Source organism: Semicossyphus pulcher, unplaced genomic scaffold (assembly GCF_022749685.1).
Source record: "Semicossyphus pulcher isolate SPU_LCO1_2020_fin unplaced genomic scaffold, fSemPul1.0.p SCAF_11, whole genome shotgun sequence".
Classification (NCBI taxonomy): Eukaryota; Metazoa; Chordata; class Actinopteri; order Labriformes; family Labridae; genus Semicossyphus; species Semicossyphus pulcher.
The window spans coordinates 18,425,394-18,668,611 of record NW_027211615.1 but is presented as its reverse complement, the minus strand read 5'-3'; the positions used below and the strand labels follow the sequence as shown (position 1 = coordinate 18,668,611).

General features: G+C 42.1%; 5 protein-coding genes across 6 annotated transcripts; 2 read left to right on the top strand and 3 right to left on the bottom strand.

The window, feature by feature from the left end:
• The first annotated feature begins 6,424 nt into the window (after nucleotides 1-6,424).
• LOC138612971 (kelch-like protein 29) lies at nucleotides 6,425-133,566 on the top strand. The gene is made up of 16 exons (XM_069686518.1): nucleotides 6,425-6,493; nucleotides 41,210-41,521; nucleotides 61,684-61,831; nucleotides 64,864-65,382; nucleotides 80,708-80,846; nucleotides 85,317-85,513; nucleotides 87,764-87,876; nucleotides 88,165-88,311; nucleotides 98,549-98,747; nucleotides 112,179-112,361; nucleotides 113,204-113,384; nucleotides 124,542-124,735; nucleotides 129,675-129,819; nucleotides 131,415-131,653; nucleotides 131,938-132,216; nucleotides 132,740-133,566. The coding sequence occupies exons 2-14, from the start codon at nucleotides 41,249-41,251 to the stop codon at nucleotides 131,596-131,598; spliced, it is 2,622 nt and encodes an 873-aa protein (XP_069542619.1). The 5' UTR covers nucleotides 6,425-6,493; nucleotides 41,210-41,248; the 3' UTR covers nucleotides 131,599-131,653; nucleotides 131,938-132,216; nucleotides 132,740-133,566.
• An 18,634-nt stretch (nucleotides 133,567-152,200) lies between these two features.
• Nucleotides 152,201-159,552, bottom strand: LOC138585257 (tribbles homolog 2-like). The gene is made up of 3 exons (XM_069657546.1): nucleotides 158,326-159,552; nucleotides 156,551-156,843; nucleotides 152,201-154,428 (listed from the first exon to the last, which is right to left on the bottom strand). The coding sequence occupies exons 1-3, from the start codon at nucleotides 158,593-158,595 to the stop codon at nucleotides 153,957-153,959; spliced, it is 1,035 nt and encodes a 344-aa protein (XP_069513647.1). The 5' UTR covers nucleotides 158,596-159,552; the 3' UTR covers nucleotides 152,201-153,956.
• Nucleotides 159,553-207,429: 47,877 nt separating this feature from the next.
• gzf1 (GDNF-inducible zinc finger protein 1) lies at nucleotides 207,430-211,683 on the top strand. Its single transcript, XM_069657150.1, has 8 exons — nucleotides 207,430-207,468; nucleotides 207,997-208,991; nucleotides 209,206-209,389; nucleotides 209,496-209,665; nucleotides 209,779-209,873; nucleotides 210,086-210,253; nucleotides 210,351-210,508; nucleotides 210,694-211,683. Exons 2-8 carry the CDS (start codon nucleotides 208,012-208,014, stop codon nucleotides 211,456-211,458), a joined length of 2,520 nt encoding a protein of 839 aa, XP_069513251.1. The 5' UTR covers nucleotides 207,430-207,468; nucleotides 207,997-208,011; the 3' UTR covers nucleotides 211,459-211,683.
• A 2,732-nt stretch (nucleotides 211,684-214,415) lies between these two features.
• Nucleotides 214,416-223,188, bottom strand: napbb (N-ethylmaleimide-sensitive factor attachment protein, beta b). The gene is made up of 11 exons (XM_069686587.1): nucleotides 223,004-223,188; nucleotides 221,528-221,607; nucleotides 221,172-221,288; nucleotides 219,932-219,978; nucleotides 219,403-219,480; nucleotides 219,267-219,322; nucleotides 217,461-217,545; nucleotides 217,245-217,349; nucleotides 217,094-217,162; nucleotides 216,952-217,002; nucleotides 214,416-215,645 (listed from the first exon to the last, which is right to left on the bottom strand). The coding sequence occupies exons 1-11, from the start codon at nucleotides 223,102-223,104 to the stop codon at nucleotides 215,544-215,546; spliced, it is 891 nt and encodes a 296-aa protein (XP_069542688.1). The 5' UTR covers nucleotides 223,105-223,188; the 3' UTR covers nucleotides 214,416-215,543.
• A 1,778-nt stretch (nucleotides 223,189-224,966) lies between these two features.
• Nucleotides 224,967-242,536, bottom strand: gpcpd1 (glycerophosphocholine phosphodiesterase 1). 2 transcript variants are annotated; one of them, XM_069656253.1, is made up of 21 exons: nucleotides 242,474-242,536; nucleotides 240,426-240,505; nucleotides 240,163-240,251; nucleotides 239,897-239,987; nucleotides 239,652-239,736; nucleotides 237,133-237,208; nucleotides 236,310-236,351; nucleotides 235,868-235,991; nucleotides 234,859-235,099; nucleotides 234,591-234,753; nucleotides 234,374-234,503; nucleotides 234,151-234,205; nucleotides 233,974-234,066; nucleotides 233,742-233,819; nucleotides 232,171-232,210; nucleotides 231,827-231,885; nucleotides 231,523-231,588; nucleotides 231,264-231,400; nucleotides 231,018-231,153; nucleotides 229,458-229,618; nucleotides 224,967-226,453 (listed from the first exon to the last, which is right to left on the bottom strand). In XM_069656253.1, exons 3-21 carry the CDS (start codon nucleotides 240,209-240,211, stop codon nucleotides 226,255-226,257), a joined length of 2,025 nt encoding a protein of 674 aa, XP_069512354.1. In that variant the 5' UTR covers nucleotides 240,212-240,251; nucleotides 240,426-240,505; nucleotides 242,474-242,536; the 3' UTR covers nucleotides 224,967-226,254. The 2 variants fall into 2 exon arrangements, with proteins under 2 accessions (XP_069512354.1, XP_069512362.1); XM_069656261.1 differs by lacking the exons at nucleotides 239,897-239,987; nucleotides 240,163-240,251; nucleotides 240,426-240,505; nucleotides 242,474-242,536 and having other exon boundaries at nucleotides 237,133-237,373; nucleotides 239,652-239,737.
• Nucleotides 242,537-243,218: the final 682 nt, after the last annotated feature.

Sequence of the window (243,218 nt, the reverse complement as noted above, 5' to 3'; positions counted from 1 at the left end):
TAATCTTGGAAAGAAATTTCAATAATATTTGATTGGATTTGTCAAATTGTTTCTTTAAAGCTTGTAGCTTGAGTTTGTTTGGCCCATTTATTTTCAGGATTATACTGTGCACATGCCATATTTACTGACAGCTGTGCAATTCCAAAGCAGCCATAGCTGAAACACAAAGTCTTTTCATGCTGTGTTTGAAGCCCAGTTAGCCTCTCTTGTGAGAAAAAATTGATCCATTACCATAATTTTAATACCCACACAAATTTCTTAAATTCACTTGACATGTTTGGAGACACGGGGTGAGGACCTGGTTTGGACTCTCGGCTCGGGGCCCCTGCAGTCTGTGAGGCCGCTGTGTGGTGAGTGGCTCCATGGGGGGCAGGTTAAGCCTGTTAACTCCATATGATGCCACGGTTGATTTGATGAGGGAGACATGGGAAGGAGGTTGCAGATGGAAAATCTTTTCTATCTGGCAGTTCACAACCAACATAGCAGCCATGTTTTGTTGTTTATGCAGGCTCCCATTAAGCCTGACTGCAGGAGTATCTCTGCTCAGCAGCTATCTGACAGCCACAGCTCCCCTGACATCTCCTTTATGAACCTCGGTCATTTTAATAAGGTCTATTTTACTATCTTATGTCTGCTTTGGAACATCATCCATAATGAAACATAAAATCTATTCTTGTCTGAGCTGTTAAAAATGCAGAATATACCCAGCATTATCAGAGTGCACTGGTCCTTAGAAGGACATGGATGTATTATGTAATACTTTATTTGAAATACTTTTTTGAAATTGAATAATTAAATCAGCCTCGAGGAGAAGAGGAGCTTAAAGGAGGCCTGCTGGACATGGGCTTTGGGTGTAATGTCAGACTCAAACCAGCTCTGTCTGCTTGAGGTGAACCAGACTTCAAATTACTTAAAGAGGAAAACAAATTTTGGTCCCTGAAGTCACTTGAACTCATCTCCTCCTGCCTTTCTTTTAACAACCATGGGAAATTACACAAACTATTTTAGCTGTTCTATGGTGAGGTGTCACGACAGCAGTTTATAGTTTATGTGGTGCTGTAGTTGCGCTTCTTTTTTTTTTGTATTTACAAGAAAACTAAACATCAGGAAGAATAGATAGATACATAGACGAACACATAACAGCGACTCAAAGCAATGTGTGATTTGCATACTGCCAACAGAGCGAGTTGAAAGGTTGCTTTTGAGTTAAGAGGAAACATAAATCACATGTTTGCAGGAGGTGTGATGTGCATCTGTAATAGCATCATATTTACAACCTGTCTACATCAGCCTGCATGTATTTTTCCAAGGACCATATTATTGGCCTCATCACAACCACCTAATGCCATGCACTCCAGCGCTGATAAATTCATGTTGGCAGCAGATTTTCCCTGTTTAAATACCTGCAGCACAATGACCAGGATCATTAATTGTGTTTAGTAATTACTGCACAACATCTGGCAGTAATAATAAAGAAAGCAGGCAGATTTTATTTACTTTATTTATTAATTTCAGTAGGGTCCAGCTGTTGCTATTGATACACAGTGAATGATGAAAAACTGTAGGTTGTCATTAGTCAAATTGAGTGACGGAGGGTTGCCTAAATATCTAAATAAGACTGCTGTAGTGAATGTAAAGGGTTAAAGAAAGGTGGACATGACTCATAGGGCTACTTTACACTATGAGTATTTATCCTCTCTTTACAGCCTAACAGCTCACTGGAGTGGACTGTCATCGCTTGGTGCCTGTGGGCCTCAGTGTAATTGTGTAGCTTTCTCAAGTAGACATTTCTATTTCTCTGCTTTTGTAAGATGGGTCGATCCATTCTGCCTCTCAGGACATGAATTCATTCAGACGGAAGCCTTTTGATTTTATGAGAGAAATCTTTGAACTGTAGTTACACCAGTCAGTGGTCATGCAGTCTAAGGGGTAGACCCTTGCTTTTTTTTTATTATAAATGTTAGATTTTGAGCGAGTACTTCACCCTGACATTAAAAATTCTCCAGCAGCCTTTGGAGTCAATGGAACAGCAGCCATGTTTGATTATTAACGGCGGGTCTCAATCTCTCAGGCCCTGATTAGTCTCTGCTGAATGCTGAACTCTCTGATTAAGAAATGCCATTAAAATTGATGCATCATGCTTCCATGTTTTTCACACTTAGATAGCTCCTTCAATCAATCAATTGTGAATTACAAGATGATTTATGGCTGGGCTTCATTTTGACAAGTTTACAATAATTGTCACAGCACAACTTCTGTCTGTACTCTCTGTAAGTATGAGATATTGCCTTCTCATGCAGGATATTTGAACACTTTCCTGCTAATGTGCCGCAAAGTTTGATTGTTCCACATTTATCCAGATCCTGGAAGACGTTTAATGGGTCACTGTTCGGTGTTAGTTTTCTCTTATTATAAAGTATTTATCTATCATAAATTACTGTGGAACTTTATTATTTAAGATATCATCCTGTTGTGACTTTGTAGACACAAACTGGATGTTTCCGTTGATGCCAGGAGTAAATGAGACGACGAGGAACAAAATGTAAATCTAACGGGAGAAGTCAATGAGTTTACTTTGTGTGGAGTTGAAAGGAATCTCAAATTTTGTGAAAAAGTCAACATTTTTGGGTGTCTTGTTCTCGTGAAAAACAAGGAGACACATTTTAGGTTTTGTTTTCACACCTGAGTGTCAAACAGTGTTGTAGATCAGTATAATAACTGTTAATGCTTTATTGACTTTCTATTACATTATGTTCATTGTGTTTTAATGTTGAGTTGTGACTTCTGTGTCTTTGTAGTTTGCATTGTAAAAATACTTGAGGTGGCAGAAGAACATGTACCCCTAAGATTTGCTAAGTTGTACTCTGACTTTTAATGAATTTTCAATTTGCTATTATTTTTCTTGCGCTGTTACATAAACACCCACATGTCAGAACAATTTTTAAATTCACTCTCTGGCAGCAGACGCTTTTTAGCTTTATAAAGTGATGGCAGAAAGAATCAGTATTATATCAGCGAGCTTCTGTCTTTTATCATCCTCTGAAGGAAGATTTGTGAAGGTAGCTGTTTCCATTTCTGCACAATCTTCACAATGGAAATCAGACTTTTTTTTTTAAATATAGAAAAATGATTTCATACACCATGTTTCATCTTTTAAAAGGAACAAATGCAGTAAGATTCATGTTCTACAGACTATTTAGTCCGACGAGATATATGTGACTTGGAAGTATAGTCAGCAAACATGATGAACGAGCATTCAATAACGTCTCACTTTTGCAGCAGTTTCCCTGTCTGCTTTGCCTCTGACATATGGTTGAGCTCTGCAGCCAATCCAGGGAACTGTCAATGACAGTGTTTGTTTTGTTTTGCCAGTGTAGCAGTTTGACAATGACACATCTTATGAATTTCACCAAAACACTTGATTTTCAATATAATTCTTATTTTGGATTTTCCTTTATCTGCCTGTGTGTTTTGGGGTCTGTGTGTGCGCGGGCGTGACGACGCAGCTACGTGCGTGCGCGGTGTGCGCTCCGGCCAAAGCCAATTTCGACATGGCCGGAGGTAGGTAACCGTTACGTGACTCTCCGCCGATAAATATGTATAAAAGATGTTATTTGTCATTTGGACACGTCCAAACTAACGTTTTATGTTCTCTGTAATATCGGACTGATCCTGTGTCAGTCCTGCAGAGATTTGAGTTCGCTAATTTAAGTTTTTAATGAGTTTCGTTTCGAAGATAAAAAGCTAATGCTAGCGTACTAAGTTAGCTTAATTGCTAGGCAACAAGCTCCGCCATCCCTCGTTAATGGTGCGCGTTTGCTCTTTAATCAGGGGAGAAGACGCAGACCCACGACACACAGCTCATGATAGACTGCATCTCTGTCTGTTACCACAGGTAGGATAATATTTTTTTATGATTTAGTATTGGTGTAAATTACTGGGCAAAGTGTATCTGTGTTTCATGAATGTTAATATTGATAGCTGCTAATGTGAGTTTAAATGCATATACATTTTTATGTTAAACTGTGTTGTGACATTGTGTATAAGAAATGACAAAGTATGGGTTTTCTGGCTTTAAATTTTAGCATTTGCCGTCTAACTTCCTAATGTAATCATTCATTTATTTATTCATATCGTAAATCTAACTTAATTAGAGGGGATAAAAAGCCAATTTCAACATGGCCGCACCTGAAAGTTAAAGAACCCAAACATATGTACTGTCTCTTGAATCATCATTCACTATCAGGACACAACGCAAGCGTAACCATAGACTGTATAAAAAGATGGACGACATGACAGCTCCCTTAAAGTGAAGCCAAAACATTTCGAGCACCCCCTGCTGACTGGCTGCTGTATAGATCATAAAGCCCGCCTCTTCCATGTTAAACAGATGGGACATGAGTCAAACTATAAAATCAAAACACACAGCAAAGAAATTCTTCTCAAACATGGTTTCTGCCATTATGGTTTAGGGCTGCCCCCTGAAACTCGTTGAGTCACAGTTTTTATTATATGATATTTTTAGGTCTAATGAAGGTGAATGAGGCTCCTTGTATATTCACAGGGCCTAAGGTTCTAATATATTTAATCAGAGTAACCCCCAAACCCCCAAACACTGCTATATGAAAAAAAACAAAGAATAGTCGAATCTTTGTATTGAACGGCCAGATTGGATTCGACCCAAAGAATCCTGATTCAGGTACAGCCCTATTATAGTTAGTTCTTATGCTGATTTACGTCCAAGTGTTCATTTTTCTGACAAGTTTAGTTTGAATTAGTTATTTGATGCTGTAAAAGGGATGATTGACAGCTCTGTTGACAAATGCAACTCCTGCAGCTGATCGGTTCCGGATTAGCAGAGCAGAGGAGGAGCGACGAGAGGAAATGTAACTTAAACAATCACTACAGTCATTAAAGTTTACATATCTGTGAACATCAGCCTCAACACAAAGAAGCTGTTAAGTGTCTGTTTTGGTTAGCGGAAGTGGCTACAGTGGCTCCACTCGCCAATCTCTGCTGCGCAACTCTGGCTCCAAATGACGTCACCATCGCAAGATGGCAGCGCCTATCACGGGGGCTATTTTGACATTAATTTCGTACAATGAGAGCAGATGGAGACACGTTGTCTATCTTTATATATAGTCATTGGGCATAACACACACACGGGTTACACCAGCACCTTAAGGAGAAACTATTAGAGCAGAGATATGTGCCTGTCCATAAGGAAAAACAGGTTGCGTAAATGTAACTGCCCAGCATGATCAGAGCCTGTCAGTCTCTAAGTTTATAAGCACGAAGACGTCAGCACTCGCAATAAATTGTTTAACTTTTGATGAAAAAATAATAAACAACAGCTGAATGAAACGAATGCGTTTCAGCCCGAGCATTTATTTTCTTGTTTCCTATAGACTAAAATGTATGTTTTTTTTGAGAAGTGTGCTTTTCTGTTGCAATGTGCTGGTCACTTACTGCTTTTTCTCTCTACCGACACAGTCTTTAAATATCAACATGGCTGCATTGCATTCTGGGTCAAGGGTGTTCCAGGGTAGACACTTGCATCTCTACCTGATCTATGAAAGATTTCTGTTTGTGCGATTAAGTGTAGGGAAATAACTCTTTGTGCTTTTATTGTGAAGGAAATCTTAACACAGATTTTTAGGTCATTAATGCAGAGGAAGTATCATGTATGTTTTTGCCACAGTTCATTTGGAATGATCAAGTAATACCTCAGTTTAATAAAAGAAGTCTACCAGGATTCGTTTTTACTTGTTTGTCGTTGCCTTGTACTGAAGAAATGCCATTGTACTCTGGTTTCCAAACAGAAGCAGAGACTCTTTCAAACACAGACAGACGCACACAAAGACCAAGATGTGGTGACTTCCAAAGGCTGCCACCGCAGACGAGTCACATGATTGCTGCTTTTTTTTGTACAAACATCAGTGCTGTTGTTTCGTTCAACAATGATGGCCTTTGAAGTGTCATCTTCAATGCAAACCTTCTCCTTTGTCGTCATCTTAAAAAGAGCAGAGATTTTACATATAACAGTAGTCGTTTTTTATTTCCACTCAGGAATTAATTTATTACCAGTCCCCGAGAGCTTTCCCAACTGCAACCATATGTCTTTAGTTTGACCTTTTCACAGCCGAGTTATCCGCTGTTGACCTCTAATGTTCTCTCAGCACAGTTGGAAAGCAGCCTGAGTCTCTGTGGAGTCATTTATCTGCTCTCGAGACCAAAGATTACGCTAATAAATCTCTTGATGCAGATTGTTCCACTCTTGAATGGGTTGTTTTTTTTTTCATTCTTCGTCATGAACAGATGGCGAGCACGAGAATATTGGGGCCAGATTTATGGAGGTTTTTGTTTAATTTTCTGCTTTAAAGCCTCACCATACTCACAAACTGTTATTGTTTCTGCAGGTGTAGACGGCAATACTCCAAAGAGCTAATTTCTCTGTGATGAGCATCCCCATCCACCAGAGACCAAAGGTACGGTAAGCTATGAAAAGCTCATTATGCTACGTCCCAGTAAACATTATGCCACAGACAAGACACACAGTGTGATACAAAAGCACAATAGCATATGGAAACTATTTTTGTAATTGTTCCAAAATTATACTCATTTAATATCAAAAAGAGTAATAAACTCTTCTCTAGCATAACCTGACGAACACCACTTTTTTTCCGCCCTCAATATGCTGTACACTTGGATACACTGAGCCCACTGTGTGTACATGTTCTGTGCTTTTGGCCTGCTTTAGTGAGGGGGTGATGGTCTGGAATTATTTGATCGCCAACAGCAGCATTAATGATGCCGTGTCCTCAAAATGAGCTCTTTTCTCCTCCTGCAAAGATCTGTGAGCAATTACGGGGTTAGAGCCTGATCTCAGGTCAGTGAGAGATAGGATTCCTCCTGGACCGCAGGACCCCAGGAATGTACAGACCCCTCAAACAGAGTTGAATTAATGGGGTTGTCCACTGCGAGGACTGATTAAAATGACATACTCCCTCTGATTCCTAAGTGAGGTGACTGGGCACAATAGGCAAGTCGGTGTTGTTGGGCTTTGTGTCTGTGTATTAGTGTCTGTGTGCCCGTCCTGGGTCGGTGCATCAATGATTAACAGGACTCATTATGTGTGCTCCTAGCTGGGGTTCAATCCTCACTGCGGGGCTTCAGGTGTAAAACCATTCTTTGGTGTTTATACGCTGTGCAAGGTTGCTCATACATTGGCCTAAGTGGTCCAAACCTGTGGTAGTCCATGCTGCATTCAGTTTTCACAGCTTGGTAAATTAACTTGTGCTGCATACATTTCAAAAGTCTTACCTGTCATCACAAGCAGTTTGTGTGTGCGCTGTGGACCATATTCGTTGCATTTGTGTGATTCTGTAGGCTGTTGTCCATTATGTGTTGAAGTGTAATAGGACAGCTAACAGACCAGAAATAGTTTGTTTACCACAGGTATTTACCACTTTGTTTGGTTCTAGATTAACTTTGTAGTAAATTTTTGAAGTATACCAGTTGATGAGGACAGCTTGATCGTACCTGATAATCTGTATTCAGACCATCTACCAGCTAATCTAAAATACTGTGGTTACCCACCAGCTAAAAGGTGTCACCATCCGTCTCTGTGTACTCATAAAGCTCAGAGTGGTTTGGGGTTTTTCCATTAGTTGGTACGACTGCTCTTTCTCCAAACAAACTGAACCACATGAAGCTTGGAATAGGACACAGACTTGCATTTTCAGCAGCTTTGGCGCAGTCATTTGTTGCAGAGACAGTTTAATGCTCTTGTTCTCATTTAAACTAAAAAGAGTAAGTGACCCAGAGTTTGTTTAAACACTGCATTGTTGTTGTGCCTTGCCTGAAATCATCACAGCAGAGTGTGAGGAAAGACAAGAAAATATCTTTTTGGTGTTAAAAATGACATTGAATGATGAAATTGAATTTAGGTTGGAACACATCACAGTAAGCTGTTTATTTTTTTTAACCACATACCTGGGGAAGTAATGGTCATCATCGCCCTTGTTTGCACAGCAGTGTGCTGTATACATTTGGTCCCCAGACAGTAAGCTACAGCTGTCTGCAAGAATCATTCTCAAGGCCTCCTCAGGTAATGATAGATGACAAGCTTCTGTGAGGAGGAAAACACTTCTCCTGGTAGCATGCAGAGCTAGACAGACAAAGGTGCCATCAGCTGGCAAACGACCTGCTGCACTAGATGTGGAAAGAAGTTTGAGGGTGGTGCTGAATATGAGCCTCAAGAGGACTCTGCAGCACCTAATGAGGAAGAAGGATACAATCAGTCCTTTTTAAAGAGTGCTCATCTACAGACCTAACTTTGACTTTTGACTAACCATTTAATTTTTATTACTTTATAATTAATTTTATATGCACTGCGCAGATCTCATTTTTCTGTCTGCAGTCAAGTTAAGCACCTGTTTGGGAGCGGTGAGGGAAACAGAATCAGAAGTCAGAAATTTGTAATGAATTAGATGATTTTTACGAGGGACGTTATTAATGACGTAGGCTAGCGATCAAAACGATTGATTGATCGTTACACCTGCACCTTTTTTAAGAGCTTAATAAACAGCGACAATCAATGCATTTACAATAGGGCCATACGGAGATGCACGGATTGTTTACATTGCGTAACAGAAGAACTGCATATGATTGCGTGTGGACAGAGAGCGTTCGATGTCGGAACCTCTTTTGCCGTTAGAACACTGTGTGAGGAGTGCTTAACCAGCACATCATGGAGTGGGTGGGAGACATTGTCCAAGATAACCCGTAATTTGGACAGCATCCTCCTGTCCACCACCATCAGAGAGTCTAGCTCCACCCCCACAATGTCACTGGCCTTGCAGATCAATTGGTTCAGTCTGTTGGCGTCAGCTCCCTTAAGCCTAGCTGTAGTGACAAAAAATGATGGGGGGAATTCTGACTAAGTTCTAAGCAGAAAAGTGATGTAGCTAATGATGTGACCTTTGACCCCGCTGCCATGAGGTGCATGTCTGATATTGTCTTTGCTTCTGAGAGTGATCAGATGTGCAGGAAAGAGGGAGAGGAGAAAGCAGGGAGCAAGGTCCCTCTCCCCGTTGCCTTTCACAAGACGACCTGCAGCCCTCGCAGCGCACCCAGCTGCGGCTGCCTCCTTTTTATTCGGGTACACAGAGATGCTATTTACACGCTGTTACCCGACCATAACAGAGGCGGAACATGAACTCACACACATAAACACCAGCTGTCACACGTATCTGGTTATATTCTTGTCACATAAACGTAAGGCACCGCAGGGGGGGCGGCCCGTGCTTAAAGGGGCGTAGAATCCTAAGAGGCTGACACACACGCACAGACACACACACACAGCAGGGGTTTTAGCGTGTCATCTTATCCCGGCCATTGAGGCTAATATCTGTGAATGGGGCGTGCTGCCACTTTCAGAAGTGCTATCAGTGTTGTGTCTCTTTTTCTTAAAGCGCCCTCAGGGACTGAAGCATGAACACATCATCAGGAAGAGGAAAAGTATGAAACTGCTTTATCTTAAGTGCCTCACTGAGGAGGAGAGATGTGGAATAAGGACAACACTCCTGTGTTTAAAAGCATTTCAGTAACTGTCAGATCAGTTTTTACTCACAAGATAAAACTTCAGTCATTTGCAGTTTAAAAGCTACAACGCTGCCTGCGTCGACTTCATGATGTCATCATGAGCTGACAGTGATGTTTAAATTGCCCGTTTTAAAAGCTTTTTTTGTGCAAATTTCAAAAAGCACATTGCAGCTCAAATAGGCTCCAAAAAGTCGATTGAATTTTTTCTCGCTTTATGAGAAGCTTTCCAACATAAAACATTTTTTTTAAACTAGCAAAGAGATGTTACTCAAACACGGTGACATCACCTGACAAGAAACCTGAAAGTGCTCAGCATCACCAGCTGTCCATCCATCTATTCATCCTGAGATCCTGTCAGCCCTCTGTTCACAAACCTTCATCTCCTCTTTGGTGAAGATGTCCTGCAGCCCGACGATATCACACAGGCATGTCAGGCCGCACAGTGAGTCTGTCATGTCAGCTGTCTTATTTAAGAATATGTCCATCTGAGCGTCCCCTTGTGCTGCTCGGCCTCCATGCAGGTGATGCCAGATTGATTTTTATACTGTGTATCTGAGATCTGGCCATGGAGAGACGTTATGACCAACATACCAAAGCTTAGTGTGTATTATAAGTTAAGAAATTATTGTAAGATCATTATTATAGCAGGTGTATTGTTTCATTAAATTTTCTCTCCATTTACCTTCTGGGTCGAGTTAGTGCACCGAGCAGCTTCCTGCCCAGCATCAGTTCAAAAACACTCTGACATTGTGAGCAGTCTGTGAGATTTACAAGGAAGCAATTTCTCTGCCTGGTATGAACACTCCTTTTTAACCTTCATTACATCTCTGATCTGTGAGGGACCAAATGTCTTCTACTGAAATTAATTTCCCAACAGGGACTCTTATCAAAGAACTCAGATATACCTTCTTATCATCTGTGTTTAATGTGTCTGCAGGAAAATTTACTTTACTATTAATTGCTTGTATCCTCTGACAAATTGTTATTTGGATATCTTCCTCATGTTGACCTTAATGACCTTCTGCAGAGTGCAGCTCATTATGGCTCATGTCTCTGTTTTTACCAAAAATAATGATTTAATCCAAGAAAAGTTTGAATATAGTAAAGTGATGAAATTTAACAACACATTTTAATGTATGGACATACTAAGGTTTTTTTTCTCAGGTACATTAACACTCATGTCTCGTCTCCATCACATATGAAAAATAGTTTAGTTTCCCTAACTTTGGCCATTTTTTAATCCCCATCAGCAAAAACATGGAACAAGTTTGTGATCTAAAAGTTCCACTTCCCTATCATCTCAAGTTTGTGACATGCCTGCAGTGATTTCAGCTCATCCAAGCTGAGAGCTGACAGGGTCACCCACCTGTGAGCCTCTGTCCCTTTCCCTCACATCACACCCATGATATCCACACTTTCCTCTCTCTTCTACCCACTCTACTTTTAAAACTTTGTGTTTTATCTCTTTCCCAATTCAGCCACTTGTGGGCTGAGAGGGGCCTCTTGTTTTGGTTGTGAGAAATCAATAGAGAGAGACTGCTCTCCCTGTCAGTGTGACCTGTCTTGACGGCTGTCATCTCTCTTAATTGCTTTGCTAATATCATCCCCACTCAGCCTGGATCTGGGTCAGCAAGGCCCCTCTGCTGGAGCTGACTGCAGGCTGTGCTCCTCCATGGTCTCCCTCCTCTCTCTGCCTTTTTTATTCTCTCCTTCTTTCCCTTTAGACTCATCTCAGTTAGAATAGAAACAAACAATAGGACTATGAGAGAGACGCATTGTTCCTTGTTTTAATATGACATATGGTTGGATTAATCCAATCAGAAACATGTTTATTTAGGGTAGATGCTCATTTCTGCACCCTGCTCTATTCTGGGATAGAAATAGTCTCACCATAATTAACCTTTTATATTTCCCTCCGGTGATGCAGGATCTGCTTTTTCTTTTTCTGCTGTTTGAACGTTTAGGTCAGACTACAAAGCTTCTTATTAACTGAGAGGCTAAACACTAATAACTCATATTTAAAGCAGCACATCCTAACTTTAATGCAAACAATTCATTTAGAGGAAATGAAGTACTTGTGTGTTGGTAAATGATATGATAATGAAATGTAGACATGTTAAAGCCCTATTCCACTGATACCCCTTTTGTTAAAGTAGATGTAGTAGATGTTTTGAAACCCTTTGACCAGTGAGAGGTCAGACTTGTATTTGCTTTGTGTCGGTCAATCTTCATAAAACCGAAGGGGGTTGGAGTTTAGATAAAAATCAGGTGTAGCATTTGGTTTCAGTCTCACAATCTCTTTTCTCCTCCGTTCATATAAAGCAGCTTCATGAAGTCTGGAGAGCTAACTGCATCCTGGTTATTGTTCCAAACACGTTGTGGTGCTCTGTCTCAAATCAGTCATTGACTCAATATAGTTAAAGTAGGTTTTTGCATAACAGAACATTTTCTGAGATCAAACTTAATTTTCCCTCTCAGCTTTACTTGGCAAACTGTCTGCTGGAGAAAAGAAAGGAGGCTCAGTGGAGTCTGTGTTTCTGAGGGAGAGGGAGAATATGATGTGAGTGTTGAGGATGAAGCACAGACCAGCTGTTTTCTGCCTCGGGGAAAATGGCAATAATCTCAATGTGATATAGTTTGTTATGGTTCAAGGCACTTTTTGTTCAGGGTAGCTTGTGATTGTGGTTACCTGTTCTACCTTTATACATAATTTAAGAGCACTAAACTCTGTCTAGCTACAGTTTTGTTATTATATAAGAAGGAAATGATAGCCTCAGTCTTTCAAACTTAAACGCAAGCAACAAAAATTATTAAGCGATTCATAGGAAGAAGCAACAGTGGCTGTCATTATGTTTTAAAGCTCAGTCCTCTTGGCTGCAGCTTCTCTGTTGTTCACATCCATAGTCGTGGCCACAGGCAGCCATTTTAAAAACACTGTAGCAAAACACGGATGAGGGACGAGGGGCTAGTAATTGTGTCAGTGTCAGAGCTCCGAGCCAGGAACTGTCAGGACCTCATACTTTCCCTCTGCACCTGGTTTAATGGAGCGTGGGGGTCGAGGTGGGCTGCCCCGGCCCCGGTCTAGGCTCTGTTTAAACAACCTCCCGTCCTTCTCTGATAGGGCCAGTGGAACAATGAGCTTACGGTGGAGCAGCTGGAGAAAGTATTCGCATCCTGCAAGTTGACATTTATGTCTCATTGTCCTACATTTGCTTCCACAAGAAGACACCTTTTCTCATGACCTATAAAATTATAACAATTTTTGGCTAGAGTTGTGTTGCGGAAATATATAAATGTTGCTGTATACTGCGTGTTGGTTGTATGTAGGTGTAGCGTTGACACTTTCAGGTGTAAATGAGCATTTGGAAGGTAAAGCTAACAGTCTCCCTGTGAGAGCAGACAAAGGTTTATTACAACATCTCCGTCCCCTGGTGGGCTGTAACCTTTGTGTCTGTTGGCTCACAGTCTCAGATTCCAAACACAGTGGAGACGAAGCTTCTCTTCATGGTAAAGAGTGAAAGTCCAGCTGTCACCCAAACTGTTTGCTTTGGAGGATCTTGTGAAGCGGACAGAAGCAGACCCTCTGGGCAGCTCAAGGCCTGTTGTTGTGGAGCTGCTGTTGGTGGGAATAAAGCCCAGATTTCACAGATCTGTGGTGTCACTGTTCAAACCTCATCCAGACTTGGTACTAATGAGCTTTTGACTCACACAGACACATTTCTCAATTCACAGTTTCCCTGCTCACTCTGCACCTGTGTCCTCTCACTGAATTTCATTATTTTCACCACATGCCCCACTGCCCTTATGATACCAGAGTTTAGACTTCATTATAAACACAAAGTTTATTATCTGCTTCAATATGCTGAACTGTGATACTACTACAAGCACGTCAGAGCATGAAGCATGGAGATAAAAATATTTCAACAGATACTAGGTAGATTGAAATCGAACTAAGTGCAGTCGTGGTCCCCAGGAGATGATTCAGAGTCAGCTTTTTTTCAAGAGTTACCATGAGGTTGACATTCTTGCATTTTATTCAAGCTTTGCTGCTTGTTGAGAGGCGTCTTCTTCTCTGTGAAGCGGCCACAGCCTCACAGGGGAAAATAAACAGCAGTATCTGGGAGTGAAGATGATGACAGGGCTATATTAGGATCATCTTTCTATTGCTTTTCAAATGGTTTCATTTATTTTTCAGCCTGGATTCATCTGTGAGTAATTTATATATGCACCTGCAGCCAACTGCCAGTTATCACATTTGACTTGGCCAGTTGACTCCCATCAGTCTCTAGAAAGGAGTTGCTTCACTGACTTAAGTGTGGGAATGAAAGAGACATATTTTTCCAACAAAAACCTCCAACCAAACGACACCTTGTTTGTGCCTATGCAGATGATTCTGTGTTTGCTGGCTCACATCACACTCAGGGCCATGTCAAAGCACAAGAGGTGAATGAAAAACTTTGATTCAACCTTCAGGCAATTTTATACGTAGGGCTATGAGGAGACAGTAGATAAAATGGAAAAGTTCACCTGAAATCAGTCCTTACACACAGAGTAACATCAGCATCACCTTCCTCATCTCTGGTCTTTATTTTAACAGAGAATAAATGTCTCTGCTGCAGGGCTCCCTGTGTGCTGTAAACCCTCTTGAATTGTTGTAATAATGCACAAACACTGCACAGCCGGAGGTGAGATGCTTTCTAGTTCATGCTGGATAATGGACACAGAAATGGCTGCACTCAGGACATCAAACTGTTCAGTCATTTTGAAGGATGGTCGCTGGTGTGCAGCTCTTCTGTTGTGTCAAGAATCAACAGTTTTTCTGTTGTTTGTTGTTTCATGTGACTGACAGTTTATGTTGGCTCACATAAACACGTACGTCCATACAACGACCATAATCTTCACATTTCAATGTCAATTGCAACAGAGAACTTTATTGCAAGTGATATTTAATGACTATGATATTTAATTCAACTCATGTTAAATGGATGTCTCATTTTATACTGTATATTATGATGGGATTAATTAAAGTGACCATTTTTTATGTGTGTGGCAGGCGGTTTTAATTCCTCCTTTGAGACAAACGAGCGAGAGAGTCACATGGTGGAAGGACGAGCAGCTTCCTTCATCACTCAAGTCCTCACCATAATTTCATTTTCTACCTGCGACCACTCAAACAAGCTTTAAATTCACTTCAGTTTCAGGTCTCACTGGCAGTTTTCAATAAGTAAGAAGATATTACATTTCTGTGTCTGATTAACATGAAGGTTGATTCAGAAGCAATGACTTTTATTGCTCTTTGAAGGCTTAGACATACAGTATATCACTCTTTTATTCTTTAAAGGGTAGATAATGAGGAAAATGGTGAGACAGGACTTCTTACTGTTTGATCTAATTATTGATTTCAGTAAAATATGTTTGTTTATGACATAATTAATGAGCATCCACAGGCTTGTGTGTTCTTGCTTCGTGCAGCTGTGTTACTTTATTTTCCTCTTGGTTGTGATTTGATGAGAGTTTCCAGTTTATTACTGCTGTGTCCAGGTCGTCCCTGATCAGATTAACCAACGTCTATGAATCACTGCTGGAGAGTGTTTGAGCCCCGTCAGCAGCTGGACGTGTATATCAGGGATTGTTCAGCAGAGAAGTACAATGATTTTGATATATGAGCAACACTTTTTATTGAAAAAACAAAAAACAATGCCCTATACACTGTCTGTTGGCTCCAGTGTATCGCACTTGAAGCTGTTTTTGGCACTTACTGACTTTGTCCCTCCTGTCTTGATCGTTGCTTGTGTTGTATTAACACTCAGATGGACGTTGCTTTGGACAAACTTTACAGAAACTACCCCTGACCACTGATCCAGGACTGCTGCAATGACATTTCTCTTCTGCTATTGGCTGAGGTTTGGATGGAGCGCAGGGGTGTGATGATCCCTGATCTGTGGAGAAGTCTGTGATGTGTTTGTGGGGAAAACGCTCTCTGGCCCAAAACCCAATTTCCACTGAAAGATTGAGGAGGCTAACGTGCTCCAGGGCGAGGCGTTGAACTCTCTTTCTTTTCTCGTCTTGTCTTTTAATCGCATCAGGCTTTTAATTATTTCATGAACTCAGTCTCAGACCCTTTTTTCAACCTTTCATGAAGCGCGTGTGGAGATAAGAGAGCTGTGATCGCTGCTTTGGTCCCTGAATCTCTGCAGCGTGCAGCTTTTCTAGAGGAGACTCTTGTTTTACTAAAACACTTGATTGTGCGAATGGAGGTATTGACTTTGACTGATGGTTTAACCTTCCAACACACGATTTGATGAATTATGTGTCGTGCACTGGAAACAAACTAATAAATGTAGATTATCTGGCTAGGAGGAAGAAATCACAGTCTGTGCTGTTAATAACTGAATGTGTTGCACACACAAACAGCAGACTGCATGCAGGGTCCAAAATTAGCACCCGCCACTTGCCAAATGTGAAAATCTAATTTGTGCTCCCATCTCTACAAAACATACTTTAAGTTGACGAAGTTTTGTTTTGCAACGACTCTGCACGTCGCTGGTGCGTGTCTGTGAATAATTGTGACGCAATCCTTTGATTGACCCTCCCTGACCACCATTGGCGCCCTCACGCTTCTGTTATTGCTCGCGTAGCAGGGCTCTTGTGTGTCAAAAATCTGTAAAGTACGAGTTTACACTTTAACTGGTCGCACCGATGTTAGAAACATCAACTAGTCGTTGGCGGACAGTGGGCTTCCTCTGCTTACGGCTGTTCCTCCTTTGGACAGTCACACAGCCACCCCGGCAACCTGGTGTTGTGCCGCGGCTCTACGAGGGTTGTCAAACGGGCAACTGACGCTACATTAGCTGCCCGCACCGGAAAATGGGGACTTGCTAGCTACAGCAGCTAATTATTGAGTTTCCATGGTGTGGAGAGGCGCATTTCCTTTTTCACTTAGCCTTGCCATCACTGCTACTAAACTACAGTATTAACTTGTACCACTGTCACTACGTGAGGCAGAGGAGAAGCTAAACACCTGAGACACCTAGCAAGAGGCAGCAGAGGCTATCGCTAACAGCTGAGCTACAGTACAGTCACTAGCAGAACTGTGGAGCTTGTAAATGACTGTCTGATGAGAGAGCAATGAGTGCTTGATCAGAGCTACTGTCATTGTGTCGGTGGATTAATGAGCTGCACTGATGAAAAGTTTATTTTGTTGCAGTGATAAAATAAGTAATCAAGAAAAAGAGTAATATCAGAGTGTATTAATACTCCATTACAAGCAAAAGCCCTGCTATAAAAACTTTAGCAGGAGTTTAAATGACTAGGATCAAAATATTCTTACAGTACAATAACTTAAGGTAACCTACTCATTGTGTAGGCTGGCCTATTTCAGAATGATATGTTTAGTATCAGTGGATTATTATTTATATGTGGAGCTGATGACTTTATATTTTTCTTTAAATTCAGTGGAATAAAAGTAAAGATAAATACACAAGTAAAGTACAATATACAATACAACAATATGACACTGCTACTATAAGTTCAGTACTAAAGTAAATTTTACTTTTTAGCAGTGTTTATTATTGACATTATATCTAATAACTTTTTTATGGCCGGTTAAAAATATTCTGGCCGGTAAAACTTTTTGGCTTACCCGCTAATGACAGGTTTGTGCATCATCAGTTATCTCACACTGAAGCTCTGGGGAGTTGCCTTAGTCAACCTATATATAGATGGTGGATGGTTGGATATCAGACGTGTATGTGTTGTCTTGTTTACATGCTCATCTTGTCTCTGTCAGCTCGGCTTTACACACCTGATCCTGACAGGTCAGAGTGTTGTTAATGCAGTCTGTGTGGGCTGCTGCCTGTGATACCGATAAACTGTGTGAAATCAATAAGCTTCTGCGCCGCTCTTCCCCACCTTTTACCTTCAAAAGGTCAGAGGCAGCAGAGTCTTTCATCTCCTCATTGTTTAGTGTGTGTGTCATGTCCGGCTCTAATGATCTGTGTCTGGCTGGAAACACCATCAGCACCTCCATCAGCACCACCATCAGCACCATCAGCCCTGCTTCTCCTTTCTGATCAGCTCTGGAAGATGGATGTTTCTAACGTCCTTGACTGGTTTGCAGTACTCGCTGCCTTCCCCTCCCTCCATCCTGCGTTTTGAATCACTGTTCTCAGTTTGATGGCAGCAATTACTGTAAAATGTTTTTCTTCAGTTGTTCATGCTGGTCGGCACAGTGGCCCCTTTTCTTCTCTGACTGCAGTGTGCTGGTTTTCACCTTGACGGATGCACAGTATCTTGAAGAAGAGCAGTATGAGTTGGCGGGCACACAGAATGATTGCTGGTTTATCAGTAAAAACAGTCAAAGTGTTGGCAGTTGCATTACATTTGTTTTATTCCGTGTGTTTATTCTTCAAGCGCTCTGAAAGAGTAATTATTGTATTGAATGTTTCTGCACAACTGGCTTCACAGTTTTTATTCATTACTTCTTGTTGCACAGTTGTCATGAGGAATACATATTTGTTAGAGCCTGAAGAAACAGAAAAGTTTTTTTAGCTGCTGTATTATGTATTTATATCATTTATATATATATATGTTTCATTTGCCGTTAGATGCTCATAATGGTGAGCTTTTACGAGAACCCAGAATACCCAGAATTACCCAGAATACTTCAGCCAATTATGCAGGTTATTTAGATTTGATAAGAACCTTTAATTAAAACGGAATTTTAGTCTTCATGGAAGGAATAATTCAATCAGTCTTGAATCCAAACAGAGATGACTTGAGTCTGGGGCTAGATATTTCCTAATTATAACATTATCAATCTCCAAATTGATTTGCACTAAATTGAAGATACAGTTTTTTGCACTCCTGTCCCACAGGTAGCTCTTGTTTTGTCTTATTACATCCAGAGATATAAAGAGTGGAGAGTGTGAGAGAGATTATGTATAGTGGAGTTGATTGACAGCAGAATCAGAGGTGACCTTGGTGTCAAACATTCATATCTGAAGATGTTGGAAATAATCATCATTGGCTCCCTGTTGATGACTGTGCTGCAAACATTGAGCTCCACTGATGCAGGAGAGTGTGTCACAGAGATGTGCTTCGGTTTCTTCTCTTTTTGATGCTTTCTCTTTCTTCTTTACATTTCAGAGCGTGCAAAGCTTTGCCAGCTCAAGAGGTTATTAAAGTTTTTTTTCACAATGTTTGTTTGTTAGCAGTCTTGCAACTTTACAACACATATATATTTTGCTCTGTTTGGAAGGACAAAATCGATATCAAAGCTTCTTATCCAGTTAAAAAGCTCCACATGTAGTCGAGCATTGATGCTCAAAAGCTCCAGCAGTAATCAGCAAGATTGCATCAACCAGTTGCCTTCAGTCTCTCTGGCTTAATGATATTTATTTGGCTCACAGCAAAGTGGGATTTTGTTTGATATTTAAAAAGCAGGGACACAGGATGTTAACAGCAGGAATATAGACGTCATGGCGCTCCGAGGCGTTAGCAGTCACCCCAACAGTCTCTGTGACATTCAGCAGTTGGAAATGGCATTTGTGACATTCACTGAGTGAGAGTAATATATTCACCTCGGTCGGCTCATCTGGGCCCTCAGCAGAGCAGACAGCTGCTATAAAGGCTGCGTGCACCGAGTGTTCTCACACTGTCAACAATCCTGCATGATTTTATCAGCCAGAATGGAGCGAAAAGCCAGCGATACAGACCTCATGCTTTATTTAGAACTGTTGCTGTATGAGGTGTTATTATTCTATCATGTATAATATACACAAACTATTTTCAGACCATCACATTTCTGTGTGTTTTTATGACACTGCACCATGTTAGACCTGCTTTAGCCCCCACCAGGATGCAGCAAACATGTGGCAATAGGTTATTATTTCCTGACATATTACAGTGCACATGTCATTGAACATTTCATCTGAATGATGGACAGGGACTTGTCACCACATTCAGCTCGTCATAAAGAGCATCCCCTTCTTTCGCTTTATTAGATGACAAAATGGAAACAGCTGCCGCTCTCACAGTGCTGATGTTGAAGCCTGATACCCAAAGTTTATTTCCTGCCACCCCCGAGTAGAGAGAATAACATCATCCACACTACAACTGTGTGAGAGGAAAACAGCGGCTCACCTTCAGTCTAAGAGACATATTCACCATTCAGAACCTTCAGGTACACAAGCTTCAATGATCCTACCAATGTCTGATATGTTTTACATCATTAACTCCAAATCACATGATTGAGACTTGTTAAAAACAGCACATTTCCAGCTTTTGTATTGATTTTTCTCCTTTTGGTTGACTTTGGTTGAAATAAATAATCCATCAAATCTTTAGTTTACGTCAAAGTAACTACCTCATTCTCTCTGCCCTGTTCCTTCATTCATTACTCCCTCTTAGCCTTGTCTCCAGGAAGTCTGTCTCTTCTCTCTTCATAGATTTTCTTTCACTGTTTGATCATCTTAGCCTAAAATCTGAGATCCTTAAGCTGCCAGTCCTCTCACTTACATGGATCTAGTTCTCTTTATTAGCTCAGTTAGCTGCATGTTTAATGTACTGCTTCCTTGCTCGGACACTGATGCAAACATCCAACCACCACCTTCCCATACACATACACCTACCTATCACAACAACATAAAGGAGACTCTCAACTACGTTATCACACATCAGTAGCACAGCTTTGGCCAGAAGAACAATGGTCAGTATGATGGGGGACCAATCAGAAGTTTCAGGGCTCTGCAATTAGATTGTCATAAATACGAAAAACAGATTTCTTCTGGGAAGATTGAGAATCATTAAACGCATGGACTGTGTTGACAAATAATTGGTAATAATATACTGTAATTTTAGTGTTAAAACATGCATAATAATCACCTTTATGATCTTTTATCCTCCAGTTGTAAGATTAGTGGGGATACAGACTACGTTTGGGCATTATAAATAGATATTTTCTTCAAAAGCAAGCACACCCACACCTATACAAAAATAGTAGTATCCTGCAGATTAAAGATGAACTACAGTAAGATAATTAAGGCCTGAATGAAGGCAAAGGACACAAAGAGAGGATGGAAAGTGGATGGGATTTGTAGGTGATGTTGAGAGATGATTCAGCCCTTCAGGACTTCTAATAAGAGATAATAAAGCTGAGGTTCTCCTCTCCACTGCAAACTGCTGCTGCTGCAGATTTCCTGCTATGTCTGAAGGACGTCTGCGCACCCTGCGATGTCCACCCTCTCCTCGCTCATTCTCCTGCCTGATCACCCTGTAATAATCAGACTCGCACATTTCAACAGCATTGTGATAGCTGACAAAATAATGATTGGCACATTTTCTTCGTTCTCTGGCTCCATTGTGCTACTGTTGAGTTGTTATTGACTTGGCAAAGGCTAAATCTGGGCTTGCCAGGCTATTGTATCAGAGCAGATTGACAGAGAGCAGGTTTGAGTAAGAAAAAGGGAAAACCAAGAGAGCTCGATTGCACTCGCAGCTAAAAAGAGAGCAGCGTAAAATATTTACAAGCCATACGTGTGTGCGCTCTCCTCTCTCCCTCCACCCCGCTCCTCCACCTGAGGATTGGGAAGGCGTGCAGCTCAGCGTCCACAGAGGGTTCTCAACACTGCATTTTACTTCTTGTAAAGCAATGATTTTCATCCCATAGCTCCTCTTTCTCCCCCCAAAGGCTGGTGGGACTGCTGAGTCAGCTCACCTTCATATGGAGAGTGGCTCCCTCAGCCGAGACATTATAGATTTGCCCTGTTTGTTCGGGGAAATGTTCCCAAACCTCTCAGGCCCATTTTTCTGCGCTGCACAGCCAGGAACACAGCCGGGTGTTGGATTGAGAGCAGAGAAAAACATAAACATTACTATTAACATACTAAAGCACACAGGCAGACACAAAGAGACACCAAGTGCTGGATTGGAGTAAAACGGGAGGATAAAATAATAATTATAAACTTGGATACAGAAACAAATCCTGACAGAAGAGCATACATGTGATGCATGTTATTGTCGTCTCGTATAAAAACATGTATGCAGCAGATTGTCTTTTCTCCCTCTGGTTTTCCTTTCCTCACCACAACCACACTGGTGGGAGTAAAGCCCTTACATGTATCCACTCACACACTGTGACTCACATTTTACTAGAGCACACTCTTTGATCCAAAAGAAGCAATGATGTAGCTCACTGGCCCGGGCCCACATTGAAGTAAACTCCAGCGCTCAGGAGTCATTTATCTACATAGTGTGTGTGTCGAACCTTCAGACATCCCACTCTGTGCTACTGGGAGAAATCAATGCCAGGGTGTAGAACAAAGAGAAAGCCCCTCTGACTTCACCAAGGTAGCGATTTAAATAATGTATTTGTTATTCTTCTCCTGTAGACAATTCATCCATGTGCAGATGTTATATGGGCACATTTTTTCTTGTGTCTTTCTTTGTTGTAATTTTTCCTCATCTGCTCAATCTGATCTGTGATGACTGCACTTTATAAACCTTGCTGTATTTTGTAGCATACAAATCAATAATTGACTTTGGAAAAGCAGAATCTTTTTCTGTGTATATGAAAGAAATGTGAGCAGTGTTGTGAAATGAGAGCCTGATTGCAAACCTTATTTTGGGAGGTTTATATTGCTCTACTTGCGTACAGCCCGTTGCTAAAGATCATTGAAACGTTTTAAACACCTTCATAACCGCCTCTTTTTGCTTTACTGCATCCCCCCAACTATCTCCTTTATCATTTTAAAAGAAAACTTGCCAAAGGAAGAGGACCCCTGTAAAAAATGTCAGGGAGATTAACACAGCTGCAAAATTTATGAGGTGGCAGTTTTGGCACAGACAAACACACACATGCTGATAATAGCAGAGTTTCCCCTCAAACCTTCTTCACTATCAAGCATGAGTTTTTTCTGTGTCCTTTGCATGTGTGTTCCCCAAGAGCGACTGATGATATCTCACTAGATCACTGCCTGTCTGTATTTCCTGTAATATTCTGTAGCTCTCACACACATAAAGATATAAGCACGTACACATAGCCCCGATGCCTCACTAAAGCTGTTGTGCCATCTCCTGTGACTCTCTCTAGCTTGTACCGCTTGAGTGACAGCTCTTGTTTTGTTTGGGTATCCGTGGTTACAGTCCAGAGGCCTGTGCCGGGGGACCCGGACCTGTCAGTACTCTCTGAATCCTGAAACCAGAGATGGACGGCCAGGAGCCACCTCTGCCCTGAGCTCTGTGCTCTGCTCGTCTCTCCTGCTGCTCTCGGCTCTTTATCCCAGACCCTCCTCCTAAACAGACCCATTGTTGGCAGCTTGATACTGCAGGAAATAGAGCCAGATATGTCTTGTTACCTGTTTATTTTTAGGGTAAGGCATGTTTATAGTTGTCCAGCAGAAGTCAAGGATAGAGCTCAAGTCATGGCCCAGCTGCTTCTGTTAATCTTGAATTTGGTGAACAACCCGGATCAGGTGTCTGTTCTTTTACGTTTCCCTGCTGCTTCTGCTGTGACAGACACATGTATGACAGCTCAGACGCTGGTGTTGCCTGTCACCCTGCTGAAGGATGGAGACGGTGAAGGAATGAAGACAGGAGGAGAAGAAAGCATGAGTGTGTTGAGTTGGGGGTTGTTTTGAAACGCCTAAGGCTCTGATAGTTACAGGCGGTGGCAGTGCTGCAGGAGTTTGTGTGTAATCTCTCAACCAACAAATGAGAATATTAAACATTTGCTGAGTCCACAGTGTGTTGGAAGTCATTCATCACTTCACTGATTCAGCTCTTACTGGCTATATGTTTAGCGTGCAGGACTCCCTCCATGGGGCCTGAGGGTGGTGCTAGGAGGGTGTGTTCAGTGCAATTAAGGAAAGCATTTAACATCTTTCATGTGCTTTGCTGTGTGAACATGTAAAGACAGAAATGCTCACTACATAAAACAACCTGACAGTAAGTGTTCCCTAAAAAAGTAGAAAGAGTCCATCCCATGTTTCTGTGACACGTCAAACCGCTCAGTGACCGCGATGTGAATTCACAACACGCAGACAACCAAGCGAGGGTTAAAGTGAGGCGAACGTGCATGTGTATACAGTGTCCCTGTGTGAGATTTATGCGTGGTGTGTGCCGAAAGTTGCATGTGGTGATGATGAACTGGTCCAGTAACTGAAGAGCATCCTTGCACTCCAGCTGACCCCTGTGATGAGGAGAACATGAGCGCTAAGACTGAAGCGTTCCGGCCCCGCATGGCTCAGCTCAGCACGCGGACCTATGACTATTTAATGACCATTTCTAGAGCAGAGGCATGATAACACACCTCCCTCAAGCAAGTGTGGTTTTTCTTTTGAGAATGAAGCCATACCCCTGTGAGTGAACATGGATGAGTGTAGACAGATGCATCATGTAAAAGTCGGCACGTCTGCTCGAGTCTGATACGTGTTAACTAAGGGGAAGAGGGAGGTCACAAAACTCAGGTTTCTGCTGCTACTCCATGTAGATTGAGCCTGTTTTCATTTTCCAGCTGATGTTGAATGGTGCTTTGAAACAAAGCAACTCCTGGTGACCCCCTCCCTCCTCCATTTTTAATAGGACGTAACAGCAGGAGATCAATTTTTAAAGGACTTTTGCATCACTAACAGAGTTTCTATTTCTGAAGCCGAGTGGTCAGCGGGGGTGAAACAGTGTCAGTGGTCTGTTGTCTGTCTTAATAATGTAAACAATTGGATAGATATTCCCCGAGCTGTTTGTCAGGTGACGGAGGCAGTCGGTGCAAAAAAGACGAGTCATTGTCTTTCCCTGAGCAACAGTAATTCATCAGCACTTGAGGCGACTTTGGCTGATTGCATTTTGGACAGAACAATCTCCACTATGTCACAGAGAATTTGGCTTTTATGGCAGTGTGAAACTGTGATGCTAAATCCAAAGGACAGTGGAGGCGAACATGGAGAGTTCAGCATGCTGGGTATGATTGCAAATTGAAAATGGTGTGTGTATCTGCGCCTGTGCTCGCCCTGTGTACTTCAGAGAGCCAAAGTGCCAGAGAGATTCAGTGTTTGTTCCTCTTGAGACATGATGGAGTTTTTCCATCTGCTGCTTCCTCAAGCCTTATTTCTTTCATCTCCTGAGATATTCATAAACCGTCACAAAGATAATGGAGGCTGTGAACCACCTTTCATCAGACTGTTAGAGAATGTGCTACACAAGAAAAGCCCTCTTCTTTATTTGCCGTCTCTGCTGCCACAATAGTTGCTGTCCAGCCACAGAGCAGCGACTGTAACAGCTTTAATTAACACAAGAATCCTTTTGAGGCTCCACAGACGTGCAAGAAAAATGGCAGCATTTACTAGTACTTTAACTTTTTTTGCCTAACCGTATAAATTGTGGAGGGGAATAATAATATGTGTATAGCAAAGCTAAGATGTGCAGTTTTTTAAATGTCAGTATGTTGCAGAGGAAACGAGTTTCCCATGAGTATGCTGCAGAGCCAGGCTATAACTGCAAGAAGCTGATAGGGTTCAGTATTCAGAGGTAACGTCAATCCCTGAGTCTGTGATAATATTTCACTGTCATTTGGAGAAATGATCATGAGAAGCTGGAGTTAGAAAAAATAAGTAGAATAGCCTGAGGGTATTAAACCTGCGAGTGTAGCCTCACACCCAATGTGCATCTTTAATCAGGCTGCACTTCCTCAGGATTCAGTTTCCTTTTGAACATCAGAGTTTCCTCAACAGAAATTTAACATCAGAATGTCATTAAAACAAAACTAACAACAGTTAGCGAGATCTCAAACGTGTTTGCCTTTATCACTTAAATAGAAGCTCTGAATATTCAGTGTTTCATCCACACCTCTGTGCTATGTTTGATTAAATCCAATCTGCTGCACTAACTGCAGTCATTTGGAAATGTAGAGGCTCCTTTACAGGGAGATGTCAGGCTGAAATCCCCATGAAGCGCAGGAACATTAGCAGGTATTACTCTGCCTGTTGTAAATCTCTCCCACTTATTGCTTTAGTGTGACAAGTAATAATGTAGAACAGTGTGTATATTTTCATTTGGTCAAAGTGATTCTAGGATTTTAAAGGGAGCTCTTGTAGTTTCCACTCTGCTGCTCTGGTGTCAGTGCCAACCTTAGAGTTTTGCTCCATCAAAGCTCATATTCAGCTCTCTGAACAATAAGAGACACTGGAGCGCCCCAGTGAACTCAACAGAGCTGTGTAACATACACAGGAGAAATCAGTACTGTGAAATTCATGTTAACTGTGGTTCTGGGCTCAGTTTTGTTTTCTCATGCAGGCTGTGCTAAACTCTGTATTTTTATTAACAGTAAAAAGTGCCGCTAAAGGCTCCCCACATGTCAGAGGAGTAACAATCATGAAGTCCAGACACTGCCAGTGCTGCTGAAAGCACTTCATTATTGCATTATTGCCCTGAAGATGGCTCCTGGCTCTGTGATGTGTAGAGGTTGACCGATTGATCGTTTTGGCCGATTAATCTGCCCCGATAGGACTTATTAAAAACTATAATCATCGGCGGATCTGGGCTCCGATAATGGCCGATGGCTGTGCAGCCTCAGGCGGGGACGTACATCGTGTGCATTGGAGTCTCCATACGTGACATACAGGTAATGCAGGTACCTGGATAATTAATTAAAGTTAACTTTATAACACAGCTTTATTCACAAATTATGATCATGATAAGTTTGTTGTTTATAGTATTGTTTTAATAATGCATTAGACTATCGTTAACTTTCACTGCTTTGCTCATACTGCTGTCTCTGTTTAGCTAGCAAGCTCGCTATAATTTGGCTAGCAGTGAGTGCAAGCCTAGCACAACTAATGGGATTATATCTGATCATTTGAGCGGCACTTGCTGAAAATATAAGTTTGCGTGTGCAACTCCCGAGGATACTCCGACAACTTTTAGAAAACCATGAAATGCCACTCGTACGTGGAGACCGTGAGAGGGGTGGGTGGGGGCTAAACCTTTGCGTTACCGGGGAACAGCTGACAAGTGGTACGCGAGTCATATTATATCTGACTCGTTTCAGTTTATTTCTCCCCTCAAAAGTTATTTCTGGAATATAACGTAACAATATCAGCTCTCCACAATACAAGACAGGCAGGCAGAGAGGAAAATAAATCATTTAACTGTTACTTAGATTACTTACCAATTTGGCGTTCTCTCTTCTAAATAATCCATCCAGGTAACGCAACTGTCCATTCATGACATGAAATCCCACTTTTTATGATCCTCCTCACTCCGGTAATGTGCACAAACACTAATAGTTCGTAAGAGTAGTATTTAAAAATGTAACGGGACGCGCAGCATCTGGCCTGATACGCCACGGAAGAGCGCATCGCCATGTGAACAAATCCAACATATTCCCAACGATGTAATCCAGCAGATCACAATTCATGATACTCTCCGTACTTATTATCAAAGTCGAAGTGGCAAAAAACGGGTTTATTAAAAACCGGCATTTGCATAAGGCTGCTGTAGGAGTAAAGCACGTCACGGCGTCAACACAAACTGTTGTGAACAACAATGTGTAGGTAAAGTTAAAGGAAAAGAGCGAGAGACTGACGCAGGGGCGATGCATTCGCTTTTTATATAAGATTCTTATGGTAACTTCTTTGATGCTGCTTGAGTTGTGTCTGCTGAATTAGTGTTTCTATTTTTTTCTCCCAAATATATGCCAGAAAGCTTCTGTGATGATAATAACCATTCATTTGTAACTTCAGTAAAACTTTACTTTATCAGAAAGGTTTTATTAAACCAACAAGTATAAAAAACAAATGCAGTATCATTTCAATTTAAAAATGATTAATAAAGCGCAACTTAAATCATTCATGTAGATTGAAATAAATATTAAATATATAAAAGTCAATAATAAAGTTATATACATTATCTATTTGATAGCCTATTTAGTTAATAGCTATATTGAATTGATTTAAATGTTTCTTGTTTCTTACATCAGATGGCAGCTGGAGGAAACACAGTCCCTCTATGGGACTATTTTGTTAGATTTGCATTTGCAGATTCTATTTTCTTTACGACTTATTTTATTTATTTAGGTATTCATTACTCTTTGAGATTGATGTACTGTTCTAGATTTATGTTTTTTTGTTATTTATTTGACATAGACTTTCTGTTCAACAGTTATGTGTAAGGATATGTAATAAAGATAAAGATTGTTCATTTAAATTAGTTTCATTTTTTTTCGTGGGGTAGGGAGATATCGACCAAATAATCGGCTGTCGGCTCTTTCCTCGTACAAACTATCGTTATTATATCGGCCTTTAAAAATCCACTATCGGTCGACCTCTAGTGATGTGCTGTTTGACTTTGCTCTTTGTTATACCCGCTAACCCCCTCCACCTCCACCTTGTCCCCACGGCTGCCGAATTCCAGCTTCATAGCAGGTTTCACAAACCAATGGTTAACATCAACGTGACTACATCCACTTCTTTTCTACAGTCTGTCAACATTGGAAAGAACAATCTAGAATTATCCCATGAGCTCACCTTCAATTGCAGAGCCCCATCTGAATAACCAAGTGTGATCTTCGCCCAGAAACCTCTGGAAAAAAAATAGAACCACAAGGGAAGAACGGAGGTGGATGCAAATGGAGAGGGGTCGGGCTGTTTAATACATGGTAATTAGACTCCACAGTGGGACTGAGTGACCTTTCAGCTCTGGCCATGAGTTGTATCTGGACAGAAAGGAGCCCTCTGTGGAAAATTAGCTCCTTTGTGAAGTCCAGAGGAGAGACAGTAAATGTAACCCTGGCAGGAAATGTTTAATCTCATCAGACCATCCACTCTCTTTACTGCCTTATTTATTTACTTTGTCATAAGCAGCTTTAGTAATTACATTTTGCTCTCGGGGAAAACTCTGCCAATTCCGTCTCTCCCTTATTTTTGATGGGAGGGTTTGTTTGCTGCATATATTAATACATTTAACATGTATTTCTCATTGTGCGGCCCTCTCAGCCAAATGCACTTTAGACATTTTGGAAGTAAAACCAATTTTAAAGCTGCTGATGCTGATGGAAGTGTCTGACTAATGTTTGAATCATTTCCTCCCCCTGTTCAAGGTGCTGAATCTATTATTATTGGAAGTATTATTGTTATTGTAAGAATATGCTTAAGTGTGATTGCTGCAGTTAACCTGCCAGCAGTTTGCAAATACTCTTCTAATATTAACAAAGCGCACTAGCGACTTTGAAAACCTCTATGAATCTTGAAATAAAACTATAACCCTTCCCTACTTACTGACACATCTGAAAACTCAAGATTGACTGGCATACTCGAGATGCCAGTCAATCAAATAGATTGGAGGGTTGACTTTTTATTTGGCCTTCTCATAAACAAAGAAACAACAGAGCAGAAGTGTAAAACATGGATGAAAGAGTTTCTTTACGTTGAGTTCAACATGAGCAACAATTGTTTGTATGCTTACTCGATCTCCACCATAAGACTCTTAATCATACTTACAATACTAGGACCTACTCGGACTAAAATTTTGTATTCTAAAAATCTGGAGCAGACTAACTCTAGATGGAGTTTGGTACTGGTGAGTGGGTGGGTTTATATTGGGATGAAGGATAAACACACAAGAGCCTACTGAAAAGCACACAAAGTCTCACACACACGCAACCACAGGACTCTACAGTTGGGCTGCAACAAATAATTGATTAAATCGATTAAAAGCGATGATTAAAGTAGTTGGCAACGAATCTCATCATCGATTAGTTGGGTCTATGTTATGATGAAAACGCCACGGGGGGCAGCCAGCCAATGCCGCAGCTTGTGTTGCTCACATGATGAATTACAGGAAGTTAAAACATCGCCAGATTTCTTTGGGATAAACATGAATTATTTTTCAATGAGGAGTATCTGTTTGTGCAGTGCTGATTATGTGTCGCCTCCGGTAGATTAGTGTCCGTTTACACGGACAAACGCATATAAAGCAATAAAGCTGTTAATAAGCTAACGGAACAGGTAAAGCTATTTTCTTCTTGACAAAGCTAATGCCCGGCTTCATTAAACCATCACAACATGGAGAGAAAACTGACGGAAAGTATTTCTGTCCATCACGTTGTGTTTAAATTAACTTGTAATCTTGTGTTTGTCTGTCAGAACGGACACTAATTTATCATTAATTAGCTGAAATTTGGGAGACACTGGAGTGTAACATAACGTTATGGAGTTTTTTAATATTTCATGCCATTAGTCAGAGACAGACTAAACAGAAATTTGAGCAATATCTGATTAAATATATTTTGGTTAGTTACATTTCCCTATTACACTCAGTTCATGGCTTCATCCCCATTTTTTTATTGTAGTGGCCTTGTCTGTACTTTCCTTTTTCATGTGAAATTATTAAGTAAATCAACAAAATATTAGTTGAGTTACATAATTGATATATTAACATTGCATTGTAGAAGTAAACAAGATATAATATTTTTTGTGTTTTGAATATAATGCTAATACTAAAATTGAGCTTTTTTTCTTTTTATCCAATTAATAATCGATTAATCATAGAAATAATCGACAGATTAATCGATTATCAAAATAGTTGTTGGTTGTAGCCCTTCTCCACAGCTGTGGCCATTTATTCTGGTTTGTTGAAGAGAAAGAGTGTTTGCATTTCTTGTTAGCAAACTGTATGCATGGAGTGGAACTGTACATACATAACTTTTGTGTGCGCATACAGTAGGTTCTCTGCAGCACTGTGTAATGGTGTGTGTTCATTAGGGTTTGCCTTGGAACAGAATACATGACATACTGTAATACTTTGTCTTGAGTAAGTGCTTTAACACTCCGTGGCGCCATTTAATGGCTTGCTTTAAAAGAGAATTGATTTCCTGGTTTCTGCCTCAGAAATGCCTTCGTTTAGCACCAACATTTCTGTTGCATTACATGTTTTCACTTCCTGTGTGTGTAGAGAGCAGGGAGAGTAAAGAGATGTGAGAGAGGGAGAAGAGTGAGACTTTGCAGAAAAGGAGATTTAGTTCCTCATCAGCTCTTTAGAGTTTCCTGGTGAGTCGGCTGGCAGCTTGTTTGCTGGCGTCGCAGCAGGAAGAGCAGCAGCAGTCGGAGGTGGAGAGATTGCGATAAGCCCCTTCAGAGGCAGACAATAGACGCTATAATGCTGCTAGAATTAACGACTTGGGTTCCATCATTTCTCATCTGATTAAGACCCAGTGACAATCTTCCTGCTACAGTCTCTAGTTGTAACCAGCAAGGACTAATGAACTGTGATGTCCAGCTCCTCTCTCACCCACCCTCCCAGCCTCTCCTCTCTCTCTCTCTCTCTCTCTCTCTCTCTCTATCTGCCCCTTTCATGGGCCCATCCCCCATGCTCTCTCTCCTTCCTGCGCTGTCGTTTATCTTGTACCATTCATTTGGCTAATTTGATATTTGGACTTGATAGAGCTCTGAATGGATCCTGTGTTTTCACCTACATTTGTCTCCATCTCCTGATCTCTCATTTCTCTCTCCCTCTCTCTTCCTCCTTCCTCTCTTTTTCAGAGCAGCGATAATGAAATCGGGCTGCAGCCCTTCATCTGTGTTAGCAGCATTTGTGGGTCTAAGAGAGACTAACAGGCTGTCAATTTATCGAATCAGAGGCAGAGAATTAGCAGACATTTGCATAATTTCTCTGCCCGCTTTCTCCTCCTCAATGGTTGCTTGCAGACACTTCTGTCATGAAATGGAAATAAATGCCTGAATAAATATGCCTCTAAAATGCCATTGATTTGAAGAAGCTTCTCCTACACAGTAAGTTAAATGCTTTGTTTTCTTCTGACTGAAGTGAACCTGATTCTGTTTAGAGTTTTTGCCCCTCTCTGATTCTCTCACCTTCAGGCTTTGCTACAGTACTCACACACTCCCACTCTTTCCCTGGAAAATGCTCTCATGTGTTGGAGAGAGAGAGAAGATTTCTTCTTCTTATGTGATGCTGACAGACGTGAACGCTGAAGTCGCTCTGTGGCGCCTTTTACCGTTTGCTTTTGAGCTGCGGTGTCTTCAGGCTCACAGAACTTTTCGTGAATAATCTACACTTATACGTCCACATGCATAAGACGCATGAGCCTGTAAAAACATACACATTGACTGCCACTGATTCACACAGATCATGCCTCTCGCTCTCCTGTTTCCTACACTGTGTGCATACAGGTGTTCCATTAACCTGCAGGCTGACCGGGTCTCTAGGTGGCTTCAGTACCTTCAGCATGATTAGCTTTAAACTGGACTGTTTTTTTTACGTCTCTATCTCTCTCTCTCTCAAACTCAGACACACGCACACACACGCACACACACACACACACACACACACACACACACACACACACGCACACACACGCACACACACACACACACACACACAGAGAGACATGCACACACACAGCCTTCTTTTCCTCTCTGGCCCTCGTTGTCAGAGGGCACACACAATGGAGTCATGCTTTTCACCATAGATAAGTGGCTGTATGGGAGAATCAGAAGTTATGTGTGTGTGTGTGTGTGTGTGTGTTAGATTGTCCCCCCGTCTCCATGCATTAATGAAGAGATGGGTTACCAGGCGCTCTCTGTGAGAAAGAGACACAGAGGGGTAGGTAATATAGTTTGGCATTTTAGCGGCCTCCTTTTGCTAATGGTGCTTAGGTCTCACTGGGATTATCCAGGCGGCTCGCTGTCTCACGCTCAGTAAACTGCTCTGTGCCGGAGGGAAAGGGCACTCTTAGAGGGGGGACAGGGGGCTGTGAGGTGGAAATGTCAGGAGAGAGCGGGAAATGCCCGGAGGTATGCAACCTTTATCAAAGTGAAGCGGCCTGAGGGAGAGTATGAAATCGTATCACACCCAAACCCATCGCTCTGTGCTCGGGCTTCAGAGGGAACGAGCTGTAGAGCGGGGAGTGTGATCCATGTTGAATTGTGCATAGAAATACATTTGGAATATTTATATTTTCTAGGGCCGTCTATCTATCTATCCATCTATTAAAAAAAATTAACTAACTAATCGCACAATTTGCTGTGATTAATCGAGATTAATCCCTTTTTTCTTCTTAAGACTGAAGCTTGTGATGTTGGATATTTAAATGTAAAATCAGGAAATTAATGTAGAATCAACACAAAAGAAATATATTAAAAAGTTAAAATACTATTATTTAATAGCATCTCTTTAACTTTAAACACAAATTCTCTCCTGTGAACCACATATTTCCAATAGAACCCTCAAGGCCATCAAAACTGACTGTCAGCTTGAAGGACATATTTCTTATGTACTAAAAGACATAATAACAATACCCAGGCCTATAAGTGCCAGTTGAATTCCAAAACCATCATTGTCCTTATCCATCTTTAGCCAGGATGGTTCGCTGTGGTGGTTGTCACAGTACTGCTGCGGCGAGCGAGCTGTCCAGTTGGCCGCTCTTCCTCTTCCTGCCCGCTGCCCCAGGCCAGCCCCGCCCGCCCCTGACTGCCTGTGCAGTGCTGCTGCGCATGGGACGAGAGGAGAGAGAGCAACTCGGAGCCTTGAACTGCAATTACTCTGAGTAGCATACATGGGAATAAATTACAATATAATAGCATCGTTTTTTAGGAAAAAGTCGCAAAGAGGGAGAGAGCGAGTCGCTAAATTGGCAACCCTCACAGGAATTGGCACAGGAAGTAAACACAGCTGCGTTAATTGCGTTCATTTTTTTTTAACAAGTCAAATGTTTCAAATTAATCGTAAAAATGAACTTAATTTTGAGAGCACTAATATTTTCTTTACAGTTATTTCCATCAGCATCTCCTGAATTGAACTTTACAGGGTAATTAAAAATGGCTCCATAGAAAGCACTTGAATGTTCTGGAGGGATAACTTGAGAAAGTGTTTCTCTCTCCTCTGATGAAAAATGTCTGTAGAAACGTATAAAGCTGCTCTTCCTCCAGCAAGCAGTTTGGCAGTTTTACGACGTCCTGCCAGCTCTGATTTTACAATACCTGCAAGTTATTGTTCTGCTCTGAAGCCACTTTTTTCTCCTCTGTCTCATCCTTCATCCAAATCTCACATCTGTCTTCCAGCAGCCTTAAAATGTATCTCTGCAGTAAAAAGCCAGTGTGTCTTTTGCTCATTAATGTCTTTCTGTGCTGCTGCTGCTGTCATAGCTCAGGTCTCGGTACATCTATACATGAATTCATAGTAGGGCCTGATGCTTTTCCGCTACCGTACATGAACAAACTCCATCCCCCCTATTCCCGGCTCATCTGCTTGTCCCTCGCTCACACAGAACTTCGGGCTGATGCTTGTACCATATCAAATTCTACATTTCACAGCCAACAACACTGCTGAGTGTGGGGAATATTATCCACATATTTATTCCTCTCTGGATGCAGGTTTCTCTCTGAATCTGCTCTCTACATGCACAGCCATGTTTGTCGCACCAGAGGTCAAAAGGCCACACGACTGTCTCTGCTGCTTTTCATGTGTCCCATTAGCATCAGTTGTGCAGTTAAAACCAGGCGAGTATCTCAGTTTGTTTTATTTATGAACATGTGCCCATGGAGACATCCATTATCTTCAGCTTTTACAAAGCCCTGGTGTACAACTGGTTGGGGAATGTTACATATACACTGTTTTTACCATGAACCTGTCTGATTTAAGCACATTTTTTCATACAGGCCATTATGGATTACACGGGAAATATACCACAGCACATATTTCAGCTGTGGGATATGAAGAAGCATGGTTTAAACAGTTCATATCTTACATTGTAAATAAGAGGTAGCAGGATAAAAGCACTGACAGATCCTCTACTGTCCACGTCGATTACTTTGATGGCAATCAAAAGTGAAGCTCTCATTTGATGTGAATGAAACGGATGCAAAATGGTACGTCTTGGCCGTGAGTCACGGGTTCGTCACAGGCTACTTAACACAGATCATTACACCCTCATGTGAAATTCAGACATGAAATTCAATGTCTCTAAAGAGAGACGCAGATCGAGGGAGAGCGAGACGCCTCATTGCATCAGGACTAATGTGCGGCTCTTTGTGGTCAGATAATTAAGATTAAACTGAGTGAATTGATTGTAGCAGGTTTGTGCTGCATGTGCTTTGTTCCTGCATTCTTTGCCAAAGACGAGATGAGAACAGCCTTGGTCCTCTTCTTCTAAACCCTCTGCTGCTACCTACAGTAACAGGAAATGTCTTCTGAGTAACTGCAGGTGGTCATTATTCATTTCATTGTGACTTCTACAAATGTTGTTCAGACTTATATTTTGCTGATACTGTACATTCCTCAATTGTTAAAATCAATGAATGACGATAAGTAAGAGGATGACCCGACTACCTATATCTCCCACCCATCCTAGGATAAGCTTTGACAGCTGTCCAGTTGTTCATTGATACTATATGTCAGTGGGCCATTGGGGCTCTTCCATTTATCTCATACATTTATCTCCATCTGCTAAATGGGAATACACTCACTTATAAACCACACCATGTAACAGAGCCTCGATCATCCCGCCGACATTATCTGCGACGGGGCGGCCTGGACACACAGCAGCTGTCAGCGGGGACTCAAGCAGATGGCTAGATGTCTGCATTGATACATGTGTGTCTGTGTTCTGTGAGAAAAAGAATAAAAGCACCAAACTTGGCAGTAAACAGCGCCTGACTCCAGGCTCCGTCACTAACAATGATAGAAAGTATTGGAGCTGACAGAGTTGGGATTTTGCGCTGCAGCACATCTGAACTCTGTTTGGCTTCAGCTTTAATGTAATTGTGTCTCTTGGAAATAAACATCAGTGTTTGATTTATCAGATGTTTTCTTGTCCTGTGTCATTTTGACTCAAATCTATAAACGTCTCTGTTTATCAAACTAAGTGCACAAAACAACTCGGTAATCTAAAACTGTCTCTGAACATTATTCCTCTGCATGCTTTCAAATGATCATTATTTAGTTTTTTTCTTTCAACATTTTCAGTTAAGTGAAAACATTTCCTCTTAACACTGTCACTCGGGGAAAAACATGTAAACTGATTCAGTCAATTTGCATGTAATTACATGCTCGATACATCAGTATTATTATTGCAGTGTCAGTCTCTTCATATACTATCTGAGATTCATTTTTTGTGTTGCTTTTTTAGATCGAAGTTCACTTAATGTTTAGTTTTCTTTCCTTTCAGAGATCAGCATCTCCTCACCAGGGAGCTGAACTGTACAACCAAGATGTTGCTGTTGTTAAGGGTGTCACTCAGGGACAGTCTTCACTTGTAGGACCTGGCTTCTTTAAACACTGCTGAGTTTTTCCTAAGCAACAAAACCACTGGCTGGTCTTGACCTTAGAGAAGTAGTAGAACAGTACTTGTTGTTCAGTGGTGCATTGACAGTAGAGAGTGTTTTTTGTTCCTTCTGTTTCCTCAGACAGTCCAGGGATTTAAACCAGTGATCTTTTCAGTCGTGAGCACGCTCTCTTTACCACAGTCCCTGCTGTCAGGAACTAAAGCTTAGAGTTGTATCAAGGCAAGTGTTTGAGCTGTGTGAGCTGTCATTTCCTCCTCATGTCCTCTAAAACGTACATTTAATAAGAAAATTTAATAAAAGCATTGAATAGTTTCTGCTCAGGAACAGGGAGTCTTGGACGGTGGAGGGATTTAGTTCTTTGTTAAATCTCCTTTTAGTGATACAGTGTTGGAAGGTGCTTCACATGAGCGCTCACAGAATACATCTTTTTATTCTCATACATTTCACTAGATGGAGATTCTCTTCCTGCCCTGTGGTCGGGGTGTGAGGTTAACCAGCAGGACTGGGGCCTGTAGAGCAGGTGAGGGTTAAATATGTTGCTTAAGGGCTGTTGGAGCTCTACGTGAACACGAGGGGATCAGAGTTCAAGCCCATGTAACAGAGGGATGGGCATCAATGTAGAGTTTTTGTTGTTTGGTCAAGATACAATCCAACCCCGGAGCATCTCTGTGGAAATAACCAGAAGAGCAAAATCAAAGTCGTGCAGGGCATCTCCATGGTAACAGAGGTGATGTCATGACCTCTGTTGCCAGAGAACCACATGTCATTTCAGCTTTTTATAGTAAAGGGCCATCGGCTCTCAAACTTCTCTGTCTCTGTATCCTCTCCTCTCTCTCCCCTCCACATTGCTCTGTCCCTGTTAGTGATGTCTGGCTGTGCTCTGTAAGCCGGTGGTGGTGTTGAAAGAGATGGATGCACACTGCCCTCAGTAATCTCCGCAGCAGCCAGTTAGATAATTAAACCACTATTCTTGCTCTTGTCTCGTGTCCTTTGCTCTGTCATTTCAACATTGCATAATGCCGTGGTCACTCCTGTCGGCATAGGTAGTAAAAAATGGTGAAATAGTCAAAGCAGGGCCCATGAACTCACAACCACAGCTCCTTTTTATTTCTCCTCTTTCCTTTTTTATCCTCTCTGAATGATTTGATCTTTGCTGGATGTTTTATCAAAGAGTAGACGATCAGGAAGTGTCTGTCTCTGGCAGATTGAGGCAGTGTGTGCATGTCACCCAGCAGTGTTTCATCCATCAAGGTGTCACATTAATGTACAAAGTGCCATCTCTTACAATCATCTCCTCTGAAACCTCAGTGGAAATCTAGATATAAGGAGTTGAATTATGATAAGTGCTAGATCCACTCAAAATGGGTGCAGAGTACCTCGTGGTTTAGCTTTGTTTGTATCAAGTGTTTCCTAGTTCTCCTTTAGCTCTAGCTAATTAAGTTAAACCAGCATCTAAAAATCTGCTCAAATTGAACCTATGAATGGTATCTTTTTGTGAAATTGTATTAGTGTGTGTGTGTGTTTGTGATTTTCTGTGTGTGTGTCCCACAGGGCCTGTCATTTACAGCCATGTCTTGTCCCTGTAAAGTCACATGACACCTCCTTTCCCCGGCCCTCGTTTGTACAATCCAGACCTGCTGATGGATGAATTGATCATTAGCACAGACTTGTGGGTGTAGCATGTGGCTGTTTATGTGTGTGTTCATGTGTGTGGTGGTCGCTGGGTCAATAGAAGTAAACACTACTACAGATTGTAAATGGAGCCCTTCCTCTTGGGGAGAATCTGTAGCAGGTGGAATAGTGGGGGGGGTATTGAGCGCAGGGCAGAATGTGCCAGCAAAGCAAACATCACACCCCAGAACAGAAGTATGACACACACCCCACCCTGATCCTGTCTTTAGATGCACGCGCACACACACACACACACACACACACACACACACACACACACACACACACACGCACACACACACACACACACACACACACACACACACACACACACACACACACGCACTTTTCTGCTGTTACATCTCATTAGCTTTCTCGCTCACACTGTCTAGCTGTCTCTCCATCGCTGCCACGTTCCGTCCATCTGTTACACTCCCTCTTTCCTCACGGCTGTCTGCATCTTCCTGCGTGTTCCCACGTGGCTTTGTTAACGCAGCTCTGACACAAACACACGCTCAACATGTAGCCTGCTGCCTCAGAGTGACAGATGCTCTTCTTCATGGTGTGTGTCTCACGTCTCCACCTGCCAAAGAACTTTTAATTTTGGTTAATCGCTCGGCTGTTTCTCTGGAACTGAAGTCATTGAAGACTCCTGATGTTCGCTGCATGGTCTTACAACTCACACGGGAACATGCAGGGTGTCTCCATGGTGATAGCAGTGATGTCATGAGGATGTCTGCAATGTGGAAAGTTATTCTACACTACTCTTCTTCTCTCTAACTGCATCTCTTTTTCATGCATGTGCACACCGGCACTATCTCATTCTTCAGTTGCACACGTGTTCAAAACATCATATCAACAGTTCAATTCTGATTCTGACACGTCAGAGGTCAAACAGGAGTCGAAAAACACGCAACCACGAACACACACTCTGCCTTCTTGCAGCTTTAACTCATGACGTGGCTGACGCTGGCATGATGGAGACGTCAGTTCATCGGGTTTGATTGCTGACATGATGCTGTTAATTTTGGAAACCAGATTCTTGTCGGTCCTCCTTGGGCTTCCAGAGGATTAGTGATTTTAATCATGTGTTTAGATTTTCACCTCTGAGAGCAAACCTCCTTTTATCACCCTCTCACAAACACACACAGCACCCACTGTCAGCCTTGAGTCCACATGCACTCATACAACACACACACACACACACACACACACACACACACACACACCCACAGACTTTAGAGGAGTTTCAGGAAATGAAGTCATTAAGGGAATTTAAGAGTCTGTAATTAGTTTCTTAAATCCTTCTGTTGACTAAGGACCATAAATGTGGTGGGATTTGTCTCGGTGACGCTCGTTCTGCAGGGATCAGTTGAAGCCTCCGGTTACACAGCGCATACTGATGTGCAAAGTGCAAGGATGACAGGACTCACTTACAGGATTGTGTGCATATTGAAATGTAGAGCCATGATAGTGAAAACACCTCTTGGGTAAGTGAGTGATGTGAAACATTGGTAATATGAGAGGCAGATGGCTAAATGTGCTCATTGTGACATGAAGTAGGATGAACATGACATCTTAATCCTTGTGTAACCTGAGATGATCCCAGTTCTGCAATGCAATGAATACTCTTTTGTCGAGGTAGCTGTCCATTAAAACTCTGCATGTAGAAGTTGTGGGCGATGTTTTACATCGGGAGCAGTACTTAAATATTTGGCTGATTTACCATTTCCAAACTCAACAGTCTGTACACACCTCAATATACCATAAAATATAAAAGAATTACAACTTGCTAATACAGTTTGTTCTTCCAGTAATATTTTACATAATTTCCTTGAAACCCTCTCGTTATTTAAAACAGCACTTTACTTACTTTTCACTCTTTCTCTCTCTGCTGTACTTTTCAGCTTCACTGAAGGCTATCTCACAAAGCTCTCTCTTGTGTGGGCTCTTGCAATCTTCGTTCAATGCCTTTTCTGCATAATGTAATGGTTTTGTTCTCCAGCGAGCCCTCGTTCCTCCAGGTTTACAGGAAGACACAAAAACGAGTCATTTTTTGCAGTAAATCACAAAACTGTCGAGACTTTGTAGCACAGTGAACACACACTGGAATGTACCCACTGCCCATCTGTAAAAGTGATAAAAATAAAATTTAAAGAATCCTGAATGCAAAAGCTCTGTGCCTCCAATTCTGACTCTTGTGGAGATAATGTCCCTTTCTTGTGTTTTTTTTCACTCCCGTTTTTTCTCTGAATGAATTTTCCGGCTGCCCTCTTATTTCTCAGCTGAGGTGTGGAGCTCGGCTGATAAGAGAATATTACTTGGCACTAACTCTGCCATTGTTCGACTGGACTCGCACCATTTTACTCTCTCAGTATGCAATGTTTTTTCAGAGATCGTACAAGCGTGTTCTTTTGTTGAATATGAGGTTATTAAAAGGGGTTACTGTGAAGAGGTTATTGCAGAGTGAGCGAGAAGAAGAGAGTCAGTGTGTGTGTGCAGCTTTCAGTTGCTCCTTCTGGCTCTATCGCTGCATATCAGCTTGCTGTGTTTGGACAGAGCAGAGCTTGTATGAGAGAGAAATAATATAGGTTTAGAGAGAGAATATAATGCATGAAGAAAAATTGTTTTGCATGTATGTGTTTTAATTAAATCCTTCCAAAACATTACCTGCACACAGCCATTTACTTGTAGAATTCGCTGCTTTTGTACAACTCACACAAACAGAGCTGCACACAGAGATGTCTGCATTCCAAGGCCTCCGCTCCTCTGTGAGGCAAGAAGCAGCGTGACAGACCCCAGCATGCAGAATAAAGACCTATCATCTGCTGTCATTCTCTCCTCCCAGACCTCAGGATTTTGCTGAACCTGGTTTAAGGTTGTTTATTCATCTCATCTGTTATCGAGGGCTCAGGAAGCTTAACATGCCGTTGGTGAGGAGAATGAGCTACAATCCCCTCAGTGTTGGATTTCACTGCTCAGATCCTGCACCGCTTTGATTTATGATATAATATAAAGTGATCCGCTGCTCATGCTACACAATAGCAGCTGTACCCCATACTGATGTAACTCCAGCTCACTGTCGCCTCTTTGCCCATCACAGCTTCCTCTGCTGGAAAAAGGGGAGAACCCTCACATGCACTTCAAGGGCCATGTGATTTAATTAAGCAGCCATTAGATGAATGAGATGAGCTGAAACTGCAGGAGTATTTACCTGTTCAGATGAATGAGTTTTGACCTCAAGGTCATGAAGCTGCTGCGCTGTCCTCAGGAACACTTACCTGAGCATGTACCTGTACCTCTTTGTTGAGCATAGAGGCCTCATGTGATGGTGTTTTTATAGACTTGTTTAGCAGCACTTGTGTCTCTCCCTCTTGTCGCAGCTCTCGTTAATGACTGAGAGAAAAGGAACTAAAGCATCAAATGAGCTGCAGTGTGTTCATGTCAGTCGGGTGCATTGGGAGCAGATGCTGTGAACGTTTACACCTGAACGTCAACATGTTGGCTCCTTATTTCACCTGGTGTCTCACTCGTTCTTTGTCCTGCAGCCTCTTGCTGTCTTTGAAACACTACCAACATTTGCACACTTAATAATAACAAAAAATCCACTTGACTTAAACTGTCCTTCTTTCTGTCTCCTGCAGGCCTGCCCTCGTTGTTCCCTCTGAGAGGAAGAGGAAGTGATGTCACGCCACCACCACCGCTTTGAGAGGGACTACCGGGGACCATGGGAGCGGAGAGACATCCGTCCTTCTGGAATCCACAATGGAGGAGCCAATCACAGCTGTGCCTCCACCGTTGTCAATGGCAACAACCGTCCGGGCCTGCTCCCCCTTCCTGTCATCCCCTCCCTCCTCCCCACTCCGGTTACAGTTGCTGTGACAACATCGAGCGGCGACATAACGGTCAAGCGGGGCATCACAGCAGCAGGATCGGTGGCTCCGTCCTCGGCCAAGGTGAGAGCCTCGTTGAATCATATTCAGCGACACCTGCTTCTCTCTGACTCGTGTTGGAAACCTCTCAGTGTTTCCTCCTGTTCTCTCAACTTTCTTTCTCGTCTTTGTCTCTCCCTGTTTCAACTTTGGATCTTTAAAAACTCCCCGACTGGACATAATCTCCAACTTTCTCCTGCTGTTCAGGCTTTCAGCTTCCTCCTCTCTCACTTTCACCAAATGTTTCTGCACCATCCAGCTCACTGGCACGCTCGTCCCCATGGTTCAGCTGTCTCAGCTCTTCAAGCCCCTCAGCTCTCTCTCTGTCTCTCTTTGTCCCTCTCTCTCTCACTCCCTTTGCTGCCTCCTGCACGTCTATATCCCTCTCTCCAGTTCTGTTGCTCTCTCTCTCTCTCTCTCTCTCTCTCTCTGTTCAATGCTTTAGTCTTGCCTAACCATTTTCCTTCCATCTTCCTTTCCTCTCTAAGCCAAATATCAGTCTTGTCCTGTCTTTGCCTTCTTGGTAATTTTCGTCTTTCATTATGTAAATGACCTCTGACAGAGGCCCAGATGGGTGCTGCTGTCTGAAGTGATGATTAGAGGTGTTGCGTTCCCTAACAAGCAAACAGAAGATGAACCACATCAATATAGAACAAAAGAAAGAGAAAAACATCCTAAAAAGTGCAGCCTAATAAATGTCTGACCACTACAGTTAAGAGCCGTACAGTTTGTATGTGTGTGCTCCCCCCTTCCTTTGCCTGGGGATTCACTAGCTCGCCGGCTGTCTGCAGTGTGTGAAGAGAGGGAGCTTTACCAAACACCAGTGAGACATCTCAGCCTCTCCCTTGGCTTTACTTCCATGGTTACTAGGGGTTCTGAAAAAAAATTGATTCATGTCAGAATCGCAATTCTTAATTTCTACAATTCTGAATCGATTTTTTTTTTTAAGTTAATGTTCAACATAAGCCAGTTTGCATGCACTGTTTGCTGTGCACCATTTCCAGCTTCCATTATACACAGTTTCAACAAGGAGTGTGTCAGTCCTGGCTAGTCAGTATCGCTGCTAATGTTAACTAGCTTCTTGGGGTCGGTAATGTACAGGGGAAGCTTTGACGAACACCCATAGAATAGCTCTTACCTGTGATGCGTGGACCTCTTGAGCCACCCAGTCATTCGTGACATTCACCGCTCACTACATCGCGGATCCCTGGCAGCTCAAATCTTGTATACAAAGTCATGCAGCTGTGAACGAGAATCTGCAGTTCCCCACACAAGCTGAAAATCGATGTGCGGTTTTCTTAGCACACAGCAGACTGGAGTAAATCCTGAAATAATCACCCCTTTGTAACAAATATGGCATTGATTGTGAATCGGGAATCGGTTTGAATTGAGAATCGAATGAGTACCATTCATCTTCCTCTCAGCACTCATCCTCTCTATCAGATCATTTGCTTTAATTTGAACTTGAGCAGATCCATGTGGGCTTTTTCTCTTCCCGGCTCCTTCTTGCTCTCGGTGGGGCCTGCGCTCTCAGAGCAGAGGTAAACACTGCTCTGGTAATTCAGCCTGTAAGTGCACATCATTAGATACCCTGCTGAATGCACTGACCACAGACACAGTAAATCTGCTCTGGCACCGCGTCGGCCCCTCCTTTTGTGTGTCTGAATAATTACACACACCCAACAAAGTCTCACCAACTCCCACTGTGGCCATTGTCATCATTGCTGCCACAGCAATTAAGTGCATCGCCTCGCATGTCAGGGCACAGTTGTTTAAAGGTAAAGTATATGTGGGAATGTTTGTGTGTGTGTATGAAGCAGATATAATACAGATCCTTCCCACCGTCTTTCTTTTAGCAGTCCTCTGTAATTCAGACAATAGAGCTGAATTGCATGTAAAAAGGGGAAATACCCAGAGCTTAATAATAGCCAAAAAACATCCAAAGGCCTTAAGAGCCGGCCAGTACCACAGAAGCCCACCTTCTCTCTTCCTCCCAGCTGTCTGATGTCCTCACTTGCTCTCTCACTCTTTCTGTGATCTTTGGTCACAAAGAGTCTGATGGACGGATGCAACGCTCTCTCCGTGCTCACTGTGTCTCTGCTCTGTCCATGGCGACACTAAAAAGCGGACAGGTCTTTATGGATCTCTACTTTCTCCCCATCAGTCACTGGCCCTGCAAATACAAGCTAGCAGGGCTAATCTCTGAAGAAACAATAAAAGCTTGGATCTGTATCTGCAGCGTAACTTAAATAATTCCTAAGTTGTGAATTATGCATCAGCTAAATAAAAGCTGTTGCACCAGGGAGATAAAGAACAACAGAACTCTAAGTAACAACTAAATAGTGACACATGCCTCAAGGGAGGTTGTGAATACTAAAATCTCATTAAATGGTAAAACAGCAGCTTATCTGCTACACAGAATCATCTTGATGCAGTTATCCAGTAGAGACCTAATTCATTGATATTACATAATAATCAGTGGTTACTCTCTTACCGAATGCATGTTTAAAAGCAGTAGAAGTATGTATGTTGAATTATATATCAATACTCGACATGTTTTAAAACATATCTGTCTACAAGTTGTTTTTATGATATTTGCCAAAGTTTTTCTTTCAGCTCAGGTCAGCGTCATGAAAAATAGAAACCACACTTTTCCAAGCAGTGAGAGCACCGATCAATAGAGCTCGTGTTGAAACAGGGACTTTGTGACTTTTTGTTTATTGATTTCAGCAGGTCAGCTAGACAGTGGATTGTAGCAGAGCCCAAACTGTGTCCAACACAGCATGGTATCAGAGCACAGCAGGTGTCATGGCCTCACTCTGACTCAATCAAATACAGGAATAAAACACACAAGTAGGAGGACTCCTATGAGAGATTCTTCTTTTTCTTTCTTTCTTTGGAGCACCAACATCAACACATTTGTGTGGTTTTCCTGACAGTGAAAAGATAAATGAATGAAATATATTCTGTCAGCTTTGAAACATCCATTGTTTTTAAGGCAACTGAAGTAACAGTGGATCAGCAGTGTGATATGTTCATCACTTCTGGAGTGCATTAGCAGTGCTTTAGCTTTCATTTCCTTTTTCCTTTTTCCACAGAGCCTTTAAATCTTGAGAAGAAATACTCTCTTTGTCAGCATCACTCTTTAACCTTTGTTTACACCTTGCGCACGTTTGGCTTCTGCAACGCCGAAACGCTTTCTAAAAACACACACTGGGGCGGCTTTACGCTGGCATTGCTTGCTCCAATATAAAATGTGAAAGGCTGCATGACTTCGCTACAGCGCTGAGAAGGAACCGCAGTGTAAAAAGGACTTTTGGTATCACTCTGTTGTCAGGGAGCTAGATAATAAAAAGATGGGAAATAGAATCTGAAAGCACTGAATCGTTATTGAGGTTGAGGCTAAAAGGGGAGACTTCTTTTAATTTACCGTTTGAAGAGATGCTGTGAAATGTATCAAAAATGAGATGATTCAGGTTTTAAGAAAGCTCAAGCTGGGGGAGCTGGAAGGAGGAGACGGAAGAGAGAGGGAGGGATGCTGGATGGCAGGTGAGAGTTTATTAGCTTCAGATCAGGGAGGAAACTACAATTGTCATCCAACAGTGAACAATTTAAATTTCCAAAGCAGACGGACTCAGCAGGAGGTCTTAAAGAAAACTCTGCTACATTAGGAAGAAAAGAAGAAAACTGAAGAGAGCTGGAAGAAAAATATCCAGCTTTTTGTTACTTTTTACTGACAGGCATAAACTGATGATCTGTCAACTCTGATTAAAGGCTTATGTATTATAGTTGATGTAAAACTGTGTTATTTTTTACTCCTGACATTTTAACTTGAATTTGAAATATAAATTAAACACTAACCAGCAGAAGCAGCTTTTCTCTTTTCTCGTCCTCTGAGGAGCAGAGAGGTAAACTATCTTCACTCTCTGCTGCCTGGATGTGATTTATCACCACTACTGTATGTGTAATCGTCCTATCAAACACTGGCTGTGTATCATTTACATTCACAGTAAAAATGTCACTAAACTCCACCTCAGAGGACTTTTCCCTGAGAAGTCGACCAAACGCATTGATTAGAAATACTTAAATTCCCACGGTAGCTTCATTTATTATCCAAACGCCTTCGTGTAAAACCTGAAGCTTTTTGTAGGAGAGTCAAGAGTCTCTTTATCTGACTTTCACTGTTTGAACAGTTATGCAATTTTAAAGTCGAGGTGAAATGAAAAATGTCACTTTAATCCTTTTAGATCACATCCCCGGTAATATTGTGCATCTATTTGACAATACAGGCCAAAAAAAAATACAGAAAATCAATTTCTTCGTATTCTTACATCAAAATCCGATCATTTTTTCTTCCAGTAAAACTAAATTTCACGCGTGCTTACGTAAGTTAGCACCAAACTATTTCAACCAATCAATCTGCAACATTTAGCCGCAGAGCACCAAGAACGCTCGGTAAGTTAGCTAGCTACTGCGCTGTGGAGAACGTCTGTCTACGCACACTTCTCAACGATCAAATCAAATCCCTCTAATGATATGTCCCGCCTGCACGTCCTGTTTCACTCGGAAATACGTCACAATACGGAAGCTAGATACTCTCGAAATGCCGTTTCAGCTCGACTTTAAAAATGTAGCGCCAGAGGTCCGCTGCACATCTTAGTTCTCTGTAAGTGGTTAAGTGGTGTGTGTGTGTCAGAGGATATTGTAGTGCTTATAGTCAGCTTGTCTGCGGCTCTTTCTGCCGTGTTTGATCGGTTTGGATAAAGACGATCTTCAAAGGTTATGAAGATAGCTGCCTTCAGGTATAAAACATGCAACTATTGATACTGCCACTCCTTTTTTCCACCATTAGTCATGCATTTATTCTTTATAATCTTATTTCCCATGAACACAAACATCATCAAACTGTTTGTGGACAAATAAATGTGGTGTCAGGCGTCCACAACAGAGTCATTAGGAAACAGTGGACCTTGAGGGAGCAGAGCAGGACTCAGCTGTGATTTTCTTTCAGATGAAACATGGAAACTTCTGAGTGTTAATGAGAAGCTGTGATTGTGTTTTTACCAGGAGCAATCGCACCAGGGTTTGTCTGTGTTGTCAGTCTCTCTGTGACAGGATGTTTCACCTGTTTCATCCAATTTGAATCGTCCTGCGTCTGTGTTTCTGTCTTCTCTGTCGGGGTTTGGGTCCCGGTTGACCTTTAGCACCAACAATGGAGCGTTGCATTTACCCATCCAACCGCCTGTCTCTCACAATTCTGCAACCTGGCAAAGTCTTTATGCTGTCTGCCTCTGCATTGATGCATCTGCTTCATCAGGGCTGGATTGTAAAAATAAAGCAAACACAGAAGCAGGTTATATTTCTGAAAACCGCCGATATCCCAGAATAGGAGACCTTTCAGGATCCCGATTTTGTTGGGTACTGTGGCATTTAAAAGGACTGCATGCACAGCTCTGGCAGGAGAAGAGAAGATGGGCCAGGAGGGGCTTGCGCTCCTGTTTTTGGTTGGGATTTGTGTGTTTGTGTGGGTGGAAATAAAAATAGGCTTCCTGAGCTCACCGGCTGTCTTTTGAGTCTGTCTCCAATCTGACGGCCTGATGTCTTGATCTAATAATCAGCCATTGGATATCCAAATATAATCCTTTTCTGCTCTGTGAAAGACGAGATGCGATTTATGTCGCAATGACTCTGCAATAGTCTGCGATATTGAACGAGCTGCTGAGCGTGTCATCCAATACTGTACATCTGCTCTCCCAGTATTTCACAGAGATCATCGTCTCGCTGTTCTTTGACTGAGCACAAACTGGCATGTTAGACGTCACTGCACAAACACACTGTGTGTTTACAAAGTGCAGATTTGTCTGCGAGGCTCGCTCTTCTCTTTCTGTCTGTCTGTCCTGCTTGTGAGAGCTTATTTTTCTCCCTGCAGCAGCTCTGTTGATAATATTCACATTGCTCAAAACCTCTTCCCCACTTTACAACCCCAGCTATCTCCTGCCATCACACTGCCATTACTGTTTATCTACTTCTACCACCTATCTTCTTCAGCCACGCCTTGTTTTTGTTGGAGCAGTTGGAGCAGATCCTCGTTGCTGCGTCGGTGTTGCCTCCATCTGAGCGGGCTTGTGTGAAATTGGATTGCTGATCCGTTTGTGCAGAATGACAGTGAGGTAATATGGGATAGCAGCGACCACATGTTCAGATGCCAGAGACAGCTGTTACAGGACACCAACAGATCACAGGATGACTCTTTGTCTTCATCTCCTAAAGACTGGAAATGCTCTCAGCAAATCTAATGACAGCATCAACAAGTACACAGCTGAACAATGAACACAAACACACAAGAATGTGGTCGGGCACATTTCACACCACAACATGTGAAAGGTTGTCTGATTTACTCAATTTGAAGTGGCTGTCATCTTAGATTTGCTGTTTCGTTTGTCATCGCTGCCACCACTGCATCTCACACCAGGTTTGTGTCAAAGGGGAAACTGATACGTCACACATATTTATCTTGTGATTATCAAGTACTCACTCTCTTGTCTTGAAAGGTGGATGGAAAACGTTTGTTGGTTGTTTCAGCTTTAAATCACTGCTTTCCAAAAAAGACAGTATAAATAGTTTGTACTAAACTAATCTCAAACAGATACCATCACATAGGTACAGAATGTAAAGGTGAGGGACAAGATCTTTGAAGTCCTAAACGTTGTGGTTTCTGTTGGTTGTCTGAGTAATATTGACTGCGAGCGTTTCAGCAGGCTTTTGTTGTAGTCAGGAAAACTCTGTGTGGAGGCATAAAAAGTGGAACACATGGGCCGTAGTGCAATCTCTGAACTAATGGGCCAACATTTGTTGAAAATTCAGTACTTTTATGAATTTCTTTGAACAGAAATCTCAGTAAATATGACATAACTGTCAGGTCATAGATGTGATTTCTTCACTTCATCTCCAGTTTTGCTTATCAGAAAGCTAGTTGAACCGTAATCAATGACAAACACACTGAAAATGTTCCGACACTCTAGAAGGTAGCTTATTCAGCCATGTAGTTCCACATGTAGTTCAGGATGTAAAGATGATTTGAGTTTAGCTGAACAGACACTGAAGACACGTCTCCCACAAGTTTGACATGTTGAATCTCTATGAATAGAGAAGTTGAAGATGAAGCTGTTCATGCCATGCAGCACTGATGTTTTGTTGGTGTATAAAAACTTTCAAAGCAGTAGAAAGGAACTCAGTGAACCAAGAGAACGACTCTTCCTCTCTAGTTCAAGGCTGCCATTCACCCATTGATGTAACTGAACACATCAGATGAGCGGATCAGCTCTGTAGTCCTTCAAAGAGCCACACTTAGTTCCCATATTCCCCTTCAAGTGATCAATGAGCCACCGGCTGAGCTCAGCTGATTGTGTGTCATTTGGTTTCCTCTGATTGGAACTCATCTGCCTCCTCTTTCCTCTTCCTCCATACCCTCTCCTCTCTCTCTCTCTCTCTCTCTCTATTCTTCTGTCCTGTTCCACGGTCGAGAGTTCCACGGTAAAGAGTAGTGGCATTTAAAAGGACCTCATGTGGAGGGGTTGACATTTACTGTGCTGCCACCTTCAGGTTAAAGCGATAGTTTGGTTTGTTTGAAACAGGGTTGTATGAGATACTTAACAATAGTAAGTGTACTACACAGTGGATGCCGGTCAGCACGGCCCTGGTGTTCAAATACTGGTCGGAGTGCCGGCACACAACAGCATGAAGGAAAATAATGTCCTCTAGTCCCCACCGTGAACGGCACTCTTTCGTTTCTATGATATTGTATTTCCTGTGGTTTGTTGTCTCTTCTACAACCGCTGACATAAACAGCTGATTCGACACCGTAGTCTGCAGACGTAGTGACATGTATGTGGTGCAGTCCACGCAAAGTAGTGCCAAATAAAGAGGCTTTCTTACTGAAAAGTGAAACACAGTGAATTTTTCAAATATAGAGTGCAATCGATACCACTATTGATTTTTAGGTGGGACGTCGTTATAAGTGGATACATTACTTGTGGAATTGACCCTACCTGCAGTGGTATATAGCCTAGCGTCTGTGCCGGCACTCCGGTCGGTTCCTAAACACCAGGGCCGTGCTGACCGGCATCCACTGCATGTAGTACACTTACTATTGATAAGTATCTCTTACAACCCCACTTCAAACAAATGGAACTATTTAACTCTATATGAAAGGTGATGGTGAACGCAGGCTTTTAAAGCATCAGTCATGTCATGTGGAATATCAGATATGAGTGAGGAGGAGCGTTTAAGATGCACAGGTAAACAGTCCGTCTCTCTGCAGCGTGTCTGACACTTCTCTCAGCTTCTCTCACACTTGGTATTAAGGTCTGTGTTTGCACTCAGCATCAGTTACATGCAACAAAAGACGCTGAGGTGTTTTTCTGTTTGGCTGCTTCTCCTCTCAGACATATTTGTGCAAATGAATTGTGCCTACAAAAAGAGGAGTTGTGGACGATTGCCCTCAGAAGCTGCCTGAGGCTGAATCCTGACTGCTGGTGAAAGTGAGACGTTTACTCTTCATTCTTATTTGAACAAGAAGGACAAAAGAGCTCTCACTTTATGTGTCTGCAAACATCGACAGACTTTGCTTTGAAATGTCTTTGCTCGACTTGGTGATGTTTTCAGTTGGATGCACAAAAGAGACAATAAGAGGCTTAAGAGAGGCTTCATGAAAATACTTGGAAACAAAATCATCATCAGATTGACTCTGTGCTCCTCTCCCTCCCTGAGCTGATATCTGTGAAGGACTTCAGCCACGTTCTGTTTAGTTTCAGTGTCTCCACTGAAGAACAACTTGAAATAGACTTGAACTGCAGATAAATGTATCTTTTTACTCTGTGTTGCTTTAGTGATCCTCATGTTTGTCTGTTCGTCCAACATTTTGGCTCAGACTGAAATATCTCAGCAACTATTTGATGAACTGCCACTTTATTTGGTTCAGACCTTTTTGCTGCTCATTAAGACTGACCCTTTATTTCTCTGACTCATTATTCTTCCATTTCTCTCTGTCCATTATGTGATTGGTCTGTTGAATTGTGTTCTAGTGTCTGTAGATCTTCCCTATGCACTGTGCTCAGGGGATCCACAGCCAGCCACTTTAATAACACACACATGAATAATAGATATATTTTAAATGGGACTTTGGGGCGACTCAATCATGCAGTATTTTGGCAATTGGTTTGACCTTAACTCAGGCGGCAATTGACTGTGAGCTCGGTGTTTCTAATTAGGAGCTGCACACAACATCACACTGCCAAGTTCTCCTCTGCCATAACTACAACCTCTGCACACACCATGTTACTGTTTCATCTCTGCACTTTATCAGCTGTCAGTTTTTACATGAGACTTTTTATATGTTATATATATATTCACGTCAACCACAAAGACCACACAGTTTGTGTTCCTCTGTGTTTCTGCTCTAATAACAACACTTAGACTATATTTCAGCTGTAATGAGATGAGATACTTGTGGGAAATCACGGCTGATAATGTTTGAAGAGGAGGATAATATCCCTGCTCAAATTAGTCTGTAAATTACAAAGGAACAAATTGTCTGTTCAACATAATATTGTCTGGAGGCAAAACAATCTGAAAGTGATTGAAAGCAATTAGATTATGATTACTACATTTGATTAATCTGCTGGATTACACCACTGGTTGACAATATTAAGTAGGTAGTCTGAAACAGGTTCAGTAACATGTCACAGAATACATTTTTAATGAAACCTTTATTTGTTAAGACGCTGGTGACAGAACAGTGGATGTTTTGCATAAATAATATTGCTCAGTTTAATATGAAGTTCTGTTTTCTCGAGCAACAGCCACTTAAAATAACATTTTTTTACATTGAAGTAATTAAGTGCTTAAATTGTATTCTTAATCTCTGTCAGCAGCTATAAAGTTATTGCCAACAAACCAGAAGTAAACTAATTTCTCTATAATCCATCATTGTCAGAGTAACATCTTTATTAGATCAGGTAATGACTTTATAATTGCTCGGTGCTGAAGTGGAGCTTCTTTACATACTGGGCTGATTGTGTCTTAAATCACAGAGCAGGTGTGTGAGTGACTTTGTATGTCCTGGCTCTCATGGTCACAGCATCATGACAGCAGAACGCAACACTTCCTATGTTGTCTGTGACGTGTTCAAATGTTCTGATCTCTGTCAGCGAGAGAGAGAGAGAGAGTGTGTGTCGTGATGTGACACAATTGAAAATGTACCTCTTATTGATTATTGTACCTCTGCCTGCTTCCTCCTTCCATCATGACGTCCCCTGCTCATGTGATCCATTACTGGTGCTGTTACTGTGAGCTGTAGCCTGAATGTCAGCACAGTTTGACTCATATTTTTATTCCTCTTGTTAAAAAAGGATGTCTTTGTCTCTCTCTGCTGTTGTTGAAAATTCTCCAGCTGCCATCATGATTAAGAAGCTGCTTTCTGTTTGTGCAGTCCTGCCACATCTTCAGCGTCTCCTGATGATTGGTTCCATTTCATCATGAGGCATTATGGGAAGTGCTGTGCATCTGACCGGGCAGTATAATGTTATATAACTCAAGCCAAACACGGTCATTATACAGTGTTGTGATGTGATATTTTTCAGGTCTGGATTTATTGTGGACTTGTTTCTGTTTTTAACGCTCTTTAAATGTTGACTGTTGATGATCTTTGACCAACCGTGCGGTGATTTCATCTTCTTCTTCATCACTTGATGCAAGCATGACTCCTCACTCAAATTAGAAGTTAGCATGACTTTTTATCACAGTAAAGGGACCTATAAAAGGATGCTTCAGTGATTCAAATGCTTATAATAGAAGTCATGTTTATGAAGCATTTGGTCTGCAGACAGGTGTGTAAATCTGCCATCTGCTATTAACATGTGCGTCACAAGGCAGCAGCTCAAAGACTGCACACTTGAGCAGCTCGTTCTCCAACGTGCAAATTTGGTCAATTGGGAAAAGAGTCATTTATGCAAAGAAGTGTGTGTGTTTGTGTGTTCTTTCTCTCAGAAGAATAACAGCAGCGTGCAGACTGTGTGGGTGTGTCTGTGTTCCTGCACAGAGTGATTACCTTGAGGAGGTTAAAAATAATTAAGTCCAGCTGAATAAACTGTCTGCGAGTCTTTGAATGACAGCTGCTGATTTGAAACGTCATGCCGACACAATGTGAGTTTGATGCACAGAGAAAAGCAGAACATGGAGGATCAGGAAGGTTCTCAGCGCTTTGTGAATTTCTTGCAGAATTCTTGCACCATGTTTCAAACTTGAGTACAGAAGTAAATCAAGATTCTCATTATGAACACACAAATAGAAATACCTCAGGCTGAATAGTGGCTGTCTTGAACTATACCGGATTTTTAATAAAGTTTAATATGAGCTGGTAAATGGCATGGAAGCCAGCAGAAATCAGTTTGCCAACCTCATTCACAGCAAAAAAAATGACAATTTTAAGAACATCCTGTGAATATTAAGCCTCACTAAAGGTTGATGAAGCTAACCTTGGTTTGGGTTTCCTTTGGCATTCTTAACAATCACACACAAAGTACATTTACTAATGAACTCTTCTTAAAAACAATAATGAGAAGAAAATATTTGTTGTCAGGACATCTTAAAAAGAGCCAAAACCTGCTGTAAAGCTTTTTATAGCTGCACGATGCAGATTAGGTTTATTATGAGGGACTCCTGTTTTTATTGATGTATTCATTTGTCATTTAATACATCGTTATCATGATAATATCCATTTTAGCTACTTAAAGTTAAAGTACAATTAAAGAGCATCCCAAACATCAGGCTGTGGTGAGCCCACTGACTGTATACAAGAAGTGGACTTAGTCTCCTGCTTTAAAAAGGGAAGTTAATGCCGAACTGGATTAAATCTTTCTGATGCAGAGCACGAGGAGACTCCACTGGTTGCAGAAAGAAATAAGATTGTGTTAAACCAGGTCCGGAAATGAGCAAACTTCTCAGTTGTTGTGTTACCATAATTTTTTCCTAATCAGCAAATTGTTTTGTATCTTTTATTTAACTATGGTCCCATTTTGACTAAAACTGACTCTAAATAAAATTCAAAATCTTTGGGGTTTTCACATTTTGACCAGTGCTTTAATTAAAATTTTATTTGATATAGTTTAATTATACTGCATGACTTTTAACAGATGTACTTTACTTTTTCTCACTCTGAGTTGATAGCTGACATTCTGGAATGTCTTCAGAGTTTCTCTCTTCTGTTCACTTAGCTGCATAGTGATAGTTCTACTGTGTCCAGTGTTCTTCATTTCTTATTAACATGCCTCTCAAAGATTTAGGCTGCGCGATCTTCACCAAGTAAAAGGCTTTTTTCTCTTTTAGCTAAAGCAAACCGCTTCCTTTTTTTGTGGTCAAGATAAGAGAAAACATGAATATTTATCAGGTGGAAACACAAGGAGGAGGAGAAATGTAAAAGTTTAAATCCTGTAAATGAGTATCGAGCGAGGTGAGGATGTGACCAGAAATCTCTCAGTGTGTGACCTGCAGATTTTCCTCTAAATGAGACGTGTTAAATGATGTGCCAGAGGGAAAACGGGTCTTTTCAAGCAGCATACACTGTTCAATCATCAGATAACCAAGCTGTCAGGGACCTCAATTAAGGGCACATTTTCAACGGAGCTGCACCCGGCTGTGGCAAACAGGAAAATCATGTAGAGAAGAGATTTGATCCTTGCATAGCCCACAAACATGATCATTTGATCTCTTCTCCAGTTTACAAAGAGAGCAGTAATTAATAATTCATCCAGCTCATCTCCAGATCCTTCACTGTGAGTGTTTGTTGAGCTCCTCCTCAGTCTTAGTACTCGGCAAGGAAAATGAGACAACACAGGAAAAGAGGAGCCGCTGTGATGAAAACCAAAGAGGTGGGATGTGATTAATTCGGCACATCTTCGGCCTGCATCACTGCTGACTGATTCATCAGACTGGAGCAACAAAAGGAACAGTGCTTTAATCAGAGTCATAATCCTAGATCAGCACTGAAGCAGGATTTGTCTCTAAACCAAGTGCTTGTTGTCACTTCTCAGCATGTTTAGGCGGCTCACAGGAGAGGTGTCACAATAAAGGTTGAACAATGAGCTCTCCCTTTCTCTATTACTCGCACCTCGTTGGTATTCTAGTTTTATATTTGGCTGCAGAGTTTTTAGTAACACGACTCTTCCATGTAAGTGATTAATCATCTAACTCATGAATATTAATGTCTCTCTGTGTCTGTGGAGCAGCCAACCAGCTCCAGATGAATTTCTTCTTGACACATTTTCTGTTTGTTTGATTCTCCATGAAGCTGTTTTTAGTTTCAGTTTATGTGTCTTCAAAAGAGAGTTCGACCACTTTAAACAGAAAACAGAAAATAGAGAATGTGTGTGAACATTGACAAGCAGACGGCATCGATTTTACCATTTGAAATGTTCCAGTCTAGACAAAGATTTTCTCGTGTTTGTAGAAAAGGAAAGCAGACTTCAGTGTTTTATAGCTGCTATGAATCGATTTCTTCTGTTCTTACACCACTGATACAAATCCATAATTCCATAAGTATTACAATTTTCTAACACTATTTTGAAAGAAAGACAAGACGACTTGTTTTTATCGCGACAATATTTGTGCAGACTTGAATCTCGTAACCAGATATTAAGTGGTTTTGAACTGTTTTTCTATTTTCTATTTCAACCCTATTTTTTCTGTTTCGAAACAAAACAAGCACAGAGACATCAAACAGTCTTGAAAAAGAAGCTCATTTTCTTGTCAATTGTAGCTTTGGACACAGGATATGAACCTTGAAATTACTTTTGCCATCTGTACAGAAAAGCATTAGCATTTAAAAAAGCAGCAACTGTGGACCAAATCAAGAGGAGCTCATTCACAGGCAGCTGAAAGGCTCCAAACAGACAAGTGAAGGTCTGTTTATCACCTGCTGCAGTGGAGTTCATGGCTGTTTCTCACTTTCTTTTAGAGTCTAATGATCCCAGCATGTCTCTCCAGTGTGTATCTTACCCCAAGCAAAGCGCTGTGCAGACTCCCCCCTGTGTCCGCAGGAGCACAGAGCCGCAATGACCTCTTCATCTTGTGGGATAAACCAGTCTTTCAGTCTGCTATCAAACCCTGGGGGAGCAGAGCTGCAGCTCCAACACTGAAACCTCAAAGGTTGGAGCTCTGCCACAGGTTACACATGTGGCTGATTGTGCTCGGCTTTATGTGGACTTTCTGACTGATAAAGTCTCAGCCAGGAGTCCATATCCCTGCTACAGTAGTGTCACTTACTAAAAGTATACCTGCATATGAATGAAGAATATGATGACAATCGATTTTATTTCTTCTACTTTGAAATTTGAGTAAAAAAGCTGCAAAAATAATAGAGAGTAAGAGGCCCGTGGGCACACTGGTAATTATAAACCTCAGTGGAGTCATGAGGGGTTTTGATCTGACAGCTGTGTAAAGCAGATTCTGCTGTACCTCACTTAATAATGATATTTTTAGGAGCTACAGTGAGAGGTGATAGGCACTCTGCAGCCAAATGGCTTATTCATTTCAGTGTGCAGAGTTCATCTGAATGGAGCTGATGAATGGAGCGTTGTGCTCTCATAATGTTGCAGCTCTGTGTCATTAATGAGGCACATTTTCAGCGAAGAAGGGTCATTGTCTTTGTCTGTATTCTCAGTTTAATCACTCACACTTGTAGTCTGATGAGACATTTTGCCTTCCAGGCGCTGAGGTGATGAAACAGTACAATGTTTCAGAGTGTGTTTGAGCAGATTAGATCCTGTGGATGGGGCCGGGAAGTCAAGCAAAATAGAGCCCTGCTTATTTTAATACCATGGAGTTTGAAATAAACAACATCCAAGCTTGTTTTATTTAGTTGTTTGTCAGGCCAGCAGGAGTTTTAGCAAGAAGTCAGACTGTTCTTACTTAGTCCCCGCTTAGTCCCCGCTGACCAGAGGCTGCTTCTTTGTCGGCCATTTCTCTCAGTGCCCAGAGAAAGTCAGTGAAAGGCTCCATTTAACAGTTACATCCATCTGACTTCCTTTCTGCTCTGTTAGTTTTATAATCTGTGTGTACATGCATCACAGAATGAGGATCAGACCCCCCACCCCCCCCCCCATCCCCCATCCCCCATCCACCCATTTTTGTTGTTGTTGTTGTTGCAGATTATTATCTGCTGACATTTAATTGTTCTTATTTCACTCTCGGGCTACCAAATTTAATTAAAACTCTCAATACATGTGAAGTAATTACCTCTCAGGGGCAACATCTCCTGCCCTCACATCACATCCTATAAGCAGTAACTGTTCAGGAGAAATAAGTGCAGAGGGGAGGGGGAGGGTTGGCGAGTAATATGTGGAGGTGTGAGGCTATAGTGAAGCAAACAGAATACAGGAGAGGAGCGGACAAAATGTACATCAGTTATTAACTTCCAAACTCAAAGCAGCAGCTAACTCGTCCTTCACGCTAAAAAGTGAGAAGAGTCTAAAGATTTATTCAAACTATTTATTAGCTATTTTTTAGCTCTGAACTTGAAGCACAATATAAGTCTGTGCAATAAGCATCCACTGCATATTTCCTATGATTCCCAGCCCTGCCATATCATCGTCTGTTTTTTCTCTGCCAAAACATCACAGTATTTGGCTTCCAGGTTGCTGCATTGTAAAATGAATTCATATGGTCCCCACACTGCACTCTTGGCAAAGTAGATATAGTTTCCAGTCATATTGTTATATCAATATAAATTCACTTTATTCTTTAGCACTAAATGGCTGTTTGCCCAGTAAGCACTCATTTATTGCTGCTCACACACACACACACACACACACACACACACACACACACACACACACACACACACACACACACACACACACACACACACACACACACACACACACATACAAACAGGGACACACACACTTTGTCATTTTGCCACAGACAAGAACTACACAGTCGTCTGTGTCTCTGAGGCTGCTGCTGTGACAGGCGGAGGATATTTAGTTCCCCAAACACTCACCACATATCAGGCAGGGTCCTGGCCTGCTGGAGACCTCTGTCTCTCACTGTCCCGGCCAGAGCCAATGGAGGGCAACATGGCCGCTGACACGCTCCTCTGGGAGGTGTTACCATGACATAAAGAAGTCTCCACAGCTCACATGTCCAAGTACTAGTCAGCCTCTCTGAGGAGCCTTACTACTGCTGCTCAGTCCCACATATACAACATGTTCACAGAGCTGTAGCACCCAGCCGCTCACACTTTCTATCAAGAGCAAAGAACACTAAAAGGAGGGGCTGAGGTGGGTTTTGGAGGTCGAGGCTGCGGCTCGCAGAACTCATGGGATATTAGGCCGGGTTTCAGCCCTGCATTTCCACTGAAGCTTGTCGGCCTCGCCCCTGCGATCACGCTTCTCTTTTCTCAAACGTGTGTGCGTCGAGCCAGGAGCCCGCCGAGCTGTCGGAGCGTCTTAGCTGGAATTTCAGTGGAAGTGAAGTCCGTTCCCCTTCAGTCGTTTGGCCCGGGGCTTGAAATTATAGAGTCTGTATCTGTAGCTTTTTCTGCTGTGCATCAATAGCAGATAAACCCACCAGGCGCTCCTGTTGTGTGTTTTCATTGTGTCTGTCTGTCGTGCTGCCGGGGTCGGTGTTAACTGTTGGTGCCTGGAAGGATCCGCTTTGTTTTGATTTTCTATTTTGAGTGAACAAAGTGCCAGTCATGAACAGTCAACCTCCAGTAATGGCTGACATGTTTCACAGTGATATTTCCTCCAAGCAGAAGGGGACTACGGATACGACATGTTTTAAAACTGCTGTATTTCTTTAAGAACGAGGCAGGTGTTGTAAACTGTGGTGCAGTGGACTCATGGATTAAAAAGAAATATTACCTCGATTCCTCCCTGTCTCTTTAGTCTGCAGCCGTCACACTGAATACACACCTTCCCCGTCTATGGCACCACGCTGTTCGGCATGTTGGAGCAGCACTCCACTTTAAGATGGCTGCCAGAAATGGCGCAGTCGTCTCTTTGTTTCCCCGTGCGCTGCTCTGCTATGTTCCAGTCTAACAGATTGGACACAGCCGCCCGCATGGTCCGGCTCCAGCATTCAGCACCATTATGACGGGAGTCCAGAACAAATCCACTTCACATTTAGGTGTCAGCGCGCTGTCATGGAAAAGAGATCCCTCTGTACAGTAAGTGAATAATGTTGGAGAGAAAATGTGCTTTTGTGCACTCGTTAGCGCTCCTGGTCAGATTCAGACCACTCTCTGTTTGAGCTTTTAGCAGAGCAGGAGGAGGATAAAGGGGGATGTGATGGACGGGTTTGTCTTACTCTGCCTCTCAATCTATCTCTCCTTTTTGCTGCCATTCTTTCTGTTTCTTTTCTCGGAGGAAAGCCATTATTTCCATCACCCTCCACATTACAGCCAAACTCTCTGTATCTGTCCGTGCCTGGCCAAAGGGAAGAAAAAGACATTCTGTCTGAGTTTTTTTATGATTTCTTCGTGGTGTGGAATTACTATAAAAAATATATTATTATAGTATAAAATTATTTTACTGTTGCACACAACATAACAACATCGCGCTATGCAGTGCTGTTATTTAAAGCTTGTGTACGTGCATCTCCCCAGAGATAGCTCACTGACTGTGGAGGTGAATTTTCTTTCTCGGATGCATTTAAATGAAACAGTAATGGCAGCTCCAACACCGGACCAGCAGAAATCCTGGTCCATCCGTGTGGAAGAGATGAAGTGATCAACCTATCAGGATACAAAGTGCACATTAACAGGCCTGATTAGCAGCAGAGTGAGATCACACAGCAGTAAACCTCCTCCTCTCCTGCAGTCTGTTATTCTCCTCTCGTGTGTAAAGAGGAACACTGAACCTTAAAAGGTAGAACATAATCAGCCTGTGTAGCACTGACCTGCACCCTGCTATCTCATTGTGTCTGCCAGGTGTGTTAATGACATTTGGTGAGATTAGCTTTTCACAGTGCTGTTGTTACTGACCTGCTCTGTGTGTGTTTGTGTGAGCGCCTTTCTCCATTTAAGGCCCAAACTTTCCCTCAACCCTCCTCTCTGTTTTTCACTTCAAGCTTTTCTCTCACTACAGTACACCTCTTATTTCACTCGGACCTGTTATTAAACCTCAGAGCAGTTAGTTGATCTGATCAGTATGCGCTGTAACATTGTTTACCCCAGTGGGACCTGGATGTTATAGACATACTCATCTCTATCCCTCTCTTGTTTTTTCTCCCCGAGTCGAGCAATAAAATAATTTCTCTGGGGAAAAACTGGATGGGGCCTCAAAATAATACCTCACATACACAAGGGCTGTCTCAAACAAAGTGAAAAGACAAACACAAAGCTGTGAGCAAACACGTTCTGTTCATCTGGATGTGGATATTGTGGATGACTCAAAGCAATCAAAGCCCAGAGCCCTGGATCACCACGAGGCCCCTCCTACACGAGCCCACAGCAGATGGAGGCCAGCGGTGAGAGGTAATGCTGCCTACTACTGCGAGACAGTAAAACACACATAGTGACAGATGTCAGAGTTTGCTGTGTCCGAGAAAATATCTGATAGACCAGCCTGAATAGGACTGCTGTCTCTGCCCGCACAGAGGAGGACAGGTTTCTATTTAGTCCTGATGCATCTTGATTTTATCTTCCTCTCTTCAACACACTGATTCTGACATTTCTGCAACACTCAGAGGTTTGAGAGGAGGGAAAGATCCGTCTAGCTTTGCTGTGCATGCATGTGTGTGCTCATGTGTATCTGCATGTGTGACATTGTGACAGATGGATTGCCTCCAGAAAAAGAGAGTTTTCCTGTTTCTGTCTCTGTTTTGTGTAAATGGGTGGGAGTACTAATGAGGGAATATTATGGGGCAGGTGCAGGGCTGAAGGAAAGCAGGAGAGTCAATGCTGCGAGTTAATAAGGAGTCAATGCTGCGGGTTAATGAGGAGTTGTATGTATAGAGGGGAAGGTGAAGCATGGCTGTAGAGGAATACAGTAAAGCTCACAGAGCAGAGGAGGAGAAACGCTCATTAAAACAAATACAGGAGATATTTCCCTCCCAGAGTCTCCAGGGCTCTCAGTTGGAATTGAGCGCTGAGGGCGTCTCTGAGTGAACCATTCCAGTTTTCTCTTGTCTGAAGTCGACAGGTGGAGCCGGACAAAAAGAGCTGACAGCCTGTCTCCCTCCTCCACCCAGCTTCATCTGCACATTAATTCACTCTGAATAGTTTGGATTGTATTTGTGTCGTGTTGGTCAGCCTGCACTCTATTCATAAAGCTTCCCTAATGCAAAAAATTGCTAGTTTTAAAAAAAATTCTTAGAATCATGACGTTTTCTCAGAATTTCCCCTTAGGGTTAAGACTAGATCCTGGTAAAAATAAAAGTTTTTTACAAAGCATCTCAGCCCTTAAGAGAGCTCTCAAGGTGAGAAAACAGACTTTTAACCCCCCCCAGGCTCACTGGGCCATCCTGATAACACTTCTTACTCCCCTACCCAGAGCACAAGTTAGAGATACGGCTGCAAAGAGAGCTTAGTTTGGTTTGGTGAGGTTTCATCAGCTTTACCCCCAAACACACACGTTGTCACCAGCTTTTCATTTTATTTTTATTGGATCACATTTTCATTTCTCTCAACCCTGCAATAGGAGTTTTTTGTATTTACTCTGTTTGTCGTATTTGTGTTCAGAATTCTGTTTTATCACTTGACTGAACAAAGTGTTTAACTCACTACAAAATAAAGATGCACACAGTCTCAGGAGGAAGGGTCCAAATCTGTATGAAACACACACTAGAAAGTTGTTGTTATTAGTATATAAAAGGAGAAATGTTGTTTCTACAAAGACTCTTGAGACCTTTAAGATGTTATTGTCCCATGTTCAGTATAGACTGTAACTCACTCACTACTAAATGTATACAACACTCCTTCATCAACGCTCCCTTCAAGTCCTTAAAGAAATGCTTTGGTGGCTGTGATATTCATTGAAGCTATCAAATATTATTTTTTTCACCAAACATTTAAGGGTCATTAGCTTTAGGCTATTCTGTATGGGATCTAAATATTACGGACTCTTTGTGTTTTAGTTTATTCCCCATGAGACGATCTAATCAGTGATGTTTTCTGTGTGCTGCAGGTCTCAGGTCTGTCTCCTGGAGACAACCAGACCCCAGGACTGCTGCTGGCTCCAGGTGTGAGGTGGGGACAGACGCCCATTAACCAGCTCACACCTTGGGATACAGATGAGCCCCCTGCCAAGCAGCATCGAGACAGCGAGCCCAGCGGTAATGATTCACACACACTCACGCACACACTTGCATGCTGCACCCCAGACGGTTCAGGTCAACTAAACTAGCATCTGATGCTAATGAGACTTCCTGGCTGACTTAGCCTACATAAAATACATGCTAACGTCAACCACATGCAAACTTTACATACACAATAATAATAATTAAAATAATGAAAATCCACAAACAGCATCTTTACATAAACAGACTTAATTGTGCATAGTTATAGAAATGTCACTGTGATATTAACAAGTAAAAAAATAAATCTAAATCCACCTTCACAAGTCCTCCAGTCCCTCACGTCTCTTTCTTCACTCTTCTCTCATCTTATCGTCCTTGTTAATGTTATTCTGTCACTAACTGAAGCTGATTCAGTCTAATTTAAATGCAGTGAAACTCTGAACGTCCTCTAAATGATCTCCACCAGGTCTAATTTAGATGTCGACCTTATTCTATTGCTGCCCCTTTAAAAAGAGCAGAAGAGGTTCTGCAGCGCACACTGAGGAGTGAAGCCAGTGTTGTAGTTTGTTACTCTTATTGTAATGAACTCACCCAGAATAGCTCTGCCCTACAGCAGTTAATTTCCTTCCATTGCTCCGCTGGCCTCTGCCTCCTGCTCATCACAAACGTGTCTCATTTAAGAAGAGCACTGGCACACAGCTCGCTCCTGTGGAAACTCAACAAATCCAGATTGTAGACAGCTGCTGCTCAGTGGCAGCAAAGCATCATGGTCAAGACAACGATTCAGTTTCTGCTACACATGTACAACATGTCTTCTAATTATAAACAGTAGAGCCCGACCAATATTGGATTTTTGGGGCCGATGCTGATTCCGATATTAGGGAGTAAAAAAATTCCGATATCGATATATCAACCGATATATTCACAAATGTTCAAAATGTATCTGAAATTAAAATATTAAAATTCCACATCTGAAAACTTCTTGTCACATTTGCATGACATACAAAATTCAAATAAAATGGTGTTTCTGTAGCAACTTTAATAGCACTAAAATAAAATATCAAATTAAATAGAAGTGAGTATAACACAAAAACACACAAGTTGGAACAAAAATGATTTTCCTGCTGAAGATAAAAGACACTAAACACAGACCAGCTCATTTGACAGACTGATACTGTTAATAATAGTAATAAAAGGCTTAATGAGCAGGAAGCTTTCTTTAGCTGATTACTGTGATTTTAACACGAGTTTGTCGTTCACAATGTTTCGTTCTGTATGGGAAAGATAATGCTTCCCTTTGCTGTGGGGCTGAAGCCTATCCCAGCTGTCATTGGCCGAGAGGCGGGGTACACCCTGGACTGATTGCCAGTCAATCACAGGGCTGACACATAGAGACAGACATCCTTTCATGCTCGCACCAACACCTACGGGCAATTTAGAGTCACCAAGTAACCTGACGAGCATGTCTTTGGACTGTGGGAGGTAGCCGGAGAAACTCCACAGAAGGCCCACTTTGTCCGAACCAGGGTTCGAACTAGGTCCCTTCAATCTGTGAGGCAACAGCTCTAACTGTGCACCACTGTGTGTGATTGCGAAGTTGCCCCCCTGCTGTGCTTTTGGTCCGGCTGAATTGGCCATGAAGCTCCAGAAGTTGTATAATTGTGTGTAAGGCTTCAATTCCTTCAATTCCTGCAGCCCCCTTCTACACTTTCCCACCCCCACACTGCAGCTCAGAGTGCAGCGCGTAGAGAGTGAGATGTCACGGACGTAGCATGCTGTCACATATGACACTCAGAATCCCAGCAGTGTTGCATATTGATTTGCGCGTGTGGGTTATTCCAAACTGTGACTGTTTGCAGCAAAGCCAGCTCCTCTCCACACTTCACTGAACTGTTTCCAGAAAGTTCCAGAAACACTTTCTTTCAACAGAAACTTCACTGTTGTGTTTGTTCAACAAAGTTTGTCCCTGAAGAAGAACTTTTGTTTCAAACACAGTTTGAGTTGCCTCTTTAGAGTTCAGCCATTTGTGAAATAAATACATTAAAAAGTTTTTAAAAGGGAATGTGGCACTTTTGAAAATCTTCATTCTGAGATACAAGACAGCAATCACAACCTTTGAATACATTAAATATGAATGCACTTGTTTCCATCAGTTAACCTTTGCAGACCAGGCCTCTGAATGTAGGTCAGTGTTGTGTCGTGATTATGAATTTCTTTTCCTTATATGCATGTTTTTCTAAAGCATTGAAGAAATTATAAAGGGCAGAAAAAAAGAATTGGAACACAAATTTATAAATAAGAATTTCTTGTCATTGCCATCTCTGCATTAAAACTGTAAAACTTTTTAAGAGTTATTCTTATCCATTTGATCAGGATCATTTTATCAAGATGAGCCACAAAAGAAGGGAAATAAAACACATTGTTGACAAGATGACGAGTGAATTATGAACAGAACTGGCCTCTCCTCGAGAGTTTTCTTCTCTTTCTTTCTTTTCTTTTCTCTGTCTCCTTTTATTTCTCCCTCCCTCTCCATCAGTCTCTGCCCTGAGCAGGGCTCATATCATGAATAATGTGGGCTCCTTTTTTCTCGTTTTAGCTTTTTGCGTGCTGTGATTTTAGCCTTTGGAGAAAAGAAATGTGTGTGGGTAAACACAGACTCCTACACAGATAATAGTGTCGACTGCAGCATGTATGCTTTCACATTCAGATAAAAATTTGTTCAAATTAAATCTCTTAATCTTATTATCATGTTGATCTTGGACGCAGATCTGAACATCGCTTCAGATATTTTGTTTGATTTTAAGTGTTGAGTCAATAACAAACTTGTGCTGAAGCGTAGCAGCAAACTGACAGTTGTGTTGGGGAGGTAGCTGGAATCTGTCTTCTCATGCAGTTTTTCTGTCTCTATTTGATCGTCTTATTTCAGCACTCTGCCCACGCTCACTAGAATACCGAAAATCAGTCTACAATAAGGAAATATAGAACTTTTCTGGTTTTATGGTGGGAAAGCTTGATACACATTTTGTTCATCTTTCTTTTTACTCTTCCTTCTGTTTTTTCCTCTCCAGGTCCGACCTGGGCTGCACCAGTAGCAGCAGTGAGCCAGTCCAGCCTCCTGCCCCACACCTACGCCCTCCACCAGCCACCCTCCTTCAGCCACAGCGTGACCGCGCAGTCGCCCATCATAGGAGTATCCCCATCCATCCAGACACCTGTTCCTCCGCAGCACCCACTGATGACCGCCCACTTCCAGCTGACACCACAGTCCACCCAGCAGCCACCCTCAATGGTTCTGAGCATGCCCAGTCAGACTCTGTACCCCTCCACTCAGCACACAGTCGCACCGTCTGTCCTCACCAACCAGGGGGTTCATCCAAACCCTCACAGTGTTATCGGCAACGGACACTTAAGCTCTCACCCCGGCCTCATCCAGCCCCCCGCCCCCCCTCTGACCAATGGACAGGCAGCAGCTGCAGCACAGGCTCCGCCCTCAGCTGTAGACAATCAGGACGGTCCTAACAGGCTGCAAATGCTGCGGACAGTCGGGATCGGGAGGTACGAGTTCAGCGACCCGGGACATCCTAAAGGTAAGCACAGACAGCCTCAGCTGATGCACTCTTCACAGGTTTCTTAGACTCACTTTCTTCCAGATATTGAACCTGTCACGACTCCTTTCAAAGGCTGAATCAAAGCAGATCTGTTCAGCCACTAACCTGAGCTCAGAGGAGAATCCAAGCCAGGGAGCTGTTAGGTATTAAATCAATGTACTCTAAGCTCTCTGTTTCTTCTGACCTCCCCTTATGTGGGGCTGCACTGGAATGAAACATGTAGTCCCCTCTCCTGCCCTCTCTGTCTGTGCACCAGAGCAGTTACAGATGCCAACAGTCATAAACAAGACGGCAAAGAGTCGAGCAAGGGGCTGTTAAAATACAACCAGAGCCAATTCACTTCAAAGCTGCTCCAAGGTTGCGGAGAACGGAGGTGCACCTGAAACAACCTCTGATACTGCTGCTGTAAGGTGGATTCTTTGGAAAGACAAACATATTCTGATCTTGAACTAGTTCACAACATCATTCTGTACTGTGCTCTGAAATTGTTTAAAAGTGTGTCAGGTTTCTCTTTTCACTGCTCGTAGTTGCACGTCTCACAAAGCCTCCTAAACACAAGACAGGAAGATCTTTCAGTCCCTGCCCTCTCTTCTCTCTCTCAGTTGTTTGAAGCCTTGTTGACTCGCTCTGTGTTTGTGAAGGTGCTTCTTAGCTGCGACTCATGTCTGAGTCTGCGAGCTGTAAATTGGTGTTTGGTTTAACCTTGGGAGTTTATGATGCAGGGCGCCAGAAACAGACGTTCACAATCCCCCGACCAATTTTCACATTTAATGAAGCTTTTAATTTAGGTTTGGATTGTTTTCTTTGTCCTGACTCGTTTTGATCAATAAAATGTGCAAATGAACTTGTACATTGCAGTAAAGCAATTATTTTGGGGGCTGCCTGTGAAACATTGAAATGAGACTGCAGGTAGAATTGGAAATGGATAATTAGACAGACTCCTCTGCTTGGTCCAGTCTTATTGAATGAGAGCTTCTTAGCTTCTGTGCTGAATAGGCTGTCTTCATCCATTAACGATGTACATGTCAAAATGTATTGACCTAACAGGCCTAAGAAGAGTTGAATTGCAATGATACATCTTCATGTAATCTTTGAAATGTTTGAACAGATCTAAACAGTGAAAAGTACTTTGTTGATCCACGATGGGTTATTTCATACATAATTTTCTTTGGTGTGATAAAGTTTATAAATTTAGGTTCTATTGCTGCAGCTCGTCTGCCGCTGTATTTATAAGGCAAAAGAAAAAATATATACAGTTGAAATCTTGTATGGGTCCCCATGAAGGTCAAAATGCAAAAGAGGTACTTGAATCTCTCATCTAAACCATTTGAGCTCTTTTCTTCTCTGTTTGGCATTGAATAGACTTTAGTTAGTGCACCATCAGGGTAATGTCACAGGGACAGTAGAAACATTGTCAAGCATTGAGCATCAGTAATTCAGTGTTCATGCCTCTTCAGCAGCCTCTCCACTGACAGGAACACTTCACTTTGCTGCTGTAATCACAACAGTGCCGCCTCAACCGAGGCCCTGAGCCTCCATCTCTGCACACTGCTGTCTGTCTCTGCTTCTCTGTCTTTCTAATTATCTCTCTGTCACTTCCTGTCTCCTCATTCTGTTTTAAATCAATGAACGCTACATATCAATGTGATGAGGGCACCTACTGTCCAGCTGTAGGAGCATAGTGGTAAAATCTGGACTGTGAGCTCTTGCAACCTGCATTCTGGCTCACTTCTGTTTTAATTATCTCAGTCCTGCTGTTTGCACTTCTGCTGAGACAAAAAACAAACTATATTTAGTTTGTGAAGAAAAAGGAAGCAGCTACAGGTTAGAGTTCAGTGTTTCTGCAGCCTCTAATGGCTGAAGTGAGGATAAGAGGCTCGGCACATCTTGATCCCTGGGCAGAGACTTTGAGTTACACACACATCTGGTATCAAACTAGGCAGCAAATAAAGTCGCAGCATCCACACAGACATACCACATCTCATATACTACTGGCACAATCTTTACAATCTTTTACATTCACTCATTCATTCAGGGTGAAACTAGCGTTAAAGCTTAAAACATGCTTAAATTCACACTGTGCCACTGACTGACATGTGGAATACTTTGATTGAATAGCTGATGAATTTTCATCCTGATAGACGTCCAAAATATCTTTGAATTTAAGTAATAACTGAAATTTAAAGTATGAGAGACTGTAACAGTGAGAAGTCATGTTGGTCATGTTGGAGGATTTTCAGAAGTAATTTTACAACAAACAGTTTTTTTTTTTGTTTGTTTTTTTAAAGATTTTTTTTTTTGGCCTTTTTTGGCTTTATTTACAGGACAGCTGAAGATAGACAGGAAATGTTGGGAGTAGAGAGTGGGGGATGACATGCACAAATGATCGGCAGACCGGGAGTCGAACCTGCGATCAGTGCGACGAGGACTGCAGCCTCTGTATATGGGGCGCCTGCTCTACCGACTGAGCTAAACAGCGCCCCACAACAAACAGTTTAAACACTAAAGCCTCCGCTTAGCTTAAAAGGAATACATCTTGAGCCTGTGGACACAATGCTAGCAGGCGCTGATATGCAGGCTAGGTTCTGTGGCTTTTTGATGGCAAAGGCCTGGATCTATGAGGAGCTGACAGAGCTCTTCAGCCTTAATCCAGCTGCACAACTGGCTGCTGGTTGTGTGTGTGTGTGTAGAGATGTGTGTGCAGTTAGACGCCTGCCCAGCTTCTTGGGTGTGACTGAATGCATGTCTTTTCAGATGTCGGCCTCGCAGGCTTAAAGCCAAACAGCACAGTGACAGAAATCAGACTCTGTGTTTGATTTGGCTTTGCCTTCAAAGGGAGCAATTTGTCTCCGCTCTGCATCAGTGGGCACATCAACAACTGTGTGCTCCTCTCTGCGTGGGTGTGTGTGTATGTTTGTGTCTGAGTATTTGTCTGCGTTTATGTTTACATTATATAGTGTGTGTGTTTGTATATCTCTGTGCAAATGCCATACGTTTGTGTGTGAAGATTCCCACAGGGCAGCTTGAAGGCAGCTTTAACCTCATCACCTCCTGAGATACGTCAGTCACCCAGCTGTGATGTGCCGACCTGCCTCCTCCATCCACAGCAGCTTTTTCATCATAGCTGCCTGTCAAAGTGAACAAATCAAACGACACATCTTCTTTCAATTGTTAATTTTCTGTCACACCTCCCACTCCTCGCTCATTTTTCTATTGTCTTCTTTTCGAGCTTTCAAGCTCTTAAATAATCTCTCCACATCTGTAGCTCGAGCCGCAGCGATCGCAGCTGTCAGCACATTCTGTCAAACTTGGGATTACAGGATGACGGGCATTGTTGTTTTAAAATGACAATAAATAAACAGAAGAGTCGGACACGGGGAGGCGAGAGAAGAACAGAGAGGCTGAAGATGAGAGAGAGAGAGATGCTGAGAGAGGAGTTGGTGTGTCTATTGACCGAGTCGTTAAAATCGATGTCTGTCTTGATGAATATCGGCCAGGAGAAGCTCGTGCCGAGCTCAGCAGGGACGGACCGGCTCACTGCAGACCTGATAGGGTACTTTTAAAGGCAAAGTCATGAATGAACATTTATATCAAAAATGGAGGTTATTATTTCCACATTTACCTGCCTGTTGGTTTTTTAAATGTTACCGCTGTTACCTATAGCAACCACCAAAGATGATTTGGATTTTGTTTCTGAGCTTAGCATGAGCTGAGAGGACTGTTTGTAGCTGCGTCGTGGTCGTGCTGCACACTGTGGCTCAGAAGAATTTTTGTTTGTAAAAGCCTGTAAATATGGTGCAGATTAAGAGCAGTCTCAGAGAGATTGAGATTGAAGTTTGGTCACAGACAGATCTGTTGGGTCACCTGCTGCCTCACTGAGCATGTGTTGCCGCTCCTCACCTCTCTTATCATGTCAAACCTAATTTTAAACGCTTCCTTCCACCTCACTGGCCTCCACACATATGCTCATGAGAACAAAACACACACACAATTTCACACCATTGTTAGAGAGGGACACAAGTGGACGTCTACCCTCACACACATCCAGCGAGCCCCCAGCCTCCTCCTCTCGGCACAGGAAGTTCATTTTCCAGTCTGCTCACATCAGCCGTCATCAGGGGAGCGTGCAGCTCTGGAGCTGCTGGTGGATGCTATTAAGATGCCTCTCTGAGTTCAGATCAGTGTGTTAGTTTGTTACAGCGAGACCAGCACAGCGTCACATTCAGAGCCGGCTCACCTTTCTTCTGCTGTCACCGTCTCATCTGCCTCATCGGCCTTATTCAACGAGATTTAAATGCTGTTTTCATGTTTGTTTACTGTTGGACCGAGCACAATGGCACTGCAGCATTATTGTCCAGGTGTGTATTAGTTATTTGCACGTTAAAGTAACAAGCCCAAAGTGAGGAAACTATTGGTGACAAAATGAATACGACAGTGACTGTTTACAAGGCAAACTGTGTGTGCGCTGGTGCTGTTTATTCAAGAGAGAAATCTGCCTCTTTTCTTCTAATAATAACAATAATAATCAGAACTTTATTTATATAGCACATTTAAAAACAGATAAAATGGTTTGGGATCAATAAAATGAATAAGAGATAAATAAATAAATTAAGAAGTAGAAAAATTAATTAATTAATTAAAATAAAATTAAAGCCATAAATGATGGTAGGAATAGGAACAGATAAATGCATAAAAAGCATTTTCAAAATGCATTTGAAAAGGTAAACGTCACATAAAAGCAAGTCTGTAAAAGTGAGTTTTAAGAAATGATTTAAAAGAAGTCACCGACTCTGCACGCCTCATGTCCTCAGGCAGGACGTTCCAAAGCCGAGGGGCTCTGATGGCAAAAGCACGGTCACCTTTAGATTTGAGCCTCAACTTTGGACCGGCCAGAAGGCCCCCACCTGAGGATCTAAGGGCGCGAGATGGCTCATAAGGGGTCAGCATTTCTAAAATGTAAGTCGGGGCAAGGCCCAAACGAGCTTTAAAAATGATCAGTAAAATCTTAAAATCAATTGTAAAACGGACAGGGAGCCAGTGAAGGGAGGCAAGGATAGGAGTGATGTGATGTCTTGACACTTATCACACCTCATCAAAGTCATCTTTTTATTTGTGAACATGTTGCACAGATTGTATCTCTCACCTCGTCTAAAGTCTAAAGTAGCTACCATAAAGATCACACATTTATCAGTATTGATAGTAAATCATAAATATTAATTTTGATTCAACCACAAGGCATAAAATGCCAGCATGTGAGGCTGTTTAAACCAGTTATTTAAAACACACAGGCAGTTTGTGATCGCCGCACCGAGACCATTAATCACAGCGAGCACATTCATTAAACCCTCCCCTCTCCTTCCTCTCCCTCTGTCTCTGTCTCTCCTTCTCTTGATAGAGTGCAGACGATCTCCACCACATCCTCACTGCTAATTACACAGAAGTACATCTTTCAACACAACAAATATAATACTGAATCTGTAAGTTTTTATGTTTAAAAATCTCAACTTCCAATCTGCTGACTGGGATCAGCGTCTGTGGTAAATTAATTAAAGTCACTGTGGTGTTGTGCTGGGCGATTATCTTAAAGCTCCACATCAGGATTAGCTAAAGCAGAACTCTGAATATCATGATTCCAAAACAGGCTTAACTTTGAATAAGAAATGCATGAATTTTAAAGTGTTTTCTCAGTAGCTTTATTGGAAGCTGAAGTGGAATTCACAAGAGCTGCGGATGTTGCAAATTATTAATGAGGCTGAAATTTATTCCAATCACTGTGGACTCACTGTGAGCAGGTAATTCTCTGAATTGAATTCATGCAGTACCACTGTGATATGCTGGTGAGTAACCTTGGCACATAAGTCCACAGCTACATATTAATGATATTGACTCAAACATCTCATTTTAGAACAGCAGAGAGTGTGCAGGTGAAGCTTAACATCTTCCTCATGTTGTCTCTTTAACTTTGCTAGGAACGACTTCCATTGAGATGTCTTCATGGATTCTAGTACAGCTCCGGCTCTCAGGAGGGAGCAAAAAAAAGAGGGGAAAAAAGGGAGGTGAGAAAATGCAGCTCTCCCTTCTTTCTCTCCCTCATTATCATATTCTATAGGAGAGGAGCCCCATACATTATATCCTCCCGCTGTTAAAACAGGGACGGTGAATAGCTCATTAAGATTGATCATTCCTCATCCACCTTCTCCGCACAGAACGCGGCACGGCTTCATTAATCACTAGGATTTCCAAGATAAAGCTCAGTGGCAGCGCAGTGGCAGGACCGTGAGCCTGACAGCCTCGGTTCCTACGTGCATCACCACAGACATGATGTAGCCGAGGAGCAGCGGCTGGGTGGCTCCCGCATCCATGACTCCCTCGCCCCTCTATACTCCCCACCCCACAACCCCACCATGCTAACATCCACCTGCTACACATACCCACTTATAGCCTCTGATTTCTTTTCCTGCCTCCTCTCAGAATGTGTTATTTCTACTAGAGGCTGCAGCTCTGAAGTGTTATCAGAATTACTGGCCTGACTCCACCTCAGGCTCCAGCAGCTCATCTCAGGTGTGCAGTCTGCTGAGAAGACTCCCACATACAAGCTAACCCCAGCACTAACCTTTCTGCTCGGGCTACTGTGACTTTCACAAAGTTACCCAGTAAACACACGTTGTCTTCAGGGGGAGATGTGACATTTATCTCACGCTGCACTGCTGACATTAGCTGTTGTTGTTTTTCTGTGTGTGTGTCAGAGTGTGTAGTTGTCTGTCCTGCTGTTTAGGGTCAACATGGAGGAAATGTAGCCTATAGAGGCGAGTATCCTCCGAGTGCAAAGCTGGTACAGAATGTACACAAACCAAACTCATAAACACAGCCGAGGTGTGAACACAAGCTGGGGAGCAGATCTACTTTCTCTCTCTCACACACACTGGCAGGGCTGCTCCACCACTAGTGTGTGTCTGCTTCCAGAATGCCAAGGGTGGAGGAGGGCTTGAGACAGCTGATGCTGCTGGTTCCAGGCTGCAGTTGGAGGCAGCGGAGGAGAAAGTAACTTTAAACTATTACAAACAAATCTCAGCGACTGACAGAAACCTTTATTTGTTCATACTGAGCAAGTCTCAGTTCTCCAAATAAGTAATAATTACTGGAAGCTCAATTTTCTATTTTATCTTTTCTTCTATATTGACACAAAATTAACTGTTTGTGTCAATATTTTCTAAAAGGATGCATTCATACTGAGACACAAGACATGTGTCAAGATGAGTAATTTCTCATTAGCCTTGTTTATCCACTGGGGTTTATTATGTAGCAGAACTCTGGCCCTCACTGTCATTTATATAAAATAGTAACTTTGTATCTTTAATGAAACAGGAGGATGGAGAAGTGTTGCACACCCACTCAGTTCTTATCAAATCCCCTCCAAGCATACAGCATGTTATCTACACAAACCAGCCACTTCTCATAAACAGACATTTTATCAGGATTATTCTCCTCTGACATTGTCTCGCCTAAAGCTGAGTGTGCGAGTTTGTAGGTACATTTGTGTGTGTGTGTTTGCTCCTGCATATGCATGGTGCACGTGTGTCTCTCTGCATCAGTGCTCTTGTGTTTCTGCACACAGACAATCTGTTGTGTTGTGGATGAATTACTGAACCCTGAGCAGAGTTTGACAATGATTTCCTGCATAATGCTTCAGCAGATTGTTTGCTTATCTGTGATGGGACCCAGTCTACTTTTACAATTAAATCATGTGGCAAACTTTTACAACAAAAACCTTCAAATCCTTATTGGCATTTGGCCCCTTTGGCACTTTGACAAATAAGCCGACCTCCAAATTCAAGGCTTAAGCTCAGCCTGTGGGAAAAGAAGTGGCTTTTTTAATCGTTCAGGTCTGTAGTTTTTAAGCATTTTATCTCAGTTCCAAAAAGCAGTTCTCAGCAGAAGTTAGAAGTTTTGGATTTATCTTTAATAAAGCTTCCAAACCAACTTATAATCAGAAACTGTTGGAGGAAAATAAATCCCACAGAGAGACACTGAATCTTTATCTCAAGGCATTCTTTTGTTATTCTGATTAATTAAAACACGATGAGTCGCTGTGTTGTTATCAACTCATTTATCTAAGTCCACTGTTGGTTTTGGAAGAATTTCTATCACATTGTGTCATTGTACTGCTGGAAAAATAAACTCTCCAATCAGAGGCTGTTGCTATGGAAACATTTGCCTGCTGTCTCTTGTACACTAAATGTGAATACAGCTTTTGGACACATAAAACATTCAGGTCCGACATGGAGAATGATTGGTTCATTTAATACAATAAATTAGCGACCCACTACATATAGTCACACACCGCTATATTTTGATAAATGCCATCGTGTAATTGGCTGTCACTGGCCAGCATTGCAATTGGCCGTTGATGCACCAATCAGAGCCTTCATTCAATAGATGGTAACTATTTATGCTGAGCTGACAGAACCAGACTGACAGACTGAATTTAGAATAAATTAGTGACCACATTAATCTGATAAATTAACATGAAGCTGGCTTCAAGGTGTTGTTGGAAAAATATCAGTCTGTTTACTTCACATTTCATGAATCATATGAGCGAGAGGGGGAATATGTCACATGTTGGATCTGCTTTGATGCCCAGCTCACTGAGATGTGACAAACACACACACACACACACACACACACACACTCAAACATGCCAAAAAGTAGGTTTCCAGGTGTATAAATCTATAATCACCTTTGATAACACTTTATTGGATCTAGCTAATATTGATGTTCATGCAAGTACACCTTCAGTATTCCTTTAATGCTTCAGTAGTTACTTTAAGTGAGCTTGGCGTTCCTGTCATGTGACCTGACAAGGTGACAGGTGTTAACCTCTGTACTCCCTAATTAAGAGCTGCTTTAAGAGAAGCACGCTGCTGTGTTGTAATGAAGACTTCTGAGTGCCTCTGGTTCTCCTGGAACATTGTAATTGGACGTGAAAACAGGCATCATGACCAGATTTGTTTTTTTAGTTTAAAATACTTTCAGCTGAATAAACTCTAAACTTCTCTTTGAATTATTTTGGAACAGAAGTCATGTCCCAGTTATTCTTGTGGAAGAGTTATTCCTGTGGTGTCACTGATTGCAGAGAGAAGAGATAGATTTGCACATTTTGTTTTCATTTTCATCACTTATAGAAGAATACAACACGGACAGGTTGAGGCTCACTGCAGAGTTTCTTAAACAACAATTTCCTAAAAAAAACACTCATGTTAGCTTCATGAGCAGTATCTCTGCAACAGTAAATCCTTTTTTATATTATCTGCTGTTTAAAATAGCTGAATTGACCATGGAGGAGATTCTTAGAGCTGTAATGTCAAAACTGCAGAACTAATAGTACAATTTTACCATACTTACATCTTACTTGTAACATCCTGTGTGTGCATACTGCATTTTTCTACTTTCTGTCTTCAGAATTCAGTCATAAGCCACGTCACATTTAAGAAGCTGCAGTGTTTCCTTTTTCTTGTAGTACCTGAAGGCAGCACGAGATGTGACAGTGCTCTTGTTTGCTGGCCACAGGAGTCTCCTCTCACTAAAACCAGTTTGAGGGAGTATGACCGCTTGTCACCTTCTGACCCCTCTGTCTGGTTAATGAGGACGCCACTGCATCAGCCGGGACCAGAGGGAGAATTTCTCCTCTCTTTTTACTCCACACAAAACAAAGAACGTTACATGGCATCCTGTCACAGTGTTGCAGCAGGCCAACAGATGCTCCCAGGGCTCTATGTGTTTGTGTTCTTCCTCCTCTGAGCCTGCTCTTGTGTTTGCCTCGACTTTGTTCTGCTCGTGCTATTTTCTCTTGCTTGTGAGTGGTTGTGTGTACGGCACATCTGACCCTTGGTCCAGAGTGTGCAGGCAGGACAGAGTGGCGGCCTGCTCGCTTCTGTTTGTGCAAACTCAAATGTCATATTTCACATCTGTGTTCTGTATCCTCCTTTAGAATAATAGGTGAAAATATGGAATATATTAAACTAATAAAGTTAAAAAAATCAGGAATCAGGAATCAGGCATCAAATAAAGGCCTTTCAACTTATTCAGGTGCTTTTGTAAAATCCTTTCAGCAAGTTAGCTAGAAGATTTAAAAAAACTACAATTTTAAAATGTTTTATATTTTTACTTAAAAACTACGAGTTGTAGGAAAATGTGGATTTGAATTATTTCAATTAATGTTCATTTGGGGCCGATGAGCACAAAAGACTTTACATTCAAGTGAACCTTACATTTTTATGTCAGCAAAGATTGAAAAAGCGATTTCCGCCACCTACTGTATGTTACGTTACAGTAAAATATAATACAAAGATGTAACTGCTGTATATATTTTGTACTTTATAAAGATGTGAGCTACAGAAGAGGACATTTAATAATGCGATTTAAATTTAATAGAATCTAGATTTCTGTTTATTTTCCATAAAGTTTCTTTCATTTGTTTCTCTTGAATTTAAACAAACAACGTCAGAGAAAAACAAAATACAAACTAATGGAAGTCTAAAATAAATGAATCCTACAGAAACGTGTAAAATCTCAAGATTCATGGTTATTATTTTTATTTCCAATTCTAATTACACCTGTACAGTTCATAATTATACACAACAGAAACACACATTTTTACCTCCTTAATTTGACTGAATATTTTCATACAGTTACAACCTGTACATTTATTGGATATTTGCTTTGTTCACTCATAAAAGCTGCTAATAATCGAGATCTTGAAATAAATGTCATTTGTTAAGATATCTGAGGATCTTATGACCTGGTTTAAATACGAAATGTTAAGTGGCATAGAAACAAAAATCTAACAAATTACGTGCAGTATCTCCTTCAGACAAAGCATTCAATAAGGATTTTGTTCATATGTCTCGTTGGCATATTAGATTAATAGAAGATTTTAATCCACCTCCCTGAGTCCAATCTGCTTCAGTGCAGTTATTGTGAGCTGTTCACAGGCGACTTTCATTATTTTTGTCTGCTAAATTTGATTAATGAAATTGATATTAATCATAGTTATATATACATATATCTATGTCATTCTCTCTGTCTCTCTCTCTCTCTCTCTCTCTCTCTATATATATATATATATATATATATATATATATACATATATATATGATCACTGATGTTAGAAAGAATCATAGTCAGTTTTTTCTTATTTTACTCTTGGAGGCATAACCCTAACAAAAGTAACATGAAATAATGAAATAGTACGGTTAAAGTATTTAGTTTATAACATGTTATTTAAAAAAAGACCAAGAATTTATGACAGAAAAACACTATTTGGTAAATTGAACTAAATTCAACTGAAAATGATTTGATCTAATTTGATTCATTTTATTGACTTCAGTTTTTTTCTTCTACTACAAAAGTAAGTACATTTTCATAAATAAGCATTTTAAAGCGTTATAATTTTGTGGCTTTGCTGATAAAATATTATAATTTAATTTCTATTTATAGTGTAAAAAAGGATCACGCATCCAGTATAGTTTGTGTTGTACTGAAGTCTTTGTCCAAGCTTAATAAAATAATTGTGTCAGGGTTGTACATGGAGGTATTGATCAGCTAGCATGGTTTGTTCTGGGTAGTTAAACTGTGCGCGTGGTGTGAATTGATTGTCGAAAGTTTAAAAGAGAACAAAAGGGTCACAGTGAAGCCATCAGAGTCCTTTCTGCTGCAACACATCAAATGTTATCCAGTCGTACATTAATTAGATGTTTAGTTGAGCTGCAGACACTCAGGATCTATCAGGAAAGAGAAGAAAGAACACAAGAGCGATAAGAGGAACTCTTACAAAATCGACCAAAAATATTGTTTCTGCTTTTTGTCACATGGTGCCGTGTCTCTCCCGTCTTCTCACCCATCTCTTACTCACTAACTCACCTGCATTTATAAAGCACCTTTCATTAAAAAATGCAGCCCAGAGTGCTTTATGAACAAAAACTGACAACAAAAGATACAATTCTGCAAGACAAAATAATTACAACACTAAAAACAACAATACGTAAAAATCAATAAAAACATGACTAATAATCTCCTTGCTCTGAGAAATTTAAAAATTACGTTTTTTATGATTTTACTCATTTTCTTTATTTTGTTAACAAATTAGTTTCTGTTGTAGAAATCTTTATACATTCTAATGTATAATGTATAATGTAAAATCTGAAAACACGATCCACTGTGTTGCCTAAAATTAATTTTTATGCGTCTGAGTTGATTTTATTTTATTTTTTACATTCTTGGCAAGGGGAAAAAATGAGTTCGTGTTCAAGGCTGTTTAAACATCACATCAGGTTTGCTTTGTACCATGGGCATGATGATATTTTTACCTGAATGCCCTCAACTTTTATCTTCATGCACACACAAGCCCAGTCACTTAAAAATATACAAAATATAATGAGATAATCAAGACTAACCTAAAATTTAGAATTTGGCGTGAACACAAAATGGTGGTTTTAAAGAATCGCATGTAAAAAATATGAATAACCCTAAAATGGCTCCAAGTTCAGCAACCAATGGTGCTGTGCCTCGCCCTTCTACAGCAGCCAATCACAGCTCAGTGTGAGGACTTCACCTCACAGTGCGCGTTGATAGGTCTGGAAACCACAACTGAGGACCCCATTGGCCCCAGAGTTACTAGGCTGAGCAGCAGAGTCGCCCTGTTTTCATTCCCCCTGTGCGCTGTGCCGACCAATCAGGAAGAGCCAGCTCAGGCCCTCGGCACTATAGTGAACAGCTTAGAGGAAGGAAACTAAGCCAGCACAATTCATCTCTGTTTTCAGCTATACTCCAGTCACACAATATTCCTCATGAGTATTTCTGTATACTTTCCAAAACAACCCTACACCTGTTTCCTCCATGTGGACTCCCCTCAGGAGATTCTTCTTTCAGAGTATTGAGACGTCTGCTGTTTCAAAGCCGCTGTGGTCCCATTGAACACGGCTGTGCCTCCAAACACTCCATGCCAAAGCTGAGAATGGGGACGCCATGTGCAGTTTCATGGTCCCCGGTGTTGAAGAGGTGTTCTGGGGGGCCATGATTATCTTCTCCATCAGGCATTCAGGTGTGTCTGCACGGCTCTGAGGGAGGCGGCCATTGTTTGCTGACACGCTGAGTTCTCTGTCTCCCCCTCTCACTCTCTCTATTCTCGGGGCAAACGGATGCTATGCGCTGTGGCTGATTGGAGGTGAGAGCCATATTGGTCTCTGGAGATTCACTAATGCAAACTCAGACTTAGTGTGTATTCACTATTCACAGTCCATGCCCACACAGTGATCAGATAGCTGGCCGACTGACAGGCAGCAGCGGTGGAGAGGAATGTGGAGAGCGGAGAGAGAGACGGATGAAAGATGAGGCAAACGCAGCCTTTGTGTTTGCATGTGTACGTACGGCTCGCTCTAACTCATGCTGCTGTGCATCGAGTCCAAACACAACAGACATGTTGTCAAAAACTGGATCTGTTGTTGTGTTTTTCTCCTGTTTGGTATTCAGCATGTTTAATAACCAGCTCATTTTCTTTCTGCTCATTAATTCATTGATGCAAAAACTGTGAAGGATGCAGCGCTCAGAGAAAAGGCTTTTACCAAACACTCCCCTGAATGCACCTTATTTGTCATGAGTCTTTATTCTGTATAATTTCATCTGCTGAATGAATTCAGAGCTGAGCTCCCAGTGTCAGTCAGGAGAATGGAAGGAGCTAAATGAGAGCAGATTTCAGCCAAACAGAGGGAGAGAGTCATTCTGGGTTAATTAAATCTCTGTCTTTATCATCCTGAAAGAGGTCTGTGTTCACATCAGACTCAAAGCAAACTCCTTTATTTCAACTCTGTAACCTAATACAATCACAAGTCAGTTTTCACAAGTTTGATGGCTGGACTGATGAGTAAAGCACATATTCTACACCTCACATGCACACCTTGCTTGTTACTCCTGAGAACAAATGAGTCGCTTTGCTTCTGTTCAGATTTGCAAAGAATTATGAAAGTAGTTTCAAGACAATTTAAAAGAAAGCAAAGTAAGCCTTTGTGCTGATCAAGGGAGAATTTTCCACCTTCCTGATCTAAATCATCATGTATCTCCTTCTTATCTTTCCCCAGCAGGGAATATGTGCCTTTAACACAGACTGTGCTTTGTGCCAAATAGATGTTTCCCCTGCAGCCTGCAGTCTCTTTAAAATCTGTTCATTCTAAGAGGACAGTATGGAAGCTGGCTCCCTCTATAATCATCCACATTATTGTGTCTGTAGCTCTCTATTTGAATCTCTCAGCGTTCTCTTTTAGTGGCGTTCTCGATCGGAGATTAACAGAGCTACAGTGTTGGTTCTCCCTCCTGAGGCTGCAGAACAAGTTGCTCGTCTCCCGCTGGTTTTCCCTCTTAGCTTCCCCTCATGGTGCCTCATTAAGACGCAGAGAAACAAGAGCCTCCGACCCAACGCTACAGTAAGGCCAGGCCTGACATGGAGCTGCTACACCACATTATACAGCTCATTGTGTTCCGCGGCCTTCAACAGCACACAGTTTGCTCAGAGCATGTTTTCACAGATTGTGTGTTTTTCTCCAGAGTTGAAGAAAAGACTGGGTGTGTTGGTGAGGATGTGATTTTCTAAAAGCGATTGAGAGAAAAGAAGCGGGTGTTTGGATTTGTGGATAAGCAGTTGTTTTCTCACTGAGCAACGTTTGAAGGTCAATTCTTCTCCGAGTAGGGCGCTTGTGAGAAGCCAAAGAATTAATTTTAGTGTGAATAATGCATCGACAGTGTCTCTGTTTTCAGCCCACATCTCTTTTAGACGCTTTTTAATCTCATTCAGCTTCCCTTCATTGAAGCTGTCGCTCTGCAGTGAACATTAACAGAGGTCAAACACACTTATTCAAGAGTCTTTCCATAATAATGACAGCTTTTGATCTCATTCACAGTCCTATGTTATCCACAAGCATGCTTTGGGTGTTGCATATGTCTCAGTACATTATAGAATATAAGAGCTAATTATTTCCTTTTTTACATGCACGCTTTTCTGTTACATATTTATATTCAGACCTCATTTTACATCTGCTGAAACGTTTGATCAGACCTGCACACATCACTTCTTCTCTATCAGATAATGAACGTTGTTTCTTTAGACTGTCAGCAATATTGTGTCTCACAATCTGCACTTTTCAACATTGTGTTCTGTTTCTTGTTGTCATGTTATTGTTGCTCATGTTTGTACAGAAGAGTGAAACATTTCTAAACCCAAATGTGGCGTTGTCTGTTTGTTCTTCTTGTTCTACAGAGATGTTGAAGGAGTTGAACCAGCAGCGCAGAGCCAAAGAGTTTACAGACCTGAAAATAATTGTTGAAGGCAAAGAGTTTGAAGTCCACCAAAATGTTGTAGCTTCCTGCAGCTTGTATTTCAAGGACCTGGTCAAAAGGTTTGCCTTCTCTTCCCCCCTCCCACCAGCTGTTGATCCAATCTGTTCTTTTCATAGGGCGCATTTGTGTTGCTTCTTTTCCCTTCCCCTCTCTCTCTTGCAGGTGTGTGAAGACTTTGGTTCCTAGCACAGGGCCAGCAGCCATTCCTTCCTCTTCCCGCTCAAATGAATGTATCTGAAAGCAGAGAATAAAGGTCAAACCTGGTCATTACCTTTCCTCCACATGTAGGGCCATTTAACCTCATTTCCATTTTAATGAGCAGTGAAAATGTTCCATGACTGGGGATGTTTGAAAACTCACCAAAGGGCCAAAACAACAGAATCACACATTCTACACTTTGGGTGGTAATTCACCAAAGACACGCTGTCTTCTGTGGGCACAGGGGTTTTAGTCTCTCAAGGTACTTTATTTTTCTGTTGATAATTCTCCAGTTTATGATGCAAAACAGCCTTTTCATATGCTAATAACTCTGGTTAGTGTAATAAAAAAGACATTTCAGAGTCATAAACAAAGGACAAGAAATCACATCACAGACAGCTTACTGAAGCTCCACTTTCTCAGGTTAACACCATCCTTCACTCATTTGTTCATTTGATGTGGATCCCCGAGTATCCTGGGTGCTAATTTGCATAGGAGTGTGTGTGTGTGTGTGTGTCAGATACAGACCTTTTAAGTGTCTCGAGATGTGTGCACGTGTGAGTATGAGTGTGTAAAGCCTTAAGGCACAATTTTTTTTTTTTTATCTGCCTTGTTTTCCACAGAGGGAATTCTATAATTCCCTCATGTCCTCATCCTTACTTCAAATCCTTGCAGGTGTTCAGCTCCTTTGGGAGTCCCCTGGACCCAAAATTGCCACCTTGGTTGTGTTTGTGAATGTGTGGTTGTTTGTTCTCGTTTGCTTGGACAGGGATGAAGAGCCGAGCAAAGACAATGACAAACAGACACATAAGGTGGATAGCCATATCGGGAATGCCACTTTGATGAGCTTCACAGTGGAGGTAGCATGGCTGCAGGGCAAAGTGGTAAAATCAGAGAGCTGAGCTGAGAGCTGCTTATTAGCTAAGTCCACATCTTTATGAGAGCAAATAAGTGAGACTACAACTCCTGCTCCTGCGTGCGTGCGTGCGTGCATATGTGCGTGCGTGTGTAAGGAAATAATTGTTTTGTATTATTTACCTCCCCTGTTTATTCAACCTGCCATCTTATCCCATAACACCTGAAGGGTGTAATGCGACTTCTAAATGTATGCACACGACCACCCTCGTCCCCGCCCAAAAACCTATGACCCTCCCCTTTAAAGGGCCGGTGCACAGAGCAGAGAGACAGATCATCTCGTGTAATTCCATTTTACCCCTCGAGGTTTTCCAATAAGTGTGCTCTGCAGGCATTTAATTTATGGCTCCTGCATCTCTGCACCACAGTCATGTTAAAAGCTCCAGAGTCTCTGAGCAGTCCTGACTCATGCTTTCATGCTGTTTGTTTCTCTCTCTGTGTGTCAGACCAGGAGCTTTCTCTGCGTGTGAGTCAGAGAGTGTTGTGACTCTGAGCTGGTAGAGAGCTGTGTTAAAGCCCATTACAGTGTCGGCCCTGTGTGAACACTGCAGCTGAGCCCTGAGTGCACTGCTCAGCCCTCTGCTGCTCCTCTCAGCCTGAGGGGAAGACAGGACTCTGTAATACTCCCCTCACATTTCAATTAGAACATTGCTCTGACTCGCTGTATTTAAAGGGCCAGTTCACCCAAATTACTCCCATTTACCTCTTGTGACATTTAGCTATATCATTTTGTTTCCGTTTTTGATCCTTTGTTCATACATGGACGGAGGTTTTAGCTTTTGAACTCTCCACCTGTCACCCTGTCCTTCTTGCCCTTCTTTGTTCTCAAAAGATGGCCTTGTCTCCTATATTATAGCTTATTTTATGACCTCAATAACATAAAACTAAACATAAATCCTAGCTGTGATAAAGCTGCAACATTAAGTTTGTTTTCATAATTTATTTCTGATTCATGATGTGACAGAACATGTGAATGCAGCCAAGTTTAGCGCAGACAGGGCAGGCTTTGTATTTGAATAATCTTCTATCCTCACATTTCTCTGTAGTGTGAGTACTTCCACAGAATAGATGGTCTAGTAAGAACAGGCTAAATGTATTCCCCGTAAATGGGCTACTTTTAGTGTGTGTGTGTGTGTGTGTGTGTGTGTGTGTGTGTGTGTGTGTGTGTGTGTGTGTGTGTTACAGCTCCCCTCCTTCCTCTCCTCCTCTGCTCACCACCGTTCTGACAGTCTCTGCTGATTTTCAGACTTCCTCTTGAATAAGTGGTCCATTTTTCACAAACACATTTCTTTGCCTGAGTGTGCCCATCCTTTTTTCTCCTCTCTCTCCTCTCTCTCCTCCTCTGTCTCTCCTGTCCTCCCTGACTCCCTCTCTCACTATTTAAATTCATGTCTTTAATCAGACGCAGCACAAATATAAACAAGGTAAGACCCCTTTTACCCAGGACATAGTCTCTTTGAGACCCTCTCGTCTGGCAAGAGACTGCGTTCCTTTGGGATTAAAAACCTCCAGACATAGGAACAGTTTCTTCCCCTCTGCTGCCAGCCTCGTCAACAAGGCCCCGACCACACCCCACCCCCCCACTTGACATAGACTGTCATCCAGCCCCTCAGTCACTCAAGAGTTCACAAATGTTTAAGACTCTAATTCAGACTATGCGTCCTAAATTCCTTGTGTAAAGCTAGTTGGCAGTAAACCTGATTCTGATATCCACCTCTTTTAAGAAGCTCAGGAAAAAGTCATTTCCATAACATAAGTGCTCAGACAAAACAAGCTGCCACTCGAGCTGCTTCCTGTTGCACTAATTGAGCAGGTTGATGAGCAGCTCTTTATTTTTACCTCTCTTCTCCCTCCATCACCCTGAACATCACTCCCCCTCCCCTCTCTCTGTCTCACTACCTGCCCCCCTCCCCCAATAACACTCTGTGGCTTTTTGCTTTGCAGGAGGAAAAAGAGTCACTACGTTGGTTTTTCCATCCAGAGACAAATGTTCTTGTCTTTGAGTTTATTTCTGGATGTCCTTCTCCCCTCTCACCTCCTGAGTCGCTTTAACATGACGACTAATGTCTCAGTTCATACACTACAGGCTGCTGATGAGTATTGCAGCGGGGACAAAGTTCTGTTTAGGTGTGATGGTGGATTTTTGTTGGAGGTGGGATTATCTCTTATTTAAAAGACCAAGGCACAGTCATGGAACAACCCGACCCCTCCCTCAGAAGGATGGCTGCTGGCTCCCTGTGGAAGGACCGTCTCACCCTGCCTCCAACCTCTCCTCTCTCGTCTTCACTCTAACATTTCATCCACCTGTCTCATCGTGTTTGTTTTGCTGTCTGTGTCTCACTAAATGCTGACTGTTTGTCAGGACTTCTCATCCAGCAAACTGGGTCCAACAGAAAATTAAAGACACACACACAAACACACACACACACAGAAACAGACAGAGCAGTATCTTTGTGCCAACATGAGTGACAGAAGCAAACAGCCTCCATCCATCTTCATGGAGGCTACTTTTCATATTGATGTCCGTAGCTGCAGGAAGAGAGACATAGTCGTGGGGGCAGAGCTTTGATTCCATTTATTTTGCCCTTGAGTGGATTATTGTTTCACATGGGACATTAACCACGGGTGGTGAGCTGTTATTTAACTCTCATACCTCAGCGGGGGGATGCTGCATGTGAACTCATCTCTGACATTTGATCCGGCTGAAGTCACAACGTGGCCCCGTTCTGACAGCAGACCCCCCCCACTTCCCCTGCACATCTCAGGCTCTGCATTACGAAGGATCATATTCTGTTTAATTTGCTCACACAAGCACTCCCTGGCACCTCTTACACCACGCCAGTCTGAGTGGATACTCTGCTCTGATATCCAACACGCACACGGCAGCAGCTTGTAGACTCACACACAGCGAGAGCTCTCCAGTCCAACACGCTTTAACCAGCATCCTTACATTCTGTCACATGTCAGTGTTTGAGCTGTGCTGTCACTTTGTGTCTCTCTGTTTTCTGTCTGATAGCTCAGATGTACCCTGCCATGTATGCATGTCCACCTCTAAAACTCTGCATACATGAAGACACACATGTGAAAAGCATGAAACAAAGCAATAACGTGTGTTTGCCTAATCTTTGTTCAGAGAGGACGTTTTGTTTCAGATGCAGCAACATAGTTAAAATGTGCTCGCTCCATAGAAAAGTAGAAACCATCCAAAGTTGTGTTTCTGTCCCTTTTTCACTTTAAGTTCTTCTTGTGTAACGATTCTCTTCTTTTCTCCCCACTCTCGTACTGGCCCAGCTGTGTTTGTGTGTTTGTGTTGTATCTGTGTCCCTCTCCTCTTCTTCTTTTTCTTTGTTTGTTTCTTCACTTTTCCTCTCAGAGCATCCCTAACTCACCTCTCTCTGCCCTGATTGGTTGCTCAGGTCGTCGGGGGAGACGAGGAGCGGGAAGGTGCTGGAGCTGAACATGAGCAACATCAGCGCCGACGTGCTGGAGCTGCTGCTGGAGTTTGTCTACACGGGATCGCTGGTCATCGACTCGGCCAACGCCAAGACGCTGCTGGAGGCCGCCAACAAGTTCCAGTTCAACACCTTCTGTAAAGTCTGCGTCTCCTTCCTAGGTAGGAGCAGTGTGTGTGTGTGTGTGTGTGTGCAAGTGTTATTTGCTTATACCAGCAAGTGTGCATGCTTATTACATCACATATTCCTGTGCAACCTTTCCTACTACATGCAGCGTCTACAGGTCTGCGTAGTCTCCCTTTTGTTCATCATCTCTATGCACAACCTCACTGAACATCTTGTGCTGGAAATAATTTCCTCTCCGTCTCTGGAACATCACGCTCCTTTCTGTCATGTTTCCAAAGCTAGCAGCGGTGTGAGAATCCTGCCTGCTGACGCTCTCAGTCGGGCATGGTGCCTCTGATCTATTCCCAGTGGTCGGGGCCAAACACGGGGGCACATTTATATAAAGGTCAGGGAACAATTGTCACCTAAATGCCAAATCGTCTGGCTATTTCTCGATTCCATCACCGTTCAGGTCAAAAAGATTTACACTGACAAGGTGAGGAAAGTGGAGCGAAAGAGGTGGGGGATGGTGCGTTGGGCATATGGGAGTCTCAAGGGGTCACATGAAGCAAAGGGCATGTTCCATATTTGAATGGGTTGACCAAAAAAGTTGCAAATGTCAGGTTTTGCATTCTTTATAATTGTTTTGTGTGTCTGTAAAACAAGGGAAGTGCATGTTAGCAAAAAGGTCAGTCGCCGGAAAACAGTGAAAATAAAGTAAAAGAAGAACCACCAGCACGTTATTGATTTGTTTTTCTCAGTTTGGAGAAAAAATTGAAGCCGTTTGTAAACTTCATTACCAGTGAGACGTCAATTCATCCTGGACAAGATTCCTGACATTTCAGCTGATGTGAGGGGAGAAATACAGATGTGTGTGTCGTGTCCTTGAGAGAAGAGAAATTGATACTGTGTCAGATGTTATTGAAGTTTGTCACAAATACACTGAGGAGGAACAGCAAACATCTCCTCCACCAGAACTTCAGATTCAAGCAAATAAAAACACTTTTTGTGTTCCTGCAGCTCTGAGAGGAGTCATGACTCTTTTACTAACAGAAGATTTAAAGTGAATAATCCAAGTTTTAACAGTTATGAAGATTTTTGCAACAATTCTAAAGGTCTTCATTTGTCAGACTCACATTTGTGCACCAAAGTAAACTAGAGACCCGTCTGTCTATCATTGAAGAAACTGATGAAAGGAGTGAGCAACACGATGTTCCCAGTGTGCGAGCATGCACAGTGAAATAACTCTTCATCTGCTCAAATGGCAGAACAGAGGGACATTTTCAGACAGCCTTTAGTGTCGCCCCGAGTCCCCACTTTGATGCAGCATGAGGCCCACTTTTATTCACTCTGTGCTTTGGCTTTTCTAAACAGATATCAGCCAATAAACGTCACCTCACATCTGTTATATCACAACCAAACCAAAGACTCTCAGACTCTGTAAAAGCAACACCAGGCCTTTTATCAGTGAACGCAATGTCACAATTTTACAATTTCATTTAGTAGACGCTTTTGTCCAAAGCAACGTACATCTGAGAGTTCATACAACATAAGCAACGATCAAGACAGGAGGTAACAAGTTCATTAAGTGCCAACAAACAGCTTCAAGTGCGATCTCTGATGTCACTTGTTTAATCAGGATGTTTCAGTGGCAGCTGACCCAGTTGTGTGTTTGCCTGCAGGTGTGTGTGTTTGTCTGTGTGAAGTACACGACCATAACATTTCCCTCTCTTGTGATAAATGATGTTTTGTATTAAAAAACTGTAATTACAGACACAGCACCTTAAAAGTTGCACTCTTACAAGAGATCACAGACCGCATCGTAAGTCTTCTCCCTGCTGGCCTGGCTATCAGGGCAGTTTCATTCTGTGTGTTTGTGTGTGTGTGTGTGTGTGTGTGTGTGTGTGTGTGTGTGTGTGTGTGTGTGTGTGTGTGTGTGTGTGAGACTCTTACATCTGACTGGACTTCTTTAAAGTGGCCCAGCTAATCCCAAATCCCACTCGCTGACATCCGGCACCTCCTGCCTGGGCTGTGAGCGATCGATTCCCCCTGTTGTTTGTTCTCTGAGCTGTTTTGAGTTCTTATACTTGTTGCCTCTTAGTCTCAGGCAGATACACACCCTGTTAGGCTCTGAGTCTGTGCTGCCTGCAGCTGCTTTTTCTGTCTGTTAGCTTTTATACGTCTGTGATCTCTTTATGGATGTGTGATGCTGTTTTTCTTAATCAATCTGTGTCTCTGTCTCTTTCTCTCTCTTTGGTTTCTCTGTCCTCACTCTGTCTGTCTCTGACCTGGTTTACTGACTGCAGAGAAACAGTTGACTGCAGCTAACTGCCTGGGAGTGCTGGCTATGGCTGAAGCCATGAGTTGCACCGAGCTCCATAACATGGCCAAAGCTTTTGCTCTGCAGAACTTCTCCGAGGTGGGTACAGATTTATCATCTTTCCAACGATCCATTCATTCATTCTTTAAGTTCAGTTTTTGGCTTCTTGCTGAGAGTTACTGTAGATGAAAAGATCAATACCACTCTTAAGAATGACCATGAAAGTGAAACTACAACCAGGAGACATTAGCTTAACTTTGTGTAAAGACTGTAAACAAAGGAAAACAGCGAGCTTAGCTCTGTCCAAACCTCAAAAACAGCTTACAGCTTCTTCACAAGTGATGAGGACGAGTAGTGCCGAGTAATGACGAGTTTGTTTGTGTCCAGGTTGCAGGACAGGAAGAGATCTTGAGTGTGTCCAAGGAGGACCTGGTGTCCTACCTGTCCAACGACAGTCTCAACACCAAGGCTGAGGAGCTGGTCTACGAGACGGTCATCAAATGGGTCAAACAAGAGCCCGACTCCAGAGTGCAGGTAATAAAAAGAGAGCTGATGACTGTGTTTGTGAAGCGTGTGTCTGCTCTGCTCAGATGCTACAGTGTACTTTAAAATGAGCACATGTATGTGTTTCATGAGGTAAAGCCCTTGTTACCTCTGACAGTACAGATACTGTATCTCTGCAGAGCTGTATTAGTGTGTTTGTTCTATCGACTCTCCCTGTCAGCTCTGAGAGGTACGAACATCATAAACAGCAGACATGTGACTCCTTGTTCTCTCTGGCTCGTGTTCATCAGCTCTGTGCTTCAGATGCAGCCTAACACAGCAGTTGTTTATAATCCCAGCAGTGTTTTGTCCTCAGAATGAGCTCTATTCTTAGTTACACTTCATTTGTTTGTGACACACTGTACTGCAGGAAAACCAACAAACACAGAAACATCCTCAGTCCTTTTTCTGTGTGCCTAACAGCTGTTTGATTTATTCCTGGAGGCTGTTCATCACAATCAAAGGCTTCTTCCTGTAGATATGTAACGCAATGAGATACAGCATGTCAACTTTTAACAAACGTGGAATCGATAAGCCTCGAGGTCAGAGCGTCGGCCCAAATCCATGAAAAAGAAAATGGACTCACTGTAGACGGATATCCATCCAGCAGGTAAAAAAACTCAGTCATGAGATTTTTATGGATTCAGACACAAAACGATGAATTTAAACTGATGATTTTAAAGAATTTTATAGCTGCTTAAAGTGGAGGTGAGATTATTATCAGATAAATTACAGCGGTCCATCAGTGGAGGAGTTCATTCAGAGTAATGACTCCTCATCAAGCAGCAAGAGAGGAAGAACTGCCTCGTATCAGCTGGATCACATTCAGTGCAGACCTCTCAAATCAATGCTGCTTTATTGGCACCAACTTTAATGAGGCGGGACGTCAATATTAGATCTTTTTACCTTTTGGATGAAACATTTAGCAGTTATCCTTTGATATGTGACACTGTGAGATTATGGTTAAATCCATCAGGCCTACTGAGTGTTCTGTAGTGAAGTATTGAGTGAAACACAAAACAGAACATTTAAAACAGATGGTGAGCTGCAGACATTAAGTGCTAAGTCCAAATAAAAGTTTAATGACATATTTGTGACTAAAATTAGAAGTTGTTGGTGGCCTGATATTTTACACTGTGGTTCTGTCGATTCACAACAAGGCTGATGCACAGTCTTCAGGAGAACATGTGATCTCTGTCATCTGCATCAAAAACCTCCTGCAATCTCACATTCTGATGGAGAGGTGCAGAGGTGACTCACTCAGATGAAGTAGAAGAAAGAAAAAGAAATGGGACATTTTCCTCGGTTGTCTTAACAGCCCAGCGCACTTGTTCCCGGGAGGAGACACCCGGGTCACTCCGTCTCTGAAGAGAGAGAGAGAGAGAGAGAGACGAGAAGGAGGGCCGGGAAGATAGCTGGAGCAAGAGGAAGAAGCGGAGCAGGACAGAAAGGAGCGAGCAGTGATGGAGAAAAGAGGAAAATAAATGGAAAAAGAGCCTCTGTGTTCTAATCTGATATCTAACGGATGGTTCCTCTGTGCTCAGCCATGACATCCAGGCAGCAGAGATGTGATTGAGCTCTCGGTCAAGCTCAAATCTCCCGTCTGTGTGTGACTGAGAAAAACAACCAGCCAGCCTGCAGAGAGGACAGGAGAGGAGGAGAGCAGAGAGAGTGTAGTCTGCTCCCATCATGCCTCAGGAGGAGGTTATGTGACCCTGAAGGTTCAGTTTACACGCATGGTCCAGCATCAGCTCATCACTCCCACCCTCCCTCTCCTGCGTCCCTTCAGCCCGTGTGGAGTCAGAGAGCAGCAGGAAATCACTCCCCCAGAACCTGTGACACTTTTTAATGACATGTCAGGAAGAAAGTCACAGCACTGCTGAGAAACTCAGGCAGGCGGAGGAAAAGCTTTCCGCCTTCAGCTAAGTTTGTGTGCGTTTGCATTCATCTTTGTGTCTCTGTAGGCTTGTGTGTGCATGTGCTGTGAGTTGTAAGCTGCAGGCTATAGAGTGGAAAAGTGGCATATTGAAGGCGCTGGGTAAATAATATGCAATTTTCTCTCTCTGCTGTGCTGTCACTAACATCTGATGGCACCAGGAAACGAGGCCCGGACATCGCTTAGAGACAGAGGGAGAGCGTTTGAGCGTTAATAATAGTTTGTTATGAGACACAAAGACGCTGAGTGAAGGAACAAAAGCTGCTTCAGTTTTCTTTGATTGAAGATCATTGAAGGTGTGACGCCCTGCATGCGTCTGCTTCTGTCTCATTGTGGATGTTAGTGTCGGAGAGTTTCAGAGTCTTTAGAAGAAAAAGAAACAAACTTGCTTCTCAGGTGAATTTTGTTTTTACTTTTGTACGGAGCCAGGCTAACTGTTTCCTCTTGTTTCTTTATGTTTGGGATACGAGGTACGACGAGGTGTCCATGATCAGGTTTTTGTGGGCGACGTGGAGGCCAGAACTGTGTGACGCAAGGCAAGACACAATTGAGTTAACAATTTCAGTCTTAAAGACAGTGGCTCCATTAGTTCCATAAACAAAAGGCTGGAAGCTGCTTAATGTTTCCTCTGTGAAGGTGCTGACGGACAGAGACCTGTCCTTCCTCTCAGCCAGCAGTCTTTAGTGTGACGACCACAGACACATGGCTCCAATTATAACAGGCCGGGCTCTGCCAAATCCCTGAATAGGACCTCCATTAGGCCTCACTTCGACACATTTTATAAAGGATCCCAACTCACCAGGTGACTCAACCTGACAAAAGAGGCTGATTAATTGGCTCTTTGGAAAGTGGCCGACTAATGTAACAGCTAAAAGGACAGTTAAAAAAGGCCAGCCGTGCCATCAGCAAGGACCCGCTGTCCACTCATAACAAACAATGACCCGCCCTGATGCTGCAGCTCCCAAGCCAAATTAATACAGTTAAAGATATTACTTCATATGCTTTTAAGATATTACTTATTATTTGGGGGATTCTATGATAATGACTCTGGTAATGTAGTGATGTGATTTTAGCCTTCAGCTCTCATTAAGAGGAGAAACATCATTTTCCAGAACAAATGATTTCAAAGGACAGAAATGCTCTGAGGCTGTGTGAAGATATAAACCGAGTTTTCTTCCCAGTTTTACGATTCATTTACCTTCAAAACTACAAATGACTCTTTGACCACAAGCATCACTTTTCATTTAGTCGTTCTCTTTTTAAGCTCCAAGTTCAAAACAGGAACTTTTCATCATCCTGCTGAAGAAAAGGTTAATTGTGTTTTTGGGATCAGGAGCTTTATGTCACATTGATCATCCTCACACTTGAGACAAAGCTGATGCAGCAGGCAATCTTTGCTTCATCTTCTGCTTCTTTGTCTCCTCTTTTTGTCTTTACATACAGTACATTCACACACACACACACACACACACACACACACAGGGATCTACACAAAATGCACAGGAATATCACTCTTCATATTCCAGTACTGTCCTCAAATGTCCACACATGACTGGAAATCACTTGTATATCAGCCCTGGTGCGACTCAGCATATTAGAGAGTGGACAGGATCTGATGCAGGCCACTGAACTCCAGACCTCCATCCTCATCTGTGTCCTTTGTCGTCCCAGAGCGCCCGCAGTCCTGATGTGTGCAGCCAGTTGAACCGCAGTCACTTGACCGCAGCGGCTGCAGATCCACAGCGAGTCAGAGACGTCTCATTTCCACCGGGCTCTCTTGTCAACACACAGGGGTTGCATGAGCTATACGACGAATAGAGAACAACAGATTTAAACAATATATTTCTGCTATTTAACGAAGCAGAAAGTTGCGAGGTACCACTCGATGTCAAAGATAATTTAGCGAGTTGAGAATCATGAAAGTTTAATGTTAATACACAGGGAGCAGAAGTTCATACCAATATATATTTTGAATGCAGTGAGCATTTTGTGTCTGCTACATGTCTCTTCATCCTCCATCTGTCCAGCTAATATGCACAAATTATTGTGCAGGTGCAAAAAATCACAAACTCACGTACACACTCAGCAAAAGCTTCTCTTGAACCCAAAAGAAGAGCCACTATGCAGAGCATATTTTACTCCTCTATTATGTGTCACCAGAAGAAAGAGCTCACACATGTGTTTTCACACATAAACCTGCACACACTCAAAGGACACTGAGCGCTAACTGGGTTTGTTAGCGCTGTGAGACTTCACATGGGCATGAGCTCCAATTTGTTTTATTATCGTTCATACAGAGCTGCCTTTTAAGCATCAGATTGCCCATTTTTCATTCTAAGCAGACACATATCTGCTCAAAGAAAAAAGCAAATGGATGTGACCGGTCATGTGTCATTTATTTGACGCCGCCGTAGCACTGACTCTTCACACACACACACACACACACACACAGTGAGAGATGTTAGTCCTCACTCACAGTAGTCGGATGGGAAAAGCTCAGCGGACATTTGTCATCTGTGTTAGACGATGGCGGCTGCTTCCCGGCTGCTTCTCTGCTGCCTGTGACAGATCTGAGTGGCTCCCTGTGAGACACATTATCCCTGCCTTTCACAAGGCTCAACCCATTCACATCCCCTGTCCACCTGCCTGTCTGTCTGTCTGTGTGTGTAGGTGTGTGTGTGTGTGTGTGTGTGAGTGTGTGTGTGTGTGTGTGTGTGACTGTGAGAATGTGAGTCAGCAGCATCTTCCTTGTAATACATGCATTATGACAGGGCTGCAGGACGTGTGCAACCCCTGACACTGAGACTGTTGGCCTGGTGTGATTCTGTGCAACGCAGAGACCATTAGAGAGGTGAAGTCACATTTTGCTATCTGGGTTATATATCAGAATACAAATGGAAAAGCATATGGACTCCTCATAAATGATCCTTGTCCAGGGAGAATGGAAGAGGGGAAAAAAGTGTGTGTGTGGATAGGCTAACAGCAGCCTCAGACTCTTGTGGATACTCTTTCCATATGTTCCAGCTGTTAAAAAAACACTGAACTCCTCATTAAGAACGAAACCAAAGATCATGGCATGTTATCTTTAAATGCACAGAAGGCTTTGTGTCTTTCAGTCGTCACAGAAGCTTTTTTTAGTCTCTATCTCTGTTTAGAAGCAAAGAAGGATTTCACGCATGAGGAGGCGAGAAGATGGAAATGACAGGTCACACCATTTGTCTGCAGGGACACATTCTTTGTGCTGCCTGTGCATGAGAGCTTGACTGTTCGAGAGCTTATTTGAGGTGAGTCGGATGCACGTCACTCACTGTTCTGAGTAAAGACTCTTATTTACCTTATTCATGTCACACCATTGCGTCCCGTGAGTGCACAGTGCGTATGGCATGCAGCGTTCCCTCACCATGCTTCCACAGAGGATGGTAATAGCCTGTACGTCATAGCTTACATCAATAGTTAAGTTAAAAGTTTCAGTCTATTAGAATATCATATCATCTACTTACTTGCTGTGATATACTGTTGAGTCATCTAAAACTCAATTTCAGACATGAAACAAATCCTTAACCATGACCTGTACTTATCCAGGTCTACACAGAGAGACCCACAATCATGAATTACTTACGTAATGAATAAATGTACCAAATGTCATGGCAGACTTTCCAATACTTGTCAAGACTCTTTTTGCTAGCATGGCTAACATGCTCACCTCTTACAAAAGTTTTTACAACTATAACCCATTAAACTGATTGATAAGCTACAGGCACAGGTACACAGGTATTTAAAAGCTGTGCACAGCTAATCCTCCCACACATGGTGATAAGTGACTCGCAGTGATTGGAAAGAGACAACACTGTAATTAGCAACACAAAGAATAAATAGAGTGAACTGCCAAGTCTCACATTATACATGAATTAGATTTGCATAAAAGTATCGGATTAGTCAAAGTTTAATGGACAGTGTGGAAAACTAAAACTAAATAAAAAGTAGCTTACATAACTCACCCAAAATAATGAAAAAAATGCATAACGTTTTTTTTATTCTTTTGTGAACAGTTCAAAACAAGAACCTCGAGTAAACATGATCTACAGTCATTCCTGATTGAGTAGTTTCAGTGTCTGGTTTAAAGCATGAATCTTTTTTTTGTGCAGTCTGACACTTTGGATTTGAATATTAGCAGCCAGCGTTCAACTCTCCCTCATTTCCATCCTGATATATATGCATGTGTGGGAGGAAGAGCGAGGAGCAGGAATGGAGGTGCAGAGTGAGACAGAGTGAAAAAGAAGTGGGAGACTGAGAGAGTTAGTAAAATTTAGAGAAGTTGGAGAAGTTTTAGTTCTTTTTAAAAATAAAGGGAGAGAGGGGAAACATCCTGGCATTATTCCACACACTCACACACTAACACTCAGGGAATACCCCCATCTATTGACTGTACAAATGAATCCATGCTTATTTACTGAATCAGAGGTCAGCCTCTGTGACTTTACATCGCATTAATCTCTTCAACAAGATTTACAGTCAAATCAACTTTAAGACTGAAGCAGAAACCAGATTAACAACAACTCTAATCTCTATTTACAGATTCTACATAGAAATGTAGAATCTGTAGGCAGGGGCGTGGATTTCTGGGAAGGCAAGTGTTCTGTTTGAATTACGCTTGTAGTCTGAGTAATATTGACCAATCACGTATCAGCAGGCTGCGGTGTATGCAGGAAAAACAGTCCGTGAGGAGAGCAAAAGCAGCCGGAACGTAATCCACCGTAATGCCATCCCGGCTCCCATCAGCGTGATCTGACGACGATTTAGCTTCTTATTAATCTCTATAAACAGACATCTGCAGTAAGATCAGCTAACAATCCGTTCTAGATCTAAAATTTAACTTGAGATGAATTCCCTTGACACCGTGTCACGAAAGCTGTTTAGATTTCCAGACTTCCTGGAATGCATCAGAAATGATCGATCCAACCTCCGTTCAACAAACGAGCATTTTAAAAGTTTTCTTCTCCTCTTGAGGACAGACCTGACAAAGCTTGAAATTTGTATACGTCACCAAGTTCGCTATGAACTTTGGGTAAGTCCACAGAAAAGTCTGCAGATATGCGGTCTCACAGAAAGTCCGTAATTTGGCATTGAAAAGTCCGCATCAGAGCCCTCACTCGCTCTGTGATCTGACAGTGGGCGATTGGGATTGGGCCCCAGACTATAGCCGATGGGATCCGAGATTGCAACAACTATGACAACAAACAACACATGATTATAAAACAGTACGACTATCCTACAGGCCTGACTTCTGTCCATCTGTCTCTTTCTGCATTCACGTGCAAATCTCTTAGCTGTATGTGTGTACGTGGGTGTGTTTTTGAGGTTGATATTTATGTTGAAGCACTCCTTACCTGTTTGCAGACCAGATGCTGTCTCTCTTTGAGGGAGTTTTACTGCCGTTTTAAAGATATTTGGCAAGCGGAAAGAGCGGACAACAGATGTGAGTTTGTGTGGAGACGAGATTTGCAGATGGTACAGGATGCTTCTCTTTACTTTAACTTCCACAGGTAGAGAAAGTTAACTTGGCTTGTGTGTATGTGCCAGAGTATTGATCTGGGTGTAGTTTACAGTACCGTGAGACAAGACTGCTCATGAGAACACGTGTGCACGGAGCTCACACGTGTCTTAGTCTATCCATCATGGCTTGATCTATTGACCTGTTTACTGGAAATTCATCTGCTCTTTCTTGAAAGCACATTGTGAAAGAGTATCCACATGATCCATTTTCCACTCTCACTTATTCAAAGTCATTCAAATCTATCCCAGCATGCACTGCACCTTTAACAGATGCATTCATAGTTATCACCGTCTCCAGCCCACCTGATCCGGACAGCAGAGGAGACAAGGAAATATGGGTGCAATCAGTCTGTCCACCTGTTGTTCTAAGTAGGAGCAAGATTTCCACATGCACTTACAGATTTTCAGCACATTTATTCCCACTGTGCCACTAAGGGCACCACCTGGCTGAAGCTGCCCCACATACAGCTTTAATTTAGCTCTGAGGGTCAGAACGGTCAGTAGTGGACCTATTTCAGACGACCTGCAGATGCTAATGTAATATTACATTAGACAAATGGACTTTAAATATACCAGAATGGAGTTTATTCCTCCACAGATTGCACTTAATGTTCTTCAGACAAAATGAGTGTGAAATTTGTGCTTTTTTAATTGGTCCACACTGGAATACATTAATGATGCAGTGTCATATGAGCAAAGTAGCTGATGCTGTGTCAGACCTGGAGAAAAGTAGCTTGTAATAGAAAAGTAAGAGCAGTCAGCCTGAAGCTGAAGTCTCCTTCATTTGAGTGTGACATGACTCAGTAACTAGTGGGGCAAATCTCCCACCATGGGGGACTTTAATTGGAAGTCGTAGCTCCTCCTGAGCCTGAGACTCTTCCCTGAAGAATATCCCAGTATGTAATAAGCTTGCTTTGACTTTATCTTCTTGCTGAGGCACTGAGAGTGATTGGCTGTGTTTCTGTGGGTCTTGAACAGTTTGTTTGATAACCTGTTTGATAAACTGTGTACGTTCATGGAGGAGGGAATCAGACAGTCCCATCTGCTGGACAGCGTTTGGCTCCGAGCGCTCGCAGAGAGGAAATGACATCAGCAGATTTCCTAGACTGCCTTGGAAAATTTGCATCCTCTCTCTCATCTTCTTGTTTTCACTTCAGTTCTTTTATCTTTTCTTTAGCCTCCTTTCATTTTGCCCTTCTCACTCCACTCTCCTCCACTTTGTCTCTTCCTCTGCTCTCTTACTTCCTCCTCTCTGGTCCCAGGACATCAGTCACAAACAGATGGGACTCATGCCGGAGTGAGAGGGCCTCAGGTGGGAGAGGGAGATACTAAGGCAGAGTGTCAGCTTATCATGTGTTCTCCCCTAAATTATATTTCTATGACTCTGTTGTTTTGTCGCTCTCCTCCCCGCGCGGCTCATGGTCACGTCACTTTGAACTGAAGGGTCAGGGGGGGTCAATCCTCCACCCAGCTCTCTGTCGCTCCGTCCAGGCTTGTTTACAGCTTTTACTGTCGGCCTACGTCAGACTCCCATGGGGGGCACGGATTGCCACACATACACTTCTACACGCACATGCACACTTGGACAGTAAAAAAAAAAGCAGGCAGAGCTATAGACAGGGTTGCCATGGCAACAGTTGGTCCAGCCTTGTTGTCTGAACATTTATACAGTGTAAGCAGACATGAAAGTAGGACCAGGCAACAACAAAACAACCATGAACACAAATATTTGTTGCAGTAGTTCAGGATTATTGGGTCATGTTGGTTGACTCGTTGTCTTGCTCAAGTGTTCACCTCAAAAACCCTTTACAGGAAAAAAGTGTCAATTATAAGCATCTTAAAAATCTTACAGGTCTTTATTTTGTCTCTTGACCCTGAAACTTTTTCCTGATGCTCCTGCAACATCCTGCTTTGGGTCGTCTCCCAGCTTGAATAGTTTGTGATTAACCAGAACTGGGTCTTAATGTAGCTGCAGAAACACATCAGCTGTCTGTCTGAGGATTTAATTTGAGAAGGGGAAAAATCAGAAGCAGAAGGTGGAAGCTGTAAGATATCCCCCTGCGCTCTCTCTATTTCAGCCCTCACAAGAGTATCCCACTGCACATATGAAACTGACACTGAGCAGTTTTACAAGAAACTTCACAAGTGTTACTTATGGCGTCTTGTGCAATAAGAAGAACTTTTAATGACTCGGAATGTTTGGAAAAGTACAAGAGTAAAAATGCCTATCATGTTCTGTACATAAAGAGAGATGTTTTCTTGTGTTTTCATCTTTGCCAAAGTATTTCATCCTGCACATTTATAGAAACAGAAACCTTACACAACCAGAGTGTTGACCTGAAGCTTTGAGAGTCTGACACTGACAGTAACTGATCTAATGGTCTCACTACATCAGGTTTCCTCTTTCTAACAGCCCAGGCTTTTATCAAACATGATATTTTCTTCTCTTGTCTTCTTTCATGAAATGTTTCAAATGGCAAAAAGAGAAATATAATGAGTTTGGAGGTAAATCCAGCTGTGAGCGTCTGATCCACTGTGTTTTTTGTCTAGTTGTTTTACGTTGTTTATGTAAAACTTCTTTGATCATCCCTGACAGTTTTTCAGTCTACAAACAGTTTGATCACTGTTCGCTTTGGTTTCATTACTTTTCATCTGTTATGTTGTTTCACCATCACTCATTTATTACAGCCTTCAACCTCTAATCTGTTTGTCTCTCTCCTTTCATGTCTGTCTTCTCAGAATTTGTCGGAGCTGCTGGCGGTGGTACGTCTTCCCTTCATCCACCCGTCCTACCTGCTCAACGTGGTGGATAACGAGGAGCTGATCAAATCATCTGAGGCGTGTCGGGATCTGGTGAACGAGGCCAAGCGCTATCACATGCTGCCCCACGCGCGGCAGGAGATGCAGACGCCCAGGACTCGGCCGAGGCTATCTGCTGGTACACACACACACACACACACACATACACTTTTCTTATTTTACTGTAACACAGTGACAGGGAGGTCATGGCTCCACAAGGAGACTTTGACTTGCCACTGAATCGTATTGATTTTAACCCACAACTGTCAGCAATGATTTAGAGCTCCATCATATTTCCACACAGCTGCTGAAAACACTTAAAAGTAAAATCTTCACACAGGTCATATTTCCAAATGTCAAGTCTGATTGTTGTTACCATGAGAAGTCCAAAGTGGTCGACCTTAACGGCTTCCTGGGGTTTTGTGGGCTTCTGAACTCTGTTACAGCAAAACCAGCACATGAACATCTCCTAACTACTTTTTAACAGCAGCTAAGCACAGTCAGGTCTGTGCTTGATTTCTAAGTCACAAGCCAACCACTGACTGTCTGACCCACACCGACATCCAGCCATTGAAGACCGTGTTTGTTTCCATTGTAAAACTCAAATAGTCATCATGGAAGTTGAAGGCGTCTGTAAATTGCCTTTGGCTGTTAGATTTTCCCTCAGGTGGGCCAGGACCCCCCTCTTTCCCCCTGTAAAGAGCTGCCTCATTATAGTGTCTGCATGGTGTTATGAGCCTCGCACCAGCACACCTCACCATTCTGCAAGTTATTTTCTGCTTGGTAGGATAAAGATAATTGCCTAACAAATGGCACTTTATGGAGAGATCAGTTTACTGGCCAACACTGTTGTCCAGGCACTTTATTTGACAGTAAACAAACATTGGGGGAATTTTGTTAGGTGAATATTTTCTCATCTTTAATTGGCTGTAATTCAGACACATGAGGATTTACAAAGAATCATTTGTTCTTTGAGAAAAGACATTTGTGGCGTTATATGAGCTCAGCATCTTTGTGTTTATATTTTGGTTTTAGTAAGAAAAGTGTGACAAACTGTTCTGATGATGGACTGTACATGGAGTATATACCTTGGCATCCTGTGTACTTATATAATGATAGGCCTGAGTGTGTGTGTGTGTGTGTGTGTGTGTGTGTGTGTGTGTGTGTGTGGGTGTGTGGGTGTGTGTGTGTGTGTGTGTGTGTGTGTGTGTGTGTGTGTGTGTGTGATGATTGTTTGTCTGTGTGCATGCATGTGTTGCTCAGCCATCTGCTGCACTGGAAAGGATGGGCTCTGCACTGCAGGGTGCACAATCACTGGGATTGCAGGTTAGACATGGGGACTACCTCGTATTCATGGATAAAGAGACTAAGACAAGACTGGAAGGAGATTTTAAGGTTGTTGAGGATTGTGGTCGACACACAGAGGGCAAGGAAGTGAGAGCAGGAGGAGAGGTCTGGATGAGGTCAAAGAGAGGGAGGGAGAGCAGGAGCCAGGGGGATCAGACATGAAGTCTGAAGGGCAGACGTTTGATTGAGTTTATTCTTTGAGCATGTGCCTGCTTGTGTAAGCAGTAAGTGTGTGTGTGTTTGTGTGTGCATTTTAAATGTGCACAAGCAGATGGGGCACCACCTGAGCTCGGTTGATAAGTCTGTCAAGCGGAAAAAGAAAAAAGTTAAACTGTCGTCTGTGAAGCACTTCTTGCTGAGCTCAGTCGATCTGTGGACGTGTGAGTCGTGTGCTTATATGTGTGTAAATTATAGTGTGTGTGTTGGTGTGCATGGACGTCTATCACAGTACCTCACACATTCAGTCTTTGAGTGACAAAATAGAGAAGAGTTACACTTTTTCAGCCCAGAAATTTAATTTACTCTGTGAGACTTTTAATTAACACTCTTTCACATTTAGACTTAAATCGTTTACCTTAACATTTATTAATAGAAACAAACAAATATAGGATGTATGAGGCCATAACGAATTTTTAAAATGTAGGAGAAAAAAACTATTTTTAAAGAGATGCAATAAAAGAGATAAATTAATGAGCTTTGCCCAAAAACACAGGTAGGCTCACTTTGTTGAGGCTAAGCCAAGAGCTGATCACTTTAGCCAAAACATATTAATATAATATGTATTTGACTGATTTAAATCTACTCTAGTTAAAGGAAAAAACTAGGAAAAAATATGAAACTTGTACAAGTTTAAACTGGCAGCAGAGCAAACTGTTAAACAAACTTTTGACATATTTTCACCTGAAGTTGTCATGGTGACCATGTGAGCTAACTGATGCTAATTTACCCTCCAGCAAACAGAGTAATCTGATGCTCTCTTTTTAGCTCTGTTTTGTCCCCTGAATCAAATATTTGTCACTTTAACAGCTAAACATTGACTGTCTGTGTTTGGTGCTGGGAAGATAGGATTGTGTGTGTTTGTTGTAACTGGAAAGTTCTCCGATGAGAGAGCAGTAAAATTGTTTGTGACCTCTTTCACATTACACAAAGTAACTTTTCCTTTGTTGATATAGATTTCAGATTAGAGCAGATTTAAAACTTATATTATGATGGTATTAAAAAGCTCGTCTATCATGTCAAGAATTTATAGGAAAGAATTTCTATGAATGTTCATGGTCCATGAAGATAAACTCTGCAATGAGATGGAATCACTTTTGAGTTTAACAATATCTTCATGGAGAATGGCGGCTTGATTTGATAGCTCCACACAGCTTTGCAGAATTTAATATAAACCCCCCAGTTATATTTACTAGTTCAGCAGTAAACATGTCAAAAACGGCGTTGAAAAGGGAGAGTGACATTTTCACGCGTGCAAAAGGTCCGCAAAAGCAGAAAACTGAGCCAACAACCGTGAGCGAGCGGCAGGCTAGCATGGACCAAGCTAGCATAGCCGCCGTGCTAACAGAGCTAAAGACACTTCGTGCGGAATTTAGCGGCTTCGGTTCCAAACTGGACGGAATAGACGGACGTCTCTGTAAGATGGCCAACTCTGTGGAGGCTCTAGAAAACAACATGAATGAGGTGAAGCGGGACATAGCATCCAATATAGCACGGATGGAGGAGGCCGAAACACGCATTATGTTGACAGAAGAGAAGTCGGAGACACACACGGTGGACCTGAGTAAAGCTTCACAACGGATCACATACCTTGAGTCCAAAGTAGAAGATTTGGAAAATCGCAGCCGCAGGAAAAATCTACGAATGTTTGGACTCAGAGAGGGAGAAGAGGGAAGCCGACAACTGTTGGATTACGTGCAAGAGATGTTACCGGGCTGGCTGGGTACTGATAAATCCATCGCACTGGAAAGGGTTCACCGTACACTGGGTCCAGCAAAACCGAACCAAGACAGAGCAGTCCTCATACGATTTCTGAAGTTCCAGGACCGGGAATTTGTTTTCCGCTGCTCTAAAGTGCGTGACATCAAACATAATGGAAACAAACTGTCCTTCGCACAAGACTTCTCCGCTGAGACAATGAGACAGAGACGGGAATTCAACACTGTCAAGAAGCTGTTAATGGACGCCGGCTCCTTCCGAGGGTTTCAACAAAATCCATGCAGAATAAGAGTACTCCATAACGGCAAGATTCACCTCTTCTCGTCACCGGAGGATGCGGAGAAATTTCATCGCGGACTTTGAAGAGACGGCATGGGTTTGTTTACAAACAGAGAATCGGCTGATTCCCTTTGACAGTGACTAAATAAGGTCGGTAGTTATCCGCCCTGACTCTTATTTTCAAAAGGATGTCAAACCGACTATTTTCTTTTAGAGATACAGTACACAAGGGTACTTTAATTTAACTGTTATTTCCAAGACTCTTTACTTTAAACTTTATGGACGCCAACGTAAACGGATCACGTGGGTTTGTTTACATGCCGAGTTAATCAGCTGATGCCGGTTGAAAGGTCATTACCGTAAATATTGTAGAAAAAGGCTAGCGAAGTCTGGACTGTATTTCCCGTCCAAGGTTACCGTAAATATGGTATAAAAGACCCAGAAGTTTTATGTTTATTGTTACTGGTCTGATGCCCACCATATAGGTGACAACTTATTATAATTTTTAGGCACAGCGCTCGAAAGGAAAACACGTTTTCTTTAAAATCCAATTATTTTGTTTCTATTCTTATTTTACAAGGAAAAGGGAAACGTTTTGGTTAATCTAATTTGACTACAGGACATAACATTTTTGATTCATGTTGTTAATATTATCATTACTAAGCTATTCTACTCTCTTTGTTAGACATGTTTAGTTGCAAAAATCATCCAGCTAGGGGTATTGTTTGTAATTCTTTAACTGCATAGTTTGTGGACGTCGTTGATGGTTTGCCAGGTATAGGTTTACCAGTGGAGCTGCTCCTCAGTTATGAGGATCAGCATGAAGTCCCTCAAATTTTACAGATTTTGGAGGGAGATGAAGGAGGAGAGGGGACTAGAAGAGTTCCAAGTTCATATTGTTGCGGGAGGATGCTGTTCAAGCCTCCCCAGACATGTGTGTATGTTTTTGTTTGTTTGTTTATTTTTGTTTTTCCTTTTGCAGCAGCCTTTTATTTATTTTATTTTACATAGATGAGTATGTATCATAACTGTAATTCCTCTAACATAAAAATAACCAGCTGGAATGTAAGGGGGCTTCGGAAAATAACAAAATTAAAACAGGTTATGAGTAGGATTAGACATCTTAAATCTAAAATCATATTTTTACAGGAAACCCACCTAACAACTGCAGACTTAAAGCGTGTACAGAGCAGATGGCCTGGCCAAGTAATATATGCATGTTATAATAATTATGCAAGGGGAGTGCTTATCCTTATCCACCGGACAATACCATTGCAGATTGTCAAAACTATCCGAGACCCAGGTGGAAGATATGTTATTGTCCAATGCAATATCCTATCAATGACATGGAACCTAGTGAGCATTTATGGGCCCAATGAAGATAACCCCAGTTTCTTTAGGAATATTTTGCTTGACTTGTCTACCATGAATGGATTTTTTATTTTAGGAGGGGACTTCAATTGTGCTTTAAATCCAACAATAGATCGTTCAACGGGCCCCGACACGGGTAAAACTCAAACTAGAGAAACATTGAAGCAGGTGATGGAGGACCTAAATCTAGTTGATGTCTGGAGAGAACGTAATCCTGATAAAAATCATTACTCCTGTTATTCAAGTACATATAAATCACATTCCCGTATTGATTATTTCATTATTTCCAGGGAACTCTTATCCAAGGTTAGTGAATGTTGGTATAATGGTATCGTGATAAGTGACCATGCTGCTGTATCACTCAAAATACAAGTTGACAAAATTATCCATAACCCACCTAATTGGAGGTTACAGGCGAGATGGCTGCAAGATCAAGCTTTTGTTGACACTATTGGCTCTAAAATTAACAACTACTTTGAACTGAATTCTGACGAAACTAGTGCTTGTATCAGATGGGAAGCATTTAAAGCATTCATCAGGGGAGAGATAATTAGTTACACCAGCTATAAAACAAAACACTATAAAATGGAAATGGAAAATTTGGAAAATCAAATCAAAATATTGGAAAATGACCTGTATGCAAAAGATGATAATTTAAAACAAAAAGAAATTATTATATTGAGAGCTAAATACAATAAAATGTCCACAGATAAAACCGCCAAAAGCTTAATGTGGTTGAAACAGGCCTATCATGATCAAGGAGAAAAGGCTGGCAAACTTTTAGCCTGGAGAATCAAAAAACAACAAACTGACCGAGCAATAAATAGTATTAGGACACCGCAAGGGAATCTAACAATAGACCCGCAAGAAATAAATACATGCTTCAAGGATTTTTATGAATCCTTATATAGATCAGAATGCAACCAAGACTCGGATGCGCAGAAAACATTTCTTGATCACCTTCAATTTCAGTCACTATCTGATGACATAAAAAATGAATTGGATAGGAACATAACAACCGAAGAGATGTCGGAAGCGATCCAAAATATGAATAGTGGTAAGGCACCTGGGCCTGATGGGTTGCCTATAGAATTTTATAAAACATTTAAAACTAAATTAATGGAGCCACTTCTTAACATGTTTCAAGAATGCTTTCAGGAAGGAACTCTTCCACCCACTATGAGACTCGCTATGATAACCCTCATTCAAAAACCAGGCAAACCACCCACAGAATGTACGTCGTTCAGACCAATCAGCCTGATGTGCTCTGACACTAAAATACTTTGTAAAATGCTAGCAAGAAGATTAGATCCACACCTCCCTAAACTTATACATAATGATCAAAATGGGTTTGTACGAAATCGTCAAGGTTTTCATAATATCAGAAGAGTCCTTAATATATTACATGAAAAAGCTGGTACTAAAGATGCAGCGATACTGTCATTGGATGCCCAACAGGCATTTGACAGAATAGAGTGGCACTACCTTTTTAAATTGCTACCACGATTTGGATTTGGAGAGAGATTCCTTAGATGGATTCATGTTCTCTATAAAAACCCAGTAGCAGAGATTCTGACCAATAGTGTTGTCTCAAAACCATTCAACTTGCAGCGTTCAACCCGACAAGGCTGTCCATTATCACCGATGCTATTCACTTTAGCTATCGAACCTCTCGCTCTGGCTGTCAGGGCCCATGATGGCCTCACGGGCATCCAGATAGGTGAACAAGAGCATAGGATATCTTTGTATGCCGACGACGTCATCCTGTTTCTGACCAGGCTTAAGGATAGTATTCCAAATCTAACCACATTAATTCAACAATTTGGAGAGTTCTCTGGATATAAAATTAATTTCTCTAAATCATCACTATTGTTTTTAAACAAAAATGAACGCCTGACGCCAACTATAAAAACACAGTTTACAAATGCAAAAAATGGTTTTACATATTTAGGCGTTAAAATTACTCCTGAAATCAAAACTGTTGTATCTTCAAATTATGACTCGCTAACAGAAAAAATAACAAAAACATTAGACCGCTTGACAGTAATGCCAATTTCAATGATTGGCCGTATTAATATAATTAAAATGGATATACTGCCAAAGTTCCTGTACCTTTTTCAATCAATCCCACTCCCACTTCCCAAGTGCTTTTTTAACAAAATTAATAGCACTCTTACTAGATTCATTTGGAACAATAAAAAAGCTAGGCTGCGCTTGAAGTTGCTTTACTTGCCGTATGAAAGAGGTGGCCTTCGTCTTCCAAATCTGCTGTGGTATTATTGGTCTGCTCAATTGCACTCTGCTTCATTTTATTTCAGCTCCAATTTTCTTCCAGCTTGGGTAAATATCGAGCAAACAACTACATCAGAGCTACCCCTCAATTTGTATCTACATTCAGCAGATTTGAAAACACTGAGAAAAAAGACAAAGAATCCCTTTCTTAGAAATGTTATTGACATTTGGTATCGTGTACACCAGCATATTGGAGGCCTCCCTGGCTTATCTCGTTTTTCTCCTATATGGGGAAACAGCGATTTTACACCAGGTAGATGTGATGGTGGTTTCAAGCTTTGGGCAACCAAAGGTGTGCAATGTGTAGGGAATCTGTACAGAAACGGGAAACTACTTACTTTTGAGCAATTATGCAATGAGTATGATATACCAATAAATAATTTTTTCAAATATCTACAATTGAAACATTTCATATCATCAAAAAATAAAGACCTAATGTCTGAGCCACCTTTGACAAACATTGAAAACATAATAGTCAATAATCAGAATAAAAGGGGACTAGTATCTTTGTTTTATGGGACTTTGGTGTTTCATGGAAAGGAATCATCTAAAGACAGATTAGAAGCTTGGAAAGTCGATATTGGAGAGGATATATTAGAAGAAGACTGGGAAATTGCATGCTTAAAGGCACAACAAAATACAATTAATACAAAATTAAAATTGCTCCAATATAAATGGCTAATGCGAACTTATATCACTCCAGTGAAATTGAATAAAATCTATCCTAATATTCCAGATATATGTTGTAAGTGTTTAGAAGAAAAAGGAACATTATTCCATTGTGTTTGGGAGTGCTCAAAGGTGCAGTCGTTCTGGCAGGCAGTGACTGGGACCATTTCCCAGATTGTGAATAAAAATGTTCCCCTGCAAGCCAAACTTTGTATCCTGGGTATATACCCTGAACATTTTGCTGTAAATTCTAAACAATCAGTATTGATTGATTTTGGGCTACTCCAAGCTAGAAGACTAATTGCTCTTTTCTGGAAAAATACGCAAGTGCCCTCAGTAAAGATATGGTTGAAGGAAATTGCAACACACCTTGCATTGGAGAGACTTACATATATTGTTAGAGGGAAAAGAAAACAGTTTCTCAAAGTATGGAAACCTTTTTTGGAATATTTGGAAGATGAGAATGTTACAGTAACTTGAACACCATCACTGCTGCTTTTTCTGTTATTTCTGTTATTTATTTATTTTGTTTTTATTTACTTCTGTTATCACTGTATTATTTGTATTATTATTTTCATTTCCCCCTTTTTGTTTTTCTCTTTTTTTTCACGTTTGTTTTGTTGTCTAGTACACTGATGCATTATTTATAATTGCTTTGGTCATTGTTATTTGTAAGTGTCCTATATGTAAAAAAACGCAATAAAATATTGTTTAAAAAAAAAAAAAAAGAAACCATCTAGTTAAACTGTGAAGGTTTGACATAAACTTCATTGTGATGTAGTCTGCATTAACAGCACGTTGCTTACATTGTGTCATCTTTAAATATGTTTGAAAATGACGCCCATTCTGAATCTCTTTATCTTTGTATTGATAAGGGCAATCCTCAGGTAAATGTGTGTTAAACTCACAGTAGCACTGAAGTGCTAATAGAAGAGGTAAAGGAACTGGAAGTGGCAGTGTTACCTTCACGTACTGACATTTCAAGTACAACTGAGATAAGAAAGGCAAATAGAGAAACGTAACTCGATAAGAAACGTATAAAAAAGTATGAAAATAAATATACAGACAGAAACTCTTAAAAAAAAAAAAAAAAAACAATATCTTCATGAGTTCTTGCTCCATCAGCTGTAACCTCCATAAAGTTGTTTCTGTTGCGGCTGAATTTAACAGCCAGATGGTTTCCACTCACAATTTAATTGTTTTGTTTTTCAGGGTTTTTTTTATATAGAATCCTGCTGAGCTGCATGATTGTGCAGGATTTTTTATAGCAAATCTTTTTCCAAGTCCTCACATGTCACCACATTGGTTCACTCAAATACTCCTGTGCAAAGGTAATGGTTTTAATTAGATATGCATAACAATGCTGGACAACATTTGGACTGAGCTCTTTAAACTTGAAACAACAACAAAGAAAGAGTCATAAAAGTCTGAAATAAACCTCCATAAAGTTTATTTCTGAGACGCCGCGCTGACTGGAAAGGAGACTTCTCGCTTGGCACCTATTTTGCTTTCTGGAGCGTTTTATTGAGCGGATGCTTCCCCCATTAATTTTATTAGATGCTAATTACAGAGCCAAAAACATTCAGCAGGGAAATTGGCCGTGTGTGAGCAACAAATATAAACTCAACTTTTTACACAAACAGAGGCTCAGTATTTCACTTTGTGTTTCTCAGGCTCCCGTCTTCTCATTTGGACAGAAAAGTGTCTTGGGTAAAGAGTCTCATAATGAGTCCACAGTGTTCTGTGTACTGTATGTGTCTCCATCAGCTGCTAATTGGTTAATTAGAGTGTGGATGTGTCATTAGACTGTCCGGGGGATCTGCTGGTGCTGAGAGTTTATTCACCAACCAACTCAGAAGATGCTCTCTTAGAAGAAAATTTTAAGGATATATATACTATGTGTGTGTGTGCGTGTGTGTGTTCCCATTTCCTCCTCTCCACATGTGACGCTGAGCTCAGAGGAGGGAGGAGAGCGCCAGGGCAAACTGTTAACTCAACCCAGCCAAGTGGAATAGCTCTCAGACAAATGAGCTGTAATGACAAGGAGACGCAGGGGTCCAGTTCGGCTCACACTGTTTCTGTCTTGCTTACACACACACACACACACAGACACAGACACAAACACACAGCAGCGGCAGGAGGGGCAGGAGGGGCAGGAGGGGCAAAGGAGATAAGAGTTTGAGTATGCAGCAGGTTTACGCCAGTGTTTCTGCGCGAACATTTTATCTGTGTGATCCTTCATTACACCGGATCACTCAGTTTAAAGCTCAGAGAACAAGATTATTTCAGACCCTTTCGTGTCCTCAGCAGGATTTATGCTGCTCTCTACATCATGTTGGAATGGAAATATTTAACGTTATCAACCATAATGCAAGCCAAAATAAAACACTGCTGGTGTCTAGATTTCATTAGATCAGCCCGCACAATAGCTCAGCTTGCATCCTCAGTTTGGAGACAATAACACCAGGCTGTCCTGTGAGGTCCAAAGCCTCAGGGCAGGACATTCATCACTTATTCACACCTCTGCCAGCCAGCAACTCCTCTGAGAGCAGCTGCACTACAGTAAAAGCAGACCAAGATGATAAGCTTTACAATTCTTTATTTTTTTGTCAGCACATGACATGAATATATGGATGCAGCGGTTCACCAGAGAATTGGATTTGTTCTGGAGATTTCACTGATAAGCTGCAGGAATATCCAAAACTCACACTTTTTTGTCACTTATAAATGTTACATGGAGGCTGTAAATCCAGATTACATAACCTCTGGTCTGAAAGTCTGCAGGGCTGCAGCTAAAGCTAAGGTTCAGTCCGTTTGACCTTTTGACTGGTGACTACTGTCAGCCTGAGATGCAGAGGAGGAGAGAGGGAGGGAGGGATGACGGTTTCCCTGGCTGGAGCCTGAAAACTTGACTCGCTCTGCTCCCTGAGCAGCAGCTCTTGCTCAGACCCTAAGCCCTGGTTTTGAGGTATCTGTCTCTTGTGTCTCGGTCTCCATACAATTCATGGAGGGGGAGTCAAGTCTGTATGCACAGATAGAGACAGATTTAAATACAGTACTTATATTAAAGTATAATCGTAGTTTAACAGTGGCAGACCTGAGTAAGAAGCATGGCACTTCCTGTAGACCTTTGTGCTTTACAAAGTAGCAGTTTTATGAACTTGGTTATGTGTTTCCTTTAAGCCTGTTGTTGCTCAAAAGTTGTGCTTTTTAGAGTTTTCCTGAATGTGGAGAGGTCAAAAATATAACAAAAGGTCAGTAAGAATCAGGAGAAGCTGTGGGTATAAATGCTGTCAGGAACAAAACGAGCTGTCAAGACTTGGTTATCCCTTCATCCCCAACCGCTCATCTCTATCCTTCTATCCTCCATCCCTTCATCCCTCTACCCAGCTCCCATCAAACCTCCAACTGACTGACAGCCGTCCCTGTGAGGCTTCGTTTCTGAGCTGAAACTTACACATACACACGAACACACCTCAACCATCTGATCCGATGCTGTGACTCCCCGTCAGCGGTGCTGCTCTCCTGTGTTGTTGCGTTCTGACAGGCCGGTGTTGGGTTGTGTTAGCTTGTGAATGTGTTCAGAGCTTCAGGGGTTAGAGCCGCACAGCAGCCTCAACGTCCAGATGTGGACTCTCCCTGACGTGTCTGACCAAGCAGAAAGCTCTGAGAACAACCTGCACATGTGCACCAGGTGATAACAAAGACCTGCATGTGCACAGAAGAATAATTCAGCACGCTGAAGCAGCATGTGGAAACGTTAAAGTTGGTCTAATGAGACACTTTGTCACATGGTCGGGAATTTAGTATTTCTACATCCTCCATGTTTTAAGATGCAATTGAATTTTGTTTTTGTGAACCAAATGAAGAAATAGTGAAAAAGAAACTTTAAACAGCAGATCATTGATTGATGTACAAACAGATTAAGGAAAGTCCAAAAAATCACACAAACACAGAAACTTTGCCAATTTAATTGAGGCAGTCAATATTAACAAATTGAAACAGCTAATGTGATGAAAGAAAAGGAGATGAAAAGAGATGAAAAATATAATCCTAAAAGGCGCAGAAAACATTCAAACATTTAAAACCCAGTAAAGTTAAAAACACAAGTGATGAAGAGAAATGGAGGCAAACACGTACAGCAGTAGCAGCAAACTAATCATGAAGAACAAAAGCAGAACAAAGTCAATATAATGAATGTGTGTGTGAATGTGTGGTTGGAGGCTCAGAGGAGGGAAGACAAAGAGCTCGTTTCCTCTTAAGAACAGCCGCTGTAGCTGCGACTGTCCTATAAAACTGCACTCTCATTTATTAGCTGTGTATCAAAGGTCTGTTGGAGGTCTTGAGGGCCGTTTGAGGCTCACAGTCTGGGGCGTGATGCCAGGAAGCTGTGAAAATGAGCACATGATGGGAATGGTGTCAACAAGGATAATTTCAGGCTCCTCCTCAAATTCAAACATCTTTTACTTGCTGCCAGAAAGGGCGGCAACATGCACGACTCCTACACCTTCCACTTTTTGTCATGATAGACCTTTTCTTGGCTCGGGTACCAGACCTTCATCTTTGCAGTGACACTGTCACAATTTCTCCTTGAGCTGTCAATTTCTTTTTGCCCTTCAAAGAACACATACTTAAAACCTTACTGTAGTTAAAGAGCCGGCCAGCTTTAAACTGTCCACTAAGTCTAAGCTGTGTGTCCACGATGTGTCTGAGACAGTCCTTACTGCTCTGTGTTTGCTCAGCCTCACTAAAGCCCATTGTAGATTTGATCTTTTCTCGTCTTTTACCCTTTTTTTACTTTCTACAGAAAAGCTCTCTTTTAATAGCTTTACAATAAAAACAGAAGCTTAAAAGAAAAATATAGGACAATAGTTTTTTAACAGAAAGAAGCAGAAGGAAAGACAGCCGTCTATGGATGTGTCTGACAGGAGAGTCTGTGTGGTATCGATCACCACAGATTAACCAGTGTTAAACCTTGGTTTGGAGTGCAACAAGATTAGCTCTCCCTCCCTTTCCCATGTTTTATCTCCCCTTTCTTTCTCCCCTCCTCTCTCTCCTCTCACTCTGTCTCTATCTCTTCCCTTCCTCCTCTCCTCTCCCTCCCTGGCTCTCCTCCCTCTGCCCACCTTCCTGCTGCTTACAAACACACAGCTCATTTCTGTCTGCCGGCTCGTCGTCTTGTCCGCTTGTCACTGGTGTCTTTATCCAGCAGCTCAGAAAGCTGGGCAGCATCCAAACGACTGGCAGCACCATCAGTCTTTGTAATTGAGTTATACTTTCCTGTTTAAGTAGTTTCCTGTGACCAAGAGGAAACTTTTCTATTTTGCATTTTGTTTTGCATTTCCAGACAAGCGTATTGACTCAGGGAAAGCCAAGGCCGCTCTGAATTCAAACCAGCAGACTTATAATCTGTGGCTGCTTGTGTAAGTCAGCGTTCACGCAGACGATCAAGGTTCCTGTCAGGAAATTGAAACGTAACAAAAGCAACAAGCTACAAAACATGACACCTGTTAGTCTCTGCAGCACTCTGGCGTCTCAAAGAGGCTTTGATTAAATCTTGGCTCTTATAAACTTGTGGAAACGTTCCCTGATGGCTGCTTTCTCCCATCTCTTTCCTTCCTTTGTCCTCCCCAATCATCCTCCTCCTCCATCCTCCTCCTCCACCTTTGTCCTCCAGGTGTAGCGGAGGTGATAGTGCTGGTGGGAGGGCGTCAGACGATCGGGATGAACCAGCGCTCCCTGACAGCAGTCACCTGTTTCAACCCCCAGAACAGTAAGTGGTACCCGCTGGCCAGCCTGCCCTTCTACGACCGCGAGTTCTTCAGTGTCATCTCGGCCGGAGACAACATCTACCTGTCAGGTGAGCTACATGTACCGCAGCACAATTGTAGCTTTTGTAGTCATTTAGTGGCACAGAGCAGGAGGACAGTCCATGTCATGTGTTTATCACACTGCAGTAGTGAAAGGTTACTCCTGTACTGTTCTGTTTACCTTCTGAGGAGCATTTATCTGAACTTGACTTTTTGTCTCTCTCTGGCTTTACAGTCGCTGCAGTGTTGTGCAGTTTATTTAGTTCCATAGTGGCACACTGTGCACTCTGTGACTCCCTCTATGAGACACCTTTAAGTTGTTTCTCCAGAGACAGACTGAATTTCTCTCTCCACGCTCCATTTGTGCCAGAATCCTGCAATCGTGGAAATGCAGCAGGATTTGTCCTGCGTGTACCTTTCCTCTCCCTCTTTTCATATAAATGTAAATTTGTGTTTGGGCATTGGAACAGGTCTGCATGTGTCCGCTGGGAGTCAGACAGCCAGTGGAGAAATCAGAGGTGTTGTAGTCAGCCGATCAACAGGCTCCGGTCTGTAACCTTCCTCAGACTCCGAGCAGGGTCACTGAGTCACTGCTGGTGTTACCTGTCAAATTGCACAGCTAACAGGGAGCTGGAAGGGAGCTGGAACAAACGCAATTTAGATGGCCTATTTTTCAATATATGAATCATCCTCGCATCTGGTGGTAAAGTTTTACATGTATACATTAGCTCCTTGAACTACATTTAGTCATTTAGTTTTCTCTGTTTAGGACCCAGATAAAGTTTCTGAGTGTTTTTAAAAGGTCCCTGGTTCCCTGGGAAAGTTCCTACAGTGTAAACACTGTTAATATCACCGGGCATACCCACTAAATATCCCTCATGCTATCTTTCAGGAGGCACAGAGACGGGTGTGATGGTGGCTGACATCTGGTGCTACATGTCCCTGCTGGACAACTGGAGTCTGGTGTCCCGGATGACAGTAGCTCGCTGCAGACACAACAGCCTGGTGTACGACGGAAAGCTGTACACCATTGGAGGAATGGGAGTATCAGGGAACCTGGACCACGTGGAGAGGTGAGAGTCACACAACATCAACAGCAGCCTGTCTCCAAACAACAGACACCTCCAGCAGCTCCCAGCTGGTGTCTGAACAGTGAGGACAGTTCTAACTCTGATGTGACAGCCATCTCAGAGAGTGTGTGCAGAGGATTCTGCAGAAAGTTGGTGGATGCTGAACGATCCAGTTTGAGCAAATATTCACACTGTGAGGGGAAACGTAGCAGAAAAGTGTTCAGACAAGTTTATTAGCATTTTCTGTGAGAGCAGAAAGGTGCAGAGGAATGAATCTGAGCCGGAGTGTATTAAACGGTCACAGCTGTGAGCACCTCTTACTTGTTCATGAGTGAGAGGATTTGCTTTTAAAGAGCAGAGTGGCGTAATGTGTCTGATTCCATACACTTCAGCATCGACACATTGCTGACAATTCATGTGAAAGTCGTCCTCTGTGGCCTTTTCAGCCACCTCTTTTCTTCTGATGTTTTCCTCAGTTTCAATAGTCTGATTCATATCTCTTGACTTTTATTTTTCTGCTCCTCATTTCTTTCTCTAACCTGGTCTGAGGAGTTTGTTTCAGCAGAGAAGCTTCCTCCTCCTGCACGGCAGAGCGAGAGGAACCAAAGCAATCAAAAGAACATTACTGGGTATATTAGAGCAGGCCGCTGCCGCTCATTACCTAGCAGATCAATTGATCTCCAAAGCAATGCACAAATGAAACAGGCTAATTAGATATTTCCCATAATGCTGCCCCACAGTGTCGTTATGACGGGTAGATGGAATATTTGCCCTATAATGGATACGCATTTGATTCCTCTGTCTCTGAGCTGCTTAATTTGAGAGCTGCCGGTGCATCGAGGGAATCAGGGCTCTGAAGAAATCAGTGTTTCACTGTGTGATGTGTTTGTATGTGATTGTCTGTCTGTAACCATGAAGCTTCTCTGAGGCCCACAGCAACTGGACTCAGTTATCAGCACCGTAAAGCTTTAACCTACTTTGCCTCTCTCCAAGAACTGCCAGAGGCCTCCTCTGCTTGGTATCACTGCACTCGTGCTGCACTTACAAAGGCTGTAACAGTGAGGGAGAAATAACCCACACACTGAGCAGAATAGTTGATCTCCTAATAGTGAGCAAGAAAATGCATGGTGCGCGGGCTGAAGCAAACCATTAGTAACACAAGGTCAGGGTCGTATTCAGCGGCCTGATCATTTAAAAGCTAACGGGTCTCTCAGGCTGTTTGGGCAAATTGTCATAGAAGTCAAAGGGTTCGTTTCTCAGCAACTCAGGCTTTTAGTTTGTCTTTGTGGAGCGAGAGGTAAAACAGTCTGAAAATTGAAGCTGTAAAGACTCACGATTCTTGGAATTGAATGCATCAACACATTGAAGGTGATGTGTTTTTAGAGCGGTCACAGACTGGAGAGTTTATGCATGATAGTCGTATAAATGGAATTATTGTAAATAATTTTCTAGCTTTTTCTATGGTCATGACTGCAAATGCATTATTCATTGGTTTTCATTTAACATTTGTTATTTAGAAAGTACCTTTTCTCCTGACGAGACGTGTTGACCTGCTGTGAAAGCCTTTAGCAGCGACTGTTTTGATGAATTGTAGATGAATCAGCTGGAAGAGCAGTCAGTGTGAGCTGCATGCATCTTTATGGAGAGAAGAATATCTTTAAACTTTATTAAAAGTGAAGAACAAAGGAGCTGTAAAGGTTAGAAATATTTATTATCCTGCAGATAAAACCTGTTTTGTATTTGCAATATTCTCTGAAAATATTCTTCACCCTGAAGTTCAGGTTGTGAAGAGGAGACGTCTTATATTAGGAACATGTTGTGTCCTTGTAGCAACTTTAAACATTTAGATGCCTGTAGGCCACCAGTGATGAAGCACCAGTCTCTTTGTTGAGTCTGTGAAGCAAAGTTAATGTGGTGTGTTCTGCTGAATTTACAGTCAAAGTTAGTCAGAGACTTTTCTAGTTTGAACACATCGGTCTCCCTCAGCATAGTTTCATGGTATTCATTACAACTAATGGCAATATGGCCAAGCTTCAATTCTCCATGTGCAACCCAAAATTTATCTTTACTTTACTTTGGGCAAAAATCTCACAGCATAAAAAGCCCTCTCTGTGTAACGATATAAAATGTATTTAATACCCTTATAACCTTGGCAAAGCTCCCGCTCCTACACACAAGTGCCTGAGGTTTGCTTCTACACGCTTTGAAGCATCTTTTTGACCTTCTTATGTAACTCAGCTACTCTGAACTGCTCTGACTTTAACTGAAGAAGACCATAAAGTTTGTGTTTGAGTCATTGCTGGAATCGTTACACAAATCTCAGAGCTGTTGAAGATGATCAAGATCTCTTTCAGGTCATTTCTGAGCACAGTTGTTCCTCGCTGCTTTGATGAATGAGCCCCATTAACTGCTGATCCTTTATGTTGTAGCTAACCACCGGATTTGGCAGGTGTGTCTCTGCTATGAGACTCAGTTGGCTCAGCTACAGCTCAGCATTGTTGGGCCAAAACTCTAAAGATAGTCGAGACTCCAGCAGGGAGGCAGCCAGTCTGCAGCAGGACTAAACCCTGGCCAGAGGAGATAAGGGACTGTTACTCAAACCTCCACACGAGGAGGAAGAGCTGCACAGGTGTCAGTAGCAGTTGTAACATGAAGAGTTAATAATGTTCAGAATCATTAGTCAGTGTGTGTGAGTGGCTGCCGTGTTTGATATGCAGATGGCTGGTGGGGATTGTATCTGAAGGCTGGGGAACAACATGAAACACTGCGACAGACAGAGTTGATTTGCTCCGCTCAGAGAGTAATTGATGCAGAGATTGTTTACACACACAGCTGATCTTTTTCAGCCTGCGTCTCACCTGTTTCTCACCTGTACTTCTTGTTCCTCCTGTGTATGTAGGCATGTATCCCTCTGTGCACACACTGTATTTCTATGCCTGCAGACATCAGCCTGCTTCAGCCAGGGCTCCTCACCTCCCAGCACCCTCACTCCTAATCTGCAGACCTTCCTGCCTCCCTCACTCCCTCATCTCTCCGTCCATCTCACTGAGGGTTTCACGCTCCTAACCGTGAAATTCACCCACATTCACAATTATGTCTTCAATCAGAGCCGTCTCAAAGCTGGTTGGAAGCTTTCTTTGGGAACAGCAGGAGGTCCAAATCAACACTCAGAGGAGCGAGCGGGCTCGTTCCTGTCTCCGCTCTCACACTAATGACTGACAGAGTTTTAGGGACCGGTCGCGTTCGGAGGCTTTAACTTGCAGTCAGGTACCCTGGGCCCGCTCGCTCCTGTGCATGTTGATCCTTTGACAAACCAATATGATTGCAGATATTGAATAATTCATGGGTGTCTAATGATGTGTCAATCACAGATGGTTTTGTTTTTATTTATTGCACACTGTGGCCAGGTTTGTGCGTCCTATGAGCTCTACTGCAAGTTAATATTGCATGAAGACTGTTGGCAACATGACGCTGAGTACAGCAACTTTCTCATCAGGGATGTTTGCTGTTTGCTGACAAGTCTGGAGGAGAGAGGAGCAATTTGCAAAGATCATGTTCTCTGGCTTTTTTATGGCTTTGGAAACTAAAACGACCTTTTGGATTATAGAACATAAAAAATGTGTCTGTGAAAAGCTGAGGAGAGAGCTGCATTGTTTATGTGTTGTTTTCAGGCTCATTAACTGGCACATTTGTTGTTGCTCTATAAGCCTCCCTGCGCTTTCCAGCTATGTGTTCTTATTGAGGAATCTGTATTCGCAGTTGTGTCGAGCTGATTTCTGTTTTCTTCCATCCCCCTAGGTTGTTGAGCTCCTCTTGAGTGTTCAGCCTTGCTCTGACTTTATCCTCCTCTTAACACAGCCTTCCTCCATCTCTTCTTAGAGTTTCACTTTTTCCATCAAGTGGTGTTTAAGTGTTCACCAGCACAATGGGCCATTTAAAAAAAATGGTGGTTCTGTCTGATGCTGGAGGCCAATTGTAATGCCTCTGAGAGCTTGTCAAGGAGCATTGAATTGCTCTGTCATGGTTGAGTTGATAAAATTTCCCAAAGAAGGTACAGTGAGATGGAGATTCCTGCCGGAGGTTTCATCAGGCCTCACACTGAACACAGTTGAAGTCTTTTGTGGGCTGCTTCATGAACTGACAAGTCCTTAACTACTCGATGTCTGCGGGTGGTTTTGCACACTGGGGTGCCAGTCACTCAGAGAGAGGTCCCCTTCTGTGGGACACCAGGGGTGGGAGAGACCCCACGTCGCTCTCATGGAGAAGAGGCTCCAGCTTCTCTTTGAGTTGTGGTGAGGAATGGTTTGTCTCCTGTTTGCTGTGTGAGGCTCTGACAGGGATCTGCTCCTTTGTCTGCAGGTGTAGAAGCTGTCAGCCAGCCAGACAGAGAGGATCATGGGCGATGTGGTCCATTCAACCTTTTACAGCTCACATACAATAACTATACACCTTTAGGTATTACTCTCTGAATGCAGGAAAGACACATACTGCATGTATACAGACAGCTCTCTTTCATGTACAGCACAAAAGAAGTCCTTCCCCAAGCCCATCAAGCCTCTCTACAGCAAAAATGAACTGTTGTGCATGTCTTTACATGTTAATGTGAGTGTCACTGTGTAGATCTGTTTCTAGTACTAGGTCATACCATGCCTAGAGCTAGATTAGGATGGGGTAAAGGTTGGTGTTGGGGACAGTCAGCCCCAGTAGCCCCTGCAGCATTGCACTGTGTTAGGGGACAACGGGCTCCTAGAGCCCCCCTGCTGAGGTGGTTCCCCCCCTGCAGAGCTAATCCCCTTTTCCTCAGGATTAACCAACTTCACAGCTAGGGCTCCTCCTGCGCTGTCAAGGCACCGGTTCATCCTCCGACTCTCCGCCCACCACCACCCTCACACTCCAAACACACACCCTCATTCCCCTTCTGAAGTGTCAGTGTTGATTTTCACTGCTCACTTCTCTGTCTCAGTGTCTGTATGTCGCTCTTTGGACCACAGCTCAGTATTACTAAAGCGTTCTGCAACTGTTACTACTAATTTACTGACACACATGTAACTGGGGTAGTCTGCCGGTCCCGGCCACTCTGCGTTGTGTTCGGGGGGCGTGCAACGAACCACTGGAAACTGACCATTCTTGGCGAACTCAGGTTTATTGCAGTGAGTTCAAGCAGAGCAAAAACGCTGTCAGGCTTCCTATCTTCACAAAGCACGCCTCTCACAGTCATGTTCAGTGCAGACTCATGTTAACACAGAGACTAAATCAAAATGTGTATAATCATGTAAATAAAATAAAATATAAACAAATTTGTGTCTCTTCCATGACAGTCAATCACATATAGTAAAAAATTGTGCATATAAATGAAATGAACCATTTTTACCAGCACCCACAGCAGTCATACTACTGTATATATAGTCACTTAAAGCAGAAAACCATAAGTGAAAAGAAAACACATTTACTGAACGTGGTATTGGAAGTAAACCATATGTACACGTACCTGCAGTGAGTTCAAGCAGAGCAAAAACAGGCCTCTAAAAATATGCTTTTATGTCGTGTGTTGACAGGGAGAAGCCTCCTCTCATTTCTGTGGACTCTATAAACATGCAGTCATTTTCCAGCTTCTCTAGCTCTCAGTGAATTTAAGGCTCCAGGGCTGAAACAGAGTTCAAATCAGGCAGATCATCACATCTCTCTCATGTTTCTCTCTTCCTGCCTCCTGTCCTCCCTGTTTTCCTCTTTCAACACCATCTCTCCTCTCCTGCACCTTCCTTCTCCTCACAGCTCTGATTATGTGGGCAGGAGATGATGAGTGTATTTGGGGCGTGTGAGGCCGGCGATGTCGAATCTAGAGAAACATCGGCGAGCAGCAGCAGCTGTGCCTGAGGATGGTGTTAGTGAAAGGCAGAGAGAGGCTGCAGGTAATGAGTAGTACGAGCTGTATGTGCTTCTCCTTCATTGATTAATGATGGGCTGGCACTTTAGACAATTTCCGGCCTTTACCAACAGGCAAGTCATTTTTCTCTCCTTCTTTCTGCTTCTGTGGCTTTTTCTCTTTTCTCTCTTTCACCTTCCATCTCTCTCTGTCAAGAACACACAGGCAGACACACATAAAAAACTTCTCTTACCTTGTATCCCCCTCTTTCTCTTATGTAAGTATGCCACCCAGTCCTTCGTGCAGGCAGTCAGGTTGCAGCAGTACATTACTGGCTAATTATCAGGTTAGGATGTGACAGATGCAGCCGAGATGGTTGGCAGCCAGTTTGTTGTCCACCCACAGGAGGAAGCAACAGCTGACCTTTAGAAAGCACAGACCGGGCAAACCATCACAATATCCAGACGCCAGCATACAGGGAGGGATCGACACTGGAGGTGGGAGGGTTAGTTGGTATATATAGATTTGTCCTGTGTGTGCTTGTGTGTGTCAGCCAAGGTGACGGTTCTCACATCTGCACAAGAAGTGCAGAAGCAGTGTTATTTTCAACTTTAGTACCTGTCTTTATCGTGCATGCGTGCATGCGTGTTTGTCTGTGTGTGGTGTCTACATCTCTGTCTGTGTTATTAGCCTGAAATGTGCTACAATCCATCAGAGTGTGTGTTCTTGTGTGTGTGTGTGTCTTTTGGCTGATCTTAACTTCAGTCAGACGCACAAACTCCAAGGCTGTAGTTATGACTTCCTATTAATTTTTTATTTACAAAAGCAGTTGTTTTTTTTGTTTTTTAGGCCTCACAGTTTCTGTGATGAGCTCTGACACACAGATGGCAGCTGACACAACTCAGATAGACTCTCACTCCTTCTCCTCTCCAAAATAGATGTTCTCTCTCCTGTTCACTTTTATGTGCATCTATTGCCTGACTTGACATTTAAATTAATGCAAAGCATGTTATCACCACTCTCTTCTCCTAGTTTTCATCTCCTCTCCTTTACCCCGTCTCTCCCTTCACATTTCCCCTGTTCCTTGCGGTCTTCCTCGTCATCTTTTCCAGGTGTGAGTGAAACATTTTGGATGAGATTTTAGCAAATTTGCAAAGAAGCAGGATGTCACAGTCGAGTGATTTCAAATCAACACACACAGTCTGTATCAGCAGCTTCTTTTGTCAGAACCGCCTGCATGCATCGTACAAATGTGCAGCTGAATCTGCTTTAAAGTGAAAGTTTAACAGACAATATTTACATTTGTTTTTTCTGTTCCCAGGATGCTTTGGAGTATTTTATGTTGCTGTTGGTATTTCCCCTCCTAATGAGCATTCTTGGCAAACATGAAAAATGCTAATGTCAGCAAATGATGTCTAATTTAAATGTTTTGAACGCCCTCCAGGCCGGAACTGATTCACGTAGTAGCCTTGTTTTCTTCAAGCCAGATCACAACTTCTCACTATCTATTGAAAGCTACACTGTGAGCATGGCAAAAAATCTACACAGACAGAGAGAGAGAGGCTTCGTGCAGGTGAGATAGATATCTGCAGAGTTTCAGGGATTAATGTGAATTTGTAACTTGAGGGCAGGACGTGCTGTTTGATAGAATCTCGAGCATCAGCTTCTCTCTGCAGGCGATGAATGAAATGTGTTTTTTAAACCAACTTTCATTATATTCCAGTACACACACTCTTAAACTTAAAGGTTACAGAGCTGCTGTTGTTGAACTGTGTGGTGGAAGCCTTTTGTTAGCGCGTCTTTCCTGTATGTGCATCATCTTCCACTACGAGCTGTTTGGCTTTTAATAGCTAGTGTTTGGGATACTGTAGCTGTTGTTCAGCAGTCAGTGTTTGCATGCTGTTCCAGTGTTGTTGTATCTGCAGCATGATGCAGCTCTTCTGCTTCTTAATGGATCTTTTTGTCAGTGTTGAGGTGTATATAGTCAGTGAGGTTTTGTTACGTATCTGTGTGAGGTTGTTTTTCATTCCTCCTAACTCCTCAGTTTCTCATTTTATAGATGCTGTAGTTTGTATCTCAGAGGAAATGGATATGTGTCAGTATCTCAGAGAACAGGAAGCCCATTTATTTTAGCTTGTGTGTGTGATCGTGTGTGAAAGAGAGGTATGGAGGAAAGCGTGCTTCATCATCCACACTCCCCTGCAGGTAAACATGTTAGTGAAATGGCTGTGAGGCCTCGGGTGTCCTCCACATCATTAGATTGTTTATGGAGAGAAATACAGAAATCAAGGGCATGGGCGCTGTAGTTTAATGTAAGTGAATGCCACATACATACTGTCCTGCTGCTGGACTCACTGGAGAAAATGTGTTGTGTTGGATGTAATTCTTAATTTACACTCTGCAGAGCAGGAAAGCAGGTGTGGAGAAGACAAATCCATCTGCTGTCAACATAAACAAACATGGCAGGTGTGACTGTACATTTCCACGGTAACCGTCTAATTTCACCTGTTGTTATTAAACATGATGTTTGTAAGCAGACGGGTCGTTTAGAACAAAGATCAGAGAAACATCAGCTGGTTTTCTTTCACCAACACAGTCTCACTGCGTGGGTCGCTCTTCCACCTGCAGACGTCGACTTACACTTGTGATTTGTTGACATGTCAGCCGCAGTGCTGCTGCCAGCATTCACTTGTTTTTCTTTATCCAGATTACAGATTCAGAGGCAAATCTGAAGGTCTGTCCTCTTTCTTTCATTCACAATGTGTCTGCCCTTCATACCCGTCTCTCTCTCGGTCTCTCTCCTACATAAAAGAACCCAATCCTACATTGTTTGTTCTGCTGTAACCCTGCAGCCTCATTTCTGAGATGATTGTCCCTGTGTGATGAAGCGAGCCTGTCAGGAGCTGCAGACGATGAAGTGACAATGGAAATGTGTCTGACAGAGAGCTTCAGAGGAAAGAAAAGGAGAGAACGCAGTGTTTTCTTTTCTCTCTCTCTTCTTCCTCGTCTCTTCTGCCCTGGAGATACAATCAAACCATAAACACCCACTCTGAGGATCTTCTTCCTGTCAGTCCTGATGTCACACTTCATTTTAAATGCTTGATGGTGAATCACACGTGTAATGAATACAATCAGATTCATGACCTCTGAGATTGTCTGAGACTGAGTTTCTTCTGACCTGCACGTGTTCCTCTTCATCAGAGCTGCGGATACATTTGACAGCATGAGAGCTGTGCAGTGTTTACAATTATTACAACCTATTTCTTGTTCCACTTCTTATTAAAGGGGGTGGGGTCTTACGTAAGGCCTCTATTATCTGAGAGTTAAATAATAATGGTGACTGCTCATTGAGAGATTTCTGTATTACAGTTCTGACTTCCTGTTGTTTTTCACTGCTCAGAAAAGTGATGTACGCTGAATATTCATCGTAGTTCTCGCTCTGTTTTTGGCCGCTACCAACTACTGCAAATGTTCACCAGCTTGTCAGTCATTTTGTCTGCCAGCTGTTTGGTGCTGGGCAGGTAGTGCACACTGTTACTAACAGCTTTTTTAAAAGCAGCTGCATCCTGAAGCAAGATTAATGAGAACAGTGAGAGTGAACCAAAATTGTTGAAGGCTGTGAAATCCAAATCATGAGCTGAAAGATGCTTAAAGACTGCAGAGCTGATGGGAACTGCAGAGTTGGTTGATAACTCTGTGGGTTTAAAAATAATGAGGCGTGAAGCTACTTTGTAAGAACTTAAATATCTGAATATCTTGAGAAAAACTTCAGATTTGAAACCATATTTGAGGATGTGACTGATGTTAAAATACCCAGCAAGAGATTACATTACATATTCCAGCTCACTTTAACAGTAAAGAGTCTGTTTGTTCTAGTTGTTGTCTCTTCTCATCATGAGCAGCTGTTTGCAGGAGTCCTGTTGGCCTTGTGTCGATCCCTTAATCAGCTTCACTCAGCAGTGTCTGATCCTTCATTTATGAACCTTCCTGATGTGGTCTGAGAGGTAATCACAACTGCCAGAGAGTGAAACACGTGTTAGTCCTTCTTTCTCAGCAGTGTGTGTGTGTCTGTTTAAACAGCACTAATCTGCCCTCTTCAGTGTCTACTCCACCTCTCCAACAGTGAGTTCTGTGTCACCTCTCTCTCAGACTGCCTGTTGATTTAAACCCCTCCCCTCAGCAGCTGATGCACAAACATTATCAGACCCCCAGAGAGAGTTTTCCCAAAGGCTAATCCACCCGTCTCCTCTCACACTTTATGTAGCCACCTTCTCAGAGCAAGGTGGATGCAACCAGCGCTTCCAGCGGTCATTCAAACTTCAAATATCACAGGAGCTGCAGAAGAAAAGCATCTGACAAGAAAAAACACCTGTTTGACTTTGGCAGGTACATCTGATAAAATAATGACAAGTAAAAAAAAAGTAGACACCTGTGTACTCGCTCAGATTGATGAAGGTCGTTGACTACAGTGAAAAAAATCATACTTCGATAAAATCTGTTTTAATGACAGTGTGGGACTTTACTCTTTATTTAAGCGTCTGATGTGTACGGCTTGTCGTCCTGGGGGACGCTGGCTTCAGTTTTTCATGTAAAGGTGTTTTTCGTCTATAACAAAGAGACTACCTTGATCAGGACGGCTCACTTTAGTCTGAATAGATGTGAGTTTTATTCACAGATCCAGGATCTGTTTGTGGCTCTTTAATGAGGCCTTCTCCAGCTGGAAGGCTGTCGGCTGCTTTGATCAGTGGCCCTTGGACACAGGATTACACTGCTGACACACCACGCTAATGGAGCCAGAGGGCAAATATCACACACACACACACACACACACACCAAACATGAATGAAAAGTCAAGAAATATACTTAAAAATATGCACAATCCCATCAGCCAGTGTCTTGTGTGTCTTGTGCACGTTGTGTCAGGCCCTTTCATCTGCAGCGTCTGTTTGTGTCTGTTTGGGTCGGCTGAGTTTTAGTCTCGGTGTTGAAGTCTCTGCCAAAGACGGCTCAGTGAGAAAGGTCCAAAGCTCGGCGCTGACACACAGCCCAACTCTAGAGACTAATGGCTTGTAGCTCCCAACATATGTTGCTTTGTGTAATTGCTTTAATTGCTGTCATTGTACGTAATGGTTGGTCTTTTCCCTCTTCCCTGGTGGTCTCGGCATTCTGCTAATTATATGTGTCAGCCCTGCAGCCAAAAGCAGCATTTCACTGTGATTCCAGCGCAGTGGGAACTTTAAAAATGTCTGTAACGGTGTTCAAAATCTGATCTAAAAAATCTCCCTTTTCCTCTCCAGGTACGACACCATCACCAACCAGTGGGAGACGGTCTCTCCTCTTCCTAAGCCGGTCCACTCAGCAGCAGCCACAGTGTGCGGAGGGAAGGTCTACGTGTTCGGAGGTGTGAACGAGGCCGGGCGCTCGGCGGGGGTCCTCCAGTCCTACGTACCTCAGAGCAACACCTGGAGCTTCATTGAATCACCTATGATAGGTAAGACAGGTGACAACACCCACAGCTGAACCCTCTGACAGTTTCACACATACAACACAACATAGAGACGTTACGTCCTCAGGGACGTGTTGCCTTTGTTACCTTCACCTTTTGTAACATGACAGAGCTGTTGTCTCCTCTTTAAACCAGTGTGTACCAGGCTGTGGTTTGATGTTCCCAAACGTGTGGTTCCTCTTTCCTCATTATGTTTTTTAAAGTTTAAAGAGAATTACCCGCTCACCAGCTAAATTGTTCTCCTTCACGTCATGAATATTAGTTTGTTTTTTATTAGTAATAAAACACCCAATCTGGAAAAGGCTCATATTGTAACATCATTACTGTAAACATTTATATGCACGCAGGCCTTTAATCTTTGGTCAATGATGTCCTGCTATCTCTTTAAAAAGCAATAAGTAGTTTTGGGGCCTCCACTATTGTTGATGGTTGCCTAGCAACAATGGTCTCACAACTCTACCCACTTGAACACCTTCATGTCGTGTGCTTGACTTCTCCTGTTGAAACCGTAAAGTCCTGTTTGCCATTTCAAGGTAAAATCTTGTCATACAGGAGACGACTGTATGAGGGTGAATCTTTTGTTGGTGCTTCATGTTCACTTTGCACTTCATACACAGAGAATCTCCTTCAGACTCATTCATGCACAAGTGTGGACATAACATTTTCACCTGTTGTTCACTTTTATGTGTGAGGTGAAGATAAGGCCAAACTATTGATAAGAACGTCCCACAGCTCTAAGTAAAAGACATAAAACAACCTTTAATGTGAAGTAGTCTAAACAACAGTCTCCAAATTAGCTTTACATATTATTATTATTATTATTAAATATTAACACTCCTGTTGTTTCATCCCATTATGATCCTACTCAGATTTTCCACTATCCCCACTCTTACAATGTTAATGCTATCATTGTAATGAGCAGACCAGCTGAAATGGTAGGTGGGTGAGTCTAAACCCTCTGACGTGTTATTGGCCAAACTCTGTAGTTATTCACTTCACAAACCTGCAGCCACATTCCAGTGGGAGCCACCGGGGACCTGTGAAGGACGCAGCAACAGAAGAAACACTTTAACCAAGCTGCCAGAACTCCAAGGTAGCAGGAAAAGCACACAGTGTACAACTCAGCGTGACTCAAAACACTGACAGCTGTGTTCCCGTGCAGAGATGTTATCCACAGGCAGGTCTTTAACTAAAATACATCCTCCAAAGATGCAGCTCAGAGATGATTATCGATACGAACTTGAAATATAGGACTACAGCCAGTAAGCTTAACATAGCCTAAAGATTGGGAAATAGCAGCCTGACTCTGTCGCAAACCATTTTCAACTCTACCTGGCACATCAATAAATAATAATTTGGTCTATGTTTCCTGTCCCTTTTCGCTCTGCCCCATTACAAAAATATGCATGCATCAGCTGTGTGGAGAATCCGGGAAGTTATTGGTTCAAGTGAGAAAGAGTCGACACAAATCAACCATTAAAATGACGTGCTGTCACTTTTACACTTCAGTTTTTGTTCTGTTTAAACAGAGACATCGACGTGTTCATTACAGGCGCTGATGGGTGTACTTTGTCACCCTTGATCAGAGGCAGGATGACCATTTCTAGTCTTTATGCTAAGCTCAGACTAGCACTGGGTCAAAAATGTGTTTGAGTTCAAATGTTGTTCTGGTGTCATTAAAGCTCCAGCGTGGAGGCTCTCCCCTCAGCTCTGTTGCCCAGAAACTTGCTCTCTGTTATTAGTGCCTTTTCAGAGCAAGACAACTGTGAGCAACATTATGATGATGTAACGTTTGGTGAAGCTGAATGGTATTAAAGGGCTGGCAGAGCAGCTGGCAGAGGAGAGAGGAGAGACACACACATGTAGAGAGACACACACACACACAAAATCTCCTTACCTCATATCAGCTACACATCCCCCGGGGGTACCATACACGTACACACACACACGATCTATGTACTGAGACAGGCATGTGTCTGCATGCTGTTTGTGTGAGTGTGAGTGTGTGTGTGTGTGTGTGTGTGTGTGTGTGTGTGTGCGTGTGTATCTGCATGGACCATCTCCCACATGAACTGCCAAAGGGTTTCACAAACACTTATTAGTGTGACATGTTCTCTTACCCTTAATAGAATTGGCCTCTTCATTAAATGTTTTGATGGATTTACAGCGTATTCAAAGCATTGCACGCTACAGGCTTCTTTATTTCTAAACTTAAGCCACCTAGATATGCATGTTTTTTTTATTTTTACTTTAGGATTTCAGAAAGGGATGTTTTTATAAACAAAATCATAGTTACTTTCACTCAACCAGACAGTCTTCTTATCAGCATCTTTACAAACATGGCAGATGTCAGACTTCAAGAAGTAAAAGTCGTCCTAACTTCTGTAACTCTTCACTCATATTGTTGTTTTTTGACCTGCTCACTGCATGACTCAAGGGAAACATGTCAGTACATCAGGCAACTGCAATTTGTTTAATGCTCTTGTGTATGACCAGATAACTACAAAACAAAATACATTTCAAATGATGAAACAACTGATTCTAAAGTCTCTAAATTAATGATGTCCGTCGATCACATCACATTTTAGAAAATGTAGGCCCTGGCTGCTTTAAACTTCAGAAAAGGTGTAAAAGAAAAATCTACTTTTATGTAAAACAATCAAAACTGTTGGAAGAAAAGTGTTTTAATGTAGGACCTCATCAGTTTTAGACAGAAGCTTATAAAGAGAGCATCCATGACTCTTTAAAAATACATATAAAAAGTGACCCGCTATCACACATACATCACATCACTCTTCGGCACACCCAGTTGCAAACACACACACACACTCCACCCAGCACCCTTCAGTGTCCACCCAGCATGCGTCTCCTGCTGACTGATGGTTCTCCATCGACTGGTCGGCTTCGGGGACTCGAGCGTCAGAAGCTCTGAGCACAGACTGCTCTATTGGGAAATCGACAGCAGAACAATGAGTCGCACAAATGACACACAGGCCAAACAGGCACAGCATGAGAGACATGATGGAGGAGGAGGAAGAGGAGGGGAAAGAGAGGGAGTGAGAGTGGTGGAGAAGATGTTTCCATAGATACCTAACAGGTCATCTTTCAGAGGAGAATCTCTTGTTTCTGTTGATGCTGTCCTTGACCTCAGCCTGAGGGGTCACAGACTCTATGACTCAGCTGTTTTATCAGAGTGTGAGAGGCTGTGTCAGCCCGTGTTGCCCCGCAGGCTCAGCTGTTCTTCTATCACCACAGACGTGTTCAAACCTTCCATTATTCATGTTTTATGTAGAATGTGGTCACTAGTTGATGTTTAGGCTGAGTTTTTAACCTCAGAGCTGCAAATCCAGACAAAATCCTCTGTGAGGCTTAAAGAATAACAAGATTCTCCTCATTTGGTGAGAGTTTCTGTGGGAAAAGAGAGAAAGGTTTTTCCTTTGAGAGCGTCCTGTTATTATTCTGCCTCAGGCGCCGAGCAGAGAGAAATGAGTGTTCTGTGTTTTTGAGACCAACACAAAACATCATGTACACACACACACACACACACACACACACACACACACATACTGGGAAAGACTGGCAGCTGCATGTCAATGAGATGAAGACGTAGAAGAAGAAAATGAACTCGTCAGGCAGAAAGTGAGGAGGACCAATCAGAGCAGCTCGTTTCTCAGGGCAGAAACTGAAGCTGACGCCTCAGAGGGAGCAGCAGACGCTCAGACTGGATTTCAGTGTAAATGACTGCATTGTTTTCATATAAAACATGAAGTCATTGAGAGTCATTTGTTTCTGTTTGTGTGTTCTGATGGTTTTGTGTTTCTGTTGGTCAGAAAGTCCATCACTTTGGTCTAAACTGAAACATCTCAACAGCTCTGGAAGGATTACCATGATATGATGATCAGCCACTTATAGTCCCAGAGGATGAATCATGATGAGTGGGTTTTATGCATCAGGCCCCTTTTCCTTTTATTAAGACTGTTATAAGGTGAAAGCACCATTCAGAGTGTCAGTGTGCGGGGCAGCAGGAGCACCTCTCTCCTCCAGAGGTGACCTGTTCATTAAACATGTCGACTCCTCTCAGCAGCTGGGGGACAGCCAGAGAAAGGAGGAGGTGGTTCTACAACACGAGAAGCCATTATTGAGGCGTCAGACGTTACTTCTCCTGTTTGCCGCCTCCAATGAGGGACGTCCGTCCACTGTGGCAGCAAACAGCGAGGACGGCGGCCAACTGTCGGTGCATTATTCATGCTGCTTGTAAAGTGTCCAGCTGCAGTCTGCTCAGGAGAAATCCTCTTCCTCTTCCCACACAGCAGGGCCGCTGCTCACAAGCTGCAGGTTTCCAACGGCATCGTTCTGCACAAACCGCTGTTTCATTTAGTTTCCCATCATCTGTAATTCTACAGAGGAGCTGCTTCAATGCCTCTGTTTTCCTCATGTGCTGTATACTGCATCAGATGAATTATACAGTCTGCACTATCTCACCTGTTCACTCATGTATTTCCAACACATGCACAGTGTTTTTTCCTGTTATATTTGTCTCAGTAAATCTATGGACGTGCCAGAGGGCGTAATGAAACTGTGAATTATTGGGACTTAGGTAACTCTTTTATATTGCTGCAGAGCTCAAACATATTGTGGAGCAGAACCCAAGAAAGCCACACTGATTCATGTTTTCATTAGTTTCCCATCTATTCTGTGTTTTTTCCAAAGCAGTCTTGAGAATGACACATACGATGAATGTTTGCATGCAGCCTGGAGACCGGAGGGGAAAATTAAAAATAAAAAGCAAATTGATGCCATTACAGTGAATGTAAATTTTTCCTGTGTGAGATAATGACATTCAAACAACAGCTCTGTGCTTTAACAAATATCTCTCCTCTTCTTCTCCTCTGTGTCTCTCCTTCTCTCCCTCTCATGTCTTTAGATAACAAATACGCCCCTGCAGTGAGTCTAAACGGTTTTATATTCATCCTGGGAGGAGCCTACGCTCGAGCCACCACCATCTATGACCCAGACAAAGGCAACATCAAGGCTGGTCCCAACATGAATCACTCTCGACAGTTCTGCAGGTGAGACACTGTTGAGAGACACATGGAAGTTTATGTGGAATGCATAGACTGTGTGTAAGAAGTGGACGTTAGCCTCTTGGCTTCAATAATGAAGACAACTTGAAAGGTCCTCAAACCTTCACTCTTTCTAGCGGCCAGCAGGGGGCGCCTCCCCTGGTTGCAAAAAGAAGTCTGATTGTATGAAACCAGATGGGATAATAACCATGTTTCTCATTAGATTACTTGCCTTAGTTAATATTTTCTTCATGAGTTTAAGGTCTCAATTGCCAGTTTTCAAGTCTTCTTCAATAAAGCATGATGTTAATCTTGAAAATAATGTTCCCATTAAGAGAAAGTCAAGTATAAGGCAGGGAATGCTGTAGAAATTTGTACAGTTTGTGGACACATAATTATCTGATAAAAGGAGAAAAATGAATATTGGCAACAGTGGGATCACATCCTAATATACCTCTCAGCTCATCCACTGAGGTGTGCAGTTTGCAGGATAATGAACCCCTGCTTTTCAAACTCTTTCAATTTATTTATTTATTTTTGCCGGAGCCGAGAAAGAAAGAAGCAAATACATTTGGGAAGCAATTACAGACAGTGATCTTATGTGTGAATGTGTAACATAAATCATGTTGTCAGAGTTATTGATAAGCTGCACCAGCACACACCAGGCAGCTGTTCTGCTACATTTAACTAAGTCTGACGAGAGAGAGGAAGAGATGCAGGAGAGGAGGGAGGACAGTGAACGCAGCACAGAGCTGCTGAAGACAAAACACACAAACACTCAGAAACAGAACTATCTCCAGTGTGTGAGGATGAAGTCTAGCAGGGTCGTCGTGCAGGAGAGCTGATATTCTCCCTCCGCTGCGTCCGGCTCTCTGCAGGCCTGCACCTCCCCTCTGTTTATCAGGAGGAGCAGCTCCAGGCTTTGCCCTGCACGCTCTCTGTTTTGGATCAGCTGTGCTTTCTCTCTGAACAGATTTAGGCTTCATGTAATAATCTGTTTCAGTCCCAACAGTCCTGTGAATTTGTGGCAACAGGACTGCATGTTGTTCACTGTGTGTTTGAGCGTGCACCTTATGTAAATGCATTCAATAGGAGTACAAAGCTCTAATCAGCTTACAGCTTTTAATCCTCTCTGCACTCAAACTCCTGTTTCTGTTCCTCACATCAAATGAGCACATTTGTACAGATATTTGTTTTTTATATTTGTTTTCTACCTACATCTCTACCGCCATGTTGATGGTATGTGTAAAGGCATGTCCCCTAGCGAGACAATCATCATGTTTTTGGGCATTTTCTCTCCTGTCTGGCTTTGTTTCTTTAACCTGATAACAATAAGAGCAATATTCCTGCTGCTGTGAGTCACAACTATCTAATATCAAAGCCACATTAGCTCCCTCACTTGGATATTGTAGCTGCGTTTCCACTGCATGTACTTACTCAAGGGACTAGGGACCTTCGGATTAACTCAGTTTATTTCCATTCTTTTCATGTAACCTACAAGTGGATACCTGTAGATCCCAAAATGTAAAACTTTTCCTTTATGGTTTCTGGCTTTTCAATGGAGATAACTGAAATATACAAAACTCTGTCTGTCCTTGCAGCGCTGTGATCCTAGACGGGAAGATCTACGCCACAGGAGGCATCGTGAGCAGCGAGGGTCCCGCCCTCAGCAACATGGAGACCTTTGACCCCTGCACCAACACGTGGACGCACCTGCAGTCCCTGCCTTGTCCTCTCTTCAGACACGGCTGTGTGGTCATCAAGAAGTACATTCAGAGCAGCTGAGGGCAGCTGGGAACAGATCACACTGGGTTTGATGTCAAACGCCAGCTGAGCTCCGGTTTGTGTTTGTTTATTTCAATACATAATGTCCTAAATGTAATGCACATAGAGATGCTGATATGTGGCCTCTGTTTAACCTTTCACCCTAATGCCAAAGTTTGGTGTCAAGAATGTGGCAGATTGTTCACATTATAATTGTTTTCAAAGGGTAATCTCTTTCCACTGGATTCAATTAACAACCACCTACTGAGAAAGTTAAAATCATTAGTCACTGTACAAAAAACAGAAACTTCCTGAAATGTGGACTGTAAATATACATGTTTTCTGTCCTTATCATTGCAGGTGTTTGACATTTGCAGATAACAGAAGTAATTAACAGACTTCTTGCCCTGGGCCAGCACCAACAGATTAACTAGATCTTGCTCGGGGAGACTCGAGCCTACGTGTTCTTTGAGAGGAGCTTTGGCGACATGCACTCTTTTGTTCACGCCTGCTAGAAGTTCCAGGAGGACGACGCTGCCAAACTCTTCAGATAGCTTCAGCTGTGACACTTTGCTACAACAGTGGACTGGTATTCAATGGCCTGAAACTGAGGAAGTTTGTCTCCAAGAATGAGGACAGGTGTGTGACCAAACAGCAGCCTGCAAACAGCGTTGGTCAAAGGCTCTCAACAACCAGCCATTATTATCAGCACTCAAGGGTATCATAGCTGCTATTGTGGGGTTTAGAGAAGAAGGCAAACAGATGCTAATCGATGCAGGAGAAGAATAAATCACTGTTGTGATGAAATTCAAGAGGATCAGACACCCAGTAATTTAACTGTGGTCTGATGGAAAGCATGTTTGTATTTTAACGATTCTTTGGCTGAGCTTTTGTGTAAGCGAGAGAAAATATCAAACTTGAGATTTATGTGCTCTACTTCCTCTTATACCCAAAAGCGATGGATCTAAAACACTTAAGATGACAATCAGCGCAAATTACACCACTTTAGTATCTTTTGTCATTTGTTTTTCTTAGTTGGCAGCCAAAGATGGTAACTGTACTTATCACTTAATAACATTATTAGATCATACTACACATTGTTACATTGTTTCGTAAAGCAGGATCATCATGTTTCTGTTTTCTTTCTCTTGTGTGTCTCCAGAAGCCTTGTGAAGCTGGAGAGCCTCGAGGACACTTATATCCTGGACGTCATGATGACTCCCTGTCAGACAAACATGGCTGCCCAGCAAACATCAGTCCTGAGGTCCTCCATGCCAACGACAGCTATGCAGGGAAGGCAGCTGAGGTCTGGAGACTGGGCGTCATGCTTTACACCGTCCTCATGGGGCGCTACCCTTTCAGTGACGTTGAGCCCGGCTCTCTGTAAAATACAGGGGCCACTTCAACATCCCCGAGACGCTCACACCCAAGGCCAAGTGCCTGATCCATGACATCCTCAGCTGGACACCTGCAGAGTGTCTCACCTGCAGAGTGTCTCACCTGCAGAGTGTCTCACCTGCAGAGTGTCTCACCTCTGCTATGAAGAACAGACTGTGAGAGACGCAGCTCTGATAACAGACTCTGGAGGAATAACTGTCATCATTTCAATCTGCCAAAAGAAGTCCTATAAATGTAACGTTTGTGTGTTTACTGTGGGAAAAAAGAAAAGAGACGGCTGTCGGCGACTACTGAGAAAGACAATATTGAAGGAGGCACATGAAGTAAACACTGAACAGAACACATTATGGGATACAACAGTGTTGATGGTGAATGGAAAAGAAAATGTCAACAGACTGTGACAGTGATGAGGCAGAACACTTCAATCAGGTGTCACGGTCATTCGTGCGGTCCCGGTCACCTTGTTTAACTTCACCATCTGTGGAAATGTTCACTTATAACAGCTCAGTTGGCTCATTGTAAGAAGGGTAAGAGTTAACCGTTGCTATGGATACAGCTCCAACTGTAGAATCTAACAGACTCTATTTTTAACAGAAGAAATAAAATCATTTCTAAATTAATAAAAATGATTTCAAATCAATATTTTCTGTCAGATCATTGATTTCTTTAGTAAGTAGCCCTGTAATAAGCAGGATGATCTAAAGTGAGCGGCATGCTGCTGACTGTACCTGGTGGATTATCACCTGGTCATGACACACGATGAAGAGTCCATCAGAGTTTTCTGCTTTATTGTTGTAATGCTCCTTTTGCCCCTGAATGAATTTACCCATGGTCCCCTCACGCAGGTGTTTTCTTTTTTTTGCTCTTTTTTTTTTATATATATTTTTTTTGTCTTTTTATGCCTTTATTTTAGAGAGAGGACAGTGGATAGTGGCGGAAATGGGGGAAGAGAGAGTGGGGATGACACGCGGCAAAAGGCTGAGGGCGGGAGTTTAACCAGGGGCCGCCGCATTGAGGACTGTAGCCTCTGTATATGGTCGCCAATTTAACCGCTGAACTAAACCTGTGCCTCACACAGGTGTTTTCACTTAATGTGCTTGATTAGCTCTCCTCTTGGGCGTGCGTGGGAGTGTACAGACTCTACAGATGAGAGGTGAATGTCTCTATCAGTCACTTGTTTGGTGACATCACAGTGTACCTTTTTAGCTCCGCCCATTTTCAACCTGAGCAGGGTTCAAATCAGCCGTGATTAAAAGCACCTGTGTTAACACTTACAGTATTATAACAGCACAGTTTAATAACCCTACTGTACATATCAAGGTTGTTAATGACTAAACTAATGATGGATGAATTATTGAAGCTGGTTTAGTTTCAGGCTCCTGCTCCCAGTAATGTCTTACTGAGACACTGGAGCAGAACAGAGACATTATTAATGTTATTAGAAGCACCTGTGGTCGTCCTGCAGGTCATCAACATGTTGCTGTGAGAAAAGCTGAAGGAATATTAACTGTTGCAGAAAGAAAGAAGAAAGAGCTTTATTTTCAACGTTAAATAAATCCAACAGTGTGTTACTTTATTTTACATAGTGATGAAATGCCAGGTGATTTAATCTTAATTCATCTTGCAATTACCTCTTTATAGGCTTCATAGGAAGACGCATAGAAAATTTGTCCCCTGAAGTATGAATAGATTCATTTACAGATCTTTGTACATGTCCCATTTAAAGGACATATTTTACATTAAAAAAGCACTCCTTTGGAAAAAAGTGTGGGTGTTGTCATTTTTCTATTTCTGCAAAAGAGAGCGTACCTCCACAGGCAGGTACAGCCAGTGGTGGAAAGGTATTTGGGTGTTTTACAACAGTAAAAGTTGCAATATCACAGTACAAATACACTCTGGTACAAGTATCCTACATTAGAAATAGTTCAGTAGAATTATGATATATTTTAAACATATAATGGATGGACTATTGTGTTAGAAAACAGAGTAAAAGTTAACTTCAGGTACTTTTTGTTCTACTTTGTAGTTTGAGTTTGAGACAACTGTATTTATCGCAGATACCAATTATTAGTTACAAGCTCTACAAGAGTTACTGACAAATGATGAAATTCACTAACATTACGGCGTGTGTAAATCAGTAAATCTGCAGTGTTAGTGTCCCAAGTTTAGGCTGAACCACGCAGGTAGTCGCACAGGTAGGGTGTAAAATTAAAGTGCTTTATTTGGAAGAGGTGGCAGGGGAGCAGTGAAGGGGGCAGGCAGGCAGGCTGGAAAACTGGTGGTCCTGGAGGCAGGAAGAACAGGTGTAAAGAGGTAGCAGGCAAAAGACTAAACTTACTGCAGGAAATATCTTTTTTATTTTTAATTAACTGATTAATTTTGTGTTTTCCTTTACACGAATAAAGATATTTCCACCCCAAATAAGTCGGCTATATGAGAATGCCAGCAATAGGCTGTTGGATGTCAGTCACTTCAATTTTCAAGTACTTGCTTAAAAGTGAGTCATCTTTTAAATTAGCCAATTATATTACTAACATGTTATTTTTATCTTGAACACAGAGTTTTTATAACAGACTCAGTTCACTGGAAAAATGTCTCACCTGCTATTTATAAAATCAGACTTGGTATAAGATAAGCTCTGAAAGCATGTGGACTGATTTTCCGAGCAGTAGAAACTGCTTCACTGTGGCCTTATTTATACCTGCAGGGGCTTGTTTTCATTTGTAGTGTGGAAGCGTGCTGTAAACAAAACACGGACACATTTTCACCTTTTCATTTGATAGGGCAAACTTGTTACCAAACTGCTTCCTGTTTTCATATTAAGAAGTCATAAGCAGTTATGGCTGCATGCGACGGCTCTCCTTACCCACCAACCCTCCTCTCCTTACCCCCAACCCTCCTACCTTTACCCCCTTACACTCCTACCCTTACCCTAAGAAACAGGGTATATCTTTTTCCATGTATCAAAAACATATGTTGTTGTTGTTGTTGTTGTTGATGTTGTTGTTGTTCTTCTTCTCTTCGTCTGTCTCTGTCCTGCATCTCCTTTCGGCCCATCCAGTCGAGGCAGACGGCTGTTCAACATGAGTCTGGTTCTGCTCGAGACTTCTGCCTGATAAAAGGTTTTTCCTTGCCACTGTGCCTGAATGTTGCTAAGTGCTACTCGGTGATTCATGTTGGGTCTCTCTCTGAATAATATAAAGTCTAGACCTGCTCTTTTTGTAAAGTGTCTTGAGATAATTTGGTTATGCTCTGGCACTATACAAATAAAATTTGACTGATTGATTGATCTTTTCCTGCATTAATAAAACTGTAAACATTGCAAATGTTCTGCCATATTGTTGCAATAATAAAATGCCAGGGGATTGTGTAAGATAATGTACGTCATCCTGCAGGCCACATATACATTCTGGTTAAAGCAGATTTGATGAGGTTTTAGTGTCACTGTTACCACCACAAAGACATGCTCAGAGCCTCCACAATATTGCATCTGATATTCACTGAATAACCTTCAGAGGCTTCATGAGAGCAACAGAAACATTATAAAAAGGAAAACTCGGCTGATCAAGGTAAATCATGCTTTTTCTTGCTAATCTTGTATGGAAACTTATCTGCAGTCTCAGTGGACTTCATTGAGTCTCAGTCAGAAAAAGTACCGACTGTATGTCACTATCTGGCAGCAAGATGGGCCATACACTGTTTTTGCTGAGCCTGCAAAGTATTCAGAAAGATGTAAGAAAGATGGCTGCCCTGCATGTCAGTAGTGACCAGTGTAATGAGTCAAATAAACTTTGGTTTGTTTCATGGAGGGGGAGGTGCATGGTGGGATATCTGCCGCTGATGTTCTGATTATCTCGTAACAGATTCTGGTGTTTTGTCCAAATTTATTCAGTAAATAAATCATGAACTGCTATTTCACTTTGTTGTTTCTTAATACAGTGGTTTTCAAAGTGGGGGCCGCCAGGGGGCGCTAGGGGGGCCTCAGAAAATTGGAGGGAAGATAAGAAAAAAAATGCAAAAAAAAATTTTTTTTTATTTTTTTATTTTATTTCTTTAATAACCATTTGTCCTGAACCGTACCACACGTAAACTGCCGTAATATCGGATTCTCAAATTCAGCTGCAAATTCGGCATGACGACGTCATAACGACGTCATAATCTGTGTAGACCTGGCGGTTGTTATCAAGCTGCTCTGCTCCTCAAGCTTGCGTGTAGCTAGCTAGCGCAAAATGGACAGGTTTTTGACAACAAATAGACCGAAGGAGCAGACCAACAGCCCTGCCATGGAGGACTCTGCTGCAAAAAAACCTAAGAACTCTTGGCCAACTAAAATCCAAAAATATGAGGCAGCATACATTAAGCATGGCTTTACAGCAATACAGAAAAATGGCCATGATTGCCCGAGATGCGTCCTCTGTCTGGTGACCCTCTCAAACGAGTGTTTAAAACCTTCGAAACTTCAGCGTCACTTGATGCAAAAACATCTGGCAGAGGCCGATAAAACAGTTGACTTCTTCAGACGTAAAGAAGAGCATTTGGTCAGGCAATCTGCTGCATTCACACAGCAAGCTACCATGCCCAAGCGGGCCCTGAAGGCATCATTTTTAGCCTCATACCACATTGCTCGTGCTAAAAAACCTCACACAATTGGAAAGGATTTGATTCTACCAGCTACCAAAGACATTGGGGGTCCCCGGCCAGAAGCTAATGCTGTTTGGGGGGCCTTGGCATGGAAAAGTTTGGGAACCCCTGTCTTAATACACTAATCATAGAATTGGAGCCACTAGACACACAACATGTAGTATTATACTGCACCTACTTACGTAAGTGAAGGTGTAACACATTTGTGAGGCCCTTCTGATTAAGTTATATTGCTCACATGTTACAAATATTCCATGAATTATGAACTTATGAAATCAAAAGTATAGCATAGTGACTGACATCTCTTGTTGACTGTTGACTTGACTGTTTTACTAGAAAGCAAGAGACAGCTGTTCATCCAAAACCACACCTTAGTGATTCCAGCTCTGTAAAGTGTAGGTTATGTAGTGTACAGTAGTATAACAGTATTTTCCACACTCTCTTTTAATGTGCCTTTCCCAAAGCACTTCCCAGGTCATCGTGAGAGTGCAATCACAGATAGATCTTAAATGGACTCCAAATGAGTCAAGAGAAAATAGGCTTCCTCTCTTTCAGCCCACTTCATCTCAATGATTGCACACACGAGGCACCAGCAAAAAGCTCTTTAGTCGCATTATTTTCCTGATGGCATCCTCATGAGAGAAACGTAACTCGTCTTTTTCTTCTGCTGTTCAGTGTGTTGTAGTTTGTCCTATTCAGTTTAATTGTTCAGTGTAATGTAGTTCTGCTGAACTAGTTGACCCTCTCTGTTTCTTTGGCACACTGAGACGATTTAAACTCTTGGGAATCACACCTGGGACAGTCAAGTATTGTGAATTTAAGATTGGAAGAAAAGGTTGCCAATAATTGTGACATTATCTTTATTTAGAAAATACACTGTAATCTTTTAAGAAAATAAATGTTGAAGGTTTAAATATGCATTCTTTTTGCTCTGTTTATGTGGGCGTGTTGAATCTTGTTTTGTTTTTATCCACAGGTTATTTTGCAATTACTTACTGCGGGTGCCAGCGACTCTGCAGGGCAGTGTGTTCCTGCTGCCCTTTACAGCACTGTGTATGTGACAAAATGTGGAACCTGTAAACAACAGTAATTGGGCTCAGGGGGCAGTGGGCAAAAACAAACTTAATCTTGCGCTTCGTAGCTTGTTTTTCTGTGTTATCCAGAGTAAGAGTTTGAAAATAGAGCAACACCTGAAAACTAAGAGAAAGAGAAATTATTTACTTTAGACTAAAGATCAGCTTAGTTTACTTTGCTCTTTTTTTATTGCAGCCTTGCAAAAAAGAAAAGCTTAATCTGGCTGTTTCATCAGACCCCACCCTGGTTTGTAGACTCATATTGACAGCATTGTTTTAGGTTGAATAACAGAAAAGGGAAGAGTCAACACATTTATCCTGTTAGAGAGAAGTGAAGGAGACAGTGAGTCTGTGTTTATCCATCATGAAATCCATATCTGTCTGGAGATTAAACATCATGGCTTCAGTCTCCAAACCACTTCTCCTGTGCACATCAGAGTCTGACCCCCAAATAGTTTGTGTTTTTAAATTATTAATTAGCTGCTGTGATTCTGATCAGCAACTAAAAAATCAAGCAATGTTAGCATCATAAACATGACACATTCAGGGCATCTTCAAGAAAGAGATTCAGAGCAAAAATAAGCATCTTGAGTCAAGAAAAGTTTTTATCCAAGTGCCAAGTTTTAAGAAGATGATGGCCTCTAGATGGAGGTTCTTGGCTACAGTGATATTTATGCTGCTCACGCTCTGACACTATCAAAGTTTTCCTTACCTTTGGTCAAGACAGATTTTATTGCACAGATGCCTAAAAAAACAAAAATTACCACGACTGTTTCTGCTGGAGATGATCACAGACTCACTCTGACTGCTGCAGGTGAAGAAAGACTCTCTTCCAATTAACAAGACTAATTACATCACATCTCTGTAGAGCTGTCTGCTGTCCAGGACTTTAGAGATGTTGATTGCAGAGTGTGAATTTAAAAACACACAATGATTTAATGGGGTTTGGAGCAGGTCTTTATTTCTTACTTGGCAGGAAGAGTTCTCAGCACATAAATACTGAAACTGATAATCCGTTTGTATCAAAGTTGCTGTGACATTTCCATTAACATCAGGCTAAATGGAAAAACAAAATTACTGTGACAAATCAATTTAAATCAGCTAATATCTGTACTTTTTAAACAACTATTTTTTATGTGAAAGGGGTCACTCATAGTGACAGATCTAGAGAGAATCAGACTTCATGGTTCTCCCTGCCCTTTATTGGCTGTTTTAGCTCATTGTTCTGGTCTTATCTTACCCTTACCCCTATCTTATCATCCACCATAGCTCTAAAGGTCCACTCTAAGCTACCTGCCCAGCACCAAACTACAGACGGATGGTTGCTGTTACACAGGTAAAGCAAAACAAAATATTTAACCTTAATTTGAAACACGACAGACAGAAATCTGACAACAAATGATAGCTAATGTTGCGTAGTTTCTGCTGGATGAGTAAGTAAGCACCTGTTTGCCAACATATTAGTGGTTAAAGCACCCCGTGGTGGTCAGGAAGGATGACACAGAACTGTAGTTACGTATGTTCGATGGTACCTCTTCTGCTCCAGCCCAGCCGTCGCCTATACACTGTTTAAAGCCATTAATCGTTGATCAATGAGTCAAGTCACTCTGGATTGCTGCAATTACAAAACAAAGCAGCCCAAACGCTGCTTTAGAAATCCATTTTAGAACAGCAACAGAGAGGATAATTGAGTATTGACAAAATAATGTGGAAAGCAAAGACAGCATGCAAAAGACCACTCTCCAGTTTACTCTGTCATCTTGAGGCTCTGATTATGCTGCTTATTGACCACATCATTGGGACGGCGCTATATAAAAAAAGTTTTAGGGTAAAATGTGAAATTTAAGAATCTTCCCAAAATTTAATTGGGATGATGTTTTGTCATTGAAACGTCTCATGAGGCCTGACAGACTTCTGACTTCAGGCTCCTCGGAGCTGAATTTACTGTTGTTCAGTGGGAGGAGCAATTTTTAAAAGCACGGGGGGTTTAATGCTTCCTCTGGTGTAAACTGATACTAAATGACTTTTTAAGACTTAATTACCAGATTAATCATGGCCTCTGCTGCACAAGCTTTAAAAGGACAGTGATCTACTACTACTTCAATGCACCAATTAGGCTTTAGAACATTTTAATCTACAGCTGATTAAGTTGTTTGCTTATGTTGCAGGACACTGTGGGTCAAATCTGGTTAATGCACAGCCTCACTGTTTTTGACTGTTATACTTTCAATAAATAGTAAAATCATTAAAATATTTTTGGATTTTGCAACAAGTTTTCAGAAGTGTCCAAAACTGGGATTTATCCGTCAGTGGTGATCCTAGTTGTATGCATATCTCATTTAAACATCTAAACTCTCCAGGATAGTTTTGTTTACAAGAAAACAGGAAATAAAACTTTAAATCCAGATATAAGTATATACTTATATCTTATAAGCATGAAAACCTTTCTTCCGAAACTTCCGAATATAACGTGACATTTACTTTTGTCTACTGAATCTGTCATGAAAACTGCCATATCTGTTATTAATAGCGCTCTCTCAAAAACTCTCTCTGGTGGTCTCTGAGCACCACCTAGTGTTCAAATCAATTTATTTAATCTCTTATTTTACAGACTAAAGAACAACACAACATGCTTTAAATATATACGTACAATAGAGAGCTGCTTGACACTTTCACAATGGTTTGTATGAGATGTAATTGACATGTGAACTATATTATTATATACATGTATTAGTTTAAATGGAATAGATTTGTAATTTAATAAAAAAATATATACAAATACAGCTATATGTTGCTTGTTGATAACTTACAGTATAAGAAGCCTCTTTCACACACGACTCACACATCCACCTGACTGAGTCCCAGGCCTCTCTGCCTCTCTGTTGCTCTGTGGGTTTTGTAACCAAGAGCCAGCCGAGGCCTCGTGGCTGTGAGGAAGACAACAGAGACCATCTGTTGTGTGTGTGTGTGTGTGTGTGTGTGTGTGTCTTTGGAGCTTTGCCACAAATCTCTTCTGCCAGAACACCCAAGGGTGAACCGCGCTGCGCCCGGGGACCGGCTCACTGAATCAGCTTTATTGGATGAGGCCTGTTTTCTGCCAAAGCTCAGACACAATAGCAGCGGTGTTTGTAGCAGGATCGTTACACAACGATGCCGTTAACCTTAATTGGAGCAGCTTGGTGGAACACAGAAAAACTTTCAGCGCTGTGAGACAGAAATGTTGTTCCTCTGAGTTATATAAAATCGAAACTGATCTCAGGCTGAGTTAATGATCTGCAGAATAATTAAATTCCTTCTGGAAGTCTTTTTTTTCTTGAGGAAAAGGTCAGAATTTCACTCACTGCAATGTTATACTGCTGTGTTCCAGGTTGCAAGTCATTAAATGTAGGAAATCATTATCCTTTCATCGCTTCCAGATTGATCAGCAACTGACAAGATTACGGATAGTTAAAATCTGGAGAACCACATGGCCATAAGATAAAACACCTTTAGCTTATATCAGACAACAGCTAATGTTAGCATTAACCAATTCCTTGCTTACAGTACTGTTAGCTTGTTACTTATTTCCTATTTTATCTTGTGATACTATCAAAAAGTCATGTAAGCATTCGTATACTTCCTAGCGATGGGTACTATTAGCTAGAAGGTTGTTGAATGCTAACATGCTAACCTTAGCTTTTTTAGCTAACACGTATAGCCAAATGTCCCTCGAGATTTTCACTATTGTCTTTTCACTTGCTGATCTATTTGGAAGGGGAATAAATGCCAGCAGTGTCAGATTCCCTACGTTTATAGGCTACTATCTTAAACAACTTTATGATAGTGTAACAGCCTTTGAGCTTCTAACCCTGAGAGTGACATCGGACATAATGTTTGTCGCCAATATGGTAATTGGGTTTGAGCCATTTAAGAACATGGAGATAACTTCCTACCGCTTCAATTAAAATTATCTTCCAGATTGATCAACTGAAAAGATTATTGATAGTTAAAATCTAGACAACCATATGTCCATATTTCAAGTTAAAACTGTTGTGTATTAAGGGTTTTGTTGTCTCTCACTGACACCTGTTGTTCGGTGTGGCTCTTTGCATGTGCTAGCCGCTAGAGGGCACACTTGTGATTGACGTGTCTAAAAAATAAACCAGCTACCGCTGCTGCACTCCACTCTGCCTCCGTTTTAACTAATGTTGTAGTTGTGGTATAAGTTGATGCAATACACATGAAGACACAACAAAGTGGTGACGAGGATTAACGGCACACACGTGTTCTGTTCTTGTTTGGAAGAAGGATTCAAGGTCAGAGGACGACGTGGCGAGGCAGTGAAAGAGAGTCGTGAGTACAGTCAAGCTATGAAATGACGGGGATAATCGAAAGCATTGGCAACTATGAAAACATAGAGCAGTGGAGCTCCTACACAGAGCGCTTTTTGTCTTGGCAAACGGCATTGAAGGAGAAAAGCTTGTGCCAACATTCTTAAGTGTGATGGGACCAAAGACATACAATTTGCTGCGTTGCCTTATCCAGCCAGAAAAGCCCGGGACCAAAAGCTATGCCAGCATAGTGGCTACTTTAGCAACCCACTTATCACCAAAGCCATTGGTAATTGATAACATTTTCGTTTCCATAAAAGAAACCAAGAAGAGTGATAGTCTGTAACCGTGTTTGTGGCTTGCACTGAGGAAGCTAGCAGAACATTGTGAATTTAACGATGTGCCGAATGACACCATCAGAGACAGACTCGTGTGCGGGCTGAGGAGCGAAGCTACCCAGAAACGTTTGCTAGCAGAAGGTGCACTTACCTTGGAGAAAGCTATTGAAATGAGTGTGTCCATGGAATTAGCTGCCAAGGAGGCTCATCAGCTCAGTACAAATGGAAAATTGCACAAGGTCTCCACTGAAGCAAAGGGAACACAGAGCAAATGTTATCGATGAAATAAAACAGGACATTTTGCAGCAGAGTGTTGGAGCACGGACCTGGACTGCAAGAAATGTGGCAAAAAGGGACACGTTGAACGTGCTGCCGTGAAGCCGAAGCACAGGTTCAAAAAGAGACATGCTGTACATAGTGTGCAACAAAGCCACACTGCAGCTGAGGGCAGTAGCTCATCAGATGAGGCAACGCTGTATGTACTGTCAGTTAATGGAGGTCCAGAGGGATACTGGGTTTCTCCACTGCTGTATGGACAACCAGTGCACATGGAAATTGACACAGGTTCAGCCGTCTCCCTTGTGTCTGATGCTGTTTACAAACAGACATTGCAGCACATTCCATTACAACCATCTAGTCTCATCCTGAAAACCTACACTTGTGAGCCGGTGCCAACAAAAGGGTTCATCGATGTCACAGTTGAAGTGAATGGTCAAACAGCAAAGTTACCACTGCATGTGGTGAAAGGAAACCTTTCCATCTCTGCTAGGCGGTTCGTGGCTTGAGGAAATCACACTGGACTGGCCTGCAATTCGCATGCTGTGCAGAGGGGACACAGGTCTGACAGCTGTTCTAAAAAAACATTCTGAGCTGTTTAAAGAGGAACTAGGAAGCATGAAAGACTGAAAGCCAGACCTGTTCCCTGTGCAATAAGACCGAAAGTTGAAGCTGAACTGGAATCCTTGGTCAAGAATGGGGTGATGGAGCCTGTCAGCACGAGTGACTGGGCCACTCCGATTGTACCAGTAGTCAAATAAAGATGACTCAATGAGGATCTGTGGGGATTTCAAAGTCACCGTAAACCCAGTGCTAGAGGCTGAGCAATATCCGCTTCCTCACATTGATGATCTGTTCACTGGCTTAGCTGGAGGAAAAAAAAATCAGTAAGATTGACCTCAACCAAGCCTACCTCCAAATGCATGTTGATGAGAAATCGAGAGAGCTGCTCACGATAGTTACCCACAAGGGCCTCTACAGGTACCGCAGACTACAATTTGGAATAACATCGGCCCCAGCTCTTTTCTAATGTGCCATGGACCAGATACTGAGCGGATCATCTGGAGTTCAATGCTACATACTCGTCACTGGAAAGACAGAGGAAGAGCATCTGGAGAACCTGGATGCCACACTGCAGGGACTGGAAGGATATGGACTCAGAGTTCACAGATCCAAGTGTGAGTTTTTCCAACCTTCCGTCGAGTATTTGGGACATGTGATTGAGGGGTTGCACAAAGCTCCATCCAAGGTCAAGGCAAGCGTGGAAGCACCAGCTCCTCAAAATGTGAGTCAACTATGCTCTTATCTTGGGCTCCTCAACTATTATGGGAGGTTCATTCCAAACTTGTCTTCTCTGCTCAAACCACTTCACCAGCTGTTGTGCTACGACAGAGTCTGGACATGGACAGATCAGTGTCAGAACGCATTCGTTAACACCAAAGCTGCATTGTTGGAGTCTGACGCCCTGATACATTTTGACCCAACACTGCCCTTACAACTTGCATGTGATGCTTCTCCCTATGGGGTGGGGGCAGTTGATTCTCACATCATGCCCAATGGTGAGGAACGACCAATTGCATTTGCTTCACGCACACTCAGCAAAGCGGAGAGCAAATATGCACTAATCGAACGAGAAGCGCTGGGAATTGTTTTTGGTGTTCGGAAGTTCCACCAATATCTCTTTGGAAGAAAGTTCATTCTTCTGACGGACCACCGCCCCCTAACAACAATATTCGGGCCCTACACAGGCATTCCACCCTTGGCAGCCAGTCGGATTCAAAGATGGGCCCTACTGTTGTCTGCTCACACCTACGACATCAAGTACCGGATGTCTGAGTTGCATGGGAATGCAGATAGTCTCTCAAGGTTACCCCTACCTGTGAAACATGGTGAGCGGCCGCAAGCCGACATTTTCTACTTCAGACAAGTGCAGGAAGCTCCCATCACTTCTGCCCAAGTGAGACGGCACACCCGGAATGACCCCGTGCTGTCAAAACTGTTGTATGATGTAGTCACCAACGGAGGTGGTGGGGAACTTCCTGAGCTAAAACCGTACATCACAAGAAGGACTGAGCTCTCGGTGCAGGCAGGATGCCTTCTGTGGGGACGCAGAATGATTATTCCACCAGTGTTGAGAAAAAGGCTGCTACAGCAGCTACATGCTGGCCACTGTGGCACAGTCCGCATGAAAGAACTCGCCAGAAGCTACTTCTGGTGGCCTGGAGTCGATGGGCAAATTGAAGAGACAGCGAGAACTTGTCCATCATGCCAGAAAGTTTGCTTCATGCCACAGCCAGCCCCTCTCCATCCATGGGATTGGCCAGAGAAACCATGGCAACGCATTTATGTTGATTTTGCTGGCCCTTTTGAAGAGAGGATGTTCCTGGTAGCAGTAGATGCTCATAGCAAATGGCCGGAAGTGTCCATAATGAGATCTACCACAGCAGAGAAAACCATTGAAAAACTTGGTGAAATGTTCAGTCGATTTGGCTGTCCTGAACATCTTGTGAGTGATAACGGCCCCCAATTTATTTCACAAGAATGTGAGAGATTCCTTGAAGTAAATGGAGTGCAACACATTCGCTCTTCCACAAACCACCCATCTACTAATGGGTTAGCAGAGAGATTTGTTCAGAGCATGAAACATGCTTTGAAGGCTTCACAGGGACAAGGCCCCCTCCACCAGCGGCTGAACTGTTTCCTGCTGTCCTACAGAAATGTCCCACATTCAACCACAAAAGTGGCTCCAGCAACACTTCTCATTAAGAGACAGCTCCGCACCAGCCTCGACCTTCTGAAACCACCCGAGACAAAAGGGACTGTTCTATTGAAACAACAAGTCCAGGTTGAGAGACGCAGGAAAAGAGCAAAGGAAAGGATTTTCCACCCAGGTGATCAAGTACTGGCACGCAACTACAACAACGGGCCAAAATGGGTTCCTGCTACAGTCATAGCACTGACAGGCCCTGTGTCTTACACAGTCAGGACCATGCAGGACATTGTCTGGAGGAGACATACTGACCAACTGCTTTCTGGACCTACAGCACCTGTGGAAACTCTACCCGTGATGTGTGCTGAGCCATTTGAACCGATCAGCCCAGCTCAACCCACACTCACCCAGGACGAACCGTGTGCTATAGAGCCTGTTTCTTCCAAACCCTCTTCTTCAGCTACAAAGACTGAACTGTCACCAACTTCATCACTTCCTGTTGCAGCCAGTGTGGATTTGCCGGATGGCAGTGCCACTCACTGGTATCCTCAGAGGGAACGGCAGTCTCCCAAACGCCTACATTTGTAGTTAGTGACATACCCAGAAAAAGGGGCAGAATAATCCCCAGGGTTATGTCAGGGTCTGAGCAGTCTACCTCATTCCCTCAGTAAAATAAATAAATAAATAAAAAAAGAAATGATGTGGACATTATGCTGTCAACCTATGGAAAGGGCTGATATTTGATGATTACTGTTGGGGAATGGTTGCATTTTAAGGGGGAGATGTGTTTATTTCCTAATTTTGACTGTTTGGATATGTGTTGATTCCAGTGATGCCCGAGGGAACATACAACACATTTAGGTTACAATGGTATGACTTAGTTGAGTTTTAGATGCCATGTTATTTGCCTTGTTGGCTACTACAGTTTTGTGTGTTATTGGGGGTAGCATGTTCATTAAGTGGGGAGGAATATGTTGTGTATTAAGGGTTTTGTTGCCTCTCACTGACACCTGTTGTTAGGTGTGGCTCTTTGCATGTGCTAGTCGCTAGAGGGCACATTTGTGATTGACGTGTCTAAAAAATAAACCGCTGCTGCACTCCACTCTGCCTCCGTTTTAACTAATGTTGTAGTTGTGGTATAAGTTGATGCAATACACATGAAGACACAACAAAAACACCATTAGCTAATATTAAACAGCAGCAGTTAGTTATTGTTATTGTTATGTTTTGCAAAGATTACAGTTACCTTGTAAATAATTTCCTATTTTATTGTGTAATACTGTCAGATAGTAAGCATTCGTGTACTTTGTTCGTACACCTCCTAGCTAATTAGCTAGGTGGTTGAATGCTAACATTAGCTTTTGTCTGATATTAGTGAACAGATTTGGCAAGATGTTCCTCGAGATTATCACTATTGTCTTTTCACTTGTTGATCAATTTGGAAGTGGTGGTAAGATCCCTATGCGACTTTAATCTTAAACACAACTTTATTTATTTAATGTTTATTTGTATAGAGACAAGGTGTCACGAGTTTCTAGTTTAGTTCTGGTTTTGTCTTGTATTTCGGTGTTCAGTTATTATTTCTTGTTTTACCTTTTCCCTGTCATGAGTTCTCATTGTTTAGTTTTGTGTTTAGTGTATTTCATGTTCGGGTCACAATTTAATCTTGTTAAGTATTTCACTTGTGTCTTTTTATTAGATCATTTCCTGTTTTACTTTGTCACATTGTCTCTCGTGTTGGTCCACTTCCTGCCTTTGTGTTTCCCGCTTGTTTGATTATGTGCCCTGCCCTGATTGTTTTCACCTGCCCCTTGATTGTCTCACCTGTGTCGTCCATCCTGTGTCGTCCTTCTTGTGGAGTTTGATCTATGTCTGTGATTTTGTTCCTCGTACTACTTTGGATATTCTTCGTGCCTCCCCTGATGTCCTCGTGTCCCTTGGATTACCTGTTCCTGGTTTTGTTTGTAAGTTTTTTTGCTCTGTCTTTTGATTTTCTTTTTTGTCTTTTGTTGGAGTTGGATTTTGTTTGTAGGTTTTTGCCTTTTATTTGATAAAATCCGTTATCTAAGTCTGCTACTGGGTCCTCACCTTTTTGTTTAAATTGAAACTGTGACACAAGGATGAATCAAGTACGAAGCAAGTAAATGCTCTAGCTACACACTATAACATTTATAGTCATGGCTAATTTGCAATGCCGTAGATGGGCCATTAAAATACACAAAATCAACAGCAAATACACAATAGACAGTGCAAGACAGACTCAGCAGCAATAAAACAGATATACTAATACAGGATACAAAATATCCTACAATAAAACCAACTGTAAACAGGAAGCACAAAATCAAACATGACTACATGACTGAGCCCTCTTCAAAAACTGTTTCAATGACAGTTTATGACAGTGTAACAGCCTTCGAGCTTCCAACCCTGAGTGTGACATCAAACAAAATGGCCGTCGTGTGAATATGGTGAGCTGGGTTTGGCCCATTAGAAGAGACATTTAAGAACATGGAGATAACTTCCTTTAAAACTGCTACAATTAAAATAAATGTGGTCACCCTCTAAGGATTAGACTCTAATGAGTCTGCTTGGTCTATCTCCCACAGTACAGAGAAATAGCATTATTATCTCCCATTCATCAGAAAGAAAAGCCCACAGAACTTCCTCCCTAAATCTGTTATCTTCCACTCATATTAATCCCTCCATAGATGAGATTGCAAAAGAAGATTAATGCGACAGCAGGATTTCCCAGGGCAGCAGGTCACTTCAAATGGCAACCAACAGCACAGCCATAACTTATTTTGAAGAGAAAAGAACGACATAAAATGATTTACCCAACGTCCCTGAAGTTAATCTTCCATTTAGTTTTAATGGAGCACTTCTGACAGTTGGTTTTTCTTTAGGACAGAAAGCTGAGGACATTAGATAAACACATTAAATTGCCAAAACTATATTATAAACCAGTTTAAAATGGGACTGCCCTTCAAACAGCTTAGGTCCTGTCCTGGTGTTACAATAAGCTGCAAACAAACATCAATTATTCAGCTCAAACAGAAACACAGTCTGAGATATTTTTCAGTGTGTTTTCTAAGGCTTGAACAAGTTTGTGAATGTCAACAGCTTTCAGCGTCAGCCTGACAGATTGTGGAAATGCACAGCAGTGACTGCACAGTGTAAACATGAGATGAGTCATTTCTGTCAACAGGACAAACAAGCGAGCAGGGCAGGACATGTGGCTGTCTGCAGCTCTGGCTCTGGCTCTAACCAGCCTGTAAATCTCTATGTTTGCTACCAGTAATGACTCTTGTATCTAGAATTTCCCTAAATGTATCTACCTGATCACATCCTGTCAGAAGCAAAAAAAGAAAGTAATGCAGTTTGCTTGGGGAGTGTTGTTTACACTGTGAAGCTGCTGCTGCCAGGTCGACTCAGCAGAAGCTTTTTAATTATGCAAATCCTAATTATACAGTGCAGAGACAAAAACTGCTCAAACGATCTGCCTACGATCACAGCAATAGACTTTAAAAGTACATAGCTTGAATGCACATTAGTAACTGGTTTCTTAAAGAAACTACCATACTCGTTTTGCACCTTGATGATATCAGGGCTGTGTTTGGCTTCAGCCTGAGAATTACATTTTTAAACAGAAAGCCTGCGTTAACAACTAGAGGCACGATATTTTAAATTAACATTTTTGGACCTTCATTTGTATCTTCTGCTTGTTCAACCATTTCATCTTAATATTTAAATATGTCTCTTGTAAATTCTCAGACTTCATACAAGTACAACAATGCTGAGTATGCATTATGATACATGCATGCATACATATATACATATTTACGTATATGCTTACAAATATACATGCATACATACATACATACATACATACATACATATACATGCATACATGCATACATACACACATACATACATACATACATACATACATATACATGCATACATACACACATACATACATACATACATACATATACATGCATACATACATATATATATGCATACAAATATACATACATACATACCTACATACATACATACATAAATGTATATGCATACAAATATACATACATACATACATATACATGCATGCATACAGACAGATACAGACGTACAGACATACATACATGTATGTGTATATAAGTATGTGTATATCTAGATATACATGTCTACTCATACTGAACAAAGTTGAATAATTGTAAATACATATATCAATACTAGACACATTAAAGATGATGTGTATCAAAATTTGTTGTCTTATATTCATATTACGATACTTTTATAACCTTTTTTGTCAGAGCTTTGAAGCAGTCATCCTCCTCTAATGGTGCAACCAGGAAGTAATCATCTCTGGTCATGTGACAATTTACACTAAACATGTGAAACTGCACATGTGTTATTAATAGGTTTTATTCTTTCAGTATTTTCTGGAAATGCATTGATACATTATTCAGAAATATTTTTAGGACCTTTTAACTGCAGAGTTTTTTTATGGTCCCTATTGTAACTGATGGTATCAAATGGGTTCTGTTAACTCTGTTACTTCCCCTCTTACACCACTAGAGGTCATGCTCGCACTCACTAGCTCTGGATTATGAAATAAATCACCTGTCCAATGAGCTTGTTCTTGCATGCTGATCTGCTTATTAACTGTAGACAAAGATCCTAACACACAGTGCCACAGTCACCTGTCTATTTCACATTTGATAAGCAAGATACTGGGACCCTTTTACTGGAATATGGTTAGCCTCCAAGAAAGCTCACAGTAGCTCTATTGTCATCACATGTCAGGTTTTATCAGCTCAGAGGAAGAGGGGGCAGGCTTTGTATTTCCATTAATAAAGACAAACCAGGAAACATTCAGGTTGTTCTTGAGCAGCGACTTCAAATCGTCACTATGTGCCAAAGGATAATTATCTATCTTATTTTTAAATGGAAAGATAGTGACCTGCTATTACAGCTGCTGTGCGCTTTGTCTGATAGATATAACCTTAATCAGGATTACGCTGCATGAACATGACAGGTGGAACAGCTCTTAGCACACAGACACACACACACACACACACACACTTACACAAACACAATAACAACCATGCACAGATGTTGATCCACAGACAACATTCGAGGCTGGCTCTATCTGAAATAAATGGAATTTTAAATTATTTTCTTTGTCAGAGGGACTCAAAGACGAGATGGGGTCAGCAGTTTAGCAGAACGACAGCACTGCTCCACTGAGCAGGAGAAGAATAAACCGTAGTTGAGGGTCTCTCATGAGGATGCCACCAGGAAAGTAATGCGACTAAAGAGCTTTTTTGCCGGTGCCTCGTGTGTGCAATCATTTAGATGAAGTGGGTTTGAAAGAGAGGAGGCCTATTTTCTCTTCACTCATTTTGAATCCATTTAAGATCTGTCTGTGATTGCAATCTCATGATGATCCGGGAAGTGCTTTTGTAAAGGCATATTAAAAGAGCTTGGAGTGGAAAATGTAGTTTTTTCATGTATACATGTATGAAATAGACAAAATCTACACTTTACGGAGCTGGAATCAAGCCGTCCCTATCCTTCTAGTCAAATATCAAAGGGTCCTTTGACTGCAAGAAAAAAGGATTTGACAGATTATTCCATAAAGATGTCAGTCACAATGTTACACTGTTTATCTGAAGTTCATAATTCATGGAGTATTTGTAACATATGAGCAATATGACTTCATGAAACTGTTCTGATTTTGTGATAAGGACCACACAAATACATCACACCTTTGTTTAGGTAACTAGTAACAGTATAATGCTACATGTGTGTCTAGTGGCTTTAACTCCATGATCAAGTGTATGAAAAAGAACAACAAAGTCAGATAGCAGTTCACGATTTATTTACTGAATAAATTTGGACAAAACACCAGAATCTGTTACGATACAATCAGAACATCTGAGGCAGATATCCCACCATGCACCTCCCCCTCCATGAAACAAAAAGGACTAAACATTAGCACCAAATCAGCACCAACTTAAATAAAAGGTAGCTCAGTCTACAAAAAACAATAAAAAGCAATAGTTGTTTTTTTAATGAAAAGCAACTCAGAAAAGTAGCAAATTGAGAATTTTCATGTTTTTTAACTTTTCTTAAAAAACAAGCACCCTCCTCCCCCCACCCCTCCTCCCTCCCCCTGCTAGGCAGGCTATAGCATTCATGGGGCACATGCCAATGACTAGATAAAAACACAAATTCAAGTAACATTGAGATACGACAAAACATGTCCACTGGTACCCATTCCGAGCGTGATCGTTTCACAGAACCTACGCAGGCAGTAGAAAACTAACATGAGGTCCTGGAGTGAGCATGTCATAGCAATACTATCACTGAATATCTCGTATCAAGTTTTGAAAAAGGAAACGAGGGAGACCGGGTGGCGTGGGCATGTCGGGGAACCAGAATACTGGCACAGAAGATATTGTGTATACTCAAACTTCAGACAGACGTTTCCTCTTTGTGCCTGTCCTGTGTCAAGATATTGCCTACATCATACATGAAAAAGGAATCTCTGAAAAAAGAAAAACCCTGCAATGTAGTTTTAAATATATATTTATTTATATATATTTTATATTTATATATATAGCTGTTACAATTTAAATAAATGTTACGTTCTCCTTCCTACAACTGAAGAATGAATTTAAATAAGAGGAAGCTAATTTTAAGGTGGAATCGTCCATTCACCGAACACATCAAGTGCGTGACGCCATGTTTGGAGGCTTACCAAGAAAAAAACTGTTTAAGATTGAGGTTCAGGGAGTGATTTTAAAGCAGCAGTAACAACAGAGTGGAATAGCTTCAAAACAAAATGAATGACTTGTTTATAAAAGTCATGTCACTGAAACACAAAAGTGTGGAGGTGAATCAAGTGTGAGAAAGGCCGGAGAGAAAGAGGGTGCAGAAACATACCGACTGAAAACAAGGCCATTAAGGGGTTAAGTGACGATGTCAGAATTATTAATAATGAAGACAAAAAAGGAAAAACATTAAAAAAAAGACGAGGTCAAACATGTTGATGATGATGGAAAAAAAAGCTGAAGCTGCTCCATTTACAAACCACTGATCCCAGGTCAGGGACAATCCCCTTGTACTGGTTTAACATTAGAACATGGGCGTGTTACTTCTGACCCTGGGTCTGTGGTTAAAATGTGTAGCACCTAAATAAACAAAAAAAAAAAGATGTGGTGTTGCGGTTTGTCAGTTCATTTTGAATTGTTCTCCTTGGTTTCCTGTTTATGTCCCTTCATGCTTTCCATAGTGTCAAAAATGTTGAATGTGTCTACTTTTATGAGCACCACATTAAACCAAAACAGATCCAAAAAAGAACATTTGCTACATTGTTTGCAACTTGCATGTCTGGCGGCAACTTCCCTGAACAGGAGGTGCTTCGCCAGGTGACGTAGAGATGCCATTTGTCATGCCAGGCTCAAGGTTTTCCATGAAATGGTGGAAAAGGAAACAGGATGGAAACACCTTTATTATGAGTGACAAATGTTCACCTATTAATCTCTAAACTACTGTTTCTGGCTCTGCTGTGAGCGTGGCGAGCCGACCGTGGCAGAGTTGTCCGTTTGTGCTTGCTGTTTGCTCAGCTGAAGAACTGCTCCAGCTCTTCTTCCATGTTCACCTCAGGCACCAGCTGCTCCTGCTCTCTCTCTCCTCTACCGTGCACCACAGCGCCCCCTAGAGCCCAGGAAGCAAACCAGGGGTGCTCCAGAATCTCCCGAGAGGTGAGGCGCTCTGCGGGCTCCCGCCGGAGGATGGAGCGGATCAGGCACTTGGCCTTGGGTGTGAGCGTCTCGGGGATGTTGAAGTGGCCCCTGCGGATTTTACTGAACAGAGAGCCGGGCTCAACGTCATGGAAAGGGTAGCGCCCCACGAGGATGGTGTAAAGCATGACGCCCAGGCTCCAGACGTCAGCTGCCTTCCCCGAATAGCTGCCGTTGGCATTGAGGATCTCAGGACTGACATAAGCAGGGCAGCCATGTTTGTCTGACAGGGAGTCATCATGACCGTCCAGGATATAAGTGTCCTCGAGGCTCTCCAGCTTCACAAGGCTTCTGGAGACACACAAGAGGAAGAGAACACATTAAATATGTTGATGCCGCTAAACAGAAAATGAATTACAAGACACACTTTTGATTGTCATCTTAAGTGTTTTAGATCCATCGCTTTTGGATATCAGAGGAAGCAGAGCACATAATAGTCTGGGCTTATGTTTGACATTTCCTTTCACTTCGATAAAAGCTCAGCCAAAAAGCCTTAACAAACAAAAAGGCTTTCCAAAAGAGCTCCACAATTCAAAAGAAAACACAATTATAGGTCGACTGATCGTCTTGGGTTTCCTGAACTGTTTTGCACGGACAATTAAGAACCCAACAATGTGGATTTTTCTCCCTCCTACTTTATCCCGTCAAAATAGCATCTATTTGTAATCTTCTCTAAACCACACAATAGCAGCAATGACACCCTTGAGTGCTCATAATAACGGCTGGTTGTTGAGATGCATTGTCACTAAAGAATCCTGAGGGGCTCGGGCAAGAACATTTTCCACGTGAGCGGTAAGAGACACTTGTGTGGCTGTGCTAATGCTGCCATCTGCGTGTGAGGTCCATGAGACCTGATGCGGCAGACAAAGAGCCGGGACGTGTGATACTATCTGTCGACTGAGAGCAGCTAGGAAAAAGGAAACCGAGAAGGACGTGCTTGGACATATTCAAGAATGTGTTTTTGCCAACTGTGGCACACGCGTCACATTAGCCCACTCACTTGTCTATTGTTTGTTATAGTCGTTTCATTTAATTAATAAGTACAGCCTTTCCACATTTATAAAATCAGGGAAAGGCTATTGTCCTCTTTAGACAAATGCCCATTGTTCCTCTGTGAGATTAAATGCCATGTGCTTTTTGTTACTGTCTGGATAGCAGTTCATTTGAAGGGCATGTGCAAACCTAGAGGGCTTAAAAATATAAAATGACTTTACAGTTTGTTTTTACAGTAGCACATCCTAAAATATCTCATGAGTTGGGTGTAGGAGGAACTAGAGTTCAACCTTTGACTGAAGCTGTTTGCAGGCTGCTGTTTGGTCAAAGACTAACAGCAGTATGACAAAAAAGGCAGGAAGCTTACAGATCCTGAGGAAGCCTGCTCAAGTATAATTTAATGTCTGGTCTAGTTCCTTTCAGACACCATAGCCTGGTGTTGGGTTCAAGCCAAATCAGATCTTTGCGTCTCAGTCTCTAAAGCAACTTTGTCTCCTCGTCTCTGTAGCCAGAGGGACTGAAAAGATGTAAGGGGATTCTCGACGGGTCATATAGTCGATGCGACCCAGCGCAGTCCTGCACCATCACTCTTAAAATTCCTCCGACATCAATCATTTAATGGGAGTGGGTGGCTGGGCATCCCAGCTCATGAGCAGTCTGGTGTAACATTCAAGGTCACTGAAACGGCACTGAATATGTGAGGCAGCTCAACTTCCTTTTTCCAAAGTGAGAGCCAAAGGATGACGTCACGCTTTAACATAGAGGGCTTTGAGGTGCAGCCTGTGTCTCACTGTCGAGAACTTCACAGAGAGAAATAAATAGTGTGGAAAAAAAGAGTTTCGAGGTTGAATCTATATCCACTCAAATTAAAAGAATATATATCTTTATTAATAAAAAAAGGGGCTCTAAGGTTGCTGTGGCAACAGATGCCTGGATATTAAAATTTGTAGTATTCAAATGCCGCCACCAGGGGTCAGTAAACCTATGCTGTGTGAGTGTGATTCTTCTGCTGATCACTACAGAAGTGCAGCAGTGGAAAAAGCTGGCCTTAATGGATCATCTGTCGTGCAAGAGCTAGTCCTACTCACTTCCCTGCACCAGCTTTTCAGTTCAATGGCTTTATAATAACTGTACTGCAATAATCCCCCCCAAGTGTGTATTGTATGTGCCATATATACCATATACTGTATGAGTCACTTCCACTATTAAACCTGCACAAAAATAGCTCGGGGAGACACAAAGGGCTTATGTTTCCTGTACTCTGCATAACATCTGGGAGAGGCATGTCAGTCTTGCATCGTCTCAGTTTACACTATCCTCAGTGTAAGCTGAGCTATAACAGGGGTAACTCTGACAGCTTGTTATATCACAAACAACATGCACGGATGATGATGCACAGTATGCTTTTAGCAGAACTCACCTGTCCTCATTTTTGAAGACAAACTTCCTCAGTTTCAGGTCACGGAGGACCAGTCCATTGTCGTGGCAATGTGCCACAGCCGAGGCTATCTGATAGAAGAGTCTGGCAGCTTCGTCCTCCCGCAACTTCTTGCAGGTGCGGACAAAAGAGTGCATGTCGCCATAGCTCCTCTCAAAGAACACGTAGGCTCGAGTCTCCCCAAGCAGGATCTCTATGATTTGGTTAATATGTTGGTGCTGGCCCAGGGCAAAGTAGGCCGCCAGTGACTCCTGGTATCGGCCGATGTCAAACACCTGCAATGATAGGGAGGGAAATACATGAATAGTTGCAGTCTGCACTTTAACCAAGTAGCCATTTTGTAATCTAAGATGACTTACTAGTGTCTTATTAATGAAGTGTTTATGTCAGAATCTCAGGAGGAGTACAATAAACTATTCCACTTTTTCCTACTTTAGATACAAACAATAAAACCCAACTGAATGAGATTAAATTTGTCTAACAATAAACCACATCTTTGTCACACCAAACTTAGTCTTTTGGCAGAGGGTGGAAGGTTACACACCGCCAGAACAAAAGCATTATATTAGTGAACAGTGCTGTGCTGCAGCCCGGGGTTGCGGTGTCTCTTTTGTTTCCATAGTAACCCCCAATTGACTTTCAGCACAACCAGTTCAGGTGAGAGGGCTCCTGTGCTCGCAGTCAATACAAATACACCCCACAGCTCTCCAGATCCTAAAGTGTGACCTCGGCTTCCAGCTTGGCAGTAATGATCAATCGTGGAAGTGTTGATTGATTGGTTCTGTATTGAAAGCGGCACATGGCAGATGAGGTCAAAAGGCAGTTAGCTCACAGGCCGTGCCAAAGGCCATTAATTTGTTATTGCCATGACGAAACCTTATCTGGAGTCAAAAGGTACGGGTTATTGGATATGTCATGTCTTATGAGTCCAACGGTGCATGTAAGCATCGTCTCAATTCATCCAGCCACTTAAGCCTGCTTAAAGCTGGAATGTACCTCAGGGATGACCCCACTGCCCGTATAATCAGTAATATAGGAAAGTCAATATGGGCTATAAATGTGGTGAGTGAAGGCCACGAGGACGTCGTCGACCTTTGGGGAAAAGTGGTTTAATTCTCATAGTTAAAGGGGTCAAAGCTGGTGCCAATGTCACGGCAGCTGGATGAACTTCTGAAGTTCCCTCGCCCTGCTGTTAGCTTACACAACTCTCCTTGAAAATAATAAAATATACCAATAATATTTGGTGCATAAAGACTACACTTACGCACCCTATATAAAACCTAGGGTGAAATAATACGATTACAGCATAGCACTATGAAAGAGAGAAGCCACGGGTAAGCGAGAATAGCACAGAGGAGTGTGTGTGCGTGGTTACTCACTCCTTTGTCAACGTTACATCATGCAATCCAAACCACGCAGCTCGCCCCATTCACTTTTTCCATTAGGCTGCTCTGCCAGCTCTCTATTTACAATTCAAGCAATTATTAAAAAGACGAGGGCTGTGGACTTGCTGCAACAGCCAACCTATAGAAACTAACCAAATCAGTATTTCTCTGTATATTTTGTGCAATATGTATTAAAATAATGCACTAATAATTAATGTGATAATGAATGCAAAGGCTTGGGATCTGGAAGAAAACTGGATCTTGTCCAGAAAATGTTGCTCTCACGTTGCAAAACGTTGTTTGAAGTGAGTCGAAAGAGGCAGAGAAGTGGGTGCATGAAGGTAGGCTAGATCGATCACGCTGCCTACTAACCTTACATACGAGCTCTTCCCCGCTGTGCAGGTGGGCGGCTCTGAACACGTGGTCTCCCTCCAGTGGTTCCAACAAAAGGTAGTCCCCGATGCGGGAGATACAGTGTGAGGAGTCCGGGGTCTCCGGCGGGCTGGGGGACCCGAGGTTGGGACTGAAACTCTGGTGCGACTCTGTAGTCCTTAAGCAAGATAACTCTTCAAAATCGTGCGATTTGTGCCGCGATCTCCCATAACGTGAAATGTTAATTGGATTTGACCTCTGTATGTTCATGAGGAATAAGTGTGATAACTCCACAAACACGGGGGCCTTCCTCCTCCTGGTTCTCCTCCTCCTCGATAAGGGCACCACTGTGTTGTAAACTCAGTGCAATATCACAAATCGTCCCTTACTTTTAGATAATCTTGAATGAAGTAAAAAAAATTCTATGTATTTCTCTGCACCTTGTAGCAGAATATCAACAAGCAAAGCTGCCAATCTGGTTTCAAACAAAAAGAGGTCTGTAATTTTCTTTGCAGAGTTCAGCTGCACATTTGACCCCCTTTGTTTTCCATTCAAGAGATAAGGCCAAGTTAAAACGACAGACCTGCTGAAAACGCGTTACACAGACCTGCTGCAATTTCATCAACGTTAGCGGTGCAACAATGTAACAAAGGCTACAAAGTCAGCTGTTACAATGAATGAAGAGCTCAACCCGCAGCTTGTCTGATAGCTTATGTATGGCACGTTTCATAAAACGGAAACAATGTTGGATTAAGCTTGCAGGCACAAAAAAGCTCAATTATATGTATAAAGCAAGTTTTGCAAGCTTATTCGCGCTACTGAATTTAGCCGAAATGTGTCAGACAAATGATGTCTAGCAGGTGCAGAGCTAACCAGTTAGCTTCCTTTGCTAACTAGTACCAGGTCAGTGCTCGGCCTTGTTCCCCGGGATCATATCCATGCACGGTGATTGTCATCCACCACAGGAGCAGAAAACATCCGGAAAAAACTGCTGTAGCTCTTTGTGTGCAGGAGTCGACGTCTTCGCTGTTTCTCTTGGTCCAAATGAAGAAAAGTGTCGTATGTCTGCTGCTGTAAGGAAGGAAGGGACGGCCGGCCGACTTTCCCAGGCCTATCCCTCGATTCAGCAGGACATCCTCTCTCCCGTGGTGCCGCTGTGCTTCTTACGTGGCTGGGAATCTAGTCCATTCAGTGCGGAGGGAGGCCAGCCGAGCTGCACACACTGCACACACTGCGCCTGTACAGAGCAAGAGAGCTGCCGAGCGGAGGGAGCTTCTACACACGCACTCGCCGGCATGCGCGCGCGCACACTCACACACATACAAGGAGGCATACCGACCCGCCCCCTGACGTCACTCCCACCTCGAAACCCTATTGGCTTCCGACAGGAGTTATAATATGCAGCGCAGTCATGTGAGAGCTATGTTGTGCAGCTACACCCCCAGGAGTCTAAATGCATCGCACGCTGGTAAATTGTATGGGGAGGGGGGCGGTGATGGAAGCGAGAGTATAGCTACTGTACGTGCTGTGTTACAAATGTGTTTCCTCCTGAAATGTCATTCAAGGGAAAGTGAGGGAGAGCCCTTTCTCACAATAGCACGCAGATGTTCACCACCCAGCACAGTTATACAGTAGTGATATTCATTTGCAAAAAACAATGTATGCAGCCATTATGTTCGACATAATAGATACATTCTGACGTGAAAATCCATCAAATGACGATGATTTTTTTCCAATAATATTCGCAAAATGAAACTAAACACAACAGGAATGTCTATCATAATGGTGGGGGAAATATTAAAAATGCAGTATTGGAGCAAGAAGGTTAAAATATGGAGATTTGACGGGCATGAGTGGTGTAAGAGGGCGATGACATTGATCAGTGTTAAGCTTTGCCCTTGAGAAAATTGCTCATGTGCATGTTTGAAATTAAAAAGGTATTAGCTTTGCTTTGATATGGGATCATATTCCAGATTTTTGTGCCAAGTGTGTAAAAAAAAACAGATCATTGAACACAGACCTGATTAAAAGCTGGCACAGGCCTGTGTGCTTCTCTTGTAACAAATTCCTGTCTTGCAGAGTTGTGCTCCTGTGATACATTACAAAGCGGAGGATGGAAGAGGTTCATTATTCATTGTTCTTCCTAGATTACCAGGGGGTGTGACGGCGGGATTGTGCAATTCCATGTAGGAATGGCTGGGCGGTGAGAGGAATGCTTGCATCTGGACGCAAGACACTGACAGAAGTGTTCGATTTAACCTTTATTCCCCGTGCATGCAGGCAGTAGCAGTGCACACAAGCATACACAAACATGCACTATTCTGAACCTTCATTTCTCGCCGGCTGCCCGAATAAGCCCCCGCAACATGGAAATGCATTTTTCACACAGGGGCCTCTCATCTCAGAGATGGTGGTTTGCAGATGCAGAATGTGGCTGCACCCACAAGCTTTTACATCGCAGTCCCCGAGCTTATGTGTATGTATGTTCTGTGATATAATCTCAGTGAGCCACCCACGTTACTCTTTATTCTGGAACATTCCTCACTTTACAGAAGCTTTAATTTTGTATTTGTGTCTATCGAGTTATGCAAATGTTGCATTTCAGTTTTATAACGCTACATCTCTGCGTTCGCCCATCGCTCTAATGCCAGATAGGGATTCTGTTAAGCCTAAACCACAGCTGTGCATGAATCAGAATAATAATCCCCAAAGATTCCTCTTTGCCCCCATTCCCTGACACACTCTGTGACTCATTCGCAGTGGAGAGCAGCACTCGAGAAAATCCATTGAGGCTCATCAGCTCTCCAGACACGCCTACATGCTGAGGAGCAACGGCAGGCTGCCCCAGCAGTGCCTTCCAGCGAGAGCTCATGACTCTGTGTATGTGTGTGTGTGTTCGTGCCACTGAAGGAAGATGTGTCCTGGAAGACTTCAGAGGTCAATGAGGACGGATGAGTGTCTCTGAATCCCTGGAGCGGTGTTATGATGCACTTCCTAATAGGCTGTTTTGCCCTGTAGAAAATGATCTAAGGTCAGTTCCCCTGTTATGTTGACGTTACAGGAAGGCCTGAGGGGTGACATCCACCAGAGGAATGTGTTTTCAAATAAAATTCATTAGAATGCATCATGAAACCCACTCAAATGAGAGTTATTTTCCTCATATTGTACATGCAGAAAATAGCCAATTTCCCAGCGTCACATAGCAACGCAGCCATAGCCAGCTCATGTTGACACCAGCAAGAATCAGCGCTGTCACATCCACACCCTGCGGGTAACTTCCACTGAGAAACTCGATCATAGGCGAGGAGATAGATGCAGAGGCATATGAGGAGGAATGAGATCACTGAGTGAGAGTGAGAGGAGAGGATGTGTGGGAGAGAGAGCGAGGCAGGAGGACAGAGGAGGGAAAACAGGGAAGCAGGAGAACGTGACGAGAGGTGGAAAAAGTAAGAGAAGAAGAAGAAAAAAGTGACAGAAAGTTCTGTTCCTCCTTTTTGGAAAGCAGGGGAAATACCTCGTGTCAGGCAGTGAGATGTCAGCTTGAGATTTGAACATAATACATGACTGTACAGAAATATGTGGAAGTAAAGGGCATCAGATGCATCACAATAAAGCAAAGATGCTCCACAGGACAGTCACAGTGAAAGTGCTGACATCAAGTTAATATCAGAAGTGTTCTCAGTTCTGTTTTGACTGCAGACTCGCTCTCATGGGATCTTTGGGTTTATTTTTACATTTACTGCTGAAGATTTCTACAAATTCCCATGATCCTCCTTCTTTTTATGACCCTCGGTGAGCGTGTTGGTGCAGGGCAACAGCTGCAGTACCCCTCAATTTGAAGTGAGTGGAAAAAACAAGTTATTTTGGGGATGGGTATACATGTGCCACATTCTGCTCTCCATGGCGCTTTGGGACCGGAGGCCTGTGTTTAACCCAGAGAGCGAGGGATAGAGCTGCGGATTCGAGGGCAGAGAGGAAGAGAGGAAAAGAAAGGAGGGAGAAGGAGGGGAGGATAATGTTTCACTGATGATGTGACGATGCTCATATTTCTTCCCTATTCTTCCTGTCACTTTAGAGCCGGAGCAGCTCGTCACACAACAATAGCAATCATAAAAAGAGGCACAATTACAAGTGCAGGCTTGTTTTTAATATGCATCTGTAATCAGATCTGCCCTTCAAATAACACGTTATGAAAAATGAAGGCTCCCATTTGTTGTTATGATAATGCACTGTATTATTTTTCTTATGCTAAGAAGTTTAAAAGTACTTTTTTAGAATGATGGTGGATCCAATCAACATAGCAGTGTCATCGTCTTTTTAGCACCAAAGACAATGGAGACATTTACAGCTCTGTTGTGCACTACGTACCACAAACTTTACAGAAGACCTGTCCGTCTACAGAGAGACTGACGATCTGAATCATTAACCCTCAAAGATGGATCAATGTTGAGGGATTCCATAATATAATTCTTAACCTAACATCTGCAAGAGAAGGGAGGTAATGTCATTTATAAAAATGGGTCAGGAAAACAAAGTAAAGCCTTAAAGGGATAGTTGCATGAAATACATGCCAGCAGTGTAGTGGATGCAAAGCTATGAGCTTACTCACCGAGTGTTCGGGCGAGATGCCGGGGTCATGAAACCCAAAAATGTTACCCTACAAAAACAGCATGCAGGCAACGGTGATGCATTTTCAACACAACACTCTTACCTGGGGTGCGGGCACAGCAATGCTCTACGTATGCATTTTCTTCTGTCCTGGAGGTGTCTGCACATAATCTTCTGCACTGCAAACGCAAAGATTTTTTACCCTCATAGCCTTGGTGCTTATGTTCAATCCGACTGCATCAAGCTAAAGTTCTCTCTGGGCACGAGAGGAAAACGATTGAAAACGATGAAATATGTGCGGTGGAATATTTTTATTACTACAGCCAGGAAACTCACAAGTTTGCACCACTTCGACATGTATTTTCCTCTGTGACAACAAGAGTGTTGCTTTGCTTCGTTGTCAAAGCACTTTGTAAACTCGTGCTATATAAATAAAGTTATTATAACAAACATCATCTCAAGTTACCAATTACAGCGTGTTCTCTCTGAAACAGCTGATGGATCATGTCACCTGAGAAACCGGCCTGCCGCAGGCGTAGTGATACTGGTTTTCGTCCAGAGAGAAGATAGTGCCAAAAAAATGGCGCAGTATATAAAATCCTAGGACGATGATTTTGTGTTGAAAATGGGTCACCGTTGCCTGCGTGCTGTTTTTGTAGGGTAAAACTTTTTGGTTTCATGACCCTGGAATCTCACCGGAACTACTTACTCTACGTTCGTAACCGACCAGAACTCCGACCACGGGACACGGTGACTGAGCTAATAGCTTTGCATCCACGACACTACTAGCAAGTATTTCATACAAGTTAGTGTCCAAAAATCTGAACCATCCCTTTAAAAATGTTCCATACTGTAAGACCTCATCATCAGGAGGCAGCACAGGAAATGCATGAGTGCAAATGAATGAAACATGGTCCAGTCAGCATGAGGTTGAACCCAAGGGGACAATTCAGCACATCATACAAACACTGCCACTTCCTTTGACCTTAATTCAACCCGCTGGCTTCTGACCAGCAGTTTATGTGCAGCTACACCAGACCAAATCTGAATGAAAATGTCCCGTAACGCTGCCCACGAGTGACACATTTTTTCCGCTTTCCTCTCCGAGGCAGCAGGAAATGTGAGCGGCTGTGAGTGGCAGGTCACGCAGACGAGACCCTCCCCCCCCCCGCGCGGAGAGGAAGGATCTTGGCTCGGAGGGGGAGAGGGGATTGGCGTCACTGGCTTGGATCTCTCCTTCATGAAGTCAGACAGCTGAGAGGGGACTTGTGGCAGCCCTGTCACTGGACAGGGTGACTCACTCGATCATAAGTGGAGAGGTTAATAATAGTCATGCATTTGAGTCGCTACAAGTGAAATCACGCAGCTTTAGCAGCCTAAGCCTTCCAAATGGCCCGGCTGCTATGCAGAAATGACAATAACGTGAATGAAACAGCTGAAAGACAAAGAAATGACATGTCAAAACTGTCAGAACAATGGAAGACAATCCAAAATCCAACATCGCTGGTGTCTTGATTTGTGTTCTCTCTGCTCTCTGTGACTGATGATGTTGTCCTCCATATGTAGAAGATGCTTCCTGCATTGAACTGCCTGAGGCGTCACAGGAAATACTTGTGGAGCTATTCATCACATTTTGGCGCTGCAAGGCAAGGACACCAACATTATACTATATTTGATATTGATGAGTCAGTCATGAGTCTCATCGCCCTGCAGGTGAGTCAGAGCCCGGGAGAAAAGTGCATTCAGTACGCAATAATACCGATTACTGTTATGCTTCCAAAAAATATACATATTAATATACATTACCTGTTAAATCTTTAATTACATTCACTTGTGTTCACACCATGCTCTTTACAGATACATACTGATTCTTTAAAGTTAGCACAGACATGTGACCTGATGGTGGTTTAGTCTGTTTGCTGGAGACTTTTAACACTGAGAGGACTACAAATAAACACCTGGTGTCTCTGTGGTTATCACTGCTGCCTCAGAGCACGTAGGGTCTTTCTTTATGTAGCTTGTTCTCTTGTGTAGCTTGTTCTCTGGCTATGGCTGCGTTCTCTGCTTTAAGCTGGTTTCCTCTCACAGTCTTAAAACCAGCAACCCAGGTGACCTTTCTTAAGTGAACTTGAAATATTCTAATCGGTTAAATACATTTGCTGTGCAACTTTTTTAAGTAATGCTGTATTTACCACGTAATGTGAACTGAAATGCTAAAGACTAAACCTGCTTTTTGGCCTAATCTGGAGGCCCCACCTTGAGATAATTCTTTATGATTATATATCTGTTATATCTGGTTTGTCCTTTGGGGATTTGAATGTAGGTCCCAAAGCAAATGACCCTGGAGCACATAAAAGTAGTCGACAATCATGAAATAAACCGTGCAAACTCAACTTTCTAATACACCAATATTACCAAAAAACAGTATTTGCTGCTGGCAATGAGGAATTTCTTACATTTAATACAAACATGTTAATAATAGGCTGCACTGTGGTGCAGTGATTAGCGCTGTCCCCTCACAGCTAGAAGATTCCTAGGTTTAAACGTAGTGGGCCTTTCTGTGTGGAGTTTGGATGTTCTCCCCGTGCATGTGTGGGTTCCCTCCAGGTTCTCCGGCCTCCTCCCTCAATCCAAAGACATGCTCATTTAGTTTATTGGTGGCTCTAAATTGCCTGTAGGTGTGAGCCTGTCTCTGTGTGTCAGCCCTGTTGACTGGTGATCAGTCCAGGGTGTACCCTGCCTTTGGGATTGGCTCCAGCCCGGCTCCCAACCCTGAACAGGATAAGTGGTGTAGACCATGGATGGATGGATGGATTCACCACTTAATGTGAAAAACCAAAGACAAAACCTTAATCATTATGACCTCGTCTGGAGGCCCTACCTTGAGTTACAGATAAAGAATTAATTCCTTTATGATTCCAGTTTATATTTTGCCTTTCTGGCGGGTCAGTGGGGCTTTTAGGTCCCACTGCAGGTTTATTTGTCCCCGGAGCACAAACAGATAGGACCCAAGTCGAAAAGTGCCCTTCATTTAAAAAATAAAATAAGATAAATGATTTTTTAATTCTATCCAATATAGAGACTGAAATGTAAAGTAATATTCACGAAAAATATGCCTTATCAATTTAGAAAGTACTCCACATTCCCCGCCCCCTCCCAAATGATTTTGTCTCAATCAATCAATCAATCAATCAATTAACTTTCCAACGTGACTAACGTGACATCATGTCATGAAAAGCACACATCGCTCCAGCCCCACGCTTGTTCGGTTACAGTACGCACTGTTTCAATTACGAAATCAACCAAAACAACACTTAGTTTTTATGTTATCCATCAAAGTAAAACTATTAAGGAGGTCTAGTTTCATTTTCATTCAAACGACGTTTTCTCCGTCATGCAGGGCAACTTACAAACATGCAATTAAGTTCTGAAGCAGGTAGTTATGTTTTGCATGGTTTTGGTTTAGTCTGCATAGGATGGCGGCGGCGTGACAACATCAGGGTGGGAATTAAGGCGGTTTGTGGGGCAAGTGCCCTTTTTTTTTGCTTGAGTGCCTGCTCCCAAAAATGTCTTTGCACGGCCAAGATGGCACAAGATGTTAACATTATTAGAATCCAGATATTACTTTACCCAGAAATTATGAAACAAGCATTCAAAGTCCCTGAAAATGCAGGCGATATTGTGGAAGAATGATGCGATACTTATTAAAAACAGAAGATGAATACGATGAATATAAAGTTTGTTGATTTGGAGACAGAGAAGATGAAATCTCTTCTGACCTAAGAAATATTGATGTTGTTGTACTTGATTGAAAAAATAATCCTGGCATGTGTCCACTGCGCTTTAATAAACTGTATTACGCAACCCAATTTGATAACAAGCAGCACATTTCAGCCTCCTGTTACTGAAAGGCCCCTGTTTTACATGCATTACAGCTACATAACATCTTTTGTGGCACGCTTTTTGTCGCAGTGTAATTTGCAATACAGCCTTTTCAGATGGCTTGTAAAAGAATATGAACGATAATGTGGTGTGAATATGATTTGCAGGCAGGTTTTATGTCTGATGTGAGCACATTATGGGATCCTCACATTATGAAAAGGTCACCTAAAACTGGTCTTCCTCAGTGATTCAGAGCCCGTACGGTGAGCTGCGAAATGACGAGAGCACGCTGTCCTTGTCTGGCCTCTGCCTGAGAACACACACACACACACACACACACACATCGCTGCAATATACGCAACATTCAAGCTGCTGCCATGGCAACCTGTCTCCATCCCCCAGGGAGTATTGTACATGATTGCAAACATAAACACACACACACACGCACGCTGAAACACACATAAGGGACCCCGTGCTGTAATCTCCTGGGAAAGAACACTCCGCTCGCTTTATGAGCCATTTTGTGCCAAAAGCTACGTTTCATGCCGGCTTAGAGAGGAAAATTATGGCGAGGAGTTATGATTCACTTTCTTTTTTTTTGCCACACCATGCATCAGGATATTGTCACAGAACTCCATCACTGCATGATTACGGTCGGCTCACTGCCACTTCCATCATCTAAAGTGAATTAGCGCTTCATTATGCTGTATTCATCTTATATGCGGCAGAGTTTCTCCAGTGTTTTTCTCTCTTGATTGGGTGGAACAGTGTCTGAAACAGCTTTTAGAGCGTGCGACATTAAAACTGAAATCCATACAAATGAAATCTACCCGGTTATGGAGGCAGATTGTTTTCTTTTTCAGTTTTGGAGGAATACTAGCACCGTGTTGTTATTTTTATGCTGTTGTGGCGCAGAACAATCAGACGCCGAGCTGCAGAAGAACTTCATCACTTTAGCTCTACTTCCTGTCTGTAGAGCTGCTGTGTCTCATGTGACAAGCCTATGGTCTACCAGACACTTGCAGGTGCACACACACACACGCTCATGAGGCGTCTTTGAAATCCTACTTCTGTGCAATCACTCATTATCCTGTGGGTGTTGCTGAAGACAGCGGGGATAACTGCAGCATGACAATCAGTGCAAACAAACAAGGCTTTCCCCCTGTTTCCTTTAGACGTCGCCTTTTAGATAAACTTCCTATTGTGCTCTGATATTTGGAGGGGGGAGTCGTTGTAAAAAGAGAATCTAGGCCATGCTAGATTGAGGGCAGCAGATATCAGATAAGATATGAATGCAAACATGACAAGAGTCACAGAGGGAGTGCCTACTTTCTGTAGTTTCGGAGATCCTTGTGCGGGCTGTTCGCCGCGCTGCTTTGAATACAGCCTTTATTCACGTATCGGGGACGTGCGGCCATTAGGATAATAATTGACTGTCTTCTCCAAAGGGCTTAGCCTCCGGCGGAATAGCCTCGAGCCTGACAAGGAGGGAGACAAACAAGGAGGAAGGGAAAGAGGGAGGAGTGACCGGCGATTACTGTCACAGTAAGCAACATTAGCGGCATTAGCTGTGACAGTAATGATCTGTTTCTAGCATATCTGGCTAACAGAGGCTGGCATGTCAAACAAACCATGCCTGTGGCAATCAGTGGCGGGCATGGGTCAGTGTATTTAGCGTGCCATTAGAGCTCGAATGACTGCAGAGTACTCCCACAGAGTTATGGAAGCCAGGGAAGATGAATGCTGGGTTTTACCCCCCTTTATTTTTTGGGAAATGATGGCTTACTTTGAAGCGGATAATGAGGAGGGTTAGCCATGTCGCAGCGTGATGAAGGCTCAGATATCGTAACCTTTCATACTGTCTGCCAGAAAGACTCATTTTAAGTCTGATTTTAAGATGACTCTCTTATGTGGTTAATCAAAATGAGACAGGGGGTGTCGTAGGTAGAGCAGACCTTTGAGATATCGTCGTGGTGATTATATCTGAGATGGAGCAGGACATCCCCTTTCAGCTGCACACCTCTGCAAGAGATGAGGAGATAAGGCGGAGGATGAGAACCGCTCAGCTGCTAGTTTCTCAGTGCAGCACCTTCTGCTGACTCGCAGGGTCTGAGATTTAATGCTGAGTTTACAGGTGTGTGTGTATGTGTGTGTGTGTGTGTGTGTAAGCAAATAAAAGTGAAAGAGGAAGTTTTACCCGCCTGCATTCCCACCAGGTTCTTTTGTTTTCGAAGGTCATCATCTGTTATGTCCACATCACGGGTCATCAGTAAGTTCTGTTAGCAATAATAACAGCAACACACTCAGGAAAGACGATGCGTTCAGGACCCACACACACCTCCTCCTGCTGTGTTATTTACCCGCACACTCACACAGAAGCATTCTTATTTGATTTAATTCTCTCTCAAATCTAATTAGTCTTCGTTGCTTTCCTTTCACGCACACATGCTCACACGTGACACACACACAAACACACACAGAGATGCAAATAACACGAGCATGATGTAATTATTGCAGCCTTGGAAAATTCTACCCGTTTCCTGCTCTTCCCAATGACCCGCAAATGAGAAGCGTTGTTGTAACATGATTAAAAACAATAAGTAAATATGCAGGATGCATCTCGCCTGTGATACAATGAAGCGGCCGGGTATTCCTCCCATGTGGATTCAGTCATGTGGCTGCTTTTATAAAGATCCTGTGTTTGTACCTCACTGCGCTCTCCATCACACTAAACAGATGTTTAAGTCACATTCCACGCTAACTACTGACATCACCATACACTGTGCTGATGATCCACTGATTTATCTTCATTAATTCAGCTTTAATGAGCAACATTTGGAAAGAATTGTTGACTTTAAGGAATCACTGAGCAGATTTTGCTTTCCTGTAATGGAGCCGTATGAGAATAATTCCCTTATTTGATTGTTCACACTGACAAAGGATTATGATAATAGTGGCTCCAGAAACCACACCGCTGCTGCACCAGAAGACAATTATAATTATCGTGATGCTAAGAACGGTGATTAGAGCAACGAGACGCTCGCACATTCTGCTTTAAGAGTCACAAAAGCCTGCAGACAAGAACAAAAACCCTTTAGTGCCTCATATCATCCTCTGAAACGCGTCCTACTGTGCTGCACTTGTGTATCAGATGCCGCACAGCTGCAGCACATATTGTCCGCCTGCAGTGTAAATTACTTTGGGGATGTAGTTTGGCTATGGTGTATTATTGCTCTGAAATGTGCCACGAGTGCCAGCGGGCCGCTACATTATATGAAATCTAACAGATGGCTTTCTACAACCTGAGCAATATGTTGAGGTGACCTCCCTGACTTCAGATGTAATAACTGCCAAAGAAATGAGGGAGCGAAGCGAAAAGCAATCTCCTCAGACAGAGATAACATCACACTTTGGAGGCAGCGGAAAAACAAAGGGACTGGAATGAGAGAAAATATCAAATATTATACAACAATGGTTTCGCAGATGCCGGTGTAATAAGTCTTTCATTTTGTATCGATTTTAGCGGATCAAAGTATGAGATACTGCACATGGTGTGGCAGGACTATGAGACCCTGACACTTCTGATGCTCCTTTTGAATTATTGTGTATATATGAACTGATATAAATGTTATATAAAATGTTTCCAGGCTGATAGACTGAGGACAAAATGGCGAACGTTAAAAAACAAAGAAATGTTGAAGTCAGAAACATCCTCTCTTTAAAGGCGGGCCTTAAATCAGCCCTGTTACTTCTCGGTTAGTGCACGACTGTACTTGACAGGCCACAAGAACAGTAACTAATGTTTAAGTTATGTCCAATCAATGAGTGGTCATTAGCTTTGTGTCACTCTGAGGCGGATTCAGAGGTGCTCGATATATTGATCTGCTGTCCATAAACTAATCGTTCTGCTGTATTGTAACTATTGTGATTTGTTTCTCAGCTCCTCATCCATCCATTACTGCTTATCCTGTTCGGGGGGGGGGGGGGGGGCTGGAACCTATCCCAGCTGTCATTGGGTGAGAGGACTGATCGCCAGTCAATCACAGGGCTGACACATAGTTTTCACGCTCACGCTCACACCCACAGCTATGGGCAATTTAGAGCCACCAATTAACCCACTGATCATGCCTTTGGACTGTGGGAGGAAGGGAAGGAAACCCACGCATGCACGGGGAGAACATGCCAACTCCACACAGAAAGGCCCACCAAACCAGGATTGAAACTAGGAACCTTCTAGCTGTGAGGCGACAGCGCTAACCACTGCACCACCATGCAGCCTTGGTGTTACCTTACTAGATAGCACTAGATACAAATTTCATTTGGCCCCTGTACTGGAAAATTATGTTCGATAAAGGAGCTCTTTTGTACTTTTGTATTGGTTTGCAAACTGTCGATAAACATTAGAAGAAGAAAGAATCAATCCCCCTTCTTTGAAAAGAACCGGCAAGTCGAAAGACGGAGCAGGTTTGAGAAAACTGAACCAAACTTGGCATTGCCTAAGGCTACACAGTGTTAACCCCCGTAGCCGCATGTCATCCCCTGACCACCTAAAATGAAAACGATGCAAGCTGTTGGAGAAGAATGGAGCCATACATCCAGGCTCATTCAAAGAGTTGTAATATCAGCCATTGTGTTTGTGTCAGTGGTTGGTAACTGATCGTGTTAATCCAATCTGTCTGCTGGAGTTAGCAGCTATGTATATTTCTATTTTGGTCCCATCTTTCCTCAGCTTCCACCTCCCCTCGCCAATTTTTTAAAGGATTTGGGTTTTGGCCTTTAATTAGTAATATAAAGTTAAGTGGCAGATGGTGAGGTGCAAAAAATGTGCTGCATATGGAATTAGTTGACTAGGACGGCAAGATTGGACGGCTAGCCGAGCCTATTCTGGAGCACATGGGTAGTATTGGTAGATGTATGCGTGTAGGTGTATTTCTGCATGTGCAGGTCTCCATGTATATGTGACATCTTTAATGATAAGCTTTATTTTTTAATGCGCTACACCTAATGTCTCAATTAATGTGTGATGATTAAATTCATCGAGGCATGAAGTTCTTCATGGATGTCAAAGACGAATCAGTAAAATCCACAGCAACACATGTCATCCAGAAAGCATCAGCTACTCCTTCATTTGTGCTGAGTTGCATCTTGACAGCATTTTTTGCTCAAACTGTGATGGAACATTTCTCTCCTCCATTGTGGAAAAACTAACAGGCCCACTGTGAGCCAGCCCCCGGCCCTGTCTCTGTGTTACAATGAATGTGACTCAGGCTTCCAGAGGAATGAATGGCTGCTGCCTGCTCACTGCTCCTCTCTCACATGGCCCGCTGCCAGAGCTCTAATTTAAGCTCCAGGCCTTCTGCTGGGAGAGGGGGAGTGGAGAGGAAGCCGAGCCCAGGCAGGAGTGCGGCGGGTGGGGGGGGGAGCGCTGGGCTCTGCTCCCTAGAGTGGAATTGATGGCTGTTAAGCTCATCAATGGGGATGAGTCATCTGAGGCAGCCAGCCGCTTCATTCCTCCTGGTCTGCCTGCCTGGAGTGCAGGAGAGTCAAAATGCTCAGTTACTACCTGCTCTCTCTGGTGGATCTGGCCTTTTAAAGCTCGTAATAAGGAGCAACTTCCAGCATGCACTACACTAGAGACTGAATTAGTGCTGGTATGCACCTTTAAATTGCAGATACTTATGATAATTTATGTGTTTGAATGGTCACCAGAGCCAAACGCGTGTGTGTGTGCATGTGCACTCTCATGCAGGCCCTGTATTTGTTCGAAACCTGTTAAGCAACAATTTCCATATCCGTCTAATTCTCAAAGGTCAGAAGCTTTTAAGCAGCCAGCAGTGGGCTGATGGCGGTTGGCTGAACATGCATCTGATTCCATTTGGGCTGGTTTCAGTTTCAAAGCCTCCCACCTTCCTGTCTCATAATCACTCCTACAGATTTTCGAATCAATCCGGGCGCCAGTTCAGACTGCGATGACATCTGATCAACAACTGGCAGCTGTGATGGCTAAAACATTTTCACTGTGGTTTCTGAAGGATGTTTGGTGTCCACACAATCTTCTATGATCGCTTGAAATCACAGAGAATGGCCACAATGTGAACTCCACAGCGTTGTTTCGGTCCAACGTTTCCATTCCCTCAGCAGAACTGCTTTTTTCTCATTTCCATACGCTGCAATATATCAGGGTGTTGACTGGTCTATAAATGCTATCTTTAAATTCTGTGGCTAGCATGTTCCCTGCTGCCAAGCGTTGCGTGATAGCATCAGAAAATCGAGAATCGAGGTAGTAGCAAGCACAGTGTACAATGCTTTATCACGTTTGTCTTCATGTATGCTTCCTGCTTATCAAGCCACTGCAACCACAAGCACATCTACAATGCTGCTACAGGTCATTATGCCCTCTGCATATCTCCTTAACTCTGTGTGTGTTTGTGCGTGTGTGCCTGCGTGTATTTGCACAATCTTGTTGGTGCAACAGGAATGTTAAAAGCCCTCATTATCTCTATGGAAATTGCGTGATTGCTGACCAGGGTTGTGTTGACATGTCAACCCTGCTATGTGCTATCAGAATCAGAACTGAGGCCCTGAGTCTGGGCTGTGCTGCTGAGAAAAATAAAAGTGCAGAATGTGTAGGATGCCGGCGAGCAGCTTTCGAGACGTGAAAGGTGCGAAAGATGTGTAAGACGGTAATAAGAGAGAAATAAAAATCCCCCTCTATGTTGCTATTTGTAGCATCCTCGACTGCCTACACCCTTGATCTGTAAGACAAGCTGCCCACCAGACATGTGTTTGGGCTGAAGACTAAACCTAAGAATACAGGTTAGCTTCTCTTCTCTACTTCACTTCATCATTGCAACACAAGCCTCCCGAGCAGCACAGGATACAGTATGTACAGTTTCCACTGCTCTCATAAAAGGGGTTTCCTCTCGTGGTTTTAATGTAGGTGTTCACATGCAGGGGACACGTGTTCATAAATATAAATGTTGCATGAGCCTATTCCATCAAAGCACACATATACTGCAGATATGAGAACATACATGCATAAAGAATGAAACCACACACATCTTTAAAAACAAAAACCAGACCGCAGATTGCGCTCGTCCACGCTCACACATGCAGACACGCAAATGAACACACAGGAAGCCCTGTAGTGACTCAATGCCACAAAGATTTAGGTTCAGAATGGCAAAGGAGTGCTCATGACTCAGAGTTTCCACTGCAGCTCCCACTCTCCCAGTGCAACTTTGCGTGTGCGTGCAGGTGTGCGTGTGTTTATATGTGTGTTTTCTTTTTTGGTGTGTGCAGCATGTCTGCTGCTGTTCTTATAACAACAGTGCTAGCTCAGGGGCTTTACCGAGCAAAGTGGACGGCAGCACGGTGTCTCTTTCTCTCTTTCGTTCTCCTGGTCTAGCTAATGTGCTGCATGCTCTATTTCTGCTCCATGTCTGTGAGAGAGATAGCTGGCGGCTGCCGTGAGCACGGGGCAGGATAAAGCATCAGAGAGCATATGGTGGCGCAGAGCACCGAGCCAGGCGTATTGAAAAAAAGAGAGAGAAATCTTTATTCTCACTCGAACAGAAGCTTCGGCTTTCATGCTTCATCATGTGACACACTGCAACTATCAGAGCATTAAGAGAATTCTAAAATGTGTCTGCACAACAAGCAACTTCAAAGTGCAGCAGTGCTTTAGCAGAGAGATCCTGGCTCAGACATCAAACGGGGTATCACTGTAACTTTGACACAGATGAAAAGGACAGGATTTTTCTTACTGCCTTCTACCTGGAGAAAGTATCCGGAAATCGAGCCTTTGATTCGACTCTGGGAGCTAAATGAGGCCAGACATTACTGTGTGTCACTTCAAGGGAGGACGAGCATGCCTTCCAATCACATCTGACTATTTTGCAATGTATACATTTCATGCACTTTCTGTCCTTACTATCTTTGATCGATTGTAAGGCCTGAAAAAATGATGCATCCCATATATTGAGTGCATTTTTGCGAAGCTGAATGTTGCTGGACTGTGAAATTAAATAGTCAGATTGTTTCCATACACTTCACTCAAAACAAAGCTGGGACAGAATTTAAAATGCATGATTACAGCATTAAACTTACTGACTCCTCATTGTATGGAGTTCTGCAGCCAGTCTTTGGTCTGGTGGTCTGGACTGCTGCGTCACATGGTTTCCTGCCGGCCGGGTCACGCGGAATCAGCCGCTCCTTACTGGAAGACAGGAAGCGCTGGTCTGTGGTGTCTCACATACCTCACATGTCTCTCTGAAGCTGCAAGTGGGCTCATTTATAATGCATTAATGGACAGGGCCACAGGGAAGCCTGTCTCCTGATGGGGGAGTACCAGAGCACTTCCATTCATCACGGCTTGATGCAGACTCACAGCAGACAGGCCAGTGATGTAGCTGCTTGGCTCAAGCCAGCAAAACAGCGGCGATCAATAGTTTCATAGGCCATTAGGTAAAAGTACAAATGTAGCTACAGAGGAAATCACAAAAGTTTGGCTTGTAAGCAGCGACTAAATTAAGTTTGACAGATTCTCTGAAACTTTCAGCCATCTTGGACACACCCAGTCTCGTAGAAAAAAGTTCTGATGCAAAGTTTTGCAGCTTTTGCTTCAGCCCGGAGCAATGCAACCCCGCTGTCTCTCCAATGTTAAGTCTCTTGTTGTGGCTATGATCAGAACATGATGCAACGCAGGGCGGTGAGTGAGAAACATGTGGCTGGTGGCTGGGCTTTGCCTGGGGAGAGGGACCTCACCTTGATGGTAGCTGATGAAGGCTGACTTCACTTCAGGCGCTCAGACTCCAAGCTGCGTTGCGGCCATGAAAAAGACACAAGGCACATGACGAGATCTTCTTGAAACGATAAGACAGCAAAGATGTCCCATGATTTCACAGGAAAAGGCACAAGTGTGTACTGTATATGCAACCTTTGCAAGGGGTTACGACAACAAGGACACAAAGCAAGAGCACAGATGCTTGAAGGCAAACTGAGGCTTTAATATATGAATATGTTAGCCTGTCAGTGCTGAGATTAATTTAAAACCCTGATGTGTTCACGCTAACAGACATACTAATTATCACCTTCTTTCTTATTATTGTACTTCTGTCCCAGTGCATCACTGGAATCCGTGCACTTCATTTGAAGGGTGGCTTTAACGCCTGGATGGGAATTGATTCTTTTCTTGGAAGCCGTGCAGGGTTCATTCCTCCAACTCAGACAGGCAGAGGCAAGATATGAAGCGCTGCACAGCTCTTCACAGGAAAGAGGTTAAACTGAATCTTCTTTGCTAATCCAATCCTAGTGTGCATGAGCTCATGTGTGTGTGGGTGTTTGTATGCGATGAGGGTGCGCGAGTGGGTGTGGCATGTGTGGTTAGCGGGTGCAAAATTAACATGCTAGCCTCCGGTTTTTGTTTGTGTATTTCCCCTGTCAGTGCACACTCTGGCAACGATTGACATGTCTTGATTTTATGATGATAATTGCGAGGGCGATTATTATCCTAACCACAGCATTTCCTGCCGTCAATCCAATGCAGTATCCAACAGGGGTCATCCTCTGGGTCATGCTGACATGAAAAATGGTGGGAAAAAAGTCAACTATGAAAAATAATTTTCTCTCTCGTGGTGAATATAATCCTGTCCATTTAGAGGTTTTTTTTCACATTTACTAAGAAGCATTTTCATATATTTAAAGGGCCGGTTTGCCAATTTTCAACCTCAGTCCTCTCATGCTATTGTGGGGAGCTAATGGTAGGAAAAAATGCAGTGACTTGACGCTCTGTGACTTTGGACGACGCTATCCACTTCTCTAATGGGCCCTGGAAAACCTCCACCAGACTACGTAAAGCGCGTTATCAGGTGGAAGCCAGGGAGCTCGCTAAACTACACTTCCTCAAGTTAGGACGCCCGCCTCTGATGTCATGTCTCATTCAAAATCGTCAGGTTTGAAATGTAGACTGCAGACCTGAAGATTTTTTAGACAATCCACCGATATATTCTCATCGTATTTCAGATTCTGTGCCGCTCTGAGCCATTGCCTGCAGCGAAACTGTAGTATTTCACACCAGCGTCTCTCACTGGGCCGTTCCTTTCAGAGGGAGGGGCACAATGCATGCTGGGTGTTGTAGGAATGTGGAATGGGCGAAACCACAAGCTGTTTGTACAACTTTCTCCACAGCTTTGGCGCCAATTTCAAATATTACTGCTTCTATCGATTACAGAGAACACCAGCTTTGACTGACAGTGGCTTTTTACAGGGCAAGTCGCTCCTTTTAGATACTTTTATTAGCCAAATAGTTCATGTCCTGATCAAAACCACATTTTGTGCATCACTGAAATGACTAAAAAAAGTCTCTCTACACACATTTAATGCATCAAAATTCAGCAACCACAACTCATTATCAAGTCATTATTTCTTTACACTAGCACATTTTCCAACTTCCAAACCTCTAATCAGTAGCACACCAATAACAGGACATTCTCACAACAAAACGGTCCGTTCAAACGCTCTTTCTTACTGATCCCCGCAACACCAACACTGCACACACAGCTGCTGCTGCTTCGCCTCCACCTTTGAAGTCTTTAGCCCACTCTTGTATACCCAGTGGGATTTTTGCATTGTGCTCCTGTAAACCCATAGCATGCTGCTTGGCTAACCCAGGGAGCATAAGCCATCAGCGCCAAGTATAACTGTATTTCCATTTGGCACAAAGAAGGTTCAATCTATTACGAGATTGTTCCTGATTGTCCTGACTATATAGAATGTCAATAAAATTATTCTAGGTAGCAGAGATGCTAATTGCTAGGTGACATAATGGCAAAAAGTTTTATGAGCAACATTAGATTGCTGCCAGTGCCAGGTTGCTCTATTTTACATTTCCCCTTAAATAAGTTAGCTTCCAATGTTTCAATGATCTATTCATTCAAAAATGCTGGCCTCTGTTTGTGCAGTAGTCTTTACACTATATTCAAGTTTTTGAGTTGATGTTTACAAGCTTATATATGCAGTATAAGACAAGAAAGAGACATTCGCTACAGGGTGAGCTTGTGTGAAAAGATAATGTAAGCATTTTAGAGACGTGTTAATTGACTGCAAACGACATGCTTTGTGTTAACGGTGTGTGTTTCACAGCTGAGCGATGTGCTAATTGTGTTCAAGGTTTTCAAAATGTGACAACAGATTGGACAAATGGATGTAAACGTTTGTTAAAAACTGTAAAACCAGTCAGTCAAACGCCTGAGAACCAAGCGTCTCTCAGGAGGAGCATTATCGCCGGCCCTGACTCATTAGCGTTACAGTTTATGAGTTAATGCATCACCCCTGAGGGTCCACGCCAGGCAACAACAAATCATCTCGGGAGTACATGATGTGCGCCTTCATAATGACATGATGAGTACCTATCGACACGCACAAGACAGGCTTATGTGTTTGTACATGTGCACGCACACTCGCAGATAATAATGCATACAGCTCATAAACACACAAACAGTAGGAAGAGCCTGAGGCCTTTTAGTGGGTGTGGGTGTGACTCAGCAGGCCTGGTTTAACAATGGATGTGCGTCTCAGTGACTGACACTGAAAGAGGGATTCTGGGTCGCAGACATGCGACCTCGTGCAGCGCAGATAGCCGAGGTCACACCAGTTCAGAGAGCACCGTCACTGATGTACTTACACATCATCACTCGCATGATAAAACTAAGAACCTGCTCATGTTTGACCTCTCTAATCCCGAGTTTTATAATCCCGCCTTTCACTGGGAGGGTGTAATTGTATTGAAAACGGCGACTTTTATATAAATCCATTGTTTCAAGGTCGGCTTTGAGGCTCGGCAATTAAACATGAGTGAGCTCATAAGTGTATCGCACTGGGGGGAGGAGACAACGCAATAAAAAGCTAATTTGTTGTGAATATGAAACTTATTAAATTCCAACTTTTGATCTGCTTTGCATATTCTGTGCTAATTACAGACAGGGAGGAAATGCCTCCTTTGCATATTGGAGGGAGCGAGAATAAGCGAGTGAAACAGTGGAGACAAAGAGGGTGAAAGAAAGGAGAGAAGATTACATGCTGTTGGCCTCCATAATGAGATTGCCGTCAAATATCCCAACCAACCTTAATACCTCTGTGCTCTGTTTGAAGATTGTGTTTCCATTTGGACCGGCCCGGACCCACTGATTAATCACTTTTTAATCAGGATGCTTCAGTGAATAATTCAGCCCTCTAACATCTTCTGAAGCACTGAGACGACACATTTTTTAATTTATTTGCTCCTGTTCTTCCAATATTTATCACAGAGACGGAAATAAATGTTTGATTCTTTACACTGTTGCAGTGCTGCATTGCAGTAAAGGATGGCCAGTAGCCAACAAGTGACAGTCCTGTACGAACTGTTCATCTTTTCGATGGAAAAATATCCTCCCAACCTTTGATATATTACATCACTCTCTGAACGCCTGCCTCTTTGTTTCTGCCTCATTCTTTCTTTGAAAGTGCAAACCTGTTAAACCCAAAAGTTTACAGCCCACTGCCTCTCGTATGGTCTCATTTCTTACACTCACACTTTTGCGGAGTCACAAAGGACATGTAAACAGGTCGCCAGGATGATTTACATAGATTTGCATTATTTGACGTTGAGAGACGATGCACTGGTACAGACAGCGTGACGGAAAATAATTGGGCAGAAGTCACAAGGTGTTGAACACAGTAAAACTTGTTTATTGTTGTTTTATTTGCTGTTGTTCTAACTCTGATGTATGGGTAAAGGGCCTTGAATCTTTAAAGCTGGATCACATGACTTGTATATCTACCTAGTGACTGACAAAGAATTATCCCTGAACATGACTGTTCCAAAAGGCGTCAAGGAGCTTGAGAGCACCTTTTTACGGTTTAGGGTCAGTGTCATGATTTTGATTTGGGCAGCAGCTGCTGTTTTAAAGCAATAAAACCCCACTCACTAACAAGACCACGCCATTGTACGGTATAAAAGTAGTTTATTTGGAATATGCTAAAGGGTGATGTTGGGTGGCATGAGAGCGGGTCGAGGTAAGGCGGGATGAGAAGGGGTCGAAGAAGTGCTGGATGAAAGGGGGTCGAATGGGGTCGAGTCAGCTGGAGCCGTCGGGAACCTGGGGGTCGACACATCTTCACGTGTTGTCTGATCCCCCAATGGTTCCTCTGTCGAGATCGGAGAGAGTAGAGGAATGGTGGCTTGGTGGGGACGCAAACAGGAGAGAGGGGGTTAGGCAGGCTTATATGTGTACGCACAGGTAACTGCATTAAGGAGGCACAGGTGTGCTAACGAGACACAGGTGATGAAGTTAGTGAGGGAGGCATGGTCCTGTTCCTGAATGTTATAGTAACTTCATGTAGTGCTACCTGCCTCTGTTTCAAAGCTCTCTATACCCAGCTAAGCTACCTGCCTAGTACCAAACAGTAGTACTATTCTACCACACACCTAGTTTCTGAACACAGTGTAGCCTTTAGCTTAATGAGATAACTTTTTCTCTTATGCGTTGGTGGAGACCAAAACAGAGAAAAAATATTGGACTTACATTTGTAAGATACATGACGGAAACATAACTCTAAATACATGCTAATGTTGCTCCCTATCCTGTTTGATAGTACATTAGCCGTAACTATGGCAAAGGTGAAAATATGCAAGTGTTTTGTTCCCCAGAAAAGGCTAAAAACTTGTAAAAAACGGTCTTTTCCATTGAGATGCTGCTGGTGTTCATCTTGTAGGTGTATTGCATGCGGTTTTATTACAGGCCAGATGTTCCAAACTATCCAGGATCATACGCAGGTCATTCCTTTTCCAACCTTTCCTTTCCTTTATTCTGTTGCTTGGCTGAACACTTTCTCTTTGTTGCTAAGAGAGCTGTTCACAGCCGTAGACGCACCTGAATTCACACACACTCCAGGAAGAGAAAAGGACTTTTTTCCCCCTTCCCCTATTCTTTTTCTCCCTCTGCCTTTCTCCGATTATTCATTCAAGAGCTAAAAGTCAAAGTTTATCTCTGTCTCTTTCACTGCGTCTCTATGGTTCTGTCAATCTCGCCCCAACGCCTCCCCTCTATTACTCTCCCCTTTTATCATCTCCTCCAGCCTGAGTCAGGGAGGGGGTAAAATTCATGATACTTGTGATGTTTCGTGGAAAAGCTGGGAACAGAGTCGGCCTATCTGTGAGCATGAGTCATGCGGCTGTCACATTCAGAGAAAGTGAAATACAGTGAGGGGAAGCAGCGGAGAGAGAGCTTAATCCTAAATCCGGGGAAAAGAATAAAAGACACCAGGAAAAAGGACATTTTTGCACCTGGTCATCTTGAGGAAAAGAAAAGAGGGAAACATCCGCATTGGCTGTCTTAAGATTTATGAAAACATTACGAAAATTTAAATGAGGATTCTCAGTATCAACCTCACTTCCTCTCTTTCATCGCCGCCATCTTATCTGCTTTGTCTTCCCCCCCGAGTTGACTGACTGTGTTTTGCATACGGCCGGCAGGTTTTGCATGCGGGCCACATTATTGTCACCTTGCTGAATTGCATTAGGAGAAAGTGAGCGACTCCAGAGAGCGAAAAAGGAGAAGGAGAGAAGAGACAATGTTCTCCAGGCGGGGGTGAATTCAATCTGCACTCACTGAGGGGGGAGTTTCTGTCCTGCCCTCCTGCGAATTAGCCTTCAGACTCCAGTGAGCTTCTGTCTTTCTGCACAGTTCAGCGTCGGCAGAATGCGGTGCCCTTTTGTTTCAATTTCACCACAGCTAGCACAGATTAATCATAGCTCAATCTGATTCTCTGTTAATAAAGCCTCAGGGCGGAAGTGCACTATTTCTTGAACTAATTAAGAGCAGAAGTGCTGTTCTAGCCAAATTTTAAAAGATCGTAATGCTCAGTGAATCTTTGTGGAGAAAAACTACAATGTGTGTGTGTGGGTCTTTTTTCCTCCGAGCCTCTGAAGTCACAGGGGACGTTGGCCTAGTTTTGGGCAAAATCGAGTCAGCATATCAATGTGTGGCTGAAAGCGTCGACTTTTATAAGGAAGATGTCTCATTTTGAGGTGTAAAGTGTCTCATTTGAGTTAAATTTCTCGAGTGCCTTGTTGTTGGTTGAGAGCAGAACATTACGACCTCTTGCAGTATCTAGCCAGGGAGATATTTGTGGATTTGTTAGTCCAGGTTTTGAGTCATATGTCTCTGAGATTGCTGCATTTATTAAAAAAAAAATTAAGTAAATTTTGTTTATGGTGCTCTGTTTTCCCCTGTTTCCAGTCTGTATGAAGAGCTAGCAAGCTGCTGATGGAAGCTTAAAATCTAAATCTTCTAATCTCACTCTACGCAAGAAATAACATTCAAGTATTTCCCAAACAAGGCCAAACTATCATTATGCCAACTCTTAACTACAGCTTAGTTCCCATGCATGCTATTGAAAGTGACAATTGAATGTAATATGGGGTGTTGCTGAGTCTTTCTTTTGTTGTGTTAGGCAGCATATACGACCATGTGTTCCCATGTGATCGAAGTTGGAAATAAGGCCATCTTGGAACTATTTCCTCCATGAAAAATGGTTCAAATGAAACCATTTACTCAGACTGATGATTGTGAGTGAGTTTCTTGGAGCATCCCGGTTCTTTCTTGTCCATATGAGCGTCATATCCTGGTTTCAGAAACCTGGTTAAAGTGTTCATTTCGAAGTTCTCAGTTTCGTTGTCTTTGGCGGCTTCCCAGATATCCAGACAGTGTTCCATGTGTGACGTCCACGGTTGGCTTCGGTTGTAACTCTTGATTTTCCTCACTGACGGTCGCTTTCAGACTGTTTACCTTCATCTGAGCATCAAACTTATTTCTTTTTCATTGGATTTTCACTTATTTTTGAAGTTGTATCTGTAGTCATCCATCTTTTCTTTGCTTGTTCAGCCATAGTAGATTACTGTTTACTCGCAACACTTGCAGAGAACGGAAAAGCAGCCGCTTAGCTCCGCCTACCCTCTCTGGCAGACCAACCACTGCTGGCTGATGGAAAACGTGTCACTAACTGGGCGCCGCTTAGGATTTTTTCCACGAAAGTCGCCACAGGGACACAGTCTCTAATAATACTGCAAATGCAAAGGCTTTCATCAGTGGGCCATAGGCTCAATCACTATTGCATTACTTCATTCAGCAGTAGATAGTGACTTAACAGACATTTATTTAAGTAAACAGGCTAAACTAGCTTAAATATTCGCATAAAGGCAGGGATACTGTGGCATGTAAACGTGTAGCTGAGACTTTGAGGAATCAAAACACACCTACATGCAGAGGATTTGTAACCTGCATGCTGTTATGATAATGTGTACAGGGATAAAAATGGCCTAAACCCTGAGGGTAAGAGAGAAAATATGTTCCTTGGTAAATTGAGTGAGAAGGCTGCTGAATATCCTGCACTAGATTTCCATTAGCTGGAAGCAGACCTCCTTTTATTATCCCCATTATGTGTGAAAATGTCTGAGCTAATATTGGTCAAGATGTGAGCCTTAAAGGGCAGCATGTCCACTTAGAGTATGTCATGTGAACAGTGCTTGGGTGACACTTGCCCTATGTGACGTGATAACAAACATAATCCATATGGCCAGCTCAAATCACAGTGATCAGGGCGCAAAAGCACAGAGTGGCAGAAAGCAGCAGACATATGTGATAGTCTGCCAACTCCGGAGACACAGAGAGAGAAATGGCCGCATCAGCAGCGGCATACTGAATGGTACTGTACCTATCCCTCCACAGGGCTGAAAAGCAGCTTCAAACAGACTGTGAAATCCATCTCCACGTTTGAAAATGGGGGAGAGGGACGGAGGGGCACAGAGTTTGACTTATAAACAAAGAGGAAGACAGAGAAAGAGAGAGAAAGGAGCAGAGAGACAGTTCTGGTCTCAGCTGGAGTTATTGATGTTAAATTGACTTTGGAACATCTGTGAGCCCATTTGGTCCTGTTAATTATACGGCACTAATTTAACTCACGCTCAGTGGCAGAGACAAGGGAGTAGATGCCTGGTGAACTGTGGAGCACTGTGTCCTGACTCCTACTTTATCTCCTGTTCAACCTGCCTGATGACACTCTCAGCGGCAGTACGTCTCTCCATTGTAATTATGCAGCCTTTTGCGTGGTTAACTGCTCTAATGCTTGCAAATGTTATCTACCTACTGAGGAGGAAATCCAGCACTAATATGTTGCCTTTCAGCTAAGATTATGCAGAGGATTTTTGCCACATATACAGGGAAGATAAAGTGCGAGGACCTCAAATGACCTCTGCAGCCTAGAAATATCTTTTTATTTAAACCCAAAATACATTTGCACCACATTATCATTAAGATCTAGTACTGCGCTACAATATGTGAATTTGTATTAAACATTAAATTATTATATGTAGGTGTCAGAGATTTTCTGATGTTTCCTTCCCCAACCTGATTCCAGCAGCTAACCTTGAGTAATAGCTAATACCGAGTACCCCTCGGTTACAAGTGCGTTAAAAAAGATATACATACTATTATAATAGTTTAACAGCTGTATATTACCAACCCTGTATGAATGCGTAAGTTTGCTCGCATTGTTTTATGGCCTCACTTAGAGGACCCTTGCCTAAAAGCAAGCTAAGCACCTAAAAACAAGCTTAGCTAACATTAGCTGCTGCTCGGCTAACATACTGATTAGCCTACTACAACTATCTCCAGAGAAACCCAGATTTTTACCATAAAACTGCTTTGTTTTGGGGTATTATTTTACCCGGGTTATCTTAACTTTACATTTAAAAATAATACAGCCTTAAAATGTGTGATGGTAAAACAGTGGTTGCTGACATAGCTAGCTTTGCGTAACGTTACATGCTTTGCTAGCACTGCGCTGTTGTTGTTTGCTTCACATGATAATTTCACTTCAGTTCTTTTCTGCTCAAAAAGAGAAGTTGCTAGTGTTAGCCAACATTTAGTACTGTGTATTACTGGTGTAAAGGCTACCGTTAGCAGAAACATGTAATTTTTTTGGTGTTGGGCTAAAACATTATGCTAACGTATTGGTGTAGGTACACCCTCATTCTAGGCCGAATCAGAGGTATTTGTGACACTGGTATTACTATTGGAAAAACTCTACCAAGTATTTTTAATGTCAGCAAAATATATTTTTAATGGAAGACTATTTCTGCATATTTTAATTAATTAAGTGTATGCTACCACTGTAATAGCAAGCATTATGCATACAAGTATATTGCTCAGAGACAAAAACATCACCCGAATCTCAACTATACAAACAGCCCCGAAACTGTGTGTTGAATGAATGATGAAATCTGAACCCAAACGAAACGGCATCCATAGAGAGAAACGTGTCGGGCATTCTGATTGGTTATATAAGAAGGGCATACAGGGAGAGCAAGTGCACACACACTCATGCAGACCCCAGAGGCCTGTGTTTGCCTTTCCTGTAATCTGAGCTTCCGTTCTCTGAAGGATGATGTAACTGAATGCCAGCCCTGAACCAAATAAGCCAGCCAGCCAGCCAGACACGCTGAACTGTGTGTGTCTGCATGTGTGTGTGTGTCCATTCTTTATGTCTCTTTACATCATTTGTGTCACTATTTACAACTAATTGCAAAAGGTCGTTACACAGAGATCCTTTCTGTTGCCCCCGCAGACTTCTGCTGCAGTAAACATGATCTTTTATTGCATCACGTTGCCCTGCAGATACTTTTACAAGGTCACCAAGATGTGGCAGCGTACCAAGGCACACACAACTCCTGTAACACTAAATCTTTGACTGGTTTGTGGACCATTAACGAAAGACTTTTGGAGCCGAGTACACTCTGTCTCTGGCTGTGACTTGGTCAGAAGGGCATTGAGTGAGACGTCTGAATCAATGTCAAAGAATTATCTGTCATGGCCTTTTCTCATCTCTTTTCTTCTCTTTCCTCTTTCCTCCCTCTCTTCTCTTCCTGTGCTTTTGTCTTGCAGCGAATATTCCCTGCCAACCAGTAATGAGTCACAGTGCAGGGCTCTCCTCGGGCAGGAGGTAATAGTATTGAGTCCTGTGCCTCCCTAACCCTCTTCCTGCTTTAGCATCGCTTGCAGAAAGCTAATTGCTAACTTTTAAAATGCTTTTTAAGATGCTTTTCTCTGTGTCGGCTTTCCAAGTGGCTGCTCCATCTTCCAAACCAACAGCCATCTACATTATCAATAATTAATGACTTAAAATAGAAATAAACAGTTTTCCGCAATGCTCCAAAAAGTCTTCACTGACCCACTGAGACATACGTCTCATGGTTTATACTTTAACAGTATAACGTGTTGCAACATAAGCATGTTGTGCAAAAGAAAGAGGCTCATCCTTCAGCCTGGTGTTGAAATAGGTCAGATGTTTCTTTACTTTGTAACACTGCACTTGATGCTAAAGGGGTTACCACACAAGTTTTAAGTACGTGTCTCTCTCTCTCTGTGTGTGTGTGCTTGTTTTCCTCTCCATGTGACCTATTTGCTGATCGACCACAGTGTTCCCCGCTCTGCTGGGGTTTCCATGCCAACGCAGCCAGTGGCAAGACAAAAGATGAGGACTCACTCGGTCCTGATCAAAGAGCCGGCTGCTTCAGTCTGTTGCTTTCGCTATCTGTGTTGTGAAACTACATATATAAAACATACACAAAGATGCAGAAAGAGAAAACGCTTTTCAGCAGAGGATCCCGATCTTATTTCAACAGATGTGTCCACACAGTCCTGTCAGGATACGAGTAACAAGTCATCAACAACACCAAGCGTCATGTTTCATATATGTTATAGTTGGGTTCTGTTGTAAAGTGGACAACTATTAAAGTGGATAGTGTTACAGTGTTTTTCATTTTCGGTGTAAAAATAATTTTGGTCAAGTTTGCATTAAATTACTTCCACTTTGAGCGGCAGATGTTTGACATTTCAACCATATATCCATTAGTTTCAGCAATTCTACCAAATTTTAAATTAAACTGTTTACTCCTTCAGATAAACGTTTTTCAGCCTTAGAAATGAGTGAACAATAACCCATGTGTCTCATCACTTTTAGTTAAGTATTATAGGTGTTTAGCCCATATCATTACATTCATTCAGTATTTCAATTGTCCTCTCATTGCATTTAAGATGTTTTAGTGTTGACCTATTTGTAGCTAAGCTTACCTATAATGAACTATAGCAAACTATAGAAAATTTGAAGTACATTTTTTGAGTATCTGTACTTCTACTCCTCTACATTTGAAAGACAAATATCGTACTGACTCCACTCTATTTCTACAAATGTTCTCGTCACTCGCTACTTTTGCTCTGAAGTCAGCTGATGATTTTTTTTTTTTTTTTCTAAAATCCAAAAGACAATAAACGGTGTTTGTGTAGCTCTGCATGCGGTTTGATGATGAAACCGTTTTGAAAGACTGGTTAGTCAAAAAGAAAATGTCAACACATTCCGTCAGTTAAAGGGCAGGAAACCTCAATCAGGTGTTGGGTGATTCATGTGGTCTCGTTCACCTCAGGCCACTTCAGCATCAGTGGAAATAATCAGTGTAATATGACAAATAACACCTTCGTATGTTTTTTTTCATAGGGGTTTACAAGTTTACTGTTGAATAAAAATAATTTCCAAATTAATATTTTGTGTGAAATTATTACAAGCAACTAAGAAGCACAGAAAGTCGGTCATTATAGCCGAATAAATCCCTTCAGGTTGATACATGAGATACTGCATCACCCTGCCATTGTTTATTACCGCTATAACAACCTGCTTGCTGTACATTATGCCTTAGCTAACTAGCTATATCAAGACAAGCTAACTTTTAGCTAACTACATCAACCGGTCAACCATTAGTCTACCTTTAGCTAACTACTTCCACTTCTCTGCCTGCTTGTTGACTTTTAAAGCACTGCGTCTTACAATAGCCTACAAAGTGGTTATAAAGGACAAAACTTTACAGAAGTTTAGCCTGCTGGTTATTATGAGTCACTAAAAGCAGCATGAATATGTGGATATAGACATTATTTCAATTAGGAGGCAGGGAGATGTAGTGATTGAAGGGTGTTGGGCCCTTAGCAGCAGCAACATACTGTATATCCCCCCGGGGAGCCCAGACACTGGCGGTGGAGGTGTTGGCTGATGATGTCCTCTTAGGCTGATGAAGCTGATGATGAAGACTGGGAGGTGGAAGGTCACACTTAAGGACGGGATGAATGACCTGAAGGCAGAGAAAAACCATATTTAAAAAGACAGTAACAATATGATGAAGGTGCGCTTTAGAGCTATTGGACAGATGTGAGTATGTGTCAGAAGAGTGTGGGCTGTATGCTATACGAAATGAACAGTGGAAATAACATGCAAATGTATAGTCTTCCTGACTGAACTTTCTGAATAGAGCTTCTTTAGTTTTCCTAATCAGTTGAATTTAATTAATGAAGCTTTCCTCGTACCACCTGGCAACTGCAAAAATCCTCCCCAGCGTACGTGCATCTCTGGATGGGAGCCTTGGGAGTCGCTGTTGTCGAGTATTGATATTGCTTTATTAATGTATGTGTCTCTGTGTGTATTCTGCCTCATTACGGTCTAACTAAAATAGCTCTACGTTTTTGTATATTGGTTACGTAATTGTATATTTGGAGATGCATGGAAATAATGAGAAGTGAAACAGGAAAGCATGCAAACAAACTTTAATTGCGCTGCTAAAAATGTGTGGCTGTATATTCCATCTGCAAATAAAGACAACAAAGGATGTTTTTAGAGTGTACAAGGCAATCAGTATAAGTCCAGATCTCTTGCAGAAAAGCTCTGATCAGGAGGGCTAGCTCCATCATTGGGACAGAAATGGATAATGTTCAGCAGGTGACACAGGCATGGATACAGCAGACCACGTTCAGTCACAGGCTAGTTTCACCAGGGTTCAGGCCGGAACACCACGATATCCATCCATCCATCCATCATCACAGTATTGCTCTCCTGTTTCTCAGAAGGAGAGCAATGCTAATTTGTACCCAATTAATACTAATTGTTATTCAAAGGATTTTGTTGACGCACTTTTTATTTACACACTTCAGATTCTCCATGTTAATACACATGCACTGATGTCAGGTACAAATGAGCGCTTGTTTCCACTGACATTTAGCTTGTGGGGAAAATAATAGTCTCAGCTTCTTTGGTGACACAGCATTATCATTCTGCGTAAATGAAAGCACTTTGCCAAGTTCCTGCACGCCGGCCGTGCAAACAAGCTCATTCACTCGAGCTGAGGTAATGCATCCGCATAAACAGCGCGAGGGAGAACAACGGTTGAAAAGCGGAACTGTATTTAACAGCCTCGTGAATGAACGAGTAAAGAAATGCCACAGCAGCTGCGTTTAGTGATACTGCGGGAGAAACTTTCCACTTCATTCATCAGCAGAGAAAAGAGGAAGAGGAGGAGGGGTGAGTCAGAGAAGGGGGAAGGAGACTGAAAGAAAGAGAAAGAGATACAGATTTGATGAATGAGAAGGGCAACAAAAAGAGGAATTAGTAAGAGAAGGAGTAAACAAGAGTGAGAGCTGCAAAAACAGCAAAAGAGCATGGCTGAAGGAAGAGAACAAAGGCTGATGTTTGGAGAGACAGCGAGTCGAGTTCAGACTTTCAAAGAGATGCAGCCTGACTAATTTGCGAGTGCTGAGACCTCAACCAACCAAAGCCAATTTGTGCAGCTCAAGGTGACCCTTGGGAGACTAAATCAGTGTGTGAATGTGTGTGTGTGAGTGTGAGAGAGACAGACGGAGAGACGGAGTGTTCCCCCTTTTCTGATAAATCCTCATCAGTGCCGCTGTAAACAAACAAGTGCAGCTTCAACCTATAAAAAGCCACACATGGGCATCCTGACACACACACACACCTCTGCATCCTCATCACGGGGGGAAGATTAATGATGGTGCTGTTGTCTCTTCAAGATAACTGGCTCATCATCAGCCGAGCATCCCGCCTGGCTGATCAATCATCTTAATGTAAAGAGATAGACTCTGGCTGCTTTAAGCACAGACGCATTCATCTGATGATCGCTCGTTAAAGCTGCCGTGGACTCCTCCTGTGCACGCTGTGATGTGCCCGGTGTGTCTCTAACAGGCTTTTATTGGCCTTTATCGACCTTTAAAGATTGTTGCACAATAGTAGATGTGTAAATAAAGCTTTAAGTGGATCCTTCCCAGCTATGATTGGGCAACAGGAGGCCAATACGCATGCTGGTAATGCAGGCTGTGCAGACTGAACAGCTAATGAAACAAAGTGTAGCATTTCTTTGCTGTGTTAAATCTGATATAAGAATCTCTACTGAAGTTCAAACAGATCTTGGGTCATCAGAAGCAGTTTCATGAAAGCTGGATGATCAAACTGCACCTCTCAGCAACGCAATTCTGCAGAATATGTAGGATGTTTCTCACCCGACATGAGAGACTTTTGAATAAAAGAAAAATATGCAGATTTTCATCCACCAGAGCATCAGTTTGGTCTCTGATATCTCTGATTAACTCCTCTCTCTCTCTCTCTCTCTCTCTCTCCCTCTCTCTGCAGTACGTTTCCCTCTCCCGCTTTGAACGTATGGACAAATCTGACAAGAAAATAATGAGATCACTTCAATCACATCGCCGCACAAATGCAGATGCTTGCATCCATGTTGCATTCTGCCTCTCATATTGTTTCACCCGGCTGATAAGAGTGTGTGTTCGGGGGTGTGTGTTCGGGGGTGTGTATGTGTGTGTGTGTGTGTGTGTGTGTGGTGTGGGATGAGGAACGCTCTCCTGCGTGTGGGATTAATGGAGTCAACAATTCCCTGTGGCGTTTCTCTGATTATGCACATACCGGCTCGCCACACTCTGCAGGAGGATAAACAAAAGCAGCTCAAAGCAAGCTGTCTATAAGACACACATACAGTATATACACGTGCACATATATGTACACACACACACACACACACACGTAATAACGTCATATATTTGCATACGCCCTCATTAATCTTCCACATACATGCTTATGCATATGGATAATCACGCAAAGAACATGTATTCAATATGTGTGTATGTTTGCTTGGATATTCTGGATGTATACCTGCAAGAACACGTACACACGCATGCACACACACACGCGCACACACATGCACACGCACACACTCTTTTTTTCTTCAGCAGGGTGAATCACCAACCTGCCAGTCTTCCTCGGGGTCTCCATCCGGATGACTCATCCCTCATCAAACGGTGGCCCTGCAGGATAAAAACACACTCCCATTCACACATCCACTCACACTTTCAATCATACAAGCACTATCAAATACACACACTCACACTCACACACACACAAACTTGAACACAAAGGGCTTTCCTTTTCTGTATACTTGGCGGGGATTTTGTAACGCATATAAAACCCTGTTAGGGAGGGAAACCCCTTGCAGATAAATGCGACTGTATCTGTGTGTGTGTGTGTGTGTGCATTATGAGCAGGATCACATGCTCCATGTGATGAGTCATACACAGGGCTGCTTTGCCAGGGAGCGGCAGGCTGGTTGGAAGCAGTTACAGGCAGGAAACTCATCAGCTATGCACGACTGAGCTCAAGACTCCGGTGAGATTCACACACACAAGACTCTCCGACTTTCTTGTTAACTGATGTTTGATTTGCACTTGGCTGCTGAAATAGCCGCCCTTTACATGCTACATGCTGTTCTGTTATGGAAGCCGCCCCACGCTTTGCAATCAGGGACTTTAACAGCCAGTTTCACACCTCATTAGTTTGTTTAATGCATTGGAAGATAGATACAGATGGTTTTGGTGGGAGGCGGTTGCAGGAGGGAAGAAGGCTGCATGTTTGCAACCGATCCTTCTCCTTCAGGTCAAGGTCATGGAAGCTGTTTAAGAGTCCTATTACTTTTTGTTTCATACCTGGGCTTGGGTTAGGGTTAACCTTTGATTAAACTGAATCATAAATCAAAAAATAAATATATAAATAGAGCAAAGTCATGAATTTCAAGGTCAAAATGGCAGGTGCATGCTCGAGACAGGCCGAAGCTTGACAATCAAAAGTGTTCAACTGAGAAATTCACTCGACTCAATTGTTCCAGATTGATCTAAAAGGACAGAATATTTACCTTTGTAAAATAACACAATTTCAAAGAAGAATTGGATTAAGATTTGGAAGCCACTCTGTTTGCTTTGCAGATCAGAAGGAGGCAAGGTTTGCTGTTCTTCCTGCACAAACACAGCTTGAAACAGCAAATAGCCGACCAAATAAAAGGCAGCTTGGAAAATCACAGCTAACATGTTTATCTGTCAGCATGAAACCATGAAGCAGAGCCGGGGAGACAAACCAGGGCCCAAGCAGCATAACAGAGACCAGCGGTCTCCATCTTGAGAAATGCGGATGCTTACAATGCTGCTTGTGCAAGACTGAGGCTGCTAAACGGTCGCATTGACATATTTTACTGTCTTTAAAGTTTATTCTGCAGCACCTGGTATGTATAGATGATTGAAAGTGCTGCACATATAGAAACCATCGCATATGGATTCTTTGCGTTTCATTAACATGGAAAGCACATGAGGAGGAGGAGGAGGAGGAGGAGCAGAGGGATTGTAACGATTAAAGGCTTTTTTCTGACATCAAATTTCAAAACTTGTTTTTATCCTCCATCTATAGATCCATATGTGGAATGTAGAATATAGTTAAGCCATATGTATTTTATGCCAGTTTATAGAGGGGGGAGAGGAAAGAAGAAAGGGGTTTGTGTGTGTGTGTGTGTGTGTGTGTGTGTGCCAGAAGAAAGGCTTTGATGAAACAGCTGTAGGAAATGGCGGGAGAACGATGAGACAGTGGGTCACTCATCACTTTGTTCTTCCTTGCACCTCAGGGTGCGTGCATATGTGTGTGTGTGTGTGTGTGTGTGTGTGTGTGTGTGTGTGTGTGTGTGTGTGTGTGTGTGTGTGTGTGTGTGTGTGTGTGTGATTGCATGCCGGGCTCCCTGTCCTCAACTCAAATGGAAATCACCTGGTGCACCTGAAATATCTCTGACACACACTTGCATCTTGCCTCCCCCCTACCATAGATTCTCTCCGCCTTACAAAGTTTGGCGTTCTCCTCCACATCACTCATCTTCTCTGAGGATGCTGCTCCGACTTTCCATAAGGCTCCAGGATTTTTGACATCTGGTGGCCTAGATAAGCTGCAAACACACAGAGCACATGGGCCGATCTGTGAGACTAAAGGGCGATTAAAGCACATAATCTACCTGATATGTAATGAGGGGAAACAGGCCGGATCACAAAGGCGGGCGGAAACAAAGATAGCTACTACACGATGAGGACTACATGGTGTAGTGCACATCTGTTGTGTTATAAAAGATGCTTAAGAGCCAAACTTTCTATCCTAAAAGTCTGTGTTGCTGTGCATGCTTTATAATTGATTTAAACGACATGCAACACTTCTGTGCACGTTTGCATTGCCTCTGTACGTGTGCTTCTGTAGCCTCTCTTGTGTGTGTGTTGTTTTGTTTCTACCCCCCTTTTGTTCCAGATGCAAAAAAAAAAAAAAAGATGTGTATGAGTCATAGCCTCGTGGTGTAGAATATCAGTGATCTCTGATGAAGAGCAAATGTGGAGAGAGAGACAGACAGACAACAACCCCGTGGACACACTCTGCGACAATGCTGCTCCGTTTCCATGACAGCCCTGGCTCTGCGAGGGATCGACGGGAACATTACGTTTTTTTTCTCTAATGAGGCAAACTGGATCGTTTTGTCCATCTACCTGTGTACCTAACAGTCGTTGTCGTGTCCTCGTGCCTTTTAGCGCTCACGCACACACACACACAGGAAAGCAGGAGGAGGAGGAGGAGGGGGGTTATGGCTGCAGCTTGTGTGTTTACTTTGTGTGTGACGCTGAGAGGGTAAATTGCTTCTCTGTGCTCTGGTGTGAGACTCGCTAGACAAATGTGCAAAAGATTGCCTTCTTTAACTTACTGATTTGCACCGCGCTGGCACAGTCAAGGTGACCCCTGCAGCACTTCTGCTGCTGCCTCACAAACAAACACACGTTTACACAAAGTCACAGTCGCACTGAGTCCAGCTAATGAAGTGTAATAAAACATCTGACTTTAATAGAGTCCATATATAATGATGTTTGCAGTAATACGTAAAAGCATGGGAGGCATTATACCAAAGAACATCTGACCGGAGGCTTAGAATATGTGTAGCAGCGCAGCATAGTTATCGTCTCAGTGTTGTTAGTGCATCCATGAAGCTGTCACAGTGTTTACTGTAGGGACAGTCTGTACTGGACTCTAAGCAAACACAGTATAGAGAAAGCTTCTTAAGGCAGGTCATCACCGTTTCTTATCTCGTGTCTCAAAGAACCATCCCGAGTCACTGCGTTATTCACTGTCACACCCATGCATGACATGATACAGGCTGTAATCTGTCTCCAAAATGGAGACAAAATAGTGGTCATCATGATTAAACCCTAAGCAACAAATTAATCTAAGGCAGTTCATATTTTTGGTTTCGGGTGTTACGACTGTATGTGTATCCTGCTATGTTTGTCCCTTTTCCCTTTCTGTTGCGTCTTCCCAGCTCTTCCCAGGTGATTGCACAACGAGGTGCACCTGGTCTTAGATGCTTGAAACCCCAGACATTGGGATTTTGTTGGACTTAAGTTAATGATTTGGTTGTTTGATTGTCCTTCAATAAATCCCATTATTAAGTGTTTTAAGGTAGGGGAGAACATTTTCCAAGGACTCCCGATTAAGCACATGCTTACTACCATTTGCACTCTTAGATGCCATTGGAACTATTTGTATTGTAAAACCTATCAACCTAAATACTTTCATAGTGATGAAACAATCCACTTATAAACTTTAAAACAGAGGCTCATTTTATTCAAATTGCTCGTGAACCCTTTTAAGTAATTGATCTAAAAAGCTTTCATTAAATGTACAGCAGTAAGACAGCTGCAGGAACGTTTCGTTCAGACCTGAGTGAGCTGAGTGACTCATATCAGATTGACTTGATGTGTCACAATCAGATCAGTTTCTTTCTTTCTGTCTTCGCTATCTGAATCTCCGTTTCTATTGGTCCAAAGCTAGCGTGGGTGAGTAATGGACACAATATGTGTGTTTCATTGACGCAAATTGTCCTGATCTGTAGATATGCAGTTTGTAATGATACAGCACATTTTTATTTTTGGTCATAAATGTATTATAATTATTTCGCGGACCCCTGTCTTTGTTCAATTTTTTATTTTATTTTATTCTGCACTACGCAGCTCAAGGAGACGCTTCACTGTTTGATTGTTTTGCACAATAAAGACTTGAATCTTGATTTTATGAGCTTTAATGGATTTAATGGAAAATTTTGGAACTTGCATATTTGGAGTGTGAACCACACTTTATACCAGGGACTATATTTTAGGACATTTCCTGTACATGTGGTGCTGCTTTTGACGATTCTTTTCTTATCTGCCTCTAACAAAGCCCCCAACTTTATGGGATGCAATACTAAGTTGGAGGAGGACCCCATAGAGTATATCATACAAGATGAACCCTATTACCAGCCATTTCTAATGGATGTCTTTGTTTCAAACCTGCTCGAGATTGATGCCATTAAAATAAACACCCTTTTCATGCGAGTTCAATTCTCTTTGGAGACTTTGTGGCACATTTGTCTGCATTTAAAAACTCTGTTGTTGGAAAATCAAAACAAGGAGACTTGAAGAAAAGATGTAATATTGCTAAAAAAAAGGTTCATGGCAGCAGTCAAATATCCAAACTCTCAAATGTCTGTGTGTCCTGAACGCACCGCCAAAGACAATCAAAGCAACTCTAACTCAAACACGCAGATGAGAAAATGTTTAGCGTGATTGATCACTGTTTCAATGAAGTTTCAAGCTGCTGCTAATGACTTTCACATTGTAGTGAAATAGAAACCAGTGGGCTTCCTGTAAGATGGAACATCAATCTTTCGATTTGTGGTCAGTTTTAGAAAAAAGCCCGCAGTAAAGGGAAGAATTTGAGAATCATAGTTAATAGACTACGACATCCGAAACCGCCATTGTGCTGCTTTAAACCTGTGTGTGTCCGAGGCCCGCAGGTCTAACGCTGGGAGATGATCTCACCGTCATGCCCACGATGAACGCTGGATCATTCAATTATAGAGCAACACAATGAATCATTCTGCTCTCCTCTGACAATATCCTCCACACTCCACTCATCTGACACCGCCGCACCACACAAGATGGCCCCCGTTATCTTCATAATGCGGATAAACAGTGACAGCCGACTCAGACTTAGGGCCATTTCGATGGCAGCGGATCAAATGAGAGCTCATTATGGAAAAAGTGACACATCGGTGTCTGCAGCAGAGCTTACAGTCGGGACGTGAGGGGATCGCGGTCCTGCTGGGATGCCTGTGCCCATGCAAAATTCCTCGCCAGCCTGCATGGAATGAAATTAGTAAAGTGAAGCTGCGGTCCCGTGACTTCACTCAGCTGACAGAAAGAGACACTCTCAGCTTTCACTTTGTGTGTGTGTGTGATAGTGTGTGTCCTCTCACTCCCTGTGTCTATCTCTCTCTCACACACTCTCAGCCTTGTCTTGTTTCACAGTAAATGTGTCAGTCATGGGTCTCTTCGCCGGAACAGCCTGTCAGATGCTGTTCACTTCCCCCCCCATGGCCTTTTTCCTCGCTCCTCTCCATTTTTGGACATTTTCAAAAGGAGGTTGAGGGAAAGCAGGGTTCATACACAAAGGAAGCAAAGCTGTGTTTATGAGCATTAACTGGATTTTGAGTTGATCCATAAAGTGTCGTAACGGAGTGGGTCAGCATCAATCCATCCATCCATTATCTATACCGCTTATCCTGTTCAGGGTCGCAGGGGGGCTGCAGCCTATCCCAGCTTTCATTGGGCGAGAGGCTGACATACAGAGATAGACAACCTTTCACATTGACACTTAAAGGCAATTTTTTAAGGTCACCAATTAACCTAATGAGCATTTTTTTGGACTTTGGGAGGAAGCCAGAGCAGCAGGAGGGCACCCACACATGCACGGGGAGAACATGTAAACTCGGCACAGAAAGGGCCCCTACATCCGAACCAGGAACCTTCTAGCTGTGAGGCAACAGCGCTAACCACTGCCCCGTATCATCTATCTGTCCATTCATCCATTATCTATACCGCTTATCCTGTTCAGGGCTGTGGGAGGACTGGAGCCAATCCCAGCTGTCATTGGGTGAGAGGCCGGGGTTACACCCTGGACTGATCACCAGTCAACCACAAGGCTGACGCACAGAGACAGACAACCTTTCACACGGCTTTCGTGACACAACATCAAGGGAAGTTACATTTCAGATCTAGAACAGATTGTTAGCTGTTAGCATGCAGATGTTGCTAAATCGTCATCAGATGACGCTGATGGGAGCCGGGATGGCTTTACGGTGGATTTCGTTCCGCCTGCTTTTGCTCTCCTCACCGACTGTTTTGCCTGCTGATACGTGATTGGCGAATATTACTTGGACTACAAGCGTTCAGAACAGAAACCAGAACACTTGTCTTCCCGGAAATCCATGTCCCTGCATACAGATTCTACTATGTAGACTATTGTACTATGTAGAATATGTAAATAGAGATTACCTATTGAGTAATTTGACCTACTTCAGAGTCACCATTTGACGAGCATGTGTTCAGACTGTGGGAGGAAGCCAGAGCACCCCGGAGAGAAGCCACGCATACACGGGGAGAACATGCTAACTCCACACAGAAAGGGCCCGCTACGTCCCAGAAACCAGGAACCTTCTAGCTGTGAGGCAACAGAACTAACCACTGCACCAAACAAACTTAACTTTATTTAAAATACATTGAATCTTGCATGCAAATGTGCAGCTTAAAGTGTTTCTAATGGCAACAATAAAAAAAACAAAGCGGCGGAAAATAAGAACAAAACCTGACTGATTAGATTTAATTTTGCAGGACAAAAAACTTTACAATAAAACAGGCTCTGAAATGACTCCAGATTGCTCTGAAACTCTAAAGCAAATACCTCCCTTGGTTTCTCACCCAGTAATGAGAGTATCTTATCTTATAAAGCCTTTTTCTTATGCACATAATGGTGGCTATATAAATCAAACAAGACAGTAATTCTAAATATACAATGAATGGCCTTGTTTCATTACAGTCAGTATATTAAAACTGTATAAATAATTAAAATTTGATGAGAATAATGAAGAAAACCATCTACAGACAGGCTACGCGTTTTGGTTTGAGCCAGTTGGCCGTATGGTTAGGCTTCATTTCACACAGGTATTTTCATGTCTGTGGCCTCCTCCGCTTCTGGGACTCAGCCCAAAGAAAATGGACAAATTCAACATGGAGAACCCAAACTTTTGGGAGGCAACCCTGAAGTTAATTTCACACTGTATATTTGACAACCGGTTGCATATTTGAAAAACAATCCGTCTTGAGCCGCTGTGTCAACAAGCTGAAGGAGAGCAGCGGGGTGCAGCGTTTCCACACAAGTATTTGTGGTTTATTTTACTGGGAGGGAATTTCTTCTCTCCCGTTAAAGCGTCAAACCGTAACAGTGCTGCGGATATCTCTGTCAAAACGTTTGTCAGCGTTCGTGATTGAGTCAGCTCAAGGCCAGATATGCCATAAGAGTGTTCGGCATGCCAGGAGGCCCTTGTATGTGCACACTGCACAGTGGTGATAAAAAATGAATGAGGAAAGTCCCACACTGATGCTAAAGGCTTTCTAACTACCCAATTCTTTCCTGTGTTACCCGTGTTAAAAACAAAACGCTCATTAATGGAGATTAGTGCGGTTTCTTGAAATCACTACAGGCCTTGTGAGGAACAAATCAGAATCAAAATAACAAGTCATTGGTCAGCAGGGGAAGTAAAGCGTTACAGTTGCTGACAATAAGACAAGGAAAGAATAGAAGTATAAGTTATTAAAATACAATACAATAAAGTCCTAATCAAGCAGAGATAAAAATAGTAAAGTAAACCTAATAAAATGTGTGCTATGTTCTGTAAGATAAGTAGCCACAAAGAATAATAACATTAAAGTGTGAATAGTTAGATAGTTAGATAAAGATAATAAACACGTTTAAGTTCTCGAACATCTCAGCTCCGTTCTCTTTGGCGACAACTATGGCGATAAACTGTAATTGCTGGAGCACACTTCCCAGATATCCAGACAGTGTCGCACGTGTGACGTCCACGGTCGGCTCCGGTTGTAACTCTTGATTTTCCTCGCTGACGGTCGCTTTCCTTTTTAGACTGTTTGCCTTCATCTGAGCGTCGAGTTTGTTTCTTTTCTTTGGATTTTCACTTATTTTTGAAGTTGTATCTGTAGTCATCGATCTTTTCTTTGTTTGTTCAGCCATAGTAGATTACTGTTTACTCGCAACACTTGCAGAGAGCGGAAAAGCAGCCGCTTAGCTCCGCCTACCCTCTCTGGCAGACCAATCACTGGTGGCTGTTGGAAAGCGCGTCACTAACTGGGTGCTGCTTGTGATTTTTTCCACGAAAGTCGCACCAGACACCCAGTCCATAATAATACTATATACTGAAAATGTAAAGGCTTTCATCAGTGGGCCATAGGCTCAATCACCATTGTGTTAACTCATTCGGTGACAGATAGAGACTTAACAGACATTTAAAGCAGCATGAATAGTTATTGCAACTTGCACAGTTTTCATAAAACAGTGGTTATGAATAATCACAGTAATACAGAGTGAATTTTGATTTCACTCAGATCAAAGGTCAGTATTTAATTTTTTTTTTTTTTTTTTTGTGAATGATATAACTGACTAAAACAAAAGGGGAGAGGACCCAAAGTGCAGACAAAACAAAAAGTTTATTTAACAAAAGACAAAAAGGTAACAAACAAAAGCTTACTGTGAAACAGTCCAGGTAGAAATCCAACAAAAATATCCAACTGAAAGGTAAAACCAAAAATCCAACAGAAAACATAGTGAGTCACAAGAAAGTCCAGGTACAGGTTCGGGAAACAGGATCACTGACAAGGATTCGGGATAAAGACGACGACGAACTGACACTGAGAAAAGGGAGCACAAAGACTAAATAAACTTAGGAGGTGAGGCTAATCAGACACAGGTGAGACAATCAAGGGGCAGGTGAAAACAATCTGAAAGGCGGGAAACAGAACAACAGAGGGAAGTAAAACGAGACATGACATACAAGGGGCAAGAACTACAAAGTAAAACAGGAAACACTAGGAACCAAACTCAGGACTGACAGGACTACAAAGTAAAACAGGAAATTCTCTAAATGAAATGCACAACTAAACCAGACTAAACCAAGACAGGAGCACAGTATACAAACTAAACAATAAGAACTCAAGACAACAAGTGACCGAGGAGAAAAGGAAATAATATCAAAACACCAAAATACAAATCAACAACATAACTAAACTAGAATGACTCCTGACAGTAACAGATGAATGTGACAGGTAAAATGGAAAAAGCAACCTTTACTGTGACAGGCTGGGACCCTTTCTGTCAAGCTTGTGGTTTAAACAAAAAGGGAGAGGACCCAGGTGCAGAGAACGGATGATTTACTAAATAAAAGACAAAAAGACTTACTTAAAGAGTCCAGGTTTCAAAATCCAACAAAATGTCCAACTTCAAGTCCAACAACACAGGTGGAAAACACAGAATGAGCCATGAAGAAAATCCACACCGGGAACAAAGCTTCACAAAGGATCCACAATGGTTAGACAAAAGGTTTCACTGACAAAGACGACATTTCACACTGAAAGATGTCAACGAACTAGCACAGAGACATGGCAACACAAAGACTAAAGACACTGTGGAGGTGAAGCTAATCAGACACAGGTGAGACAATCAAAGGGCAGGAAGTGGAACATCACTGGAGACAAGAAATGTGACAAAGTTAAACAGGAAATGCTCTAAACAATGAAATACAAATGAAAAACATAACTTAACAAGACTAGCTCATGACACTTTCAAGTGAAACACCCTGGAGGCGGGGAGGCCACAATCAGGTACACAGACTAACTGCTACAGGGACTGATGACAAAAGGTGCCCCTGTGAAGTGTGTAGCTATTTGTGTTGCTACAGAGCAGTGCTTTTTGAGTTGGTCCATAATAAGTATGCTGGTGACACAATAGACATATCCTTACACTTCTTTTCAACTGCTCCACTGATCTACAGGTGCCGGTTACATGCTAAAAATGCATCAGTGCCTTCAAAACAGGGACATTTTATTTTAACTAAAGGTTGGTTTTCTGAGGAAGTATTGAGTATTAGCCCTCATTTTGTTGATATAGTTCAATATCACAAATCATTGTTCCTTACTGTACTGTGTATTAAACCCACTCTCTGTCAGTTGTCTTTGGATATAAAACTGAACATAAATATTGGAATTACGACCCTAAATGGGAAGACGCAGAGGAAACCAGTTTAATGACTGGACCCAAATCTTTACTTGATATCTGTATGACTATGGTGGATGCTCACACTCCAGAGACTCAGGATCAGGGCTTTAATTGGGCAAGACTTTGTCTTCCTCCATTAACTGGCGGATATGAGAGGATGACTGGTTGAACTGGCGTCCTTTCAGCCAGCCAAAGGCCTCTGTTATTACACAAGTGCTGGACCGCTGCCATGTTATGCAACTCAGAGGATAGGTGAACCCAGAGGAGCAGGGTTAACCTGGCTGCGGTCAGTGCAGTACGAGAGTCAATGGACTGTAAGACTAGAGAGAATCAGACTCTTATTTTCTGTTACTGAACCATCCGACGAAAGACGGATGAGATCTTCAGTGTTGACAAGTTCCTCATATAAAGATGAAGATTTCTTTTCCTTCCTGAATGCTACATGTCCGGAGAGCCTGTTGACCCCAAGTGGGAAGGAAGATGTGTGTATGTGTGTGCAGTTGCACGACACACAGACCTGCCCATGCTGATCCCAGCATGTGTTTCCTGTATGGGAATGCTTAGAGGAGTGGAGTATGCTAACAGTAAGTGTGTAAGTGAGACACAGAAAGAGGGAGAGAGCAGAGGCACATCCAAAGGGATCAAACCTTCACCACAGGATATTTCTGACCTTGAGGGCAAGCGGGTGAAGCAGGAAGAGGGGGAGGAAAGGGAGGAGGAAAAGAAAAAGAGAGGAAAGGAACAAAGAGATGGAGGGAGAGAAGCAGAGTCTTTGGAAAACCTCCAGAATCCTGTGCTCAAACCAACCATAAAATCCTACTGAAGCCACAAAACCAGTATGAGCACTGACGAGGGTGCCTTCTGCCCACAATGGGTGTGTGCGTGTCTGTGTGCCTGTGTGTGCTGTATGTGATTAAAGGGTCCGAGGAGAGGAGGCCAGGAGGCAGACGAGTGATGCAATCCACAGAAGGCAAAGGAGAGGACACGAGGGCGGCAGGAAGGAAGGGAGGGAAGAGAGGAAGGAGGAATTGTTGCTTCTGGGGATCCAGCACTCTTCAGGAATGTGCTGACGGTCATGTCCCACACGGCCGGGAAGAGTGTTGCATTCTGGGAAACTCTGTAGAGGTGACACCACCTGTTTTAGCATGCAAACTGTTGATAAAATCACACATTATGAAGGGATAGACTTTGTGAGACGTTATTGTTAATTTTCAAAGGTTCAACGATCATATCTGCTGTGAAAAATGCAGGCTGGAGGCCCAAGCCTCCCTCACAGCAGCAGAGAGGATCTATTTTAGTGCAAGCTACACAATGTCCACAAGCACCCACACAAGCTCGGTGGGTAAGGTGATTGGTAAGCCTGGACAAATAGTCTATTTATGAGCATGGCAAGAGTGGGTGGTTGTCCTTGAGCAGGTTTGTCTGCCGTCTGAAGTGCTAAGTGCTGTATACAGTTACAATAGATAGAACAAGCACAAGGACGAGTGAAGGTGGAGAGGGGAGGGGGGAGGGAGGGTGAGTGTGAGAGGGAACTGGGAATAGAGATGGTGAGTCAGAGGCCATTTGGAAAGTAATTTCATCTCTGAATGCTGTATATCTTTTCATCAATGGAAGGAAAGTATTTTCTGAATCAGGCCGGCACAAGAAGGGAAACATCTCTGCTTGGTGAAATGGAGCCTATTCGAGGAGGGAGATGACAGATACCATTCAGGGGTTATTTTTTGTACTGTATTTATTTCATGTAGGTGAAATTGTTTGGTACAAAACACTGCAGTGACAGAAGTTTATAACAAGAGCCCACAGCCATGCTAGCTACTCTGTGAGGTTGTCCTTAGTATTGCTTCGAGCTAAGAACGAATGCTAGCATGATGGCAAATTTACCAAATGTTTAACATGGTCACCATCATGTTTAGCATACAGGCATGCTAACATTTTTAATGAGCTAGCTGCTAGCTGCTCTGTGACGCTGCATTTAGCCTTAGTAGTGCTTTGAGCTAAGTGCAAATACTAGCATGATGGCAAATTTACCAAGCGTTTAACATGTTCACCATCATGTTTAGCATAAAACGGCTTCACTTACAGTCTGTAAGCATTGCAAGTAAACAGTAATCAACTATGGCTGAACAAACAAAGAAAATATCGATGACTACAGATACAACTTCAAAAATGTGTGCTCCTATAATCACTGATTATTGCCAGTGGGTGGCGCTCAAGAGCACAAAAACTGAAATATTCGAGACTGAGCTAGTTGCTAACTGCTCTGTGAGGCTTTATTTAACCTAGTACTTTGAGCTAAGTGCGAATGTAAGCATGCTAACATGCCCACAAAGACAATGCTAACATGCTGATGTTTAGCAAGTTTACCAAATTTCTACCATTGCCCTATGCTCATGTTTAGCATATTGGCATGCTAACATTTGCTTATTAACTATATGTACAAGGTCATGAACCAAACTATTAAAATTTTAGGGCCCCATCAGACAGAGCTCGTTTTAGCAGCTGAAGGCGGCTTTATTGTAGTTGTTTTCAATGAGAGGGACGCTTTTCGCGTGCTGCTTTTGCGTTACTTAACGGCTCACGTTTTTGAGGAAACGCTTGAGGAAATGAAAAAACTTCGACTCAAAGCAGAAAAGCGTCCGACGTCATTGACGTTTTTTCACATTGTCCAATGGGATGAATGGAGAGGCGGGTCTTCTGTCAGTTTACAAAATAACAGTTAGGTTAATGACAGCTAATGATTCGGTGGTTGCCTTAACAACAGACGAAAAAAGGCACAGCGAGCTGCTCTTTTTTAACCGTAGGCCGTTTTGCAGTCTGTAAAACGCGTTCTGTCTGATTGGGGCCTTAACGTGATTGTATATAAGAAGAGTAATTATGGTTCATCCTCTGGGCAACATGCATAACTGTAACACATTTGATGACAAGCAATCCAATAGTGGTTAAAATATTACAACAGTTTTCAGTAGACCACACACTGACTGACAGATCGACAATGCTGCAAGTGTGGCAAAATAAGTTTGATCTTTTTGCCTGCTTATTATCATATTTGAGCGAGGACGTGACCTGCACATGCTATAATTTGTCATCAGTCTTAGCCAAGAAAAAAAAACTCACTTCTACATTATGGCACGAAGTATTCTGCAATTTTGGTGAAGCATTGGTTTCTTACGATGCTACATTGAGGTTTTATGGGGTTCCAGCGATATTCTGGACCGGCTGAATGTGGTGTGGTATCACGCCAGTGAAAAAGGCAAAGAAAAGGGCAAAGGGGAAGGAAGCTAGACGGAAGTGTTAGGAGAGACTACCAGCGACAGGTCTGGACTGCTGTGTGTATCCTGGCTAAGCAAACTTGGCCTTGACAGGTCTGCAAACATGTATAATATTTGACAACTGCCCAATTTCTTCCTTACACAAATAAGGGTGGAGATTTGCGTCCATTTAGACCGAAACCACTTTCCAAATCTGCATAACATCAAGTATCCCTGTGTCCCATTGATAAAAAAAAAGTATTTAAAAACAAGCATGAAAAAATAAATTCATGCAACATGTTTTCTGTTAACAAAGTTTAGTGACCGGAGGGGAAGAGAGAGACACCACAGAAAACTGAGTTGGACTGGTTTGTGATTGGTCTGGCACCAGCTGAGTGGTTATGTGGGCAAGCACAAAGAGAATGCTGCGGTTATTGTTGGACCACCTCTGTCTGCACTTCCATGTAATGTTCTTGTGTTTACCATCACTGGTTCAGTTCATCTGCTAGGATTATGAGTCAGCCCTGTTAAGGAGCTGTAGAGAGGTCCTGCAAGGACACAAACTGACTGGTTTACCCTCGTTGCATCAAAATTAAAGTGTTTGCACGACTCCAGCACACAAACCAAGGCAGGACACAACCATCGCCACCAAACTCAAGAATCCCTCTGCGTTTTTGTAGAGTGTGTTCACCCCGAAGCCTCAAATTAAAACCGGCCTTGGCTTTGGCTTTGGGTTGTGTTTTTTTGCTCACACAGCTCACATTTTGTCACGTTGTTTGTGCGCTGTGGAGCGTCAGCACAGATATTTTCGGTTTGTGTGGAGGAGTCTACCCGTAGCAGAGCAAACAAGACCCGACGATGGTAGAATGTTGTGTTTGCTGAGCCCATCACCTTTCAGCAAGCATTTGCACCTCTTCTTCTTCACTGACAACCTGATGATGTATCTGTGGGAGTTTAATTTGCTACTGGATGGCCTGCTGATGCATCCGGCTATTATGCATGTCATGGACTGGCAACATCTGGACCCTCGACTGAAGTTACACGACATCCACTTCCTCTCTCCCCGGCTCAACTGTGCACCTTTGAATATCACAAAATGCCCTGGAGTCATTTAAAAAGTCAGCCAGTAATACTGCTAAAGGAGATTAAAATGCCATAATGCTGGAATGACTGTTTGACCTTTTGCTATTTCAGTGATGCAGCGTATGTTCATCCCCCTGATTACACATGTCAGCTAGTGATGAAATGTAGAAACCTCAAGACTGTTTCCCTGCCATGTCTTCATTATGACAAAGCATCCTGTGACAACATCACAAGCCACAAGTTTAGTTTAATATTTGCCATTAGCATTACCCAGAACCTGAAACTGCTGTACTTTTTGTACATATCTGATTACAGTATCCTGCAGAAATTAAATATAATCCTACTATTCATCACTGCATAATGAAGCTATTCTTTTTTATCATTACAGTGAAAAACCAACATTTCTCAGACACGCTGATACATTCATGGAAGAAAATCCAAAACCTTTTCACCCTCAGTGCCCACAGAGAAAAATGTTCTCCTTCCTCTAATCTAAAAAGTTGTACTTATGGCAATATACAGAAAATTAATTTGTATGACTTGTCTCATTAATCTGCACCGAGTAATTTGGTATTCCATTAAAGCCCAGGCTTATTTTCATGGTAATACTTTATACCACATTAATATCTATGCAAATACTTTTGATTCCCATGAGCGTACAGCTACAGATCATTACATTTGCAGATGTTGTGTGTCTTTTATATGAAGATGAATCATGAAGGAGCAGTTGTGTGAAAAATGTAATCCATAAAGTATGGTATGGCAGAGGAGGAGTAATGTAATAAAAGCCAGACGGACACAGTGTTCCAGGTCAGAGATAAAGTCTGCCCAGCTTTGGACCAGAGAGCAGCATGAGTCACCGGAACAGAGCAGATTGCTACCTTGCAAAATTCATTAAGACAAATGTACGGTATATGGATTTCCTCTGGAAGAAAAAAAACCCCTGGCAGCTGCAGAACAGCACCCCAGTGAATCCTTAAGTAGCTTTCCATACACCTTTGGAATGACAGCGTCCTTTTTGCAGCTCTGAAGAGAAATGATGCTCTTCTGAATGTAATGGATTCATTTAAAAACCTATTTTTTTATGTTTTGGAACCATTCTAATATGACTATTGCTAAAACTATTCTACCACTGGTACTAAACAACTCATTTTTAAACATGTAGTTTAATTCAAAAGAAGTCTGCCCGGTTAAATATACTGTAAAATGAGTGTTGTCTGTGTGGAGACAGAATGCTGAACAAAAATGCAAATGTAGCTGTTTAAAATGCAGGCTAAACTGCTATTTAATCCAGCACTAGCAGTATCATGTATTGTCCTGATGCAGTGGCGCCCCCGTGCGGTTATGAGGTGGAAATGCACTTATAAACACTGAGTTATATTATTAGGAATTACAGTTACGGTATTTTCATAACTTTATTAAATCTCTGTTATTAAAATTCGGCATTAATGCTACTGTTGCTGAATAGCTTATCATAGACACTTTTACATAATAAAGTGGCTTATTCTTAGCTTGTCAATTATAAGTTGAATTTCAAATGAAATTTACAGCAATAACAGTAATGTTTGAAGTGCAGCATTTACTACTCAACGGCTGTTAAGTTTATCGTTGAATAGACCATATTTTGGAGATAAGTAAGAGAAATACAAAATATAACGTTTAAAGAAATATCTCCGGTAACGGACTACTGATCCAGGAACAGCCATTGTATTCGGTAGTTTAACATTTAAATGCCAGCATAAACGAAGGACTGATCCCAAATCAGCTCGCTCGGCACCGGAAGTCGGTTGAAGCCGTTTTCAGGAATGATTTCTATTCTACAGGAAAATACCTTCCGCTGTTGAGAGCATTTGTGTGGGGCTGCCATTTTACCGAGCTTACGGTAAGAAAACTTGCTTCGTGTTGTCGTGCAGTTAACTGGCTGCTCTACGTTCAGTCATACATTGTGTGCACTGTGCTGTTGATTGAATTTATATTATTACATTTCCAACGAGTGTGTTTCGAGTTGACGGCTAATGTTAGCTAGCCTAGCTTGTTTAGCATTGTGTGTATGTGATGCTACTGGTAGCAGATACTGAGCGTAACAGTGAACATTATCAAGAAAAGACAAATTATAAACATTGCTTTAAAGTATATGTCAGAGAGATATTGTAAAATATACTACCTCTACACGCATTTCGATTAATATTAGCAGCCCTTTCAGCAAGGCAATTCACTACCTGGCAACTATTGCATTTAGCTTACATGAAACGTTCACTGCTCCAAAAGTACCCCCAGTAGTGATGATACCTGACAGGCATGGGCTTAACAACTGTATTGTCCCGTGGTCCAGCCTAAGAGATTGTGTCTATGTCCATAAATTCAATGAAACAAAACCATTACAAGTCACTGTTTCCCTTTTTTGTCTCAGCAGCACAAATGAATCATGGAGGTCAAAGTAGTGAAGCTGACCTCTAAGTCCCACCATGAAAACATCCTGTCCTCTCTGCATCAGCTCCTGCTGCAGGGACATCTTAGTGATGTCACAGTGCAGGTGAACTACCAGGGAGACATGCAGGAGTTTCAGGCCCACCAGGTGATGCTCGCAGCATCCAGTGGCTACTTCAAGAAGATCCTTCTCTCTGAGGATGCTACCAGAGACAAAGTACTACTCTCAAATATGCACTCCAATGATTTCTACAAGTTTTTGGAATTTGTCTACACTGGAAAAGTTGAAATTGCCAGAGACAAGATAAGTGATGTTCAAGCAGCGGCAGACTTTTTAGACTGTGAGGATCTGTCAGAGGTTTGTGGTGAAGCCATCAGTGCTGGAGTAATGCACAAACACCCAAAGAAAAAACAGAAAGTTATTGACAAAGACGACTTGGATGGTACTAAGAAAGCAAAAAATACCACAATGAAAAAGCAGCCTCAAAACTTACCCCGTAAGCGCCGGCTCCCTCCTCAGAGCTCTGAGATAAATGTCATTTCAAAAAGACTTAAGGCAAAAAACATAGCCAAGGATAAGAACACACAAGGACAGCGAAAACTGAGGCTGGCTGGCCGTAAAGTCCTTCTGCGTCGTTTAACTACTAAAAGAGAAGCTACCAAGAACGAAAACCAAGTTAGAAATAAATGCACAGAGGAGCATGAAGATGAGACTGGTGCAGAGGAAACAGCAGAGGATCAGCCAGAGAAAGGAGAGGAGTCATGGACGGAAATGCCGGGCTGTGATGACGATGATTCTGAATATGAGGAAGATGAGCAGAGTAGTGGTGCTGAAGACAGCATGTTTTATGTGGGGGAGGAAGAGGATGAGGACGGAGAGTCCAAGGAGCCATTAAAAAGAACATCCAAGGCCCAGTTCCAGTGCGACAAGTGCCAGCGGACTTTCCACTACGAGAGAAGCTACTTGAAACACATTAGGTAAGACATTGTGCTGCTGGGTTTCATTTTTTGCTTGTATTTTCAATATTATCCATCTTGGTCTTATAGTAGTGCAACAGTGAATTACATATTTCATGGCAAATTCACACATAAAGTTGGAGCCACAAAAGATGATCATCCGTTCATCTGATAGCAAAGATAAATACATTTGTGTTTTGACGTTGCTCTAACCTCTTACTGCTCTCTTGACCAGTGCGTACCACGGAGTGCAAGCAGATGTTATCTACCGCTGTGAGACCTGCCAGCAGACCTTTGCTAACCGCAGCAACCTGAAGATCCATGAAAAGCATGTGCACAGTAATGAGAGGCTCTTTGCTTGCGAATCCTGCTCAAAAACTTTTAAACGAAAGAAGGATGTTGTCCGCCATCAAAGACAGGTGAGGATGAATAACATGCCAAACAATTCTTGTGTATAAACATCATATATGCGTGCAACTAGAGTCACATTTATAATTTTTGTCTCGGATCACTGCTCCTTCTTAGGTACATGAGCGTAACAATCTGCGACATGTCTGCCCTGACTGTGGGAAGGCGCTCAGCTCCAAAACAGCCCTGTTGTTGCATGAGAGGACACACACAGGTGCAAAGCCTTTTGAGTGCACTGACTGTGGGGCAAGATTTACCCAGAACTCGGCCCTCAAGATGCACCGCAGGTACAGAACTCACTGATTATGGCTGGTCTAGTCTTACACTAATACTTTAACATAAGAGTCTAATATTGTTTGTAAATGTATGATAAAGATGAGGGTTTAATTTGTCTGTTTAGGACACACACAGGAGAGAAGCCATTTGCGTGTGACGAGTGTGATTCCAGGTTCACCCAAAAGCACATGTTGGCCTATCATAAGAGATCACACACAGGTGAGAGTCAGTATATTAAATCAGTATAAAAAATTAAGATTTCTGCATTTTCCAGCTTTAGTTTGGAGAGTCTGGACTAAATAATCCTGTTAAAAAGGTTATACAAATTTCCCCTAAAGCCAGCCCTTATTCAGGAAAGGCTAGAATCGACATGTACCAGGCCAATAGTGGGAAAATAAAGGTTATTATTTTGCTTTTCCTTCTCCTGTTAGGAGAGAAACCGTTCATGTGTGAGGCCTGTGGGAAGAGCTTTGCATCGAAAGAATACCTGAGACACCACTCAAACATCCACACTGGGTCTAAGCCATACAAGTGTGAGAAGTGCGGCAGAGGCTTCGCTCAGAGGAATTCCCTCCACCAGCATTTAAAAATACACACAGGTAATTGTTTAAATTCGAGACATTTCAAAAAATCATAATCTATTTTTACACCTTTGTGTTGTCTACCATGTTTGTCTCCAATTCTGTTGATTGTCAGGTGAGCGTCCGTACAGCTGTAAAGACTGTGACAAGCATTTCACCCAGCTCAACGCCCTGCAGAGGCACCAGCGTATTCACACAGGAGAGAAGCCCTACATGTGTGGCCTTTGTAAACGCACCTTTACAGACAAGTCCACTCTTCGTAGGCACACTATGGTGAGCAGCATTTAAGATATTGTGATCATCAGAAAGTGTATTTTTAACCAAGTGGACACAGTGTTGTTGATTAGCATTCTGCTAGGACCAAAGCATTGTTCAGGGATAAGGATTTGTACAGTGGCTAGAAATGCATGTTTATTACCTGATATGCTGTAAATAACATGATCTCTTTGATCTTTCAGATTCATGATGCCGATGCTCCATGGAAAAACTACCTTGTGGTGCTGGAGGGAAATGTGGAGGAAAAGAAAACTAAAACTTCCACAAAAGAAAAGGCAGAAAAAGCAGGAGCAGGGGAGAAGAAGAGCTTAGCTAGAAAAGACAGCGGTGCTGCTACTTCTGCTGCTGCTGCTAGTACTGCTGACAGTCCTGGTAATATCCACACCGACTCCATCGTGCTGCCGACTGAACCCGTCACCTTCCCGTCTGAATGGACCGCTCATGGGGCCATCACTCTGGTCAGACACGGCGCTATCACTGTCATCCACACTGAGATGACACCTGGGACTCAGATCCAGCCTATTGTGACCGCTGACAGCACGGGGGCCAGTGTCATCTCCTTAGACGGATCAGCCATCTCTGTCCCCTTCTCTATACCCGTGTCCATGGCTCACACTATCCCACTGTGCTCTGAAGCCTCCGCCTCCTCTCTGTCGGCACCCAGCCTAATGGTTCCTGTTTCTGAGAGCGCTTTAGCATCAGTCACAGAGATCCAAACTGTCCCGACGTCATCAGTCCTGGAAGCTGCTGCCTCACAGACCATTTTGGCTCCAGAGCAGAAGACTTGCGAGATGGAAGTTTCGCACCCTGATATTCAGACTGTGATTATCACTGAGAATTTTGCCGGGAAAGAACAATCAGCTACTGTCCTAAAGGAGGGACAGCTGAGGACAGACGATCAGACATCTGCTGAACCTAAAGAGACACCAGCTAAAGATGCTATGTAGTGCATGAGTTTAAAGAATTTTATTTGGCTTTAGGGAATTTAAAATCACATTTCAATACCTCTTTCCATGACGATTATGTGTGTAGTTCAGCATTAGCATGTCTGACCATGCGGTGTTCATCATCAAGAGCTGAAGTCCAGTATTTTGTTAACAGACTTGAATATGTTCAATGTTTGTTTCACTCTTTTGGAATATCAAAGTAATGATTAAAAACGACAAGAATCACCGAGAGTTAAGGCACATTTTTTAAAGATATAACTACGGCTAAGTAAAATTAACTTATGAAGAATATTATACATATATAGGGTAAAAATGGAGGGGATTGTAAACACATTATATATAAGTTCAAACATTACGTCAGGTTTTACCACAATTAATATTAGACATCTGTCTCTGTTACATCATGTGTTGCAGAAGTTACAACTTTGGTTTTCACTTCGATGTTCTGGGAAACTTGTCAGAAGTCCTTGGCAGCTGCACAACAGCACCCCTGTGAATCCTCAAGTAGCTCTCCACACACCTCTGGAATACTTTCTGCGACTCCGCTGATGAATTATGGTCGTCTAAATGTAAATGAAGTGGCTTAAATCCTTCAAAGTTCTGGCACTTTCCTCTAGCTGGAACCATTTCTATATAAACACAGCTGTTTCTTAAACTGTTTATGTTCAGCAGGTTCCTGTGTAATCCTTGAGGATTTACAAGCCTGAACACCAATAAGAAGACTTCTACTTTTTCTCAAGGTTAGAAAGACGAGCTCTGAAGTTTTTAATGTTTAAATGAGCTGGTGTCTGATGTAAAGAGAAAAGTAACATTAGTTGTATTTATGGCGACTGTTCACAATATTTTAACTGGTTACCATCAAATCTATCAAGTCAATCTGGACACGTGCTAGGAAGGAAAACTTGTACTTTAGTTTGTAGAGGCATGCGGGCACGATGAAGGACATGCACACAGAACATAGTGTAGACATTTGATGAGTGTTGTGCAGGGACATAGGGCAGTATGTCAGAGCTAGGTCAAAAACACTAACGGACAATAATGTTATTTTATTCATTTAGAAATTTACCGCGCCAACACAAATCCATCTATCAATCCATCTATCAGTCATGTTTTACTAAGTAGTATTAGAGTCTGAAAAGGCAGCAGCCATACAGCAGCAGCACTTGAAGGAATGTTTTCGATTAATAAATGAATACTTAAATTTATCAGTTCAAACAACAGCAACAAATATTGTATTCAGCATTTTCATAATAATACTGGTAACTCACAAAATGTAATATTCTCATCTAACATTTAAAGAGGGGGTATTATGCTAGATTTTTTGCCAATATGCCGATATTTTACAACTCATTTAGCCGATTACCGATACCGATATTTTTTTCCTGCACACCTAATTGCAGAGATCATCAACTCTCTTCTGTATTGGAATTAGCGTACAGTATAATGGTGATACTCTTATCACATTTGTTACAACGGTCGGGGTGACGGGTCTTGAGATGGTTAATCAAGTTTGTAGTGTTGAAAGACTTTGCCTTGGCTCCTCCTCGCATCACCGAAGCTGAGCAGTCATTGCAAATAGCAGTTTTGCTATCTATTTCGGACACTTTGAAAAACTTCCACACCACGGACATTTTGGCTTCTGACTCTCTCATGCTGCAGGTAGACACACGTGATGTCATCACGCTGCGCCGTGCAGGTCTTCTTTGCGCCGGGGACATTGCGCCGAGGTCGGGCATTTAATCAAGTATGCAGCAGCCCATTATTTTATCGGTTAATTATATCGGCGGATATCGGCGTATTGATCATTTTTAAGCCAATATAGGCTGATACCGATAACGTGCAGATAATATCGTGCATCCCTAATTAAGACATATATATAATGTTACAATGTTGGATGTCCAGACTAAATGTGGGTGACATTTCAAATCTGTAAAAGTACGTTGGAGTAATCCCCAGGCTTCTCAGCTCAGTCTGCAGGCTGCTGTGGAGCCAAGTTTCACAGTTTTTTCTACATGCTGCACACAGCCTCAGCGTGTGATCCCACCTGGGGAAGCGGCCGCACTGCACTGTCACTCCAAAGTTGTAGAAAACATGGCTGCTCTAGGGTCGGTTATTTGGCCTTATATGTACGAGCCAGAATCGCCAGGTGGTATCGAAATGGTAAGATGAAATCTTGACAACGACTTGACTACAAGCTCGTGCAAGAAGGCAGCCTGAGGTGAATGACGGTGAATGTCGATTTGTTGATTTCAGCTAAAGCAAGGTTCTGCGTAGAAACCTGCAGCTGTTCTGAATGGCCCATTTCAGAGGCGACCTTTTTAAAAATGTCATTCTGGAAAAACACGGAATTATGCAGATGCAGTGTTCAATTTTTCACTGTGAACAATAAACACCCAAAAATGTGAAACTCATCAAAATATGAGAATATCCATTCAAAAGATATGGCCCCTTTTAAAGGGACAGATCTGACTGAGTCGCTTCAGGCAGAGGCTGAGTTTTTTTAAAACTGTAAATTATGCTAAGCTACTTCACAGGTATCACAGAGTGAAATATGAAGCTTGAAATTAGCATAATACCCCTTTTTAAAAAAAGCTACGTTTTAAATACGTATATTGTTTTTGCACCACTAGAATATTCCCTGAACTCTTAAGTCCTCCATGATGAACAGACAAAATCAGAATGCTGCAAATTTCGCTCATCAGACTCAAAGTACAAAATGTGATAGGTTTGAGTTGTCACATTTAAAATCTATCGTGTAGTGCAGACCTTGAAATTAGCTGTAGAGTTTCTATCACTGTTGAAACATTGTCACAATACTACAAGTTTCGGTTTACAACATGAATGCGTTACAACAAATCTGACTGCACTTAGGCAACAGGATTCCAAGTCGAGGAAAAGTTGGATACTGTATCCAAAAGATAATTTAAAGGCAGGGCAGCACAGCTGGGATATAATATCTTTATTATTGTCCCTTTGCAAAAGCATACAGATCATATCCAAGGTCCATAGTCATTCCACCTGGAAGAAGCTGGATACGCAGGGCGACTGACCCTATAGTAAAAACTTTGGTCTGGCTCACACTAGTGAATGTAACACAACACTAATCTACACACAATGACATGCTAAGCAACCGGCCATTGGAAAGGAGCACTGCAGGAGTAGACCCTCCATGATAAGTTCACATCACAACACGGTACGAGATGAGTGACTATGATGCACATTAGCCCCAAGATTAGTCCCTGGACATGAGGAAGAAGGGTTTCCTCATCAGTGCTCTTGATTCAAAGTACGTTTTTTACAGGCAAACTATAAACCTAGCTTAGACATTCAAACATTCAAAGTATTATTACATCAACGAATCCTAAAGCAATAATAAAGAATCCAAAATTAATGTTAATTGAAGGTTTTGATTATTTACGAATGTTTAACAGTCTACACTTGGTGCATATCATTGCCCTTCTTCCAGAAGAGTCTCTCCTCGCAGTGACAAAACGCAAACAAAATCCTTTTTTGTAGCTCTGACGATGTTAGAAGTACAATCATGGCAATAATTTAATCCCTTTTCTTTTAATCTAACAAATAAAAAGTACATTCTGAAAATCCATACACACTGTGATAATGTTATGTACATCAAACTGAATCAGTTAAATAAGCTGTTTAAATACATAATAAACTAGATTAAAAAAAAACAAGCTGCATCTGACTAGGAAACGATAATCGTACAAAACATGCAATGCTTGTTGTCAATACTAACATCGGTTTTAATACAATTGATCACTCTGAAATCCCCCGGGACAGATTCCAGCAGAAGACGTATGCAGCAATCCTCTAGACAAGAGGTGAGGGCGAGAGGATTAACATTCTGACTAGATTCAGATTTGCTCGTGAAGAAAGCAAAGATAGTACTCGGACAGTGTAGCAGTGAGCAGTGGGAAATTCAAAATCATCAGCGGACGCTCCTCTCCAGATGCTATACACAGTGCGGCGAGTGAAAGAGTGTGCGTTTGTGTGTGTCTGTGTGTGTGTGAAAGCATGCGTGATGGATTTGTCCCTCCGTGCTGCAGTTCTACCCCCAGGTTTTTCCTTCATTTCAGATCCCCTTCATCGCCCTGGATGGTCTTTTTGATGCGCAGCAGGAGGGTTGTGTGCCACTGGTCCAGGCGTGAGATCGAGTCGAACTCTTTTACCTGCAGGCGGGAGAGAAGGACACAGAGATTTCAACTATATAAGGAGCACAGTTGGAGGGTTTTGCTCATTTAGTGTGATTTGTTATACATTTCTGGGTATTTGTAGATAAAATGACGCTGTAAAAGCTTCGTTTCAGTTCATTGTATAAAGCTATGGTTCTCAACTGGTGGGTCGGGACCCAAAAGTTAGTCATGGAGCTGTTTTCAGTCGGTTGCTGATGTGTGCTTGAAAAATAAAAATTTGTGGGAAAAAGTTGTTGCTGCGCTTTTATTTTGAAGGACATGGGTTTCCTATGACGTGCATGCAGTAGTGTAGTTAAGTCACACTCCATGTATTCACTGATTGGGTAATATATAACTACAGTTACCGTACAATTTGGTGACGCACTTTTAATACATTTTTTTCTTCATGTAAAAAAGTGTGCTGCATCCAACTAACTTCATTGTTGCTAACGCTTTGTCACGGACATGCACCGCCATTGCAGCCGCCACCCTCGTAACAATCAACGTTACCGTAGGCTACCAGCTACCGCTAGCTACAGCACCCGTAGCTAGCAGGATTGCAAACTCAAAATGGGGAAAACAGATGGTAGGCTGTCATTTGTGTGTGTTTTAAATAAAAATACATTTTCAATGTAAAATTAATAAATAGCTATAGAAAACCTTAACCCCTCTGGGATGCCCCACAAAAACAGACTGCGTCTTATATTCTGGATTTTATGGTATATTTACATTCTTGAAACTTGATGAGCCAGACAGTAGTTGCATTTATGTTGCAGTTTTTAGCATATTTCTGTACAGGGAATATTTTGCTCTTATGCACTGCCACCATTTTGGTCGACTATTATACTGTTGTCTTTTGTGATGTTGACATACTGTGTTTTGTTCGGTCTCAGGTCCAAACTGCACCATTTTTCATAGAAATTTTGGGACGTGGTGGGTCCTGAGGCGAGACCAGTTGAGAACCACTATACAGTATAAACTAACACACTTGTAACAATTGTAATCCAATCCTGTACAATGACACAGAACTGCATGTAACATACTGTCGACGAGGACTCTCCCCGTTCTGACTTTGAGATAACTTTGAAAAACTTTAAGGTGTTCCAACTATATATTGTTCCTCCATCAGACTGCACATACACAGTCCTGCGAGACTGAATGGATACCGGAGATCCAGCCTTCGTCTTTCTTGAACACACAAGAGATCCAACAAAACTACAAGAGCTGCAGCAGTGGGACTCCTCTGCTCACCACAAGCCTTATTTTAAAACATGAGAAATTTCTCAGGGTATTCAATACATACTGCCTCTGTGAAAGCCTCGCTGTTCTGTTCCTCATGAGCTTCAAGAAGTTTCTGTAAAGGCAAAAAAAAAAAGATGTAGGTTACTCACAGAAATTGGAAAAGTAAGCCATCAGATTCCTCAGAGCTCTGAGCGTCGAGTTACCTTCAACAGTTTGCATTCTCGAGAGTCTGAGAAAGCCGGGAACATCTCCTCATATTTTTCAACAGCAATCTGTGGAGACACAGAGTGTTAGATTACAAAACAACCCCCCGTCACACATCTCTGAGACTGAACCACAAAGGTATAAATTCACCTTAGCGTTGAGCTCGTCGACAATGAAATGACAGAGGGAGGCTTTGAAGAAATACTCTTTGGCGCTATATTTCAGCAGCGGGTTGTCCATGGTGTTGGCTCCGACCTAATAAACATCCAAATTATACAAAGTTATTACAAATGAAAGTAGAAATGTAAAAAACATCAGGTCAGTGTGGATAGAGAAGCATGAGGCACAAAAACAAGTAGTACCCACCTGCTCATAGATCTCGATAGCCTTCTGGTACTGCTCCAACTGAGCACAGTAAGCCCCCACCTTCAGCAGGCACTTGTTGGCAGAACTGGAAACACAAAAGGAGCCCACCGCAGTTAATATCTAGGTCAAAACCTAGTATGTGGCTGACCGCATCAGGTCAATGTGTTCTTTTGTGGGCAATGTGTTACAAGGACTGTCCTTTTGAGGCCGATGACAACGTGTTTGAAGCAGGTGTGCGTTGCGGACGTAGGTGAGGAGAGAGCAGCGGAGGAGCAGCCCCGCCTACTCCCCGAACAATGTATCCAGAGCCGTACAGACAGAGAGTCGCGTCAGTGGAGGTCCAATATGCTCCATGATCCGCTATTGCAGTGTCGCAACTCTCTCTCTACGGCTGTTAAAGTACCGTCACTCACTCACTCACTCACTCAGTTACTCAGTCAGTCACATACAGACCCATGTGTAGGGCAGACCCCGACGGTCAGCCAAAAATTAAGAGAACACCGCAAAAAAAGTTCTTCTCTGGTTCTTCTATTTATAGGTTTGTGTTTGTGTAAAACTTTTGCTTTATTATAAACAACATTTCTTTCTACTTCCACATAAAGTATTCTCATTTACGTCTTTTATTTGCCGAAAATGATGACTGGTTAAGATAATAAAAAGATGCGAAAAATGTTTTTCAGACCTCGAATAAAGCAAAGAAAACAAGTTCATATTCATTTTTAAACACCAAAATACCACTATTTTAACTCAGGGAGAGTTCACAGATCAATATTTACAGGAATAACCTGGTTTTCAATTACAGCTTTCATACGTCTTGGAGGACTTTCACATTGCTGTTGGGTGACACTATGACACTCTTTGCGTAAACATTCAAGCAGCTCGTCTTTGTTTGATGGCTTGTAAACATTTATCTTCCTCTTGATCACATTCATGAGGTTTTTAATGTGGATCAAATCTATATTGCCATGACATGAAGAGAGAGATGCTGATTTAAGGACAGTTTGGAGTTTTTTTCCAGAGCTGTATAATATAAATATGTGATATCAATTGATCCAATACTTCAAAAGTTTATAGTGTGCAAGTTTGTAATGTTACACTCTGAAAGAAAGCAGGTCTAATGGAACTGAGGACATTTGACTTGTCATGGTTGGAAAAAAAAGCACAGGTGTAGCTTTAACTAGTTTTAATTAGTTAAAACCGAAGCCACCGCTGTTAATTTAATTAGCCATCATTAATATTATCATCTGCAAATGTGCTTCTTTTTCTGTGACATGTCAAAATGTCTCCTATAAAAAAAGCCCCACCGTTGTTTTCATATTAGCTCCTTAGCTCAGTCTTGAAAGCACAAAGTACAGAAATCTACAAGCAGCGTAATTTGAAATCAATGCAAATGTATGTACAAATTATGACGTGTTTTTACATTAAAAGAGGGCACTTGAATCAATCAAAAAACTCAAGGCTGAAGACTCACCTGTTAACAGCTGCCTTCTATTTAATTATTTTAATACATTTATTTTAACTAATAAAAATAATTTAACTATTCATCACTGCGCTGTAACTTTTATTCTTATATTTTATAACTGTCTTATATATTTAAGCTTCTGTTTTATCTTCCCTTTGCTTTTTAATGTGTTTCTTTTGCCCTTTGTCAGGATGCTTTTGTTGTCTTGTGTAAAGCACTTTAAATTGTCTTGTTGCTGAAATGTCTTGTTGCTGAAATGGGCTGTATAAATAAAGTTGCATTGAAAAAAGACTGCTTATATATACAGTATTATTTTCGAGTAAGGCAAAAGGTGAGAACAGTACCTGTTAGATTCTTCTCCTTTGTAGTAGTCTGCTGCTTGTTCATAATGTGCAATAGCCTTTACAAGAGAAAAACAACAAACACATAAAAATATAGCATTAATAATTATAGTATTAAAAGGCAATATTGTAATATTACCTTTTCAATATCCACCAGTTCTGACTCGTAGATCTCTGCGATATTGATGTGGTGTTTGGCCGCGATGGTGAATCTTCCCTGGAGGAGGTGGAGAAGGGGGAGGAGGAGAAATCATTACTAACTGGATCTATCCACAGACGCCTCTTAAGTCAGTGAAAGCTTTGTGGTACAAGACAGTGCAGGGGGGGGGGGGGGGGGGGGCAAGGCTAAGTAGTAGCCTGTTGCTGCACGTCTACAAGGTTTTAGTTTCTGAATTTAATCCTTTGTTACAAACAGGCAATTTGATCAATGTAACACTGTTACATGAACAAACGTGTGTGCCATGAATATGTTGATATGAGCCAATCACAAGATCCGGAAGAGGGAGGACGCGGAGGGAGAGTCTGCTACATGAATGTGAATGAAGATTTTCATAGACAGACAGAACTGATACTGTGAGGCAATGGGAAAGAGAAGTCACAGCCAAACACGAAAACTGATTGGCCTTATGGATAAGCACATATATGGACACTCTCTATGTGCATCTTACCATGTCTGTGTATATATCGATGGCGGCATTTAAACACTTGATTGCCTCTTTTGACAGCATTAAGGGAAGAGGAGGGAACAGTTAGACATTGTGTTAGTTGGAAAATCTAAACAGACCCTTAAGCACCTCATACTGTGTCAGTCTGCATGCTGTGGTATTAGACAGGGTGAAACAAGGTGAGTAATACAATTAAGGGCTCTCATATGTTGCATGCAGTGAGGAACAAAATTACGAGAAAGAGCCTCCTGAATTTTTTTTACAAAAACAGCTTCCTTTCAGAATCAGGATCAGCTTCATTGGCCAGGTATGTACACATACAAGGAATTTGACTCCGGTTTAACTTTGCTCGCTTTGTACACTTAAACATTAAAAATTAAACTAATATGTACAAGCCTACAATAAACATTAAATATTAAACTAGTATCTACAAGCCTGTGAAAGACAATAGTGCAAATATAACATGAGGTAGATAGTTCCCAGTATGTACAGAAAAAAAACAGTGTGCATAGATTCGTGCCAGATGATATCTACATGAATAAAATGTGTGTCCATACGATGAGATGAACAATAAACAGTGTTGTTTACAGGTGACAGGGTTTTTCCACACTGATTGTTCTGACGCTCTGTGACTGTTATGCATCAGAGTGACAGCCTGTGGGAAGAAACTGTTTTTGCATACAGTGTTCTGTAACGCCTACCAGAGGGAAGAAGTTTAAACAGTTTGTGTCCGGGGTGTGATGGCTAAAACATTATTTAGTTCAATGTAAAATGAGGCCAGAGAGGATGCAAAAAGCACAATAAATCAATTATATAGTTAGATGTCATGCATTCAAGTGCAGCAACATTATTTTTCATCAGTGTCTTAGAGTTTCAACAGCAAACTCTGCTTCAAAGGCTCAAAGATGGAAATTCAGACATTCAGTTGTAAACTGTCCAGCATTTGCTCTCATAAATGACACAATGTAGCCTTGGGAAACCAAAGCTTTTGGTAAAATACTGTGTGATGACATGGCTAAGTTTCTGTAGGAGACCAAACCAGTCCCACTTGTATAGCCTTATTTCTACACTGCAAGGTAGGAATCCTCTAGCTAGTCCACTTCACTACAAACAGTACTCATGAAACACGGTCAGCGACATTTCTTCTAGTCAAGGAGTCTAAATGTAGAGTCAATGTTTCATCACTTAAAAAGGGGAAATAAAAATGCAGGCACTAAAATGAAAGACATTGTAGCAGTCTCACCATTGGGGTCCGACTTCTTGTAAGCATTTCCTGCATCGATAAAGCTGGTGGCACAGTCGTGTTTGTTCTGCAGCTGCAAGTGGAGACGTGCCGCCTTGCAAAATGCGCCTCCAGCGGCTGACAACAGAGGAAAGAAGAGTAGGACATAAACTTTCACGCACACTCTTTACTTTGCATTTAGCTTGCACTCTAATTTATGCACATAATGCCACTTTCTTTTTTTTACTTTCAGCATCTTCACAAGTGCTGTGCTTTGCAGATATACTGCCAAAGAAATCAGGACATCATTTTAAAGCTTCTCAAATGTGTTCAAATGGATAAGTTGGATATCTCTAGTAGAAAACAGCGTAGCACACCGCTCCAGTTCTTGACCATCTTGAACATGTTGGCTGCTCTGCAGTACATCTCACATGCTTCTTCCACTTTGTGATGTCCTCTAGAAAAGAAAGGAAGCATAGTTTCAAACAGGCTCCAATGCATACAAAGGTCAAACTGGTGATGAAATTCATCAACATATTGAAGTTATATCTAATAAATTATGCCTACATGACACCATGGGGTGATGAAATGTATAACGCGCCAAGCTGTTGCATTTCTCAGGCAGATGCAATGCTCAGATTGGCAGACTGGCTTATGTAAATCTCTCATCACAGGCTCTACAGATTTCCCCTCCTCCGTGACAAGAAGTGGACTCCTGGGGGCTCCCTCTAGTTGTAATAATATTCTGGCCATTCAATCATGGCAGAGGATTACTTCACAGCCTGGTCAGCCACAGAATTACCAGTATAAAGCCTGCCAAGAGTTATCACGCTTGAAAATTGCCACCGAGTAACATCTGGGGGTCACATAGGACAGAGCTTTGAAAAAGAGACTGAGTCACACCCGGCTTTTTGTATTTTGTGCCTATTATAACAGAGCTTTCCTTGCCCTTTTATGTATTACATTATAAAAGATTCAAATATAAGATGACATGCATTTAATATATCCAAGCAACACCATATTAATCATCTCCCCAGGGTTACTTGTGTCAAAGAAATTGGTGTAACCTTTGCAATGACAACTGTGAGAAAACGATGGTAGGCATAATGAATAACAGAGAAAGGTGCTGGATAACTGTTTGTCATCATGGAGGTTTTCCTCATCTTTTGACCTCTTAGAAGCATTTGGTTCTTTAGTAAGCAGATTAACTCAGGTGTTAATGAATAGAGTGATAAGAATAAGCACCAATATTGACACGTTATTATTATATTGTGCAAGAGCAATGAATTCACGCTCATTGCCTTGGGGATTATGACGTTGGGTCAGAAGAGAAAGTGTTTGGGTTTTCAGACAGAGGAGGGTTTTTAATAGAAACTGGTGTTCTTTCACTTTACATGGAGATAAAATCAAACATAACCATAATGAAAGCAACTGATTTATGTAACAATAAATGTAACTGATGTAACAATTTAACAATGTATCAACACATGTCATCCTGCACAATGCATATAGAAATAGAAACGGTTACATGTACTGTGTATTCAAAGTAGATATCCTAACCTTTAAAGTTTGTCATGAACAGTTTACTGCGCAGCTTCCAGGATATCATCGTGTTATAGGCTACAGGCATGTTTTTATGAAAGCTAACTAAGCTAACAGTTATACATGAATGATGACACTAAGTACCACATGTCGTCTCCCACTATTTTAATGTCTAAATACTTCTGCATGTAATGCCAGTTACCAGATAACTAAATGTATGTATGCCTTAAGATAAATAGGCTGCGTGCCAACTTTGCTGCTGACAGTTCATCCCTGCTAGCTGTTTGTTCTTTGGTGCAGTGCTGTCTTACCCTCCAAACATCCCTCCCAAAAACGAGCCAGAGGACTTGACTTTTTTGTCAGCGTCGGCCATTAGCTGAATCGCTTCCTTCTCTTTCCCAGAGTTGTCCATTTTTTCGTTTTATTTGGTTCAAACTTGTTATAAAGAAGAAAATACCCGCAGAGGATCCCGCTGTGTACAGTGAGGATTACTGTCGATGGGTTTATTTAGCGTGGGCGTGCACCTGCTACTGGCTTAGCCGAGCACCGTTGAATTGTGGGAGTTTGAGTGCCTTACGAGACAAACACAGTTAGCTTCATGGCGAGATAAACTACAACTCCCGATAAAACGTGACGTTATTTTTGTGTTCCGTATTACGTAATATGTGATGGCAAATTCGCGAAAATACATTTAACGTTCTTTAAGTAACTGTTTCGCACAGACTTTAGTTGAAAAAAATCAGACTCTTTAGAATGTATGCCGTTTTTGCGATTGCTTAGTTTGCCTGAATGGTTTTTTTTTTTTTGTTATTTTCAAACATGGCCGAAATAAATGAATAAAATAATAATAATTAGAACTGTCATTATGTTTTACACTGAGACACATCACGTTTTATTTGTACTTTACAGTTTAGATAAAATACAATAACATTGTTATGACAAACCTTAATATATAACAAACTCATTGTACTTCATTTTTCGGCACGGCAGATGGCGCTAACACATTACAACTGACTCAGCATCTTCATGTCTTGCCCCTCAAGTACCAGTGTGTATTGGTTTTGCGAAATAGACTTTTGTCAACAATTGAGGGTTTTTATTTATATGCATATAATGCACATTTAGAATTGCGTTAAAAAGAAAAACACAGGTGTAATTAATTAAGATTCATGAAAATTATTAAAGCTACAGTAAGGAGTTTCTCTTTGGTTATGAAACAGACTGAATTAATTCTGTTTACTCAATATGAGCCACCAAAAACCATGAAAAACCAACACTTAAGCATGTACAGGACAAAATTAGCTGAGATAAGAGGTACGGCTTTGTCCACAGGGGGCGCCAAAATCAACACAAACAGAAAGTTCCTCAGCAGCTTTAAGTACTGTACATTTTTAAGGTGATTTCACATTTATTTATTGATATTTATATCAATTTATTTTATTTCTAAATATATATATGCCTTTTATAAAATGTAATGTATATTGATAAGAATATTTCTCACGGGGTATAATGTGGATAAAACTATCCTCTTGAACCTGTTCATGCACATGTGCGTATAATACAATTACCTGTGCATAAGCATGCACAATGAGACCCTCGTCCTCCTAGCACTGATGTGTTTAATGAAAAGCAGCTTTTTATTGTTTTTAACCACACCTGTACTTTTTTTCTGCTGTAACATGTAAAATATATGCAATTAAAAAAGTCTATCCCAGTTAACCTAAACCAGAAAAAGGGCGCAATAATATAAACATATCTTCTCCAACCCGATACCTGTCATATGTGTGGTTTTTTGTCCTAAGTATACAGTGTACTAGCCAAATCAGTTTCAAGGTGCATCCTGATAACTACTGCTCAAGGCAATCACCATTACATAAGAAAACCCATATTATCAGTGGCACCACTACTGAGCGTGCATGTGTTCTTAATAATCATTAAGTAATGTCTAGACTGCAGAGCCTGCAGCATTACATCAGTGTAGGCTATGATTGTGCATCTGAGCTGAATTAAATACCTCTATACTTTTACCTCATATTATCTGACAGCCTTGTGTTAGATGTTCACATGTTTAAGTGTGAAGTCACTAAATAAAACCACACATCACAGATCACAAGTCAGAGTTTCAGATCACGTTGCATGATAATATAGTGGATTAACAGGCTCGACTAGGCGGGGAGAAAAACCCACAGCAAAACAACATAAAAAAAAAAATCCAAAGACAAGAGTGAAGAAAAAACTCAACTAATGTCTTTTTAAAAACTGTCACAGACAAAATAAACAAATATATGTTTTCATTTTATTTACATTACCATTTACACTCTTCTGAAGAGGCAATTAATACTATACACACAATTTACTCATTACCCCTGGTTTTTCATTGAGACAGGCAGACCATGCATGACTCAATCATTAGAGTTTGTAAAGACAAGTTTGAGTAACAAGACAAATATAGACATAATCCTACGCATGAATTTGTTTGGCTGCGTCATAGATGTAGCATTATACTAATGAAATGAAAGTATAGGGGTTGTGATAACTATGATTTATAGGAAGGACGTGTAATTGTTCTATCTGTACAGATAACTCAACTCAAGCCTATTCTAAAACACAATTTGTGAGGTATTGGGTGAGAAAAAAAATTAAGAAACAGCTTTTTTCCACCTTAAGGCTGTGGCATGTATGTGCACTTTTGCAAATAAACATTCTTCTGCTTTTCCTTAAATCAAGTTGATAAAAAGAGGAAATGATACAGTACATCCAGTAATGCAATTTACAATTATAGCCTTTAAAGTCTACCAGCAGGAGTCTGAAGTCCACTAAAAAATGAATATTTATCAATCATGTAGTTTATCCACCAGTAGGTGAGCAGTCATTCACAACACACACCATCACCCAAATACACGTCTTCTTGTTCTATATGTAGCATGCAAACTGTAACACACTTAACCCCTTTGCTTCTCACATCTAAAATAGCAATAAGTAGCTACTACTCACGGCCATTTTTAGACATGAAATAAACCCTAAGGTACTGGCTACATGCACAGACAACAGCAGAGCAGAAAAACAGCATAATCCTGCACCTCATCCGTAAAATATAATATGCATTACATTGTAGCACTGTCTTTAAAAAGATGAAAGATATTGGCTGAATAAATATGAATATTATTTCCCATTTTGACAGTTTTCCACGATATTGATGTACTCTCTACAGCCTGTTCAGAGCCCCAAACTGGCCTGTGTACATCACAAAAACAGAAAGATATTAAAATATATGGCTGTCTTAATCTTTTGGCAAAACATCCACCTATTTCAATAATGTGCATAGATAAGAAAATCTTTGTGAAGATACAAGACAAAACAATTTGTAACTGAGTAGAGGTGTCGAGCTGCTTTAGGCGGCTTTATTCTTGTGATCATGTATGAAGCTGGGATTATATTCATGAACCTGATCTGTCAGTGCATGTATTTGTTAAATACATCCATCGGTTGCCACCTTGGTCCTCTTGAGAGTGTATGTGCAGTGAGGTCCATTGAAAGGTAGGAGTGTGTAGGAAAATTTATCCTAGGAGGAGCTGAGGCCAGAGTCGGACTCTGCGCTTCCAGCCCGGTTCTTGGAGGCGACGCAGGGGGCCATGGAGCAGGGGATGGAGTAGCAGGAGCAGGTGGAGCTCTTCATGGTCTCCTCTGTAATAACCTCCTGCAGGGAGTGTTGCTCTTCTACCTGGAAGATGTTTGGCTGCTCTCCTTGTTCCTCACAGATACTGCAGGAAAAATAGAGGAGACATCCTCTAGTTAGATCAATGACAGGTAACTGTAAGTAACTACATAGACTGGTGCATTACGGGTCTATTACGTGCATTCAAAACAAAAGTGCTGTTAGCTCCTCTCTGATCCAAAAGCATGTAGCTAAGCTAACACAAATAAAGAACTTTGATGACACGTTGATGAGGAGTAGGGCTTGGCGATAGGGTTGAAATATCAATATACTGTATACAGTATGCTGCACATGATTATATGGCACGTGTAAGCAAAATTACTTGTAATATAATCAAGTGTTCCACAATTATACATCACATCAGATACAACTTTTCAAATCCTTTTAGTTGCAATTTGTTTGGAATAACTCATTTAGCCAACGATGTAAGGATATGATAGTATTATTATACTATAACAATCAACTGATGTTTGTTAAATGATTCAATCAAAATGTCGCCCAGCACTGCTAAGTAGTCCAGTCAAACAAAATGTATTCTTAGTACTACCTTACAAAAAACTATGATTCAGATTTACGGATTTATTTTGAATACAAATGTGTTATAAACAGTATTTCCATAATATTATTTCCAAAATCCACCAGGCAACATGCAAAAATATAAACACTGCAATAGATGGATCTGCATTAAATTAACTAGTAAAACGCCAATGTTACCATAAAGTCGCACAAGTTAATGTTCACAGCTAGGTAGGGATGCACGAGATTATCAGCACGCTATCAGTATCTGCAGATCATGGCTTGAAAATGACATATCGGCAGCCATGTCAATTTTCTGCCGATATTTTCTGCCGATAAAACAGCGCTTTAATTATGCCTAAATGACGTAACGCTACGGCATTAACCCTGCATGTGTGTGTGCGTGCACCACCCCACTTTCGTCAAGCGTGAAGAAGCGTGCAAGATTCAAAGTTTCCGAAACAGACAGCAAGGTTGTGCTCAGCAATTGGCCATGCGAGGAGGGGCCCAATCTCATTCATTCAACACTACAAATTCAAACGCCCATCTAAAGAATCTACCAGTGACAATAAGAGTAGGCATGATATCAATTCCACTACAGGGGAGACTTGATGTTCTCTGCAATTAGGTGGAAAAAAACGTGCCTAATATATCCAATATCGTGCTTCCCTACAGCCAGGGGTATGAATGTGCTGGGTGCTTTTTAAATACTTTTTAATGAGTGGAAAGGAATGGAGTATAGCATGTATTGCCCACATTCCAGCAACAAAGGCTACAGCCTAGACAAATGGCATTCATCATGAGCTACATAGCAGTGGTTAAGTGTTTTTTCCAGACTGTGTCATGAGCTCAAACAATCAATTGCTTCACTGCCGATTTCAGGCAGTGACAGTGGGTTCAAGTTATTGATGGGATCAAGGCAAAGCCATATTGACCATGGAAGTGGAACCTTTGCACAGGTTGAGAGGAGCATATGTCTGGAGGAAGTTAAAGTATAGAAGTCAATCTTTTAAAGGCATGTCTAAGATGTTCTGGTGTGTGTTGTATGAGACAGCCACTGAAGACTTCAAGCAGTGCGACACATTTTCAAGCACACAAAGAGCGTCCAGTGCAATCATCCCCCTTTTGTGAAGACACCAAACTGCAGAACAAGCAGTGAGCCTACAAACTCAAACACAAAAAGATGCAAATAATAGACAATGTGGCTGTGAAATCTGTGAGGTGAACAGCTTCAGATAAAAGGACTTCAGTGCAGGTTGCTCTTGAACCAACGCTGATTCAAACCATCCATTCCATTAACTCTCATTACGTTTACAAAAAGAAATATACTGATGAAGTGGAAAGCCAATATGTAAAATAACGTGCCTCATGCACTGAATAAGCCATTCACAAATAAGTGTCACAAAAAGCATTAGACAAAGAAGCATGATAGAGAATTACCCAAACAATACACAGGCCTTAACAACAAGAAAGGATTTAGCCTTAAAAAATGATAAACATGGCAGTTGACCAATCAAACAGCTGTGTTTAGAACAATCCAAGTTTTTAACAAATAAAGATAAAGATAAAACACTCATTGCCAGGGAAACATTAAGTACTGTACTTGTAAGGTGTGGGACATATGAAAAGTCAACCGTCTTGCATCATTGTCAAGGAACATTATCTTGTTCCTGCTGCACATTAAAGTGTAACGTGGGCTTTCAGGCAGTACTCGAGAGGGGGGAACCAAAAACCAGCCAGGGGGTGTAAAGTGAGTAAATAAACAAAACACAGCCAGGAACCAGAGAGACATTACGGGAATCTGAAGAACTTGAGTCAAAATACGGCACCAAGCACTCACAAATTCTGCAAGAAAGAGGCACAGTTATAACAACAACCTGGAGATGTCAAATGTTTTAATTCGAGACGTTAGATAAAGTCGATTCCGGAGGCTGCTGGGTTGTAATATAGGGTTCAAAAGGGCACGGTCTACTTTCTGCAGGGGTCTGCACACATGAATATAGAGAAAATGTCATTGTACAGCGAAACACAGAAGTGAAACGGCTGAACAAACAGGGCCCTGCTGACCATGCAGCTTTGCTAACACCAGAGGAAACTCTTTCATTCTGCTAGCAGCCCGAGCTTTATGTAACAGCTTTTGCCCTCACATGTTTGATGAATCAGACCTTATTATCAGGTTGAAAGGGATTAACATGTCTGCCAAAAGTTCATTATGTAACTATGAACACTGAACAAACCGTGCTGGAAAAACCCACTTATTAACACAGGTGTGGCTACAGGCTGAACCTGACTCAAGAGGTGAACTCAACTGAACTCAACAGGTCAGGCTGTACAGTGTGCAATGTGTCAACAGGTAGAGATTGTAGCTGGAAACACAATAAGAAGAATCCTTATAGGACGAGAATAAGAAGAAATTAGTGTTGGAAAAGAAGACAAAAATACTGTATACACAATATTGTACCACACTAAGCTGCTTTTCATTATACATTAAAAATAACTTAAAAAATAAAAATTATTTGTCCATTTTAACCTACCTGTCATAGATGAGCCCATCGATTCCCTGCTCTCTCAGCTTCCTTCTGTTCTCGTGGTCGTTGTTGTCGTCTCCCCAGCTGAACACCACCAGGCCTTTTGACTGAGCATCCCCAATGTAGGACAGGTTCTTTAGCAGCTCCTCAGTGTGGGCACTGATCCCCTAAAGAAACAGGTAAGAAAGTCTTGTTGAAAAGTTTGTCTCAAAATACTTCAAAAATATCATTTTGATGAAAGTTTGTATGTCCTCATAAATAGTAAGTAAACTAATTATGTTCCAAATTTGGCTTCACCAAAACATTTATTATTGTCAGATTATGCTGCATAAGCTGTCTGGGATAAGTTTCTGCACTTCCTTAAACCATTTAGGATGTCTTCCTTAGAGACAGCTGACACAGCGCTACGCTAGCTGATTTGTTTGTTATGGGGACTTCATGTTGGCTGACGTGCGAGTGGTGGCCTACTTCTGCAGGTCGGCAAATGGGCACTACAGAAATGCTTGTTAATTCATGGAGCATAATACGCCAAATATCCTTTCAGAGTAAAAATCCTGCTTCTTCTTAGAATGAAAATGTTCAAATCTTACGATAATTTGACAGTAGTTTTATAAACAGTCCAATCTCTCTCTAAAACGAGCATTGAACTGCTGACATTTTCGCTTTTGCTTGTAGACAAGAGCGTTTTCTATATTAAAACCTGCCTTCAAATAAGACTTACGCTGAAGTATAACATGTGTTTGCCTCATTTGTTTGAGCAATCTCAGATCCAATAAGTATAGTCTGACGACGATATAGCCTCTTGGCACAACAGTGATCATGTCGGACGTGTAGCCAGCGGTTAGCGATAAACGACTTCCTCCTTTTCCACTTGCTGCATTGTTAACAGAAAAATAACCTGTTTTTCGTGTAACGTAGCCTGCTTGGAATAACTTGCCTTTGCTGAAATGTCAACATCATGATGCAGATTTGTGAAAAGTCAAAATGCAAGCTTTGTCAGGTCTGTCCTCAAGAGAAGAAAACAACTTTTAAAATGTTCGTCTGTTGAACATTTCTGATGCATTCGAGTAAGTCGGGAAATCTAAACACTGAACGGCTCTCGTGACATATTTTAAGAATTTTTGAGTAGATTGTTAGCTGAACTTGCTGCAGATGTTTATAGAGATTAATAAGAAGCTAAATCGTCGTCAGATAGCCGTTGATGGGAGCTGGGATGTCATTAACAGTGCATTGCGTTCCGCCTGCTTTTGCTCTCCTCCCAGACTGTTTTTTGTGCATACGCTGCAGCCATGCTACAAGCGTAGTACAAACTGAAACCAGAACACTTGCCATCTCTGAAATCCACGTCCCTGCTTACAGATTCTACATTTCTATGTAGAATCTGTAAATAGAGATTACATATATAAGTAGTGGTTACAGAACAATAGACAATAACTTGAGCTCCATGTGGTAAGTTTGAACAGCAGTGTGAAACTCCCTTTAAAAAAAGGGAGAAGTTACACAAAGTCTTGAAAATAAAGTTGCTACTTGGTGATAAATATTTGATTTTCTGTCACACATGCTCACCAAAATATTCTCACTCTGGGCGAAACTTATGGCAATCTGAGTGGTCTGGCAGCGGATGTCCATCAGCTCAGGATACTTCTCTGAAATTCCCTGAGTCAGGAAGAGGATGGGGTACTTGTTCTGCTTATTACGCACCCTGAGGGAGACACATGAAAAGACGTCAGCAGCAGTTTGAGAGCACCTGCTGCATTTCTAACTTCATCCAGTAAACACAGATTCTGTTTCAGGGATTTTTTTTGCGCTTACATGGTGCAGATGTCTGGGTCAAAGCAGGAGAAGACGATGCGCCTTTTCCCGCCTCCCTGCAGCACACAGGACAGGATGATGTCGAGGAAGTTGTTCATGTTGAAGTAGGATGACAGGTTGCCGTCCCATGACCCGTCCTGTTACAAACAGCATTAATCACATGAGTCTTATATAAGAACATGTTTTCATGGCACACTTCCGAAAATCAAATGATCATGACCAAGTGATGACATTGATCCTGTCGGCTCAGTACACTGACCTTCATCTGGCAGATCCACTTGAGCTCAATGTTGAAGCCCACATGCTCAGGGATATTTTCAAAGATCTGTAGAAGAGGGTTGAAGGATGCTATTCATTTTTACAGTGTCTGACACAGCAAAAAAAATAGACTACAACGTAAAGAAGTAGGCGGTAACTTCACAGCTATTCATAATGCTTTGGCAGACAGAACCATCAAAGTTCCAGTATAAACCGGTTTTCCAGTGTATATTTGTAAGAGCAGCCTAGAACACAAATGAAATAAGCTCTGTAATAAAATACGTGGTTATCATAAGCTGATTTACCTGAGAGAGTGAGGGGAACGGCTGATGCTCATCGATTTCGTCTTCGTCGTCCATCAGATCTGAACAGCAAACAAAACAGATTCCTGTTAGTGACATCAGACAAATTATCCCGCTCTACTTACACTGTCAGCATCATTCATCGCTCTGCTGTGATGTAAGCTCAGGATTACAAAGCGTGCTTTGATCAAAACTGAATCCATGACAGTCTTTTCATCTAAACTTTGTACGATAGCGTGCAACAACACAGAGATTATTTCAACATGCCATGCTACTTTTTCCTGTCTCTTCTTGTCAGAGGGTGGTGATGTGTGTTTAGGAAAAAAACAAATACGATGGGTGTGTACCTTTGTTATCGTTTTCTTTCATCGCTGTGACATGGGCCAACTGTGCAACAAAAACAAGCAGACATTATGTTCCCTTAGATCAATACAAGACAGCCTTAAAACACATTATGTTTCATGTTCAGGTGGGCTACAGGGCAAGACTAATAATCATAAAATGATACGCTAATATGTTTCCTTATTGTTTTTACCAGCAGATCTTAGTTGTTTGTGTTAGCTCCAGATTTGAATAAGTATTTGATATTAGTGCTACAAGTGTTTTTGGCTTTATTATACACGACAGCTAAAGAGGGACAGGAAATAAGGGGAGTAGAGAGTGGGAAATGACATGCACCAAATTATCGGCAGACCAGGAGTTGAACCTGCGATCAGTGCATCGAGGACTGTAGCCTCTGTATACGGGGCGCCTGCTCTAACAACTGAGCTCACCATCTTTAAAATCAAATTCAATGCTTTTTAAGACTTTTTGAAGACCTCCATGTTCCCTAACTAGAATGTCATAATTTAAAACCTCTCTTCTTCCAACCATTTTTCGCTAAACCTGCATCTCGACATCTTAGCTCAACAGTATCTAGCCACAAATCACGACTGGCGACAACAAGATGACATCACACTGCCAGGCACCACCAACATAACGTAAACACAGCTTGCAGTGTGTCTGAGACATTACGGTCAAACAACTTATATTGCTTCTTTGTAAAGGTACTGTTAGACGTCTCAGACCACTGTGTGACCACTGAAAATTAGCCTTAAATGCACCTGGAGCTAAACCAGCACCACCAGTGATTATTTCTTGATATGTTGGCATTATATCCTTTTTCACAAGACTAGTTCAAAACCAAGTATGTGGCTGAACGCATCAGATCGATGTGCGCTTTTATGGGCAATGTGTTACAAGGACTGTCCTTATGAGGCCGATGACAACGTGTTTGAAAGCAGGTGCACGCTGCAGACGTAGGTGAGGACAGAGCAACGGAGGAGCAGCCACGCCTACTCCCCGAACAAAGTATCCAGAGCCGAATAGACAGAGAGTCGCGCCAGTGGAGGTCCAATATGCTCCATGAGCTGCCATTGTAATGTCGCAACTCTCTCTCTCTACGGCTCTGAAAGTACCGTCACTCAGTCACTCAGTCACTCAGTCAGTCGCATACACACCCATGTGTAGGGCAGACCCGGTCAGCCAAAAAATTACTATTAAGAGTTCTGCCATTTTTTAACAGTAGAAACTACACCAGGACAACAATGTTTTGCTGCTTCCTCTAAAACTCTTGCACAAGACACTAAACCCCAGAAGTGCTCCATTAGCTGGAATACACAGTTACAGCTACTTAGCAGTTCCCCTGTGTGACTGTGCAACTATAAATAACTTGGTCAATTTTTCATTTTGCTATTTTATTCTTTTAAAGATGCATTTTTTTGCAGAAGAAAGCATAAGGAACCGATATTTTGACTTTCACAGCACAACATTTTAGGTGTAAGAAATATCAATGATCACCCACTTCCATCTGAATGCTTACTGAGCTTTATTTCAATGTGGGTCTTGTGTGCACATGTTGATCATTCCAGGTTTTTACCTTCAGAAGCTGCAGCTGATCAAACGTCAGGTCTTTGACTGGCACCTCAATGAGCTCCAGAGAAGTCTTATCGTTTTTCTGAAAGCATTATATCAGTTGGTTTTAGTAGTTGATTTGTGTAAGCTTACAACGTTTCAATAGGAATCTTAATAAAATCAACACAGAACATTTCAAACATTCAAGACCATATAACTCATTGATCATAATGAACTACAAAAGGCCTTTACTTTACCTTTTTGGTGGATATGCAGCACGTCAGATCATGGTACACAATGGGAACAGCATCCTTGGAAAGGTGAACATCAAACTCCACATAGGCCGCACCCTATCAGAACAATATTGACACATAATTATGCTGGAATTATGTTTTAGGTAAATATATCCTGCCTCTATCATGTGGCTAACTCACATGCTTGGCAGCACTTTTGAAGGAGGCGATCGTGTTCTCCCGGACTCTGTGGTGCCTGTAGAAAACAAATTGAAAGAGGATTTGTTCACCTTGAACACATGCAGCACATTCAGAGGTAATCACCCCTACGGACACACATCGTTACGCTGTTAAATATTTATCATGGTGCGCACCAGGAACTCTATCCTGTCTAAGTCGATCCAAGCCTGTAATCAGGACTCACTTGGCTGCGTGTGTGCTGCCAGCTCCTCTGTGTCCGACATTCAGAGCACCTCTTTTCTTCCAGTACTTAGTGAAGGAGGAGCTCATGTCGCACTGCAGCCCCTGGATGGGCCGGATCACCAGGTAATCCACTAGAACACAGTAACAGAAAGTCTTCTTTGCAGTTTCTTTTTCAGACATGCAATCACATCATCTTCAGCCAATGTGACAAATCTCACCTCTGACTTTTCCAATGGTCTGTCTGGAATTTCGACCCATTATGGGAAGCGTGGCGATTCCATTGTCCTTACCGCTCTCCAAGAAAGAGGAGGAGAGGAGGCAAGCCGTGCCCACGTGTCCTGGATGGGCGTCCCCCTGGACGACATGCTCACCCAGATCCTCCTGTAAACATAAATATATCACATTAGAACAGTCTGATCTAATGAAAACAGAAAAGTCTAATCATGGTTTGTTTTCCTTTTCCACTTGTTGTCCCGTAAGTGTTACCTCGAAGAACTCGAAGGTGAGCTCCAGGTTGTCCGGGTCCATGGTGTGGATGCTGTACTCAGTCCACTGGGACGGCTCAAGTGCGTACCCACATTCAGGCTGCGAGTGGCGGGACTTATAGCCGTTGGCACTGATCATACTGATCTCAAGAGTGGTGGTCATCTTGTGCCAGGATGTCGGACTGGGCTCATCTTCCTCCTCATCGTCCTCCTCCTCGATGCCCTCTAATGTCAGCTTGATTCTGAATAGGTAATGGTAAACAAACAAGACTAGGTCAAAGCCTAGTACGTGGCTGACCGCATCAGGTCAATGCGCGCTTTTGTGGGCAACACTGGAAGCGTGACGGCTGCGTGACGTGCTCATTTTTATTTGAAATGCATGAAAACAGATGAGAGTCTTCACAGTGCTGCGTGACAGGCGCGACTCACATGCCGAAAATTTGTAGAAAAGGAGGCTCGCCTATATTTACCGCGAGCAGCGCACAGTTCTCGGTTAAAGTACACGGTGAAAATGAATTGTGATGAGTCCTATTGATCTCAATCATCAGCAATATTAACATATCTTCATGTAGTAAAAGTCACAGGCATGGAGAGTAAAATAGGTCAACACTTCCGGTTTGCTTTTTCAAAGTAAAAGGCCGATCTGGAATTCTGACTCCCCTCGTTTGTACACAATGCTTTTATTTTGAAGTGTTTCCCAGGCCGTTTTTTATTTTTATTTTATTTGGCTCTGAAAGTACCGTCACTCACTCACTCACTCACTCAGTCAGTCACATACAGACCAAGTAAATACACGGATACTGTTGCATTGAAAAGCAAAAAACTACAAATAAACTGCATCAAGATATAAATAGAGGTTTATCCTCGCTCCTCTCATTATAGCTCTTCATGCTGGATTTCTGTTACACTAAGGTTACAGGTCAGGTCAAGCAAATCTGATGTGTCTCGTGTAGCTTTTAAGCTGAACTTTCCCTGGGCGGTGTTAAATTCCATCCCGGTGTCATCCTTACCTGAAGCGAGACTTCTTGAATTTCTTCTTGGTGATAGACACCGGAGGCACCTTAGAATGGTGCAGACGCAGGCGAATCTCTGTCTGGCACGTCAGCCACCCAGAGTCGACGCAGTTCAGCCCATCTGTAAAAAGAAGAGGACGCACACAGGATAAAGTTGATGACAATGTATATGCTCACTCTGTCTCCCATGAATGCTGAGCGGAGACGTGGTGTAAGCGACAAAGCAGGGAGGAGAGACCTGTTTGTTTTATAAGAATGAAAGAGCTCCAAACAGAGGAAGTGTCCACAATGTGGTCTACAGGGAATTCAGTTCCCGCACATGTATGAGCAATGCTGTTTAACAGTAGTTCTATCTTCTGCAGCTTTAACATACTTCTAATCCACATGAGGTTATATTAATTATAGTTTTGTGTAAGTGGTGGTTAAATTGTTGACTTACTGTGAATTCCAAATTGTCCATCGTCAATGTTCAGGTTTGATGCTGCAATAAAAGAAGGGAGCATTAGAAACAGGAAAGAACAACACAGCAAAGTTTGAGGTCAAATCAAACCAGAGCATTTTCTCTGTACAGAGGTAAGTCTCAAATCTCAGTTTGAACATTTGAAAAAGAGATGGACGATTTAGCAGGGTAATTACAAAACATCTAAGAGTTTAAACACTCACATAGAAAAATAAACCTCATATTAAAAAAACCTATTGTAGTGGGGAAAGCGTAATAGTGGGATTTTCTAGAAGAAGAAAAACAAAACAAGGATGGGGTGACCGGCCGGGGTCAGAGAGGACATGAAGCACGGTGCAGACACGGTTGCTACTATTCCTCCTATCAAGCTCGTTTTGAATGAGCTGTGTCAGTGCGAGGCCAACACAATAGTGTTTTAGCTAGAGAGGTCTACAATAACAAGTTATCATATCAACTGAGCTGCAGTGTTTGCTGTATGGCTATAGATTACTCTGGAAAGTGTTATCCCTGATTGTAGCGAAAGCGTACACACAATGCAAAATAATCAGGCAGCTCAGAGGTTAACAGTGGACTACAGACGTTGTTTGAGGAGGAAGCACTGCAGTCAGGTCACACTGACAAAAATAACAAACCAAAAGGTCAGATATGACTACAGCTGACATATTAAGCTTTTTTTTCAGTGGTACAGGCAACCATTACATAAAGTGCTAGGGCAGGGACTGGGAGGTCTACAGGGGGTTTGAGTATAACACACATTACCAAACCCACCCACACTGTGCACCGTATTTTTGTTGTTCTCTACCTGTGGGGCTCATCGTGCGGGGCTGCTGATGGGTCTCCCACATATTGACTATCACTTGACTGGGACCACCTGCACTCTGCAATTCCAATGTTTGATACAGTGTTAGGGTTTCACTTGAGACACAGTGCACTTCTTTTCAGTCCGGCTTCACAGCCGTCTTTGGAGCAGAGTGTGAGAGAGAAATTAGAGCTGGTATAGTCACCAATCCCCATGGAGGGCTGTCAGCCACATGGGTTGAAATCTGAAAAGAGGATTTGTTAGGAAGGAAAAAAAATATATAATTTAGTAAAGCTGCCTTCTTTGTCTGCAATAAAGCCAGCATTAATTATGGCAACAAAAGGTCTGCAGCGTCTGAACTCTGAACTCTGTAATTTAATCAGATTATTATTAAAGTTGAATAAATCCACACATTAAAAGGGATAGTTCGCTTTGTTTGAAGTGGGGTTGTATGAGATACTTATCAATAGTAAGTGTACTACATACAGTGGATGCCGGTCAGCACGGCCCCGGTGTTTAGGAACCGATCCCTTGACCGATCCCTTGACCCCACACGTAATTTATCCACTCATAACGACGTCCCACCTAAAAATCAATAGTGGTATCGATTGTACGCTATATTTAAATAATTCACCACGTTTCACTTTTCAGTAAGAAAGCCTCTTTATTTGGCACTACTTTGTGTGGACTGCAACACATACATGTCACTACGTCTGCAGTGTACGGTGTCCAATCAGCTGTTTGTAAAAGAGACAACAAACCAAAGAAAAAACAATAATATAGAAACGACAAAGTGCCGTTCACGGTGGAGACTAGAGGACATTATTTTCCTTCATGCTGTGAAGTGTTTATTACCGTCGAGTTACTGTTGAGTTTGTTAGATAGCGGTGGCTAGCCCCGCTAAACATCCACACTCCAGGTGCAACACTGAGACCGTTATACGTCTGCACCGATCATTTTTCTGAAGAGGATTATACAAAACTTACACCGAAGGATCCAGCTGATGATCCTAGTGTTTTAGGTGGGCCGTCCTTATAAGTGGGCATATAGCCTAACTTTCGTGCCGCCACTCCGGCCGGTATCTCAATACACGGGCCGTGCTGACTGGCATCCACTGCATGTAGTACACTTTCTATTGATAAGTATCTCATACAACCCCACTTCACACAAACCGAACTATCCCTTTATCTTTTACAGCTCAAGTGTGATTGAAACAGACCGATATATCAGCTTGCCAATATTTGCGACAGATATTGGCCTATCAGAGATATTTCAAAAATGTTTTCCAAAATCTGCCGCCAAGACTTTTATAAATAGAATATGGAGAAAACCATGCTTAGAATTAGTGAGTTTATGTCTTTTGTCCGACTCTATAGTTTATAATACTATGAGCACTGTCTGCAGTACATGTCTAAAGAAAAATGGTTTGCCAATGAATAATAATGTTATTCAGTTACTTATTCTTCATAAAGTTATTTTATGTAAGAAAGCAGCCTTCTGACTGCCTTTGCACATACCAGTGCACAATCTACACAGAAAAGGTCTTCTTCCAAACCAGCCTGAAGAATCCTATATCGGCTGCAGTATATCAGTAATCTGTGGATTTTTTTAATCTAAACTGCATGTCAGTTTTGAAAATCTCATATCAGTCAGGCTCTGGAGTCTACAACTGTGAAAAACATGGTCGATAAGTAAACAACATGTCCTCCTGCTAACATGTTTCCACGTGCTTGGCAGTAACTTCCATGCCTTGAATTTCAAGCGTGACTCAGTCAGACCATATGGATAAATAACTACCCAAGCAAATGTTCACCTTTCAACCCATGCGGCTAGTGTTGAAAGTCAAAGCCAGTGCCAAGGTGAGACATGTATCACAAATAACACAACAGAAACAACGGGAAATACAGCTAGGGTGAGCTAAACACACACAATGTGGGCCCTGCCCTTGATCTAAAACAAACAATAACCCATTAAGAAGACAGGGAAATGTATGACTCATTTTCTGTCACTTTCTTTTCAATAGATTCTGATCCCTGGTATGTTTGTGTACATCTAAATACAGACGGCTTAGCACGCGCTCACATGCTTAGATTAGAGCAAGCCAGCTGATGTTGTTTACCATAAGCTTTCTATTCAGCAACGCTGACTTGTGGCTGTTTCTCAACACAGATTCAGGGACAGGGATACACAAATCTAAGACTGTGGTTATTTCATGTATGTGTGTTTTCAAACATGTTGTTTCAGGGTTAGTGAAGCAAGCAAATAAAATCACATAACCGGTTTCTCCCTTCCCTGATGATGAGCTGAAATGGAGAGGTATCAATTGACAGGAAAACTGATATCACATCGTAAAACAAAACATGCAACAATACGTTGGCAATGGTTTCGAATGTAACATTATTGATCTTTTTTTAAGAGTAACAGCCAAATTTGCTTTCAACAGATTTTCACTGACATCTAAGAGAAAATAAACCTAAACATTTTAAGGCTTTAGCACTGCACAGACGAGAGACTCTGCTCACCTTTGACTCCAGAAAGAAGCCTTTGAGGTAGCGGTACTTGGAAACAACTCCTTTAGGGACAGTGACTGTTGTTGTCCAGGTGTTTCTGTCGAGAAGACAACACACATGAGAATATTTTAGAAGGATAAACTATTAAAACAAGCAGACCAACTTCTTGCATATAACTTAGAGAAAGCCACGCACTGTCACGTTATTTATCTGCATTCATTCTACGGATGAGACATTAGAAATTAAGTTAAACCTACCCATCGTTTCCATCCGGGCGTAAGATCACAGCTCTTTGATGGCTCCAGCTTCCCAGGGCTTCACAGCTACCAACAACGGCAATCACCTCACCTAGAAATGTCCAAACGGGCTGATGTTACTTTAACAATAACGTGACAGTTATTACAGTCTGCACAATTTTAACTACGTTTTATTGATGTTAACATGAGTAAGGTGTCTTCTAAACGTAGGTTAATGATCATGTTGTAAATGTTGTAGATCTGTCAACAGACAAATATGTAAATACCTGGGGAGGTTTCTCCTCTCACAGCCAAAGTAACCTCACAGGTCTCCATAGTTCACACAGGCACAGAAATATTTGGCAGCAGAAACAAGCTGAAAGACATACAAGTTTAAAATGAAAAAGTATTCATTCTTAGCGTTAGCTGAATGTAAACAACAAGTTAACTTAAAGTGCAACTAAAATACATCACTGGAAAAGAAGCTCATTATATGATCATTATAAACGTTAAGTTGTAACACTGGCACAAAAAACTATGGTTACGTTACCTCCTTGATTGTGGCAGCTGTGTGTCGGCAGTCAGCAACCTCGAGGATGGAGGGTTCAGAGAGAGACAGGTTTGCTCATCCTGCGGAGAGACATCAGTCTAAGCATAACCAAACCCGAGCAACCCGCCAGACAATCCAGCGACACCCATAGCGTTGTAAAACAACGGGACGGTGTAAAGAAAAATGTCCAGGATGCAAAAATAGCACGTGACGAAACGCAAAAACGTGAATTTAAAAACGGCTGGACGAAATTTAGTAAGAGTATCTTAATGTAAATACCCTGGATGTTGTCTTAAACAAAGCTCGGCCGATTCTTCCAGCTAGCCGAGCTAACAACAAACACAAACGCTAAATTCACCAATAAGGAAAAACAAGACTTCCGGTACGTACTTTCAAAGTAAAAATGTTCTCTAACAACATTCTTCAATGTGGCAATAAGTAAAAAGCTGTTAAACTAAATCTTAACATTTTGGTCATTATCAAAGCAAATGTAGATTTAAATGCATCATATTTAACATTATCTATTTATTTACATATTTATTATTTTTCATCTTAGTCTGTTTTAGTGATTCATATATATTTGTTTATTATCTTATGTCAGTGTTTTATCCTCTTATTTAGTGTTTTATTATTTTATTCTAGTTTATTTTTATGGATTACCTTTTAAGGTTTTATTGTCTTATTTATGTTCATTGTTATGCCATTTTAGAAACATTTTAATTCTATCTCCAGTGTTTCCTCATTATGAATTCATGATAGCGTTTCCTCACATTTCCTCAGTTCTTGTTTTATTGAGCTCTCTGTTTTACATTTTAGTATAGGATAGTTAGCCTTTGGCAAAGGTTAGGCTTTCAAATGTGAGCTTTAAACAGTCTAAACTTCCATAACTCATCCTCAACTGTGGAGGAATAATCTTGATACAGGATGTCTTGTGTATACAGTGTTGGAATCTAACTACTTTCTTCAACTAGCCTACTGCATTTAATCTCAAGTGCCACAAGTAAGTAAAAATACGAGGTACTTACTTAACTTGAGTATATTTATTATTTTACACTAATACTCTGCTACTTTTCAGAGACAGATATTGCGCTTATTACTACACTACATGACAATTTAAGTTTAGTTTTCGTATTACGTTTTTTTGATTTTCAATAAAAACCAAGAATGTCAAAATGTGCAGATTTTTAATGTGATTGTTTCTGAAAAACTGAAGAAGTAAATATTCCTTTTATATGTTAAGAAAATGTTGGATGTTAAACATGTATCCCCCGCACCCCCCTTGGATTAACAGGAAATGCAGTGTTTGAGTTTATTCACAGTGTGGTATAATAGTAGTACGCTTACTTAAGTAAAGGATTTGAATACTTCTTTAAACACTTCTCAAATAAAACAATCCAGGTGTAATATTTAATTCTCCCTCTGCCGTTGCAGGTTTCAGAACTTTTATTTTGAAAGTACAATTTTCCATAATTCCTGTTTTGTTCGGTTTAACATGACTACTTGACGGAGCTGGTTCATACCGCCCTGCACCGGATTTGTGGCCCGTTAGCTATGCTGCATTAACGTACCCTCGGAAATACCCCGATTATGAGCTCGGCGCACATGTTCAACCCCAAATATTGTAAACAAACCAGAAAGTCGCCCCCTTTTAAAGAATATGTTGCTGCCAGTATGTCAAAGGAACAGACAAAGGCAAAACGGGCTCAGTTAAAGACCTTTGAAGAATTTGTACGTCACAAACAACACAGCTGGCAACGTTACAATCAGTTAATGCATTAAAATATTTTATGTTGTAATGTTTAATCATATATGATTAGAAATATCATGTCATTTACAAAAGACTACACAATTAGCAAGCGAACTTTAATATTTCTGTCTCTATAACCAGAGTATGCGTAGGAGTTTCCAATGTGTTTACATTCCTGCTTCAGCTTTAATGCGGATGTTTACCACATACAGTAGCCTACACTGATCAATTTAACGCAGGAAAATGTACGTTCAGGAAAATTATACTCTAGGGTAACAAAGTAACCACAAATGTAACATACCGTTTGCAGAAATCGATAAACTTGCACATTTTCGATGAAAAAAATGACTTGTTTTGAACATGTGGCAGGGGAAGTCCTTTAAATAGGAAGGGGTGTTACCGGTTTAACGTCAGGAATAGGCTACTGTATCTTTGACTGTTGACCGAAAACATCACAAGTTGTTAATAAATTACAGAACTGACAGGAACAGTCCTGTCTCTAGATGAACGTTTCCTACGAAAGCACTCGGTTGCATAATAAACGTAAATACGCGATAGCAACGTTTTTGGACGCTGGAGGGTCACACACAACAGATTGTTTTCCTCGATCTAGGACAGATCACGTGACAAGCCTCTGAGGCTCATATGTCGCCACTTTTACCAGAACAGAATAGTTCATCTTTACACTTTACCGTTTACTTTCTCATACTCCCTGCAATATGCACTTTCACTGAAAAGTTTAAGATGATGACTAAGAGCAATGAATGGCATTTTTCTAACCTTTCAGTAGCTACTCCCTTCTCTGGGCATTGTTTATTTAGTTCCAGTGTCGGCCAGAAGACTGATGCAAGTAATTAATTATTGCTCAGGCTTATGTCAGTTTGGTAAGCTTATTCCTACCCACCCTACTTACCTTGCATTAAATAAATTAAAGTATTAAATAAATAAATAAATAAAGTAAAGTAAAGTTATATTTTGATTTCAATCAAATCTACGTAGACACTACGGTACTGTCCATAAATAATACAATTTCTGATCCAGTTGAA

Excerpts from the sequence above, each read along its gene's own strand:
- LOC138612971 (XM_069686518.1), top strand. The coding sequence starts at position 41,249 with ATGTCACGCCACCACCACCGCTTTGAGAGGGACTACCGGGGACCATGG. Across the intron at positions 65,383-80,707 it reads CGACCCGGGACATCCTAAAG|AGATGTTGAAGGAGTTGAAC; the intron begins GTAAGCACAGAC and ends CTTGTTCTACAG. Across the intron at positions 88,312-98,548 it reads AGCCCGACTCCAGAGTGCAG|AATTTGTCGGAGCTGCTGGC; the intron begins GTAATAAAAAGA and ends CTGTCTTCTCAG.
- napbb (XM_069686587.1), bottom strand. The coding sequence starts at position 223,104 with ATGGACAACTCTGGGAAAGAGAAGGAAGCGATTCAGCTAATGGCCGAC. Across the intron at positions 219,979-221,171 it reads CAAGAAGTCGGACCCCAATG|AGGCAATCAAGTGTTTAAAT; the intron begins GTGAGACTGCTA and ends TGCTGTCAAAAG. Across the intron at positions 217,003-217,093 it reads GAGAATGCAAACTGTTGAAG|AAACTTCTTGAAGCTCATGA; the intron begins GTAACTCGACGC and ends TTGCCTTTACAG.
- LOC138585257 (XM_069657546.1), bottom strand. The coding sequence starts at position 158,595 with ATGAACATACAGAGGTCAAATCCAATTAACATTTCACGTTATGGGAGA. Across the intron at positions 156,844-158,325 it reads GGGAAGAGCTCGTATGTAAG|GTGTTTGACATCGGCCGATA; the intron begins GTTAGTAGGCAG and ends CTATCATTGCAG. Across the intron at positions 154,429-156,550 it reads GTCTTCAAAAATGAGGACAG|AAGCCTTGTGAAGCTGGAGA; the intron begins GTGAGTTCTGCT and ends GTGTGTCTCCAG.
- gzf1 (XM_069657150.1), top strand. The coding sequence starts at position 208,012 with ATGGAGGTCAAAGTAGTGAAGCTGACCTCTAAGTCCCACCATGAAAAC. Across the intron at positions 208,992-209,205 it reads AGCTACTTGAAACACATTAG|TGCGTACCACGGAGTGCAAG; the intron begins GTAAGACATTGT and ends TCTCTTGACCAG. Across the intron at positions 209,874-210,085 it reads TCATAAGAGATCACACACAG|GAGAGAAACCGTTCATGTGT; the intron begins GTGAGAGTCAGT and ends TTCTCCTGTTAG.
- gpcpd1 (XM_069656253.1), bottom strand. The coding sequence starts at position 240,211 with ATGGAGACCTGTGAGGTTACTTTGGCTGTGAGAGGAGAAACCTCCCCA. Across the intron at positions 239,988-240,162 it reads GAGAGGAGAAACCTCCCCAG|GTGAGGTGATTGCCGTTGTT; the intron begins GTATTTACATAT and ends GGACATTTCTAG. Across the intron at positions 233,820-233,973 it reads GCTGCATATCCACCAAAAAG|AAAAACGATAAGACTTCTCT; the intron begins GTAAAGTAAAGG and ends TAATGCTTTCAG.